The sequence below is a fragment of the Ylistrum balloti genome, unplaced genomic scaffold, assembly GCF_031769215.1.
Source record: "Ylistrum balloti isolate Yb309-2 unplaced genomic scaffold, AGI_CSIRO_Ybal_v1 Utg370452, whole genome shotgun sequence".
Taxonomy (NCBI): domain Eukaryota; kingdom Metazoa; phylum Mollusca; class Bivalvia; order Pectinida; family Pectinidae; genus Ylistrum; species Ylistrum balloti.
Window position 1 is genome coordinate 1,136,709 of NW_026782300.1, and position 288,358 is coordinate 1,425,066.

General features: G+C 34.6%; 7 protein-coding genes and 1 pseudogene across 12 annotated transcripts; 5 read left to right on the forward strand and 3 right to left on the reverse strand.

Annotated features, from left to right (window-relative positions):
* Window positions 1-3,448: 3,448 nt before the first annotated feature.
* On the reverse strand, window positions 3,449-4,405 carry LOC132555129 (uncharacterized). The gene has a single exon (XM_060219477.1). It carries the CDS (start codon window positions 4,325-4,327, stop codon window positions 3,449-3,451), a length of 879 nt encoding a protein of 292 aa, XP_060075460.1. The 5' UTR covers window positions 4,328-4,405.
* Window positions 4,406-11,992: 7,587 nt separating this feature from the next.
* On the reverse strand, window positions 11,993-12,948 carry LOC132555071 (uncharacterized; annotated as a pseudogene).
* Window positions 12,949-23,713: 10,765 nt separating this feature from the next.
* Window positions 23,714-45,395, reverse strand: LOC132555089 (striatin-interacting protein 1-like). The gene is made up of 20 exons (XM_060219429.1): window positions 45,309-45,395; window positions 43,555-43,624; window positions 42,806-42,880; window positions 42,300-42,431; window positions 41,478-41,598; window positions 39,764-39,832; window positions 39,192-39,298; window positions 38,740-38,867; window positions 34,781-34,969; window positions 31,180-31,331; window positions 30,636-30,765; window positions 29,948-30,019; window positions 29,677-29,751; window positions 29,286-29,383; window positions 28,707-28,833; window positions 28,095-28,195; window positions 27,741-27,807; window positions 27,393-27,497; window positions 26,466-26,670; window positions 23,714-25,771 (listed from the first exon to the last, which is right to left on the reverse strand). The coding sequence occupies exons 1-20, from the start codon at window positions 45,393-45,395 to the stop codon at window positions 25,521-25,523; spliced, it is 2,361 nt and encodes a 786-aa protein (XP_060075412.1). The 3' UTR covers window positions 23,714-25,520.
* A 78-nt stretch (window positions 45,396-45,473) lies between these two features.
* Window positions 45,474-63,712, forward strand: LOC132555085 (aminoacylase-1-like). The gene is made up of 16 exons (XM_060219423.1): window positions 45,474-45,648; window positions 46,372-46,436; window positions 47,624-47,728; window positions 48,082-48,153; window positions 48,461-48,483; window positions 48,699-48,775; window positions 49,392-49,481; window positions 50,417-50,473; window positions 50,626-50,699; window positions 50,833-50,882; window positions 51,220-51,283; window positions 53,919-53,961; window positions 56,271-56,377; window positions 58,070-58,149; window positions 58,631-58,691; window positions 60,246-63,712. The coding sequence occupies exons 1-16, from the start codon at window positions 45,543-45,545 to the stop codon at window positions 60,393-60,395; spliced, it is 1,224 nt and encodes a 407-aa protein (XP_060075406.1). The 5' UTR covers window positions 45,474-45,542; the 3' UTR covers window positions 60,396-63,712.
* An 11,168-nt stretch (window positions 63,713-74,880) lies between these two features.
* On the forward strand, window positions 74,881-221,095 carry LOC132555126 (plasma membrane calcium-transporting ATPase 2-like). Of its 6 annotated transcripts, none has more exons than XM_060219474.1 (24): window positions 74,881-74,911; window positions 82,840-82,902; window positions 100,675-100,798; window positions 134,654-134,675; window positions 160,946-161,169; window positions 166,229-166,423; window positions 166,874-167,107; window positions 172,699-172,824; window positions 178,220-178,375; window positions 184,174-184,203; window positions 190,278-190,487; window positions 191,714-191,928; window positions 193,258-193,393; window positions 196,883-197,231; window positions 197,515-197,657; window positions 197,936-198,060; window positions 199,107-199,286; window positions 200,071-200,265; window positions 200,558-200,749; window positions 201,400-201,613; window positions 202,068-202,279; window positions 202,529-202,636; window positions 202,955-203,137; window positions 214,269-221,095. In XM_060219474.1, exons 5-24 carry the CDS (start codon window positions 160,983-160,985, stop codon window positions 214,488-214,490), a joined length of 3,612 nt encoding a protein of 1,203 aa, XP_060075457.1. In that variant the 5' UTR covers window positions 74,881-74,911; window positions 82,840-82,902; window positions 100,675-100,798; window positions 134,654-134,675; window positions 160,946-160,982; the 3' UTR covers window positions 214,491-221,095. The 6 variants fall into 6 exon arrangements, with proteins under 6 accessions (XP_060075457.1, XP_060075458.1, XP_060075452.1 ...); XM_060219475.1 differs by lacking the exon at window positions 214,269-221,095 and adding an exon at window positions 207,431-212,252; XM_060219469.1 differs by lacking the exon at window positions 214,269-221,095 and adding an exon at window positions 204,464-205,638.
* A 14,482-nt stretch (window positions 221,096-235,577) lies between these two features.
* LOC132555072 (cadherin-23-like) lies at window positions 235,578-258,767 on the forward strand. The gene is made up of 19 exons (XM_060219412.1): window positions 235,578-235,604; window positions 236,310-236,538; window positions 236,819-236,926; window positions 237,294-237,484; window positions 240,147-240,267; window positions 240,965-241,186; window positions 241,570-241,710; window positions 242,972-243,129; window positions 243,497-243,617; window positions 244,690-244,932; window positions 245,838-249,864; window positions 250,192-250,299; window positions 251,550-251,876; window positions 252,350-252,381; window positions 253,321-253,343; window positions 254,417-254,501; window positions 255,395-255,535; window positions 256,201-257,100; window positions 258,029-258,767. Exons 1-18 carry the CDS (start codon window positions 235,578-235,580, stop codon window positions 257,070-257,072), a joined length of 7,176 nt encoding a protein of 2,391 aa, XP_060075395.1. The 3' UTR covers window positions 257,073-257,100; window positions 258,029-258,767.
* Window positions 258,768-266,193: 7,426 nt separating this feature from the next.
* Window positions 266,194-272,928, forward strand: LOC132555087 (high mobility group protein B3-like). The gene is made up of 5 exons (XM_060219426.1): window positions 266,194-266,269; window positions 268,927-269,069; window positions 269,355-269,601; window positions 270,047-270,153; window positions 270,851-272,928. The coding sequence occupies exons 1-5, from the start codon at window positions 266,266-266,268 to the stop codon at window positions 270,989-270,991; spliced, it is 642 nt and encodes a 213-aa protein (XP_060075409.1). The 5' UTR covers window positions 266,194-266,265; the 3' UTR covers window positions 270,992-272,928.
* A 4,595-nt stretch (window positions 272,929-277,523) lies between these two features.
* Window positions 277,524-288,124, forward strand: LOC132555120 (pleckstrin-like). Its single transcript, XM_060219463.1, has 10 exons — window positions 277,524-277,602; window positions 278,797-278,955; window positions 279,354-279,479; window positions 279,916-279,968; window positions 281,085-281,176; window positions 282,183-282,355; window positions 283,443-283,592; window positions 284,552-284,641; window positions 285,812-285,887; window positions 287,961-288,124. The coding sequence occupies exons 1-10, from the start codon at window positions 277,555-277,557 to the stop codon at window positions 288,122-288,124; spliced, it is 1,131 nt and encodes a 376-aa protein (XP_060075446.1). The 5' UTR covers window positions 277,524-277,554.
* Window positions 288,125-288,358: the final 234 nt, after the last annotated feature.

Below are 288,358 nucleotides of genomic sequence, written 5' to 3' on the forward strand. Positions count from 1 at the left end.
ATACAACAGCAATTTGACTGCTAGTTGAAGGATCACTAAAATCTAAAACTAAGATCATGATAGTAAACTATTTTGGAAGCCTTTATCAACCCTCATTTCTCAAAAGTCTGTAAGTTTTCTGCAAACTATTGACACAATTTGAAAATGGAACAGATTTGAATAATAGAAATGAAAGAAAAAGTACTGTCTAATGACCCATTTCACAACTGTTGAATGTTTACAATGATTTAGCATAAAGGAACGTACGTACGATATATGAGACTGTCACAGAAATCTTCTTATCTTTTCAATGTATTTACGTACCTTTTCTGCTGATCTCTTCCCAAATACGCTAGTGAGAGAAGAAGGCGTCAGTGTAAGGGGCATCGACAACGTGACTGCTGTTGTTGGGATGTCAAAGAACCTCAGTGCAAGAGACATATAAGCCATGGTGTAGAATCCGACAGATGTCGACTCTCCCCTTCAAACGACTTCAATAGATATAAAATGGCAAATATTCATGGTATATAACCAGAGCATTTTTCGATTATTTGCTTTAAAAGTTTGTTCAAATGAATGACCTTGACACCTTTTAAAGGTCATATGGGTAAAAAGTGTTCAAGTTTTCAATATTCTTTTTAAAAACCAGACGTCGATGGGTCATAATATTTAGCTAGTGTCATGCTGAGATGAATGACTTTTTCAAATAAATGCTCAGAGTAATGCAATGAAGCAACTGTTTGTTGATACATGTCCTTGACCAATTTTCAAAGGCAAATTGCTCACGTTTCTTTAGAATAACCAAAAATGACCATGGTCATGGTGTTAAGTCAGCAGCATGTTTTGGTAAAAGGCTATCTAGTGTAGAAGAAACAGGTAATTTATGCCATCATGCTTCAGTGTAAATCACATTCTGCATTTTGATTTTTTTTCTGTACAACGCCATCTAGTGTCGTGATGTATTATCGGCACGCCAATTTCATCGGGAAACTTGAGGTATTTCTTAATGGCCATTGTCTGACCAAGAGACACTAATTTGTGGGTATTTGATTTCATGGATAAATGTAATTCAATGTGCTTAAACTAATTTCAACACTTGGAGGACATGTGAATTATATTGTTAAGGGAACCCACGAAATTGAGTGATTTTGTTGTATAGAGTAGCACCGATTATTCCATTACATTAATGTCTAATACATGTCTTCCAGATTTCACTGCAACTGATATAAAGAGATAATTATCAGCAGTTCAAACAGGAAGTGGCAGACAATTTACATACTCAACACTATTTAAAAATAAATGATTTAGTTTTCATAGTCGTAAAACGACATTTGATATAAGTATTGGGACTATCATTGTACAAAGTATCGCAGATCATATCATTCAAGAAAGGTCTATAACAAAGCTTCACAATCAAAATTATCATTTTTCATCTTATGCGAAGAGGAACTCGCATTAAAAAAATGTCAAAACGTCACACATAGTAGGTGACATGTACATTGTACATATATGTATGAAGTCATCATCTGCTTTAAGGGAAGGAGACAGAACTTAATACACATATCGGTATAAGGAAATATCAGCTGAAATAATAACAAAAAGTTGGAATATGATAATCTTTTATGATATATTGTGACACCATAGTGATCTGGACCCAATCTCAGATCTATTCAACATGGCATCTTGTAGGCTGTCACAATATATGTAGGGCTAAACCCGTTAAATAAATAAATAACGATTAAAGTCTTCATCAGGATTTTATGTTCATTCCATCTGCATTCAGGACTAAGTGATGTTCGTCTCCGTAGCTTCCAAGTACTCCAGTTCAAATGGTATATTTCTTGATAATCTGTTATCCCTTTAAATTCAAACTGATCGTGACATTACTTTGACCTGGACATGACCTTTTGTTGTCATCTAATTCAGTATAATCAGATAACTCTAACTTATGAAGAATGTTCCAATAGCAACAGAGTATCCTATGGTTATAAGTCATGTTTCTAGATATGTAGCTCAGTTGTACAGAAAACCAGAAGATTGTGATCAAGTTCAATATTTAATTAGGCAATGAATCTCATATGTGAAAAAAAATAAGCTACGTTAATAATTCTATCAGACTCGCACAATCTTTCACACTTAATAGTTAATTTCTACAACTTCATATTCAAGTAAGAAGGACAATATTATTACTATTAGCTTTCCTGGCATAAAATTAACACACTAATCAGAAGGCCTAAAGCTTACATTAACATAGACAAAATATTAACATACGCAAGTTAGGAAAATACACATCCATTCTAGGTCTGGTCCCTACACACTTCCAAAACATTTACATCCTTAGATAAAATAAGGAAACAACCAAGATTCATATATTCCAGACTTCTTATTCCTTCTCACAAAAATATACTTCTTATTCCTACTAACAAAAATACACTTTCAGTACAAACGGGTATTTACTAAGTCAAATTCAAATATTCGATCATCATACTTAACTCTCATCTTTCTCACTACTAAGCCTAGTACAAAATATATCAACATTCTCCTATCAAGCACTTGATAAGGTAACCACAGACCGGGAATTAGAAATTACTCAGTGATAAGAATACCACCCGTCCATCCCTATAAGAACAAATAGTCTGACTACGGTCCTAGTACGTTTACCATAACTATTATTGTTGAATGTTAAATAATTAGAAAAAATTCTCAAAAGATCCTAAATAATAATCCTAATAAATTCTTATCAGTAATACCATCGCCCGACATTTCACAGGACAAACGACAGACCGCATCGGGACTAGGAATTCACCAAGTTACCCGGCGGATAGTACAAACACAGCACACATACAACCCACACCTGTACTAGCTGACAGCTACTGTCAAACTGAATCCCAAGATCTCATAACTGCGATAACTATTGATACATAATAACTACATTACTTCTACTTCTATAATTTATACTTGCTAGACTTTCCCGTAAACACAGTGAAAATACTGCAGCCATATTAATTCTATAAATAACTTCTACAAGTGTGCACACAGTTAGTAGTCACTTCAAAACAAAGCATGGCACAGCAGAAACACTCTCGACAAATTACTGATAACATTTCACCACTTTCCTCAATCACGATGGATAACAACTATCCAGAAGCATTACTCCAGGAAATGTTGAGGTATTCAATATATATGTCATTTATCACAAGATTAATATTTAAACGCGTGATATAAAGTGATACTTAGTCACATCACCATTCTGTCACAATATCTCTTCAATGCCACTTCCTCATTCAGGAGGATGTTGTGTGTGGATCTCCAAATTAGTAAATATTTGTATACTAGTTTATACATTATATAATAATAATAATCTCTCACAAAATGTACAAAAGACACATATGAAAGCATAGGGTTATGTTTGCCTTGAACAAATACAATGAAATAATGACAGATTATCAATGTAGTTCCTGTTTCCTGTTCACGGGGAAAGTATTTGCCCTGGGTAGTAGTTCTCGAGAGTATACCTAGAACAGGGCACGAGCTCATTTGTTGTTAGACAGTACATGCTGGAAACTCTGGTGTTTAGATAAGCAGCCATCATTCCGAATCCACTCATCGTTAGAACTAAAACATCACATTTCGTGAGAACAAAGAAATCTACAACAACTTTCTTATAACCATTAACTAAGTCATCCCCAGTAGCTCCCCAGTCTATGTGTAGGATTCGTCCTTCAGCCTCTAGGAGGTGTTTGAATAATGCATTTGCCTTCTCCCGTACAATTTGTGCATCGGTTGCAATAAAAATGCTATAGTGTCTGGCTTCCATGGCCTTAAGAAAGTTCCAGACATGTTTAAGTTGTTTCCCTTCTGTATGCGTGTCATCTCCTGGTATCGTGTCACTTCCACCCATACGAATATGAGCACAGGCAAGTTTTGGTACATTTTGTACAACCTTGTTTACTGTTTCAGTGATCATGTTTGTAGGTTTGAAGAGGGTGTTGAAAAACTTTGAATAAATATCGGCATAATGTAATTCTAACAACCATGGATTGACGTTCTGTAAACCTAGAAACTTTCTAAAGTGTTCGGTATAATCCCAGTTCATACGTACGAAATTGACATCCTTTGTGAACATGCTTGCAAGGCCTGTTAAATTTCTTTCCCGGATTGCATCCGGAACTTTACAAAATAAATCGCGGTAATCCGCAGACTTTCCTTCGAGAATTGACGAGTTATATTTCCAATCAAATGAATTTGGAACAAGATAATCAGTCAAGTTACTCGATCGTGTGTAACTTATCAGAAATTTTTTCCGCAATATCTGGGAAATGACGTAAGCACTGAACATGCCCGACATGCGATCTGACCATCCACCACATAATCCTGGATGTTCGTCGGTACAATCGTAAACAATATATCCGTTTAACGGGAGAGCCTCGATTATTGGAACGTTGGTGTCTTTTGTATCCTTTATCTGGTCTTGATCATTTCTTCTCGTGTACTGGTTGTCTTTTGTATCCTTTATCTGGTCTTGATCATTTCTTCTCGTGTATTTGTATCCTGTTAATAGCAGCACGACTGCAAGGCATGCAGTGCAGATGTACACATTCGCCCTTTTCTGTGAAAAAGAGAAATAATATATTTTTTATTTTTGTGTAGTTTTCTTTCTTGTTTGATTTTGCGTAATATTTACAGACCCTTTAACTGTGGGAATATTGACATGGCATTTCCATTCCTTGAACAACTGAAGGATGTATATTTCTTTCTAAAAACTAGTTGGTCGTTTGAATCATATGTAATCCTTTTATAGTTCTAGGTTCTATTTTTGAAATCTGAACTTGATGAAAAATCTTTGGAAACTAAAGATATTCATTCATCCTTGATGCTTAGGAGGGGTTTTAAACAATGTTATAATTTGTAAATGTTTAATTATTTTGTAATGGTTAATGTTTGTCAAATGTGTTTTGTTCGTGTTTTACCATTGTAGCATGTAGGAACATTTCGAAGAAATCTATGTACTTGCTATATACGTGTGAGGTATATGTATATTGTGATGTATTATATGGCTACATACCTATGTCATCCAGATGTTTAGGTCTATACATTACCATAAGTTTTATATAATTATAGCGACAATTCGTGTTATTTTGACTTTTGGTCATATCTATGTCGCGAAAATTATCACGACAGGCCAAGTTAAATATCGAGTTAACATCGTGATAATTATTGTAAGTGACTTCAAAATTATATCGGCATTCCCGTTATCTAAACATTAATCTAAAATGAAGTATTGATGTATAATTATACTGTAAATAGATAATGTAAGGGTGGAAATCAAAGATGTTCTCGCATGTCATACGTAAGTGTCTTTCATTTCAAACTCTATAAATACCCAACACTAGAAAGATAAACACACTGACTCATACCTTATGGTAGTGTTCAGACCGTACGGTATATCGCCTCAGAGGTTCATCTAGTCAACAACTGGCTAAGAACATGAGGCATGCTCTCAATATATCCTATATCTATTATTTTACGATAACTAGATAACACAAGTTATTAGATGTCTGAGATGTAACATTATAATGTATTGGTGAAATAAGCTAGTTCTATCAATTAAACACGCGTTTACGATAGACCGAAATTAGTCAGGGCTTTGCAGCAGGTAGAAACTAATCTACTCTGGATCATGCCTGATTCGTAAGGCAGTCATCTTGTTAGCTACGTTAGAGATATCGTACGGGGTATTCAGGTCTGGACAGATGAAGGACTCAACACCACCACTCGGAATTCATTTTCCTTTTGTAATGAATCAACACCATCCATATTTTATCTAAGTATAATAATGTCATGGGGTAAGCACTCTCTTTTTCTCTTTTTCGTCGATAAATAAAAAGATATTAATCCTCGTTTTAGCTTACGTTAATATTGCTGAATTATCTAAACAATAAGCTTTAGGCCTTTATAAGCTACTATTTATGCTTTATGTCATAACGTGGAAATAGAGTACATAGAAATGCGAAATCATGTAATTTAGCTATCACTGGGAACGTTATATGAATTTTAGGAATGAAATCATCGATAAAATGGAAATTAACAAAGGCCCTTACTAATAAAATATTTCTCCACACGGTTGTGGAAAAATTACATTAATAACAAAACAAGTTCTATTCCTCCACTTAAAGAAAATGAAAATTATATTATATATTATTTTCCACATCCTCTTGAAACTATTACTATAACCCTTCAGGACGCTAGAGATATACTATATCTTCTAAATGACAATTAACCAGCTACACCTGATGGCATGGTACCTATAATAATTAAACAACTTGCACCTTCTGTCACTTTATCTTTTACACCACTTTTCAATAAACACTTCATACAGGAGTCATCCCCCTCAGCTGAATAAGCGTTAATATAGAAGCTGTTTATAAAGGTTAAGGATAAACTAATGACTTTCCTATACAAGTATCTTGTTAGTTGTAGTATTATTACTAAGCACCAATCTGGCTTTAAAGCAAATGATTCTACAATCAATCAATGGTTCTCCATATATCACAATATTGTTCAAAGTATTGGTCAGTGTAAATAATTAGGATTTGTCTTCTGTGATATAAGTAAGGTTTTTTTTACAAGATGTGGTATGATGGACTTACTCAAAACATTTGAACGTATAGCATCAAAGGAAAATTGCTTCACTGGTTTGAAACATTTTTCAAAGGCAGGAAACACAGGGCACAAATTGAGTGATACACTTCTACATTTAGGTCTGCAAATGCAAGGGTATCAGAAGGTTCGGTCATCGGTCCATTGTTGTTTTTGCTTTATAGAAATGATATATATGATTGTGTTTCTAACATAATTAGACTATTTGCAGATAAAACATCATTATTTGGAATAACAGACGATAATCCTGTGCTGTTAGCAAGAAATATAGCAGATGATTTTAATAATAGCAGATTCTGGGCAAATTAATGGGATATCTAATTCAATAATGAAATGTAAAACTAATTATCCTAACATATATTTTTTACGATGAACCTGTTACACAATAACTCGCTCTCCTAAACCTCTTGGCTTTAGCTGATGCTGTTTGGGATAGTTGTTCCCAAAATTAAATAAAAATCTGTCCAGGTTGATATGGCAAGCTGATAACAGGACTACGTCGAGGTAGTTCTCATGGTACATTGTACAAAGGCTGGGTACCATTGGAAAGTAGCAGGAAACAATATAAATTTTTAATGATGTATTGAATACTTAACAATGATACTTTAGATTATTTACGAAACATTATTGAGCCACATTTTCGAGATCACATTCTATGAAGATATCCCAGTATATCAGTCTGATCAGTTTCCATCCATGATGAATGATAATTGAATACATATATTGATGCAACTATTTGATACAAAATACATTGAGATAGAGGGCACAGGAGCTCAAGGTTTACTCATTTTAAAGATAAAACTATGAAGAAACACCTCGTATTAAATAAATGATATTATCATAATTCTCTAACTTTATATCTAACTTTCATCTGTAACGATTACACTATTTGGTGAGATTGAATTTCAAGACAACAACGGAGGATAGCCTCATGTGATGGTGACAATTGGCCTGTATCTAGTGATGACAGGGATTTAACCATACTAAATGTTAATACAAATACAATCTAGCTCATATTTAGCTCTTCCTACACTGGTTTTGTGAAGAATACACGCTCATAGAATTAGGTTAAAGTATTGAAGCAACTTCAGATATTATATCCATTGATATGTATTCATTGTATGTATGTGTGTAGGTGTGTGGTTGTGGGTGTTTTATAAGCATATATTGTTTGTACACTGTTCCTTCAGCAGAATACTTATGTAGATTTTGCCTGCAGTCCAATCTTGTTGTCAAAAGGCAATAAAATTTTAAAATGAAATTAAGAAATCACATCATGATCATCTTATATAACACGATCTATTTTATAGATCATTTAACATAACCATGTGCAAGGTTCTGGATGCACAAATTAAATTAAATTGCTTGAATATAACTTTTCCTGTCAAATATTTCCTTATCATTAAACTTTCCCCGAACGTTCAGTCTAGGGTCAAACATTTGAAAATGAAACCAACTACTCGGGAATTACCTCGGTTTATGTTTACATACTGTGTATGAGATTAGCTTCCGATCTTCATGGAGTGTTAAAAGTTTGTTAAGCTGCACAGAAATCCCATTGATGTCAGACAAGATTTCGATCATGTTCTGATATCGGGACAATGAATATTTAATCTTCCCTGATGTTTTATTTCCCGTGGCTCTCATGCAATCTTCAGTAACTTACACTTTGATAGCTCTTCAGTTATGAATAGTTTTACTTCTTTGACAGCCCGACGCAGATATATCCGATTCCCAAATGTTTAAAGAGAGCGAGGTCAGTCAATGATCTCCCAATTTTCTCAACGTCTCTGGTATTTGAGAACATAAGTTGCACCGTTAAATTCTACATATAACAATATCTTAATTCATGTCCCACATCAGACCAGAATATAAAAGGTTTACACGTATCTCACGATCTCGTCTGAGACAGATTTTGATCCGAATTATCTGACAATCGGAAATTTAAGTGTGGTGTTGTGTTTCTTGTGTTTTTATAATAAAATTATATTTAATGGTGGTTAAATGTTATTTTATTATATCTTACTTCACTATCTAATTCCTTACATTATAAAAAGCCAGCATGTAAATCCTTACATTCACTCTTTTAAAATCTGCATGATTTATGAAATCACATCGATGTACAGGATTAACTCTTATAAACAAATATAGCAAATACAAGTTTCGACTTCTTTAGCGATAGTTTGGTCACGTGATCAATATTGTAAGTACAAACAAATAAACCATACTATCACGAGGACTTGTCGGCCTCTGAAAAGCCTAATAAGTTGGTGTAAAACCCGTTTGACATAACGTTGAAAAAAGGTATATGTGTATATGATCAAAGCGGACATTTAATCATTATTTCTATTCTATCTTTACTCATTATGCCTACAATATCATTTGAAGTTTCCAAAAGACACACAAATGAATATCATTCTTGATCATGCACAGATTTTAAAATAGATACCAGGGCTTGAAATTCAGAACATGACGACTGAGTGCAAACCAATTTATATCAAAACTGGAATGTGAGGGTGCAGTAACTCTATCGTTCAATAGATTCAAAAGAACGCAATGTGTTTGAGGGCAATTTAAAAGGTGCTACCGTTCACATGTATGAACTTAACTTATTCTGAGTTAATATTGTATTATTCTGACTCAATATTGTCCATTCTGAGTTATATTTAACAATATTTAACAATTATTGCACTTATTTATTGGTTGGATATGATTTATGAAGTGCAAAAACAAATATCCCGCATCGGTTGATATTTTTCATTTTTTTTTTTTTTTCCATTTCATATTTAAGAAGCATAACAGAGATCCGACAGATACCATTGAACCGTTTACTATTTATTATGTTTAATTTATGACAAACATAAATGATGTATTTCACTGTATCAATGTATCATGAAGTGTCTATTGAGTCCATGACTCATAGTGTGGAATGTTTTTACAAAGAGAACATTGTTAATTGCGTGCTTCGGAATAAATGTCGCCAGCGCTGAATCAACTTTGCTTACAACCCACGATTCAAAGTCTATATTAAGCCCCTTTCCTGTGTGTTACCACGGAATAACTTCACTGCTTGCTGTGTGAATCGTTTCGTGTTTAATTAGTCTTATTCTGTATCTCACTTAAATTGAAAGTGTTTGTAATCACAAATGTTTATAATCACAAATGATGGACGCTAAAAAAGTAATTGTTTTTTGTTTTTTTAATTGGTTAAAAAGCTTGGTGACGTAATAGAAATTGATTAAAAATAGAACAAAGCGGTGAAATATGATCAGGTATCCGGTTTACAGTACAAAATCAATAAAAATCGAAGAATATGTGACTGTCGACGAAGGAAAATGCAGAATAAAAACAAAAATGTAATGATGTCCATTCTGAGATAACATTGCTGTCATTCTGAGTTAATATTTCATCATTATGAGATAATATTGTCCATTCCGAATTATCACTTTTGTCATTCTGATATAATGCTCTGCATTCCGAGTTAATATTTCATCATTCTGATATAGTATTGTCCATTCTGAGTTAATATGTTTGTCATTCTGATATTATATTGTCCATTCCGAGTTAATATGTTTGTCATTCTGATATTATATTGTCCATTCCGAGTTAATATTTTATCATTCTGATAATTTTTTTTTTCATTTTTTTAATATTAATTTTTTTTAACATATACAAACATGTATTGACACATCCTTACACACTCACACAGGAAAAGATATATATTTGCATGAATATATAGATACAAACATGGATGCATGCATGCACCCTCATTTTCATGCATGCTAACACGCATACATATGTATACACGCACATACACATACATCCATCCATCTATACATACATACATACATACATACATACATACATAAATACATACATACATACATACTCACATGTATACTTACACACATACATACCCACACTCACTTATACATACATATACACAAACACACATACATATGTATACACTTAAATATTGAATACACATCTGTTATATATTGAGAGTATAATTATGATACAAAGAAACATACATACAAACATACATACACACTGTATACATACACACGTGCACGCATAAATTCACCTAGGTACACACAAAAGCACGCATGCTTATACATATAAACAGACAGGAACATACCTTCATAACACATAACCCTATTTATTGAGAGTACATGCTGGTAAATTCAAACTCTTCGCACCTTATTTATAGGATACATATAAACATATGTATATGAATATGTTTAAGTTATAATTGATAAAAAAAATAAGTAGAATACATTTTTTTGCATATAAATGTAGTAATACCTTGTTCTACTGCCAATATTTTGTCTAGAATTTTACTTATCTTTTGTCTCGTATGAAAAAAACAAAGAAAAAAAAGAAATATATTGAAGTTTCACATATAATTATTTATTCGATGGACAGTCACTGTTTTCAGCTATGATTTCATTTGACTGAAAACAGTGGCTGTCCATCGGATACAAAAGTTGTCCTTTCTGAGTTAATATATTTGTCATTTGGAGATAGTGTTGTCCATTCGAACTTAATAATTCATGATTCTGGTATAATATTGTCCATTCTGAGCTAATATTTTATCATTATGCGATTAAATTTCCCATTCTGAGTTAATATTTTTTCTCAGTTGAAGATAACATTTTCCATTCTGAGTTTATAATTTATCATTCTGATATAATATTATCCATTTTGAATTAAGAGTTTATCATTATCGGGTAATATTGTCCATTCTGACAAATTCACTTAATATCTAATCATCCAACAAAGAAAATTCGTTTCCCAAGAAAGCTATTTTTCAACAGTCGGCAGTTTATTTGTCAGCTATCCATTCACTCAGCAAAAAATCAATATGACACTTTTACATTCAGAAGACGGATACTCCTTAAGTAGATAAAAATTAACAAAACAAAACTTCATTTGCCATTTCATCATTTTTTAGACGCGGAAGTTATCAATTCAGCAGAACTACAGATATGCATATAAATTATCATTCCACAGACGATAGTTAACAAGGTATCCATCAACGACCGACAGTTCACCTGATAGTACCAGATATCGCATTAAGGTCATCCGTTAAACAGACGGCACATCTCTCGACAGTACAAGAGCTGGGACGTAGGCCATCTAATTAACAGTCTGCAGAACTATAGACATCAATTAGGCGAATGTCCACTCCATCGATATCTATCTAAAACACTGAAAGTTAACTTGACGAAATCACATCGTTTCCTAAATTGATGATCCTGTTACACGGTGCAGTAGATAATACGGGCTTCAAACGTTTACATCCTGAGATATAAGATAGCCTAATTATCTTTGTGCACTAGCATCAGTAAGACTAGTGGGAAAGTAAATCGCCGGGGTAGTAGTTATGTATCGTATACCGAGAACACGGCACCAACTCATTTGGTGTTAGACAGTACAAGTTTGATACATCGGAATTCAGGTACGCGGCCATTATTCCAAACCCACTCTTCGTTAAAACTAACACATCACATTCCGTGAGAACAAAGAAATCTACAACAACTTTCTTATAACCATTTACTAAGTCACCCCCAGTAGCTCCCCAGTCTATGTGTAGGATTCGTCCTTCAGCCTCTAGGAGGTGTTTGAATAATGCATTTGCCTTCTCCCGTACAATTTGTGCATCGGTTGCAATAAAAATGCTATAGTTTCTGGCTTCCATGGCTTTAAGAAAGTTCCAGACATGTTTAAGTTGTTTCCCTTCTGTATGCGTGTCATCTCCTGGTATCGTGTCACTTCCGGCCATACGAATATGAGCACAGGCAAGTTTTGATACATTTTGTACAACCTTGTTTACTGCTTCAGTTATCATATTTGTAGGTTTGAAGAGGGTGTTGAAAAACTTTAAATAAATATCTGCATGATGTAATTCTAACAACCATGGTATGACGTTCTGTAAACCTAGAAACTTTCTAAAGTGTTTGGTATAATCTCAGTTCATACGTACGAAATTGACATCCTTTGTGAATATGCTTGCAAGGCCAGTTAAATTTCTTTTCCGAATTACATCCGGAGTTTCACAAAATAAATCGCGATAACCTGCAGACTTTCCTTTGAGAATTGGCGGGTTATATTTCCAATCAAATGAATTTTGATTAAGATAACCAGTCAAGTTACTCGATTGTGTGTAACTTATAAGAAATTTTTACGCAATATCTGGGAAATGACGTAAGCACTGAACATGCCCGACATGAAATCTGACCATCCATCACAGGATCCCGGATGTTCGTCGGTACAATCATAAACAATATATCCGTTTAACGGGAGCGCCTCGATTATTGCAACGTTGGTGTCTTTTGTATCCTTTATCTGGTCTTGATCATTTCTTCTCGTGTATTTGTATCCTGTTAATAGTAGCGCGACTGCAAGGCATGCAGTGCAGATGTACATATTCGCCTTTTTCTGTGAAAAAGAGAAATAATATATTTTTTATTTTTGTGTAGTTTTCTTTCTTGTTTGATTTTGCGTAATATTTACGGACCCCTAATCTGTGGGAATATTGACATGGCATTTCCATTCCTTGAACAACTGAAGGACGTATATTTTCTTCTAAAAACTAGTTGGTCGCTTGAATCATATGTAATCCTTTTACAGTTCTAGGTTCTATTTTTGAAATCTGAACTTGATGAAAAATCTTTGAAAATTAAAGATATTCATTCATCCTTGATGCTTAGGTGGGGTTTTAAACAATGTTATCATTTTGTAAATGGTTAATTATTTTGTAATGGTTAATGTTTTCAAATGTGTGTAAAAACAAAAATGTAATGATGTCCATTCTGAGATAACATTGTTGTCATTCTGAGTTAATATTTCATCATTATGAGATAATATCATCCATTCTGAATTATCACTTTTGTCATTCTGATATAATAATCTCCATTCCGACTTAATATTTCATCATTCTGATAAAATATCCATTCTGAATTATCATTTTTGTCATTCTGATATAATACTCTCCATTCCGACTTAATATTTCATCATTCTGATAAAATATCATCCATTCTGAATTATCATTTTTGTCATTCTGATATAATACTCTCCATTCCGACTTAATATTTCATCATTCTGATAAAACATCCATTCCGAATTATCATTTTTGTCATTTTGATATAATATTGTCAATTCTGAGTTAATATTTTATCTTTCTGATATTATATTGTCCATTCCGAGTTAATATTTTATCATTCTGATAATATTTTTTTACATTTTTTTATATTAATTTTTTTTTATTTATTACAAACATGTATTGACACATCCTTACACACTCACACAAGAAAAGGTACATATTTGCATGAATATATAGATACAAAAATTGATGCACGCATGCACCCTCATTTCCATGCATGCTTACACACACACATACATACATACATACATACATACATACATACATACATACATACATACATACATACATACTCACATGTATACTTACACACATACATAACCACACTCACTTATACATACTTATACACAAACACGCATACATATGTATACACTTATATATAGAATACATATCTGTTATATATTGAGAGTATAATTATGATACAAAGAAACATACATACAAACATACATACATACATACACACTGTATACATACACACGTGCACGCTTGAATTCATCTAGGTACACACGAAAGCACGCATGGTTACACATATGAACAGACAGGAACATACCTTCATATCACATAACCCTATTTATTGAGAGTACATGCTGGTAAGTTCAAACTCCTCCTTAGTTATAGGATACATATAAACACACATATATATTTAGGTTATAATTGATTAAAAATTATGAGTAGAATATTTTTTTTGCATATAAATGTAGTAATACCTTGTTCCACTGCCAAGGTTATGTCTAGAATTTTATTTATATATTTAGGTTTCACGATATAAATATTTATTCGATGGACAGTCAGCTATGGTTTCATCTTGACTGAAAACAGTGACTGTCCATCTGATATAAAAATTGTCCTTTCTGAGTCAATATATTTGTCATTTGGAGATAGTGTTGTTCATTCGAACTTAATAATTCATCTTTCTGATATAAAATTGTCTATTCTGATCTGAGTTAATATTTTATCATTATGCGATTAAATTGTGTAAAAAAAGGGACATAGATATAGAGACTCCAGGAAAGTGCAAGGAACACTAGACCATGTGCTCCGGATGAGTAAGCGTTCCCTGCTTCATGGACGATACTTGCTATATCAAGGTAAACAACAACGGAACCACCAGGCTAACTTAGACCATAAAATATTTCAATTTGCTAAATGCTTTTGATCAACTTTTCGTGTGAAACGAAGCCAGGAAAATAATATTCGATGTGCACATGGGGGACAGCTATTGCATAATACACGGACTGCGAGAAAATGTCTTATACATAGGGTATGTATGTTACTGTGGTGGGTTTGTTTTAAGGTGTTCGCGATGAAAATCCAGATTGATGCAAATAGATGTTTAAAAAGCGTCAATTTTTGTACATTGACTGTGTGTTCCGAACCGTGCCGTATTGAAATAATTAAAACGTGACATGTATATTATGGTTAGCCTCGAGGGCAAAACTTCAACCAGTGGTGCGATAATCAGATGGTAGGATGCACTATCGATATTAAGGAGAGAACAAAAAATAATTGCATTATAGTTAATATTATATAAATCTGGAATAGACCATCGACTGTTTTTTTCTGTAAAAATCCATGATGGTAAATATTAAGGATGAAATCAGGAGAATGACTTCGTTGCCAGTTGACATACAATAAAACACGTTTTTAACGAACACGCTTACAATGAATAAATGGTTATAACGTAGTGTTTTTCATTCCCCGTCAATCGTCCTTTCATTTAATAGTAAAATCAAAATATATAACGAATTTCACATAACGAATTAATGTCTATGCTAATTAATAACCATATAACGTAGTGGCCTCGGGCAGTCGTCACACCTGAGTGAAGTCAGCCGTTTGTCCTGTATCGACCCCCGTGTCCAGACAAGTTTCAACTATCTACATGTAAGATTGACGAAGAAAGTGAGTTGTTGTTATACGTACCTGCGTTCTATTGGTTTTTTTAAAATCTGTCGTCGCCGTTTTGTAAGCGGAAGGCGTTAACAATTGAAACCAAATACCAAACTATTTGTGAAGTAGACAACAATGAAAAGACTAAAAAGGATATCGCAGATACCTTCGAAATTCCAACAACAACACTGGGTACAATTTTTAAAAATTGAAATATTTTAGGGGTGTGAAATCTCTGTCTGTTGTATGACATCTAACATTTTTACGGATTGGATTAAAACTCTGGATCGCCAAATGATAGCACAAAGGCTCGTAACAAGATCTCAGACAGTAACAAAAAGCAATCTGTCATTTGTCATTTTTTCAAGTAACTATTCGAGTTTTTCGAAAGCAATGTGAATTGCTGTTTATTTGGACATACTATACATGTATATATATAATCATGAAATAAGGCTCCTTTATTTCTATAGCGTGTTCAATTCCTATAACGTGCAATATCCGTAAGAACATTTTAGAGGCAAAGATGTAAATTTGGCAGTCTTACTCATCCCAGATTTTGCCAGGGATAGAGTAATTCACACGGAAGGTGTGCAGTTTAATATTGAAGCCCAAATGGATCCCAGGCTGAACAAACAGTTCAATATTAGTGAGTTCTTCACGGCATTTTGAAAATATAAAAGAATTATGTGTTCACGGTATCCTCGCCGACGTCAGGAAATTAACAGATAAGAAGAAATTATTGTTGAGATCCATAATCTGTACGGAGATAGGTTCTATGATTACCATACGTTGTTCTCTGGTAGAGGTGCTCATGCATTACAGCACTTAAATACAAAAGTCGATTGGATTATTAGAGACAATTATCTGATCACCATACTAATGGCAGGAGCCAAAACTAATGTATGCTCTTGCGGAGCTAGTACCCACACGGCTGCTTTCTGTCCAGCTATTCTACAGTCGCCACATAAGCCACAATCATCTTTTCAGCCAAATGTCATCAGAGAGGAACAACAGCATCAGTGTTCATTAAGGGGAGGGGTTACAAGATAGATATGGAAGGTCCAGGGATGTAGTGGAAGGTATTGAACTTTGTGACAACTTCAACAATGGCAAGTGTTTCCGTGCCAATTGTATGTATGGTCATGCTTGCAAAGTTTGTAAAAATGGTACTCACCCAGCCATATCCTGTACCAAGTACAAGAAATGACTGGATAGTAGTGTTAAATTGGAAGCCAGCTCACCAGTAAATGATAAGAAATTGCAACAAGAATTAAGAAATCATCCTGATCAAGCGTGGGTTGAATATTTGTGCACAGGATTGAAGTTGGGTTTGACACAAAAGTTAGACCCCACATGGATTTGCATAGCAAAGAATGTAAGAACTTGAGATCAGCTGTGCAAGAATCTACTATCGTAACCGAGTTGATTGAGAAACAAGTCAAGTACCATCTTTTGCCAACTTCAGAGTTAGTCCAATTGGCTAATTAACTGGGAAATATTTAATTATAATAATGTAATAAACTGTTAATAAACTTCTCAATGTGCGTAATTTGTTCATACACATGTAATATCAGATACTGTTGATAGATAAGATAATGATCAATATGTGTGTGTGTGTGTGTGCGTGCGTGCGTGCGTGCGTGCGCGCGGGCGCAAGATAAACTTGTCATGAATCCCCCATTGGTAGTTTATTTTTTATGATCTTTGATCATGTGCATTTAAACGTTTTTCTTAAATCAAACGCCTGTTTAAATGGCTATGCTTTTCATGGTTTTCTTTTATCAAAACATTTATAGAGTTTTTGTTTGTCCTAGCAACAGCAAAGGTCATATGGTTTATGTACTTTCAAGGACTGGTTAAACTAGAGAGAATGTTCCACATGTTTTTTATACTTCGTGACGTGAAAATTTTTTTATAATGTAAAACTACTTAAAGTATACACCTTTTGTAATTATTGAATACATTTCTTGACTTGTGGATCTATTCAATCGATAATTAAATTATTGATATTGGAATTCCTACTAAAATATACTGGATTTCTGAACTTTTCTGCAATAGATATATTAACACAATACTCTAACTGATAGGACAGTATTACAACAAAGATTTCCAAGGTCATGAATGTTACTCTTTTCATTACCAATTCATAGCATGTTTGTAAATCTCTTTGGAAACACACAAACACCACAAGTACGTGTAGATGTCCATATTACCGCAGTGTGCTTCTACGCCGTCATTATTACTCGCCGATACATAATCAACCAATCGAGAAACTTGTAGATTATTGAACGCCTACAGTACTGTAATCACTTTCGGCTTTTGTCTCTTTCAAATAGGTTTTATAACGGCGCATAAAACAGTCGCTTTAAAAAAATTTTTTTTTTTTTTATTTGATGACATGTGATACAAAAGGGCTTTGTTTGCTAACATTTTTGAATTCAGAAACGAATTCAGTCGATATTTGCCGTGAAATTAAACTGGCATAGTACAAAGAGAACCGATCGCAACAGACAGAGAATTTACACATACTCTCCTTATACATGTTATCAGTATATACAGCGATATGTAAATCATTTACATAAAATGTTTCTTTGGTTAATCATATATATTTTCGTGGAGCTCAATTTCCGTAGTTTGAAGAAATGATTTTTTGTTGACATTTAATTTCATGGAGAAATATAGCTCAATGAATTAACTTACACTAATTTCAACACTGAACGAATACATGAAATGAAGCAATCCCACAAATTTATCAAAAATAAATTCTCCAAGAAATTAATGATTTTACTGTATAAACGAGATACAATTATTCCATTGTATATGTGTCTAAGAACAGTCTTCCAGTTGTCACTGATATGAAAAGGCATTTATCGTTTGGTCAAACATGCACTGATGGACAATGGAGAACAACTATCCCTATATTTACACACACAAAAATATTTAAGTAATCATACTTTCCAGCCCAGTTGAATTTCTTTCCTGAATACCATCCAGAATTTCACAAATAAATCGCTATAACCCGAAAACGATTGAAGAATATCAATTATTTAACAATAATGTCCGATAGCAATTCACAACAAAATTACAAAAACGGTCATGGTCAACATTTCAACTGCATGGTAGATTAGGGGACAAATGATGAAAACCACATATTGAAGGTTTGTTTTCCTATCTCTTTTTTGTTAAGTTTTATATCAAGACTAGTGGGTTTTACGTTTATTGTGTATTTGTTATATCACGCATCTATTTCACCTTGACTACTATGGCTTTAATATAAATTCGTTTTGGATTATGAAATATTTGGTTTTACTAAATTTAGGATCTATCATATTGATTTATATCATATTTTATCAGATGATTATGAAATATTTGGTTTTACTAAATTTAGGATCTATCATACTGATTTATATCATATTTTATCAGATGATTATGAAATATTTGGTTTTACTAAATTTAGGATCTATCATACTGATTTATATCATATTTTATCAGATGATTATGAAATATTTGGTTTTACTAAATTTAGGTTTTATTAAATCTATCATATTGATTTATATCATATTTTATCAGATGATTATGAAATATTTGGTTTCATTAAATTTTTTATATCATATTTTATCTATCATATTGTTTTACTAAATTTATATCATATTATTATCAGATGATTTTTATGGAAATATTTGGTTTTACTAAATTTAGGATCTATCATATCAATTTATATCATATTTTATCAGATGATTATGAAATATTTGGTTTTATTAAATTTAGGATCTATCGTACTAAGTTATATCATTTTCTTTATCAGATGATTAAAATTATCGAAATAAGATTCGAATAAAATACTCTGGATATCTGAACTTTGCGTTGAATATATTAACATAATAACCTTAATGTTAGGATTCGCCGCTGTACAGTAATACAACAATGTATTTAGGTGCCATATACGTTAGTTTTGTCATATCAATACATACCATATCTGTAGATTTCCTTGGAAGAGCACAAACATCTTCAGTATGTGTAACTGTCCTCACCGGTAAAGCGACTATTTTAGTTGTATCCCCGGCGTCACTACTAACTGTCGATAAATCACTAACAGTTATGAAGTCTTCCCTCCCACCAACCAATCGGCCTGTAGGTAGCTCAACAATACCTATAGCATTTTACGTGGTATTTTGTGCTTTGAATGAAAGTATCAGTGGAAGAATGAAGCGTCAAAAAACATATTCTATTGGTTCTTTGTGTATAAATGTTATGTGATTTTTAAACACGTTGCTTAATATCAAATATTTACACATTTTTTATTCAAGAACAAATTTCAATGCAAACTGCTAAACTTGCTTTGTGTCATTTCCCCCATAATTTCTATCAATATATACGGTGATAGTTGTATCACGTGATACTATAAAATCAATATATACGGTGATAGTTGTATCACGTGATACTATAAAATCATTATATACGGTGAAAGTTGTATCACGTGATATTATAAAATCATTATATACGATGAAAGTTGTATCACGTGATATTATAAAATCATTATATACGATGAAAGTTGTATCACGTGATATTATACAATCAATATATACGGTGAAAGATGTATCACGTGATATTTTAAAATCAATATATACGGTGATAGATGTATCACATGATACTATAAAATCAATATATACGGTGAGAGTATGTGAATTAGTATTGTAATGCCGGGCTATATCACTAACAAACACTAAAAGGTAGCGTTAATATTGATTTAATAATGAATTACTGGATGTACACGATAATAAGTAAAATATTGACAATAGCGCACACTCTTGGCCGACAAAAATCACATAGTTACGTGGCTCTAATAAAATTGGGCAAGAGTACCTGTGAGATGTAACGTCCGTTCTCCACGGGTGTCGTGGAGCGAGAGTGACTACACTCAAGTAAATACCCCTGGTAAGGCCGTGACGCCTGAGTGCACACGTCACCACTGATGGACTGACACTGAGTGGATTACGAACTTGGGAATTTCCTTTTCCAAGAGCATTACAGTATGTCCACCATGCAATAAACTTGTTACAGACGACGCCCATTATATCTAGGACTGCTCTCGCGAGGATATGTTAGTTTTCTGCAACAACGTCTCCTCCAAAATAATCAACGACTACACTGTTCATGTTTATGTTACTCTTTGACAATCGAGTCCGGATATTCAAATAGCGATGTTTCTTTTTCCTCCGGTCGAGCTATCTCTATACAACGAGAAGATGTAGTACAAATAAGGGTACTTGATATCCTTTGTTGTGTGACATAAGGCTAATGACGTTTATAGGCGATAGATTATCAGATCCTGCTGGTTAATTATATTTGATGATTTGATTTTTATCTCTAACATTACTTTCTGAATGGTTAACATCAAGATGACTAAGGGGAGGTAAATCAAGTTCAAAAGTGTTACAATAATTGCCATCTATAGAGATAGATATGGAAGTAAACAAGTAATATTGAGAGATTCAGCTTTTTCAAGAAGATGAATAATTATATTGGTAACAAAAATATGATCAACTTAACGTTGGAAAGGCTGTGGAGATATATATATATATATACACGCACATAGATATCTATTCAAAGAAACATCTTAGACTATTTACTTATTTCGAATTCTTGATTATTCATTAGAAAAAAATCTGTGTTCTATGAGTAAATATGTAGTGTAAATGTACTTACCACCAAAACATGAACTAGTATAACTGATGAAACAGCACTTTTTTCATTAACCAAAGTATTCTTTACCTAAATGTAGGGCCTATATATATTGGGTATTAAATTTCTCATGATGTCAGTCTAACCATTAAATATGGAAGTGTGAAAAATAATGTTGAATTTTTACTACTCATTTCAAGAAATTTTATTATATAAACACTTGGATTACAGGAATAGTCTATCATATAAGTATTTTTCATAGGTGGCAAAAGTATACATCATAAAGGTGCATTTTATTATTTAGTTATGAAATTTCACATATTACATATATCACATTATCATACACTCACTTGTAAACACTTCTTTAGTCTCATAACCTATAGATATACAAAGACACAGTAATTATTAGTAATAACAAATTTGAATTCATTGCAATACTGAATATATCAATTCTAAGAGTATATCAACACTAGAGCAACCACAGATGAGTAAATAAAGAATTCAATTTACAAACATTTAGTGATCAAATGTACAGCAAAAGTATAGTTGAGTAGCTAACAGTCATAATCTATTAGAAGCAGCAATGCACTTATCAACATAAGACAATATAAATTCATTTTTTCAGGTGATAGACGAGGTGAAGTCAAAAGAGTAACATTAATAAAACCAATTCAATATTGTAATGTTTCTATGAATGTTAGCCGATGGGCGCATTAATCTGAAGAGTCAACACAAGCAGACAGCATGGCTTCTTGATCTTGTTTTTATTATATTCTTGCGCATGCTCACACAGTATAGTTAGGTTGTATATTTTACAGAATAGGTACATGTATAAAAGATATGGAATATTACTATTACCAATACATCTTCTCTTTCATAAAAATAAAATTTAACTGTATACATTGTACACTATTAATATATACAATATGCTATTGACGAATGTGAATTTAATAAAATGATGGAACTGAATGTCTTTGTTGTTCTCTGGATCACTGAGTTAAGAATGTGCCGGGTTTGGGTGGAGAGAAGCCCGAGTTCATGGAGAAAAACCACCGACCTGCAGCCAGTACCTGGTGGCTGCTCCGTGTAAGCCTCAAACCATCGACCCAAAGATGGATGGCTAGAGATAAAGGTAGTCTGACATCTTACCCATTTGGCCAACTGCAGCCCCAATTTACTGAATGCATGTACAGTAAAACTCACTTCTGTCGAACACGCATGAGTCGTATACATCGGATGAGTCGAACGTTTTGTTCGGTCCCGATCAATTTTTCCTCTTTATCTTAGTAAATTAAACACGGATGAATCGAACACTGTTGAATCGAATACTGTGGTTGTGTCGAATATATTTTGTGGTCCGTCCCTTCTAAATCGTACAAAAAATTCCATGTTTGTGTCGAACATTCAGACGCCACGTTGTCTCAGGTAAATTTTCCTGGTCGGTAACGAGTGTGATCGGTCAGCTGTAACAATGTCAACAGGCCTACATGCACAATGTAATTTCATGGTATCAATCCACCTAATCCTTTTGTTTATACAGGTGCACAGGTAATTATCTCATTTAACCAAGAACTATGCGATCAAATAGCCATTGAAATAAAACATCTCATGTTTACTTTTTGCCTGTGAGTTGTTGTTTTATTTGAGTGAAAATGTCAACATTTGAGTGGAAGTGTCAAAAGGGGCTATAAATTAAGGTGAAAATTTGGGATTTGTCATTCATTCCACACTCTCAATCACGAGTTCAAATGAGCAATCTAGTGAAGGACCCAGGTCATCTGGGGGAAAAACTGGATCATTTGAGAGGAATGCGGAAGAAAGAAGAGGACAGAAGAGGAAACTTGATGTGTATATTTTTAAGTATTGTTTTCACGAAGTACCCAGTGTAACGTGTGTCTTTCATTCAATCTTGTATGCATTATCCACGTGTTTGTGACAATGATGATTACAGTAACTGTCATTAACCTACGATTTATTTGTATTTTGATAAAAAATAATTGTTATTATAAAATAGAGATGTTGTCTTGTTCTTTTCATTAATCCTCGCTATCAGACATGATCGGCGAAACTAGGGTCAGTTTAAATATACGATGTCTCGATTACAGGCAATAGACAAAAACATGGTGGAGTCGAACCATCGGATAAGTTGAATATTTTACTTCGTCCCATCGATTTCGACTTATCCGAGGTTTACTGTATGATGATGATGATGATGGAAAAAAAATTTTGTTTAGTTTTCCGATAATCTGATGTGTACATTTAGTGTCCCTTATAAGACATACATCCTTACAGCAACAAGATGCTGCTCTACATCATAAATAAGCAATTACTACAGTAATATGTTAAAAATTTAATAAATAAGCCATGTACCTTATACATCATTCCTTTTATGTAGCAAGAATACAAGGCAATCACAAGCACAATGTCACAGTATCATAGGAAAAGACTACACATTCAAAACTATTCATTTTCTATCAACTTATTTGTGTACTAACCTACTCATTAGTACTGGATGATTCACCAAATCAATTGTAATCAATTCAATGAATAATTACAAAATCAGCATTCAACTTGGAAGTACACAACACTGTAGATTCATAATTTTGTTTGATCAAATTCAAATGACAAAGCAAGTTTTAAATATGATTTGATCTCCTTGAAATTTCAATATAGAAGTTCTTCAGGGGAAATAACTCTACAAAAAAAATTAAGTAAGAGTTTCCAGTGAAGACTTTTGTCCAAACCAAGGGCATATCCAGTTATTTCAAATATCCTATTCATCTCATTGTCTTAATAAATCTGACATGTTGAAGAGTGACCATATTACTAAAGAAATCATTCTTTTTAATTAGCAAGACAACAATTGGGAGAACAGACAGGCATACAAGGACATTAATCATGTGTTAGAATTATGTGCCGTCATTATACCTGGTTAAGAAGATTTCACGAATGAGATTCCTCAGAAACATAAACAATATATATCTTCATGGCATATTCTTAAGACCTTTGAACATGATTCCTCCCAAAGATCTTTTAAAAGCATGAATGTAATATTTAAGTTAAGTCAAATCAATCTTCATATCCCTCCCTCTCATACTAAGTTTTCTCTCTCTCCTCACTATCTCTCTCCTCTCACACTCTCTCTTTCTCTTCTCCAACATCCTCAATTTTCTTGGTCACATCACATAGACAGTGCTGATGTAGATCCTGGTCAGTTAATCCTTAAAATACATTTGTACCAAAGACTTCTTTGTTTCATTACATATTCCCTCTAATTCTTGCATTTATACTGGAATAACTTGGCATGAAATAAATTGATCTTTTTTCAATGAAATGATACAATGGATTGCTAGAAATCTTGCATCCAAAATGTTGTTTCCCTTGCTATAAACTATCAAATTATTATCAGAATAGATTACAATGTCAATGTTGACCCTTTTTTTTATATATATATGGATATCTCTTCCTAAAAATCAATAAATGTGCATTATAAGATATCCAAGCAAAACATTTTACATACAAATTACATCGTTCTTGTTTATTTTCATGAAAAAATACTTTCTGTTTTTGATTCAACAGTTTTAATGTTTAAGAGAGCTAAGCATTCAAATTAATATTATGAACAAAGACTTTTGGTGAATCTGTTGTTTGAAACATCAGTTATCTTATCCTGTATTTAGTTTAGATAAAAATGTGTTTAAATACTCACGTTTTGATATCATAAATACAATATCTATATCATACACTCTAACAAACATCATGTAAGCTGTGAGCTATGTTACAAATAAAGGATTTCATGAAAATTACCAATGTAAATCACATTTTTTGAAATAAAAACATAATATGTGTTATATCTATGATGTGATGGTACCATCTGTAAAATCAAAATTTCATTTATCTATCCTTCATGTTTTTAATAAATCAAAATTTCATTTATTCAAAGGAACGAAAATGCTATATAAAGAAAGACACACCAAAACTATATGAACATCCTTAGTTTAAAATTTATCTAGTTTTTCACAGAGACATCAAATATCTGTTGAGTGTTTGGTGCAAGATATTTTTAAAATCTAAATATTTTGGACATGTTTTTGTATAATAACATAGCTTACCCAGTATTCATTCTCAACAATAAGTGAGGCATTCATAGCATTAAAATCTGGTCCCAGTCAATCTGGTTGGAGTACACCTCCATCTCTAACCAGCGTTCATAGTTTTGTTTGAACTCTGGGCTTAGTTCTATTGATTCTCCAAGTACACTTAGGGAACAGGTGTCCAAAGGTTTAAAGTCTGGATCTGTACCGTTTACACCATATCTCCGATTGTTAAAGCGGTCGACACATGCTCGTAATGCACACTCCTCCGCTTGGAAATCCCAGGGACGTGCATCCATATCTGAAAAAAATTATATAAAAATGATCCAGATCAGTAAAATATCATAAAAAGCATATTCTTTTGTTTTATTTTTTTCTCCCTTTACGATGTTTCAAATTTTGAAGGTTTCACAAAGCAAACGAATCAATAGAGATATCTTTAACTAACAAATCAAGAAAGGATTTTAGAATTCTGTACTAATCTTCTTTTGAAGGTATCCATTTTTTACAATTTTATTCTAATCCCCAAAACAGCAATAAAATATAAGCCCTCGAAAATAGAACTTTTGTATATTGTACATTTAAATTGGGTTCGATCCCATTGACATTGGATGTCTGTTCCATATACTGCTATCTTCTTCTAGAAAAACACATATTTCAGAATTTAGATTTGTGACTTACATAATAACAGATAGAGATTTCAATTTCTTTACTGAGTTTGAAGTTTGTATTGCAACAATATAGAAACATATTTTCACAAAATTCCTATCCTAAAAAATTATTAACACATTTATTGGACAAAAAAGAACTTTACAGTAACTATACATTCCAGTCAGTTCAAAAATTATACATACCAGTCAGTTCAATAATCGCATATATCAAGTCCGTGAAAATACTTAATACATTAAAATACCATTTTGACAAATAGGATGATGACTGCCATCAATTTTACAGGGGTATTTTTCAGAGAAAACTAAAGAATACATCAGACATACCATTGCCATAAGCCCAGTCATCATTGAGTCGATGGCGTACTTTCTGGTAGATAGCTGACATTGTTTTCATGTTGCTCTTCCTCCATTGTCGACCTAGATATTTTGTCTGCATCTTGAGAAGTTTTAAGATGTACAGTTGCATCATGGCATGTTTGACCTTGAGGGCACGCTTCAGGATTGGAGCAGATTTAAACACTACTAGCATCTGTAAATCAAAGTCATATACCTTCTATATACAGGAAACAACTGCGATAAAAAAAATTGACCTACTGTAAACATCAATTTTGTTTTAATGATCTTTGCAAGCACAAGTTATTGTACTAAAATTTAATTGCACTTCTTGCAGTTTCTTTATTATCTTTATACAGTAACTGTTTTGCATAAATGCAGTGAATGCATAAATTTATTAATGCGATAATCTGCTAAGATTTGATTGCACTAAAGTGAGTACTTTTACAGTATACAAAATGATCTGAATAATTTTTTCAATTATAGACATATCAACAATATAGACAGGCTAGATTTAGAAAGCACTGTAAAAAGCAGAACTCGTTTAAATGTCTGGATTATAAGTCTGCTTTATACAGGTGTCCAGATTATTATACAGGGTTAAAAAGAAATACATACAGTGGGACTTACTTGAAGATCTGGTTTACACAGGTGTCCAGATTATACAGGGTTAAACAGAAATACATAAAGTAGGACTTAGGTGAAGGTTTGGTTTATACAGGTGTCTAGATTATACAGGGTTACACAGATATATATACAGTGGGACTTAGGTAAAGGTTTGATTTATGCAGGTGTCCAGATTACTCATACATAGGTATGTACTCTCTGGTAACTAATTAACACAGGTTTCAGGTTACACTGGGTTTGGTTGTGACAAGTTAAACCTATTTCTAAAGCATGTAACACAAACAAATTTACCATTGTTCGGGAGTGCTTCCATTTTGTCAGCTTGTTGAGTATTCTTAAGAGATTAATGCAGGAAAAAAGGTTTCTCCAACAAAATGGCTGATCATCACCATTTTCCTAAAACATAAAAAAGATAAGTGTATAAGCCATATCAGTATGTACCTTTACATATGCGGACAAAATAAATGATAATTAAGTAATCTTACTCATGATTTCACCTTCTCAGATATAGAAAAACTACACCTAAGTTTCTTAAAAGATTTTTTTTTCTCTCAAAATTCAATTTTTCAGCTTCAGATTGCTCGGATGCCTCCCAAAAACCAATAATTCCCTAATAGGAGATATACAGTACACACTCACCAGAGCCTCTGCAGTGAGTTCTACTGGGTCGCCAACAACACAACGTGGGAAGTCCAGTACAGGAATACTGAAGCAGAAAGATGTGATAGGATATCACCAATATTCTCATTCTATATCATTTACTTTGGTGATGTCACAATGAATATGACACCAGGAAGTTAAGATGTCACCATGGAAACAATGAGAATCTTTAGTCTATCACATATCATCTAGGTTATATTACACATGTGTAATAACTAATACTTGTATAATGAGTGTTACTGCATTCATAACAGTTATAAATGTACTTTCATATCACTTGTGATGCGACAAAAATAATATCAAATTAAAACCAAAGATGTACACCATTATTACCTGTTCTTAGCTCCAATGTAAGACATGATGTTTTGATTAAAGAATTTAAGCACCAGTGGTATGCAGTTGGCAAAGACCAGGTGCTGACTGAGAAATTCAAACTGAAACACATAATGAGGATCATCAACCGGCCATAATTGAATATTGAATATAAACTGTATTTATTCTACAACATAACAGGTTATTTCATCTGATATTAATCATCTTGGCTCAAATGATAGCACTGTGGGAGTACCATTGTAAAAACCACCAGAGATAACGGAACAGTGGACATCTTGGTGAAAGGCGAGTCACTTTCCATTATACCACCATTATAACCAACAACGATTCCCCATTCACCCTTAACACATTATTTTAATGCAATCATACACTTTTCTTATTACAAATATTATGATATACATGTCTACAATTTAAAGAAATTTGTGATAATTTCAATTTGTAGTTATTTAGGGACATCAAAGACAAGGAGGAAAGATTTTTTTATATTTCCAGAATCACAAATATTTTCCCTGTAGAACTATGTAAATCACATGAGTGAGATATTCTAATGATATTTTCGCAGAGTTCTGTCATTTATACCTGACATACACTTTGTAGTCCATGTTTACTTACCTGATAGATGTGATTCAGTTTGAAATTTTTCAGAAGTAACAACAAAAGACCAGATATGGATTTAACGATCACTTCTTTATGTCTGTTCACATCAATCCCCAGCTTCATTGACTGTAGAACGGTGGTCCTGAAATATCACCAGTCACAAGATGAAATAACCATAACACAACACTTTTTTAAGGAGTTCTTTGACTAGAGTACAAAGAATTTTTTTGTTCTGTTTTGTACGTATACATTAGAACTTTGGTGTTTGGCATTTACATGAGAAATAGGATCACTTTAGGCATACAGCTTTTAGTATAATGTAATGTGTCAAAATTTAAACTTTCACAACTATATAAAAACAAACACCAAGTCAAACACTATTGTAAAACACATCGTACATAAACAGTAGCTGGGCTTTATAATCCCTAAAATCCAATTGTCACTAGTCTTAGTATTTATCAATTAAACTGACAAAAAGAAATTCAGAAATTGTTCTACAGCTGACAATAAAATTTTCAGATAGATACAATGTCAATATGTAAGAATTCACATCTACACAAAAACAACTACCAGAGATGGAAACCAAGTACTCACGGCATTTCCTCTGGGAGAACATCTGATAAAATATTGATGGAGTCGGTTTTTGTTTTGGATGTAGGGGCTGCTGCCAGAAGAATCTTCAGCAAGGCAATCTAAAATTATATATTTATAACCCTAATCAAGACAATCTAAACTGCAGATTTTAAACCTAAACTTGACCTTAAGATATTAAAACTTTACCAAATTTGAAAGGTACAACCCTGTGCTATTTCAAACATTAGTCATAAATATTGAAGATTGAAACATAATAAACATATCTTTAAAATTTTTCAGGTTAAAAGAGAAATTTTATTATGATTTCTACTATCACATTGTTTGGTCAGTTATACAAATTTTGTCACCTTATCAACAAAATTCTGTCCCTGAAGAAAAGGTAATACTGTACCATGTACTGAGGAAGATTTGGCAGCATGGCCTGGAACAAAATCTCCACTGGGGAGTTGGGCACATCCTTCTCTGGCTGTAAACAAGTCATAAAGTCATGCATATCAGGCTTAATAAACAATATCTTCATGAAACAACTTAGCATACTTACATTAATAATACATTTTTCATGTACATGTATTAAAAATGTTAATTGTTTCACAAATTCCAAATAGAAACTGTTTAATCTCTTGATTGATAATTAAATACAGATTTTGGATTATTTCTAATACCTGGGACAGTGGGTTCTTTGCTATCTCTTCTTCTCTTTTGATCTGCAGTTCAGTCAGAGATATATACAAATGCTACAACAGAATTAGAAAAAGAAGAAAATGTCGATAAGGTTGTTTCATTTAATGACTAGCATCAGCAACTTGCAGGGGCGATAATCTAATTATTACAGTAACGTCCGGCAGATGGAGTAGGAGTAAACTTTCTATTTATGAACCAATGAAAACGAAGTACTGATACTCAGCCTCAGGGGCGATAGCAACATGCTGAAGAGCATTCAAAATGCTCTTAGCATAAAAACTGATGAAGTCTTTCTCTTAAATCAACTATCAATAGAATACCATATGATGAACAGATACCATTATTTTCTGCACAGGATTTGGTTGGACCAAATTCAAAACCTGCTTTAGAATTATCCCATAAGTACAAGAAGGCTTTAACAAGAGGCCTGATGGGCCTGCATCACTCACCTGGCTCACTGAGCTATTAATCCATTTAATAAAGAATTTCAATCTTTAAGATTAATTTATGTATTGAAAATATGATGATATGATGTAGTTTTAATGTATTGGGGCTATACACAAAATTGAAGGTGTCATATATGTGAATGAACAGACCATCAGAAAAGGGAAACCCTTAATTCTCTCTTCTCTGTGTTAATATGGAACATGTATATACAATGAAACATACCTGCTTGAGGACTTTGACGCCTTCGTGGATGGGCTGAGGTAAACCAGCTAGTGATGCCTGATCTTTCTGGACCTGGAAACCTACAAACTTGATCCTGGTATGGTCTAAAAATAACTCCAGATCTTTTTGCCTAAAATACAAACAATCAAAGAAAACTTATAGAGTAACAAGATGTTTTTGTGGAGTTCCTATTTTCACTCAGGTAGCTACAGAAAATGTTTGAAAGGACTACTTCAACTTGAAATGCTAATGTAATTCTGTGCTTATACTTTCATGTAAAATGCAAAATGTATTCTCTAAATTTGCATGAGGTCCCTGTACATCTTCATGTACATATGTAATGTTTTTTAAATATGACATATCAATTTTCTATAAACATTTTCTCAAAGAAGATTTTGAGCTTGATTTTCGTACTTAATGATGTAATTTATTACCAGTTAACAAAAAACCTATAATTTGACTATTAATGCCATAATTGAACTTTAAGGCTTAAAATAATTCAATTCACAAAGCCCTGTTAAGTTAAAAGCACATGAGATCTTACCTGACTTTGGGTTTCCATGGTAGTGACTTTTGTTGTGGCTGTATAGGAGTTGCAGGTCGTGGAGGTGTAGGGGGTAGCTCGTCATCACTGCCCCTGTTCATATCCAGCTCATCCTCAGCACCGTTGTCAAAAGGTTCGTCTGGGAGGCTGCTCTGTTTGATCAAACTCTTTATTGTACAAGGCCAAGCAAGCAATGGTCAAGTGAAACACCAAACCCATGGATGACCAATCGATGACCAATCGATGGAAGATGTAGTGTAGATTAGAGGAAAGATGGCGTCAAAAGAAAGGTTAGAAAGCAAGCATGTTAGGCCAGCAGTTTGTGTTAGATAGAGTCCACAGCATGTTTACATGTAATCAAATCAGCCTGGTCTTTTTTCTTGATAAATGAAATTAGTAGTACTACTAGAAAACTTTATAATGCTTCAAAATCATTAATATACCAGTGACCTTTAATTTTCATAACAAACCGTGAAATCGTTTATTATTTTCTATTTATTATATTTTTTCAAATAAATATCAATTGTTTTCAATTTTTAAAATAAAATTTTCAATATTATATTGAAATATGACATCAATTTTTTTCTTTGTTGATTACAAGCAGACATACTGGTAGAGTTTCTCCACGGTAACAAACTTTGAAGCACAACTCCAAGTTATGGAGGTGTTATACACATAAATAATATATATGTATAAATATGTATATAAACACAGCTTCAATGACATGCACCCATCAAAACATTCACCATGCATCTCCTATCTTATTATATATGTGTAAATTAGCTATCTAAACATACACAGGAAGACATAATATAATTTGTTTTGTTTTTTTTTTTAATTTTTGAGAGTAAGTATATGTAGACCAAATATTCAGTTTCTAAATTATCTCATTTTCATTATTCCCATTAATCTAAAACAGTTAATAAGAAAAATGTGAAAGAAAAAATTCAGCTTATAAAATAATGATAAACAGGTATTGAAAATAAAATGTTTTAGATACAAAATATTTGGTCTTCAGTGCAGTTATCTGTATGGGTATGTACCTTGTTATCAAACCAGGTGCTTTTGTTATGATTTTTTTTTCTATAAATGAAATCCTTGATTTTTCTCCTTCAATTCCCCATTAGAAATTTTTTTTCATTTTAACAAAAAATCAATATATTAGAATACCCATTAATAGCCTAGATAGAGCAAGAGGCCTAGTGGGTTTGACGGTCACCTGAGATAAGTAATATTGATTATAAATATTAAACGGTAAGTAGCTTTCATGTGTCGTGAAAAAGAAATTGTGACATTGATGATAGTAAGCTGGTGTCAATAAATGCATACCATCAAAATTGTCATCCTATAATAACAATTCTGATAATGTTATTTCCAGTGGTTATGCTAAAAATGCTATTTTTCTATAAAACTATCAGTAAAGTTAACCTCCTCCCCAGGAATAAATTTGAAACTCAGTTTAGTAATTAAAGCAACTTAAGACACTTCGATCCATGAAGAGCATTTGCAAAATCCTTCCGTACCTGGGTGTTGAGAAAAATTTTTTTAAATTTAAGTCAATTTGACCACTAGGGGTCTGTCAGGATCAATATATGCATACCATCAAGCCGTCAACCTTCACTCATAATTCTAACAAACTTTTAAATGTTTCAAATGAAAATGAAATAAATCATGCTCAAAAACCTAATTTTCCAATATAAACTACAGTAAACTTTACCATCTCCCCATCGGGAAATGTGAGATCCTGAGGCCATGAAATTCACACCATCTCCCCATCGGGAAATGTGAGATCCTGGGGCCATGAAATTCACAATTTGGTAAAGTACCTTAAGATGCTTCCATCTATTAAAGTATTTGATTCTACTATATCTATATCTGGGTGTTGAGTAGAAGACTTTTGAAATCTGAGTCAATTTGACCACTTTTGGCTAGGCCCCTCAGGCCCCTGTGGGGTGGGGACAGTATTATTCATTATTTTGGTTCACCTGAGGCCAAGGAAGTTTTCTGCAAAATTTCAATGAAATTGATTCAGGAGTTTTTGAGAAGAAAGTGAAAATGTTAAATTGTTTACCGACACCAGACAATGAAGGTGATCGCAATAAGTCACCATGAGACTTTTCGAGTACCTAAAAAAACTACTAGTATATATATATATATATATATATATATACACAAAATTTATTTATCTAAAGTATACTACGACCCATCACCATAATTTTTATAAAGACAATAAATAATTATGACAAATCATCAAGGCAGTATGATTTTTAAGATAAGTTTTCTAATCTGCATTCAATTTAACGTTCTAAATAGAACATTTTTGTGCACCTGATTCAAATGATTCTTCTAAACAATCATTTAACACAAAAAATTAAAAAAGAAAAAAATTTCCTTTTATGATATGTTATCATGACGGTTAATATTTACACTTTGAGAAAAATGTTCGACATGTATATAAAATCTTGCTTAAATAACAAACTCTTGTATTAGCAGCTGATTTATACACTAGTTTTTCCTCGTTTTCTTTGATGTGTTTTACAGCAAATACTGTATATTACAAGCATTGTCATCATTATATTAGGTGTTGTTAAAAAGCATGTGAGGAGTTATATGAATGCATTTTTTCTAAGTGTTTCATTAAATACATTATTAGCTCGCACTATTCTATGCTTAATCTGCTTCTATATAAGCCAAAAATATCTATTCGACAAAAAGCATTTTTTTCCCTTCAGAAATCAGCAAAACAGCAAAAATTGAACATAAATGTTACATGAGCAAAAAAAAAAAAATTGATAATATTTAAAATTTGATTGAATGTACATGTGTAGAAGATTTTTTCCTAATGTGCAAGCTAAGACCCCCCACATCCCACAATAGCCCTGACCTTGATCAACAGCAGGACAAGTCCATTGTGGGGGGTAGAAGTTTAACACTGCCATCCTCGATCCTCCACAGCCAAATAACCAAGGTTAAAGCCAAGGTTAATATCAAAGATATTCTGCATGGTTACTATGGTTACAATTAAGGGTCAAACACAGCAGTATCAACGCAGATACACACACATACATTATTTACAGGCGCAAACACACACAGCATTCAAAGACATTTTTATAGATAACACAACTTTACAATCAGCATACTGCTACAAATTATCTTTTCTTGCACCAGTGACACTAACCCTTGCAATTGTTACATAGCTAGAACAAACATAATCATCCATATTTCATAATGGCATTTTTCCAATTACATTCAACCATAATATTACTGTATGGATTCAATTCAACTTTTCAAACATAGCATTACTAATAAAGAAATTACATTCATGGAAAATGGTCATACTTGCAACCATACAATCTTTATCTCAAATACATTCATCAATGTAGAGGTAATTTAATTTTATATTCATCATCTTAAACCTTTAATAGAAATTATAGAATTTTTTTTCTCTGAAAATTTATGAAAAACAAAATATTTGTATAATTAATGTGATAGGCTCATCATAACCATGTATTATCTTATATAACTTTTTGTTCCAATAAGATCCACATCATTCTAGACCTGTTATCAATATTCTATGACTTAGACACTGATTTCAACTTACCCGTTTTCCTCTTGCACTGTATCGCCTTGGCATTTGTTGTTCAATGAGGTCAGTTGCGGAGGCTGGAGGTGAGGAGGCTCGCATGTTTTTGCACACCTCGTACGTGTCCTCTGGGAGTTCTGGTAAGCCATTCTCTACACGTACAGCATTTTTCTTGTCCTGTAGCGCCCGAAGGCCACCCAATGATACCTACACACACAGACCAAAACACAGTTTGTAATAATTACCTTATTCAAAATACTCAAACTGAATATATTATGGATCAACATAAGTTTTTGATTTACCAGTTTTACATATGATACTTTACTAGCTCTGCTTTATGGAAATTTTTCCCATACTTGGGGTTTTTTTTTATAACAACTTCAGGGCAAAAACATCACAGTGTTGTTAGTGGTATTTAGTTCAATTTACTTAAATATCTCTGAAAATTCATGTAGTCTCCACTGTAGGACAAGTCTATAACATTTACTATCTCACTCTCTTACCTGTCAATTTTTATTTATGCACTTAAGTGAAACATGCTTCAATCAAAGATATTAGAAAAGTTGAATGTTTAGTTTGGTCCCAATTTTTAAATTCTTTAATTTAGTAAATCATTAATGGATGATTCAAACATTGTTGAATCTAATATTGTGTTTGTGTCAATACTTTTTGTGATCCATTCCTTCCGAATTCTACAAAAATTTCCTTTTTTCTATTGAACATTCAGTGTGATCTGTCAGCCCTATCTGTATTAACGGGCCCTAATTAAGTTTCTGACATCAATCAAACAATAATCCCTGTCTTTATACAGCTGAAGGTTGGAATTTATAAAGAATTAGACAACCAAAGTTGAAATAAAATTCATTAGTACATTAACCATAAATATACTGTGATCTGTTTACTTTTTTATGCACATGGCTGCCACAAACCAGAAGGAAAAAAAGCAATTAACATAAAGACTAATTTGTCATTGACACATCAGTTTATCATTGAATACAATTACTGCACTTACATGTACATATACAACCTGTTCTGTCTTACACTGTTTTTACGGTATATGCTCTTACAGTGTGGTTTGTATACATTTATGCTGGAGTGGTGTTGCTGAGGCATTCACCTTTTTTCCCTAACCCATCAGTGCTTTTGTCATTATATAAATGTAGAGTTTTCATGAGTGTGTATTTCTTCAATAAAATTTTACCTAATCAAAGTGTGGCGGACACTCATAGACCCTGTGTATATGTACTGGAATAATGGAAGTGTTATATCAGTATGTAATAGTATAAAGTGATTGGTCACACTCATATGTATATATGAAGGTTCAAGACATATAGTCATGATAATACATTCATATCATCAGTACGGTGAATGAGTGTGATTGGAAGGGTAATAACTGATCGTCAAGTGTAACTCTGATATCTGCACATTGTGCTGTGTAGTGCACGGCTACAGGCCACAGAAGGTTTAAAGTAGTGAATGCTCATGTATCAGTTGAATATTTTCTTTTGTACATGGGAATGAGTTGAGATTTCAACATTTGTGATCAGTTATTATAACTGGCTACTGACAGCTGATCAATTATTTGCTTGCTTATCAAAAAACTGCTGTTTTTTTTCATTCTTTTAAATTACTGTACACAATAATGATCAATAGCATTACATCAGTTCATAGCTTGTTTGAACACTGCACATTTTAAGTTCTCAAATACAAAGTGTATGTTTTAAACTAATAAATCCTACTAAAACTAGAAGTTGAAGAAGTTGAGGGTAGTCATTGTCATCATTCTAGCCTTGGCTAGTGTGAATTTCTCTTTAGTCAAGTGGTAGAGTGTCTGGCTAGAGACCAAAGGGTGACCACAGCCTCACCATAATCATCAGTATTGGTGGTGGTTAAAACCAGGAAGAAGAATTCATGCTATAGGCCGAATTCAAACCTCAGTAGCTAATAGCTGTGTTGTTCGTCACTCCTTCCAATTACATTTGTATATATTAATTATGGATCAATATCTAAGAAGATCTAAAGCATTTATTTTTAAGTCAAAATATAAACCAATCACGTTTTCAGTTTCAAGATACAATAAACAACCACTGTACATTAGGTTTCATTACATATAAATTTATGACAAAACATGAACATGTAATCAGCAATGTCACAGATATTAAAATAGTTACAAACCTTTATTAGAAAAAATTTAATGTGTAATCTAAAGACTTCCTTGTCTTTAAATTTAATGTGTAATCTAAAGACTTCCTTGTTTACATCTTTGTAGTTTGCCAACCATATTTTACTTCTTTACGCAATATATTGTTTTCTTGTTCCTGCTTATGAACAGATTTTAAGGTTACTACCAGAATCTATCATAAAAAGCTAACTCTACATTAGTCAGTGTTTTTTTTCGAATTAAAGTTTTCAGAAACATTTTAATTTATGTATTGCTATCAGATATTTTCAGAAAGTAAAAAGTGTTTCAAACAGCTATTTGATAAAAATCTTGTAAGAAACTTGATGTCGGAAACAAAGTGGTAGCATGAGCTTAGATATTGATAGGAATAGTGAAAATCTGCAGGAAATAATTCCAAGTTGTTATTTAAGATACAACATCATATAACAGTTTTGCATTTTATTTTCTTATTTTTTTGTCTTATATCCAAGTATTTATAAAATAACAGCATCAACTACTTCATGAACTAACATTTTTAATGCTTTCTACAGAGGCATATATGCCCTGTTTGGTCTTTTTGTGGTGTAAAATTTGGTACAGGCTATAAATAATCTAGCAAGCTAACATCTGTTCCAGGTGATGGCTTTAGATGCCACATCCTAGAGATGCACAGCATCAACTACTTCATGAACTAACATTTTTAATGCTTTCTACAGAGGCATATATGCCCTGTTTGGTCTTTTTGTGGTGTAAAATTTGGTACAGGCTATAAATAATCTAGCAAGCTAACATCTGTTCCAGGTGATGGCTTTAGATGCCACATCCTAGAGATGCACTGAGTCTAAAAATGTCAAGACTTGTTACTCTTAAGGATAAAAATGTGAGTACAATATTTGTATTACTATCAATTTCACTAAATTATGTGTATGAGAGTGGATGCGCATTCATATGTGTGTGCTGCAATGATGATTGTTTCACATTACATTTTTGTTATTATTCCAACTTATTACTATTCATTTAAACAAAAAATATTATCATCTAAGAATATAAAATGTTTTTATCCATTATTACTTATTTATTACTGTCATACCATGCTATGAGACATGTACCAGGTAAACAACCTATGAAAATAGGGTCGATCTTCATTGCACTATGTCTCCATTCATAAGAACATGGTCAAATCAAATAGGAAGAATATTTCATTTGGTCCCATGGACTTGGACATCCTTTTTTTACTGTATTTCAAATGCTTACATGTGTCTCAATTAATAATATCCTCATTTGTCTTCTCAAGAATAATTAATATTGCAGGTGGTAGATGCTACTGGAGGACTTGAAACCCCTGAGGTTTGTTGTAACCTGCATGCCACATTTTTCAAATAGTGGTATGGTTCAGATAATACACATGTACTTGACCTTGTTCTTAAACTATTTGACATATGAAAATTCAGAAATTAATTGAATTATGAGGTTAGTGCACTTCCCCATCTAGACTTCCACTTTTCTTTTGATCAATCAGATTCTCCTCAGTCGCCCCCTTGACTGTACTGTATATAACTCTAAAATTTGTATTAAAAGGTACCATTCACTTTGTGTTTGTTGAACAATCTTAGAAACTTGACTATTTTACATTTAGAGTACTGAAACTTAAACTAGCTCAAGTTAACCTGAATCAATATCTAGAGTTAATTAAAATCACTGCGTGTCTTAAGGCATTTTACATAAATCATATAATCAGCAAATAGCAAATCAGTTACAGAACAATCTAACAATTGCACATCAAATTTTCTTATTCAATAACATCATTCTGACATACCAAGGCAACTTTCCATAACAGGAGCAAAGCTTTCTTCATGGGAAAGTGAGGTGCATTTCCACTACAGAACTTGGTCACCATTCCAAACAATGTGATCGCTAATATCTCATCTCCAACACATGGTGTCACTAATAGGAACAAATATATAAACAAATTGATGGAGTTATCTTCCCTGACACACAGAAAAGGTATAGTATAGTAAGTGAAGTATTTATTGTCCTTTGAACAGGGCTGACTTTTAAAAGAACCCAACTGCATTAAACTTTTACTGATGTTTTAGACTTTTTGTAATTCAAGCAAAATAAATAACAAAATTATGTAAAAATGCTACGCACTGCATCTTTTTGTAACATTTCAGAAAAATGAAATGACTTTTACTTTATAGGAAATGAAAAATACTCCCACTATTAAATAAAATGTTAATAGCCCATCATAAATACCAGTTTACTGACCAAGGTCTTCCTTGAAGAGTTCTTGATTCCTTCTCTGTTCCTCTGACATGTTTTCTGGTGGGAGTCGCATGGTCTCCACCATTGTGTATAAAGCATTTAACAACATTCTGGAAATACAAACATCTGTAAATGACAAGAGGTTTGAGAACATCTTTTTATTAACCAAATCAGTATTTGTTTGGTATTAACGTGGTCCTGGTGTGACAGAATATTTCCTAAATTTCAATATAATAAACCTATTGCTGTAAGCAAAATAGTTATTTGTCATGCATACATACCAACTCAAACTGAAAACAAGACATAGTGGGCTAAAAACTGTAGCAGAGTTCTGAGGGACTCTTTTACACATACATATAGCTACATATATGTATTTAACTGAAAATTTCCTCAACATTCAATTCATCATAATGTTTAGTACCTAATAGAAGTACACAAAATTATGATATCCATATGAAACCAATTTCAATTTTCATTGGAAAAGCAAGTTTTCCTTGTCAGCAATTTGTCAGCATTTGAATGATAATGTAAATAATTAAGTTATATAATTAGACTTTCTATCAACTTCTTGTTACCTTAAATCTTTACTATCTGCCACCGAGACAGCTGGCTTACGCAGAGCGTTTGATGCAGCAACAGTATTCCTTGAAACAGCAAAACATTATTAGCAACAATTCAACATAATTAACATGTTTATGAACAATTTTCCCCCAAATTCTTTATAAATCTACATCACTGATAATGAAACTCCATGTGTGTTTATTACTTTTGATGAAAGGTAGTTGAATGTGCCTTTAAGATAAATGAAAATATCTATAGAAGAAATTGTTGAAAACTACGATACATGCTACAAATGGAAGTATCAAAATGTACGTCCTTTCAGGAAATTTTGTCTGAGAAGAAATTATGACAATTTTGTGCTAATAAACAGATGATTGACTCATATCCAGGCACATATCATTGTTTCTGTTTAAACCTTTAAACCAGAACCACTAAAATAATATAATTTCAATAGCACAGCAAAAATTCATCTTGCAACCATATAGGAATCCAGACCACAGAATTCATATTGGTTGTAAGATTTCATTTTTTAATAAGGCAGTTCCAGAATTAAATATGTGGGAGCATTGGGTGGCAGATGAATTGCATTTTTTGGGTGGTTGGGACAACACTAAAATGCTGGTTATGTGCGGCTGAGGGCAATGACATATTGAATTATATGGGTAACTGGTTAAACAAGAACCCCATTAATTAAATTGTTGGAATAAACTTTACACAAAATATCAGATTTTGTTGGTAAAGTAATTCAGTTGTTTTGATTTTTAATAATATTGAATAATATTCCAATGTGTGTTTGTTGCTTGTTAAAGATTCAAAAGTTCAAGGGAGATAACTTGTGCCAGTTTTCAAACTATCAGGGTATACAAGAACTAAGGCAAAATGGTGAAGGATAACTAGAGTATCCATTAGGTGGCCAAATGGTTGGCCAATTTGGCCTAAAATCCTCAGCGAGGAATTTTTGTTGGTTTAAGTCAAGCTAACCCATAGCATGTTCATAAGAGAAAATCACCTTAATATATCATAATAGACAGACTGAAAGCAAGTTTATTTTTTGCCTGAATTTGACATGATGATAAAATCACAAGGACAACATGTGAAATAAATGAAGTAAAAATAGAATACAACTAGTAATTCTGTCCACTGCATTCCTTTACAAACTTCCAGCATATGTATGTTAGCTGTTGAAAAAATTTACAACTTTCCCAGCTTAAAATGGGTGGCGACATCATGGTTTTTTTTTCAAATTTGAAACGTCTAAATTATATTTAGTGTGTTTATGCATGCAGAAATTGCAAATATTCAGCAATCTTTTCCATAGAGTTTGGGAAAATATAGATATTTCTTATATCACATTTTGGGAAAACTGACACCATTTTTGCTCAGGAAAGCAACAAGTATTTGGCTGTAAAAAAAAGGGCAATAAAAGAAAATTTTCTTAGATGGTCGTTTACATGGAAATAAAATTTCTACGGGGCTGGATTGAAGTAACAAATTTTATTGAGTGTGTTACTGGATTTGACAAAAATTCTTATTAAGTATATACATGCTTGGGTATTGAATAAATTTTATTGTATGAGTGCTTGGGGAAAAAAGTGCTTCCCAACCCCAAACCCCTTCATGTCTAATTCTGGAACAGCCCTTATACAAATTGCTATTTTTACCTAAACATGAGCAAGCAATCTGCAGTGATTACGTAAGGCTTTAAATCCATTGCGATAGATTACTTACTCAATTTCCATTGACAAGACTTCAGCAAATGAGATGAACAGACCCTGTTCATATAACATGTGGACATTGGTCATCACCCAATCACGATGCTGGTCCTCTGCATCACATTCGCCATGTACTCCTGTAACACAGTACAAACATACAAAGTATTAATTCCAAACAATCAAAATAGGATAGTATTACCTTTTATAATAGCACATCAAAGATGGAGACTTCTTAATTTCTGAAAAAATCATCTTGTGGAAATTTTAAGAAAATGGCAATTCAGGTATTTATTATTTAAAGCAAATGACTCTTTTCACAAAATATCTGTCTTGGGCAAGGAATCACTGATTCTGGATATATTACTCTCCTTATCCTTATCATTTATCTGAAGCAACACCTGATCCTTATCATTTATTTGAGGTAACCCCTGATCCTTACCATTTATTTACGGTAACATCTTATCCTTATCATTTATCTTAGGCAACATCTGATCCTTATCATTTATCTTAGGCAACATCGGATCCTTATCATTTATCTTAGGCAACATCGGATCCTTATCATTTGTCTTAGGCAACATCATCTCCTTATCATTTATCTGAACCAAACATCTTATCCTTATCATTTCAACAAATATCAAGTGCTTATCCTTTTTCCAAGATAATGAATATCATGTCCTTATCAATTTATCTCTGATATAGACAACTCGGGGTCCTTATCATTTTATCTGATATGAAGAACAGTAAGACCTCATTATTTATCTGGACCAACAAACATCATGTCCTTATCATTTATCTGAGACAACAAAATTGCTATCATTATTCTGGGATAAGATTTGACCTTGTAAGAGGTAGAGTAAGGCCATCAGTGCATTAAATCGGCGATCACGATCAGCCATTTCTAACTCATTCTGTAAATATACTATGTGTTTCCTCTGAATCTCTGGAGATGCTGTCGTCCACTTGTCATGTCCTGTAAAAATAAATAAATATAAATTCAGAATTTTTCATTTTTATTTGTTATCTGTTGGTTCTACTCTGGTTTTTATCAAAATTCAGCTAATTGCCAAGTCCAATCAAAACAAATGGATATCACATACTGGAGTAGAATTTTAAATGTATCAGTGTATAAAGTTTAACCGCATTGAGACTTGTCGTTTCGTACATGTATCAGACAAATAGATCTCATTGCAAAGTCTAACAAAACATGCTGTATAAATGGACAGATGTACAAGCCAGTGGGAAAATTTCATAACAGTTACAATGCATGATTTATCAACTTGCACGAATCACCTTTGTTAGCCTCATTGATAGAATACTAAGGGTAACAATACATTAACCACAAACCTTTCAGAGCAAACCCATGTTCAAATGCTTTCTTTGTCTCCTCAAATTCACATTCCTCTGTATAGCTGTATAATTCTGCAAGTTAAAGTAAAACAAAATTCTATGTAAAGTTTTCCACTTTAAACTTTTCATGTATTCACAGTCCAATATGTATCTATAATGCCTTTGAAACTGAGAGATGGTAGACAAAAAGTCCTATCACACAGTACTTAAATGTTTTCCTATTTCAAGGAAATTTTCTCGTCTTGAATTTGCTTAAAGAAGAAAACACATTGCTAATCAATGCTCTGCTCATGTCACACAAATGGATATCATCTATGACATTTTTAGCTGAATGGAATTTAATTGAAATTGCAATTTCCGTTTTTGGGGTTTTTTTCCCCTAAATTTTATAATGACTGATGCTATTGGTTCTGCAAACTCCTTTGGTGTAAAAAAGTTAGTGTTGAAAATAATGAAGTGTGAGGTGATGAGGCTAAGACTAAAACTAAAAACTAAAATGTTATCATAACATTACATTTGATAAAATTCATTTTTTTTTACAATAAAGCTTGATAATAGCATGTTTATGTTCGGCAAGTATATAATTTTACTTCATGTATATACATGTAATGAAGAGACTTGAAAAAGAACTTCAACACATTGTCAATTTCTTGAACAGTCAAATTTTTTTGCTTTTTTCTGTTTTTGTTTCTTAATACTAATAAGGAAAATGTAACGTGGGAACATCCTTATGCAACAATAATTACCTGCCATTTCAGCACGATAGGTATCGGCATCATCATAAGTATATTCTATGTCTGGGGTTTCACACATACTCTATAACAAAAAAAAAAAAACCATATATGTACATATGACATTTTTACTACATTTTGTGTTTAACCTCTTATAATCTACACCACTAGGCCAAAACAAGATGTATCAAATGCATTTGGTTCTTAAATAACCTACATCTTAATACATCACCAACATAAATAGATGATTTATTAACTAAACAACTAACAAAACATTTCAGTTTCATTAGGGTATGAAAAACAAATTCCTTCACTTTGAAAACTATGAATCTGTGAAGTGGCATGATGACATGATATTTTCAATGTGACACATAGCAATGCTTATTTGTGAGATTTCATATTCATGAATGGAATTGAACTTTTCCCACCTTTTCTACTGTTATAGTGCAGGATCCATTATATGACATCATTGCACATTTTCATGCTAAGTAATCAAGGTTTTTGGCCTGGAAACCTACATTCATCAACTAAATTAATTGTCCCTTTAAAATGCAAATACTTGTGTATGATTCTGGACAAGAAAAAAAAAACAACTTATAAACATAGTACTGCTATAGCTTGTTTGCCAGTTTTCTACATATATGATCATGAGCCGAGTGGTTTATCAGTTTCTTTTAAATCCTATTTTCCTACTTTCTTGAATGATTTTCAATAAAAGCATAGCTCAGCTCTCAGATGCCACAGATGACTGGGAAACAGGTACATTAAACACAGTTGCTTCCCTTCCCTTATGTGTGACCAACAATAATTACTTAAGCTGGAAACTCTACTTCAGTGGAGCAATAGTTTAACTCTCTTGAAAATATTATAAAGTGATTAAGTTGCTAGATGTCCAAGATTAGTCTTACTTCCCTTATATGAATGTACAACACAAGTGTATATCACTTTGCTTATATTTATATTGATAAGGACAAATTACAACTTCATTTATTGACACCAGAAGATACATTATATATCAAAAGAATATTGCAAGCTAAAACCAATTATAGTTTGCAGAATATATATCAGTTAAGGACATTTTGTCTCTTCAAATACCAAAAGAGCAATTTTGTATTAAACTTTACGACAGAACTACACGTATGTACAAAATTCAACCAATCTGTACTAAAAATCAGTCACCGGAGGTATAACCTAATATACTATGTATTTATATTGTATACTGTATAATGATATTAATATAGAGGCAATTTAATGCCTGCTTCCATAAAATATCCTACTGTATTCTATTGTAAAAATCAACTTGATCATTTTATCAACTTGGCATAACTCCTACATTTCATTTGATTTATTCACAAAAGAAATTACATGTACCTATGCTTTGGTACATTTTTATCAGCCTTGTCCTCTATTACGATAATTATAAAGCTACACTCTTTTCAGGCTTTGTCTTTCTCATGTTAATTACTGATAAATTTAATCAAAAGGAAATGTGTTAGTAAAAGCAGGGACGTACATTGACCCATTCCGTTTACATGCAAAGTACGCATAAATACTATTTATGATTTAGTCATCATAACAAAATAAAGTAAATCATCTAGTATAAGACGTAATATTTATGTACATAAATTTCAATCCTCATCTGTTGATGAACACTTAGGCTACAGGTATGTTTGCAAATGTTAATGAGATTCGTTTGTCGACAAACAAACAAAATAAACTTAATCACTTATCAAGAACACAAAAACGCCACGTTCAACTAATCGCATTACCTCAGAAAAAGAATCCTCTCTCTGTCTTCTCAGCAAATCCCTCAATTTCGGCAAACCCTCTGCCTTCCTGGGTCCTGAGGCCTCCATTTTGGAGGCTGGCAACCGGAAGTGAATTTCTCATCACGAACAATAACTCTGAGTATATTTTGCACACATCACTAATAGCGTTCAGTTCGGCTATGTACTTTAATATTTACTGATATTTAAGAGACAATTTACGTTTCAAGTGCCAAAATGCCAGAGGGAGCATTGCCCAAGAAACAAAAATGTGAAGATCATGCAGTGACAAAATTCAGAGAATATATACGGATCAAAACTGTGCACCCTACACCTGACTATGGTATAGTAGCAACAGTAGCAATATGTTAACCTTTGCACGTCTCTACTGAGTGTCCTTAAAAACGTTGGTGCCCTTTGACATATTTAGCGCCCAGCAGTTCAGGAATCAAGTTTTTTAAATGTTATATACTTAACACCAATGTCCAGCAACATGCACAACTAACACTATACTGAACTTTCACGTAGGAATGAATATATTATGTTTTAATATTGATTCATATATATGTATAACATGTTGTTTAATTTTTTAGGAACTTTGGGGTTCCAAAAGGGGAAGTAAGACAACATTTTGCTTGAAAATGCTACTCCTTCTTAATGCCTGGGTAGATTTCAACCAAATTTGCTCTGAAACATTATTAAGTGGCAATGATATCAAAAGTGCATAAAGTGAACCTGAGGTTGTACTAATCAGTCTTTTTTTTTTGCTTTGGTCAAAAATCCAGCATATTTCATGCTGAACAAATAGTCTGAACTACTTCTCAGCCTGATCAAAGCTTCAACCACAGTAGCAATTTTTCAACATGATTCCACAGCTTTTTTCCATTTACAGAACTTACCATTTATGAGTTTCTCATATTTTCAAGGAATGTTGAAAATTTGAATTCATCAGATTTGTCAGACCATCATCTGCAAACTCTGTGGTTTGTCCATCCATTCGTTGATTGTCAGATGACTGTTAAGGGCCATGCACCTTTTGTTTTCTTCAATGTCCTTTTTTCTTCAGATGGAGCCATTTCCTTCCTGAGAAATTATGCAGAAGAGATTGGTCTTCCATTTAGGACAGTTGAGGTACATAGTATTGTTCACCCTATAATTGTATTACAGACAATGAGACATTGCTTCAGTGCTACTATTGTGATGAATGAAATGGCAAATATTTTATCAGTAGTCAATCATAATCTGAAAGGGAAAGAACATAGTTTTAGGTTACCTATATTATAAAAAATAAAAAGAACAAGAATATCGATGAAACTGATGAATGCTCCCAGAATACAACTTAATTTGGTAAAAAATATTAATAAAGGGCGTTAATTCTGTACATTGTTCATTTTCTTAGAATGACATAGTATGACAATGTATACAGAAAGTTTCATTAACCTTCCATAGTTTTAAGAAAAGTTAAGTTATGCTCAGAACACAAAATTTTAACAACGGGCAATATCTCAGTACATAAGCATTGCAAGCTCTGAATTTGGAACAATGAACATGCTCTTAATATAATCAATATATATATACTAAGTTTTGTTATCCTGATTATCATAAAAATGGACGAACAGATGAACAAAGCGGTAACTATATGCTCACCCAAAACATTTTCAGGGAGTGTAAAAGTAGATAAATATGATGTATAATTTTATGTTTACAAGTTGGAAATATGATGTTTTAGAGTATTAAATGATCAATAAGTGCATGCCTGGAATAAGCCTTCCCCACCCTTTCACACTAGAAAGTGCTGTTCAAATCAATACTATTATATTGTCCTGCAATAAGCCCACCACTGATGTTGGTAACACTTCGTTAGTAGGTTTCCTGCACTTACTGATACACTTTTGGATAAAATTTATTGGTAAAATCACTTTTCAAGTTTAAGTAATAATTTGAAGGTCTCAGGTTATATTCAAGGTGTAATTTATCATGGGAAATAATTATCCATGAGCAATAAGTAATTGTGTACAATCAAATATACAATCAAATCAAATAAGACTTTTTGTTGGCTAAAATCAAAAGATTGGTCAAGCTGGACATTGGAAATCTGCTATCATAGTAAAGTAAATGGAAATGTATCAAACACTTACAATCAACAACAAATTTAATGTTTTTACCCTTTGTTATTGTTCTTTTTGTTTATTTCTAAAAACACCTTGTTTACTTCTAATAGATTTTAGATTTATTCGTCTGATAATATGTATTTTATAGATTAAGTATATAAAAAGAATATCCTAACAATAATGACTTGCCTTCCCATTATTTCACAGGTGCATCCTGCTCGATTGGTGGCCATCATCACTTGGGAAGGGCTTGACCCATCCCTGCCTTCCATCATGCTCAACTCTCACACTGATGTTGTCCCTGTTTTCAAGGTATTTTTATCTTCTTGAAATCTTCAAAAGTATTTTGCACATGCACAAAATGATGAAGAATAAAATGTGTCTATTGATGTCTGTTTTTATCAAATGAACATTTCAAAATAATTGAACTACTCTTGCTATTGTAATGCTCTTCTGTCATATCAGTTGTTTTGTTTTACAGGGTATTTTGGGAAATAAATATTCAAATTTTAGTCAAAATGTTATTAACAATTTGGGAAAAATGATTGCTTTATCATTTCTGTGTTATGACTTGAGAACGATATTTTCCAGACTACTATAAGGATATAGCATTTATATAAAAATATCAGCGGTAATTTCTTTTTTCATTTATTCTGTGATGTTAGGAACATTGGAAGGTTGACCCATTTGTCGCAGAGAAGATGGAAAATGGTGACATCTATGGACGAGGCACCCAGGTATAGACATACATCTTACTGATTCACACTAGTGAGGTTTTCTAAGTTGTTACCATATAATTACAATTAATTATACATTTTTCTATGGAATTAAGCAAAGGTCTTACATTCATTTAATTTCATTGTTCATGAGACAACATTCAGATTCAAGCAAGATTGAAATGAAATTTGTATGATTAATAAAACATGCATACTTTTCTTCTAAATGTCATTTTCATAGTAAAGTCTGCATATATTGTTTTTCATCCTGAAAATTATTGATTTTTTAAATAGAAATGAAAAAGAATGTTTTGAATTATTTTTACAGGATATGAAATCCAATGGAATTATGTAAGTTGAAATTCTTTTATTATGCATGACCATATTTATGGATTTTTTAGTCAGGTTCTATAGAATTGTTTCTAAGATGCAATTTTGTATTTTCAAAAAGTATGCTCAAAAATCTGGTTGTTCTCAAGAAACACTTTATGCACTGTTAGTACAGGTATATTTCTAAGAGAAGACTGAATTGAGGACTTGAGTCAATATTTGTTATGTTACTGTAGTTATCTGGAGGCTATTCGTAAACTGAAGACAGAAGGACAGCGATTTAATAGGACAATTCATCTCACTTTTGTACCAGGTAAGTAAAATAAATTCAGATATTGTAGAGTCATACCAGTTGACATTGTCAGATATGCAGGTTGTCATACGGTATATGTATACTGTTTGCCTGGGTATGCATAATCTTTAGCAGTGAATTTGAAATTTGCATAAAACAGTGATGTTGATGTATAAATTATGTGGGAGCTATCTGGAACACTGTCATAAGTGTTTAAATAATCAGTACAAATCTTAAGGTTGTAACTGATACAAAGTCTCAAGTGACATATGTTGTCTTTTGTCTATTATCAAGCATTGTGTTTAACATGTGGAAAAAATTGATCTTTCCCATTCCTTCACAAAATTCTAGTCATAAAGGAAAACAGATCCTAATTAAAATTTCCAAAATCTTGGTTATTTTTTGCCAGAACAATTTAATAATCCAAGATCAACATTTTTGGCTAGAGTCATGCCAGGATGAATGGGGCATTGAGTTTGTGCGAATTAATTACCTTCACCTATTTGCAAGGTCATATGGATGAAGTGCATTGAAATAATAAGATTTTCCTCTGGTATGTTTTTTAGATATATCCCAATTGACATGCAGACATCCCCTACAGACTGTGGGTAATGGTACTATACACTTATACTTGTAGATGAAGAAATCGGTGGTAAACTTGGCATGGAGAAGTTTGTGGTGCACGAGGAGTTCAACAAACTTAACATTGGATTTGCATTTGATGAAGGTAATGGTTGAAGGTGTGTGAGAAAGAAAACTACCAACACAGATCATGATTAAGGCAGGTCAACAGTGTTCAGCACATACAGCTCAAGGGATCTAGCCATGCCTGACAAAAACTTTCTCACTATCACAAGTTTCATCACTTGCCAGGCAATGTCTGCCATATGTAAACTTTCCATTCAAAAGACTTCATTTCAATAACCCAAAGGCCCAAGGTGCTGATATTGGGCCTGTAGCATGATGGGATGAAGAGCTACCAAGGTAGTAAATATGAATAACCGTGACCCATTTTCAAGGTCACATGGATCAAATGTGTCAAAATCTTTAAGTGACTTCTTCTCAATAACCAAAAGGCCTAGGGTGTTGAGATTGGACCCATATCATGCTGGGATAAGGGTTACCAATTTTGTTCATGTGAATGACATTTCCTCTGTTTAAAGGTCACAGGGGTCAAATGTGTTAAAACCTTCAAACAACTTATTCTCAATAACAAAAAGGTCCAGACTGTATATATTGGTTCTTTAATATAAGTGGATAACAGACTACCATTTTGTTCAATTAATTGACCTTGACCTATATTCAGAATCTCTTGGGTTAAGTGAGTTGAGATATTAAAATTTCATTTTCAACAAGGAATGTGTTCGGAGTAATGGCATTTGTGTAGTAGCATGTATAAAGAATATGATATCAAGTTTACAGAAATGTTTTCATGAACCAACAATGTCCTATTTGGAAGCTGTTGAGTAGTTGAGCAGTTTATTTTAGGCCTATTTGGCCTCTTTCATATATAGGTCTCTATAATTTAATGACCGTTAAGGCCTGTGGGTCTCTCGTTAGTGTTTTTAACATTAATTTTTTAATATTGGTACCAGTAATAGCTGAAATTTGTAATTTACAAGCTAGTGTGTACACATTTTATAAGTTAGACTTGTTTTGTAGGCTTAGCCAATCCTACTAGTGCCTTTACAGTTTTCTATGGAGAGAGAGCTCCTTGGTGTAAGTATATTTATACATTTTTACATCTCACATTGTTTCTTCTAATTTGTCTGATAGCAGTAATTTCTCATTAGGTCATTAGGTCATGGAATTCAATAGTAATAAATCCTGAAAAGGTCTGTAATTTTGTAAAAGATTACATATTTTTCCAGGGATCAGGGTGAAATGTTCTGGCAACCCAGGTCATGGGTCAAGGTTTATACAAGGCACTGCAGCTGAGAAATTTGTAAGTAAACAGGTTTTTGAAAACAGTATAACAGCTTGTTCCATGTAAGTTCTTGATTTTAAACAATTACAAAAATACTATTTACCTCATCAGCAATCATTGTCTGAGGGTTCTTTTTTTTCTTCTTCTTCAGAGACGAATCATAAACAGCTTCTTGGATTTCCGGGCCCAGGAAGAGAAAAAGTAAGAACATTTTTTGTGGCATTTTTATTTCTGATGATTATAACTATGAGGCATGAAGTCATGATATTAGCCAGTAGCAAGCTTAGATGAAAAGCTATCAAGCTTTCTCTGATAAATGACCTCAACGCACTTTCATATCCTCAGCTGTCCAGTGTACTAAGATCTCTAAATGAACAATTAAGGGGTGCATTATATTAATGTTTTGATCTAACACCATGAGGTTAAGTTTTGATAACCTCACCATTTTATTATGGACCCCTCCCATTTTATCATTTTCTGCAGGCATTTCCTAGTTATATTAATGATCAAGTTTGTGTTGTTGTTTGCTTGTATCCAGATTGAATGGAAATGCCTGTCTCAAGCTGGGAGATGTAACGACAGTAAACCTCACCAATATCCAGGTCAGTCTAGATAACAACAGTAAACCTCACCAATGTCCTGATCAGTCTAGATAACAACAGTAAACCTCACCAATGTCCTGATCATTCTAGATAACAACAGTAAACCTCATCCATTTCCTGATCATTCTAGATAACAACAGTTAACCTTACCAATGTCCTGATCATTCTAGATAACAACAGTAAACCTCATCAGTGTCCTGATCAGTCTAGATAACAACAGTAAACCTCACCAATGTCCTGATCAGTCTAGATAACAACAGTTAACCTCACCAATGTCCTGATCATTCTAGATAACAACAGTAATCCTCATCAGTGTCCTGATCAGTCTAGATAACAACAGTTAACCTAATCAATGTCCTGATCATTCTAGATAACAACAGTAAACCTCACCAATGTCCTGATCATTCTAGATAACAACAGTAAACCTCACCAATGTCCTGATCATTCTAGATAACAACAGTAAACCTCACCAATGTCCTGATCAGTCTAGATAACAACAGTTAACCTCACCAATGTCCTGATCATTCTAGATAACAACAGTAAACCTCACCAGTGTCCTAACCAGTCTAGATAACCACAGTAAACCTCACCAATGTCCTAACCAGTCTAGATAACAACAGTTAACCTCTCCAATGTCCTGATCATTCTAGATAACAACAGTTAACCTCACCAATGTCCTAACCAGTCTAGATAACAACAGTAAACCTCATCAATGCCCTGATCAGTCTAGATAACAACAGTAAACCTCACCAATGTCCTGATCATTCTAGATAACAACAGTAAACCTCATCAATGTCCTGATCAGTCTAGATAACAACAGTAAACCTCACCAATGTCCTAGATAACAACAGTAAACCTCATCAATGTCCTGATCAGTCTAGATAACAACAGTTAACCTCATCAATGTCCTGATCAGTCTAGATAACAACAGTAAACCTCACCAATGTCCTGATCAGTCTAGATAACAACAGTAAACCTCATCAATGTCCTGATCAGTCTAGATAACAACAGTAATCCTCACCAATGTCCTAACCAGTCTAGATAACAACAGTAAACCTCATCAATGTCCTGATCAGTCTAGATAACAACAGTAATCCTCACCAATGTCCTAACCAGTCTAGATAACAACAGTAAACCTCACCAATGTCCTAGATAACAACAGTAAACCTCATCAATGTCCTGATCAGTCTAGATAACAACAGTTAACCTCATCAATGTCCTGATCAGTCTAGATAACAACAGTAAACCTCATCAGTGTCCTGATCAGTCTAGATAACAACAGTAAACCTCACCAGTGTCCTAACCAGTCTAGATAACAACAGTAAACCTCACCAGTGTCCTAACCAGTCTAGATAACAACAGTAAACCTCACCAGTGTCCTAACCAGTCTAGATAACAACAGTGAACCTCACCAATGTCCTGATCAGTCTAGATAACAACAGTAATCCTCACCAATGTCCTAACCAGTCTAGATAACAACAGTAAACCTCATCAATGTCCTGATCAGTCTAGATAACAACAGTAATCCTCACCAATGTCCTAACCAGTCTAGATAACAACAGTAAACCTCACCAATGTCCTAGATAACAACAGTAAACCTCACCAATGTCCTGATCATTCTAGATAACAACAGTAAACCTCATCAATGTCCTGATCATTCTGGATAACAACAGTAAACCTCACCAATGTCCTGATCAGTCTAGATAACAACAGTAAACCTCACCAATGTCCTGATCAGTCTAGATAACAACAGTAAACCTCATCAATGTCCTGATCAGTCTAGATAACAACAGTAATCCTCACCAATGTCCTAACCAGTCTAGATAACAACAGTAAACCTCATCAATGTCCTGATCAGTCTAGATAACAACAGTAATCCTCACCAATGTCCTAACCAGTCTAGATAACAACAGTAAACCTCATCAGTGTCCTGATCAGTCTAGATAACAACAGTAAACCTCACCAATGTCCTAACCAGTCTAGATAACAACAGTAAACCTCACCAGTGTCCTAACCAGTCTAGATAACAACAGTAAACCTCACCAATGTCATAGATAACAACAGTAAACCTCACCAATGTCCTGATCAGTCTAGATAACAACAGTAAACCTCACCAATGTCCTAACCAGTCTAGATAACAACAGTAAACCTCACCAATGTCCTGATCAGTCTAGATAACAACAGTAAACCTCACCAATGTCCTGATCAGTCTAGATAACAACAGTAAACCTCACCAATGTCCTAACCAGTCTAGATAACAACAGTAAACCTCGCCAATGTCCTGATCAGTCTAGATAACAACAGTAAACCTCACCAGTGTCCTAACCAGTCTAGATAACAACAGTAAACCTCACCAATGTCCTGATCAGTCTAGATAACAACAGTAAACCTCACCAATGTCCTGATCAGTCTAGATAACAACAGTAAACCTCACCAGTGTCCTGATCAGTCTAGATAACATTATTTTGGGGTTCTTTTATCATGATTTCTTTTATTTACCAAATTGTTTATAAATGTTTTTAGACATTAATTGAAATAGCTGGTATACATTATAGAGTATTTCTTTATCTAATATGAAGATTTTTCTGTTAGAAACATCTCTTTCTTATTTTAATTATTTTGTTGATAATTTCAGGGTGGAGTACAGTTCAATGTTGTTCCTATGGACATGTATGCAGGTAATACAGGGATTTTCATTTGATACCATTTGCTGTTATTTTGTCCTATGTAGTGAATACTTTATTTTCTATGTCAATACAGTTGTCTGTTTAATATTTATTGTCTTACATGATGCTGTTGGTAGATATACTCCTTACTTCTTGGGGGAAGGGTGTAGGATATATAGTTAACACTTTGTTCATGCATCTATTCATCACCACATGTGTCTGTCCATTGGTGCAGAGTTTGTGTACAAGATATCTCATGAACCCATGGACAGATTTAGTTCTTATTCACACCATAGTAACGTTCAATCAAGTTCTACTCAATTAGATTATGATGGTCATCAGTAAGGATTGAAGGTGAAAGGTCAGTCTTGGTCACTTTGATATAAAAAGCTTGTAGTACAAGATATCTCATGAACCCATGGACAGAATAAGTTCAGAATGAAAATCAGGGAGTGTTACATCTTCATCATCTTCATCATCTTCATGAAACTTCAATTATCTACTGAATAGTCAGTGTCACATATGTCTACTAAATAGTCAGTCACATATGTCTACTGGATAGTCAGTGTCACATATGTCTACTGGATAGTCAGTGTCACATATGTCTACTGGATAGTCAGTGTCACATATCTGAATACAATTATCTACTGAATAGTCAGTGTCACATATGTCTACTGAATAGTCAGTGTCACATGTGTGAATACAATTATCTACTGAATAGTCAGTGTCACATATGTGAATACAATTATCTACTGAATAGTCAGTGTCACATATGTGAATACAATTATCTACTGAATAGTCAGTGTCACATATGTCTACTGAATAGTCAGTCACATATGTGAATACAATTGTCTACTGAATAGTCAATGTCACATATGTGAATACAATTATCTACTGAATAGTCAGTGTCACATATGTGAATACAATTATCTACTGAATAGTCAGTGTCACATATGTGAATACAATTGTCTACTGAATAGTCAATGTCACATATGTGAATACAATTATCTACTGAATACAATTATCTACTGAATAGTCAGTGTCACATATGTGAATACAATTGTCTACTGAATAGTCAATGTCACATATGTGAATACAATTATCTACTGAATAGTCAGTGTCACATATGTGAATACAATTATCTACTGAATAGTCAGTGTCACATATGTGAATACAATTATCTACTGAATAGTCAGTGTCACATATGTGAATACAATTATCTACTGAATAGTCAGTGTCACATATGTGAATACAATTATCTACTGAATAGTCAGTGTCACATATGTGAATACAATTATCTACTGAATAGTCAGTGTCACATATGTGAATACAATTATCTACTGAATAGTCAGTGTCACATATGTGAATACAATTATCTACTGAATAGTCAGTGTCACATATGTGAATACAATTGTCTACTGAATAGTCAGTGTCACATATGTGAATACAATTGTCTACTGAATAGTCAGTGTCACATATGTGAATACAATTATCTACTGAATAGTCAGTGTCACATATGTGAATACAATTATCTACTGAATAGTCAGTGTCACATATGTGAATACAATTATCTACTGAATAGTCAGTGTCACATATGTGAATACAATTATCTACTGGATAGTCAGTGTCACATATGTCTACTGAATAGTCAGTGTCACATATGTGAATACAATTGTCTTCTGAATAGTCAGTGTCACATATGTGAATACAATTATCTACTGAATAGTCAGTGTCACATATGTGAATACAATTATCTACTGAATAGTCAGTGTCACATATGTGAATACAATTATCTACTGAATAGTCAGTGTCACATATGTGAATACAATTATCTACTGAATAGTCAGTGTCACATATGTGAATACAATTATCTACTGAATAGTCAGTGTCACATATGTGAATACAATTATCTACTGAATAGTCAGTGTCACATATGTGAATACAATTATCTACTGAATAGTCAGTGTCACATATGTCTACTGAATAGTCAGTCACATATGTGAATACAATTGTCTACTGAATAGTCAATGTCACATATGTGAATACAATTATCTACTGAATAGTCAGTGTCACATATGTGAATACAATTATCTACTGAATAGTCAGTGTCACATATGTGAATACAATTATCTACTGGATAGTCAGTGTCACATATGTGAAAACAAATTGTCTATTGTACTCTTCAATTGCATAATAAGATGGTATTTATGGATTATAGTGTGTCAGTGGTATGCTTATTAAAATGGTTCTAAATTGGATATAAAGTTTTATCAGCTTGATTAAAAAAAAATTCCGAACTAGATCTTCTGTTTCATTCACAGGTTTTGATATCAGAATTGCCCCGACTGTGGACCTTCAAGAATTTGAAAATAAGGTCAAGAATTGGTGTACACAAGCAGGGGATGATGTTACGTATGAGTTCCACCAGGTAATCATAAACCAAACATGCAGACTAGATAATGAGTCAAATGACACTCAGACTATGTAATCAGTCACCTGACACTCAGACCAAGGTAATCAGTCACCTGACACTAAGACCAAGGTAATCAGTCACCTGACACTCAGACCAAGGTAATCAGTGACCTGACACTCAGACAAGGTAATCAGTCACCTGACACTCAGACTAGGTAATCACCCATCTGACACTCAGACTAGGTAATCAGTCACCTGACAATCAGACTAGGTAATCAGTCACCTAACACTAAGACTAGGTAATCAGTCACCTGACACTCAGTCTAGGTAATCACTCACCTCACATTCAGATTATGTAATCAGTGATCTGTCACTTAGACCAAGGTAATCAGTCACCTGACACTCAGACTAGGTAATCAGTCACCTGACACTCAGACTAGGTAATCAGTCACCTGACACTCACACTAGGTAATCAGTCACCTGACACTCAGACCAGGTAATCACTCACCTCACACTCAGATTATGTAATCAGTGATCTGTCACTTAGACCAAGGTAATCAGTCACCTGACACTCAGACCAAGGTAATCAGTCACGTGACACTCAGACCAAGGTAATCAGTCATCTGACACTCAGACCAAGGTAATCAGTCATCTGACACTTAGATCTGCTCAGCAGTAACTAAACATGTCCAGTCTTTCATACTGCTATCTCAACAGTTCCTGAAAGTCATGCTCCCTGGAAATTATGTCAAGTCATTCTTACACCATCACAAGGCTCCCTGGAAATTATGTCCAGTTTTTCATACAGGTTTCACAAAACTTCTGGAAATTATGTCAAGCTATCATATTGCTATCAAAATACTTTTTGTCTATCCTTTCATACCACCATCGCAGAATTCTGTGAATTATATTGTATTTACAGTATTAATAATTATTAATGCCAGATTTTATATTCATATAGATTGTCATAAAATTTCCATGGGTACCGATTATCACAGATACATATTTGTAGAGTTGGTAGATAACCTATAACTCATATCATTGATATTACAACTGTCATACCTATTACAAATAACTTATGCGTGATTAGAAAAAACTATGCAACCCTGTTACAGAAAATTGCCGAAAACATGCAAAGTTAGAAATCAGTGTTGTTTAAATGAATTTCCACATTTTTCAACACATAATGTACACCTCTAAATACTGAAAAGAAGTTGGCCATAAGTGCTTGTATTTGGTGTTTAACACGGTCAGCTTGAATCTTTAATATTTGATAAACACATACAAGAAGAGGGGACGCAGAAGGCAACATTGTGATGGTTGCGTTACAAACGTTGGATGTATGTACATGTATACCAAATAAAAGATAAGCAGTAATTCGTTCTTTACAATACCAAATATCTTACATAACATGTGTGTTAGCAGTCTACATCACTATTCATCAATACAAATTACTGTCAATGTTTATAGATAGGACTGCCTTGTGTTGAAATTTATCATGGGCAATAGTCGAATTAATTTACATATAAATGGCTTTTCCAAACAACTGGAGTCTAGCTGGACAGTTTGAATGGACTATGAACACTCCAAAGGCATCAAAGCATAAAATATTCATTCAATTTCCATAAATAAGTTTTTATTGTGATGTCACTCTAAATGTTTCAGAAGATAATCTAATTAAAGTGTTTTCTATCCATTTTTTCTCCAGAAATGCACGATACAAGATACCACATCAATAAATGAAACAGACCCTTGGTGGAAAACCTTCAGCACAGTCTGTGAGAACATGTATGTATCACGAATTCTATACTGTATTAGGATACATTCCTACTTAGGACAAGTATTATAATCATAATATTTCTGTGAGGATTTCAGTGAAATTGTTTTAAGGAAAAAAAGAAATGATGTGGTCCAAGATTTCACAGAAAAAGATAGTCGAAGGAGAAAGTAAAAGACAGGAAAATCTTAAGCATTGGTTTAGATGTGAACAAGATGTAATAAAAATAAAAATATTGTTGACATTTGATTGCTTTTCATTTCAATACATTTCCCAGTCTTTTATTTATTATTTTTTGAGCAGTTACAGGTTGCTACAGTTACGACATAAATAATACCATTTGTTCTTTATATAATATGTCAGTTTTAACTAACTTTATTGGCGACTTTAAAATTTCAGTTTTTGTCTATTTTAATGATGGTTTTTAACTATCAGATTTAATAAGCATTTCAGGATGGATTTGAAAGTGATTAAGAAATGTTTTCTGTGCAGGGGTATGACGCTTGAACCAGAGATATTCCCAGCAGCTACAGACAGCCGTTTTATCAGAGAGGTAGATTTGGAATTTAAGATGATTTGTCTGTTGTCTCCTGCAATATTTATTGAATGTGTATATAGATATTGTGATGTTTGTAAGATTACAGAACTGTATGCCTTGACACAGGCAAATCAAACACGCATGCTCATTGGAGATTTACTGTGCTGTATATCTCAACACAGGCAACCAAACACACATGCTCATTGGAGATTTACTGTGCTGTATATCTCAACACAGGCAACCAAACACACATGCTCATTGGAGATTTACTGTGCTGTTTATCTCAACACAGGCAACCAAACACAAATGCTCATTGGAGATTTACTGTGCTGTTTATCTCAACACAGGCAAATAAAACACACATGCTCATTGGAGATTTACTGTGCTGTATATCTTAACACAGGCAAATCAAACACACATGCTCATTGGAGATTTACTGTGTTGTATACCTCAACACAGGCAAATCAAACACACATGCTTATTGGAAATTTACTGTGCTGTATATCTCAGCATAGGTAAATCAAACACACATGCTCATTGGAGATTTACTGTGCTTTATATCTCAACACAGGCAAATCAAACACACATGCTTATTGGAGATTTACTGTGCTTTATATCTCAACACAGGCAAATCAAACACACATGCTTATTGGAGATTTACTGTGCTTTATATCTCAACATAGGTAAATCAAACACACATGCTCATTGGAGATTTACTGTGTTGTATATCTCGACTCAAACATTTCACACGCATATGTTTAAAACAGAGTTACTTCCCATGGAACAGTGAGTCACCATAGCTTTCATAACTCTGGAAGTTTGGAATTTTTGTCTTGCCTGCAATAAAAGTCTCTGAAGAAGTATATGTCCAACTTTAACCAAACTTAGTTCATGTATTTAGTTGTTTGATAGATCACATAGATCATTTGTAAAATATCTTCCAGTTTTTGCAGCCTGGCAAGTTTGAAAATACAGGATTCCAAGAAGCTGAACTTTGAAATTTTGCATTTAGCTTGGTTTTTCATGAAGTACAAGTTCTATTGCAACAAAACTGGATGCAGTTACATTGTACATTTTAGTACTGAGGTTTTAACCAACAAAAAAAAATGCATGAATTCTGTTTTATTTATTTATTATTTTTTTTTTTTTGAGAAAAACTTTTGAATAATGACTACAAAGTCTTTATGTCTACTTTTCATATTTCATATCAGATTTAGTTTATCATCATATTGAAACAGTCAGTCAAGTTTTTCCTCTGTTTCTTGGGAAGGGCGATATATATAATTGGGTAAAAAAATCTTCCATTGAGCGAATTTCAAGAATTGAAAAACTTACAAAATGTTCACTTCTTGTTTTACAGTTCATCAATATTTAAACATGACAACAAGATATTTGTGGTGTTTATATATCATTAATTGCAATTAACTCTGAAATTTGGTAGATTGGGAGATGGAGATAAAATATTAGTGTATTTTGAATTTTGCATATTAACAAAGCTTCCTGGGACAGGAGACATATAATTACTTATAATTCTTGTTATCTATTGTATACATTTTCATATGTTGACAGATTGGAATCCCAGCGTTAGGATTTTCTCCAATGAACAACACGCCCATTCTACTCCATGATCACAATGAGTTCCTGAATGAAGACATTTTCCTGAAGGGCATTGATATTTATGCTGCAATTATCCCTGCAATTGCAAATAGGTCTGCTTGAAGAAAAACGTCAAACACAAACTTTACAGGGCAATAAATGGAAATAAAATGATCATTTGATACCTGGCTACTATAATTGACATTTTTATAGCATTTCTTAGAAATTCACTTTATTACAAGTGCCTTCAACAACCTAATGAACTTTGAGTAAAAGATGAAACTGTGTTATTTGAAAATTGACTTTGATTGGGGTAAGTTAGTAGAAACAAGAAGTAGAAATCATTGTTCCAATCATATCTGTGATCCCTGTCATGTACTGCATACATCTGTAAGTTTCTGTTCTTATACGAGACGGTCAGGTGACCCTGTAACAAGTAAACATAGTACAGTTATTTAAAAAAAAAACATTAGATATACAGGATAACTTATCCTTATCAAAGGAGAGGAAAAACTAAATTGAAAGAAGATTCTGTAGCTATTACGTAGATTAGGCCAATATATTGAAGTGATTTTTGAAATCAATATGTTAATTTATGTGTCTTGTATTTAACACTTCTGTTTTTGTCTGGATTTTTTGAGAATTTTAAAATTTCAATTACATTTATATGGGTAATTGGAAAAGTAAGTTTGTTTTGAGAAAAAGGAGTTGTTGTTTCTTAATTTACACAATGAAGAATTTATATTGCACATATCAAGATAATACATATTTATGGTCCTTTAAGTGATGAATAAGGACTCATTCCATTGGCCATCAAAAGTGCAATAGATACACTTTTTTTTTTTTTTTTTTTTTGCAATTACCATAAAAGAGGGAAAAATAGTCCACACATAAGAGCAGGATACAGATTCCTGACCCCAATTGAATAGACTGAAATCTGACTGAATTCTATTTATAGAATATTGATGTTGATGGCAGCCAGACATTATATATAGGTATTTGAACATACTAATTGGTCCTGCATAACAGCTCCAGGTGTGAATATCAATTCAGTGCTTTATTATTGCTACATGTATATTTTGATAATGTGTATATCAGTGATGGGCTATAAATCAAAAACCGATCATAGAAATGAAACAAAGAAATTAATATCTTAATTGAAAAGATGAATATAATAGTCAGATTAAGTAACGACATAAGTTAACCACTTGTTCTCGCTGAGATGCTTAGATCAGTTATATTTCTACATGTAAAATTGTTTATGTTGAGGCACCCAGTAATTTAGTACAAGCAACCCAGAGAGGCTTTCATTGGTGGTTTTCAATAAGGAAATATAATTACATGGACTTGAAGCTATTTGTCTGCTAACACATCAGCATCACACCAACTACAGTCAATAACAGATCGTGTTCAATGGTATGTTTTAAGATCTGATCTAGAATGCTTTTACCCAGACTTCCATTACAAGCATATTTTTATGCTTCTTCACACATTTTGCATCAAACAGCTATGAGAGTTATTCCCCTTGAAAAAAATGTGATTTTCATGCTTGGAATTAAAATTTTCCTCATCATTGCATGTGAACTCACAACTAGGTGTTACACTTTTTTTTAAATTGATTCCAATTCAATAATCACTTGGAGAGTTAAGAAACCGTTAAAAAACAGTTTTGGATTTTCTGATGTACCTTCTTTTAAGAAGAACTGGTAAATGTACTTTTTATGCTGAACATGTTATATGTCAAAGCTTAAGTTTGAGTATTTCAGTTTATTATCATGAAAGTGCCAACAGAATTTTTGTACACTATAGCTTTATTTGTCTACATTTCATGTCCTTGAGAATTTGTACCTCAGATATAGTTTACAATAGAGTGATGTTATATTTGAGAAACAATATTGATTATCTTTGGTAATCAACCTTATTGGCCTTCATCTAACCAGCAGATTACAATATCTTTGTATGGAATGATACTTTGATATTTTCAAAGCAAGGACTACTATGATTTACCTTCCCTTGATGTTTATAGTCAAGATATACATCTTAAAGCATGCCTTGCATTTACTTTGATGAAATAGACCTACTTCTCTATTATTTTGTGCCACAGACTTCAAAGTTCATTATTTAAATCCCATCAAGCATTCATTATCAATATAGATATTTACTAGTGTTCAATTTACCAGGTGTGTGGTTTTAGAATTTCATATTGATATGTACAACAAAACTAAACATTAAATTTGCTTATTTTTAGGTCACCTGAGACAAACTTTCAGGATGTTCTGTTGCGATCCCCTTTTGTTCGGCAACTTTTAACATTTTCAACTTCTTGAAATCTCTTGAACCGATTTCATTGAAATTTTACAAAAGCCTTTAGTGGCTGTTGATGCACCAAAATTGCAATGTATATGGTCCCTGATCCCCAGGGACCTGACGGCTGGGGCCAAAATTGGTCAGATTGATTGAAATGTCAAAAATCTTCTTCTCAAATCCCAGGTAAGGTAGAATTTTCATGGATGGGAAGGCCTTCAGATGCTTCACCAACACTAAATTTCATGACCCCAAGGTCTTACATTTCACCCAGGGTAGGGGGTAAAGATTACTATAGTTTATATAGGAAAATATCATTTTTGAACATTATTTGTTTATTTTCTATTGGAAATAATTCAAACCAGATTAGAATTATTGATTTAAGTATTATGAGATGCACATATTGACCTCTGCTTATCATCCTCAGGAGCTGTTGGGTGAGGCCAAAAATGGGTCAAATTGACTGAAATTTCAAAAATCTTCTTCTCAATACCCAGATAATGTAGAACCAAATACTCTTCATGGATGGAAGTGTATTATGGCATTCTATAAAAATCACAAATTTCATGACCTGAGGGTCTCACATTTCCCTCAGGTGAGGGGGCAAAATTTACTATAGTTTATATAGGAAAATTACATTTTTGAGCATAAAATGTTTATTTTCTTTCAGGAATAGTTCAATCTTGGTTGGAATGTTTTTATTATTATTATAAACTGACTGTTTACTGGTCCCCACATGCACAAATTGACCTTGACTGAAATTTGGGATGATGGACATGTCTCAGGTGACTGTTGCGGCCCATTGGCCTCTTGTTTTGATGTTTAAAAAAGACACAAAAAATCCTCACTGCTTAAATCTATTCGACTATTTTACATATGACTTTAGTAACATTAATTTTATATATATATCCTAAAACTATAAAGATAATATTAAATTTGAGAAAAGTGAATTGTTGAACAGTTAATGTCATTAACATATCTAATCATTTCTTTGTCTGAAATATCAAGCATGTAAATTAACTTTTCATGTAATTTAATTATTCTAGTTTTAAAATTTCCATATCCAGTTTTTCATCTCAATATTTTATATCGTCGTAAATGAATTTGTCACATTTTGAATAAACAGAATTAATGTATCGATTGTTTTTGTTGAATCATTTTCTTGGTTTGTCTATTTCAGTTTCTAACACAATATAAAAGTTTATGAGTTTAAAGTATTAAAAATCATTCTATGGATTCATAATAGGAAGACATTCTGTCTGCTAATACATATATATGTACCATGTCTAGAATAAAATACTTGAAAAAAGAGGGAATGTAAAGAAAACAAGGAAATATTTATTCACTATTTCTAAGTCTACGGTTTATTGTGGATTTATTAACCCAACACAAGATCATAATTTACCTTAGGAGTTTTTCAAATTCAACATGATCTTTTCTTAGGTTTACAAGTTTAAACATCAGCCAATGGTAAAGGTTGTAAGGTTGTGGTTGTTGATATGATACATGATATATACACACAAACAATTGTTTCACTGTAAGTTTATATTCATTATAAGAACTAAATCTTGAAGGAATTTCCAAATTCAATGTGCCAATGACGATAAAAGCAACTGATTTTAAAGTACATAAACTTCAAAAGTGTCAAATATTCAAAGGACAAAATCCTTTTGGAAAATAGATGGTATTGATAGTAAATTCAAAGTATACTATTTGAGAGAATTTCTGAAAGTTGTTCAAGTGTCTGATATGTAATTCACAATAATGATGTTAATTTCTGGTGGAAGTACTGATATCTATGTAACAATGTATGTTACCTGCCATCAGATATAAGCAGTAATAAAAGACATTTATGTTTGACAGTGTCACATCTGGAGAAAAGGCATGGTTAACCAGACTAGCATACACTTTAAAATGATATTAGTTTATGCTGACTCCAGAAGTCTTTATCACTTAACATAAATCAGCAGGCGATCTGTTTCTCGAAAAAAACATAGATATATCAAAAATATGATACATGTCATATTATTTGATTTTAAAAAGAAATACACAGCTCAGTTATAGGAATGGTATCTAAAACATTGTTAATTCATCCCAAGCACAAGGGAATATGAATACCTGGTTCTGATGGAATATTGAAGGTTTTCTCTCTTCAAAGTTGATTACCACTTGTTAAACTGGTCAATATAATTTCAACTCATGACCAAAGTTAGTCTAAATAATTCTCAACAAGAGTCACAGTTCGCTACTGGGAACTTGGGAGGACTTTAGTTTTGTGTTGTGTCAGTTTTTTCATCCATCCTTCTACTCTCTTGTCAAAACTCCTACACTACTTTTCACTAGAACTTCATACCTGGTGAGACAGTGTGTTAGTTTTGTACAAATTGTCGCATCTTGATGGAGTTGCAAAATAACTGAATCAATTCAGTTTTTTTTATAAACAAGAGACACTAGCCTGATCAGCCTCTTGCTTTTATCATCCCATGAATAGCATATGAATCACTTAAGCATACTAAAATCTTAACTGTCGGATATTAAACCTTATTTTATAAATAAAAACTCCTGATCTATGACCTTCCTATGTAACGTCAGATTGCAATTATCTTATAAGCTATACCAGGTGTGAAGATATTTTCAATTACAGACCACAAGTAATTGTGAACAAGATAATAGGTATTATTTTTGGATAATTTTTTTTCTATTATGCTTGTTCCTCATTTGAAAACTTACACCAGTTATTCCAGAAATGAAATATTTATATTTAATATACATCCACATGTATCTGTCAATAAAGATATCAGGAAAACTCTCTGGAACAGGATTCCTGGATCACGGTTCCCTGTGTTAGAGATATTTACAAAGGTGATGAGCTGAAGATTAAATGACACTAACTTGTAGATACCTGTCTTGTTACCTACTGGGATGATATGACACAACCATCACTTTGATAGGACTATCATCACTGACCCTAAAAGACTAACCCAGTCCTTATCTTAAACAAGTAGTCTATGTCACAATAAAACTAAACATTTTGCATGGTTATGTTGTTTGTCTATGTTATTCATGTAATATATAATCTTTATGCCTGAATACTATTGGCAGTCTTTTTAGTATAACCTTGTTAGTCTGACCATTGGTTTGTGTACATAGCAGAACCTTGTTAGTCAGGACATTGGTTTGTGTGTATAGTAGAACCTTGTTAGTCTGTCCATTGGTTTGTGTGTATAGTAGAACCTGGTTAGTCTGTCCATTGGTTTGTGTGTATAGTAAAACCTTGTTAGTCTGACCATTGGTTTGTGTGTATAGTAAAACCTTGTTAGTCTGACCATTGGTTTGTGTGTATAGTAGAACCTTGTTAGTCGGGACATTGGTTTGTGTGTATAGTAGAACCTTGTTAGTCGGGACATTGGTTTGTGTGTATAGTAGAACCTTGTTAGTCAGGACATTAGTTTGTGTGTATAGTAGAACCTTGTTGGTCTGACCATTGGTTTGTGTGTATAGTAGAACCTTGTTGGTCTGACCATTGGTTTGTGTGTATAGTAGAACCTTGTTGGTCTGACAATTGGTTTGTGTGTATAGTAGAACCTTGTTAGTCAGGACATTGGTTTGTGTGTATAGTAGAACCTTGTTGGTCTGACCATTGGTTTGTGTGTATAGTAGAACCTTGTTAGTGAGGACATTGGTTTGTGTGTATAGAAGAACCTTGTTATTGGGGACATTGGTTTGTGTGTATAGTAGAACCTTGTTAGTCAGGACATTGGTTTGTGTGTATAGTAGAACCTGGTTAGTCTGACCATTGGTTTGTGTGTATAGTAGAACCTTGTTAGTCAGGACATTGGTTTGTGTGTATAGTAGAACCTTGTTAGTCTGTCCATTGGTTTGTGTGTTTAGTATAACCTTGTTAGTCTGACCATTGGTTTGTGGGTATAGTAGAACCTTGTTAGTCAGGACATTGGTTTGTGTGTATAGTAGAACCTTGTTAGTCAGGACATTGGTTTGTGTGTATAGTAGAACCTGGTTAATGTGGACATTGGTTTGTGTGTACAGCAGAATCTTGTTAGTCAGGACATTGGTTTGTGTGTGTGGTAGAACCTTGTTAGTCAGGACATTGGTTTGTGTGTATGGTAGAACCTTGTTAGTCAGGACATCGGTTTGTGTTTATGACAGAACCTTATTAGTTTAGACAGTTTTTGTGTATAGTAGAACCTTATTAGTCTTGGCATTGGTTTCTGTGTATAGTAGAACCTTATTAGTCTTGGCATTGGTTTCTGTGTATAACAGAACCCTGTTTGTCTGGACACCTTGATTTTAGTGGACAGTGGAACCTTGTTAATCTGGACATATCTAGGTTCATACAATATTGCTATCTGGTGGTTTTTAGTGAAAATATAATATGTATCTGTTAGCAGAATTATCTATGAATTTTTTTTTGAATCGTTGTATTTCATCTTGAATTAAACCCGTAAAAGATACTCTTTCAATTAACCTACTTGTGAAAAGAGAACTTTAGATACCCCGTAAACATTCTAACATTATTTTACATGATTCAGTTTTGTCATCATTGACAAGATTTTTGTGTGTTTTATAAGATTGATATCATGTAAATTTTCAAGGTTTATTGAAAATCGGATCAATATTATATTCTACAAGGTTATACAGTGCATCTTATAAATGAGGGCAAATCAAGGCACTTTCTGTTCAGATTGCGTGATTAATTATGTCCCTAATTAAGAAAAGCACACATCGTGTTAAGAAATATCACAACAAGAAAGGAAACCATGATAAATTACCTACTGGGAGGAAAGCTGGCAAGAAACAAAATGACTGTCAGGCAAATTTCACATCAAAGCTTCATTTTCAAATTAATCAAAATGGTCATTTATGTACTTATTGGTGAAATTTTAAAGATGATGTGTCAGAAAGTTTGATCTATTACTGGAATATGTTCAAGGAAAAATTAATTCATTTTTTAAAAAAACCAGTGCAATATCACTGACTTTGTTCATCGGAACTCCTTCCTCTAATTGTCCTTTCGTCAGGCCTTTTTCTGTTTGATTCATTTGTTCATTTATAGTTCAATTTTTCATGCAACAGTTTGGTTTTGCTTTGATATTTAAATGTGTTAATTAAGGTCATCCACTGCAAAAACTTGAACAGAACATTACAAGGAACTAGATAATAGGGTTATGGACCGATGCGATCTGAATCTACTTTTAAGCTTCCCCGGCCTTGCTTAATGCAAAATCTTATTTTAGGATGCAAATCTATCGATGACGCCTTTGAACAGACTCCTAACCATTTGTTCATACTGACATTAAGGCTTCAAAACACTCTGGTAAGCCCTATCTACACATTTTGATTGATAGTAAAATTTCACTGATTTATTAAGACGTGAGAGCGCAGATTCAGATGAGGACTAAACACCTAAAAAATTGATAAGTATGCGAAATGTTCTTATAACGTGACGTAGATTATACGAAAAGTGAAACGATTAATGATTAGGTCATTGTAAAGAAATAGAACACTCATCCGTCGTTTGGTAATATGACACTGCATCCTTTAACATTCAAAAAAGGAATTTGTTGACCAGAATATTTAGACCAATTGTTCAAAGTACACACTTTGTACATATTATGTACGTCACTGTAGGAAACTCCCAGACAGTCGTCTCCGTTGATCGCACAGATGAAACTGGATATATAGATATATTTATTTGAACCCCAAGTTACACTAGATATTCATTATGCAACACCAGATATGAATAACGTTACTTAAATGCAGAAGTCGACCAGGAGCTATATCTGTAAATCGTTTGTACTTTTGCTTCAATCTACAATTTGATTTTTGTTCTAAAATATATATAAAGGTCAGTAAATGTGTACTGTATGGTGTGCTGTTTATCCCTATAGTTGTAAGGACGAGAAAACTGTTATTGTTAGCTTTTAATTAAATAGATATGTTTTCCAACAGTTACCAGTCACTGTGACCTGATGAAGTCTGCTCCAATTATCTATTTAAAACGAACTGTTCCTCAAAAAAAAAATATCCTGTTTATCAGAACCAATGACTTTGTATATGTTACATCACACGGATGTTAATACGTTTTTGTCTACATCTCATTCTCGTTATGTTAAGAACGGATGTGCTGTGGTAGTTTAGCATTCGTTATTTCTTAATGCTTTCTTCATGTTAATGATGTCAATAGAATAGAGGTGACAATGTTGTCATGGAAACGTCACAAATCTTCTACTGCTTCCTTGGTAAAAACTTCTGTTCTATATCATTATTTCATTTTCTGTATATATTCATGTATCTTATTTTTTCATAAGATTTTTCTTTTATTGACAAAGACGAGAAACTTTTCATACTCAATTCCTTATCACAGTGTCGTCATCGTCGTCGTCCTTATGGTCATCATCATTTGGTGCCAAGTTTTGTTAGGGTTTCGTCAGTGCTGAAGTCCGAGAAATGTTGTGCCTAGAAAGTAGCTTTAATGGTGTTAATCGTATTTAGAATTGAATGATGTAAGGGTAATATTTATCTCGTAAACGAATTTTCCGTTCCTGGCAATCACTGCTTTTATTGAATGCACCTCATGAAAATAAAGTAACATTGACGAATCACCGTGTAGAAGTACAAAGTTTATGGAGTGCTGAAGACAATCATGACTTCCCCATTACACTATCTGTCTTGTCGTTTGTCCCTTACTTTTTATGTCGCAGGGACTTGGCACGGATTCCCAACCCACGGATCATACGTATATATTATAATGATAGGGGTTTCAAACTGACAGGGAAATGTCTACCTTGCCATTTCTACATATATTTCCGAATTCGTCAGGCCATACCTTGGTCAATATTTGGTCAATCTCGTTCATCAAACATTCATTTGAAAGATAAGATATTTCTCTTAAAGGTAATGTATGTGTTACTAGGATTGTTTTATCCTGAAATATTAAAAAAAATACAATTTAGAAAACATGTTTCGTTTTCCCTTCACGGGAGTTATGTCCCTTGTCACTATAATACATATAAATGAACCATGGGTCGGGAAATCGTTCCAAGTCCCTGTGCTTTATGTAAATGAACACATCTCTGTTATCACATACTGAAGTTCCGTGGATCAACATTACAAGCGAGAAGGAAACCTGACAAGACGTCCACAGTACCGGCAGATAAAAGAATGAAATGCCATAATTTTGTTTTAAACTTGTCTTTTGTTAAAGCAATTCTTAAACAGTACACTAGGGAAGAAACATATCGTCAACCTATATGTAGCAGTGTTTGACTTATGTCTGATACTATAACGATTTTTAGCATTTCCTGGATTGTGTGAGATACCGCTTTATCAGCCGCCTTCGATTTGGATCTGTTGACCCCGGTTTGTCAACGACGTCCTTAATTCAAGGAAATCTTTGAAATCAAGTGGTTTAAAATGATATACATCTTACTTATGAACGTTTATGGAGTTGAACTGAGCAATCGTGCTTTCCCCCTATCCCCACTTCAACGGACCGTTCATTTCCTTATTCAGAGGCAATTTCCCTACAAAGAAACACACGACTAGACTTGTGTGTTTAACCCAACATGTACTTTGACCTTGCTGTAGCCTTGATATTTGACCTTGATCTCGAAGGCAGTGAGCAACACACATGCACACGTCTTACATGAGTCCGTAGCCATACAGGTACTACTCACAATGAAGGTTCCTATATGAGTTGCTTACTTCTACTTACACATATAAATATGGTAGAATATGTATGTGTGTACTTATGTAAGTGTGTACTTATCATTTCATCCTTTTGAAAATAAATTACGACTGTTGCGTGTTGTTACTGATAAATATCGCATGGGATTTGTCGTTAGTGACGCGTTATGATAAGTACTCTCGAAAATTGATTATTAGCAGTAAATAACGACAACGTCAGAAATGTGTGTCGTGAAAAAAACGAACTTAACGCGTTCTTGTCGCGAGGGGGTAACTAAAAAGTGTCGGAGGGTTAGGGTCATGAGTGCATAACCGCACTTATTCTTATTACCACTCTTACGCTTAATTTCTTTATTTTTTTAAAAATTAAATTTCACACACTTTTAAAGGACCATTTTTTCTTATAAGGGTTCAAATTTCAGGATTCTAAGGTCAAGGTCAATTCACCTTTTCCTGTAAAATTGTAGCTAGTTAGCGATCTAGATCTTAACACATCTAAAGGACTTTTATATCTCGGACAAATTTAAGATTCGGGGTTGTAAGGTCAGGGTCACCATTACCATTTTAGAACATCTTTGTCGGCACTTTGGTGGTTTCATTCTTGAAGATTTTTCGACCAAGCTTCAAATTTATATAGAGGACCATAATAGCTGGGGTCACAGGGATGTTGGGTCAACGTTACCATTACTATTGCAAGAAAATGCTTGTCAGCACCCAAGGTACATCCGTAAAGGGATTTGTATAGATTGCGAAGTCTTGTTTATACCAGGTCCCTTGGTAATGATGGTCGATTACATTGTGAATCATAAAGACGAGTTATTGTTTTTAAAAACGTCACGCGTTTAGTTTAAATTGACCTGCGCATCATATCTTTCATTTTCAAAGGCATTCCATTATGTCGGTACGGGTTATCTGGTATGTCTGTATGTAAATCACCATTGTTGTGACGTCAATCATCTCCTCAGTATACATCTATGTATAAGGTTTCTTAAAATTGGATTCAAATTTCACCTATTTTACGTATATGAATGTAGAAAATTGCTTCTAACGTAGACCGATCCAACCAACCGTATGTATTTATCAGTTTGTCAACATGATACCCTTTCTCAATCCATACATATACAACCTTTGACGCCTGGTGTCGGAAATAAACTTTATTACAAGGCTTACAATAAACGGGATATATTTATAGACATACTTAATGGTTCAATAGTTCGAAAACTATACTCATTTCTATTTGTCCTTTTTAATCGATTCTAAATATATGACGTATTTTATTCTTGATGACGTCATCACTCTACCATCTAGTATCCGATTGCCATAAAGCTTATCTTGCATATCTTTTTGATTTTTTTTCCACAAACAAGCCGTAGTTGTAAGGTCACCGCTCTATTCCTTATCTTATTGTGATTAAAGTTGTAAGTGGAACTTATTCTTGCCAGCAATTGTTGTCAAAATTAAAACACGTAATTTGTGACGTTACATGGCAGTTATAGCGGTAATAAAATCCTCTCCAAAATAAAAGATTCGTTAACATTTTATCTCAAAAGGAACATATTTACGTCAGTCGTGAGAAGTACATCAATGTGTACCAATATTGTGTATGCGGCAGTTATGCTGTTTGCTTGCTTTCTTTACTCTAGAAGTATACCAAAGCATAATTAATTGGTATTCGTGGTAAGTGTAATATGTGTTTACATCGTACGTCATAAGTCATATGCGTTATACAACGTTTAGCTGATTTCAATATTGTTTACCTGACGTCTAAAATGAGGCGGTGTAGACGTTTTCAGCGAGATAAACAAAAGTTGAGTAAAATGCACTCATGAAAAAGTAATTTTATTTTTACACACCACATTCAGAATGGACTATATTAAACACCCAGATATCTTAAAAGTCCGTGATTTTATTTTCAATGAATCAGTGTCAAATACAGCTTTAAATAATCTTTCAGTTTATATCATTGCAAATCCTAATTACTCATATCTAAACATCTCAAATATTGTATTTATTAGCAAATGATAATTAATAATTCGTGATTTAAAGTTAAAGTAGTCGTACTATTGTTCTGTGTATGTTATTGTAAATCCTAATTACTCATGGTTAAACATCTCAAATATTGTTAATTTTTATTTTTAAAGTAGTCGTACATTTGTCCTTCTCTTTGACTATGAAATGCTCTTTATATTTTATATAGATTTTCACCATCTTTGCAAACTTTCAAATATTCTATGCTACAAAATATGATTCACGTGTCAGGTCTGTGTCAGGTCTGAATGGTGGAGGAAAGCTGGAACTGCCGGAGAAAAACCACCGACCTGTGGTCAACATTTGGTGACAGCCCCATGTCGGCCTCAAACCCATGACCCCGAGGTGGGGGCTGTTGGTAAGATAAAGACGGTTACACGCCTTAAACAAAGTCCCTTATGTGCGCCGATGGGGGCGTCATGCTGCATAGGCTGTGCATGCATGGTACATTTCTGGTTGATAACACTTTTAATGTTCCCGATTGTCCACATTAACCGTTGAAATTAATTGAACTATTTTGAGGATAAAAGACCACAGCCAAACCACAGGGGCGTTGCACAGAATCCGTGGTTCGTGTATATATCGCATGATATATGCATACGTCTAGTCATTGTGAAACAAACTATATGCAGGTTATGAACAGATTGCAGAGTGAAGTCGGTGAAACGTGTAGAAAGACATCTGTGTGTCTTTGTTATCTAAACTTTTGGATTTTTAAAAACATTTTTTTTAAATATCCATTAAATATTCTCTCGGGCTGAAATGCATAGGCCCAGTAATGAAATTGTCGTCCTTGGCTGAAAAGATATACAATTATCTGTGTATTAGACGGGTCAGTTCGTTCTGTATGTTTGATAAATAATTGATTTTGAAATTTCATCCAGACAAAATCTTGAAACTCGATCAAAACTTGAGCACGTTTTATTGACAATTTTGTTCAAATGCAGGAAACATTTCGAAGTAAAGATTGTCTAGATCTGCATAATAGATTGATATTTTTTCTTTAAATAATAGAAAGATATTTTTTATTAAAGTGATTCATAAATATTTATTGTGTATGTATTTTTGACTATGTTTAAAGACAAAACAATTACATTTCAAGTGGACACCATATGCTTGCGTCAAGTGCACGTGTGATCGCGTGACGGGACGCCTCCACTTCCTCGGACGCGTCATCTGTGACCCCCACACAGTATACTTACGTCATCACTTTAAGCATTCTTATAAAACGGCTATACATTCACATACCACTTGTATGAGCTATATATAGATAAATGAGATCTATTTATAATTGAATTAATGTTCGTCAATTTTTCACAACAATGACGTCTATTACTTACTAATGAATTATAAAGCGTAAATAAAAATGGCAGTTGTTTCAAGTACAAGCAAAGAGGTGATAATAAGTTGACCGCATGGATTTACATAAGGAATGAAAAATATACAAATCGATTCATTCTGTTATTGTGAAATGCAACAAGGAGTGTTATTTAGGCTGGGAAGCGCGCTAATACCGTTACAGTCAAAAGCCATTATTTTCTTCCATATAAGACGTGCAGTTACCATTTATACAAGGAGTTTGAATAATCAGTTCAATTCCATTTACTTTATCGAGGATTAAATGCTGTATAAGGATTGCAGTCTGAAATGAGATCCTAAAGACATACTATATATATATGTAAATTGCGCAAATCACGTCCTTAGTCGGACTAGATGTTCCATCTGTCTTTAATTTTGACGTCAATATATAGATCAAATGAGGTAACGTTGTTGTGATGTCATTGTTTATGACGTCACAAATTATGAAATATTTGTTCGAATAACTCAATTAAGTTTCACATAGGCCTATGACAAGCGTTTTCGGTAATGCATACCACTGAATTATAAATGTATATAAAGATAATCCTGGTCTCGGTATTATCTTAACACGTTCTAGGCTACGCTTGTTTAGCGAGGTGATTCAGTCACAATGACCATTCTGATCGATTCCAATCGTGTTGAGTTCAAAATGCTATATTGTAGTCTTGTTTTAATTCAAATGATCTGATTGTTAATGATTATGTCGTTTACACACGCATTTTAAAAGAGATAGGCGTACAAGGTAACTCCTTGTTTCAAATACAAACTTTTATTAAAACAGTAATATTAGACCAAGTAATCAACTATTAAGTAGTCATTTATACATAAGAGATTCTTTTTCTTGGCAGGATATTTCGCAACAACTTTTAGAAAAGTATTGGTTTCATTTTCTCAAATGTTAAAGCGAAACCATTTAATGTAGAATTATTGCGAAATATCTCGATTATACAACAAAAAAAGGTGGAATGTTAGTACTTCCCCATCAAAAAGAGTGATTGCCATATTTTGTGATGTAAAATTTTATGTGAAATGTTTTAGGTATCCATCCGCTTTGTAACTTGAGACCGGCAATATATATTCCAGTCACTCCGATAACTTTGAGTAGAATGAGTCAAGCGGGTAGACGAACAATGACGTCAAAATCTCTTAGGCGACGACGATGGAAAATCCTTTAGCCAATCAGGTTCGTTTTTACATCAAGTGGAATACCGAGGAAGGGAAAACACGGCTAGTGATCTCGTGTAAGTACTGTGTTATGTCACTTATTGCACACGCAAGTGTGCAGGTCAAGATATACTGGTGTTCTTCTGTTTAGTGTAACAATCTTCAAGCGCTAAAACATTGCATTCGTGTCTTAAAACACCTCTCCGGTGTAATGCAAGTGAAACATAGAATCCAAAATGGCTGCCATGGCCTGAAAAATATGCATGTTTACTGAAAGATAATTATAATTTGTGTAACATTTAGCGTTTGGCATTCTATTATAACTAATCCGATTAATAGATATAATGACATAGGTCAAAACTGTATGCTGAATTATTTTAATTTGTAAAAGTATCGTGAAAATACGTGTGCCGGGACCTTGTTTTGCGACCGACGGTCCAGAGCCAAATTTAGATACACACGGTGTATGGAACGCCGATATAAGCTATAAGCTAGCCCGGTAAACTGTCAGGGCGGTAGAGAGGATTTGCTTGGTTAGTTTCCCTGTGGGTAAGTTTATTTTTCGGATATAGTAAGACCGTGTTTACTGTTAAACATCCAAGTAATGCTCAAGTTGTATATTGAAAATGTTTCCGGTTTCTTGACATTTTATATGCTGATAACTTTCTAATACACACCTACTACTATGTACATACTTGTGATCTATTTATAGCCCTTATTGGTAACATACATTATGTTACGTGTGGTAGACAGTTGTTGGCTATACAGAAGGCTTGTCGATGTCTTATGTTAACCGTACTTGTACAGGAAACAATATACAGAGTATGTCTATTGTAAGCCTGTATGTTGTTATTACAATTAAATTTATTTTTAGCGAAGTATTTCATATGCAATAACATTACACCTCACATCTGTCCATCTGGTTACTTACATGTTATGACATATATGACCATTGGTAAGTGGAGTATTTGATCTGCAGTCAATACAGTCATAGAAATATTGATAGATCTATAATTTATCCTTTTTCGTATTACTGGTAAAATTCATGAGTAAACATGTATTCCCTCACACAAAAAAATCCATAATTACGGCAGACATTCATTTTTAAAATTTAGACATGTTGTGGAATTAAGTAAAGTTTTGAAATTCTCAAAATTAGTACAAAAATGGTGTTATATCCGAGTATGTCTTGATATCAATTTTCAAAAACAATACATAAATTTACAGTAATATGTGAAGCAGATTAGAATATTTCTCTTACCAAGAAGTGCTATTTACTAAAATGTTCTAATTATCTATGCTTATAAGAAAATCTTGTTCCATTAATTTTGTTGAATTGTATGAATCTGTCAATCTTAGATTGTTCACATCAAACAGTTAGTCCCTCGAGCATATCAGGATACATTATTGTGATTTCTTACTGACAGTTTTGGATGGAATGACATTCTTTACCCCTCCAGGTATAAGGATAAGTCAATGATATAGTAAATCAAGTTTATGATTATGAGCTTAATAGCATGTTTGGAGAAAGTGTTGAAAGCAATAAAAGAACAAGGATTGCTATGTTGTATGAGATGAATTGTGATTGTGGTAATGACAGTTTTTCTGATGAGATCTGTAACCACAACATTGTTTCAGTTTTTATGCTGTAAAATAATAGAATATAGCAATATACTGGTATACTAGCTTCTAAGAAGCAACTTTTCTCCATCCTATTGAATGATATGTTGCATCACATAAATGGTACATCAGCTGGTATTTCACGAAGTGATTGCAATAAAATTCTGAACAAAGTAATTCCTAAATCTGGTTGATAGATCTTCAGGTTCTGATGCTAGTCTGAAGGTTCATTAGCTCATAACAAGCAATATAATTTTGAAGTGGTATCATTCAATGATCTATTGTCGTGTCAATAAATACATATTCTACTTCAGGTATATACCAATACACAGACTTGCCTATTGAAGGGTACAATCAGTGGAATGAGCTATATCCTGTTGAGATTCATGTACAGGCTTTTCTTTGATGATCAAAGCCAAGTTACATAGATCTTGTACATAGTTCACACCTGTCCTTTACAAGTCTTAATACTAGGATTAAAGGTTCAACTTATATTAGCTGTTTACATAACTTCACATAGTAATGGCATGCATGTTAAATCTACTTCCTGATATCATTTTAATTTCCTTTTGTATATTAAAGCCTTGGTAAGCCAGGTAAAACTGTCAATAAACAACTTGTTTGTCTGAATATTTTCAAATTGTTGATAATTTTTTGCTGAATTGTTTACCAGGTACAGTCAAACCTCGATATATCATGCGACTACCAAAAAACTTTGATTCATTAAGACTTTAATTCATTTGTTGTGGGTTATATTGATGTTTTCATGTTCATGGCCATATACAATTGATGACACAATATTTTTACCAGACAAACACAACAAAAAGTTAAACAGAAGTTTAGCTGAAAAGATGCATTTTCATCTTAAAATAGAACATTTTCTTTCAAGAAAAAACAACATAATTTTAAATAGAAATCAACATGAAATTGATAATACATGCTAACGTTCACATTTATACCTTCACGTCACACAGTAAATATATTGTAAGGATTGCTGTTGCTAATCAAGTAGCTTATTTTACAAATTGTCTCAGTGATAGCACCCATACTATATTGTGCTATTCAGTTTTGTATTACCCAGATGTTGAACATCTACAAAAGTCTTCATGTGTCAGGGTATAGGATAGGGATATTCCACCTGAGTGGTCACAAAATGTGATAAAACCAGAGGCTTTGGCAAGGGTATTTTTCCCTCATTCAAAATTACTGAAAAAACATTAGCTTCAGATGTCAAAATAGTACTACCAAGTACACCATATTACACAAAATTTGTATGATTTTATTATGCAATTAATCAACAAGATGACATAGAAAATGAATGCTTGGTACCTAGATTTTGCAAACAAAGATTGCCTAGAATATTAAAACAAAATATATACAGTCACTGAAAAATAACTATTTGTACACAAGTGTGTTACATTGTATCAGGCAGTGATGTCAATTGGGAAAGGACACTTCACATTTCTAAGCGTACAAGCCTGTATTGCATATAGGTGAGTAGTACAAGAACAGCGAACCTGGGTATATTGCCCTGGACAGACCAGTATAACATAGGTAGAGATGAGAGGAAATTCTTACTGTTATGGCTTGACAGATTTAACACAATCATAGTCCAGCATATGTATTGACACCAGCAGCCAGGCATTAGGTGTTGATTCAAAAAATCATCAGTACTCATTTAGTATTTTTAAGTAATTGCTATGTTCAATTAATACTTTTTTCCAGGTACAGTAATTACTGCTGAAAGTGTCAATATTTATTGTACCAATGCTTTCCCAACAAACACAGTGTAGACCAATTGAATTCATGTAGACCTACAGATATCAGTTTTCCATACAATGAGAATTTATTCTACTGTGAAATAGATGAATATATATAAGCACAATATATGTGTACCATTGTGGGTTCTCACAGAGGTCAACCTAAGGTGTGTTGTGGTCCTTATAGACTTGAGTTATGTGTATTGGTATATGCTTGCATGCTAACTGTTGGGGGTGTTAGAAATGGACTGTAAATATTTGATGAAAGCAGGAATTGTAGATTGCTAAAAATGGATTATTAGGAGCTTTAAAGCTGTTGAGCTACTGTATTGATGTAAGGTACAGAAATGTCAATGGATTCAGTTTTACAGTACTAATGAAATCATGTTAAAATGAAAACCTGCTGACTCGGATGATTTTAGATGCTGAAAATCCATGTGACATTGTCTTAAAGTCATCTAAATTATTAAATAATTGTGTACACACCCATTTTTATGAATAAATGATGTGCATATTGATTATGTTGTAATGCATATTTCATATGACAAGCTTGTGATCAGATACCGATCCCTGGGTGGGAGATCAATTTGATTGCAGATTTTCTGTTCACTATATACATCGTAGTGACAATAAAAATTTTAGTTCCCGCAGTGGTGCTTTCCCATTTCTGTTTGACATTTTCATATTAATATTACAGAGAAGTTATTAGATAAATCTTGATTGCTTCATTTTTATCACATCATTCCTCATTTACAAATCAGTGGCCTCAATTACAGTAATAGGATCATAATAACTATTAAAATACTCTCTCTTAAAAATGCAATGAAATGGAATTGGAGATTTGCATTGTGACATACAGATGTACAAAATGACTGTGCCAATCTTTTCTCTGGCTATAGCAAATTTTCATCAAATCGAAGATAAGGTTTGATATTTGTACATGGTTCTGCATCATCTGCTGCAAACAAGAAGTTCCAAAATAATTTGTATCTGTGAAATTTATTTCCGTTTTCAGTTTCCATAGTGAATATACAATCAAAAGTGTCTTCAAGATTCAAAAATAAAAAAGAGACACAACACTAGATTTTACCATCTTATACAGGCACAGGCTGCTGTAAAATTCAGGTTAAGATGGATACTACTAAAGAGATGAGGTAATACAGGTAATAATCAGTGAAATGGAATTACAAGAACTTCGTCATTGCTTCCAACAAACTAGATACAAAATTTAAGCTTCATTACAAGGTTGAGGATTGCAGTTTGCAAGATTTTCCTCTTGAATCAAGCTTAGAGTGAGTGATATGCAAATTTGTAGGTTTATGGTTTAAAGCATTTGCATCTTTTAGTCATGGTACACACATTTTCATCATTTTCTTTCTTTTGACAAGGTTATGATGGCTTAGTAAGACAAGTTCATGATGTCTATGTCACTTATACAGTTGTTAAATATCTATTTACTATATGTCCGACTCCTGGACCGGACTACATGTCAGACGGTTTAATTAGTAAACAGTAGGTCAAGGTCTTATTTTATGTCTAGTGCCTGTATTTTTTATGATGCACAAATAAAAAGTGCTGAGAATAGCCTGATCACTAGAGGATTATGATGGAGATCTTGTGCTGTCATCTGTGACACCTCGGAGCCATTGTTGTAGACATGTATGCATATATATTGTATGCAATGATTTTCGGCATTGTGCCTCAGGTTGTAAACAGTAACAATTTTCACATGTAACTTTATATAATTAGCTTTGACTGAAAATATCTGGCAGTAGGTAATATACAAGGTTAGTATTTATACCTCTCCTGCATACTGATATGTTTGATCACATTACTCAATGGATGTGATGATTGACAGGTGTCTGGTGTACCTGCCTCATCAATCTTGGACAGGTCTTTACATGGACCATCAGTAACTGCCTACAGGTAAAATTACAGTAGTTGGCGAGCCATGTCAATTTTTACTGTCACACTTTTTGGTGTAATATTTCACCTGGTCTTCCACAAGTAACAGTTACAGTCTTGGCAGAGAGAAAATATAAATTCACTTGTTGGTGGATAATGTACAATACAACAGGGACGTACCTGCCTTAAAAGTCCCTGACTACGTGTGATCAGTTGGTGTGAAGGAACTTCTTGATAGGTAATATAATTAAATATTTGAGTTGAAAGAATCAATATCTTGCAAAATGTTACAGTCAGGGAAATCTAATGTGGGTAAAAATTTTAATGATAATGTGTAAAAATTTAAGTTACCAGTCTAACCACCCCCAGGAAGGTCTTTTTGTGGTCACTTTTTAGTATAAATAGGATTAGGATGTGGAGCAAAGGGTGTTAAATTCATAGTAAATTGTAATGTAAGTATTCACCAATAAGCCCATGTCTTTTAATAATCCCATTTTAATGTCCATTACAATTTAGTCAAAATTTTTCTTTTTTCTGTTGTCATGAATTAAATGAACAAAAAGCAAGATCATGTTAAGAATGATGCAAGTTAGTGGAGTGTCATATGACAGGGTTTGTATAGCTATAACAATAGGTTGTGGAAGTTTGTTCATTGTATTTGTCAGATTTCACAGAGTTATATGTATTAAATAGCGGTGCAATCAATATTGAATAAATTTGTTCAAAATGTATAAAGCGAAGTGTATACTTGTCAGTCAGGTGTCCTTGATATATACCTTTAATTTGCTGACATGGATTCATACAACAAATAACAGATAGAATCAATTGTGATCACATGGACGTAAAAACAAAATATGTTGTCACTATAGACTTGCAGGAATTGTTATAGACAAACATCTTTTCATGTACACAAGCATGTGTAGACTTATGCATGAAGGGACCCTGCAGAGAAATGCTAATGAGGACCAATTGAAATATAGTTCACATAATGAGCACATCTTAAAATTTTGTTTCTTTTAATATAGCTTATGTCTGTGGTTTAGGTAACTTGTTGTGTCATCTTTTACTATATTAAAGTGAATCATAAAGATCTGGCATTGTGTGACTTTGATACATTTTAAATTGCTCAGGCAAGATGCATTATGTACACATATATATTATTAAAAGATATTAATTTGCAGGTATTAATATGTGATAAGACATTCAAAAATACCAGTGCATGTGATTGAATGATGTTCAGTATATTTGGTAGTTCATCAAGTAAATATAGTTTTTACATTGATAGGTATGTTCTTGTTTAAACTAAGAATCGGTAAGATTGCAGGCTAGACATGCTGTTTTACATGCAGAATAAATTACTACTGCTGCTATTAAAATGAGTGTGACTATGCATCTTCATACATTTACCTCTATCTCTCTCATTATTATGGTATACATTGGTGTGCTTGCTAGGTACATTCTTCGAACTTTACCAAGGTCAAACTTTTGTAAATGCTCTTGTCATACCATGTAGGTAGATGTTGCATTCATAGCCTTGGTGTCATATAGTGCTTGTGTTAATGTGCAATTTAAGGTTTTGCTTAGATTCTTTCCTTCTGACACTATATGTAATCTCTGATTGGTATTCAGGGATGATATCTTACAAATATATCATTTTCAGAAATTTCTTATTTGCTGGAAGATGGAAACAATTATACCAACCTAACCTATGTTTTCATCGTAAGTGCTCAAATACCTGAAGTACCTTTCTAGGGCATCACGCTAGTGGGAGTTTGTACCAATGATCAAAGATGGATCTTTTTAAGGGACCTCTTGTTTGTTGTAGGTCTTGCTGGGTATATTGGAGATGTCTGATGTGTTAAATATCATTTCATAATGTACTTGGGGATACATTAAATCTCTTGTTCTCCATTTATAAACTTGGCACAGTGTGTTGTATCTTTGTAAATTGAAGTAATTCCTGAAAAAAAGCTGTACTAGTTTTTGAATGGTATACAGTAAATGTACTGACTGTATAATATATTTTTATCACGGTGAAGTCTTACAACAATTCAGGTATTGAGGTGTTGTGTTATTTCAAAGTGATGCTAATACTTTACAATATCTTGAGGAGTTGCCCAAGTGATTCTGTTTCAAATCTCATTGATGGTACCATAAATTCTAGGGCATCTTTCATGTGGAAAAGTATGTACATATGTGTTCATATGAGTTCTCATGATGCCATCTTTTTTGTGACTTTTGATGTGTTCTATGTAAGTTCTTTGTTCAGATCCAGGTCACTCAAGCTCTTGTTACAGCCACTAGATCATACAATGCTTGGGTAGAGGATAAGTTAAATGATACTACACTATACTTTTGTTTATTTTCACATATTTTTCATTGCATCTGTATAAAACAAAGATTGTGATGTTAAACTATCAAAGGTAAATGTTATAGTTTACACGTACAAATGTATATGTATAAATAATGCTTTGAAATTATTGAATCAGAGTATTGATTTGATCATACAAAATCTGCATGATATTGATGTGAATGTATGTTAATAATTCATGTTTTTAAAAATGTTTCCCAAGCACATGTTGAGATTTGCATAAAACCACACTTTGTCATTACTGTTGAGCGATATTTTGAGTATACAGATGATGCTATTATAGTCACTAATGTTCAGTTATATGTTTATAAATATTTCATTATCATTCATTGTGTAATGTTTTTTACAGATATTGCTCGGATTTCTGACGTGTAGACACGGAGGAGCTGACATATTGTCTTCAGACGAACCTGTAAGTTACCATTTACTTAGTCCCTGACATTCCTTTATTCATGGCCAAATGATAATTCCCAATTTGTTAAGACCTGCTCTATGTTACACACGTATGAATCATTTCTTTGTCTCAGGCAGTTTGAAACACACAAACAGGTATTGATACCGATGTGATGATTGTTCATGGCAAGGAAAAAGCTTGACATATGGGGTCAGGAATTTAAATGGCCAGGATTCAGCTAAAAATGTTCTCCAGTAAGGTATTGTTCCTAGGTAGCATGTTGGACCGCCAACAATGGTTCTATTTTAGTATTTGCAGGTAGCTATAAAATTTACATGTAATTCCCTGCTGTTCATTGAGTATACTTTTATCATTTGTGAGACTTCAGTTACAAACTGTGCTATTAATATTGTTATGCATTATAATGATACCTGAACACAACTTTATCTTTCAAATGTCTTTTGAAAAACTGCATTCATAAGGATTCCAAATTAATTTCAGAGTCCACAATATATTTATGGTAATATAGCTCATATCAGGTACTATATAATTATAAGGTCTACTGAGTTAGCAAAACAAAATGTAAAGCATCTGAAGATTTACCAAGTTTTTCATTTGTAACTCCAGCTCTGCTTTCATGTAGCATTGATTTCACATTACCACAAAGAAGTCCTATAAAAATGTCTAGTTTCCTATCATTATTTACGTCTCCCACACAACTACTGGCCAGATTCATTTTAGTCCAATCATTGGAGTTTTGTTTTGGTTGAATCACACTCCAGCCTCAAGTGGGCTCCCTTGCCAAAAAAAGCTTGCTTGGATTACGAGGTTAGCAAGGTACTTTTTATTGTAACTCTGAATAAATAACTTTATTCATTCTTAGAGCTTCTTTACAGAAGTATCTGCAGTTGAAATTGAGACTATGGAGTGTATGTAAAAACATCAAAAACAGTTATCTCATGTTTGATCAAACATCACATTGGAAATCTGCTCTGTTTAAATAGTGGAGTTCTGTTAAGTTAGGCAAAAATAGAATTTATTGTGCTTTGGGTTATAGAGTCAAAAATTCAAAATAGATTCAGGCCTTCATAGAATATAAAAAAATCTTGTCTTGTGTTGTTGTTTCTTTATGTAGAACAAAATAATTTGCTCGAGACTTCAGCTTGAAGTGTTATAGGCATCTGAACAAATATGTCAAAAAAACATATAATACTGACAACAAAACTAATTGGAAAGATGGTCCTGTAGCAAGAACATCTACATTTACATAGCAGTTGATATCTTTATGATCTATTGATCAGGAACAAATGTCTTATTAACTTTTGTATACCCTAAATAACAATTTCACATACCCAGGTATTTAGTTAGGATGAACTTAATTTGATATACTTAATTGTAATAACAAAAAGTCATTCTGCACAAGTCTGACATGACCTTTTCAGCAGACATTTGATGGCACTGTCTGAATATTTCTTTTAGTAACTAATTTCAATGTGTTTGAATCTGGCTGTTTTGTACAACAAATGATGTGGTTGAATTTGGCTCCTTAAACACATGGTATTTATATTGAGAAAATTTGTGATGCTTGATGTAACAACAGTTATCTCCTGGGTAGATGTATGTTTCTGGGATAAGGTAAAATAGATAACATGATTACTATTTTTAGGTCATCTGACCTGTGCTTCATCCGTCGTCGAACGCAGTGCGTAATCTTTTGACATTTAAAACTTCTTCTCAAGTTCCACCAGCTCGTACTTGCATGAAATGATCCTGAGATGGTCTTGACCAAGTGTTGTTATTTTTCAGATCAGTCTGAAATCCAACATGGCCGCCATGGCTGCCATCTTGAAAAACATACTTTTAACTTCTTCTCCAGTTCCACCATTGCCATTGAGCTAAAAATTTGTTAAGGAAAGGTAGCCAATAAAGCGTTGTTATTTTTTTACCTTGTCAAAACTTTGATACGGCAGTCAGGGAGACCATCTTGTAACATGATTGGGCAAATCATGGTTTTCCTGTGCAATACCTATTTCAAACTTCTCAGGTTTCACCAGTGGGAGTGAGCTCAAGCTTTAGTGTCCAAAAATAGGTAACACTTGTTACAGTTATCTACTCCTCACGAACACTACCATCTGCATCATGGAAAACAGCTTCTTAGTAAGATTTCATTCAAAGTAGAAAAAATAACTCTTCTCCTTGTGGAGAGTTTTTGTAGTCAGATGACGGTTAAGGCCCATGGGCCTCTTGTTGAAATGAATCGGGATGTACTTGACAGGATATTGTATGCCAATTTGTAACAACTATTTTTGTAAGAAACGACGACAGACTTGACAGGATATTGTGGATTTTTTTTTCTAATGTATTGGTAACAAATTGACTTTGTTCCAGTAGGGGACATAGTGGTAGCTAAGGTATGGCATTGTGTAGGGACACAGTGGTTAGCTATGAGGATTGTGTAGGAACATAGTTGTGAGTTACAGGGGAAGTGTGTAGGGACACAGAGGTGAGAAATGAGGATTGTGTAGGGAAGTACTGGGAATAGTTAGTTATGAGGATTATGTAGGAACATACTGGTAAGTTAAGGGGTGAGAGTAGGTACAGTACTGGGTTATGGGGAATGTGTAGGGACATAGTGGTGAGTGACGGGGGGGGTGGGGGGGGGAGGGGGGAGTGTGTAGAGACACAGAGGTAAGTAATGAGGATTATGTAGGGACTTACTGGTGACTGATGGGGTGAGAGTAAGGACACATTGGTTAGTTATGAGGATTGTGTAGGAACGTACTGGTAATAGTTAGTTATGAGAATTATGTAGGGACGTACTGGTAAGTTACGGGGTGAGAGTAGGTACAGCACTGGGTTATGGGGAATGTGTAGGGACACAGAGAAGAATTTTGAATTTTGTATAGGGATATACTGTTAAGTTATGAGATGAGGGTAGGGACATCATGGTGAATTATGGAAAGTGTGAAGGGACAGAGTGATAAATTATTGGGAGTATTTATGGACATTATGTTGATTTTTTTTTTTTTTTTTTTGTATTGTAGGGACATAATATTGTCATATTATGGGGAACGTGTTTGAACATAATTGTAAATTATGGGGAATGTATAGAAAGAAACTGGTAGTTCATGAGGTAAGGTAAATGTTTCTGAACATAAATTGCAGATACCATAGAGGTGTATACCTATATAGCTTATAGGTGCTCCTCTGATAGGTGCTCGTAAATCAGCAAGGCTTGTCTTCTAATAATCAATACAGATTTCCACCGAGTCCTCACAAAATTGGATCTTGTTAAAACACTGTCTTCCAGTATGAGGTTTTGGTGTGGTGGATGGAGAGAAGCCATCGATTGAATGGCTAGCTGGCTTAGTGGCTTTCTCATCTCCCTGCTGTTTGTTTCCTCCTGATTGATTTTATTGATTCATTACGTACATTAAAACAGTTGTGACATTTGCTTACAGATTAAAGTGTTAGTCCTGTACAAGTTACCCAAGCATTGACATCAAAATTGGGTATTTTTTACCCTTATAGATTATGTGTATCTTTGTTCAAATTGTTAAGTTCTTATTGAGTAACACATACCACTGTTACTTTATTCATTTATTTTATTCATTTAACTTGCTTAACGTCCATTAATATGGCCTTTCAGCAGATGAGACTATTAATGCAATGTCTTTATATTGATGTTGATTTGTTCAGGATTTGTTTAGGAGAGAGAAGTTTCTGTTATGGTCTGGTTGAATTGATAGGTTCTTCACAATTTCACTGCCGAATCATCTGTCTGCTGCTTTTCATGATACATATAAGTCTAGCTGTTGGTTCTACATTAAAATCATTATCCACAGTAGCTTCAAAATTGATCATTGATCCTGTTGCTACCTTAACTCAGGTAGTTTAAATTAAATTCTGAAATCTATGTCTAACAATTAAATTAAATTAAAGTTTTCTTTTTAAAAAAGATTATATCCCAATCTAATACTCTCCTTACATCAATCCAATTGTCTTTTCAAACTGATTAATTGTGGTATACAGTGATAGCAGTTGTTATACAAAGGTAAACCCTGAATTGTTACTTTGTGTGATGTTTCTTATTCCCCCACCAGGAACTGGAGGGTTGAGGTTGTAGAATCCCACAAGGAACTGGAGGGTTAAGGTTGTAGAATTCCCACAGGGAACTGGAGGGTGGAGGTTGTAGTCCTCCACTAGGAACTAGAAGGTGGAGGTTGTAGTCCCCTACTAGGAACTAAGGGTGGAGGTTGAAGTCCCCTACTAGGAACTAGAAGGTTGAGGTCGTAGTTCTTAACCGCGAACTGGAGGGTGGAGGTTGTAGTCCTCCACTAGGAACTAGAAGGTGGAGGTTGAAGTCCCCTACTAGGAACTAGAAGGTGGAGATCGTAGTTCTTAACCACGAACTGGAAGGTGGAGGTTGTAGTCCTCCACTAGGAACTAGAAGGTGGAGGTTGTAGTCCCCCACTAGGAACTAAGGGTGGAGGTTGTAGTCCCCTACTAGGAACTAGAAGGTGGAGGTCGTAGTCCTTAACCGCGAACTGGAGGGTGGAGGTTGGAGTCCCCTACTAGGAACTAGTTATTACTTTGCAAGATAACCAAGTAACAAATTTCAGTTAATTAAGTCACAGGTGTGTAACATTTATTCCTGAAATATGTCATGCCTTCATTAGTTCATATGTGTCTGTATGAAAGTATAGAATAAAATCACAAGTGTGTTAGATATCTAAATATTAGTTAGTAGTTTAGAAAATAAATAGGTAGATGTGGTCACTGTCACTTGGGTATATTGGTCAAAGTATACTAGACATAGTGGTTTAAACCATACACACCTACACACACACAGGCTCTACTGATCCACTATGTATGGCTCACAAGCTCCAGTGGGTCAATATTTGTATAGAAAATTCAATATTAAATTGGATTTTCCACCTCTGTATTAGACAGGGTATGTTTACCTGTTTGTAGGAGCTGTATTGCTATGACATGTTTGTATCAATCTTGCTTGAGATTTGCTGTAGGTCTTGAACCAGTGAGGCACACATGTGTCTTCTTGTTCAGAGACCAAATCTATTTCTTACAATTTTTGCCATGATTTAGCGAATTTTATGAATGTATTTTAATCATGAACATTTTACATCAAGACCTCCAGCTGCTGAAATCGTATGTTTATGCACACTGGCCATAATGGAGAAATTTGTATGATTTATCACCATGCTTAGCTATAATTTATCATCAAGTTAAAAAACTTGATTGCCAGCTTGAAACAGATTAATGCTTAAAATATTAATACTTTTTTAAATCCTGAATGTACACAATAAATGACATACACTGAGATAATTTGTTAACAATCCCAAGCATTAAAAACAAATAATTATTTGACAAAAAAAATTTGTGTAAGGCTATACAGAGAAACACTTATAAAAACAAGGGACCCACATTAACAGAGGATTAAATATCCAATATATGAACATTTTACCGGAAATGAAAGAATCAAACCTATTGGCAAAATATCATGGCTTGATATTTGTTGTAGAAGTAAATGGACACGGGATTGTTGCATCCCTGCTGGAATGGTGCGAGTGTGTATTATGTAACATCTAGTACAGGCAAAATTTTAATAATCAAATGGACGCCAGAACCGATGTCATATTTTGTGATATGGGCCAGAAATTGATTTATCTTGGCCAGCACAAGCTGATGGCTGCTGGGGTGTTTGTGCTCAGCTTGTTGTTCTGAATCCTGTGTTCATCAACAAGCCAGATAAGTCCATGGTACTGTTTCTGAGGTTATTGTCCTCATTTGAGTGATTTTGGTGATTTGGATTGAAAGAATTCTATAAGAAACATAGTTCCCAATCAATTAATTGTCCAAAATTCTATAATTAACATAGTTTGTAGATCGATTATAATGTTTTTGGCATCCTTATTTCCAAGATTTGGTGATAAACATTGAATGGTGTCTGAAAATGGCATTTCAACATGAAATGTCTATAAGGATTCTGCCATTGCTTTAGAATATAGTTATCATATTTGGCATATTGATAATTAATGTTTTATTTCACTTACATTTTGAACATATCTGAACACATGAGTGCTTATCATATATATTATCTACCATTATCCAGTCACTATAATATTATAATATCAGTTGAGGCCTGATTGTCTATGATATAATATAACACTTACTTTCACTTGGATAAGTTTCATTTATTTAAAAGCGTATTTTTCATTTAACATTCACAATTAATATGAATACCAGATGTAAAAGATACAAATTTTCCATGAAGCATTAAGCTTTGTTGAATCTGGTTTCAATGCATGTTGACTATCTAAACGCCAATTCAATTAAGTTAAATATTTGCTTTTTGAAACAGCAGTATCTCATATTTTGATTGTATTCGAACAACACTGATATAAAGATATTTTGCATTTAGCTACTTTCCATCATGTTTTCATTTGATTAGTCTGTACATAATTTAACTGGTGACATCATGTGATCAGAAAACGAGACATTTTAGACCATGTTGGAAGTTCATCATGTAGTGCAGAGCCAGCGTTTCCACATTGCCCTGTCTCAAAGCTAGAGCTTGGAATCTCCATGTACGGTCGATCAATACAGGAATTTTCTCTATAAAAGGGATTTTTAATGTTTGAATTCAGCAAATTTCTTTTCTCCAGTACAGATTAGCAAGTTCATTTGGCAGCATCCCAAAGAAAATTGTATTATCCTAATACATTTAGGAAACTGCAAGGACATTTTCAGTAGAGAATTTACAGGAGATGTTGTTAATGAACAAGATATTGTATGTAGTTAAAAAGGACTACAAATTAAATTGTGAAAGGACTTAAGGTAGAGAACTATAAAGGGAAATCATCTTGTGATATCCAAAAATATATACAAAGTAGAAAATTAGCAATGTATAGAGATTCAAGATCAAATACTGTAGGAGTGGGACAAGGTAAGAAATGACAAGGAAAATGTATGGTTTTATAAAACATTCAAGGAAATTAGGAAATAAAGAATGAAATTATCAAAAAACAATGCTTGTGTGTTTGTGGTAATAATGTAGAATGATTCCTGATGAAGGAATATACTTAAATCTTTTGTTTATATCTGTTGAAAGGTGGTTTCTAATAAAAAAAATTTCCACATATGTCTTGGTGAAATCTTTTGACATCATGTTTGACAAGAAGGATGGTAAGCTGCACACTATCCATGTGTTAAGAAAATGTGTTAAATTATTTCCAACAAAGTTCTATATATAAGTGCATGATTATCAACGATGTCTTTCTTTTAGAATCCATGCATATTTAACGTGTGCATACAAATACGGTACTACATTTTCCCCATAGCGTCAGTATCTCACTTACAGATACTACGGATCGTTACATGTGACGTCAAGTTAATGTTTTTTTCTGCAGCTCCATCGAGCTACTGATTTGATTTCCTCAGTATGTAGTCCATGCAGAGCTGGTTCAAAATCAGGATTGCTTCACTGGAGATAGATAGTTGAATAATGGTCAGGGGCTGTATGTGGTAAGTGACTAACTCGGCAATGGTGAATAGGTCCAGAATCAATACCATCGTCTCCAGATAGATGGCCAGGTCTCTTGATATTGTTAACTACACATACCTCACAAAGCTTTTATTTTGTACAAATAATTCCTGTCTATTGGTGCCACTTTTGATCACAGTGTATCCAATCAGATTTGGTCTAACATTTCATCCAATCAAATGTGGCAATCTGTTAGCCAATCAGATTTATTGTTGTTGGACTGTCAAATTTGATTTGGTCATGGAGTTGTTTGTTTCAGTCGGATGGAAGATATGTTGCTTATCCAATCAGATTTTGGATCTGATGCCTTTAGCAGTTCTTACAATTACATACAGTGTAGCACAGTTAGCTGTTTATTCATTCAAATACATTGTCAAGTGCAATGTCTGTTGACTCAGTCAAATATCTTGTGAAAATGTTATTAGGATCTTTTTAATTTTCTATAGAATTAATTAAAATGGGTAAAGATCTTAAGATGTGTTTATATTAAATAAGGAAGATATATATATCTAGATCTATTCTTTTCAGGAATTTACATTGATTATGTATTTCCCCCCAAGTCATTATTCAAGTGTATATAGTTCAGTATATATACAGTTAATTTTTAGCTCACCTGCCCAAAGGGCAAGTGTGTGTATGATGTGGCACATCTTGTGCCCTCCATCTGGCATTTTTCCATGAAACAATTTCTTTTTCAGTAATCAAGAAGTCTAGAATCAAGGTATTTTGCATAAGGGTTCCTGGGATCAAGTTCTACAAGTTTTTGCATAAAATGATCTTGACCCATATTCAAGGTCACAATGGACAAATTTGATAAAAGAAACTGAGATAATTTATTTTCAATAACCAAATGGCCTAGAATCAGGATATTCAGCTGATAGGTTCCTGGGATGAAACCTTACAAAGTAGGGGAAAAGAATTGATGTTTGATCAATATTCAAGGTCACAGGGGTCTGATTTGATAAAACACCCAAATGACTTCCCAGTAATCAAAAGGTCTAAAATTAAAATATTGGATGGTAGGTTCCTTGGATGAAGACCTACAATGTTCACAAAAAATGACCTTGACAAATATTCATAGGGGTCAAATTTGATAAAACACTTAAAGGTTTATTTCGCAAGTACCTTAAGGCTTAGAATCCTAGAATAATGTGATTGACTTGTACATTTTTGGGAGGGAGCATGACCAAATTAGGAAACAAATTTGCGTGACCAAGGTCACAAAGGTCAGATTTGATGAAACACTTTCATGACTCCTTCTCATTAATCAAAAGACCTAAGATCAGGATATTTGCCGGGTAGTTTCCTGACAGGAAGCAGCTTAGAATCCACATACATGATGTATTTGGACTAAATTATTGCACTAATAGCAGGTGAGCAATACAGGCTCGTTAAACCTCTTGTGGAAGTATAATTATTGCATTTGCTGTCCTAGCCTGTATTTCTGGAAGCTTCTCTTTGGAAATGTGTACTAGTGCCAAAATATTTGGAATCAAAATAGGGTCCTGCCATTTACAAATTATGCTCTTTGTCAGAGGCTTTATCCTGATTCGTAAAAGTTCATTTTGGGGTTGTAGAGTGTTTCTGATGCAAACAGTTACTCTGTACTGAGCTATACCCCTTTATTGTTATATTGTTGCCAAAGTCAAGAGAGTTCTCCTTTGTTGCATACCACATAGCAGTTACATATATCAAGCAAATGAAATGAAATAATTTACTTGACAATGTCTTTCTGCTTCACAAGCATTACAGTCTTTTCAGCCATCAACAACTGATGTGGCTTTCAGTTGCTTGAATAGATTTTGCAACCCTTGATTCAATTTTAAGTTTTCAGTTGATGAATGTAACAAATAACAAAAATGTTCAATTGATTTTAGAAACTTGCATTTTCACTTAAGTACACAATATGGATCTATGCCGTTCTTCAAAAGAGTATAGGTTGAGTTCATGATGGCACTTGTTTGGATTCAACTTTGTGTTCCTTAAGCTATTCTAGAAATAACATAGCAACATGCTGGTGGGAGCAGTTGCCTTACATGTTCACTTCCAATGTTATTTTTAATCAACACCACGAGTTATTGATGCATGTGCTAAATAAGGAACATACTCTGGCAAATTAAAGGTCATTTAGTTGCAGGAGTTGTTCCCCTTATCATTGACTTGTCATTGACTATTAAAATTTCTTCACAGAAATTGTCATTGATTTGTCAAACCTCTTTTTGTGAATGAATCATCTGATTTTATTGTGATCACTTCTGACATTGATATGGTAATATACTTTCTACACTTGATGAGATGTATATAGCTGCTTTCCGGTATCAGTGATTGGGAAGTGGCAGCAGGTCTCCAGTTCCTGTGAGGACTGTTGGGATGTATATCAATGTGTCCGTTGCTTGGAAACAAGCTAGATTTTTTGATTTGCTAATTTCATGCATACATGTATATTGCACCAATTGCTTTGGTTTATTTGCTGGATAAAAAGAACATCTTCTCTAGGGGATGTCATCACATTCAGACAAAACTTGTAAAATTGTGTGTTGTTCTGTCCATGTTCTCCAAGACTATGATTAAGGGTTCCAGCATCATTGAGTGTAAGATTGTGGATGATTTGTAATATTGTTGACAGTTGATTGCTTCTAAGATAGTGTATGATTGATTGATCTAAAGATTGTTGATGATTAATTGATTTCAAGATTTCATATGGTTGATCAATTATAGGACTTTGTGTGGTTGATTGCTTCTAAGATGTTTGATTTAAGATAGTGTATGATTGATTGATTGAAAGAGTGTGGATGGTTGATTGTTTTCAGAATTTAGTATGGTTGATCAAGTAGATATTCAGACATGTTAAACTTAGGCTGAGTATCTCTGACTAGGACAGGCACCTCTAGAATGTTGTTTTGAAATTATAGCATAAAAACTTGGAAGCTAAAAGATGTACAAGGATTAATACTTAACGGTTGAGAAACTCAGGACTCAGGAAGAGACATTACAAGGGGGTAACTAATTCCCAACAAATATCATCATATCCGAACATAAACTTGAGTCTAAGAGAAAGATCAAGATCTGTACATTCATACACTTATTAAGAGACAGAGAGGAGGTGGGGGCTGCAGGGTGAGAATGATGAAAGTATCCAATAGGAAGATGTTAGGGAGTGTGTCATTTTATCAAGAGTATCAGCAAAGTTTGAAATTATGTGGACAGAAAAAAATTTATATATAATATACCATTCTTCTCATTAACTATATAATCCCTCATCAGATGTGAGTATTCTTTAATCTGCCATTAGTTTGTTTATCACCAATACCATTTTATTTCACAAAGATAATTGGGATATTGCACATTGCATATTACCATTAAATGTTTAAGAATGCCTCTTGGCTTAACTAGTTGTAAGATAAGACAATAAGATGTTAATCTTTTAAAAAGCTTTCGAATGTCAACAGACTTTTGGTTTAGCTCACTAATGTGAAATGTCTATATATCATGTACCATATTGACATAAAAATCATGTTGATTAAAGTGTGTGTTTTTTTACCTATTTTATATCCAATTATTTTGCAGTGTAGATTTTTCATGTGTACAGTTTATCCAAATGATTGAAATATTTCAACAATTTCTCCAAAGACTCCCTCTAAATAAAATAATGTCAATGATTTAAGTGACCTTTCAATGTCTGAGTGTGTTCACTGTTGTATAACCACCCAGCTGTACAATTTCTATGATTTCAATGGAAAAACTATGGACATTCCATGGAAAATTGTCTATGGAAATTTCATGGATGATTTGGACAAATTTTCCATAGACATTGCATGTACATTTCATAGACATTGTTAATAGAAAATTTGTCGAAATTCTCCATGAAATTTCTATTGACAATGTCCTTGAAATTTCAAGGATTTTCTGTGGACATTTCTATGATGAATAAAAACTTAAGCAAGTCTATGTTTCATTAGATTTATCTCCCCAGGAGGAAATAGTTTGGTGAAGAATTCTTCAGTGACCATCTCTCAATATACTTCTTACATTGATTTATTGTAATAGACCACCCTTAGACTTTGTTGTACTGTAACTTGTAAAATGTTCTGTAGTCACACTACAATCAGTGGATCACCCATACCTGCCACCAAAATGTCCTTGAAATACAAGTAGCATCCTCACAGGATCTACTACTGTTTTTGCCAACATTGAAATGTATTTACTTTTCAGAAATGTACATCAATTAAATTTTTTTTACAACATTTTAAAAAATTAGCACCTGTACATAACATTTTGTGTCATGAATGTTATGTCCAAAAATAGAATGACATTGACTTGTGTATTTCCGCCTTGTGGATGTGTATATCCTAGCAGTGGTTGGTGTCCCAATAATAGCGAATGTAGTGAAAAACCTCTGAACATGTTTTTAAGAAATTAAATCATTTGTCATTTGTGTAAATTGTGTTATAATGTTACATCCCTGCCATTGAGACTAAAAGTGATTTACCTCTTATTACAAGTACGTTGGTATATATGTTTTACGACATCATGTTAAATGCACGTATCACAGATCGGTTTCCGGCTGTTTAACGGGCGTCTGCACTACCATGATGCAGAAGATTACCTATATAATAGAGTGGTGATGATGCAAGTCCAATGTTAGACTCCAGCCATTACATGAATATGTAGACCAACCATTGAAATATTTTGTTTGAAATGACAGAATTTATCAGAAACAAATCTAATGATACAAGTCATTGAATAGTTGATATATTTTACCGCAAAATATTGTTTGATGCGGTGTAGTGTACATTCTTACGTCTGGATGAATTACTCTTAAGTGTGAACGTTGTGTTTGATTCTTAGCCTCTTACAACACAAGAAAACCCCAAATTTACAAGAAAGACATTTTGATATTAAATGCATGGCAGATAAGAAGCATGTGATGTTTTTATATCACTAGTTGTTCCTAGGACACATAGGACACAACTTAATGTCTTCTTTCCATTCTGCAATAGATTTACTATTTTGACGATGAAATGTGCACAGGCAATACTCTGTGTAAAACAGCTTTGCATGAAATTACTTTTAGCATTTACAGTTTCTGATGTATGACAGGTGTATCTATTTTTTTTTACAAAATACGTCATGGACTCGGATTCTAAACTGGATGTCATGCAGGACACCATAATAGCAACTGGTGAATAAAATCATTGTCAAGAGATAGAATTCTTTAAACATTATTTTGAAAATCTTTATAGATGTTATTTATTAAGTTGCGACATAGAAAAAAATGTATCTTCATATATTAGTACAAAAAACTTATTTGATGGCCTAAAATTGATGTTACAAATATTCAAGGTAATGCATTATTTAAATGGATCATTATTTTTCATGAATTTGACAAAATATACTTGAGAAGGAGATACGTTCCCAAATGAACAGTCTTTGGTGTCCTGTTACATCCAGAAACTCTACATAACAGCTGTGTTTTCTCAATCATTCGAAGGAGAACCATCTTCTCCTTTATTGGTCAGGATGTAACATCATTTGATGATGAGAAATCTTTCAACATGGTCTTTTGCCTTGCTTTAGATTTTTTTCAAAAATGGTTGTCCCTGACGCAACAAATATTTCATGACAAGGAATTCTGCCTCATAACACCTCTTTTATAATACCAGTAAATCTAAAGTAGTGTTTATGATGACCTTCCCCAATTTTCGTCAAGAATCTAATACTGATTTTCAAAAGTGAGGTATTTGACTTTAAGGATATACATCTGAGATGTAAGAATTTCCAGTTTTTATTTGATTTGTTGAGCTGCATAGAAACCAAGAAATGAAAATGTTTCAAAAGGACTTAGATCTACTGCTATTTTTGTAACACTTTATGTTGGATAGAGAAATTTCCATGGAGATTTTACAGGATTAAAAACGATGAGGTCACTGTGCTTATTCTTTGCAATTTTCACCTCACTGGACAGTTTTTCCAAGATGAAGAAACAGGCTGGTTGATATTGATTTTGGGACAAAAAAATCCAGAAAAATGATCCATCAAGTTACAATTCAATAATTTGAAAATTTGTGGTGATAATACATGCAAAAGATAGTTGAAATCTATTAAAGGCTTTCAGAGTTATTCTCAAGAGAAATACCTAAACAACTAGAAAACATTGAAATTCTTGACACTTTTAACCCAATCACTACATCAACTAAGCAGTCAAGAAAAGTGGTTCACAAGCAAAATTTCTTCAAAATGTCATGAACAGCACCATTTTACAGTTTATAAGTATAACTATTGGTTACAAAGTGTATAAGAACACAAAAGTCTTGAGATATTATGTGGGAACTCTTTTTATATTGAATTTTATATTGAAAACATGAAAGGAATATACCTTTTTTTTTTTAAAATTTTTTAGATTATCCAGTTTTCCCATATTGATCTTTAAGGTATGCAGATTATGTCCAGAAGAGTAAGAAATTTCCATAGTAGTTGCTCTCCAGTTTTCTTTCAATTTATCCATTAACCTTGTTGCCCAAATTACGTTGAGCATATCAATATGTGATTCTATGTCACACATGTTTCAAGTTCCTCGGCCATAATTAACCAATTATAGTTTTACGCTTAATTTTTTTTCTTTTTCCAATTGCACACAAACTGAAATATTGTTTTTCTAATTGCTTCACACATGCAAATTAGTTAAAATGGTTACTAATGCATTATCCAGCAACAATAATTTTTGTTTTCATGTTCCAAATACCTGTGCCCATTTCTTCTGTATTAACTCTACCATTTGAACTATATACCTTGATGATCACCAGTTTTTATATGTGCTGGTCTAGCTGATTTTTCAATATTTAATGAATCCGGTTTTACTAGAAAGAAAACAGTCTATTCTGCCTGCATCACCCTGTTTATTCCTTCACCATGTTTACTGAGTTTTCCTTTTATCATTATTTTTCTATACATCATTTAGTTTGATGCCTTGTTCTCTGAGATTATAGTAGGTTCACACCTTCAAGCTCTATGTTTTCTGCAGTTTACCTGACCAAGATGATTTGCACAGACCAGGGACCTTTCACAATCTGTTGCTAATCAATAAAACAGTAGTGCTGGGAATTCTACTAAAGACTCTCATTAGCTAAGTAACTTGATGAAGACGTCACTCTATAACTTAACTTGGGTTGAAAATGAGAGAAATGACCTTGATTATTCTGAAAACAAGGATGTAGAGTTCTATGTGGATGACTATATTGATATTCTTGGAGTCTGTCCTTACATGAGGACTGTTAACAGTGAAAATAAATTGAATTTATAGAAAAATAGAAGAAAAGCATGTTGCCACCGGTGAAATATTTTTAGCTTATCTATTTGAAGGTCACATTACATTGATGCAATCATTTTAGAATGGAAGTTTAATTTGAATTTACTGTTATTCTGAAAATACCTTTTTCATATCTGCCAAAATATATAACGGAAATACTACGCCACAGAGGTGAAACAATTACATATAGTTTTATTTCATTATGTATATATATGCTGTCGGCAGGTAATTTAAAATTTATAGATGCAGATTATAGTAATTTAAGTTATATAGAGACAGCATCCATCTTTACTTTTATATAGTAATATCATTAATGCCAGTACAGTTTAAAGTCTTTTTCTGTTGATCTTTAATTCAATACTCTGTAGGTTACTGGTATCATATGCATACCTCTGTTTGTAAATTGATCTTTGCTTACATATTGGCAAGACTGTTGATCCACATAACATGTATATCTTGGTAAACATATGTGATCAAGTGGCTTTAATTATGGATCAGTAAAAAGACCTCAATATACTATCTTTGAAACAAATTGCTAATGTCAAAAGTTAGCTGGACACTGAATATGTGGGAGCATTATATCCATCTATTTCTAGAAATCCTTGTAGGTAGAAAAGTACAATGATGGCCCTGGTACAGTACACTGCTGGCAGGTTGTCAGTTTGTCATCCCTTGGATAACCAGAACGTACCTGCACCTTATATAATGTGAGAACGAGGAGGAGGTGGCAGTTTTTTTTTAATGCTATAATAGACTGACGACCTTGGGAAACGTGACATTTCATCTCATCACTTGAGCATATCTTAGTGATAGTTAGCCCTTGGTTATCCAGTCCAATTCTCCTTATAGAAACACACATCATAATCAAGGTATATACTCACAGATAAGGACAATGACTGGATTTCAGTAAGGAATAAACCATTGTTCTCGTAGTAATGCATTTGTAGTGGATTAAAATCTAAGGGGTAAAAATTTCAGTTGTACCATTGCCTACCGTATATAGCTTTGTCATTGTTGTGTGATAAGATTAATGTTTTCGTATGTATAATTTATGTTCCTGCATATAGCAACAGGTGTTGTATTTGAGCTAATATTATATAGGAATAGACTTTGTGAGACTGAAAAGGATTAGACAATATATTTTTTATAGTTACTCAAATACAGGTATTATATGTTTACAGGTATTATATGTTTACCTGTTATAGTTACAGGTATCATATGTTTACCTGTTATAGTTACAGGTATCATATGTTTACCTGTTATAGTTACATATATTTACAGGTATTATATGTTTACCTGTTATAGTTACAGGTATTATATGTTTACCTGTTATAGTTACAGGTATCATATGTTTACCTGTTATAGTTACAGGTGTTATATGTTTACCTGTTATAGTTACATATATTTACAGGTATTATATGTTTACCTGTTATAGTTACAAGTATTATATATTTACCTGTTATAGTTACAGGTATCATATGTTTACCTGTTATAGTTACATATAGTTACAGGTATTATATATTTACCTGTTATAGTTACAGGTGTTATATGTTTACCTGTTATAGTTACAGGTATTATATGTTTACCTGTTATAGTTACAAGTATTATATATTTACCTGTTATAGTTACAGGTATTATATGTTTACCTGTTATAGTTACAGGTATTATTGTTTACCTGTTATAGTTACAGGTATTGTATGTTTACCTGTTATAGTTACAGGTATTTCATGTTTACCTGTTATAGTTACAGGTATTATTGTTTACCTGTTATAGTTACAGGTATTATATGTTTACCTGTTATAGTTACAGGTATTATTGTTTACCTGTTATAGTTACAGGTATTATTGTTTACCTGTTATAGTTACAGGTATTATATGTTTACCTGTTATAGTTACAGGTATTATTGTTTACCTGTTATAGTTACAGGTATTATATATTTACCTGTTATAGTTACAGGTTTTGTATGTTTACCTGTTATAGTTACATGTATTATATGTTTACCTGTTATAGTTACAGGTGTTATATGTTTACCTGTTATAGTTACAGGTATTATTGTGTACCTGTTATAGTTACAGGTGTTATTGTTTACCTGTTATAGTTACAGGTGTTATTGTTTACCTGTTATAGTTACATGTAGTTACAGGTGTTATTGTTTACCTGTTATAGTTACAGGTGTTATTGTTTACCTGTTATAGTTACAGGTATTATTGTTTACCTGTTATAGTTACAGGTGTTATTGTTTACCTGTTATAGTTACAGGTGTTATATGTTTACCTGTTATAGTTATATGTTTACCTGTTATAGTTACAGGTATTATTGTTTACCTGTTATAGATACAGGTGTTATATGTTTACCTGTTATAGTTACAGGTGTTATATGTTTACCTGTTATACGTATGGGTATTATTTGAGTTCCCTCTTGTTGATGATGTATTGTTTTATGATATAAAGTACTTGATTGATATGGAGTCAATAGGGGAAATAATTCGTGTTATATAAGGAAGTGAAAACAGCCCCCATCACTAGAGACCTGGCATTTTACACCAGCACAGTAATCCTTCCTACACATAGCTGAGAGCTATATTTAGAATTGGATATATGTGTGTTTTACATTGCCGTTATGCTTGTAGTAGGGTTGCAACTTATGGAATTGTGAAATAATCAGGTAAAAGTGCAGTTTGATAACAGTATGGGTACAGGTTGATTGCAGCAGAGAGATGAGGCAGCATAGGCATTATGCACTATAATTCTGCTCACTGGTTTACATTATGACCCTTACCTTTGCTTGATCTTATATAGATAACTTCATCTAAACCAAATGAAGAATTCCCAATGGAACACAATGGTCCAGTAATGTCAAAACTCAAAGAGACGTGAACAATGTTGTACTGTATGTTAAAAGATTTGTCTTTGCATTTCAGGTGTATTTTTGATCTTGGGTGAAACTGACTGGTGTGACCTCAAAGAATCCAGAGTTTATCTGTCCTGCTGGGCTGACCAGCAGTCACAGCATCTGACTGACCGAACAAAACAAATCTTGTCAATGTAAGTAAATGTTGATTGTTCCTATACACACTGTCCTTGTCTCTCTTCAGTTTGGATGTTAAGCAGCTGTTGTTTAATTCTGAGCTCTACTAATGGATAAGGTATTAGCTTACACTTTACAGTTGGTCAGTGTCCAACTCAGTTTCGTTTAGAGATGTTTCCCTGTACAACTCCAAATATGACAGTGTTTGAAGTTCAGATACCTGCTCATTGAGAGTGATCCTTTCCACTTTTCCTGCAGCACCCTCATATTCCCATCTATCGGTTCCATCCCACCTCAGATAAATTCCTATCAGCCTTTCTGCTTATCCTATAAACCCTCCTCCCTGTCCTGCCACATATAATATATCTGGTAGATCAGATAAACCTTCACAGCCATATCCATATTAATTTCCCAAACCCATACCAGTATGCCTTCCTTTTTTCACTACCCAATATCAACTCTCACAGGCTGACCCCATAATTTCCCTGTAATGTACTGCTGTAGAACCCCTTTTTTGCCTTCTACCCTAATGGCTTCCCTTTCTGTTAGCTTCACCCCACTCCCTTCTAGATATTGGATTATATAAAATAAGTCCCTTTCTATTCCTACCTGGAAGACTTCCCTTTTTGTCTGCCTCACCCTACACCCTCAGTCTCTAGAAGATTTGATATTTGATAATAAATCTCTATCTATTCCTACTGAGAATAGCTTCCCTCTCTGTGAACCTCACCTTACATACCTACTTCCCTGTAAGTATGAAATTTGGTAATAAATTCCTATCTGTTCCTACCCGAATAGCTTTCCTCTCTGTCGGCCTCCCCCTGTATCCCTACACCCAGCCAGATGTGAGATTTGATAATAAATCCCTGTGTGAAGTTTCTATTGATTTGCCCACAATGTGTCGGAGTAACACATTGTCAGGATGAAGACTTCTTAGTACCCCTTAGGTCCATACTTAAGTCTATATAAACTTCTAGCATCAGGTTATGTTTTCTGGTCGTAAATCTGTGAATTCCATGGACAGTTATATAACCACAGTTTCATAGTTCTCCCTTAGGATTGATTCCAGATTTCAAGAAATAAGTTAATTACATTTTCACCACCACTGTTGTACTGCTCATTTGGGTATAAAGGTATGAGGAAACTACCCTTGGCAATTCCCAAGTCTGTACTCTGTGTTGAAGTAAATGGATAGAATTTGGCTGCAGGCACAGTCACTTAGGGATATGGCACAGGTTGCTCTGTAGTACCAGAGACACATGTATGTAGTAAAGGTAGGTATGTGGAGAATCTTCCTACTCACAAGCTGCAGCCCCAACACATGATTTATGCTGACAGCTGTGATGATCTAGTAATTCATTGTATGGTGATAAACATGTATGGTGTTAGTACTGTAATGTAGGAAGTGATGAATCTAGAGAAAATCACATGACAGTCTATTAATAGACTTTTATTTTTCAGACAGATTTGTTTGCAAGATTGATATCTAAATTTCTTTATGACTGCTCCCAATTGTTTTAACAGATTTATGGTATGCTCATTTTGTCAAAAATAGAAAGATTTTGTGTTTTAGTGTATAATTTTCATTCACTGTCATTGTGGCACAATAGATATGGAAAAAATACACAAATAGTCTTTTAATACATTAGTACAACGTAAAACCTAGAGAATGCATAAAGTAAACACCATAGGAAACCTCTTCATTTCCAGCTATTTAGGATTAAGTCACTTGGGCCAAGATTTTGACTGGACATAATTAGTGTTAAATTTCATGATTTCTGATTCACACTTCTGTAGTTTACAGCATTATAAGATGGACCTCATGGTGTCCTGGGACATCAAAGTGTTGTTATTCAAAGAAAAATCAATATTAAAGTATTAAATACACAAATGTGTAGACCATAATTGTAAAAATATGGTGTGAAATGGGGGTGACTACGCCAATGTTTGCATCGGAAGGGACATAACTCTTAAGATATGTTAAGCACTTTCTTCTGACCTTTGACTTGTGTATGAAACATGTATATTTTGAAGGGGAGCTGACATTTTAAATGTGGCTACATATGTATTATCAAGATGGTAAGAATTATAACAAGATAGATTTTGGAAAGTGGAGAGAATTAGCATGTGTTTGTTTAGCTGTATTGATTGATCTGTTGGCTTGGGTAGTGAGCCCAGCTATATCTAGCCTGGTTAACCAAGGATATATCAACGACTAATATGATGCCTGTTCCCTACACAGTGTAGGTGTGACACTTTTATAATTACTATCAACAATTACTTGGTATGTCAAGCAGTTACCTAAAGCAAAGTTGGATGGATATAGGATTTTACCATTATAAGAAAAGGATTGAATGGATTTGTCTGTTAATCAGACGCCATAATGATATGAAGTTTAGGGTTGGTTGATATGATTACCTCATTCAGGATATGTGTGACATTGCTTTTATATATTGTTTGTGGGGGTGTATGTAAACAGTTTAGGATAAGAGTCCTACATAATAAACACCCATTAAAAACTAGTTTACATCATTATCACAGGCAAACTCTGTTTATGATGAATGCTAGCCTTATCATTACCCTTTATAGACAACTATTTAACTGTTATTGGGGAGAAAATACATTAAGTAATTTTAGGTCGATGGTTTAGAGTAGAACTAGTGAAATCAAACAGGATGTTTATATATTCAGAAATAGATTTTCAAATTGCACAGGATTGTCTTTCAACAGGATGCCTATATTGATTTGATCATTATTATTAAGGTACAACAATTCAGAATGATTTTTACTTGATGGGAAATAGCTGGAGGTTTAGTTTATCTAGATATTCAGCTGATAATGCACAACATACAAATGTTCACCAAGGACTTAACTGATGTAGGATTTTCAAGGCGACCAGAATACACATTCTGGTGTTCAATACATTGGGACCAAGTGGAAAGGTCTGGTTTATGCAGGTGTCCACATCAAAATTACATAGAATTATACATAGCTGGACGTAGATGAAGGTGTTCAGCCTATATATAGATACACAGAGATGTCTGCAGTGTAACTTATGGAAGGGTTGGTTTATACAGATGTCCAGCTTATACAGGGTAACACAGGGAATGTACACCATGGGACCTAGATGAAGGTTACAAAGAAATGTGTTCTGTAGGACCTATTTGAAGAGCTTGTTCATAGTGGTGTTCAAATTATACAGGGTTACACAGAAATGTGTTCTGTAGGACCTAGAAGAAGGGCTTGTTGATAGCAGTGTTCAAATTATACAGGGTTACACAGAAATGTGTTCTGTAGGACCTACTGGAAGGGCTTGTTCATAGAAGTGTTCATATTATACAGGGTTTCACAGAAATGTGTTCTGTAGGACCTAGTGGAAGGGTTTGTTCATAGTGGTGTTCAGATTATACAGGGTTACACAGAAATGTGTGCCCTAGGACCTAGTGGAAGGGCTTGTTCATAGTGGTGTTCAGATTATACAGGGTTACACAGAAATGTGTGCTGTAGGACCTACTGGAAGGGTTTGTTCATAGTGGTGTTCAGATTATACAGGGTTACACAGAAATGTGTGCCGTAGGACCTAGTGGAAGGGCTTGTTCATAGTGGTGTTCAGATTATACAGGGTTTCACAGAAATGTGTTCTGTAGGACCTAGTGGAAGGGTTTGTTCATAGTGGTGTTCAGATTATACAGGGTTACACAGAAATGTGTGCTGTAGGACCTACTGGAAGGGTTTGTTCATAGTGGTGTTCAGATTATACAGGGTTACACAGAAATGTGTTCTGTAGGACCTAGTGGAAGGGCTTGTTCATAGTGGTGTTCAGATTATACAGGGTTACACAGAAATGTGTGCCGTAGGACCTAGTGGAAGGGCTTGTTCATAGTGGTGTTCAGATTATACAGGGTTACACAGAAATGTGTGCTCTAGGACCTAGTGGAAGGGTTTGTTCATAGTGGTATTCATATTATACAGGGTTACACAGAAATGTGTGCTCTAGGACCTAGAGGAAGGGCTTGTTCATAGTGGTGTTCAGATTATACAGGGTTACACAGAAATGTGTGCTGTAGGACCTAGTGGAAGGGCTTGTTCATAGTGGTGTTCAGATTATACAGGGTTACACAGAAATGTGTGCCGTTGGACCTAGTGGAAGGGCTTGTTCATAGTGGTGTTCAGATTATACAGGGTTACACAGAAATGTGTTCTGTAGGACCTACTGGAAGGGCTTGTTTATAGCAGTGTTGAAACTATACAAAGTATGATGATTTTTAAGTGTAGGTGATGTGTCCATGGTGAGGTGTTAAAAAGTAATGTTGTCTGTGTGATGGAGGTAACACAGCTGGTGGATTCTCGAAGGAATTATGTGACAGGTGGTGCAGAATATCATTAAGAAAGGTCAAATGATTCTGAAGCAAAGTGAAATTTAAAATTCCTTTCTTTGACAGTTTGAATAATGAATATTTAAGTAAACAAATATGTTTATAGAAATGAAAGTGTTGCTAAGATTTTACTTGAAGCTTAAATCAATGCTTTCTAGTGTGAAAGTGATTTTGGTTGTATAGATAGTTCAATGAAATATCTTTTCATTAGATGTTGCTCTAACTTTTATATCACCAGTAAATGAAACAGTGATAATGTCTTTGCAGAATTCTGTAAAGTCAGAAAGATAATTGAAATGGCATGTAATCAGTGCTACATGCTTTTCCACATAAAACATTGTTGCCAGATATGATTTTAAATAAAATTGCATCACACGTTAAATATATGAGGAAGAACATGCCAATGAATGGTTTACTGTGATGACCCTAGGAACATTTCAGACCAAATGGAGGCTATAGGAAACAAAACAACTGTCCTATATTTTAGATAATCAATATGCTTATTATTCTCTAGTATTGAGTTTGCCAGGAGATGTAGGGATCTGATCTTAAGTGTACTTGTTGGTAGTCCGTGATCTACATATGTTCTTTCTTACATTGACTAAGTCTATTTATCCAATAATAAACAATAGGTTTTTTTTTTTTTTGGTCTAGGAATTAAATCAACTTCTAAAGTAAACACAAATTACTCTGCTAGATTTAAATAAGTTTGCATTCAAGATATGTAACAGTTGTTTAAGTAAGTAAAAACATTTCATATGGTTCAGATTCATGGTAACCCATCTCAGCTAACATATTTTATTTTATTATTTTATTTTAACTTATTTCATGCATGTTTGATAGGCATATAAAGACTTAACTGCAGGTGTCCTATTGATCAAGCCCTTATGGAAAGAGGCTGAAATATACTAGAATTCAAAAAGATTTAATTTGTAAAACCAAATTTCAGGCATGCTGTATGTACATAGTTGAATTGAATATGTTTGCTAACAAGCTGTGGACGAATGCAGCTTAATTATAAATTATGCACAATATGCATACAGCTCTGTATTTTCTGCCTGATATTTGTAATTGTATCTGCTGTCTGTGTACAATTTAATGTTTACAGATAGGTACTCTAAATGTCAGTGAGAAAGATAATTAAAGGTTCATTATATTATCACCGTTATTGTGTGTAGTGTGGGAGTTGTATTTGCCTATATGGAGGACTGCCAAACATATCATTATGATAGTCCTTTCTCCCGCCTATAATTTCTGTATGTGTAGCAGGTTTGGTAATTGTGTTTAATTGCTTCATGATTCATTATCACTGGATGCTGTTTTTGATGTTTCGTTAACTCTGTCATCACATTTTCCTGTAATGGTGTGTCGTAATTAGGTGTCGAGGAAAGTCGTGGTCATAACTTACTCATACATGTACAATGTTCTTAGCGAAAGAATTTCAAAGTGCTTACAGTATTAATTATGTGTTATGAAATACTTTTTACCTGGGTTTAAAATACAACCAACTTCATTTTAAGGTTTTATGCTACCTTAAACAGTTTACTTCTGTGTCATATATATGCTCTTGAGGAATTGAACATTTTCGCTCTTTTGGCTGACGTCAACATTTTGAATCTCCCATGATACTCATTAGGAGAAAAGGAAAGATTTGTTGAAGATGTATGGATTTCTATCATTTTAATGATTGTTTATAAGTACAATTTATAACCATTGTTTTCTTGATTGTTTTTAACAACAATTTATAAATATTGTTTTATTGGTTGTTTGTAACAACAATTCATAAATGTTTTATTGGTTGTTTGTAACAACAATTCATAAACGTTGTTTTATTGGTTGTTTGTAACAACAATTCATAAACGTTGTTTTATTGGTTGTTTGTAACAACAATTCAAAAACGTTGTTTTATTGGTTGTTTGTAACAACAATTCAATAACGTTGTTTTATTGGTTGTTTGTAACAACAATTCATAAACGTTGTTTTATTGGTTGTTTGTAACAACAATTCATAAACGTTGTTTTATTGGTTGTTTGTAACAACAATTCATAAACGTTGTTTTATTGGTTGTTTGTAACAACAATTCATAAACGTTGTTTTAGTGGTTGTTTGTAACAACAATTTATAAACATTGTTTTATTGGTTGTTTCTGAGTATGATTGTATATATGCATGATCAAGCATGCTACTGCAGTTTTGTCATTTGCTGTAGATTTCCAAAATTTACGGAAGATGATGTATCAGAGCACAAATATCTTGTTTTGAGCTGCTATTAATCTCTTCCATGGCTAACTTGTTCTGGACATCATAATTTCTCCCCTTATCAATATCAAAATAATATGGTAGTGAGCCCCTATATAAACGTTTCTCTAGCTCAAAATTGTATCATTTCTCCATTTTGATAAAATAACTCCTGATATTTATGAAGAAAGTAAGTATTGCCTGATTCTAATTTCATTTAAGCAATATCTGGTTTTTAACTTGTCTTTGTTCAAGACTTTGTCATTGAATATAGAAAGATGTTTTATTGTATAGTGTTGTGTTGGAGGAAATAGTGGATTGAGTGTTTTTCAGAGAAAATGTGTATAGAAGATATCAGATTGTATAAGATTTTACCAGAAAAATATGTCTTTAGAGGGTATCAGATTGTACAAGGTATCACCAGAGAAATTTTCTATATAGATACTGGGTTTTACAATATTTTGTCAGAGAAACTGTTTTTAAAAAGGTGCCTGATTGTCCAAGGTATTATCAGAGAAATGTTCTGTAGAAGATACTGGGTTTTACAATATTTTGTCAGAGAAACTGTCTTTAGAAGGCGCCTGATTGTCCAAGGTATTATCAGAGAAATTTTCTGTAGAAGATACTGGTTTGTACAATATTTTGTCAGAGAAACTGTCTTTAGAAGGCGCCTGATTGTCCAAGGTATTATCAGAGAAATTTTCTGTAGAAGATACTGGTTTGTACAATATTTTGTCAGAGAAACTGTCTTTAGATGGTGCCTGATTGTCCGTAGCAGTTTTATCAGAGAAAAATTCTGTAGAAGATGCTGGATTGTAGTGGATTTTGTCAGAGACATTGTCATTAGAGGGTGTGCTATTGTACAAGGTTATAACACACAAAATGTCTTTCAGAAGGTGCTGGATTGTATTCATGGCAAAAGGTCTTTAGATGATGTTGAATTGGGTTCTATCAGGAACTATGTATTGTAGAGTAGGAGGCTATATTTACTTTAGTGGCCGGGAGAGCCTGACTGCTTGACTATTGATTTGGAACATATTGATAGAATCTGAAAACCAGCATGATCTAGAATACCAAGTTCTACATAGGAATGATCAAACTAAAATCAGGCATGACCTTTTAATACAGTTTCTTTACAAATGGTGAAGCACAAAACTTGGTTATGACTGACATATATTTTTACATTGATGTTCCTTTTTGCTTTAAAACATCTGTTCTGTATATAGGTAAAATAATAATTCTGCTGCATTTTGGTATTTTCTGCTATTATAGAGATTTTATTTGTCATTCTATATTAATGACTGTTACATGATCTATATCTACATTCAATTGAAAAGTTTTGTTGTAATATCTATCATATATATGGAAAGGAATTCAAATATATATATAGTTTGATATCCATAAAAACGTATATGTAAAATCCATTTTTCTGGAAGGATATCTAGGCCATGCTTTGAATTTCATGCAAGTCCATTAAATGTGGAGGAAAGCACAAGTTGGGAAAGGTAACATAAATGTATAAGCACTGCATCATGAGTCTCATTTTGATCTGGGCGGCTGATCATGTTCGGCAAAAGAAAATATCAATACCAGTTAGGTGGAATGATGGTTGGTCGTGTAACGAACAGAGTGTAATACAATTTTCCTGCTGCTATGGTTCAAATCAAATCGGAGAAAATCTATAAATTCTCATATCTGCTTGTTCATCAGAAAATACAAGATGGGGACTATTCCTTCTGTGTTAAATGTCAAAGGTCTTCGATTTAAATGAAGACCTTTTTTTCGGCTTTTTTAAGGACCTTAGTTCAAGATTCATACTATTAGAAACATCCTGATATTGACTGCAAAAAGGAGAGGACATGGAAATGAATAATTTCTACCAAAGACTCTTCAGTTTAGCTTGTTTTATCATAAACTGGTACAAATCTGATCATGTTGCTGATGTTAGACCTGAATGGTTTTGCCCTTGATCATATTGAAATTTTTTTGGTCAGTCAAGGATTGCTTACATTTAAGTTGAAGGAAATGTGTATGTGAAATGATTTGAAATAGCTTACTCAGATTTACAAATATTGAACTGCAGTCTTAATTATGTTCTTGGTTCCAACTGAAATGTCTTTGATGTATTTTGCAGCTCATAGAGCAATTTTGGTCGTTATGATTTGCTGAGATTTCGTTAGTGTGTGTAAGGATTCTTGTATTAACGATCAATAGAAGAAAGCATGAAATTAAGCAAGCTTATGCTGTAAACATCAAGTTGAAACCACCAAACCATAAACAAGGTTTACAATTCTGCCATGTATGGTCTGGTGAGATTTTTATTAGAGGTTAGTTTTCTGCTCAAGGCCTTGCAGTGTAAATTTGTTAAACATTGATTGGAAGAAGCTGAAATTGTATGGAATTTTTGCATAGCATTTAGACCAAAGGAAAGGTTCCAGGGTTTATTTATAAGTCTTCAACCAAATGTATTTTGTTGATTGTATTTTCTTAAGAATATCTGTGAACACTTTAGAAAGTAATCACCACAGAAGAAATTGTTGTATTTTTTCCTTCAATTTTAAAGTAATACAAAGGTCATTGCTTTTTTAGGGCAAAGAAATTAAATTGATGGTTCTATATGCGTGAACGTAATACACGTCTTGTTGGTCTTATCTGTTACTGAGGAAACACAGTGTCTCTGATGGTGGTAATCTTGTTTTAGAGCAGACACTGTAGTTGCCATAATTGTCAAACATGTGTCAGACAACAAAAATAGAAGTAAAATTTCAGAGCTCTAGTTTGTAGATTTGTACTTTAACATTTTGCAGTATTCTAAAGGAAATTGGTATTTGAAAGATTAAAGTTTGTTACAAACCATTGTTATTTGAAAGATTGGAGTTTAGTAAAATCTATTGGTTAATGAAAGGTTGGAGATTGTTGCACAAACCATTATTGATATTTGAAATATTTGGAAGTTCTTGTGTTAGCCTCTTTGTTTATTTCAGGACAAATAAGGTAATTCATGAGTTCGTTTACAAAGGAAAGACTACAATAGTTTATGGGAGTAAGTAAGTTTTGCTCTCAAGGTGGAGATTATTTGTAAACAGGTGTCATGATCGCAAACAACCTGGCACAAATGAAAACTTCATATTTCCCAAAAGTATTTAGTGGATGGCCCCGAAAAGAATTCTCTTACAAAGAGTTGGCAACATTGATTTTCACTGGAGAGGTAAGTTTACCATTTGATTCCTACTGGGTCTAGGACTGAGAATGACGATATCTATTTACATAAGTCTGGAGGTGAAATCAGGAAAGAGGAAAATCTCTTTTTGAGTGATAGGGAATGGTTAAAGTTTAATCATCTTCCTAGATTTCTGGCAGTGTATCTGATACCCTTCTATTGGAACTTTGAATGATGAATGAAGTGGCTGGAACACAGGGAAGCAAACACTTCCTTCACAATGATTTTGATTCATTTCATCGTATGATGTCAGCAGTTTGATGTTTGTCGCTTGGTAATTTAATGTTTTGTCTCCTTTCATCAAATAGATATTTTGTATCTTGCTGTTATTTTTACTATGTAAAATTTCTATCCCCCTCCATCTTATTGGTCATGAAGTGTTTCACATGCCATGTCCTCTCCTTTCTCAATTAAATTTATGCACTCTTGATTAAACTTTATACAAATGTTGGCCTTTGGTTTTTCCCCCCATCAAACAAAACATTGCCAGCATTCTGGTAACTTCATTTCTGAAGAGGTTTTTTTATTTCACTTCACAAAAAGTTTAAACAGTTGAAAAATAACTGCATTGAGTTAATATTTCAAGGTCACCATGAATAGTTGTGTTGAATTGGAGCAGGCCTTTTATGTCCTATAGACCTTTCCTAATTTCTCTGGCCATTTACCATGTCTTCATATGTAACAGTTTGATATTCTGTTTCTCCCAGCCACTTGATCTCAAACACCAGAAGGAGCTCCAGGTTTGCATTCCACTTGATAATCTGTGTATTACGTTTGGGATGATGTTTTCTGTAATCTCTTTCTTATGAATGATTACTGTTTGATCTACATGGTCTGTTGGAGCAGAGGTTAAATGCTTTGCATTCACTGGGGTTTAATTACCCAACAGGACATGAAAAGATGCAGGGTTCTTGCCCAACTGCATAGGTTTTCTCTGGGTACTCTGATTTGCTGCCACAGTAAGACCCCTTGCGTGTTACAATTAATTATCAGTGCTGGCTGATGGTGTTGTTTTTTATTTCCATGGATGGTTATTTTGACATCTCTGTCATCATGTCAAACATTTTAATGTTGATTAAAAGCTGAGGTCCTGTGACAAAGGTTTTTTTCTTCTGTCAGATAAGCACATTAACACATATTCTTATTATTTAGAAATAATTTTATTCTGACTGTGCCAGGAAGAACAGCATACATGCAATTGTCATCTGTCTTCATGCTTGAAACACGATCTTCATTCTCCTTCTGTACAAGATAAAAAAATTGATTGTGCCAGCATTTGCTATATATAGGACTGGGATTATACCTTTGGGAAGAACAATTGTGTGGTGATTACAACGATGAAATGTAAGAGGTAAAATAAATCAATCACTACACATGATCGTTGATGGAGTCTCTGTTCCCATCACTGTGTAACCAACGCCTGGCCAACGGGGCCATTGATCGAAGGTTGGCCACAGCTTCTGGAAATGGAGAGAGTGTCTACAGCATGTTAAGGGTTGTCTTATACAAGAGAGTGAATGGTTTGTATGTGTCTACAGTATGCTGGGGTGTGTCTTATACAGTTGAGTGGAGGGAATATATATGTGTCTACAGCTTGCTAAGGTGTGTTTTTTACATGAGAGCAGATGGTATATAGTTGGCTGTGTTTTGTACAGGAGAGTTTAGGTTATGTGTCTACAGTGTACAAAGATGTGTCTTATACAGGGAAGCAAAGGTTATATATGTATATGGAGCATGCCTATATGTGTCTTATACTAGGGACTAGAGGGTATATATGTGTCTACAGCATCCTTAGGAGTGTCTTATACAGGAGAGCAGAGAATATATATATACATCTAACAGCATGCTGAGGTGTCTTATACCAGGGGGCAGAAGGTATATATGTGTCTACAGCATGCTGAGGTGTGTATTATACAAGGGGGCAGAAGGTATATATGTGTCTACAGCATGCTGAGGTGTGTCTTATACAAGGGGGCAGAAGGTATATATGTGTCTACAGCATGCTGAGGTGTGTCTTATACAAGGGGGCAGAAGGTATATATGTGTCTACAGCATGCTGAGATGTGTCTTATACAAGGGGGCAGAGGTAATATATGTGTCTACAGCATGCCTTATATTCTAGTAGGAGACTTTGAGTGATGGCACTTGATCATGTTGACCAGATTAAGAATGAGTAGGCAAATAATGTAAATATATTTGCAGGAACTGATGATTTTGGAACTGTATTCTGGAACTTTGAGTTGTTTTGACTGATTCAGGAGCAATCCTGAATTACTTGGCAATAACTTTGTAAGTTTAGACAACACAGTCTGTATGTGTGTGGGAATTTCATTGTTTTGCCAACTGGCACATCTCTTTGCTGTCATAATTTGTTTCAAAGTGAGTGTGTTTACATTGGTATGTAGTCTGACCAGTTCCAATATCTGTCTTTTAGGACTACATTTGTATATATGCATAACACATTAAACAAATCTGCTGACACAGTCATTCTAAACCCCACACTTTTATCCTACATGGTCTGTTAATGCCTTTAATTTGGGTTTAAGAACATCTTTCCATCTGTAAGTCCAGGTGGTGTTTCCAGGTTATATCTTTTGAAATAATTAACTTATTATGTGAAGCTATTTTACATCAGTACATACCTATATAGGTCAGAGGTCGAAATTCAAACACATTTGTTATAATATATACAATTTTAAATTCTTGATGCTATTTTGTGTTGGAAAGGGGTCGAAATGATAATAACAACAGAGTTCATGACATACAAATATCCGTTTCATTAAATTACGAAATAACAAACAGGGGGAAAAATTTATTATACCATCATTTCTAGATCAGTGTCCACCAAATCATGTATTTGCAAATATGTGTGTAGAAGTGAGTATTTGCAAATATGTGTGTAGAAGTGAGTATTTGCAAATATGTGTGTAGAAGTGAGTATTTGCAAATATGTGTGTAGAAGTGAGTATTTGCAAATATGTGTGTAGAAGTGAGTATTTGCAAATATGTGTGTAGCAGTGAGTATTTGCAAATATGTGTGTAGAAGTGAGTATTTGCAAATATGTGTGTAGAAGTGAGTATTTGCAAATATGTGTGTAGAAGTATTTGCAAATATGTGTGTAGAAGTGAGTATTTGCAAATATGTGTGTAGAAGTGAGTATTTGCAAAATCTGAGTGATTTATTGTAGTACTAAATACTTTATATTTGCATCCTGACAAATTTTATTTCATTTTTGGGGGTATAGTTGTAATTTTGTTCGTTAATCGTCGAAGTATGGGTATTCCTGTTCTACATGTCCTATATAAATATTATACATGTAGTGATCCACCTCAAAGATATCAATTTTAATACATATGTTTCAATTATAAGACCAATTTTACAGATGATGGTTTTAGGTTAAATCAGTCTTTTCTAATACCATATTTGGTGAAACATTTAACTGTCTAATTAGACACCCTGTGGGATACAAAATATTGGTCATGTTTACCTGTCTAATCTGACTTCCTGTTGGATTTGTATTGGTAAGCTTTACCTATCTAATCTGACTTTCTGCCTGTGTAATCTGACTTCCTGTGGGGTACAACATATTGGTTTTATTTTTTTTTCATTAATGATTTAATTCAAAAATGGGATTATCACATTCAGTGTGACTATACAGGATGTTTGATTATTGTTCAGGTGTTTTGTATCCTTACTTACTGTATGTGTGCACACTGTTGGATATTCAGCTGGTGTGAGAGGCACTGATTGAATGATCCATAATATATTCCTATAGCTTCTATTTCCATACCAACACACACACAGCCTCCTCTACTGGGTTAGCCATTTGCTGTGCTTATGTGTGCTAGCTCTAGCTATACCCAAGCAGGAAGCAGGCTTGTGTTGGCTACCGCAGCTGAAAGTATTGAGGAGTTACTATACTTACCCATTCCAATGACCTTGGACTGAAGCTTGGAGATCACAGGTGTAGGGTTGAAGGCCCATAAATACTTTCTCCTACACACAGGTATGTTATTTCTCCCTGGCACTTAGTCAGCCCAGTCTGTAGCTGGCCTCGCAGCCTACAAGTATACAGTTACGCATATTAGCATGCGCTTTTTGTTGATTTTCCCAGGTTTGTTTTTACAGATGATTGTTAAGAATATACTGTTCTGATGGACAAGTTTAACATTTATTTGCACTTCTTATAATTGGTATATGAGAGAGTATTTGTAACCACAGAATATTGTTAGTGGTTCAGCACTGCTAAACTGGTATATCAATCAGTTTGGATTTAAAAGGAGTAACCACAAGTCATCAGAGTGCTTGTCTGCTAATTAGCTAGGATAGTTTGTAGTGTGTATATGTGTTCAGAGAAGAGAGGTTACCTGATTGTGGAGGAGGCGAAAATATTGTGTTTAAATAACATTGACAGGATTAACAGCTGTGGGAAACTGGTTGGATTTATTTGGATACAAGCAGACAACTGGATGGTGAATTGTGTAATTATGGCACAGTAGGTAGTCCTTTTTCCATCCTTTTTCCATCGTTCCTTCTCTTCTCCAGAATATTAGAGCCTATTGATTGTATAAATATGCTAATTTCATTCTTATTTACATGCTTGATTAAAATAACATTTTCTTGTCTTAGTAAGGTAGTAATATGTATGCTCAAAGTTTCTGTTAAAAAATGTATTATTTGCATTCCGTATTTATCCATCAATAAGCCCATGCCTTGTAGTAAGCCCACCCTTATTTATTTATTACTAAAGAATTATCTGTTGGAATATCATTTTCCTTGACAAGCCCACATCTGACATTGAGACTTAGCTAATGCATGGAATTCCTGGGCTTGTTGCAAGATATATGTGATACTAACAAACTGCAAAACTTAATCTTCAAACAAATTTTTACTCAGAAGTTTACTTTAAACACAATATTATAATTATATTGCATTCAAATACTTGCTTTGAAATAAGAAGGCGATGAGTATTTTCTAATACATAGAACAACACAGTTGCCATCCATTCATTCGTCCATCTTTCTGTTCGTGTTTTAGTGTCCCAAGCATAACTTTGCCTAACGTTAAACAAGGATCATGAAACTTGGTGTATACATTTGTCATACTAAGAGGATGTGCAGTGTACCAAATCCAGGGCCCTTGACCCCACAAATACAGAGTTACTGCCCTTTGTTAAAATTTTGTGTCTTGAGCAATTTGCTTGCAATGAAACTAGGATAATGAAACTTGATGGATACATTGGGCATACTAAGACAATGTGCTGTGTACTAATTTCAGGCCTTCGACCCCTCTATTTCAGAGTAATTACCCTTTGTTAAAAATATCTTGTATCTATAAATGTGCTAGCATTAAACCTAGGGTCAGGGAACTTGGTGTATACATTGGTTGTACTAAAAGAATGTGCAGTATACTAATTCTAGGTTGTTTTCAGGAAGCATTCTACAGTTTCACTGATGTTCTTGTTTTTTTATTGTTGAATTCAAGTAAGATAACAGACAATACAATACTTTTCATATGATACATATTTGACAAATTTGTATATTTTTTCCCATAACATTTTTGTTCACCATTTTTGGGAAGACAATTTCCTTTTTAAAACTAGTCTTATCAAATGTCATAAAAGACAATTTGATCTTCATGTACTATGTTCTTTTTATTGCCATGTTTGTGTAGGTCATTTCATTTATGATACTTAACTGGAATTGTTTGAAATTAATTATATCTTTGAAGAATGGAGATTATGCAATTAAATGTCAGGCAGAAATGAAATTTGTTATAAATGTGTTGAATTTAATAACATATTCTTACATGTTTATTAGGCTGGATGGGAGGTTATGGCTGTTTAACTGGCAGTTTTCATGCTATTATAACACTTAGGTCTAAATTGGTGAATAGCATGATTGTATCCTGGTTGTAACTCGTAATATCAACTTTATAGTAAAACTGCAGAACAGGTCTGTTCAAGTAGTATTTATAGGTGGTTGTCTATTTTGTCTTGTAGATAATTCTCTAGGTAGATTTGAAACTGACAGAAAAAAAAATAGATTTAATGGTACATCAGACATACTATCGGACAGAGTTTCCTCACTGGGTTTATCACAATGGAACATTTTAAGGCTGGGTCTCCTTGTATAAGCTGGTGACTGCCGCACCGAATAACATATGGGAGGCCTGTCACATGGCAATTAGGGCTAAATGTCTTTACCCAAGTACACAGCCAGGTCAGTACAGACTAGCTTGCTTAGCTTCCTGTAAAACACAACTGCCATAGGTTGATATCATTGAACCATTTTCCTTGGATCTTCACCTTAGGTTACATTGGTCACTTGTTTAGCTGACTGAGCTATTGCAGCCCACACAGTGTACTTAATGACTGAAGTATTGTACATATTATATCTGTATATTGTAGTTTACAGTTCTCTTTATAAACAGATGACTGGTCTCTAAAGGCAGGTATGATTGGTCTCTATAGACAGGTATGACTGGTCTAAGACAGTTAATTGTTCTCCATAGAGAGATATGATTGGTTCCTATATTGAAACAGGTCTCTAGTCTCTATAGACAGGTATAAGTGGTCTCCCTAATGAGACAGGTAACTAGTCTCTATAGACAGGCATAACTGATCTCCATAGTAAGACAGGTAGCTAGTCTCTATAGACAGGGATAACTGATCTCCATAATAAGACAGGTAACTTGTCTATATAGACCGGTATAACTGGTCTCCATAGTAAGACAGGTAACTAGTCTCTATAGACAGGTATAACTGATCTCCATAGTAAGACAGGTAACTAATCTCTTTTGACAGGTATCACTGTTTTAAGACAGATAATACTGGTCATTCTGGACAAGTATTTCTGGTCTATAAATACAGATAACACTGTTTACTCTAGACAGGTATTACTGGTCCCTATAAACAGATTAAACTGGTCACACTAAAGCAGGTATTTGTGTAAGTTGTATCACTGGTATCTATAAACAGCTAACACTGGTATTTATAGACAGGTAAAACAGGTCGCTCTAGACAGGTATTACTGGCCAGGCTCCATTATTAGCAGTATTGGTTTATTTTGTGAAATCTTTATTCATAATTACTTCTGCTAATTGTATCACAGACCAGGTCATGTGAAAACATTTCATCTAAGTCATCTCTCAGACCATTTTTGCACTTGTATAACTCCTTAATCAGTCCTAAGTTACCTTAATATGTTACCCATCATTCTTACCAGTTGTGTAATCATGGTCCTGATCTTGTCTATCCACACCCCATCATGTAGTCTTCTTCAAAATGTATGGCTTCCAGATGTAATCGCTCAGTAGTTTATAGTAGAATCAGAGGCCTGGGATAACGTATTATGTAAAAAGGTAAATTGTTTGAGATGAAAAAGTTGTAAGATTCTATCACAGGATATATTACAAAGACATGGTTTCTATCAAAATTCTCATCAGTTCTCCAATTATTTCATAAAAATGATAAATACTTTGTGTGTTTAGTCATTTTCCTTCCTGATCTGCTGTAAACATGATTCACACTTTGTTTATGAAGTACACCATATCAGTCTGTCGTTCTGAAAATAACTTATCAGGCTTTGTTTTAATGCAGAGGTTTTAGTGATTGTCTTCATTGCTCCCCAAATTTGTTGGAGTTCTGGAACATTACAGTGCTTTCACATTCATATGGAGTCATGGCATAAACAGAATTGAATATGGTGTGAGTTGAATTAATTAAAGGCAGAATAACGAGTATTAATGGATAATTTTGAACATCACACTGTAGTTTCATTATAATCCGATAATAAAGTACAGTGCATCGATACTTTGAATAATTGTTTTAGGTAAATTGTTAGCTCTCAGTTTTGTCCTAATGTTCTTTTAACAATCACTAGTTACAAGAGAAGTTTTATTTAACTGTTTTCCAGCTAGAGAGTTGGAATTTAGATCACAAGTTTTCCTGTTGAATAATGGTACTAAAAGTATGTCTGAGCCTCAGGGGAAAAGACTTCAATTGTTTTCTGAAGATAGTTGGGTTTGGTGGGAAAGTTCTTTTGAAAAGGCTTTAGAATATTCATGAGAGTTAGCGGATGATGCGATTAAATGTTGGCATCTAGACATTGCAATCATATACCAATAACTTTGAACCCTGACTTTCAACTCTGTAATATTGGGCTTTTTGTGTACACTGCAATGCAGAAAATCCTTCGACCTACAGCATACAAATTCTATCACAATATTCTAGGAAAGAAGAAATGGAAATGAAGACGAAAAAGTGTCATGTTGTTTACCAAAAACGTAAACGAGATGTTTATGCTCCTTTTTAGCTAACCGGGTCTAAAAGACCAGTGAGCTTATGCCGTGGCATGTTTTCTATCATGGTCAACTTTTTACTAAAAATCACTACTTGTCATGAACGAGGGAACATATTTCAACCAGATTTGGTAAGAAGCATTCTGTGATGAAGGGAAATAATTTTTTTTAAAAGTGGTAGGTCTTGGCCCCATGGGGCAGGAGGGTTGAGGCCCAATTGGGGAACTAGAGCAAATTCTTTGAAATTGTACTCCTCAAGTAGGAAAGGTTGGATTTTGCCCAGATTTTGAAAAAATTTCTTGGGTTGTTGGGTGAAGGAGAATTAATTTTGTATAATCAGTAGGTTTTTGCCCTCTGTGGCAGGAGGGGCATGGCCCAATTTTGGAAAAAGAACAATTTCTTTTAAATCCTACTTTTCCTGTAGGAATAATTGGATTATGCCAAACTTTAGTGTGAAGTATTCTTATGATAAAGGGTGGATCCTGGCCTCCAGGAGTAGGAAGGGAGGGCCCAATTTGAGAAATGTAAATTTTAAAAAAGTCTTTCTGTACAAAGATATTGTCAAGGTTTGGTTTGGTATGTAGCAGTTCTTGTGAATAGTGTCTTACGTTTGACTACAAGGCCAGGACCCATTAGGAAAATTATTTCGGAAGTTTTTGTCATATTTGAAATTCTTTGTTTAATGACTAAATAGCTGAATTACCAAATTAACGATGCAGGCCCGTTTGGCCTCTTGTTTATATCCTATCAGGATTTTCGAGGCTTTGCTGGACTATAGTGTGGGATGGTTATTTTGGAAGGGCTTTTGGTACAATGTTATAGATTTTTTTTCTGTAATGAGGGAGAGATATACCAGTGAATATTTTGGATCAAAAAGATGGGATACCTTCAACAAAAGAAGGCAGAAAACTGTATATAAGTGAGCATCACCAGCTTCACAGAACCTGATACATAGGTTGGAAATGATTATACAGATACAAAACATGTGGTACATAAATGACCTTGAATGTAGAGTAGAGGGAATACCAGAAGGCAGGAAGAATTATAACGGTAAACACCTCATGTGTATCTATATATTATATTGTTAACTCTTGAAACTTCAATATCTTTCTGGATTAGCGGTTTAAGGAATTAAATGCTTCATTTATCATTTTTTGGAATACTTTGTAAGTGTTGTAAGCTTTATTTAAGCCCATGCGTGAATTCTATGGAATCAGTTTCAGAATTTACTTTAAAATTATGTTGAATGATTTTACATGTTGTAATGAACATGAAATCTTTTGTAGTTCAGAACTATATTTCTGCATGGAATAATTATTTTGGTGTAAGTCATCAGGCAAAATTCAGCATAATAACAACGTCAGGTCAACAAAGATTGAACAAAAACCTGTTGAAGTTATGATGGTCGGATTTTCAGTCAATGTTGCAGGATAAAAAGAATGCATGGTCAGTGTATAAGCTGCATTTTGACTCAGAACAGGAAGACAAAAGTGGCTCGTCAGAGGCTTGTCATTGTTGTCATTCTTCATCTTTGCAAAAATACAGCTTACATTTTAAGACACTGACATTGTATTCTCTAAGTGAAGAGCTGAGGGAGGTTGCACAGGAGGGTTTGTTCCTGTGTAGATTGGTAATTTATCAGGTAAGTAGACAGTTTACAGTATAATGGATGAAGATCTAACAGTTTACAGTATAATGGATGAAGATCTAGTGATCCTCACTGATAAAATTCATGTGTCAAATATTAGTAATATTACAACATTGATGCACTCTTGGATTATAGTAATCCGTGTTATGCTCAATTCCCCTTTCATTTATGCAACCAGGTTTGTTCTAAATTAACAGCTCCTCACATCCCTTCAGACCAGGCTTGTTTTACAGTTCCCTTTAATCTATCATATCTGGCTTATTTAACACCCCTCAAAACCCCCCAGACCAGGCTTACTTTACCCTTCCCTGCAGTTTTTCATACCTGGCTTATTAAACATCCCTCACTGCCCCTCAACACAAGGCTTAGTTTAAACTTCAATAAATTTCCGAAGTTTGGTTAATTTTTGACAGTCCTGTCAAAAACAAGACCATTTTCAACAATTGCTTCCCCTTTGTAGTGCCATTTTTGTTTCTGTTCTGTCTGTTACAAAAACGGCTGAACATTAAAAAACATAAAAAAGAAATAAAACTAAACTAAACTAAAAACACAAAGCAGGGTTAAGTGGAGATCAGAGACATAAACTATGGATTAAATGACATCTTAAAATTTGTGTATTTCCTGTGAGAGTTTTATTTTTCAGTCAGTTAATTATAAAATCAGTGGTTTCTACAAAGTTTTCAGCAGGACTAGAATTGCATATTTCATCTTACATCTGTACTATGTGCCTGTTTCCTGACAGGTATTTTGGAGACCATTGCAGCATATTATTTGCACATTTGCTAAAGTAGACAACAAAATTAATAATTAATGAAGGAGAGAAAATCAATGTTCTAGTGTCCAGTAATTGTGTGATTTGCATATTTTGGGATTCAGTACGCATTATAATGTGAATGCCATAGGTCTAATTATAGGACTGTACAAATTGGCAAGGTTCCACCTCACTTGAGTGTGGTGTTATATGAATTTTTCTAGCACTGTTCGATGTCACCTGAAGCTAAATATCAAAGGTAATGTAGCAAAAATGTCACACAATGGCTGGAAATTTTACCACCTCACCAACAATCACATACAGATTGATTGACTGCAAACAGAATGTTCTGGAGCAGGTAGACCATAAAATAGCACTAAGACAGACCATTGCTGAAAGATGTGTACTTTTCTGAGTACCAGGTTTAAAGGATGCCCAACACAAATAGCTAGTGTACAACTCCAAGGTGACACAAAACAGGGCATTTTATATCTCATTATAGATTGTGGAAAATTGCATATTTCATTAGGCCTTAGTAATCTTATAGCCAGGTTTTAAGTTTCTAGGACTTTCATCGGTGAAACTGATGCCAGCTTTTACTGTTTACACAAATGGATGTACAAACAATTAGGCACAAGAAATCGTCTCAATGTGCCTCTTTATTCGCATCACTTACAGCAGAATGCACGTTAATTTTCCAGGCAGCAGTTCCTCCTATAGTGGGGAATAAAGATTTACCTCGATTGAATGTCATCACATGACATTTTCCTTCATCAATTAGTAAAGCTGTTCAAATTGTGGAATCTTTGCTAATGCATTGCAGCAGGCAGTGATTTTGTGTTGGTTCTCCAGAGCGTCTTGGTTTAAATACAGTTGTCCTGGTACATATATAGCATTGTTTGTATGTCTGCCCTGGTCTGATGCCTGGTATAACCTGAGGGTGCTGAGATCGCGTGAATATTTCAACAGGATGAATTTCTGCAAACCCAGACACATTTCAGGTACATTTGTGTGATTACTGTCTTTACAGATTTACCTTCATAGGATTCTCATCTGCTTAGAAAATTATCATGAATTATTGAAGTTAACGTTTTTCTCTCTCTCTGATTATTTTGTTCTCGGAGATGCTGAGTATAGATATTATGTAAGCTATGTCTTAGAGACTGTAGACAATGTATGCTTGAAGTTTGCAGCTGATTGTGTTATGTAGCTCTACTAAATTTTTTACGTAAGTCAGTCCCAGTGTAACAGGCCAAGGTGTGCAAGGAAATATATAGCTTACCAGACAATACAATAATTAATGTAAAATGTCTTGTTCAGCTGGTGGTGTCGAAGTTGAGCTGATGCAAAGGCATTCTCCCAATGTCTGAGGCAAGGATGGGCACTAATTCAGTATAGAATCTTCACATACATTCTTATTGTCTCCAACATAGAGTGTCTTACTTTGGTTTCGTATTCCTTTTGGATGTAGGTCCCTATCCTTTGTTTCTCTTAGAAACCTAGCAACTATATAATACCCAAGGTTAAATTCATTATCAAATCTAATGCGATTTTGTTTCTGTTTTCTAACTTCACATTATCCATAGTGTTGCATATGTTAGAGTTCTTGCAAATTGATTGATTTATTTCTGTTGTTTTCACATTTTATAGCATAAATGTAACCTCAGGGATGATGAAATATGACCCATTGGCTAATCAATTTTGATACTGGATGCTGAAAGTCATTAGTACAACGAAATCATATTTAATCTCAAAATAAATCTGTTTCCGCTGTAATATAAATTGCAAATAAAATGATGGATTTGTGGCTCCATTTGAAATCTGGAAGATCAATACAACAAATTCAGAGTCAAGCTTCAAAGTGAATCAGAAGAGAAAACTTCCTTTTTACACTTAACTGACCTCAGATTGCAAACATTTTATTTGAACGATGGCTTGATGTATTTAATGACAGTTTCCTTAAGCCTTTTATGTTTTTCAGGACAACTTAATTTGATCTTCTTTTGATCATGATGGATATTGGACATGGATATAAATTGGACAATTGTTGAAAAAGATTTTCTGTAAATGGTTTCTGTTTTGCAATGCAACCTTGCTTATTCCTCTTTTGTACATTATTGGTGATGGCAATTGGTACTGCTGTCTTCACTTTCAAAAAATTGTGTCTCCTCTCTACACAATGGGTTATCATACTCTGGTTTCCATCAAGGTCATATACAGTGTTTACACTGGTACCTATCAAGGTCATATACAGTGTTTACACTGGTACCTATCAATGTCATATACAGTGCTTACACTGGTATCCATCAAGGTCATATACTGTCTTTACACGGGTATCTATCACAGCCATATACTGTCTTTACACTGGTACCTATCAAGGACAAATACAGTGTTTATACTGGTATCCATCAAGGTCATATACTGTCTTTACACTGGTGCCTATCAAGGACATATACAGTGTTTACACTGGTACCTATCAAGGACATATACAGTGTTTATACTGGTACCTATCAAGGACATATACAGTGTTTACACTGGTACCTATCAAGGACTTATACAGTGTTTATACTAGTACCTATCAAGGACATATACAGTGTTTACACTGGTACCTATCAAGGACATATACAGTGTTTACACTGGTACCTATCAAGATCATATAAAGAACATTTGCCAACGTGAATGAAATATGTGTATCTGTGACATGCCTTGTTAGCTTGGTATGTGAACAACTAACAAAGATCTCATCAGGACTGACATCTGGGAATAAAAGGCTGGCCAGTGTAAACCATGGTAATGGCAGTTACATCGTGTATGTGAGACCATGATGATCAGTGTGTTAGTCCTATCAACAACACATTCTCTTGCCAGCATGCACAAGAGTGTAAAAGGTCACCATACACTTACCTGGATGCAAATATGATGTAAGCAAAGGTTTTGGAAGTTATTCTGTTATTACTGTTCCAGAAAAATAATAAAGCTACAAGAGATTCTTGTTGGTAGGAACAACTGTGTGAGTCTGAAGTATTGTACCAGTGTGAAGTTGTTACAGGAACATCGACTGAAGTCATGTGGGTTAATATAACAAAGCTCATAATTGCGTGTTTGTCACTTTGGCTCAAATTTACACCGAAAGGAACATTGTTCAGAAATGGTAACACTGTGGAATGTTATAACATCATGGAATGTTATTAGGAAAAATGCCTACTATGATAGAAAAAATTGTATTGGAGAAATAACTATAGGAACTGAACAATTCAATCTGACAGTGTTTGTGGGGAGGAATGTTAGCCAGAGCTTAAATGTTATTATCTATTTGTTCTCCCATGATTAGTCTACCTTCATTAAGACAGGTGCAGATGATGTTGTATGGGTCTCCTACGGGGTGATCTCTATGATGTGTATGTGTTTGTGTGTGTGTTCCTTGTGCCGATCTAGTGGACAAACTTTTATGTATATCTTCATTATATCTTTTCTCTTTCCCTATGATGCCTATGTATTTCTCTTATTGTGTTTTCTAATTTCAACTATGCATTACCAGTTCTAGTACACTCTATGACTTAAATTGAAATATTTAAAAGATTTTGAAAATATTTTGCAAAGTGAAAATAGTTTATGAACCAGTTCTGATTGGCTGAAGACTATTTGGTGTAGCTGTGATAGTTGCCCTTTTAAGCAGTTGATAATATTTACACTGAATTAAGCAAAGTTACTTCTGTAATTTGACATGTTGACATATTGTAGGTTGTAAAGGGGGTGTGAAATCAATTTATTAACACACTGCTATAACTAGTTTTCCAATTTGATGTAGAAAAAATCAACACTCACTGTTTGTCAGACTTGGGTGAGAAATTGTGTAAAGAACAGTAGATAGTCGACCATTAACAGGCAATCAGACAGGGTGCCTGTAATTACAGTCGGTTTTAGTGGATTTAGCGAAATGAAGTAACTGAAAAATTCAATTTGACATTTCACTGCAAAATTGGTTGTGTGAGGAGACATATATGTATACCAAGAAGTGCAGTCATTGATTTAGTTCCTTAGAATTGACAAGGAGAACATTTCCAGATATCCATGTATCATTGTTGAGAAAAACTTTTGAATTTAAATTTGATGAAAGTTGCGGAGAATTTTGGCTGTTATAGAAACGAGCAACCAAATAGCAGTCTTTTTCATCAGTTACTAATTTGTGCGAGAGAACCAAATATTCCTTACTTGAGTTTTATTGATTTTCATTGAGGTCGACAAGATTGCTTCAGAGTAATGCTTCTGTATTGCTAAATGTCTCCGCGAGGCTTCAAGTTCCATAGAAATCTCTGGCAAATGTGATACCATGAATAGGTCTTTTGTATAGTTCTCTATTGTGATCCAAAGGTAGTCGAATCTATTGAACTGGAATTTATATTAGTCTTTGAATAATACATTGAACATTTGTCTGTTGGCACTGTTTCTTGGAAGGTGCTTGATCATAATAACTATAAACATCTAATTATCTGCTCTCTGTCAGGGATAAGGCAAACAAAACCAGATTCCATGTGAGAAAGTTCTAAAAAGGTGGATTGATCTACAATAATTCTAGCAGGATAAGGTGTCTTTGATCCTTGATAAAATAATCTCTGAAATTAAAGTAAACTTATCTCCTGACACCAAATTTCAGAGATAACCTTCGAAGAAAATATGCAGGTATGGAGTGATTGGTTTAAACCTCTCACTTCAGCATCTTCCGATCTTTCAAGATTAAAGAAAATGTACTTTTCAATATAATGGTATTATTTTTTTCACCTCTCCCCCCTTCCAACCTCTTGAGTATGAGGGAGATTTTGCTTTAGCAGGAGAGAGCTAGACCTCTGGGCATATGTACTTCTGGGTGCTAGTGGAATTTAGCCTACCTAGAGACACTTTTGGGCATTACATTAAATCAGACCACCGATAAACAGACATCCTGGTATTATGATGATTTGACCTACCAAGAGAGACTTATACGATTTAATGGATGTCAGCCCATCAGTAAGACTTTTAGACATTAATGGGAATCAGTCCACTGAGAGAGACTTCTTGTCCTCAATGGGAATCAGCCAGGAAAAATAAACTCCTTTGTCTTCATTGGAATCCTCCCAACCAGATAGGCTTTTGAGCTAGTGGGAATCAGACCACCAAGAGAGACCTTTGAGCCAGTTGGAATCAGACCACCAAGAGAGACCTTTGAGCCAGTTGGAATCAGACCATTAATAGAGACCTTTGGGTCAGTGGGAATCAGACCACCAACAGAGACCTTTGGGTCAGTCAGAATCAGACCACCAACAGAGACCTTTGGGTCAGTGGGAATCAGGCACCTTTGGGTCAGTGGGAATCAGACCACCAACAGAGACCTTTGGGTCAGTCAGAATCAGACCACCAACAGAGACCTTTGGGTCAGTGGGAATCAGGCCTCCAATAGAGACATTTGGGTCAGTCAGAATCAGGCACCTTTGGGTCAGTGGGAATCAGGCTACCAACAATGACTTCTGAGCCTTTATAGGAATCAGCCAACAAAGAAAATTTTCGGGGCCTGAATTGGAGTCAGCCCATCAAGAGACTTCCATGCAAGTCAATGGGAATCAGACCAACAAGAGAGACTTTAAGGCCTTGATAGAAATAAGCCAAGTAAGAAAGACTCTTGGGCCTTATTCAGAGTCAGCCTATCAAGAGAAACTTTTGGGTCATGATGGCAGTCAGCCCACCAAGAGAGATTTTAGTGCCTTTATCAGCCTGGTAAGAGAAATTTCTTGGTCTTAATGGTAGTTAGTCCACCAAGAGAAATTTCTTGGTGAGATTCTACCAACCAAGAGACAGACCTTAATCATTAGTGGAGGGTCAGTCCACAAAAACGACAGTCTTCACGACATTATCATTATCATCATACTAGGAGACAGGCTTCTGTGTATTAGTGAGGAGTGATATTGTCTGTCAGGAACCTAGTCATAAAACTGGAAATCCCCTTGTGATATTCAAATTTGCTTACATTTGCTTTTAACTGCTTGCTGTAAATGTTTTATATTGACAGTAAGATGGACACTTTAATGTGTATTGTACTTGGTGTGGTGTATGAAGATGCTTTATTCTGAAGAAACAGAAGAGCGTTTCAGTGTAGATAGGACAGTAGGATGCAACCCTGAAATAAATCCTGGATTAGATATCGTTGATAAAGTTAGCAGTCAAGTTTTATGTGACCTTTTTGTTTGGTTTATGGGGGGATAGGAAATGGTCATATTGAGGTGTTTTATTCATCGTCACAGACCTGTGTGGGTATGGGGTCAAAGCCGGTTATTCCGAGCTCTAGGTAAATATGAGCTTCTGTCAACATTTTACTTTCACACAGTGATCTCTCTGTACCTTTGTAAGTTGATTCAGAAGTTGTTCAACATTAGGGATGACAAGATCTGACTGCACAGCTTTCTTTCTCTTGTCATGAAAATTCTTTTATCAATGATAGGCCACACCTTCTCAAACTCACACCCATTCCTATCTATTGACTGTGGTTAGGTGGGTGGGATGGGATGAGGTTGAGGTTCATTGCTTGGTCTATGGAGGTGCAATATTGCATCTGTGCTTTCAAACTGAACACTTTCTTATAAAATGCCTGTGAACATGACCAATCATAAATTCATGAACAGATTTACTTTACACCACAGTTTTATGTATGAATTAATTTGACGGCCATTGGTCCATTTGACAAGTTGGGGCTAGTTTGGATTTTCCAAAAGAAAAAGGAAAGATGTCTTCATTAGAGAAGGGAACAGCAGAGGAAATTTAACAAAATTTTTGATAGCTCAAAAATGAAGTAGAAGCTTTATGATGTATATTGCATCCTTGATAAAATGTTTTATACTTTTTTGTTTAGCAAGGCCAGCCATTTCAATTCAGTATTCATTTTCCAGTATTTGGATGTTGGCGCTGAAGAAGAAGGGAAAAGTCTTGTCTTTTGATAATTGGTCAATAACTGGCTGGCATGGAGTACCACAAAACTTGAAAACAACCAAGTTCCATTAGGCCTTAAGTAATATTTGAGTAGCAACATTTGATTTGATCTCTTTTCTGCCGAGATAAATGACATAGATCTTGTCTCCCTAACCATGTATAAAAGCTGTTCATATTAGACTATGACTTTATGTAGACTTAATGCTAGACAAATTATTATCTGAACCCTTTATTATCACTTACATAATTCTATTTTTATCTCAGACGAAAGCAAACAAGGAAGGTATACCATTTATAGGAAAGCTATTGACTCTTCTAGTCTATATATGGATTTATGATGGTGTTTAAATTATATTTCACATAATGCGGGATTTCTTTCTTCTCTACTATTTTTATGTACAATCCGAGGATATAGAGAGTGGAGCAGAATATAACTTGGGCAAATAACCTTACAGGTTAAGTAATCTTTACACAAAATTGGATAGAAGATTATTTTAAAATTATGTTTAAATGATATACATTATATCTATGGGTATAAGGTTAAAAGTGACAAAAAAAGAATCACATGATATCTTACAAATGTATTAAAACATTGCAACGATTCAGTCATGCAAGACGGGCAGTTGTTTGGAAATTGAATATTTTGGGAATGTTTTAGAATGTTACAACATTTCAGTGATGCTGTTATGATATTGTGGTAAATTACCTTTGCTGGAAGAAGCTTGCAGTGTTTTGTGTATACTGATGTGTGTTGGAGGATATATATATCAAAACATGGACGAGACCTTGACATCTTGATCTGATAATTCACCTCTATCATTTTTGCTATCCAGGACATGTATGTGGAAGAAATCCCCTCAGGGCTCCGACATCTATCTCAACTGGTTAACTCCAGTAATCTGTATTAGATGCAGTGTGCAGTGCTGTTTGTTGTCTGTCTGTTAGATATTGGATGTTTATGTTAGGGCTCTGCGTTTTCTCTGGTGGTGATGATTTACTATCACATGTTCAAAACGCTAGTCACTGCATTGTTGTCAATAGATAATGTCCTAAAGGAAAAAGAGATATGTAAATATAGATAGTGTAATAAATTTACTGTTGCTGATTTCTTATATTGAGAGATTAAATGTAAAAAAATATGTTTGAAAAATACACTCCAGAACGATGTCAAATATATGAAATCAAGTGAAAATCCTGGTAAATCAGAGAAGGAAACTTGGTGGCAGAGTTGTTGTAAATTTTGATAATTTCAAGTTTGCTTTTCTGCTTTTTGTTGATTGGAAGTGATTATATTATAAAATATTGGCAAACCTATCCATCTTGTAGGAACAAATAAAGGGTGATGTATTATGTTTTGCCACAATTATGATTAAGTTATCAGTATAATACAATATATGTTACCAGCCAGTGTAGGAAATTAGAATCCTGATGGTTTACATTGATAACAGCTAAGAATAAACATCTAGAAACAACAACAGTTAATTGACCTGGGTAGGATGAAAGGATTGTGGAATTCCATCTGAACTACTTTAGCACATGTTTTATAACTTCAGTTAGCAGAAGTAATGCAATTTTAAAGTTTCCAACCAGTCTAGATAAAATCATTTACAATTGTATTATATATTATCAAATAGGTTTAGTACAATGTGTTATTTATGTATTATTGGAATATGTCAGATACTGTTAAACATGCCATTTACTAAAAACTCTGTTTCAAGTGGATTTGCACAATTTCCCTGCCATTAGAGATCAAGCGTTTGCATTGTTGAGAAACTGTTATTACTTCAGAACAAAATATGATTAGAAACATTCTCTGTAAAGATGATTGTCTTCATGGTGATTATTTTTCTTGTCTGTGCATCTGTTGTTTGTATAGCTTATACAGCAGATTATAAATCTGTAGACATTGATCAAAGCTCAACAGGTCAGTTCATATTCACACCATGATATTATTCTACTTTCATAGGGTCAGAGGTCAAGATTAGTTATACTTTGATGGTCAATGGTTGAGGTTATAGGGTCAAAGGTTAAGGTCGGTCTTAGATGGTCAGTGGTTAAGGTTATAGGGTCAAAGGTTATGGTTAGTTAGTCTTTGATGGTCAGTGGTGAAGGTTAAAGGTCAAGGGTAAAGGTCACACTTTACCAGTTTCGATAGAGGTAAAAATCTGAGTTATAAATTGTTTTCACTTTTTTGTGAAAGTGTGGGGCAAAATTATCAGAAACAATGAAAAACAACAATTAGAGTGGAGATGGGGAAACCCAAAAAGGAAAAAATAGAAAATAAATATGAGATAGGTAAAGTTTGATGGAGTCAAATGAAGAGTTACAGTGAATAGGAAGTGATGAATTAAAAGAAGACAAAATGAGAGAGAAAAAAAAAGAAAAAGAATAAATAAGGAAATTAACCCTGGTGTGAATGACTGTGGGAGGATTGAGATAGAACACTTGGCAACCTTTCCAGTTTTATCTTGTTATCCCACTCGATTACTACAACAGAACATGTAGAAGGTGTAAGGGCAGAGTTATCTGCTACAGGCATGGGGGAATCCAGAGAGTCAGCGGACCATGTCTGCTCTTGATGGAAAACTTCCCTGTTACTTATGATGCAGATCATCATCATCCTTCTTGTGTTTGTCGATTCTGTGACCTTTTGACATTCAGTGTACTGTTACTGCACATACCTCAATGAAAGATAGGAGGATATGTCAGTATAGTAAGCATGTTATTGTTATTTGGAGTTATAGAGGTTTCAGATTTCTACAACTGCATATTAAATGAGAAATTTGGACTTCCGCCCTTGAAATTAATACCTGTTTATTTTTAGCATTTTATGTGTCTTTTAGTTACTTAGAAGGCTATTAAAAATGATTTAGTTACATGTATGCATACTCTAGAATGGGGAAAAAACAGTAACTTTCTCTCTAGAAATCCATCTGGAATACTTGTATTGACTGTTGAAAAAAGTAGGCTTTCTTGCTGTTAACCTTGAAGTTTGTGTGTTAGAAGACCAGGAATTGTATAACAAAACTAGGTAAGGCCTACTGTAAAAACCTATCAGTTTGGTATGATTTTGAGATGACGTTTGGTAAGATTCACTACATCGCTGCTTGTCTCTAATATAAGAAATTGTTACTTTTTGAACCTGCTCTGATCCATTTCAGTGCCACCCTCTGTTTTTACTTGTGACATGATGGAATCTATCTCAGCTCCAAAGTATTATTGATGTAGGATTCAATGTTCTGGCAAGGCAGCTTGCAGGGTAGACTGGAGTAATGATGTAATTTTGTAGTAGGGTCCCTAGGAGCTATCCATTTTCATTGTCTCTGGCCTAATGGCATTTTAACGTAACTGTAAAGGAAACAAGTCTAGGAATAGTCTGTCAGCGGCGTCAATATTAGTCGAGCAATGCTTTATTTAAGGCGTATAGCTAGGCTAAGACATAGAGTAACATAGCGCTTGGATTACACATATTCTCTTGAGTTGGAATAGCATTATAAATAAAAAGTTATTGATAATAGTAACCATTGATTTATATGTGTATCGGAAGGGAACAATGACAAGTGATCTATCTGGAAAATCAGACATGTGATGTTTGATGACCCAAAAAAAGAAAAATGAAAATTGAAGTTTGATGACAAAGATTGATGACTTGGAGAAGGATGGCAAATTATGATATCTCCAAGGAGCCAGAAGTGTAGTTTGATGATAAAAACATATATCCAAGGGTTTACTGAAGGAGGAGGAGGACGACAACTTGAACATCACCCTGGAGACAGAAGTGAGGTTGGACAATAGAAATGTTCGATCTCAAAAGGAAGACAGCAGCTTAGTAATATTGCCCAAGAGATGGCAGCACAGTTGATATTACTTCTAGGAGAACAATTCAGTGAGCCTTACAGGAAATACTGTACAATTTCCTTTATTATATAATTGTGTGATATATTACATCACCAAAGGAGATGACTGCTTTATCTACACTCATAAGTATGCATCATTTCTTGTCAAAAGCACACACCTTACTGTATCTTCTTACTCTGTGTGTAATGATTGGTTATTTTCTTCTCATGTTTTAAATTTACTGAATTAAATTATCATTTTTTCAGAAAAATTCTTATGGTCCTGTAAAGTTTAGAGTAAAGTAGCACATACAGTGAACACTCCGACTTTGACAGAACATGTGACAACATGGTTGTGAAGCTATGTCAACAAGAAAATACACTTCATTGTTACTGGGAAACACATTACTTTCTTATTGTGAATGTAATAATGATAAAATCAGCATCATTTGTTTCATATTTCAGTTGTGTTCTGAAACCTTTCACAAGTGGGATGTAGATTATACTTTGTGGAATATCAAGACATTCCTGCAGTAGAATCTATATATCACAAACATAAACAAAACATAACAATCTTTAATGCCTGTTAAAATGGATACTAGCATGCATAAAAGCAATCCTGTTCAAGAACCTGTTCCTTTTTGAAGGACTTGTCACACTGTCTGGCCTATCGACTTGAGTTGAACTTGACTGATACCTGATATGTAATAGTACTCTTCTCTGTCTATCATCAAAGTAATTTATTTACATTGTGAAGAAAATAACCCCAAGTTCAGATTAAAATATATGAAGATGTGTGTGTCTCAGGTTCAGGAATGGAAAGTCCAGAGAACTGAGGAAATATTACTTTTGTGAGAAATGTGTCTGGCCACTGTAATGGAGTAGAGAAATGTTTTCACCAACATGTATACAGTCACATACCAACAAAACATTAAAAAGAATTGTTTCTTGGGACTCTCTGCTTACAATCAGTCATTGATTCAATTGTTTGTATGTTGTAATATAAAATCATACATAAAATACTGAAAGGAGAGAAAAAAACCCAAAATCAGAATCATGAAATCATTGTATGAAATGACATGGGATAGATTTGTGATATCATTTCAATCAGATTTCACCCTCAGTCCAAAAACATTTGTATAAATGTCATTCAAGGTTCATAAAATCTGCAGTGTTACATGCCTTAACATTCAATTTGTTAAAATTTTCCATTAATTACTGAACAAGTATTGGCTTTCATGGGCTTAAACTACACTGTTATCTCTTAAGTCCAAAATGTCCCATATTCCATTTATTTTATATTCCAGATTGACAGTATCATTTATAAGAAAGGTTGGAACTGTTTGGCTTTTGGTAATTGTTGAAGACTGACAGATTACCCTTCTACATGTCAAAAGGGTCTGTCAGATCATATATTATTTGATTTATATGTGTTGTGTGGTTAATGTGAGAGAGAATTCCCCTATGTTTTGGGCTGTCAATACAACTTTGCTCCAAGCTAACAAATGACTGAATATTGAGCTCTTTGATAGTTTTTGATTTATGACAGTGGTAAGTGACAGATATCAATAGAACCTTATTTGTGTTTCCATTTCTTTGAAGATTTATGATATTATTCCTTAACTGGCTTCATAGTAGTAAAATTTTAAGAAAGTTTTGTTTAATATCTTATATTGTCATAAAAAAGCCATATGAACACATTGCCCATTGCTGTTTTTCAATGATACAAACTAAAAACTTACATCAGCCAAAAAGAGCTCCCCCTTTCCTTTGCTATTTTATTGTTCTTAGGATGCCTAATTTGAATGATTATGGTACATTTCACAAGGTGATATAGGAGAATGGTCCTCCTTCTCTCTACATTTTCCCATTCATGTGATACTTATTTTGATATACAGTTGTACCAGATGTGTACATTATACAAGATTATATGAGAATATTCCTTGTTTCTGACATTTTGTCCATACCAAGAGTGCTTATTTTGATATGTGTGGTACAAAATGAGATAAGACAGAATATTTCAGTAAGGTATTGATAACAGGCCCATTATGCCATTTATCTATGTCTGGGGTGTGTGTACTATAACATTTATTGTACAGAATGTAGAATAACAAGTGGCTGACCCTTGACAAGGTTGGTAGATTAGACGTGATGCATTGGAAAATTGTCGAGTCTGATGGAGTGTCCACACAGGATAAAACAAACAAGCATCGATGTATAATCAATGTACAAATCACCTCCAGATTAATACCACAGACAATCTAGTTTTAGTATATTCTAAAGAATGACTGGTATTCTCCAAAATCAATTCCACTCCTCAGTTATTCCTATTGATTATCCTGTTTTATCCTATGTAGGACCTGTTCATCCTCATCTTATGAAATCTGGACCACATTGCTGGTGTCAGAACTTGGACACTAACCAAGGGAAAGTTAATTTAATATGGTGGAGAATTGGTATTGTTATTGAATAATTTTGCTGAAGGTTTGATCCTGTATGATATCTTGTTGAGTCATGTTGTTTGATATATAACTTTTGTATTTTTCAGATAATTCATGGCACAGCTACAGGTATGTACTCAGTTTTACTCTCTTCATATGGCCAAGTTAATACAATTAACTTCTAAAATAAGGTGTACAGAGTGCTGTATTTGATAGTTAAAAAAGGGATGATGGTAATGTTATTTAGTACAAAACACACTTGAGATGGTGGTATGTGTTGTTTAGTACAAAACACACTTGGGATGGTGGTATGTGTTGTTTAGTACAAAACACACTTGGGATGGTGGTATGTGTTGTTTAGTACAAAACACACTTGGGATGGTGGTTTGTGTTGTTTAGTACAAAACACACTTGGGATGGTGGTATGTGTTGTTTAGTACAAAACACATTCGGGATGGTGGTATGTGTTGTTTAGTAAAAAATATACTAGTGACGGTGGTACGTGTTGTTTAATACAAAACACACTTGGGATGGTGGTATGTGTTGTTTATTAAAAAATATACTAGTGACGGTGGTACATGTTGTTTAGTACAAAACACACTAGTGACGGTGGTATGTGTTGTTTAGTACAAAACACACTTGGGATGGTGGTATATGTTGTTTAGTACAAAACACATTCGGGATGGTGGTATGTGTTGTTTAGTAAAAAATATACTAGTGACAGTGGTACATGTTGTTTAGTACAAAACACTCTAGTGACGGTGGTATGTGTTGTTTAGTACAAAACACACTTGGGATGGTGGTATGTGTTGTTTAGTACAAAACACATTCGGGATGGTGGTATGTGTTGTTTAGTAAAAAATATACTAGTGACGGTGGTACGTGTTGTTTAGTACAAAACACACTTGGGATGGTGGTATGTGTTGTTTAGTACAAAACACACTTGGGATGGTGGTATGTGTTGTTTAGTAAAAAATATACTAGTGGCGGTGGTACATGTTGTTTAGTACAAAACACACTAGTGACGGTGGTATGTGTTGTTTAGTACGAAACACATTTGGGATGGTGGTATGTGTTGTTTAGTAAAAAATATACTAGTGACGGTGGTACGTGTTGTTTAGTACGAAACACACTAGTGACGGTGGTATGTGTTGTTTAGTACGAAACACACTTGGGATGGTGGTATGTGTTGTTTAGTACAAAACAGACTTGGGATGGTGGTGTGTGTTGTGTAGTCATCCTTAAGTCATCCTTAATTGACCATAGCTGTTCATTGGACATTAAACAATATAAAATCAAACTTGCTAAAATAGAAAAGGTATGGTGGTAATCAGCAGAATCAGGAGAAAACTAGGGGTGATGGTGCTGTTAGAAAACTTGCAAGGAATAGTGGATACTCCATACTAAATACAGGAGGGATGATGGCACTCAGTGTAGAATACATAAAACGAGGTGATACATATAGAATACAGGAGGGATGGTGGCACACGATGTAGAATACATAAAACGAGGTGATACATATAGAATACAGGAGGGATGGTGGCACCCGATGTAGAATACATAAAATGATGTGATACATATAGAATACAGGAGGGATGGTGGCACCCGATGTAGAATACATAAAACGAGGTGATACATATAGAATACAGGAGGGATGGTGGCACCCGATGTAGAATACATAAAATGATGTGATACATATAGAATACAGGAGGGATGGTGGCACCCGATGTAGAATACATAAAACGAGATGATACATATAGAATACAGGAGGGATGGTGGCACCCGATGTAGAATACATAAAATGATGTGATACATATAGAATACAGGAGGGATGGTGGCACCCGATGTAGAATACGTAAAATGATGTGATACATAGAGAATACAGGAGGGATGGTGGCACTCGATGTAGAATACATAGGGATAGTAGTACTCACTTTTAATGCACCATGGAAGTATAAAATGCACAAAGGAGTGTGATATCATGTATAAAATACACAAGGGATGGTGGCACTTAATTTAAAATGCACCAGGAATGATGGTACTTTATAGATATTATACAAGGGAGGATGGTACTGGGTGTAAAATGTATAAGGGAAGTTGATACTTATAGAATACACCAGGAATGAGGAATGGTGGTATTTTAAACCCATATGGTTGATAGCCAGGAAGATTCTGCATCAAATTCCTTTCTAATGTATCAAAATTGTTAGAGTACAAAGCAACAATTCATGAATAGCAAGTTTGCTGTTGAGATCTAAGGATTTTATTTTATGGATCATTGATTGTCAGATGAAGTATGAAGATTGTATATTAATTGGTACACTGGTAGATAGGAGGTTAATACTGGATACTGTTGGTTTAAATCCTGTATATATTTAATTTCAGACTCCTGGGAAAACATTCATACTAATGTTGTTTACACTGTCATCAAAATCATCAACATGACTAATGTGTTTGATTTCTCAATTTTCATTACTCTCATCTCAAATTGAACTAAGTACTCAGTTTTCCTTCAGACCTGGTTTCTACATTTATCACACACATATACAAAAGCACACACAACTCAAAGGCATACTTTGTTTAGTTGTTATAATGCTGATTTTATGCCTTGTAACTGTAAATGAAGGTTTCTAATGCTGTTTTCCGTGTGAGAACTTATTGGGCTGTGAGATTTGTGTGATTACTATTATGGTGCTGGGTGTTTGAGCAGGGCCAATAATGAAATGGTTTGTATGGATGTCCCCTTGGGAGTTGATTAATGCATTAATGAGGTATTGATGCACTGTCAGCTAATCTCTGACCCAGTGATTGGACTACTGCTGCCTGTATGATGCATGCTGAAATCAGGACAAAATGCTGCATGTTTGCTACACATTCATGCAGACCCCAGTGGGAATTCTATGCTGTAGACTAATTCAGATACCAGTCAGGGCTCAATGCTGCAGGCTACTTCAGACCCTAGTCAGGACTCAATGCTACAGACCAATTCAGACCCCAGTCAGGTTTCAATGCTATAGACTGGTTCAGACCCTAATCAGGACTCAATGCTGCAGGCAGATTCAGACCCTAGACAAGACTCACTGCTACAGACTGATTCAGAACCAATTCAGGACTCGATGCTACAGGCTGATTCTGACCCCAGTCAGTACTCTGTGCTACAGTCTGATTCAGTCCCCAGTCAGAAATCATTGCTGCAGGCTGACTCAGACCCATTTCTAGACTCCATGCTACAGACTAATTCAGACTCTAGCAAGGACTCAATGCTGTAGGCTGATTCAGAACCAATTCAGGACTTGATGCTACAGGCTGATTCTGACCCCAGTCAGTACTCGATGCTACAGGCTGATTCAGACTCTAGTCAGGAGTTGTTGCTGCAGGCTGACTCAGACCCATGTCAAGACTCAATGCTACAGACTGATTCAGACTCTAGTCAGGACTCAGTGCAGCAGGCTGATTCAGAACCAATTCAGGACTCAATGCTACAGACCAATTCAGACCTCAGTCAGGTTTCAATGCTATAGACTGGTTCAGACCCTAATCAGGACTCAATGCTGCAGGCTGACTCAGACCCATGTCAAGACTCATTGCTACAGACTGATTCAGGCTCTAGTCAGGACTCAATGCTGTAGGCTGATTTAGAACCAATTCAGGACTCGATGCTACAGGCTGATTCTGACCCCAGTCAGGAACCATTGCTGCAGGCTGACTCAGACCCCAGTCAGGAGTTGGTGCTACAAACTGATTTTGACAGCAATAAGGACTCGATACTACACTTAGATTTAGACAGCAATCTGAGCTCAATGCTACACACGGATTTAGACTGCAATCTAGACTCAAAGCTACACACAGATTGAGACAGCAATCAAGCCACGATGCTGCTCACAGATTTAGACAGCCATTGTGCTGTGATGCTGCTTTTTTGACTTCATGCTGAATCTGAGTCCTTTAATGGAACACATTAGGTAGCAGTCTGTTCAGCTATATTTTTCATTTATTTTATATTTTCAATAAGTTTGCAAGTATTGAAAATAGATAATTGAAAAAGAATTTCCAAATTTGTAGAAATGAACTTCTTTTGCACCTATACAGACTTTGCACAACCCTGGATGATCAAGATTGTCTTTCTCTCAATAATGCTTCAAAATGCAGTCTTTGATAACGAAGTTAATATCAGTGTAACATAGGAGAAACAGTTGTTAGGTAAAAATATAGTACCAGGAGTTATTACAGTTTCAAGGGGAAGCAATTTGATAAATGATAAACATAGTCTATAAAAAAAATAACAGATCTCCTTTTCTGTTGTCTTGGGTACATAAAAAACAATAACTTGTATATGATTTAGGGATAGGAAGGGAAATAACTCCAAAAGATTTTCAATCATTACAGTAGTAATACATTGGGTTTGGCTATAATTCTGAAATCAGGAGAGGGCCATGTACATGGATAGTTGTATATGTACAATTAACCAAAACCCAAATGCAATGGTACTATTTTCAAAATGCTGGTTTTCCTTCGGTTGCCATGGTAATCAAAATCTACTTTGTATCTGTGGGGGTGGAAATTATCTTCAGAGTGACAGTTCTAGTAACTTTTCAACTTCCTCATATTAATGGAAATTAGGAATCAACAGATAAAAGTTTGAATTGACATCTCAGATTTGATACACAATCATTCATTTTTATGCCGATTGCTTCACATGTCCTGTCATGAGGCATTTTATTTTGATAAAACTTAAATGCTAAGGACAGCTTTAATGTTGACTTGTAAAGATTTGTATGTGACGTGGTGACAGTTAAAGCATGGCTGTTTCTGGTTTTTAGCCTGCTTCTGGTATAAAATCATCAAAACTGCTCACATGACAACTCATCAGTATGTATACTCAAATTAACTAAGGACAGCAGCACATAAAATTTGACTCATAGTCAGGGGATGGGAGGACAATTATATGCCGCTTGTTGTTGAGTCTTTTGAGCAGCAAATATGTATTGTTGGGAATTTATTATTATGGATGGGCTTATTGCAAGGTAAGTAGAATTGACTATATCAAAAAGATTTTTTTCTTTACTGAGAAGAAAACATAGTATTTCTATGTATAGATCAAGATACCTTAATAATGTGAAAAGATTCAATTTTGTATCATCGATTGTCTGTGAATCTGTCCTGTGTTTGTTATCTGAGATGCCGCTGAATAATAAAATTGTTTCCAGTCATAAACTTAAGATGATCTCTGAGAAAATGTCTTTAATTGTCAGTTTGGTCAGCAAAGATCTGTCTTCACACCTCATTCATCAAGGTATTGTATCCTGTTTTGTTATGAAGTGTCCAAAGTCATAACTGATAGATAGAATTGAACATGACAATGTTGGTCAAAATAATTTTACTGTGATTGTGTTTTAACTTTGCTAGATTTGTTGAAATCAGATGTAACATAGTATGAATTTGAAGTTTGTTGAAGTAGACTTCAGTACTACAGTTGCAGGAGTGTAGCTGTTATAATTAGCATTTGAAGATTTAAAGCTACAATTTCAGGAGTCTAGCTGTTATAAATAGCATTTGAAGATTTATTGTTGAAATAGACTTTAAAGCTACAATTTCAGGAGTGTAGCTCTTATAAATAACATTCGACGATTTAAAGCTACAATTTCAGGAGTGTAGCTGTTATAATTAGCATTCGACGATTTAAAGCTACAATTTCAGGAGTGTAGCTGTTATAATTAGCATTCGACGATTTAAAGCTACAATTTCAGGAGTCTAGCTGTTATAAATAGCATTTGAAGATTTATTGTTGAAATAGACTTTTAACGCTACAGTTTCAGGAGTGTAGCTCTTATAAATAACATTTGAAAGTTTATTGTTGAAATAATAACAGTAGCAGGAAGTAGAGTGAATGACTTATTTGGTCTCTACTGAGACATGGCCAGGAATTCACAAGGAAATGTAAATTTCTGAAGAATTTTCTTCCATTTCGTTACAAAGAAGGGGATCCTGAGAGTTGCCATGGTAACAGGACAATGGTTGCAGTACTAATTGATTGGGAGCTGGTGGATGGGTAAATCTATGGAGCATGGGCTGTGATTATACTTTGGGTCTGAAAGTAGACTGGGACATCGTGGAGATATCTTTTAGCTATGGTATATTCAGTGTTTGTGTGTGTGTTTCCGTCAGTTTGTCAGAAGCTGCAACACCACAAGCACCAAACACACTAGCGATTTATTGGAGAATCATGTGACACTCAGTCAAGATTTTCAGGAAAAAGTAAGCAGCCTCCGCCGCTGTTTGATCTGGACATATATAAATGTATGTATACATCGTTTGTGTGTAATGTCTCTATAGATAGTGTGTTGGTCAGCTGTCATCCTGTAGTAGACAACACTGTAGAGTGGCACGAGACTGGATGTGAACACCACTGTGAGAGGAAGAGGAGAGAACCAGATGTGGTATACCCATGTTGTGCTATGTGGGTCTGGCCAGCTGGTGGTGGTGAAGTAGTATAACCAGCATAATGACATCATTATGGTATAGTGGACTACTACTGTAGAGCCATTGACCAGAGGTGTTGTTGGTGTGGACATAGAAAAGTCCAGTGGTCATCACTAACCTCCAACATACATACCATTATAGATTATCAATATGTGAATCCATTGTAAAAATATCTGGTGGAGAGTGTGAATCACCTGATGGTACTACAGTATACTGGAGAACAGGACTGGACATTCCCTCGACCACAGGAGGCGTGATACTCTGGTAATACAGGGCAAGCAGGGATTATTATAACATCAGAAAGAAGGGATATGATTGTCTGTGCTGATTACACATGTGCTGTCTAATGTGAGATATACTCTCACTGCTGTCCTGTCTGCCATATGATTACTGTCCTATTCATTATAGGAAATAGGATCCCATATCTTCAAGAAGATATATATATATATATTAACATATTGGTTAGATTTATTATTTGCAATGTGTGATCAGTGCTCCAGCTAAACACATATGGTCACAGACTCAGTAATGGTTTCCTGGACATGAGGAGTAACAGAGATTTTATGGTATGTGTGTGGTGTGTGTACTAACACAGGACAAGATTCCATCAACAGCAGCAGTTCTGTATAACAGGTAGGATTGATATTCCTATAAACCTCTGTACAAGATTTGATATATACATTGGTGTTGTTATTCATTTTTCATGTTGTGGGAAAAGTTCTATCAAAATGTAGGTGATATTGTTGTCAGACATGTTGTCATCATTATAGTTCTCATGTCATGTGAATGATATGTTTCACTTATCATGTCAGATAGATTTGTTTTGCTTGAAATGTTGTCATTGCCATGGTTCAGTTGTCATGTTTTAAATATGGTTTTCAAATCATGCCCTCACATTCATTGTTCACTTGTCATACCATCATAGACATGGTTCTCTGGTCATGTCGTAATTGTCATGGTTCACTAGTCACATCATGATCAATATGGTTCACTTGCCATGTCATTAAAGTCATGGTTCACTTGCCATGTCATCAAAGATATGGTTCACTTGTCACATCATCATTGACATGGTTTATTTGTCATGCCATCAAAGATATTGTTTACATGTAGTGTCATCATTGACATGGTTCACTTGTCATGCCGTAATTCAAAGTTCACTTGTCACATCATCAATGACATAGTTCACTTGTCATGCTATCTTATACATTGTTCACATGTTATGCCATCATAGGTATGGTTTACTTTTCATGTTATCACAAATATGGTTCACTTGCCATGTCATCAAAGATATGGTTCACTTGTCACATCATCATTGACATGGTTCACTTGTCATGCTATCTTATACATTGTTCACATGTTATGCCATCATAGGTATGGTTTACTTTTCATGTTATCACAAATATGGTTCACTTGCCATGTCATCAAAGATATGGTTCACTTGTCACATCATCATTGACATGGTTCACTTGTCATGCTATACTTATACATTGTTCACATGTTATGCCATCATAGGTATGGTTTACTTTTCATGTTATCACAAATATGGTTCACTTGCCATGTCATCAAAGATATGGTTCACTTGTCACATCATCATTGACATGGTTCACTTGTCATGCTATCTTATACATTGTTCACATGTTATGCCATCATAGGTATGGTTTACTTTTCATGTTATCACAAATATGGTTCACTTGCCATGTCATCAAAGATATGGTTCACTTGTCACATCATCAATGACATAGTTCACTTGTCATGCTATCTTATACATTGTTCACATGTTATGCCATCATAGGTATGGTTTACTTTTCATGTTATCACAAATATGGTTCACTTGCCTTGTCATCATGGACTTTGGTTCCTGTGGTATGTCTTTGTGCTGTCTGTTCATTTGAGTCCATTTGTCCTATAGTAAAACAGAATATCTATTTATATTTATACCTACAGTGAGGTTCTTACATGATGGTTCTGCATTAATCTATCTTATCTTATAAAATACCCTGTCTATTCTAGCCTGCAATACATACATCATCTTATGTATGAAAGACAGTCGGTTTTTCTTTTGTGATTGACATGCACATAAGGTATATATGTTTTACAAAGCTGACCAGATATCCATTCAAATATTTAAGTGCATTAACATGACAAACAATTATATGAATGCATTTAAAGCCACCGTCAAAATATGTAACTGTCTGTAGATTCTGTGATGAAATCCTTGGAAGTTTTACATGTGTCATCACCCTTCAGTAGTGAGACCTATCAGGGCCTAGTGGCGGGTTGGTGTTGTTTATTTTATAAAAATGTATGTATATGTTATGAAGTATAGGCACGTGTGTTAGTTTTTCTGATCTTGCTGGTAAAGTGAAAGCTTGTCTGAAAGTTGTAAAAAGGCAGACTTGGCGAACGCTGGGTCAGCTTCTTGTTTATAGATACTCAATCAAGAAGAACTCTGGAATTTTGATGTGCTCAGACTAGATGCACCATGAGACAAGATCTGGTTTAGGAGGGGGTAGTTTATCTCTCTATCACACTGGTGTACACAGATGTCTACACAAGGATTCAGTGGGGGTGGTAGTATGCATAGACCTCCTCTGTTTTCTGTTAAATCTTTATACACTTCACTGGGAGATGTAAAGGGTAAAACCTGCCTTGGGTTTTGGTGGGATGATTTGTGTTATATATGATATGAGTTGTCTAGTTTCAGATAGCTAGGTACGTAAGCTTGACCATGGTTGGAAACATTTAGGTATGGATAAGAGAGGAAAAGCTAGATGTCTGATATAGCTAGATATTGTAGGTATAACCTTGATTATGACCTTGGATAGGGTATAGTTATGTACTGTTGGTATGACTTTGGTTAAGGTATAGTTATGTACTGTAGGTATGACTTTGGTTAGGGTATAGTTATGTACTGTTGGTATGACTTTGGTTAGGGTATAGTTTTGTACTGTAGGTATGACTTTGGTTAGGGTATAGTTATGTACTGTAGGTATGACTTTGACTGTGACCGTGGGTAGGATATAGTTATGTACTGTAGGTATGACTTTGGTTATGGTATAGTTATGTACTGTAGGTATGACTTTGGTTAGGGTATAGTTATGTACTGTAGGTATTACCTTGCTATGACCTTGGTTAGATACTGTAGGTATGACCCTGGTTAGGGTATAGCTAGATATTATAGGTATAACCTTGACTGTGACCTTGGTTAGGGTATAGTTATGTACCGTAGGTTTGACCTTGCTATGACCTTGGTTAGGTACTATAGGTATGACTTTGCTATGACCATGATTAGGGTATAGTTAGGTACTGTAGGTATTGCTATGACCTTGGTTAGGGTATAGTTATGTACTGTAAGTATGACCTTGCTATGACCTTGGTTAGGGTATAGTTAGGTACTGTAGGTATGGCCTTGCTATGACCTTGGTTAGGGTATAGTTAAGGACTGTAGGTATGACCTTGCTATGACCCTGGTTAGGGTATAGTTAAGTACTGTAAGTATGACCTTGCTATGACCTTGGTTAGGTACTATAGGTATGACTTTGCTATGACCTTGGTTAGGGTATAGTTAGGTACTATAGGTATTACCTTGGCAACAGTATTGTAAGATACTGTAGATATGATCTTGGTTAAGGTATAGTAGTGTACTGAAAACATATGGTGCAATTTTTGTTGAGACTGGTATAATATAACAACACAATAAATATTCATCCCAGCATATTTGAGCTTGGATTTGGATCGAGTGGACCATCTGTCACAGTGTCATATGCTACACTGTTTAAACATGTGTTTATCCAATTGGAGAAACTTTATTGTTGCAGGTACAAATTATATGGCATAGTGGTTTTTTTGCATATGGATTCTGATTATATGATGTGGTTCACCAACCTTTGATCTGGATCCATGTTGTGTAGGCTTTTTTTAATGAGATTATAATAATAAAATTATTGAGCAATATCATTTGATCTTGGAGAAAGATATAGTTTTTATCTTCTTTTTTTTATTTTTTAAGCTGGCAAAAATTTATATCATAACTCTGAAGTCTTGGTAACATTATTTTGAGGTTTGAATGCTTTTGATTTGTTTCTAGCATGAAAGAGAATGTGAGAGACAGAGAGATGTTATAGTCTTTCTGTAACTTTAACACTTCTATATGGCCTTATTTTTTATATAGGGCAGTAAAATGATACAGAGAACAATTCTGATGCATTATGGCTTATTTTGTTATGGGGCCCTGATACTAAATAATGCTCAGCAAGTTATCACTACACTTGCTATATTCCATTATTAACAACATAAAATGTAAACAACAAGAAGGCAAGGAAACCTACTGACCTGTTCGTTTTTTATGAGATGATATCTGAATTGTATATTTTCTGGTTAATGGTTGAAAGTCATTTGATGGCTAGAAATTGTGATACAGTGATACAGTGGCAAGAACAGACAAGATAAGAGGCATTTCAGTAGTGTGATAGTTTCTTGTGATAGACAGAACTATACCTGATGATATATCTTCTTCCCCACAACATCAGTGGAAAATTTTGAAAGAAAAACAAGCAACATTTATAGATGTAAGCTTTCAGCCCTGGAAATGAAACATGTTTTACTGCAATATAAACAAGACGAGGATCACATGTCAAACAGTTTGTTATTCCAGTCAATGCTGGCAGTAGATCTAAAACTGAAAGTGACCATGTAGAGGATAGGGATAGATTATAGAGGGTTGAATTTAGGTTATCAGAGGTTAGGTAGACACTACGACTATGTCTACAGAAATAGATCAGCTGTACCTCAGGTGTAGGATGGACCAAGAGATCATACAATATTGGCACAGGTGAAGTAGACCTTATCACCATGTCTACAATAACCATGTGTCATCCATCATCTGCTAACTTTTTCACATTATCGGCTCCTTCTCAAGAAGTGCTTAGCCAATTCAAACCAAAGATACTGGTTACTAGCATCAATACCTGATGGGACATCGAAATTGCAGTAATCATGGTCCTCATCCACATAGGGCTCATAGGGCTGAAAGAACTTGTTATTTAAAAAAAAAAAACACACAGTCCTTTCCCAAAGGAGACATAAGTGAAATTGATGCTTAATGTGGTTGTAATGTCAAAGGGAAGCTCTAGCAAAAGTGTGAATTAGGTTATCTTGGGATGTAGCATCCTGGGGTTTGGACATTATTTGGGAAGAAGCAAAAATACTGATACAACAATAAAATGCTAATCGCTTTGAAGCATGACATTCTGTGGGGTCATGTTTTAACCGTTGTAGGGAATCCAAAGATTATTTTGAAGAAAAGTTTCATGGTCACAGGGTCAAATGTGAGCGAGACTTAAAATTTCTTGAAAAACATCACCTTTTTGTAAAGGCATTTGTATAATGCATTTGAAACATTAACTATAATATCACTTTACCTCACTATTTCCTTAACCAACACTGTGTCTGAGTACCAGATACCAGTTATTTATAGACAGTTTTGGAGGAAAAATTGACTATCCAGAGAAAATACCTGTAGAAGACCAGGCTCCTTGAATTTGAATGACTGTAAAGGCTAAATGGACCTCTTCTTGTTTTGTTTTATACACATTTCAACATTGCCTTGGGAACTTTGGATGCTTTTTGAAATAAAAAATGGATGAAATCTTATTGTTAAAACTGAAATTAGGTATTTATCAATATATTTTAAGGTAAACAAAGATTTAGCCCTGAATGTCTGTGGCATCATAACTTAATATATTTCTTATGTAGTTATTCCAAACTGTGATGTTGTATTGCTGTTTGCATCATGTTTGCACAATCCATATTGTGGCAATATCCTTACACCAGACATCAATTACCTTGTGGCATCTTTTTAATGCAAGTACCCAAAAGCAATATGCAGATATCATTTTCTAAATCAACTAAATAAATTGTCTCATGCTGTATTTCATCTGTGAATTTCATATGTATCTAATTACTGTATATGTGTGGCAGTATATACAGGGGGTGGCATCATGCTAGTGAGCCTTTGTGGCAGTAGATACAGGTGGTGGCATCATGCTAGTGAGCCTTTGTGACAGTATATACAGGTGGTGGCATCCTGCTGGTGAACCTTTGTGGCAGTAGATACAGTTGGTGGCATCATGCTAGTGAACCTTTGTGGCAGTATATACAGGTGGTGGCATCCTGCTGGTGAACATTTGTGGCAGTATATACAGGTGGTGGCATCATGCTAGTGAACCTTTGTGATAGTATATACAGGTGGTGGCATCATGCTAGTGAACCTTTTTGGCAGTATATACAGGTGGTGGCATCATGCTGGTGAACCTTTGTGGCAGTATATACAGTTGGTGGCATCATGCTAGTGAACCTTTGTGACAGTTAATACAGGTGATGGCATCATACTGGTAAACCTTTGTGGCAGTCTATACAGGTAGTGGCATCATACTGGTAAACCTTTGTGGCAGTATGTACAGGTGGTGGCATCTTGCTGGTGAACCTTTGTGGCAGTATATACAGGTGGTGGCATCATGCTAGTGAACCTTTGTGACAGTTAATACAGGTGATGGCATCATACTGGTAAACCTTTGTGGCAGTCTATACAGGTAGTGGCATCATACTGGTAAACCTTTGTGGCAGTATGTACAGGTGGTGGCATAATGCTGATGAATCTTTGTGGCATTTTCTACAAGAGTGGCATCACGCTGGTATATTTCCTTCTGTGGATAAAGTGCATGTCATTATGTACATCGTTTGGCATTAGTCACAACATGGTAAGGTTGTATCAGTAACAGATGGCTTTCAGTTTTGTATAGAAGACTCTGTCATGAGTAGCATTCACAGCTGAAAATTTCATCTGCATGATTTATTTGTCATCTGATAGAGTAAGTAGTGATAACCTGTCTAGTTCTGTCTGTTGTCTAAATGCTGACCTCTCACGACTTTCAGAAGTAATATATTGATGTTTAGCATGCACATGATCAGTGCCAAACACAGGTTTTGCCATGTTCACATTCGGTGATACGTGTGCTGTGTGTGAGCAAGTATCGATCTACTATATGTATTGATTGGAACTTTCACCAGAGAGAATGGTAAATACTGGCCAAGATCTCAGCTCCACTGTGAGAATTGGGTTTGTTGAGCATTATGTGACATTCTGCTGGAGCTTTGGAGCGAAGCCAATGTACAATGCTTTCTCTCTTGGCATCCTTGTGATAGCCAATCTCTGTCCAATTGTCGGTGGATGTTCCAGAGATTGCATAAGGGGCCAGAGGCCATGTGGAACCTTGTCTGGATGTGGTACACTGGTGTATAGTCTGGCACCAGACTGGTTGTAGCCTGCTTCCCAAGACTTCAAAATATATTTTTCCTCTAGCCCCCATATTCTTGTGGGTCCCTTAAACTGCCTCCAGTCCCAGTGATAAGAGTGCTGGCTGATATTAGTACTGACAACGTATCACCAGAACTAGATTGGTTTTAACAGATCATAACAACTTTAGTTGCTCTACAATGATCTGTTTACAGTTTCAATGTATATAACCTTGTTAATAATAGAATGTAATGAGATGCTTTCCTAGCAGTTTTGATATGGATTTCCAAAGTCTCACAGTTGTCTGGTGAGTAATTAGGACATGTTGACTTGGTGAGTAAATGATTGAGTGGTTTGTTCTATGGCTTGGTTCGCTTGTTTGCTTGGTTGAGTGGCTTGGGGTGGATTGATTGGTTGCTTGGTTCCGAGATATTTTTGTGACAATTGTCACTACAGGTTAAAAGTTGCTATCTATCCTTGTTTTGATTCATATTCTTGGTCAAGGCCACAGCCTTGTAATACTGATGGATAGGTTTGTTTTCCACACAATAACACTGTAAACAGATTAATGATTTCTAGAGAGTAATCCATACACATCACCAGAGATCTCTTAGGAGGTCAAAAGTCAATTCTTTATAGAGATCAATTGATATTAATTAGTCAAAGATCTATACAAATTGATAGGTTGATAGTCAAAGGTCACAAGTGGAATAATGAATCAAGTATCAGAATGATTGACTTGGTCAGAGGTCAAATGAAACAATTTGATCATCTACCAATAGTGCAATAAGTTTGGTATCTTGAGACATAAAGAACTGAATGCTGTGATTGAAATTTGAGATGTATGGATGTAGCTAGTTAGTGATTCTTCTTGCTTCTTATATGATGATGTTTCATGCTCTCCTTGCCCACAACCCCCAAAACACTGTAATGGAATAAAACCACGTTAATAACTGTTGATTAGGTTTTTGTGTGGCAGATTAAGTGCTGTGTAGCCACATCAAGGTAATTACACTTTTGTTAGTATTGATTATGCCTTCAAAACTACTTATTAAACTCACCTGTAGCAAAACCTTAAATTGATATAAAAATATCTGCTAATATATAAAATCACTGGCATTAGTGATTTGAAAGAAGCTGTTCAGCTGACAACTGATTGATGGTTCTAAAGTAATGCAGGAATGCTGTTTCCCAAGTTGGTTGGCTGGCTTCATTAGCTATGATTTTACACATTAGATTGACTCCATGGTCAATAAAGTGCTTTCTCCTTATATGAGTCTGGTCTCTGATGTAAAGATTTCTAATGGGCAATTGTCAGTCTTGTTGAAAAACAGGTAGGACCTCGAGTCAAAAGTGGAAAAAATCCATCTGCTTTAGGTCATCTTTCACAAACTTTTTTTTTCTCCTTTTTGTGGTTAGGTGGACGTTTTGATGTGTATTGTGTTTCAGCCATTTATTAATGAAAGGAGTAAAGTGAAACCTGGGAGACTTTTTCAAGTGCTACTTATTTCAAGGTTAATTAGTACATTCTATCTGCAAGATTGTTATTTTCACCTAAGGGGGCATGACATCATCTTGCCATTTTAACACACCACCAAATGACCTTCTTGTTAGATAGTCTATTTGGTTTTAATTTGGTTGACATGTAAATGCCATTATGATTTGTGGAGAAAAAAATTATCATTGTTTACAATTTTGATTTTCTTCTTCATGTGCTTAGAAAAATTTTCACACAATTTTTTCCCCAATATTTTAAGCAGTTTTATTTCACATTTATTCTTATGCATTGAAATTGCTTCTGATTTCACAGCTTCTTGAAATCATAGTGTCAAATATCATAATTGGGACAGCTGGTGGAAGTGTTGAGGGTAGAATTTTGTGGTGCTAAGAGTCTGAATTTGTGGTGCCTGAATTAGAGAAGAATTTTGTGGTTCAAAGAATCTGGAATGGCATTTGTGGTACCTGTATAAGGGTAGAATTTTGTGGTACAAAATGTTGGTTTTTAACTTGCTTTTGATATTTAGATATTAGATAGTCTTATTTGATTCTGCTAAGTTTGCAGCACCTGATAAATAGGTGAAGCATTTTGTTTATGACATTGCCAGTGATTGACTAGTGTTGAAATGATTACGAAAAGCAACGTGAAAATTGAGAGCTGCGTCTAGACATTGCTAAGGTGTTAAACATTATTTGATTGTTGAGGTCTTGGAATGGCTAGTTATTGGTCAGTATTGATCACACTGGTCAGTTTTGTTATGGTAATGGCAAAGGACTGCTCAACTGTGGTTCTGAATAATCTCAGAAATAGTGTTTCTTCACAAATTCTATTATCAATACTAAGTGTCTTTTCCAGAATTAATTCCTGTGAGATCCAAACTTAGGTTTGGTATTTGCCTTGTTGCTTGTATGGACTTCACCATGTCTACTTCACATGGGCATCACAATATTGATCTATTGTTCCAATAAGTCAGACCAGTGGTAAAAATAGCCAGTGGCTGGTATTTCCTGTGATTGTCTTCCATTTAGGTATTCTGACTTATTACAGCCTCGTTCTAGCATGATGTTGGTTCATACAGATGATGGATGTGGTTAAAAACAAGTTGAAACCTTGAAACCTATTCATATCTAAAATTCTAATTTGTTTTTCTTTTTTGTTTTTTTTTTAACTGGCCTCATGGATTTTGACATTTTGTATTTAGAACAGATTTATGTTCTATAAAATATTGGACTCTTCAGTAGCTTTTGAGTAATCTTGGTTTAATGGTCAAAATCATCTTCAAAGTTTTTTCATCTCATATTAAATTAGAAAAAAATTTCAGTGATCTTCCTTGACTAGTGTGTCCGAATGTCAGTGGAGTTTACCAGTTTTTGTTTTGTTTTTGTTTTTGTTATATAGCTACATACCATCATCTGTTCTCAATACAGGCACTTTACCTCAGTATCTCATGACCATGAGAGTAAAGATGGGTTTAGAGTTCATGGAATGTATGAAAATTTGTTACAGTGCTGTTTAGAAGATATTATTAGCATATGTATGTTATGCAATCTATTTGTTTGACTGAATTGCATTATACAATATAATGACCTCTGTTGTACAATGAAACAAGAAATTACATGGTATATATGCCAATGTTGTTAAGTACAATAAGGAATTTCAGGAGAAGATAAAAGAAGCTGCACCTTGTCTTAGTGTAGATACATATGCTTGTAGCCTGCTACCACATGTATAATAGTGTTTTCATACCTTGCTGGTGCAGTTAGGAGTTTCATGTACAGGATTATAGCTCTAATGATCACGTTGTGAGATCTGGGTGGTTTTGGACGGAGTTCAATCCTCTTGCATCTGAAACCTGATGACCTTGGTGGCTTTAGGAAGAGGTTACCTTACCCAGTTACCTGGAACAGTCCAGTATCTAAAGACCAGCATTCTGTGTAACCTACTCTCTCCCACTCACAAAGAGCAGCAAAATTGAGAATGAATTGCACACATCACCTCAGGTGCAAAAGATAGAGAACTGGAGATAAATAAGCATCAGGTGTTGTCTGTTTGGCTTTAAAGCATTTTCAGTAAAATATGATTTGTCTTTTAATAAATGAAATAGGATTTTCAGTTGTTTGTCACATTGTAAAGCCTTAAAGGAAAGGAAAGTTTTATTTTAAGGGAAGACAACTCTTTATTTTTCTAACTCAAGGAGCCATACTATTAAATATATGAAACAGACACTATTCCAGCATGACATTAACAGAAAATCGTCTAGTTACTGAGATAATACACAATTTGGTCAATAAAGCTGCTTTCAGTCTATCAGATTATCTTACAGTAATTAACTGATTTTTATGGTGAAGAAAACACATGGAAGCTCCAAGACTATTATAATCAAAATAATAGTAGAATAAATAAAGCTTGGCCACATGTTACAACTGAAAGGCAGGGAGGACCCATAAACCGCAGAATCTAGAAACAAAACTCTCTGTATGTTTACTTTGGTATATACTTCACTTGAGCATTGCAGGACATTTGTAGTCTCTATCCCTAATATTTGTTATTTTTGTATCCCTCTCTCCCTTCTGCACATAGCTTCTTTCCTGTTTCAGGATATCTCTTGTGTTTTTCCATATATTTTACTGACATGACCCCTTGTTTTCTGGTCCACTTGCTGCCTATATACCACCTACTGGTAGTAGGTTATAATCTTCATCATTGGAATGGCCTTCTTCAGATTATGGTAAGGCAGTTGGGATAGAATTTTGGGAATAAAGTGCTGGATGGAAATTGGAATTTTGAATTCTTTTGAAGAGGAATTTGGATTATACACATTTCTTCACAAAGCATTTCAAGAATTTAAGATACCTCTTTCCTTATCTTTGGATTTCAAGCAGTGATTTAAAATAAAGTATGATTTTTTAAAAAGTTTTGACATGACTGTTGGAAGGCTATAAACTCTAATGTTGAAAATTTTACCTATCCTATTTTCATTAAGCAGAGTTTTATCCTGGTGCTCTTCAGTCAATGACTTCATTTGCAAATGCTGTTACAGATATGTACTATTTTTATCTATATCAAATATGAAACTAATAACTGACTGTTATGGATAAAGAAAGGTTTACGTGACTGATTGAATCGCATGAATGTATTTTTTGATATTATATAAAAAAAAGTATTTTATAGAATAGATACATAGATTGCAGGGGTTTTGCTGTCCCATGGCTTTACTATTCTTCTTAAGATATATTGACTCAGGGATCGACTGTGCAATTGACATTGATGTAGTTATAGTAAATCAGGGACGTGAATCTCTTCCGAGATATACCACACAATAAAGAACTATCATTATTCTTGACATTTATCAAAGGGCTTTGGAAATTTAAACATATATATGTAACATGTTTTAGTGACAATGCTAGCTTCAGTAATGTCACTAAGTATAAACTTTGATGTAAAGAGGCGACCCAGGATTCATTTCATTATACACCTAGTAGCTTGGAAACCTCAACTGTATGTGACTTTATATAGAAATTTAATTCATAAAATATCATTTAGATCATTTATATTAAGGTTTACAGATAGAGCTGTGTTTTACTTTATATTCTACATTTATATAAGTCTGCCTGAATGGTTAGAGGATGTCTCTATTGTTTCATAATAGGAAACTTTTCTGATGGAATCTGACATTCACAAGACCACATCCTGTTATAGTGTACACCAAGTAACACTACTGTAAGATCTACACACAGAATATATAATTAGAGACTGGTATAGATTGAATTCTGAGAAGTAATCAAGGCTGTATTAATTTTACCTTCCGTAACAGGAGCAAAAGGATTAAAAGTGGCAGAATTGACCTTGCTTTTAGTGATAGAGATGTGAAGGATTGATTGGTCCGGAGGCTGCGAGCTGGTCTAGACTGATTTATCACTGATTTCTAAGACATCCTCACAAATTTACTTCATTATTTAGACTATTTTGATGATATCTGTACAACAAAATTTGTCCTTGTGTCATTAAATCTAATTTCTATTGATCCAGTCTTACAGAATAGGTATAAAGCCTTCTATGATTGGAAAGAAAAAACCACTCCTTTGTCAGAAAGGTTTTTCATTATTCAAGAATGATTCATATATTTAGAAGGAATTGATGCCTATTTCAGAAAGATCTGATGAATTGTAGGTATTTTGTCGCCCAGTTTTCTTCATAAGTTTGATTTATAAAGAGGCATTAATGGCCATATTCCATGATAGAAAACAGTAATGAGGAAATTGTCAGACATTTTGGAATCATATATTTGTCTTATGGACATATTTGGTCATTATAATTTCTCATGTTGATGGGGAAAACAACAGCTATTTGAACATTGTGTTGATGATGTTATGATGCTGAATGAAATATTTTGACAGAATGCTCAAAATGGGATCAGTTCTGAAATGTCACATATTTTATATTAAATATAAAAACATTTTAATTGAAACTCAACTATTCAGCAACCTCCATTCACAAATCGGTTGTGTTATTGATAAGCTTAGGGATACTGCCCCATGCTTTCCTGAGACTGGACATACTGTTTCAATGCTTTATGTACAAACAGGAACGTCTTGTATATGACTTACATTCAATTTTTTTCAGTAAGATTGACAGGGTGTGTGACATGGGGGCTTTATAGAATATGATAGGATAATATGCAGATGTCAAAGTAGAAACAAAAAAAAATATTGGTTTTGTTTTGACCTAATGACACATGTCATATGTGGGGAAGGAAATGATGTGCATCACTCTACATGATTCATACTCCTGAGGAATCTTAATCGTAACACTTGACTGGGGTATGATACATCAGTATATAATTGTTACAGTCCTACTGTTTACAATGAAGCTTACTGGTGGGTGAACAACCATATTGTGTACAATATATCCATAAACTTGTAAGTCTTTAATCAATGTTTTATTACAGTTGGTGTAATGATTGTGAAAAAGTGTACCAGTTGACAAGGTGTCAACTTTACTTCTCATCCTAATTTGTGTTTATTGATATACATGTTTTTTTCAGGGTTTTTTCTCATATAATGAACCTTTAAGTAAAAATGTTTAAATTCTCAGTGTTGTTACTAACCTTTACCAATCCTGATCTTATGTGAGGATAATTAGATAATTTCTGTTTGATTTGTGCAGATTTCATGCCTGCTTATACTATCCATCATTGTATAATACCTTTGTCAACATCGAAAGCCCAGGATTGGTCCTGCCAGATTGTTGAATTATCTCAGGCAATCGCTGACAAATTAGCTCCAGTGAACACCCTTAACACCTTTAGTATTGTTTCTGAAAAGGCTGATCATATCTGTGAAAATTATAAATTACAAAAAAATATCAGAAAAATATATCTCTTGCCTGTACATGTATGTATGGATGAGTATTTCCTGTTATCTAAAAATAGAAGAGTTTGGTAAAAATAACATCTGTGTAAGAGTTAAGCTGATGAAGTAAGAAATGTTGTAACATTATGGACAGAAGTTGTTAGTCCCTGACCCTGTACAAACATTGTAACCTCCCTGTTTGTTTTCTCTGTCCCATGACAATTGTTTACCTGAGCTAAAGTGAAACAAAGCTTCTTTGTAGACATAGTGCTGTGAAGGACATGAGTAAATTGCTGGATATTCCGACAACAGTGGCAAGTTTACATAGGAAAGTGATTGTTTTTGTCAAAGTGAATGTGTAAATAATTTACCAGTGTTTAGTAAATATTGTGTTTGCTAGATCTTCTATTCATTATACTATGCTACAAGTAATAATTGAGCTAAAAACATATATATACATGTCTTATGCAGGGGGCGTATTTTCCTTTGTCCTTTAGTACTTTGTTAATTTTAACTAGTGCTTGTACACTTTCCCTACTCGTCCTCATATGACCCTGGCTGTTGAAGGGACATTTAACCCCGTAAAAAGTAAACTTTCTGTACATCAGAGTAGCTCCTTAAGACTTTCAGAGCTAGTTCTTGAGGACTTGTTGCTAAAGGAAAACATACATGTGTTCACAAATGCATTGGACATACATGTTTTCAAGGATCTGTTTATTGACACACTGGAGAAATATTCAGATATAGTTTTAAGCTGTTGTATAACCCTTGAATAGTTTTTAAATATAATGTATGACATCTATCTTTCTTATTTTGGATAATTTCAAGTTTCAGATGACTAATTCCACAAATTTTCTTAGCATTTATACATTAGTGTGAATCGTCAACTTGATTTGAAATCCTCAGAAATTCTACAGGAATAGTTTGATGCTGTTAGTACTAATCTGTTTTGTATGGTAAAACAGTGTCGATTAATTGTGTGTTATTTTCCTGAATTAGCGTGTCTTTTGGTCTCGCTGTCTGCATACATTGAGGTAACCATTGATTACAGGCGAGTAGGATGGCTTTGGTTTGAGATTGATTGTCCTGTGTTATTTCCAATCCACTTACGACCATTCCTCAGTCACAGTGATGGCCACCATCAAGTCTCCTCTGCTTAAAACATTATAAAACAGAATGTTATTTAGTACACAGTATGTAATTGCCAAATGAAAGTTTGTTTGATGTTTCTTGTCAATATGTTGTACAACGAATTCATAAGACATATGTCTTCAGGGTAACAAAATCCATGCAGTGTAAATTCAATGAGTGCCAGTATAACTGTGTTAAAAAGATTTAGTAGAAGTTCTATTAAGTTTTCCATCAACTAATGGGTGCTGTGATTATGTATATGGCTGGTTTGGATTCACCCTATTGCTGTATATGTAGGTTATGTTGTGATCAGTGTACTTACTTATATCAGAAATTCAGACTTGATAAAAAACAATCAGTAATGAAACTAATGAAATTACTACCAAAGTACGTATAAAGGAACTAGTGGCCAAAACGTAGAAGATGACCCAGACGGGTGCAATATTTTAACATATACAATAATGTGGAAAATCAATGTTTGCTTTATTCATTGGTCACAGACAGGATTGGATTGACTGAGCACAATAACAGTCTGGATTTCTTGATTTCTTTGGGAGAGGGGGAGGTTGAAATCGAGCTTCACCCTTCACCGTTGGCTATTTGTTCCATCACTTCACAAGTTGATGAGAATAAATTACAACACTGAGATTTTGGAGGACAAAATATATTGTTGTTAGCTTTGCTTTTACAACGTGTCACTAGCATTGTTGATTTAGGGCAAATATTGTTGTGTTTTTTCTCAGCCATGTTGACTCTTAATCATTCTATATGTAGCCATAGTGCTGAAAAACACTCGCATATTTTCCTTCCTGAGTCTACAAGATAAATAAAGGAAACATTTTTCCTGGGATGGGTTCATTTTCATATGAATATGTAATAAATTTTTGTGTTTTGTTTTTCATATGTGTATTTATGGAAATTTAATTGAATTGAGTCCTGTTCGACTTTCCTTGATAAAGATGAATGTGCTGATGTCTGTACTGCTAGAGAAAAAGGTCTACTGATGTATTTTTGAAAGGTACTGTTTTTACTGGAGTCAGTGGCGGGTATAGTGCACTTTCTCCTGAGGCACTAGCCCACCATCACTACAATCTGTTTTAAGCATTTTCTCGTTGTGTTGAGTCATAAGATAAAAGCAGAGGCCATTCCCGGACCTACTAGAGCCTTGAAGGCACCAAGCGGAACCAGGCTTATCCACACTATTGGATTGCCATTTGTAAATGACAGACACAGATGGAAAGGTCAAAGGCAGCTAAAAATGTTATAATTGTTCCAAGATTCCTCGACTCATCTGTGAAGTGCTTTGGTTTCTGAAACAGTTTGTGCTTGTAACATGGTGTTCTTTCTCTAGTTGACTATCCATTCAAGGGAGATAATTCTATTTTTTTTATTAATTGCTTCATATTGATTAATGTTCTTTGGTTATTTTAACATATCTCCCAACTCTCTCTAATTTGTACTTAATGTTAGATTTGGTTGATCACCATTTCTGCTTCTGAGATTATTTTCATAATCATCTGTTTCAAAATAATCCTTCAAGGGATAGAATTATATTTTGGGTTAGTTTAAACAATATTTTATTCAATATTCAACAATATTAGACTTATAGATATTATATATAGGATGGGAGAAACAGGCTTAGAGCTTATAATTACATCTTAAATATATATTGTTTCATGTGACTTCCACTGTGGTCACTTTGATTATTGCTTGTATGTGCATTGTGATGCTACTTTCTATTCATAGGAAGTAATTATGTTTACAGAAAAATACTAAGTAACAAAGTTATACATGAACTTAGTAATGTAACTGAGATACAAAAAAGACATCTTTGTATTATTATGATCAGTCTAGAAGGAGAAGTAATTTTCAGGGGAATCTGTAATTACATAACAGTTAATGGTCAAGACGTTGATGTACAATTGAAAGCAAACATAAGTCTACAAACACATTCATCAGGCTGGTTTTGCATTATAAGGAAAATTGAATGAACATCGAAATCCGACAGAGCAGACATACACTATTCTTCTGCCCAGGAATAAAGACTGTATTTGAATGTGCAAATTTCGTGACCTTTTGTGAGCCTACTGGAGAGACTTGATGGTTATTTCATCCCTTCCATCAGTGTTAACTCAATCAGTATTCATCACCAGATTCTCGAAAGCCTGCCAGCAGTAGCCGAGGCCAGACCTCCACATGCAAATTCATCTTTGGAGCTAGCTCACAACATTTTTTTCCTAGTTTACGATAAATGAAGATGGCACTTTGTTATCAAAGCAACTGGATTTAATACAGAGATGTCATAATATCCATATTCCATGGATACTACAAAGATACTACACTTGATATCTGTCACTGTGTGCAGTTTATTATTTTCAGCTGTGTGGCTTTAAACAACTTTTTCCTCTGTACTAAAAGGCCTGGAGGCATGATATTTGGCTGGTATGTTCCTAGGATGAGCCCTGACAAAGTTTGAAAAAGAAGTGACCTTGACTTATATTCAAGGTCACAGTGGTCAGATTTGTTAAAATATTTAAACAACTTCTTCTCTCTGGTATATATACCAGTTGAGCTTTGCAGGCCCATTGGGCCTCTTGTTAGACTAGTCAAGTCAAATATAACAGGATTTGTTGTATGGACAACATACTGCTGATTGTCATCTGTTTGAAAATTCCATTTCAAGATTGCCTCTTAAACATGCATGTGACCTCTGTAAGTGTTTGGATTACATTTCCAGAACATGAACCTAAGTCATATACCTTTTAGTTTTGAACAAATGTGAGGTATCTGGAGTTGACTATAGAGACATTCTTGGGTCCCAAATTTTACAAATGAAGCCAAGGATCCCTGTGCTGTATTTTGGGTCTATTTGTTCTCTGCACAACATTATTGGTTCTTTTGTAGATCAAACTAAAGACCAGTGCTCTACATTAGTTGGTATCTTTGAGAATCAAATAAAAGATCACTGCACTGAATTATTTGGTTTCTTTGAAGATCAGACCAAAGATCACTGCTTTAAGTTCTTGGGTGTTTTTGGGGGAAAAAACCCCAAAAAACTAAAATCTGCTCTACATTCTTGGGTCACTCTGTAAATCAAACTAACGACCAGTACATTACATTCTTGGGTCTCTTTGAAGAACAACCCAAAGACCTCTACAATACATTCTTGAGTCTCTTTGTAGATCAAAGCAAAGATCTCTCCTCTTCATTCTTGAGTCTCTTTGTAGATCAAAGCAAAGATCTCTCCTCTTCATTCTTGGTTTTGTACTCTATATTTTTCCAGGCTTCTTCTTTTCTAATCTCAAATACCTTGGCTACATTCTCAAGTTTCCATGTGGCTAAAACTTGAGATCTCTTGACTTTATCTGAAGTTTCCTTCAAGATCTAAATCAGATCTAAGGTATCTTGATTAATGCTTTCTCCATATGGTTGAACCTGAGATCTCTATATCCCTTTCAAGCCATTTTTAGATTTGCCCTGGATAGAAATATCTAAGGTATGAATCAGGAGAACTTCTCAGTTATGGTAGATTGTCATGTCAGACATGTTATGATACAGTATTCATGTTTCACACAGTCAATATGCACCCAACAAAGTCATTTGTTTATATATAGAAAATTCTACAGATAATAATGTTACGAACAGAGGGCATTGAACTGTAATTTGGTCCACAAGAAGAATCATTTTGTATCGCCTCCTAGTCAATATTGTGAAATAGGTGACCACACAAACATGAGACATGCATTGTGATTGAAAGTTTGCATGTGCCAGGGGATCTCCTATACTGTTTTCATTTTCTCTGTACTCGAATACCAAATTCATCGAAAAAGCAATATGAACTCTGTTCCTGAATCGGTATAGTATGGTTGTTTGATACATTTGGGAGGGACTTAGTAGCATGAAATGTGTCATAACCCTATATTTAGCAGCAGGAATTTCAAACCCTCATCAATTATTCATAGCCATGTTCATGGTTTATACATTCTATAAGTGATACTGCACAGCAAAACCACACTGTCCCATCATAATTGATTTTATTTGTAAGAGAAGACTGCTATTTTAGGAGTTTTACTGCGAGTGTCTCCCCTCCCAGTAGGACTTCATGTATTTTGTACTATAGGATTGGGAAGCGATGGATTTAGGTTCAGTTTTACAATCAGTATCTCCTGGTTCTTTTAAGAGTGGGCTATTATTTTGATGTGTTGTCCTGTAGGTATGGGAGAAATATTTTGGGAGACTTTACTCCAGGATTGGTTCAATATTTTGATGGGCTTTCCTCTAGGAATGAAGTAATATTTGACAGCTTATCCTTTTGTAATGAAATAATATTTGGGTGGGCTTTCCTCCAGGAATGGAGTTATATTTTTGGGGGCTATATGTAGGAATGGAGTATGTATATTATTAAATTTGTGGCAATGTTAAATTTATTGATACTGAGGGGAAAAAATTCTGGAATTGCTTCCAGTGATATATGATCTGATTAAACAATTGTTTGAAGGCATAAGTTGGGATAACAAACAATGAGATGATGGGTATTGATCTGACAGTCTGGTTTAAGAAATTTGTTGGTTGTTTGAATTAATCCATATAAAAATGAATGACTTGTGTAAACAATTATTTATGTTGTTCTTATTTATCATTGCAGAGTCTAGGAAGTGAAAATAGATAAAAACAGACCCAGGATGGCAGAGGAGGACCACCCAGATGGAATAGCTCTGTCCCGACACTCAGAGGGACAGTATGGGGTCCCTCTCATGGAGCTCCGGGAACTTATGGAGCACAGGGGTAGTGAAGGATACAACCTTATACAGTCAAAGTACAATGGGGTCACAGAGCTGTGTCGCCTTTTATATACATCTCCTATAGAAGGTAAACAAATCTACATATACAGTTGTAGAGTTGTGTGTTGTCATTTTCTGTCAGAATATCTGATGTCAGATTCCTTATCACTATGGACAGTTACATAGACCTGAGTGTCATGGTGTTTATGGTTCAGTCATAAGTATGGAGAGTTGCTTACCTTTGAACCTTATGGTGTTTGTTGTCCAGTCGAAGGTATGGAGAGTTGCGGTGTTTGTTGTCCAATCTTAGGGGTATGGAGAGTTACTTACGTTTGAGCCTTGTGTGATGTTTGTTGTCCAGTCAAAGGTATGGAGAGTTGTAGTGTTTATGGTCCAGTCTTAGGTATGGAGAATTACTTGCCTTTGAGCCTTGTGGTGTTTGTGGTCCACTCATAGGTACAGAGAGTTATTTACTCTGGAGTCTGATGGTGTTAATGGTGTAGTTGTAGGTACAGAGAGTTACTTACACTGGAGTCTAATGTTAATGGTTAAGTCGGAGGTATGGAGAGTTGTGGTGTTTGTGGTCCAATCTTAGGTACAGAAAGTTACTTACACTGGAGTCTGATGTTAATGGTTTAGTCGGAGGTACAGATAGTTACTTACACTTGAATCCTGTGGTGTTTGTGGTCTTGTCATAGGTCTATGGAATGATGGAGTAATGAATATTTTTTTTGCCTGAAACATGGTGTCTGAGGTTAGAAACTTGACAATAATATCTTAACAGAACATTCTCTGTGGTTTAAGTTAAGCACACTTGCAAAATTGCAATGCAAGAATAAGTGACATCTGACTCCACAGCTACAGCACGTCTCTGAGAAAGAACCACAATCACACTAGGAGGCCAAAAATAATGCTGCCATACCAGTTTTGTTTTTAAAGATTGAGGTTTATGTGTTATGGGTAGACATATTTCTTCAGCCAGAGGTGTTACAATACTAATGTCTTCGATTATATTGCTATTTATATCTTTGAAGAAGTTAGTATTTATAAGGATTAATAGTACATCTTACTCTGTTGGGCCAGCAGATATTCCTTGTTGTAAACAGAGTATGGTAAAATGGTGTCACATGGAAGGTAGTGATGGGCTCCTAAATTTTTTATTTATATTATTTCCCATAGTTTCTTCCTGACATTACTTGTTGCAATATTTAAGTGATTCTAGAATGAAGATTAATAGCTTTGAAGGAAAGTTATGAAAGTGATAATTTCCGAAGTTATGTAATTAGTCAACTACTTCTGGCAGAGATACATTTTCCAATAGTTTGAAGAATTGCTATGTTCATGCTGATGATACATCTTGCCATTTTCAAGTGCCACAGCAGCATTAACACAAAGTCAATGCCCCCATTTACAAACTAAGTAGATTTCAGTTATAAGCAGTAGAGTTATTGTAGTTGATGTTTTATTCATTAATCTTAGATAGCTATAAAAGTAACACTAATTCTAGGTAATTGTAGTCGGTATTTAATTACTTAAGCAATCACCCTTCAAGTGAAGCCTTATTAATCGCTGTCAAATGTTACGGAATATGCTGCTGTTTCATGTACAGTGACATTGCTGTGACCTTGAAAACGGCAGTAAGCTTTCCCACCTATTGAGTAATGATGGTAGTTTTGACAAAAAACCTGTCTTCTGCATCAAAATTCTCACTTAATTGGAATTGAATTCAATGATTAATGTGGGGCATTTATTCTGTCCCGATTCTGTTCGCTACAAATTAAGTTCAACGTCAACTAGTGAATGCTGATAATTTGGATTGTGAACATTTTACTTTGAAGCACAAAGTGTGTACAGTGATAACATTGATTTAAGTGAGATCAATACAAATCTCAACCAACAGTTACATTGCTATCACTGTATGGTATATGGCCATCCTTAATCTCAATATGACTCTTCTTTGGGATAACATTCAGTTGTAAAACCACAGAGATCAATGCTTTGTGATTCAGAATAGATAAAATTTCCTGTGTAAATATTTTCTTGGTTAAGAATTCAAATTTTTAGAAAATATGCAGTTACTACAAAAAAGAGTGGTAGTATGGGGATTGGTCTGACCTATACAAGTCTAATGGAAAGTCTGGTTTTTTCAGGTTGTTGGTCTAGTTGAAGGATACAGGTTTTTGGACTAGTTGAAGGTCTGGTTTATACATGATGTTGGTCTTGTTGAAGGATACAGGTTGTTGGACTGGTTGAAGGTCTGGTTTATACATGATGTTGGTCTAGTTGAAGGTTTGGTTTATACAGGTTGTTGGTCTAGTTGAAGGATACAGGTTGTTGGACTGGTTGAAGGTCTGGTTTATACATGATGTTGGTCTAGCTGAAGGTTTGGTTTATACATGATGTTGGTCTATTTGAAGGATACAGGTTGTTGGACTAGTTGAAGGTCTGGTTTATGCATGATGTTGGTCTAGCTGAAGGTTTGGCTTATACAGGTTGTTGGTCTTGTTATTGTCAGTTGTAGGCTCTGGTGAATATAGCTGTTTTTTTAGCTGTAGGCACTAAATTTGTATACCCATATATGGTGATACCTCATTTAAGAATGTGACTTGTTTTCCAGGCTGACAGCAGCCTGTTTGTGTGTTTTCATTTACACTTTGCATGCTATTGATATATGGCTCATATTACAATGCAAGTGTGGTATAGCAAAAATTCTGTTTGAAATTTTTAAGCAACAACCATATGAATGGAATTGCTTATTAATTTGGAATGTCAAAAACCTACTTACCATAGGTAGCATATTCCTAGCAAGGACAGTCTGACTGAAATACTTACACAATCATACATTTCGATGGAGGCATATTTGCAATATATCGAGTCATTCTCATAATCGATCAGCTCTAACCACTTTTTACTTTGATCTATGATTTGAAAGTTTTCACCAGATCTGTGGGTTTGTAAATGTGTCTGTTTAATATTTTTTCAAGGGAGTTGGTCTATGTGTCTCTCTTGAGTCTGTTTGACATATGTTAATAGGTAATATTGTATTATATTTGTCAGTGCTTCCCTTGTATTAATTGGATAAGAGATGGTCACATGCAGATTGACATATAACATATTGACTTCATGTTTCATTTGTAATATACAGATGAAGAACCTTTGATTTCAGCCTTGCCCTTGGTCAATGTTTTTCTGCCAGGTTAAAGTAACTCCATATCAACCTCCTGAAAAGTCAATAATTGATCATTATTTGTAGCAGTTGGCATCCTATGTAGATTTTGCTTCTTAGAAATTAAAGAAGATGCATATATATTAGTTTACATTTGTCAATATTTACTCTTTTTTTTCTGATAGACTGGCCCTATTTTAGCCATTGTCCTTTGTAATTATTTATTTCTGGACAACAATTGGTGTAAAATGTGGCATGCTATTGCATATTTATAGGGAAAGATGTTTATTTGTTGGTTCATAGGTTTTCTGTTAAGATATACTTGCTTGGTCTTGACATGGTTATCCTCAAAGGCAGCCTGCTTGTCAAGATACAGCTTGCTGGATATCTACTTAGCTCATGGATTGTAAATCCAATTGTCTTGTTTTTGATACTAGCTGTGTTATCATAAGCTCAATGGTATCTGGAATACAATTTTTTTGTACTGGAAACAAAACCTAATTCTAGAAAGTCTGAAACTTATCTTTTGGGAATAATGGGTAAATCAAATTTACATGGCATTAGATAGTGTTACAGGGAATAGTAAATACTGTTACACGGCAGGGAACATTAAATACTGCTACACTGCAGGGAACAGTGAATACTGCTACACTGCAGGGAATAGTGAATACTGTTACACTGCAGGGAACAGTGAATACTGCTACACTGCAGGGAATAGTGAATACTGTTACACGGCAGGGAACATTAAATACTGCTACACTGCAGGGAATAGTGAATACTGTTACAAGGCAGGGAACATTAAATACTGCTACACTGCAGGGAACAGTGAATACTGCTACACTGCAGGGAATAGTGAATACTGTTACACTGCAGGGAACAGTGAATACTGCTACACTGCAGGGAACATTAAATACTGTTACACTGCAGGGAACATTAAATACTGTTACACTGCAGGGAACATTAAATACTGTTACACTGCAGGAAACATTAAATACTGTTACACTGCAGGGAACATTAAATACTGTTACACTGCAGGGACACTGCAGGGAACATTAAATACTGCTACACTGCAGAGAACATTAAATACTGTTACACTGCAGGAAAGATTAAATACTGTTATACTGCAGGGAACATTAAATACTGTTACACTGCAGGGAACATCAAATACTGTTACACTGCAGGGACACTGCAGGGAACATTAAATACTGTTACACTGCAGGGAACATTAAATACTGTTACACTGCAGGGACACTGCAGGAAACATTAAATACTGTTACACTGCAGGGAACATTAAATACTGCTATACTGCAGGGAACATTAAATACTGTTACACTGCAGGGAACATTAAATACTGTTACACTGCAGGGATCATTAAATACTGTTACACTGCAGGAAAAAGTAAGAATACTTTGTGGTGCAGATGTACTTTCTGTTCATCAATGCAACTGTACACCATTTCACAGAATTGTATAGAAACTGCCTAGCCATGTATTACCACAAAGTCAGGTGGTATTTCATGCAAATACCTCAGTTATTTTACTGCTAATTATATCTCTTTATTTCTATTTTTGAGTATGAAATGTTTTCCATTGTAATTCAACCCAGATTCAATCTTCAGTTTCCAAAGGATGAAATGTTCAGTGTTTTAAGAAATGAGATAAGGTGTTCTTTGGCTGTATGCTAAGTTTGCGTGGGTTCATGTTTATATTGATAATACTTTTAAAGCCAATTTTCAAATGAAAAACCATATAAGATAAAAGAAATTTAGAAAAAAGCTGTTGTTTTGGAAAGAAAAAGAAGGAAAAAATTATTTTAATTCTCTGATCCTTACAAATTGAGATAAAACCAGAAACTGGAGATACTATTTATTTGTATTAAACTGAAAAAGCATTTTTTGATATTCGGGATTATTAAAGAATTATAATTTAAACTGACATATACATAATGTGAATTAATGTTTCATTTGTTTTGATATTGACAGGTCTACCTGGTTCTCCAGCAGACCTTGCAGACCGACGGAAAGTATTCGGCTCCAATGTGATACCTCCAAAGCCTGCTAAAACCTTCCTCCAACTTGTATGGGAAGCTGTTCAAGATGTGACATTAATAATTCTTTTAGTAGCTGCATTAATTTCTCTAGGATTATCTTTTTATAAGCCTCCATCTAAAGAAGACGGTAAGGATTCCCTACAGGTCACAGATGGCACAATCTTTTCTTTATGAAAATCACTTAAGCAAAACCTTTAAAATAAGAATTCATAGAGAGTATAGTGTTGATTCATTTATGTGGATTTTAGAAAATAACAACAAAAATTAAATAAACAATATTTAGAGGTTACTTCAAATTCAATTGTAATTTATGTATGTATGATTGATTATGTCAAGGGCAAAGAAATCTCTTAAATAACTTCACCTGCTAAACAAAAGTTTTGTATAGCTATCTCCATTAGTTTTTTTTTTTTGATAAATTTTGTTATTCTTAAAACACAACATTCTTGTATGCATATTTGGATTGTTTGGTTAAAGTAACCAGCACATATGCATTATTGGCACACACTGTGTAAAAACTTCAATTTGAAAGAAATCAGAATTGATTTTAACTAAGCTTTTTATTTTCCTGTTACAGGTGGGGATGATTCGGAATCGGAAGCTGGGTGGATTGAGGGGGTGGCTATTTTAGTGGCTGTAATTGTTGTAGTTCTTGTGACTGCTTTTAATGACTGGAGAAAGGAAAAACAATTCCGAGGACTCCAGAGTAAAATAGAACATGATCATCAGTTCTCAGTGATTCGGGGCGGACAAGATATCAACATTCCCGTTGGGGAAATCGTGGTTGGGGATATATGCCAAATCAAATATGGTAGGTATTCTTTTCTTTCATTTTGACATAACTTGACAAAATGCTGCAAAAGTTTGTAGATACATGCTTGGATATGATAAAATCAGTTAATGTTGTAGTGTAATGCTTTGTTTTGACAAAGTTTATAGCTCAAGTCACATACAGTTCCAATGATATTGTTCTGATATATGACAATTCTATCAGGAGACCACTTTAAAATCATTCTCAGTCAAAAGCTATAGATTAGAGATTACAAATTGAACCATGCTTGCATTGAAAAGTTGTACTATAGACACAAATTTAGAATAAGGTACAGTAGAGCCAAATAAGGAATTAATTAAACTGCATCGTACAACTGTAACATCCTTCTAGGACTTGTCACTGATGCTAAGGACCTAAATTTTGAAGCCTAGGAGTTGATGTAAAGATGGCCAAAGTGTTCAAAAGAAATGTCAAAATCTAGAGATAGGATGGTGCCTCATAATTCTAAAAATTTTGTGATTTTCTGAAAGATTCCTGTCAGAAAACACATGAAAAAAAAACCTATAAAACATATTTTAAAACATTGTTCCTAGGTAAAGCCAACCAGGAGAACTCCTTCCTATGAGAAAACAATCCCTTTTGAGAAAAAAAAACACAATAAAGAAAGAAACTAATAGAAAGCTGACATTCTAATGATAGCTGACTTGGTAGTGGAAATGGTAACTTAATACTCCTAACACCAAGAGGGATGCAATTTAATTCTCCCTGCGGATGTGAAACAGTTAGACGTTTACCTACACAACTGAATGGGTATTCATTGGTTACTGCTATCATTATTTTCCCCTGCAAAATACCATCCAGACCATCAGGAGAAATTCATTAAATAATGTTTGAACTTAATTCAAAATTGTATTACTTCTACAATGAAATCCCCTTAAACCATAAACATTCTATCTTTAACAAAATCCACACATGATCAATAACTTATACAGAAAGGTACCTCCTTGTGCATCTAGTCGCTTAAGTTAGAACTTTTTTTATGAAACTACAGAGGAAAAAATATAAAAAGAAAAAAAAGTAGGAGACTATCCACCTTACAAAGCCTTTGTTCTTCAGAGTAATGTGTATATGAAGGAATTGCCTTATACATGTAACATGTCTGGATTGTGTGGTAACTGCATTAGCTGTTCGCAGTCTGTGTAAAAAGCCCTGAAATAAGATTAGAGATGAAGTATGCATGTTTACCTCATTCTATCATAGGTCTAAGGACAAAAGATTACCAGGCCACTATGGTCTATTTCCGATAAAACCTAGTATTGATTGTGATCTCAGCCTAACGATGAAGTCACAGAACAAATTATACCATCTCACAGTGATGGCCACACGACACAGCTTTCTGTGGTTTTGTACTGCTAATCAGGTAGAGGATTTTTGTCCTTGCTGAATAATATAGATCAAGAGTGATTTTTCAAGGCCAATGTCTAATAATGAAGTGCTATGTGTGTAAGGGTGTGTGTTTTGATAAACAATTTGAAGATACTGTGAACATGTCTCCATTACTACATAATGTAATTCAAAAGGCAATATAGAAGTACTAATTTTATACACCAGTCTACAATCAATTGTATATTGCTGTTATTATTGATATACACCGGAGTATAACTTTATCTGTCTATTTACTCATTAACTTTTCTCTTTTTTTTTTGAGCACTCCCCACTAGTTGTTATCTGCTTTTATTGAAATTTCATGTTCTAATTCAATACCATAATTGCTGAAATGAATTCTTATATCACCATTTTAGCTTTAAGGTCTAGGACAATATCTAGAAATACTAGAAGTAGCTTTTCCTGATATTAAGAATAGATGTCTGCTTAATTGTTGACCAGAATCCTGAAACAAAAGTCTGTCTGCTTGGGGTTATGTATTACAGGAATATCTGGTAGTCTTCATATTTCTGTGATAACCTACCTGGTACAAGCAGAACCTGGAATGAAAACTGTACATGATAAGCCCTCCAACTATGTTAAACATATTAATTCAAGTACAGAAGAAGTATGAGTAACACAAGTATTATATTGGACAAGTCATGGCTGAGAGATATAACAGACAGTCCTGGATGTACACTACCAATAACTACAAAAACCTCTAGTCCAGTTCGGTCAGGTCCCTAAAGTGCTATTCACAAAAAGATTTATGGCATATTTGGTCTGCCTCCTTATGAATTCATCAATATATGTTTCTCTTACAAATACTCTTGGCCAGAGTGAGACGTCACCCTTCTGAATATCAAGCACTGTTGCTTCCACTTAAGAAAGTTCAACAGGTTGCCATGTGTCTTTGGTAAAAGAAATGGGCCCCTTTTCCCACATGTCTCCTTGGATTGGCACCAATCAATTTATCATTCCTCATCCTCTGTTGGATTACAACTTGGCTGAAAGTACAGGTCTCAAGAGGATTAGGTCCTCGCAGTCTAATAAACAACATATTAACATACTCAATTAAATCACTGGAACTCAAGACCCACCATTGAATCTCTGGAACCCAGACCTACCATTTAGTCTCTGGAACTCAAGACCCACCATTTAGTCTCTGGAACCCAGACCTACCATTGAATCTCTGGAACCCAGACCTACCATTGAATCTCTGGAACCCAGACCTACCATTGAATCTCTGGAACCCAGACCTACCATTGAATCTCTGGAACCCAGACCTACCATTGAATCTCTGGAACCCAGACCTACCATTTAGTCTCTGGAACCCAGACCTACCATTGAATCTCTGGAACCCAGACCTACCATTGAATCTCTGGAACCCAGACCTACCATTGAATCTCTGGAACCCAGACCTACCATTGAATCTCTGGAACCCAGACCTACCATTGGCTGGGTTTTTTAGGTCATCTGACCCGAAGGGTCCGATGACCTATAGTCATCATGCTTCGTCCGTCGTCGTCCGCCGTCCGCCGTGCGCCGTCCGTAAACTTTTCATTCAAACGACTTCTTCTCAAATACTAGAAGGTCTAGGGGGCTAATACTTGGCACAGAGGATACTGGCATGGAGCTCTACCAAGTTTGTTCAAATGAATGACCTTGACCCACTTTCAAGGTCACAGGGGTCAAATATGTTAAAATCTTTAAACAACTTCTTCTCATTAACCAAAAGGCTCAGAGTGTAGATATTGGGCCTGTGACATGCTGGGATGAAGGACTACCAAGTTTGTTCAAATGAATGACCTTGACCCACTTTATAGGTCACAGGGGTCAAATATGTTAAAATCTTTAAACAACTTCTTCTCAATAACCAAAAGGCTCAGATTGCTGATATTGTGCCTGTGGCATGCTGGGATGAAGGGCTATCAAGTTTGTTTAAATGAATGACCTTGAACAACTTTCAAGGTCACAGGGGTCAAATATGTCAAAATCTTTTAAAACTTCTTCTCAAATACTAGAAGGCCTAGGGGGCTAATACTTGGCCAATAGCATGCTGGCATGGAGCCCTACAAAGTTTGTTCAAATGAATGACCTTGGCCCACTTTCAAGGTCACAGGGGTCAAATATGTTAAAATATACAAAGGACTTCATCTCAATAAGCAAAAGTCTATGAGTGCCGATATTGGGTCTGTAGCATGCTGGGAGGAAGGCTACCAAGTTTATTTAAATGAATGACCTTGAACAACTTTCAAGGTCGCAGGGGTCAAATATGTCAAAATCTTTAAATAACTTCTTCTCAAATACTAGAAGGCCTAGGGGGCTAATACTTGGCCCATAGCATGCTGACATGGAGCCCTACAAAGTTTGTTCAAATGAATGACCTTGGCCCACTTTCAAGGTCACAGGGGTCAAATATGTTAAAATATACAAAGGACTTCATCTCAATAAGCAAAAGTCTATGAGTGTTGATATTGGGTCTGTAGCATGCTGGGAGGAGAGGCTACCAAGTTTATTCAAATGAATGACCTCAACCCACTTTCAAGGTCACAGGGGTCAAATATGTTAAAATCTTTAAACAACTTCTTCTCATTAACCAAAAGGCTCAGAGTGTAGATATTGGGCCTGTGACATGCTGGGATGAAGGACTACCAAGTTTGTTCAAATGAATGACCTTGACCCACTTTAAAGGTCACAGGGGTCAAATATGTTAAAATCTTTAAACAACTTCTTCTCAATAACCAAAAGGCTCAGATTGCTGATATTGTGCCTGTGGCATGCTGGGATGAAGGGCTATCAAGTTTGTTTAAATGAATGACCTTGAACAACTTTCAAGGTCACAGGGGTCAAATATGTCAAAATCTTTTAAAACTTCTTCTCAAATACTAGAAGGCCTAGGGGGCTAATACTTGGCCCATAGCATGCTGGCATGGAGCCCTACAAAGTTTGTTCAAATGAATGACCTTGGCCCACTTTCAAGGTCACAGGGGTCAAATATGTTAAAATATACAAAGGACTTCATCTCAATAAGCAAAAGTCTATGAGTGCCGATATTGGGTCTGTAGCATGCTGGGAGGAAAGGCTACCAAGTTTATTTAAATGAATGACCTTGAACAACTTTCAAGGTCGCAGGGGTCAAATATGTCAAAATCTTTAAATAACTTCTTCTCAAATACTAGAAGGCCTAGGGGGCTAATACTTGGCCCATAACATGCTGGCATGGAGCCCTACAAAGTTTGTTCAAATGAATGACCTTGGCCCACTTTCAAGGTCACAGGGGTCAAATATGTTAAAATATACAAAGGACTTCATCTCAACAAGCAAAAGTCCATGAGTGCTGATATTGGGCCTGTAAGATGCTTGGAGGAGAGGCTACCAAGTTTGTTCAAATGAATGACCTCAACCCACTTTCTAGGTTTGGCTTGCTTTTTGTCAGATGACCGTTAAGGCCCATGGGCCTCTTGTTTCTTTGATTGATTGATTCTACACAGTTATTTAATCACTTCAATTAATGAGGGAGAATATTGGAGGTCCTGACTGCTACAGTTGATGGCACTGAAATGGGTGTCGTCGCTGTAGTGAAAGGTATAAGAATGATCATACTGATAGTGCAAGTTGTCATCTGGTTTTTTTTTGTAAACTCAAAGCATATCTTATATATAAATATATGTTCATCCAAAAAAACGAAACAAAACAAAATTTACATCTTCAGAAAGATACATCTATATGCAATAAATTAAGACTCTTTCAGAAGGTTTATAAATTGGTAGAGATAATCAAATAGAGACCTTCTTAAGGCTGCTTGTAAAGGAATGACATTTAAAAGGCATGTACATTGATTGAGATATTCAGAAGGATTTCACATTGAATGAGACGTTCAAAAGGGGCTTTTATATTGAATGAGAAATTGAAGTTGAAATAACTTGTTTCCCAAATGTTGTAAAATAAATAATATTCATTTATTGAATGAGACATTGAGAATTCATTTCTTAAATGAGACATTGAGAATTCATTTCTTGGGTTTGATTCTTGGGTTGTATAGGAAAGGTATTGGTGTTGCATTGCTTAACCACATCTGTTATCACTGGAAACTTTCTCCCACAGTAACACACATCAATCCAGGCCCAGGTTATTGGAAGTTGTGTTAAAATCAATGAAGTTTACAACTACAAGATTTATGTAATATGTTGTACTTGTTTCAGGTGATCTGTTACCTGCTGATGGAGTTATAATCCAAAGTAATGACCTAAAAATAGATGAAAGCTCACTTACTGGAGAATCGGACCATGTGAAAAAGGGGGAGATCCGAGATCCCATGCTTCTCTCAGGTGAGTTGTGTCCAATGTTATTTTCTCCTGATGTCAGCAGGACACAGGTGAACTCTTTATACCTAGGCTTCAGGATATCAGAAAGATGATGGAGGGGGTATAGGCACAATGTAATGAAAAGTGTGATGCAAAGGCAATCCTCTAATTAGGGTCAAAAGGACCAAGGCAAGAGAGGTGGAGGAGGGGCTGCAGATATATGATATAATGGGGCAAGTTGGACACTGGCCACAGTAAAATGGGGATAGGGGATTGGAAGTAGGGGTCAGGAGCAGATTAGAAGTGTTTGGTGGGATGGGGATAGTCTACAGTGTAATGGGGTGAGGAACACCATTTCCACACTAGAATGGGGATAGGGGATCAGAAGTGTGTGGTGGCATGGGGATAGTCTACAGTGTAATGGGGTGAGGAGCACCATTTCCACACTAGATTGGGGATAGGGGATCAGAAGTGTGCAGTGGGATGGGGATAGTCTACAGTGTAATGGGCTGAGAAGCACCATTTCCACCCTAGAACTGGGATAAGGGAGATGGGTTAAGAGGCCATAGATTATCATATGATGCAAAAAGGTCTAGAGCACAGTAAAATGGTGATAAGGTAATTGAAAGGAGTTTGCATAGGCTATTGTATATTTGGGGTGAGAAGGACCATGGCCATAAGGAAAGGAAGTGGATTGTTGGTCATAGGCGACATGATAATGGAGGTAGGGAAAGACCAGGACCTGATTTTAATGGGTGCAGGAGAGGTAATGTCGGGGACTTAAGCTATTGTATAATAACTTTATAAGCAGGACCATATCCTAAGTAAATTTGGGCTATGTAATGTGGTTTACTTCAAAGTATGACTTTCTACAAACCTTATTTGTTTATCTGTTACTTTACAGTTTACATGCTTTGTGCAAGGTATTAAATCATCATTAAGTTATATCTGTTGTAATATTCAACACTCACTTCGCAATGTTCGTGATCTAGCTGGCAAAGAAGTTGTCAGTTTTACCAAGCGTTTGCTTCCATTGTTTGTGAAGCCATATTACATGGACCTTTGTTAGGAAGCTCTGGTAACATAATTTGGAAATGAAATTGATGTTCTGAAATTTTTTTTTCCAAAATTGAGAGTTTCATCATTTTGAGGAGAAATGTTTTTCCCCAAATTTCTTGTCTTGGAAACCTCTGCAAGTTACTTAAGTCTGCTTTATGTTACCTAAAGATTTACATGGTTATTAGTAAAGAATGTTGAAAACCTTCTTTGTTGTATATGTCCAACCCCAGGAACATCAAAATGTGTAGAGAGAGGATTCCAATGAATTTAAGTATTTCCTAGAAAACATGATGTTGTTTTCTGGAGGTAAAGTACAAATATAGGTCAGTTGCCTCTTTAATCAATAATGATTTAATCACATTGTGTGCTTCTAGCTTCATGATGCGTGCTCCTGCTATTTTGCTAGTTGTATGCTTAACCTAATGAGGTTGTATTGGTGCATTTGTCAAGAGATTCATCTTCCGAAAGGATTGTGCTGCTCAAACTCACATCAACATTGTATGGTGGCCTCTGATAATTGTATGTTATAAAATATTTTGATATAATTTTTCCACAATATAAAAATGTTTGGAAACATTGCTGTTTCTTCCATATTGATTAAAAAATGACTACCCACTTGTCAATCTATTGATACAGAAATGAAATTAATTACTTTATCTATGGTGTAAAATAGGAAAAACAATTCCGAGAACCAATGTCTAATAAGGCTCTGTGTCCTGTATGAGTGATATTGGCCTACATTTGGTAAGGCTACTTACTTTTGTTTATTTTGTTTGTTAGAAAGATTTTCCTTGGAATATTGATTATAGATTGATTTTAGTCCTACCATCTTATGGAGGGACTGATGTGTTACCCATGTTAGTCTAGTCCCACCCAACATGAAATTACTTCATTCAATGCTGTGAATAAGTCACATGTATCAGATTCCTAAATCAATTCTTTTTTTTTCAATTTAAAATGTTGGAAACTAATGTGCAATTCTGCTTTTATATTTCAACCTTAGAAAAATATTCCTCAATATGTCAGTACTTCCCAAAATAGATCTCGCATTTTGAAATTGGATGTTGTAATTTGTTCTCAAACAGCATGATTAATATTCAGTCAACAAAAAATCTTTGTCCTTGCCTTGGCTATAAAGACTACAAAACACAAAATCTTTGTCCTTGTCTTGGCTATAAAGACTACAAAACACAAAATCATTGTCCTTGTCTTGGCTATAACATTTACCAAACACAAAAACATTGTCCTTGTCTTGACTGTACAGACTTCAAAACACAAGATAATTGTCCTTGTCTTGCCTATAAAGACTTCAAAACACAAGATAATTGTCCTTGTCTTGGCTATAACGTTTACATAACACAAAATCTTTGTCCTTGCCTTGGCTGTAACGTTTACATAACACAAAATCTTTATCCTTGCCTTGGCTATAAAGACTACAAAACACAAAATCTTTGTCCTTGCCTTGGCTGTAACGTTTACATAACACAAAATCTTTATCCTTGCCTTGGCTATAAAGACTACAAAACACAAAATCATTGTCCTTGTCTTGGCTATAACGTTTACATAACACAAAATCTTTGTCCTTGCCTTGGCTATAACGTTTACTTAACACAAAATCTTTGTCCTTGCCTTGGCTATAACGTTTACACAACACAAAATCTTAATCCTTGCCTTGGCTATAAAGACTACAAAACACTAAATCTTTGTCCTTGCCTTGGCTATAAAGACTACAAAACACTAAATCTTTGTCCTTGCCTTGGCTATAATGTTTACAAAACACAAAATCATTGTCCTTGTCTTGGCTATAAAGACTACAAAACACAAAATCATTGTCCTTGTCTTGACGGTAAAGACTTCAAAGCACAAGATAATTGTCCTTGTCTTGGCTATAAAGACTACAAAACACAAAATCATTGTCCTTGTCTTGGCTATAACATTTACAAAACACAAAATCATTGTCCTTGTCTTGACGGTAAAGACTTCAAAACACAAGATAATTGTCCTTGTCTTGGCTATAACATTTACAAAACACAAAATCATTGTCCTTGTCTTAACTGTAAAGACGTCAAAACACAAGATAATTGTCCTTGTCTTGACTATAAAGACTACAAAACACAAAATCATTGTCCTTGTCTTTGCAATAACGACTACAAAACACAAAATCATTGTCCTTGTCTTGGCTATAAAGACTACAAAACACAAAATCATTGTCCTTGTCTTGACTATAAAGACTACAAAACACAAAATCATTGTCCTTGTCTTTGCAATAACGACTACAAAACACTAAATCATTGTCCTTGTCTTGGCTATAAAGACTACAAAACACAAAATCTTTGTCCTCGTCTTGATTGTAAAGACTTCAGAACACAATATCATTGTCCTTGCCATGGCTATAAAGACTTCAGATGGAGTCATCAAATTTGTCTTAATAAAATAATGAAGTTGTTTTTGTTCAGAATTTCCCTGACTATCAGCTGTTAAGGGCATTGGCATTGTTGCCATCAAATCCATTGCAGATTCAAGGAACGTTTGGTATGGTAATCTCTCCCAAAAGCAATATATTTTGACATAGAGGTTTATATAGTACTCGCGTGGAAAGTAACCATTTGTCAAACCCAACCAATCAGTGGGTCGTCGCTTATGGTCAATTACGCAGAAACTCTATACATTCACTAGATTATGGAATCTAGGTAGCTTGGAATCTTGTCCAATACCATTGTCATGGACTGCATAGAATTCAAACTCTTTCCTGATATCAAGAAATTTGATTTGACATTGACTTTGATTTATGGTTTTTTCAATAAAAGAGTCTTATAAAACGACTCCGAATAGTAACCCAATAAGGAAACAAGACTGTCAGCAGAGGCTATAGAAATGTTTCAGGGTAAAAAGAGGATGATTTTTATTTATAAGAGCAGATCAATAACTTTGTCTGCATTCTGTGTGTTTTTCTTTTTTTAAATGGTGGTGGTAAATTGCCAAATTGACATTTTACTGGCTGGTAGTTGATTAGATATTGTAAGTCTGTGATTGTAACTGAGACCCCATCATTCATTCAAACAAGTTTTGTCCTCCCTCCACCAATTTTTTAGATTTCTACTTCAGGGGCAAGAGAGCATCTTTTTCTAAAAGCAAATAAGCTGTGGGACTGCACTTTGGAGCCAATAGTCTGAGAAACTCTACACTAGAAACATCAGCTAGGTTTCACTTGAAACCTTTTTGTACCCATAAGTGAAATTAAATGTCAAATGTGTAGCATTATTGCTTTGATTTATTTATACGGAAGTCTTGATCATGAGACTGAGTGAATCAAGAGAAAATCTGTCTGTATAAATTATAATTACCTCAAGACTTATAACAGCTCCTTAAATTTTACCCCTCATAGTTTAAGATTAGTTTTTAGAAGGAAACACTAGAATTTTTGTCTACTGGTATCAAGTTTTATGAGAGAGGGGAAAAGGTCAGAGAATTTGTCTATTGGTATCAAGTTTTATCAGAGAGGGAAAAAAAATCAAAGCTTCAAGGAATTTTGGTCCCATATAGCAAAATATTAGAAATGATATGAAACTTTCTTCTATTTTTTCCAATTGGGGATGTTGCAATATGTAAGAAAAAAAAAAAAAGAAAGAGAGGGGGGGGGGATTGAAGATTCATCAGATCAATAAACATGAAAGTAAAGCCACTGTCAGTTCATAGCTAGAGGGCCGATAAATGTGGGATGCAGTGCACTCTGTATAGATACCAAAAGGATGCAGGGCTGTAAAATATATATGAAATATAAGCATTTAGTGGACTAAGTCAGTGATGAACATGTTGTGATAGAAAAATACTCTTTATTAATTATGCTTTGAGAGGCAACCTTTTATTTGACTAGCAAGAAGATAGATTGATTGCAGTGAAGATCCACATCCAAAGTTGTTGTTGATATTGCAATTGAAAAGATTCCTGTTTGCAGATAAAAAGTATTTATTACTCAAAATAAAAAACAAAAGCCAAAATATCTTTCCAAACATTCAGAAAATATTTGCACTGTTTGCCAATTTATGCTGTTACTAGTTGTAAAATTCAGGTAAAAAATGTTGAGAACTTCACCAAAAGGTTATGGAAGTTTTGGGATGTACTAGTCCAAATGATGGCATGTTTACTGTCACTACATATGATTCACGTGCTTGGGATGCTAAAACAGGACGTTAATGATTGCTAATTGCATCTGCAGTCTTAGTTGAGGGATTAAAGAGAATCTACACAGCATGCTTCAAGGCATTTTGTAATAGCAATAAAACAATGGATGCAGCTTGCATACTTACTTTTGATAAATCAGCTTTAAGATTAGTTAATGGTTATGTCGTCATGGTTTTAGGTACCCATGTCATGGAAGGTAGCGGCAAAATGGTGGTCACTGCAGTCGGCGTCAACTCTCAAACAGGCATCATATTTGCTCTGCTGGGTGCATCACAGGATGAGGATGAAAAGAAGGACAAGAAAGACAAATCCAAAGTGAAAGGGGACAGTGCAGGTATTATAGGGCAGGCCCGCTTTGTATTAGATCCTACCAGAAACACTAAACATGAGCATAATAGATGGCAGGCCCACAGTGTGGTGCCAACAGGGGCAAAGCATGTTAGCATGATACAGGAACAAGCAATTTGGAGCTCACTTTGCATCGTGTGTAGAACAGAAACTGTGCGGGAAAGCATGCATTTATACTCACACACCATACGTTTTGTCTGGTAATAATACACAAACATAAAAATATGCCAGATATGACCATATGGGATATTATTAATAGAGAGTATAGGTATTCTTTCATCTCAAGCTGAAACCATTTATTTTAGAAAGTAAGAAATGCAATAGGTCTTTTTAACAAAAAATCCTTTTTGTGGATGGGTAAATGAAAAGCAAACTTTAACCTTCAGGGAATGGTGTATACAGATAGCCTTGGTTAGCATGTAGTTATATTGTATATACTCCGCCCTATATATCTTGTTCTCTACCGTTACAAACCACCATATATATACACCAAACAACCTCCATAGCACCACACCAAAGATGTATGGGAGAATACACATACATATGTTTATATATTTAACTCATTGAGATTGTCATGATGTATTATATATTTAATATGATTATTTTGTTAACTTTGTCTTCTAATGTATTTATTGGTTTTATTTATATTTTTAGTATGTGTGTACTCTAAATTTACCATAGGAATTTTTTACCATGTATGTATACAATCTATTGATGTTGGTACCACAGAGTCTAGGATTTTCAATATTTCTTCCATATCATTGCATGACTTCATTAGTTGCTATTTAAGTAACTAAAGTAGAATTATTCACCCAAGTTAATATTTGATTCATTAATTTGATACATTCTAGTTTGATCTCTTTTTTTTTTTGGGGGGGGGGGGGGGGAATGCTGAAAATGACAAACCTCTGAATTTTATAATTAATGATTTCAATACAATGGAAATGAGTAAATGTATAGCTGTCACTGAATTAAGTCCTTGATGACAGTGTAACACTGTATTTCACAGATTCCAGAACATTCTGTGCTGATCAAATCACGAAACACTGCAGCAAGTGATCGAAATATTTGATAATGAGTTTAATTGAATTGTATGCTCAAAATTTTGTGTTCAACCACAAGATCAAAACACTTATGCAGCTTTCCATTAAAACATCTTAATTCATTTAAAGCAACAAAATAAAAGTAACAAGAAGCTGATTATTGATTTGGCTGTCGTACAACTTAGATATCAAATTAAGAAACATTTTATTTTAAGAAAAATCTTTCCAGCTATGTTACGGCAGATATGGTCAAGATCGCTAATGCTATTTCCTACAGTTAGGTCTGATATATACTTCCCACTGTGAAATATCAATACAGATCAACATTGTCATGCAGTGATATGAAAGAATAGGTATCTAGATAGTTGTTTATGATTATATATGTTCAGCACCATTCGGCAGCAATTCAAAACCTCCTCTCTGTACACACTACTTATCTGATCAATTTGAGTGGTTAGCTATGTTTGCAGTTTTTGCTTGAAATTTGTGCAAAAAAAAATCAATCTTGAAATTTGGTTGTAAGGAACCTGTTTTGAATGAATAATGATAGATGTATGGTAAATCCAAAAATTATGAAATAATCAAGGTTTTGAATGGCTCACTCTCTCATCAAATGCATGCTGCCTTGTTTGAAATTGTTCCTAGGTTTACCTTTTGAAGTTGTCATTTGAACTGCATGCTGAGATGTAGCAGTGTAACAAGTATGATATTTTTGTCTTGTGTTTATATTTTTTTGATTTGTTAACAAATAATTTATTTCAGTATTATCCGTTTTAGTGTGAATTCAGGTATAGTGAAATTACCAGCCTTGGTATTTTGATCGGCTTGAAACAAAAATTAATGGTTCAAAGGTCAAGCCTATTTTCATCAGTCATCATTATAATAACAAGGGACATTCATGTTTTACGAAAGTAGAACTAGTCCTGTTTTGAAATATTTCTGGTTACAATAATGACCTGAATTCATACTGTTTTGATTTATTTATTTGTTGCATGTTTAGGAAAATATTAGGAGATATACATTATATACCATACATGCAGAAATTTGCTTGTTTTACACATAGATTAAATATGAAGAAATATTCAGGACAATCTTTTCGAAAAATATTCAATATTTTGCTCCAAGTGGATCTAAATAATATGCTATTTATAGGGAATTAGCTGTATATGTATTGAATAAGGATAGCACATTTTAAAATGAGAAATAAATTAATTAATTTTACATAGGAAAAAAATCTTCATTCGGAAAACATTCAAAAAGATAATTTTCTTCTAATATGACATGCAGTTGTTTTGGGTCAGGTTTTCTCATTTGAACTAATATTTCCTTGTTTTAAATACATCGGATGTATGGCCAAATGGCATTCATAAATGAATGTTTACACCAAGGACCTTTTCTCAAGACAGAATTATTTGGAAGAAAACTAGCAACTATGTCCTCATTTACAAATTAGCTTTTATTTTGGTTTGTTCTCCAGAACAAGAAGGCCAAGAAAAAGAAAAAAAATCACAAAAAAATTCAGTTTTAACTAGTTTGCAAAAGGGCAGAACACCCACCTTTAGATATTACTGAATGTATTCCCGGCTCTATGATAAAATGTCATGTTTGAAACACATTTCGCACAGATATTGTTCCATGATCCAATCTCTTCAGATCTTTCAATGGTGTGAAAGTGTAATTCTGAAGAGAAATATTTCTATAACAGTTTGGTGTGTAAAAAGTACACAGTCTTAAATCATTGTGCTGAAGCAAGCAAAATCTGTTGTGTAATTTTGTTGTGAGTGTAGCTTAAGTGTCAGATTTTAGTTTCATTTTCCAATCATTTGATTTTTTTTCATAATCACAATAACTAGTCTTTCAATTTATCATGCCTGTAGATTTTACAAAATTTCATCAGTTCAGAAGCTAAGGCAAATGCTATAACGCGCAATTTTTCACCACCTTTTTGAAAATTCCATTTGACCTTTCAACCCCTTCTAATGCAACAGTTTATGGGCAAGTTCCAAAGACTATAGTTGTAGTGAAGGGTTGTCACATAAAGGGCAAATGCTGTGATGTTTTGAGTTTGTGTGCTTAATTTCACTGAGGCTTTCTGCCAAGTAGTGTTGCCAGAAATACAAACCCTGTCAGATTTTTCTAAGTAACTGAAGCTAGAGTCAGGCAGATTTGGATTTTGAAACTAAAAGCATGGCTGCTTACTCTGCTTTACATTCATGCTGGGCTCTTTTGTTTTCTCAATGGTAATTGAAAGAGGTGACTGTTGTGTCCTATAAAGGTAATGTACGAAGCACCCTGGCAGGTAATTCTGTCACTGGTTACCTCCACTTTCTCTTATCTGTAACATTCTTTCTATTCTCTTCCACATGAGTGTCATTAGCACAACGGTAGCATGAAATATCTGGAAGAATGAAAATTATTCTACTGCATAGGAAAAATCTGAAATTCATGTTAATCATCAAATTTCCTGATTTTCCTTTGGAAAAAATAAGATGAAAGCTTTTCCTGAAATTGTTTATTTCAACATATACACTGAATACTCATGTGGTTTGGAATCTGCACATGGTAATGTCTACTGTTATCAACCATCACTGAGAGTGTTGGCATGTTCATTCATCGTTCATCCATCGTTCATCCATTGACAATGTCATATCTGTATGTGACCATTGTATGTGTCTATTTACACTATCTTGTTTTCTTGTTTCTCTGCATCTGCATCTGCCTTTGGTCTGGCTGTGTAAAATGTTTGAACTCAATCTTGTTGTGTTGGAAGAAATATTTTATGAGCAGTAAAATTTGCAAACTTAATAGAAGAGAAACAAGTGCTCACAGAATGTTTCTAGTGGCGTTTCAGTTTTCATTCTTTATAAAAGGCTCACTAAAAACATCACCAAATACCACAACTCTGAGATTGGCTTGAAAATAGTCACACAAGCATTATGTATGAAAACCAGGTTGTCAATGGTGAGGTTTTGTTTAGATATGTTAACTAATCTAGCATTGTTTTCATACTGTCACACTTTTTTCCTATGATTGGTTTCCTGCCTATTATTTTCGCCCTCATTGCATATTGTCCTATTTTCATATGTTAATTCTGTAACATATCATATTCTCCTTTTCCAGATTGTTTATGTTCCTGTTTTTTTTTTTTTTTTTGATTCATGCCTTTTTGGACATGATCTTGACATGATCTTGATTTTGACTGTTTAACTTTGCTTCCCGGTTGTTTTTGGCTTGCAGGCACTCGACCTAACACTGCAGGCCAGAATGTTCCATGTAAGTCCTTCTCTTCATCTTCTGTCTCATTCAAAAAAACACAAAAGTACCTGTCTCTTTGTTTTGTGATGAATCTTGATTTTGCTGTCAATATTAAACACAATTAATGATTAATGTAAACAGAAAAGATAATGCAGTAAATGTACAGTCTTATTGATGATACATTCAACAATGGTTTATATACAATATAAAGTATTTTGTAGGTATTTAAATTAACCAAATTCATTAAGTCAATTTTTTATGATAACAACAAAGTGTTCTTCTAATTTTAACATTGATTTCGCTTTGAATTAATCTATCTAAAATAACGTTGCAGTCATTTTGCTTTGAAATAATTCACTTAAAATGAATATTTCAATCACCAAGTAGACTTATCAAGTTTAACTTAATGTTTTTTTTTATCTTTTGAAATGTAAAAGAATCAAAAAGAGGAAAAAACAGTTAAATATCAGTTTAAGTATTGTGTAAAGATAACTTTGATTAATCAAATATATCTATGAAATAAACTTCACTATCAGTTTCAAATGTACTTGACTCAGTTGAATACTAAAAAGACTAGGTGCCTGCCAGGAACACTTACGTAGTTAGTCGGGAAGAAAAGTTAGGTCACCCTTGACTGGTAAAAGTGTTTATATACTTTTCCTTCAAATCAAATGATTTTTAATTTATTTGTTCCTGGACCAGTTCACTAAATTTTTGCACTTGTAGTATAACATACATAATGCATTTTTGTCATTTCTCCCATCATTTACATGTGACTAACTCGGTCCCTGTGACCAGGGCTTTCAGTATCATTTTAGAGGGTTGTTTTGTTTTTTTTTTCAAATTTTTTGCATGTATCAATTTGTATTTTAATCTAGAAGATATAAAATCTGGAATTTGTTTGGTTTTAATTTTGGGAAAATATGTTGGGTAATACCAAGGTAAGTTTTTACATGCTAAATATTTGCTTTATAAAGAAATATAGAATTTAGATTGATTTTGAAAAAATATTGCCAATGTAATTGCATACACTATTTCTTGTGGCTTATATAATTGTACTGTAATGTCACATTTCTGAAACTCGGTTAATAATCAGAAATAGTATATACTTCAGATTGTCAGTATTTATGTTGATGTAAATGTTGTATAGTTTAAAAAAAAAAAGAAAAAAAAGTCATTTCTTTAGTGAATGACATTTAAGTTTTTGCATATTTCATAGAATTCATTGTTTTTGGAAATGCATGTCCTATTCTTTTTAATGATTTCAAGAAATAATCATGTATTGATTTGAGAATTCTCTGATTCCAAATGTTGATATCAGTTTTGCATATGAAATATTTGATTTGCAATGGAATTTTGTTTATAGATACATTTTGAAAATGTGTATTATAACTGTTATACAAGTTTTCATTTTATTTTGATAATGATTGAAACAATTTATGATTTTGTTTTTAATTTTTACTTTCTTTGTTTCATTTTCCATTAGTGCTTACTAGCGATGGTGACACCAAAGTTGGTACGTGACTCCGTAAGCCTACAGCACATTGCATGTTTTTGTCTTTAACAAATTACCAACCTTCTTGTCACACAAATTTAGGTCTCATTGAAGTCCTACAGTTTCTTTAGTCTCGGTTGATAGGCAAGAGACCAGCGACAGGTCAGCCTCTGAATCCTGATGTATGTTTTCTCTTGAAACTGTCTGGTAGCCTTGCCACCCCTTCTCACCACCATGGACTTTCCTATTGTTTGATTTAGGAGCTACACTGGTGGTTTAAGGGTTAGGGAATTTAGGAATTGGGAGGGACAAAGGACGATTATTGATTGCAATGCTAGGCATTCCAATCAGTGCTCAGATATTACTTTGGTTTGAGGATTTGTTTTGGAATCCAGTGGTCTTCACTCTGTGGTTATAACCACTTATTTTCAAGGCTGTGTAGCTGATCAATCTCCTTGATGTAATAATCCCTGTCAGACAGAATACTGGTAGTCCTTTGCTGTAGTACAAGCAAAAATGTTTAGGAATTTATTAACTTCACTAAAATAAATCAGTCAGTTAGTGTTGCTTATTTTTGGGAAAAAATCACCTAGATTAGCTGTGACAAAGAGGTTGTATTTTGTTAAATATAAATTGTATTGTACCTGCTTAATAAAAAAGTGTTCTGTTCAAGTTCAGTGGTACCAAGGCCAGGTCCACCTATCACATAATAACTCTCTCTGTTTTGCCTCTCTGAACATTATGTTCAAATGGCAGCCTTTTCTATTGTATCCTTTGCACATACAAAATAACCATATCCTAGCGACCTTCGCACCCTGTTGAATAACATTTACAAGCCAAATGTTTATTTTTTTTAACAATATTTGACTGTTACAGACGTACTATAGTTTGATTTTGCATTTCATAGATTGACCTTAACAAACCATTGATTAGCCTTTATAAACCATTAATTGACTTTTACAAAATTAAACACAAACCATTAACTGACCTTTACAAAACAAAACACAAACCATGATTTGATCTTTACAAACCAAAAAAACAAATCATTGGTTGACCTTTACACGCCAGTAATTGACTTTTAGAAACCATTGATTGGCCTTTCAACACAAAACACAAACCATTAATTGACCTTTACAAAACAAAACAAACCATTAATTGACCTTTACAAAACATAGATTCACCTGAAGGCACCTTGACCTTTGCTTAAGATAGTTCATCTTTGTACGCCATAAACTCATCATTGAATTTTACATTCAATTTGTTGATGATAACATTGCACTAAGGAGTAACATTTTCAGCGTTGATTAGAGCCTCAATTTGGCTATCACCTGATGAAGCTTTTCGTGGTTATCTTTTCTGCTGAGTTTATCAGTAGATGTTGCTTCATGAGCTTAAAGCCTGACTGTTCAGCAAAGCCCTAGTGGCTGTCAACCATATCTAAAGCTTCCCCAATTTTATGATGATTTATAAAATTTCAATTTGTTCATCAGAAATTTGTGCAAAATGACTTCCCAAATCCATATGAACTTAGTTGCTAGCAGGATATCTATTAGTTTAAAGAAGGATATCTATAAACCAGATTTCAACTGACTTCTTTTAAATTTTTGTCTGTTTTACAATTCCTCCTCTCACCTTATTAGGAAAATGCCACTTTCATCATCTTGTGTTTAAAATGCAACAATATCTCCAGATACGAGACATGAAGTCTAATAATTACTAGAATGTGTTCATCATTACAGGGCTTTCAGCATTTATCTCATGGACAATGGTCCCAAGTGACTAGTCCTAGTCATCAATCACTCACTACCAGCTTGCACTAGAGGGCATAATGAAAGAAGACGGGTGCCACACTCTTCTTAGAATATAAATTGATGTTCACAAACAAGCTTTATTGGCTCATGCAGTTCATTGTGGCATGTACCTTGGCAATTTTAATCTGATGAAATTTTGATATATTTTTTAGGACATCAATGTGTATCACATTCATGACAAGTTCCAGTTTGGATAAGTTACATCTGTGATATGAATCGTTAAAAATTGGATTTGCAGTCATGGTAATTCTGATATGATTTGTAAGGCAATGAAATCCCTTCTAGTAATCTTTTACATGGATCAGCTAATGGTATTAGTTCATCTTGTCCTCTAGCTAATCATGGCTTTCTGAAAAAGTTATGTTGAACATTTTCCATAAAATATACAAAGAATGCAGGAGAGTTTGCCTGTATCATTTTCAAAGTTCTTAAAAAAAGCTGAAACCTCTATAATAAGTTAGTTGAATTTTAAGAACGAAATACAGATTTATATACAAACATTTCATTGAAATGTAGGAGCTTTGTCAGACAGAGCATTGCCCTAGGTAATCATCTTAGATGAAAATTTGAGGTGACACGCCCTACTCATGGCAGTTTCTGTTAACAGGTAGCTAAGAAACAGAATGGTCTGTGGTGTCGTGGTTGTGTCCTTGAGTCAGACACCCTAATTGCTGTAGATGGTATGAAAAGACCTCCAGTATGATATTCAGTGAGGTTGCCATCAGCTACTAACAGGAAACCCAACCTCAGACCCTGCTAGTTCATGAGGAGATAAACCCAGCACACAATTCATTATTACATAGTCAGAGATAGTTTTCTGCATTCTGTCTTGCAGGTAAAGGACAGAGGTTAAATTTTCAAAAGTTTGTGTCATAGAGTCCTAAATTCAAAAAATATTTTTTCAGCAATCTGTCATAGGGTCAAGGGTCAGGTTTTTAGCGGTCTTTTTTCGAGGTAGAAGTCAAAGGTATGATGCATTGTACACTCACAGTTTCATGTGATAGACTTTTTCAAATCTTTATTTGAAGGTAAAAATCACAATCTTGTTGAAAACTTGAGGTGAAAAAGGTTGCTGTCAGCTGTACAGAGTTTGATCTGGTAATAAATTAGTTTAGAAGTCCTGCATTGTGGGTAAAGTCTTAAGGCACTATCGTGGCTGTCACAATCAATACACAATAAGTTAATTAGTCAGCTGAAGAAATCACATTGGAGAAGGCTAAATGCAATACTACATAACTGGCTGCATGACTTCTAAGTTAATATTCCAGATGAAAGTCATCAGTAATACAGTATATAATAGTAACTTGATGTACTGATACATATGTCAGACGAGGTACTTTTTCCTTTATTTCTCCAGTAAACAGCAGTGTTTTGAAGTCAGGAGAAATGAGATATTATTTCTAGTATATTTTAAAATGTGTTTTTTCCCATTATGAAATCATCTGGTCAGGGTGTGGGGGAAGAAAAAGACACACAGGGAGAGAAACTTGATAGTGTTATTGCATTGTGATTGAGATAAAATGTAAGAGAGTTGTCCCCATTAGAGTAATAACAGGCAGTATTACAGGTACGATGTGGGAGCGGTAAGGTCCGCCCACATACAGGTGTGCTGTGTGTGGGTGTACTTTATTGGTATCTCTCTTCTATCCCTCATCATAGCAAATTAACAAGAATTTATGACAGATTTTATAACTGAGGAAATTTAACCTTCATTTTGCACATTGATGCATTTGATGCCTGATTGGAGCATAAAATGGAGTTAACACAATGACAAATGAATCATGGCTATGAAACTAATTCATAGTGAAGATCCATAGGAAAAAGGCACCACTCTGGAGAGTGGGAACACTCTTCCTGTTACCGGCTCCATGTCAGGTTTTTACCATGGTTACTGAGTTCATCAGAGGTCATTCTGTTGTAGTGAATAGGACTGCCTGGCTATGATTCCAATTCTGTTCCATAGGGACCATCTCATTTAGAATTTGGGGCACAATTCATCATCATCCACCCACCCCAGAGGGAACATCTGAGAATATGAGCTCATCCATCATTAATGAATTTTCCATAGATTTTCTGTGTAATCCATAGTGAAAAACATATATCAGATCTAAATGATACTTTTGAAGGATTTAAGCCAGAATTGATAATCCTGTTCTGTTCAGTCAACAACTGTTAGCTGTGTATTGATGTGCTAAATATGTATTTTATGGATAGGATGGGATATTGTATGTCTGGATAATAAATCATAGTATTACATATATTGGGTTCTGTTACATCATTGTGTTTGTCACGGGCAATGATATTCTGGATTGGTTTGTTGGCAATTAACATACATATAGGGCTTTTATGAACAATCTTGATATTGTGAATATCTTACTGACCATTTTGACTAATGTATTTCTGAAACTAATGGGCAAATCAAAACATTCCGCTTATCTAATTCAGAATCTTAGAGCTGAAAGGGCAATGAAGATTAATTACTTGGTATTTATAGTAAAGAGATTCTTTTTGATCTGCCTGGTAATTCTACTTTTAGGTGAATGTATAAAAAAGAAGTTTTGTAATGAGCAGCTGTTTATTTTACTTTATTTTCAGTAAGTCACTAGGTACATACTGCATAAGACTACTAAGTTTCCTACCTAGTAGTATAATTGTCACACAGGTGTACTCCTTTTATGAGTTCAGAATTCATAGAGAAAGACTTTTCCTTGATTGTTTGACCTCAGAACTCATTTATTATGCAAAGGCTATTCCTTGTTTGAGTTCAGAATTTATAGAATCTGATTGGCTATTCCTTGCGTGAGTTCAGAATATATAGAATCTGATCGGCTATTCCTTGCGTGAGTTCAGAATATATAGAATCTGATCGGCTATTCCTTGCGTGAGTTCAGAATATATAGAATCTGATCGGCTATTCCTTGCGTGAGTTCAGAATATATAGAATCTGATTGGCTATTCCTTGCGTGAGTTCAGAATATATAGAATCTGATCGGCTATTCCTTGTTTGAGTTCAGAATTTATAGAATCTGATTGGCTATTCCTTGTGTGAGTTCAGAATATATAGAATCTGATCGGCTATTCCTTGCGTGAGTTCAGAATATATAGAATCTGATCGGCTATTCCTTGGGTGAGTTCAGAATATATAGAATCTGATCGGCTATTCCTTGCGTGAGTTCAGAATATATAGAATCTGATCGGCTATTCCTTGTGTGAGTTCAGAATTTATAGAATCTGATCGGCTATTCCTTGTGTGAGTTCAGAATATATAGAATCTGATCGGCTATTCCTTGGGTGAGTTCAGAATATATAGAATCTGATCGGCTATTCCTTGGGTGAGCTCAGAATATATAGAATCTGATCGGCTATTCCTTGCGTGAGTTCAGAATATATAGAATCTGATCGGCTATTCCTTGTGTGAGTTCAGAATATATAGAATCTGATCGGCTATTCCTTGTGTGAGCTCAGAATTTATAGAATCAGAAAAGTGATTCCCTGTATGAGATGAGAATTTATAGAATCAAATAGACCAGTCTCTGTATGAGATCTGAATTTATAAATTAATAAAGGTTATTCTGAATTTTGTAAAATTGGTACAGGCTTTGAGAAGAACATGAACAAACCATTGTGAAGTTAAGCTACCACTAAACAGAAGATAATGATGGACTGATAAAGACTGACTGCTTCCCTCCACCCTGAACTACATCTGACTGACCACAAAATCAAACTGACCAAGACTTTATTTTCCTTCTTTTAATTAACCACTCTGCTTTTTTTCCCTGAACCATATATGAACCCCCACCCCATCCCTGTACATGTATTTGTCACTTGTGCGACCATTAATCCACCTGTAGATTAGTAATGACTGTTACAACAGTTTTATCACCTGTCTTATATCTAAAGTTATAAATAAATAAGTACTTTCTCATGCAAAGTAACTTCAATTTTCTTACATCTGTAATATATGTCAAATTATGTTTATGTCATGATTGAAACAGATCTTGTTATACTAAGTGTAAAAGCAGAGGCAATCATTAAGATCCACAAGATAACTACTGAATATGCATGATATTTGCTGCTTTGTTGCAAAGTTTTCAATTTAAAGATATTATTGTCATGCAGCTGCATGATTTTGGTCAGGTTTTTAATTTTTTTTTTTTATTTAATTTTTCCTGTTTACCATGATTTCAAGCTTTTACTAAATCCAAACAGTTGAGAAGATAGCATCTTCTTTTTTTTTAACAAGCAAAGATATTTTAATAATTTATATTTTATTTCCCTTTTTAGATATTGATCAGATAAACCCACAAGTTCCAACAGGAAATTCTCATAATGCTGTGAATGCGAATTCCACAAACAAGGTGTCCAATGGGAAGGATGCCGAGGATCCTGACCAGAAGGAGAAGGCTGCAAAATCCCAAGAGAATTCCAGTCGCAAGGAGAAGTCCGTCCTACAGGCCAAGCTCACTCGCCTTGCCATCCAGATAGGTTACGGAGGTATGAGAATGCAATTTGAGCTTACTACAATATACTTTAGATGTCCTAAAGATGATTATACATGTCTTAATTTGATCTCCTGCATAGAAAAAAAAATAAGATGTATTAATGCCCCCAAATACCCAGAACATTGACCTAGAAATCTGCAGTCAACATTTCCAAAATGCCAAGTGTGCCAGTTTGAATGATTAATATGAAATAGTACGTAAGATACTAAAATGGAGAAGTATGTGGCCATGACTTGGTTACATGAGTGACTTAATTAAATGGAAAAAATAATAAGAGGTGGTGTCTGATATTATTATAGTGAGACAAATCAGCTACACTCTGCATTTCTTCCTAGAGATCATCACTCAACAGGAGATATTGTATTGTAGGTCACAAATAAACAAAACTAATGAAGGAACAGACTAACCATACCACCTCACTATAAACATGTAATCAAAACATTTCTTTATCATAATTGCCATATCAAATTGATAATTATATGACCCAAGTGTAACACTTTGAAAGTGACCCACGGGGCTTTTTTTGTCCATTCATTGTAACCAAAGTGACCTTATCACTGTTGAAGCTATCAAATGTTGCTTCATACACACAAACATGCCTCTGGCTAAAGTCAAACTACCTGCCTTCAGTTCAGAATTTTCATTTTAAATTGTTTTCACTGATTGCATATTTGATTTTGCTGTCTAGAAACATCTTGTAACATTGGTTGACCGTTGAATTCATTTCTGTACAAGGTGAAGACTCACTCATTACATTTTTACAAGATATCAGATTTTATTCTTCAGCTTGCCTGCTATGCTAAGGTAACAGGATCAACATATATTTAGAATTGGATGTCAAACAATATTTTACTAAGAAGTATAGTGGTCCATTGTGATACAGTTTGTGGACTGTGTGGATTGATCTACTGAAACTATGTATTTGGATATTTTGTATTATATGAATCTGTATTTACTAGGGTGTGCCTGTATATTGTATGGATTTTTGTATATTTACAAGGATGTGTCAGAATGTTGTATCCCGAGATGGACTAGTATATATTTTCTTGCACATGTACAGTACGCAACTGAAGCAGTGCTCAAATATTCCTGAATATTATGAATGTCATTTGCAAACACTGACAGAGACAGAAACACTATCCTTTGAGCTGTATTTAACATTTGTATAAATCAAACTTGTGCTGACATAACCCTAATGGCCATAATGCTTTGTTACAGGTACTGCTATTGCTGTTGTGACAGTACTCGTGCTCATCATCAAATTTTGCATCACTGAATTTGTCACATACCAACATGAATGGACGAGTGACAAGACAGCAGAATACATAGAGCAGTTTGTCAGTTACTTCATTATCGGTGTAACAGTTTTGGTGGTGGCCGTACCTGAAGGTTTACCCCTCGCCGTCACACTTGCCCTTGCCTACTCTGTCAGGGTAAGTGTTATCTTACTTGCCTTCACTGGAATACTACACCATAGTTTTTGATAATGACATACTTCAGTATTTGTCCTTCATTTAATTACTATTCCATTGAAGGGCTTCTGTAGAACCTCAAAACTAATAATCATACACAACATTTTGTTTAAAGTCTGCTGTTTTGAGATATTGACTTTGATACAAACATCAACAGAGGAATTTGATAGCCATAATTAATTTGTAGTTAATATAATTATATATCAACATTATATGCCCCCGACAGTTTACTGGGGTAGAAGTGGGGGATGGGGCAGGAGGCATATAACGGTACTCATATTCATCCATCCCATTCTGCTACATGGTCAGAATCAATGTCATATATTGAGAACCGTTTCAAAGATTGCATATGTAGCTGATAGTTTCATAACATCAAGTGATACGTCTAATAAGTTGATCATTGGTCAATGGAAGTCAAAGGCAACAGACAACTACTACCATACATTGATACTTCTCATCATGGAAATCTGGACATTCATATTGTACCGACATTTACTATTACCAAGAAACTTCCAACAGGTTCATCTACAGAGATTGTGAGGTTTACTCCTATATTTTCTCACACAGCTTACTGAAAAGTGCATCAGATTTCTTCTAAAAATTACTTTGTACTTTTAAGGTCACAATGTTAAGATTTTCAAATTTTCTAATGTATTCTTTGGTTTTGGTAGCATCTTCTCCATGTATGTGTAGTCAGTCATGTTTATATTGAACATCATTTTTATTAGATGTCTCAGAAATCCTTCCATGGATTTAGTTCACATTTGTGTAGTAGTATTGCAACTCTTAAGTTTTCATGCTTCCTGAAAATTTTTGGGGGAGCTATAGTTGCCATCTTATCCATCTGTTCTTTCATAATTGCTCAGAGTTAAGCAAGGATCATGAAACTTGGTGTATGTATTATTGATACTAAGGAGATGTGAAGTTTACCAAATTCAAGGCTCTTGAACCCTGAATAAACAGAGTTACTGCCCTTTGTTAAAATTTGCTGACTTGCGCATAAAGTTGCTTGCATTTAAAGAAGGCTAATGAAACTTGATGTACACATTGTTCATACTAAGAGAATGTACAGTGTACCAAAGTCGTAGACAACAACTCCTTTATTATGGAATTATTGCCCTTTGTTAAAAATTTTTATCAAAGTCTTTCTCGGGGAGCATTCATCACTTTCAGTGATACTATTGCTTGCTTAGTTACCTTTTGGTGGTCATTGTTTATTTTGAAGTGATGGTTGTAAAACATTTTAGGTGATTATAACCTAATTTCTCTGTTGTTTGTTTCTTATTTTAGAAAATGATGCACGACAATAACTTGGTGCGACATTTGGATGCCTGTGAAACCATGGGTAATGCCACAGCCATTTGTTCTGATAAAACCGGCACATTAACAACCAACAGAATGACCGTTGTCCAAAGTTACATCGGAGGTAAGTTCACTTCAGGTCTCCCAATCTTCTGGTATAGTTTAGTTCTAGTGTAGACTTGTAAGGTATTTTCTCAGAGTTGGTATTTTAGAGACTGTATAGATACACAGATAATACATAACTTGAGAGATATCATTCAAAATCAAAAAGATAATAATCGAGTCAAAAAGTAACATCCATAAATTGAAGAAAATGTATCCCACAAAACATCATGCCTTTCAATAGGCCCATCATGTAAACAAATGCTTATTCATCATCCTGCAGTAAGCCAACCCTTGACTTTGAGTGAGAACTTGTATGCTGGTCCAAAGAGCTTATTCTTTAATAGATATATTAAGTTATTATATACAGTTATGTCTACTGAATTTGTTCATTTACAACATTGTGAGGTAGGCTACATAAATTCTGTCTTGGGTTACTAATCTTTTTTGGAAGGAAAAAAAATTTGCTTGCAAATTCTTGATAATTTGTCCTCCTACCCTGAGCATAATTTCGAAAATTGGATAAAAAATGTAATTATTGAATTTTTTACTGAGTCTGGAGATATTGAGAACAACAACATGTTTACTTGTCAGCAGTACAATTTGAAGGTCATAGAAAGGGTACACTGCACTATCGTTCACACTGGTGTTAGATTTAGCACTGACAAGCTGATCGCTTATTCAATAAACATTGTGAGGCTGCCGCTGAGGTTTCCCATTAGTATCTGGTGTGTTAGGTTTTACTTGGTGTTAGAAGCAGGCTTGCTCTCTGTAGGTCACACCCTCCGAAGTCTTGGGACAACAATGGTGCAAAGACATCTCTGGCGTCAAAGCTTGTACTACGTGTGCAGCATAATGTGATTGATTTACATAAAGCAAGGCTCTTACCGTGCACACTTAGCAACTAATTATAGCCACGAAACACAAGCCTGTGTTAATGATAGCCTTTGTGACCCTATTGATCCATCGCATTGATTGGCAGCTTTCCTGCTAACATTTGTCACATAATTTGAGCTGACATTTTAAACTGTGAAGAAAAAAATCATATATGATCACTAAGATTGACACCTATCTTGAGACACTTAAGATCTTAACACTCAGTACTGCTGTACATAACACTTAGTTCTACAGTACATAACTCTCAGTACTGCTGTACATAACACTCAGTACTGCTGTACATAACACATCAGATGTACAGTACAATGTCATAACACTCAGTTCTACAGTACTTAACTCTCAGTGCTGCTGTACACAACACTCAGTACTGCTGTACATAACACTCAGTGCTGCTGTACATAACACATCAGATCTAAAGTACAATGTCATAACACTCAGTTCTACAATACATAACTCTCAGTACTGCTGTACACAACACTCAGTGCTGCTGTACATAACTCTCAGTACTGCTGTACATAACACTCAGTGCTGCTGTACATAACACTCAGTTCCATAATACATAACATAGATCTACAGTACAATGTCATAACACTTAGTTCTACAGTACATAACTCTCAGTACTGCTGTACATAACACTCAGTTCTACAATACATAACACTCAGTTCTACAATACATAACACATTAGTTCTACAGTACATAATGCTCAGTTCTACAGTACATAACGCTCAATACTGCTGTACATGACACGTCAGATCTACAGTACAATGTCATTACTCTCAGTACTGCTGTACATAACTCTCAGTTCTGCAATACATAACACTAAGTTCTACAATACATAATACTCATTTCTACAGTACAGTTCTACAGTACATAATGCTCAGTTCTACAATAGATAACACATTAGTTCTACAGTATGTAACACTCAGTTCTACAGTACATAACACTAAGTTTTACAGTACATAACACATCAGTTTCACAGTACATATCAAAGTACATAACATTCAGTTTTACAGTATATAACACATCAGTTTCACAGTACATAACACATCAGTTTCACAGTACATATCAAAGGACATAACACATTAGTTCTACAGTATGTAACACTCTGTTCTACAGTATGTAACACTAAGTTCTACAGTACATAACACTCAGTTCTACAGTATATAACACATCAGTTGTGGATTTACCCGTAGCTTGTTTATTTACACAAATAATCTAAAATAAGTTGCGTTATTTGTACATCATAGCCTACCATTATTCTGTTATTGGACAGTGCTTATTCGACTACTGTATTTAGATAACACAGATTTCCTGGCTGTTGGCTTTCTTACTGATTATCATACTTACATGTTGCAGCAGTTGACACTTGACCAATGACAATCCTGCTTCTCTCACTATCAGATATAATCTACCTTAATGTTATTTAAGAAAAGCAAAATCACAATAAGAATTATCAGCTGTAGACAAAGTTTTTTTTTCTTTTTCTCTTCCATTCATCTTTTCCACTTCTTGTCATTGTAACTTCATACTCGGGGAATGGGTTCACCTTTGTTGAATGGTGTGTTGGTCACTCTGACCTATATTTTGATCTTTGACCTACATCATGGAAAATGACTGCCCTGACGCTATTTTCTATCACTATTGGTCATTGGAACTTCATACTTTGTGTATGGGTTTGCCCTAGTAAGGTGTTGTGTGGGCGGGGGACTGTAATTCACCGCATAGTCTTCTTAGTGCGCATTTAGGTATACAAGTTAAATGGCATACCTCATGCCTTTTTCTTGAATCTGGAAGAATTTGTTGATTTGTTTTACTATTACCAAGTTAGTATTGTAAAATCATGAAGTGAAACTGGTATCTGATAGTAGTTTTCATTGTTATTTTCCTGTTTGACAAGGGAGAAAATAATTTGAGTATTGAAAGTATACTCTTATACAATGCCCATGCATTCTGTATTTGCTTGTTGGTAATAAAACATTTCTGGCACAAGTCAAAGCCTCCAGAGGAGTGTTTCGCAACAAAATGTCACATGTGGTTTCTTTGATGGACTACAAGAATGTGTCGGGTACAATATTGGTTCAAGGCAAAATGTAGCATAATGGTAGTTGACAGTTTCTTCTGTTGCACTCCCACTGTGTCATGGCTGATCTTGTAACAGAGTATCATGGGCAAGTGCTATGACCAGGCATTGGTTAATCAAAATCACTTCCATTCTCGTCAAGTCTAGATACAGATTCACAACTCTTTTAATGCGGAATGGCAGGTGCTTGGTTTCCTCGAGATAGTAGTTGCGCAATAACAGTTCACATTTTGACTGAAACACTAATAAAAAGAGTCTTGATAAATGATGTTGTAAGCTTGGCTTGTCCATTTAACATCGTGAATCCTATTTGTTGGAAGAAGAAGAAATATTTTTTTTAAATCCATGAACATTCATAATGTCATGAATGATGTCTGAATGATGTTATAGCTTAAATAAGCCTGTGATTTCACAAATGAATTTATCCACTGTTTTACATGTGGGGAAGTGAGCTTATTCACTTATTATCAGATAGATTTGGTGACTTATTTGTGAAAGTTGTCATGGAAACAAAAAACAATTTCACTGTTTCAGGTATCCACTACAAACAAATTCCTAACTATGCCACCCTTTCGGACACTTACAAGGATGTCATAGTACCTGGAATTGCCATCAACAGTGGCTACACATCCCGCATTATGCCATCCAAGGACGGAGGTCTACCTGACCAGATCGGCAACAAGACAGAGTGTGCCTTGCTTGGTTTTGTTCTGGATATGAAGCAGAGTTATGAAGATATCAGAAATGAGACACCAGAGGGTAACCTCACTAAAGTCTACACATTTAACTCTGTCCGGAAATCCATGAGTACAGTTGTACCAAAATCTGGAGGATCAGGATACAGGCTATTTACAAAAGGAGCATCAGAAATCGTGCTGAAAAAGTAAGAATTCCAAATGATTCATGTTTGCTTATAAAAAAGAAAGCTTAGAAAATTAATCTTCAATTTAGTCATGTGGATAGATTTTGTCCATGTTAATTGAAACCTGGAACTTCAGTGATTTGTTTTTTTTCTGCAGATTCAAATGATAGCTGAGACATAGTGTTGAATGGTAAAAATAAATACTGAGTACATAATTTATGGCATGTGATTTTGAAATTTTACCTTGATTAGACTGTACCAGAGAGATGGTGTGTGGTGGATTGAACATATTCATTATTTGCAGGTGTGATTACATCCTCGACTGCAATGGCTTCCCACGGGAGTTCTCAATGGAGGAGCAGGAGAGACTGGTCAGCAGTGTGATAGAGCCTATGGCCAGTGATGGACTGCGAACAATCTGTTTGGCTTACAAGGATTTTGTCATGGGTTAGTATCTTCTTTTTTTTCAATAAGGAGCAATTAACAGATGTTTATTTGGTGCATTTTCCAAACGTCTACTTCTCAAGAAACATTTATGTCAGAATTCTTTACATTGCTGGTATTACCTACATATGGTACTGTAACTTCCTCCAATTTTAGTAGAGAAACCACACAATCAAGTCACATCACTAATTTCAGTATTAAACACACTAACTCTTTCCTATCCCCATGTCATTCTAATCTAGGTATAGTGATGTAATTATATATGAAATTTTACATGACAGGACGTGCAAATGCTGAAAATGAGGTAGCAATAGAGAAGGACCCAGACTGGGAGAATGAAGATGAAATTGTGTCTGGACTTACCTGTATACTGATTGTTGGCATTGAAGACCCTGTCCGACCTGAGGTAAATATTTCTTACCGATTTAAGATGACAGAAATGAGATGTGTACTGTAAAACCTCACTAACTCTAAACTCTTGGGAGGTTATCAGTGGATTGTAGAATAAGAAGTATTTGAATAAAATACTTCTAAAAATTTCATGTGACTGACCAGTTCCATGATTGGCTTAAACAATACGTCTGACAACAAGACTCTTTAACTTTACAGTTCTTAGATCTGTGTTTTATTTGCTCTGTCCTTGGTTAGGGAGAACTTACAGAATAACAAATCAATGTGAAGGGTTTTTGTTATGACATAATTATTTACGAAAAAAATAATTAGCAATCTCAAAAAAATGAGGGAAAAAATTTTGGTGCAGATTTCATAATCTGCAGTTACTTTCCGACATAATATCACAATTCTGTAATTTAATTGTTTAAAAGAAACATTCGTTTGAATGGATATTGATATTCCTGTCAATCAAAAGTATCAAAGTTTACATGATAAATATGACCTCAATATTTAGGATTGTGTAAAAAGTATGTTAAAATTCTATCGTATATTCTTAAATCATAAAAAGTCCTGGTCCTGTTTAACATGGGCATGACCAAATATGGTATGATGCAGTCATATGTAATAGGGGTTAAAAAGTTCTGTCTGATATGACATCTGCGATATACTTAGACAGGAATAATACTTCAAAACTGAAGGAAATATTCATTTGTGTCTGGATTAATCCAAGGTTAAATAACAACAGATAAATAAGGATCAGGATCAAGCTATCAATTTTAACAAACAGGGGATGTATAAGTAATGCGAGTTTGAAGAAGTTGTGTTTTACTGCATATTAATTTCTCCTTTCGAGTAATGACTTCAAATATGACATAAACGGTAGTTTCTCTGTTCTGAGTTACTGACACACACTGAAGACACAAGTTTCACATTGCTAATCAAATTAGATTTTTTTCTTTTAAACCAAACATTGATTTGTGCAACAATTTCACAGAAATGATGTACTGTTGAAAAAATTATTAAAGCTCATTTTCACTTCACCCCCTATATTCTTGACAGGTGCCAATGGCCATCAAGAAATGTCAGCGGTCTGGTATTACTGTAAGAATGGTAACAGGTGACAACGTAAACACAGCACGCTCCATTGCCACAAAGTGTGGTATTCTGAAGCCTGGGGAGGATTTCCTTGTCTTAGAGGGCAAGGAGTTTAACAAGCGAATCAGGGATCACACTGGTGAGGTAGGTACTATAACCAGTTTCATTGTCAAGACAAGTACATACTTTTCCTTTTGTAGAGATTCATGAACATAGTTCAAACACTTGTTTATGATACAACTGGTAGTAACATTGAAATCTTTCCAGAATATTTGAATACAAAATCTCTTTAAAAAACTTCAGATGCCATGTTTAGTTAAATTGCACTCCAAAAACAAAATGTTAATTCCCAACTGTCATATCGATCAAACTGATGACTATTTATTAGTTATAAACAAGATGTGTTTATGAAATACAGTGCCCCAGGTTGCAACAAAATTCTGAAGTGGAACATTAAAACTGTACTGTGTAAGGCATGTGCTAATTACATGTACACTTTGTGACACACTTATGTCTTCATTGTGGTGATGATTTTTTTCAACTTCATTACAAGTAAACATCACCTTAAACTTAAGTCAGCAAGCCCTGCCTCTTATGGTGCAATAGTTATGGCAAATGTTGGAATTTTTCAAATGTAGGTCAAACAGTGTAGGTCACATGGTCATAAAAATTTTGGTACCACCAGAAAAATCTTGTCACAAGGAACACGCACCTCTTACAGTGCAATAATTATAGGCAAGGTTAAAGTGAACAACAGACAAACAAACAGACAGTACAAAAACAATATCCCCCTGATGTTTTGATTTGGTGGCATAAATCCAAACACCTTACAATGTGATTCTCACTTCGTAGTGCTAATCACAACAATAGCAAGATCAATGTGTAAAATTACAAAACCTGAAGAGATCTGTATGTATTGTGTTAATAGATAAGTCAGGAACTACTGGACAAGGTGTGGCCAAAATTGAGGGTGCTTGCCCGGTCATCTCCTCAGGACAAGTATGTCCTTGTCAAAGGCATCATTGACAGCAAGATCTCATCCAATAGGGAAGTAGTGGCAGTCACTGGCGATGGCACCAATGACGGTCCTGCCCTTAAAAAGGCTGATGTTGGCTTTGCTATGGTATGTATTTCTCTATTCAATCATTATTCAGATAATGACTGTCATTCTATTAATATTTGGTTAATAGAGAGACCTGAATTTGTTTTTAATTATCCATTGTAAAGAAATACCTATTAAATGACATCTTTAAAAAAGAAAGTTATTTTTTCCATGACATTTCGTTAAAAAAATGTTTATCAGTAATATTTTGATTATAAAATTTTCATCATTCCAGCTTTTTTAGAAAATGTTCTCACTTAAAAGGATTTTTCAACATGCCTGTTGTTATTCCTTATATTTATTATTTACACAGGGCCTTTCGGGTACAGATGTTGCTAAGGAAGCGTCTGACATCATTTTAACTGACGACAACTTCACAAGTATCGTCAAGGCTGTGATGTGGGGTAGAAACGTTTATGACAGCATCGCTAAGTTCCTCCAATTCCAGCTCACTGTCAATGTTGTTGCTGTTCTTGTGGCATTTTTTGGTGCCTGTATCATCAATGTAAGTTCAATTACTTCTATTCTAACTTTAGACTTCACACGTCAATATCAACAATTTTAAACAAATTGCAATATAAAGAGCATTTTAGTACTTGAGAAACATACTAATTTTTGAACAATGCATAATCAAATCTACTATAGTATGTTGTTAGCATCATGGGTATTTTTTTCTATAAACTTTTCACTATCTCAACACACTATCTCTAACCTTGATGTACATGGGATCATAGTCCAGAGGAACAAGTGGGTCAATTCCATCTCATACTCTATATATGTCATTACTGGTATGCTTCATACTGGTTATTTGTCTCATGACATTGACAATTTAGTCATTAAAACTGCACCCAGTTTAAGATGCTTTTTATCACATTATTCAGAAACACAACACTTACACAGGTTTTAATGTCAAGATGTGGAGCAGAATCCAAATGATGGCAGCCACTTTATTAAACTATTTTTAATATATGACATTGTCAATAATTATGTGATAAAATATGTCTTTAGCAAAAAACAGAAAATGTCAAAAAAAAAATTGTGGAGAATTTTATACAATAGATCTGACATTTGCCAGTTTCCGTAACAACTGTAATATATATATGTGGAGAACTGTTGTGGAATGCAGTAATAATTATTTGATGTCTGGTTTCACAGGACAGTCCCCTGAAGGCCATCCAGATGTTGTGGGTCAACTTGATTATGGACACACTGGCCTCCCTTGCTCTCGCCACTGAGCTGCCCAGTGAGGAACTGCTCAACAGACGTCCCTATGGTCGCACAAAAGCTCTCATCTCTAGAACCATGACAAAAAATATAATTGGGCACTCTGTCTACCAACTTATAGTTATTTTTACTATCCTGTTTGCAGGTAGGTAAACTCCAGTTGGTTCAATTGTCCTGTTTATGGAGACTGAACATCATATCGACAACATCTGTTTCAAGTCTTATTTCCAGGAGTGACTGTTTTACTCTGACAGTAGAGTTGTCTTGGAAAAACTATTATTTAAATCCAGAATCAATTTTTTTTATTTGTTTTCAGTCTTATTTCCAGGAGTATCCTGTTTTACTATAGCGGTAGAGTTGTCATTGAAAAACTATCATTTAAGTCAAGAATCAATTCTATATTTGATTTCAGTTCTCAAAACTCTAAAATGGGTAACTGGGTTATGCTTTCATTATCCTTCTAGTAACTTGGTATATCGTTTAGATCTTCATATATGTTTTATATTTTAACTTTTTATTGTATTCTATAGTAGTTTCATGTTTCTGATCTAATATTTCTAATATTCTAATATATTCTCACTTGTTTACTCATGATTCAGGAGCGGATTTATTTGATATCGACGATGGTCGGGGAGGCGCCCTTCACGCACCCCCCACCCAGCATTTTACATTGATTTTCAACACATTTGTTATGATGACTCTTTGTAATGAAATAAATGCTCGCAAAATTCATGGGCAGCGTAACATTATAGAGGGTTTACGACGGAACCCAGTATTCATTGGCATCTGGATTGGAACTTTCATTTCTCAGGTAAGGCGAGATAACTCTAGATTTTCTCTTGATTAACCACCAGGCATACATTTCACTGTTTTAATTGAACAAACACATAATTATGCAAATGTTGATACCAGTCACTTCAGTTTAAGCAAGGATATATTGTTTGCAGTTGACCTGAAAATTTTATAATCAGCGTTATCATATAATATACTGAAAATTTGTTTTTTCTTCAAATTTTTTTTATGCATAAAATTGATGTAGAATTTCATTCTTTTGATACAGATAATAATTACTCAGTTTGGAGGATATGCATTTAAAACCAAAGGTCTTACTATAGACCAGTGGCTTTGGTGTGTGTTCTTGGGAATAGGAGTTCTACTTTGGGGGCAGGTAAGTATTGTTAAAGGACAATTAGATTCCATGCTTTACATGTGTGGATATTTTTAATTTGATGATTTGACAAACTGTTTAGTCATGAAAGCTCAAATACTTTAAAATTTTCAGTAACAAAATATCATTTTGAAATGTTGAATTTTTTTTATAGAATCTGTAGGATATGAAATCTTTTATTCTATATATCAATTTCATCATTTAAACTTCATTTTCCACTGCAGATCATACACATAGATCAGAATGTTAATTAATCAGTGTGTCTGTTGTGTTGTAGTGATGCATAATATTTACTTCCTCTTCGATTTTAACACACAGATCATTACCACTATTCCAACTCATAAGCTGCCCAAAGACCTGTTCAGCTGGGGTTCCCACCCCCCAGTTCCGGACCGCCACGACTTGTCGGATGGTCCTGAAAGCAATGCTCAGGAAATGGACGTTGGTGGACGTCGCGGCCAGATCCTGTGGGTCCGTGGACTCACTCGACTACAACAACAGGTAAGTGTAGCTGCTTTTGATTGTTGTCTTAGTCCAAGCAATACACCAGAGACACACAGTTGCTGCATACCCTTTGTTCGTGTTTTATTTGAACCCAAATTGAAACTATTTCACTCATTTGTGTTTAATGATATCAACACTACCGATAAACTGTGTACAGTTCAAGAAACTACCTTTGAAGTTATAGGACATAGGATGGATTGTCTACTAAAGAAGAAAAGCCAGAAATTTATTTTGCATGGGTATTATTTCATAAGTTAAGATGATGATTGACAGTTCATTTGTAACCAGTTACATTCTTTCCTATTTACTCTATGCAGTGACTCTCGTCTCTTCAACAAAACGAAAATGTTATGGTGTTCCATGAAATATACCATGCATCCGAGTGATTCTAACATGGTTATTTCAACAATACTAATTTTAACGGAATGGTTTGCATTTATTTTTCTAACTAGAATTTTGAACTTGTAAAAATATAGATAGAAAATATTTTTGTTTTTTAATTTAACTTTTTAGTTTCCATAACATTTTTGCATTTAGACTAGTCTACAAAATGATATGCTCTATGCATCCACTATGAAGTTTTTGTTTCTTTTGGGTGAAATGATGAAAACATGTGATGTTTTGATTTTGCTGTAGATATATATATATATGTATACTCAGATTACATGTGTACATGGATTTTGTATACTAACCCATTTGTTTGTAGGTTTTGTGACTTTTATTTGACGGATATATTCAGTAGTATGTCCTGCTACCCTATAGGTGGTAGTTTAGTTCCTTGGTATTCAGATTCCCTGATGGTATACTTCAGTTGTGTGTATTCCTGATCCATTACTCTACCTCATAGCTGACTTTCCTCCCATCCTCTTGTCTTCAGTTTTTGTTTTTTTATTTTCCACGCTATATGTGTTTTGTTGGCGTTGCCATATTCCCTGCCCTAAGCTGCCGACCTCAATGCTACTGTGGTTCTGTGACGCTGTTGTATGTGTGTATACCCAAGCTGACGAACGCTGCAAGCCTACATAAAGACTGCAGTATGATAACACACCCTGCCCACTGTGTCCTGTGTATATTAGTGTAGCCTGATTGTAGCTGCGGTAATCTGGTTGTTAGACACATGTGTCTGCCGACTCGTGTACATGTCTGTCCCAGCACGGCTGATCAGTACATGTGGTCTGCATTACCTTTTAACCTGTTATTTGCTAGACATGCAAATAACGAACAAAACTGGATCATCGTGTTTTCAGTAGTTTCTTTCATTTTTTTTTTTTTTTTTTACCTTTTTCTGAAAGCCAAATTTTAATCTCTTTCTTCCTTTGACAGCTGCGAGTAGTGAGAGCATTTAAAAGCACACTGGAAGACCTCGAAGAAAAACGTAGCATACACAGTTTCCACAGTTTGCACAGCTTGCGTAGTTCGCGAAGTCATCAGGGCCCGCGCCCAATTTGTGAGGAAGCGATCAACAACCATGAGAGATCGTTTCGCATCAAGACCAAATCATCTGACATACCCTCCCCACGATCTCCTCTTTCCCCTTTGGATCCAACTTTTAAAACTAAAAGCCATTCCTTTGAAAATGTACCCCTCGTTTCCAAGCAGCCATCTCCTCTCTTAGCCCCTACAAACCCTGCCCATAAACAATCGCCCCCAAAGACATTCAGTCATTCTGATGTGAAAAGTATTACTGAGACATCTATATAACCATATGATGTTATGGTAGTGTTACTTTACTTTTTCTATTCCCGCCTTACGACAGAGGAATCCACAAAAAGTTCTTTTATTAGGCAGGGACTTTTGATTGATTTTAAAAAAAAAGGTTGATCTACCCTGTTGTGTCTATTGATAAGTGTGAAAGGATTTGTTTGTTGATTTTGAATTTCTGAAATTCATTCTGTGAATTTCAAAATGAAACCATATGAATACATATCTGTATAGAAGCAAAATTGTTTAGTTCATATATAGAGTAATCTCCCCTTCCAGAGACTATTTATCTCCCCTTTTTACCATCTACAATACCAGTATTGAAATACATTTAGCTAGTTATTAGAGGTTTTTCAAACCTGTTGTAAATACAGAAAAAAAAAAATTCATATGACAAAATGGTAATTTAAGCAAAGCCTTTTGATATTTAAGAGTACTTGGATGTTCCTTATTCTCCTCGTCTGCTTTCCTGTCCCAAGCAACTTTAATGTTATGACGTTGTAGTGTGTAACACAATAAGTGTGGAATTGTTTAAGTTCCAATGCTGTGTCAGGACTCTTGTGGTGTAGAGGACTATTCCCTTTATAATACACCAATAGCGATAAGAGACTGTTTCATGAGGTTTTGTGCATAAAAAGAGGAATCATGAAAACTGTGTAGGTTTACATTTTACTGTTGATTTGTAAACAGGTTGGAATTTATTAGTGTTTAACAAGTTCATGTACAGTAATGTGTACTGTTTATAATGAAGAGGATTTTTTTATACAGTGGAAATTTATTGCATTATTTGTTGTCTCTGTTTTTAAAAAAAATTGTCATTATGTTTTTTAGTTTTAGGTAATGAATGAGAATTTTGCTTGATTGTTCAATCATCATGTTTCACAAAAATCAGCTTATGTGACTTTTTTTAATGCATAGGAATGATCTTAAACTGTATTCTGTTACCTGAAATGAAGAGACAGTTTTTTTTTAAAGTTTTAGATGTAGGAGATAACCAAATTTGGATAGCTAGGGTAGCAAGCATATAGCATATTCTGTATCAATATTTCATGACTGGTTTGAAACAAACTTCATTGAGTTGGTATGGATTAAGAATCTGGTGAAGACTTGATGAATTCAAAGTTTTCAGAGGAAACTTTTTTGTTTTCAGTTAAGATTGACATTTTTCAGCATAATGTTATCAATCTTATCGTTTCAACTGAAGTTGTTATCAACTCTGTGCCTCTGCTGGGCTATTTGTTTAAAAACTTGGTCTTGTATTAGTTTTAAAAAAGGTTGGTTTTATGGAATTTTCCAATACTAATCAATTTTCCTCTGACATTTCTGCTCTATAATACTGTCCAAATCTGTTTGGTCGTAGCTCCCTTTCAGCATGATTTCTACAAATTTATCGGCAAGTGATATGGTGTACTGGTCAGACTGAAGACAAGTGACTAGACTCTTGTAATATGTGTTAGTTGTACTCACAAGGTTGTGTGTGACTAGACTGTAGACAGGGTTATGTGTCTGTAGACAGGGTTATATGTCTTGAATGTAACAGGGTTATTTGTGACTTAGATATTTATAGGAGCTTTTGTGACAAAATTAAGACAGGGTCATATGGCTTGAATTTAAGCAGGGTTGTTTGAGACTATGCTGTAGACAGGGTTATGTGCAGGTTGAGTGTAATCATGGTTGTTTGTTACTAGATTAGACAGGGTTTTCTGTGACTAGTGTATAAATAGGGTTGTTGGTGATTAAACTGTAAGCAAGATTATGTGTAATTGAACTAAATTTAGACTGTAAATAGACTGCAGCCAGGTTGTGTGTGGAGTACTCCCCATATAATTTGAAACTTGGCACTCACTTTACCCCAAAAAATGTATTCAGAAAGAAGAGTTTTTGAAAACTGAGAATACAGTGACCGTGAATATCACCAATGTGGGATATTTTTTTACCTCATTCAGGGCTAATGAGGGAACAGTGTGTTATTATTCTATATGTGTGACTAGTCTGTAGACATGGTTTTGTGTGACTAGTCTGTAGACAGGGTTTTGTGTGACTAGTCTGTAGACAGGGTTTTGTGTGACTAGTCTGTAGACATGGTTTTATGTGACTAGTCTGTAGACAGGGTTATTTTTGACTAGTACGTTAACAGGGTTTTGTGTGACTAGTCTGTAGACAATGATGTTTGTGACTAAACTGTAGACACTAGGTTGTGTTTGACTAGACTGTAGACAGGGTTATATGTGACTAGTATGTTAACAGGGTTTTGCGTGACAAGACTAGACAACGATTTTTGTGACTAAACTGTAGACACTAGGTTGTGTTTGACTAGACTGTAGACTGGGTTTTATTTGACCTTAGTCTGTTGACAGGGTTTTGTGTGACTGGACTGTAGACAGGGTTTTATTTGACCTTCGTCTGTTGACACTGTTGTGCTGTCTTGGTGATTGATACTAAACCACTCTAGTTTCCTGGGTGAAAATACTCTCAGGAAACTAACGAAAGCATTCCATCTTTTGTGATTTCTGTGTTGATATTGATCTTGTGAGTGTGTTACCAGTATACATTGTAGTCTCATGTTGTGTTTCTGATTTTTGATTTCAGATTCGTGTTGTCAATGCTTTCCGCATGGGCTTAGATGCACGCTATGACAGTCATAGTATGTCGTCCATTCACAGTTTCCACTCTTTGCAAACAAAGGGGAATCGTAAACCTGTATCCCATCCTTCCTCCCCAGATGTGGACGGCGACCAATCAGAATCGCAGTTGTGATCATGATCCAATTTATGTTTTAACATTCTGTCAATTGTATAGTATTATTTTGTTATATCAAGTGGAACCTACATTTTGATTTATGTTGGCACTTAATAGTTGTTACAGCAATTCAGTGTTTGAAAAAGATGCACACAAAAAAAGTATGTGATCACTATGACCTCTTGCACCATACTTCATGTCCCACCTACGACAATGACGGGTAACAGCACCAAAACCAGTCCATTTGTTGCAATGCATCCATATCCATGTCTGTAACTATAGCAACCATTTTGATTTTCTCATACAATTTCAGATAAAAATTGTGTTTTCATTTTGTTTTTCCCCTCCTTTTATATGTCGTGGTTTAAACTTTTTAGATGATGTGAGATAATACATGGGTACTTCAAAGTTAACATTATTTCACTGTTACCCAACCTTCAGTTTTGATTTATCTTCCAGCATTTCTTATAAAACCTTCAGTCCTGTTGGTATTATTTATTGCTGTTAAATAATTCTGGTATTTATATCATATGTGCTGTTTTACCAAAAAGCAAAATTTCTGTATTAGTTACACAAGTCCATGTTCAAATTTCGAATCACATAAGTGATACCTATATCCTTATATATTATTATTCACTCAATTATGTATGAACAAAACAGTTTGCTGATGTTTTGTTTAACCCCTTTATCATATTGCTGTATTGTTTTTTTTCTCTTTCTCTCTCTTCCCTGTGTACAGAAGAATTAGTCAGCCAATGTTATAGAATGACTAGACCTGAATTGTTATATGTTTGTTGCATTTACTCCCATAAATATTATATTCTTTGTATATAATGTACAGGAAAAAAAATCATAAAAGACAGTTATCTCCCTTTGAATTGAATGCTACGTAACCATGAATATGTAAATAATTGGGTATCGCTGTAGGCCTTCTAAATGAAATAAAAGGGGATCATAAAACAAATATTGTGACATCCTATCATTTCCCTCAGGTTTGCTTTAACTGCTTGAAGGTGTCTGTTGGCGATGTTGTTCTTGTTGTCTTCACTTCAATGTACATATTTGAAAAGTAACTTTAGTTTTCTATACTTGTGTTGATTAATTTTTTTATATCAATATAACATTATTTACTATCTCAGAATATTGGGAGTCATCTGAAGTGCATATCTTCTTGGAGCTAATTTTATATTTTTGAATATTAAAACCAAAGATTATGTAGGCCCAAACCATAGCTGGCCTGTCCATGGGCAGACTGTAAAAAGATGGTGAGTTTTGGGACAGTAGAAGGGATGGTCTGATGTCTGAGGGTATGGGGGAGATGGATTTACAGACAAGTGGAATGAAAGTGGGAGTGACAAGTCTTCTTTAACAAATTCATTTTAAGAGATTTTTTTTCTTTTCATTATTTCATTATCAATCATTTGGTGGTCTTTTATGCTAATATATTTTCATTTCATTTTACCAATTTCAGTTTCCATTCTGTTTTGAAAAATGACAAAAGATGGAGTGTGTAACTTGAAAAATGGCCTTTATTTGTTGACATTTTGAATATAGAAATAGTTTCACATTTGGACAGTGATATAGAAATAGCACATGCCAGGACAATGTCTTTCAGAGTATATCTATCAACATAGCACGTATTGTTTATTGGCTTCATGATTAGAAATATACCAGTGGCATCGAATCATTTTTGGAGCAAAAATATTGAAATTACAGAAGTTTAATGGATATTTACATATAGAGGTTACATGTTGGATTAGTTGACGTAGAATGGACAGATGGAATTTCTTGATTTGACAATATTGGTAATATATTGATAGGAATTAGTTGTTGACAATGTGTCAGGGACATTTGATAAAATCGGCAGTTAGAAAAATTTTGATTTGCTACCAGATAAAAATTTTAAGCAGTTATCTTGTCAAGTTGTCAAGAGTCATACTGTGTTTGCTGTAAATAGTGTCTTTTATTATTGATCTTGTATTTTGTTCTATTTCAAAAGTCACCATAAATTATGTTCAGTTAGCTTTGTACGATATAATACATTTAATGTCAGACATTTCACAATGTGGGTATACTGTTCCTAAATTAGAACATTGATGAAAAGGACAAATAATTTTGGAAGTCTCCAAGGGAATGTGTCATGTCCTTGTTACGCACAACGACTGCCATATAACTTCCGTTCTGTTGTTGTCTAATAAAATTACCCCTTTCCAGCATTGTTTAAACTCCCTGGGTGCCATTATAGCAAATACATACAGATTTTAATATTCTTAATATTACTAAATAATATCAGAATGTCTGCACTTGTAGTATACAGAAACAAAACTTGTTCAGTTATTCATCTAAATTTATGTTAAAAGTTTTTTAAGTATTGCTATTATTTCCCTCGTGTACTTCAGTACTGTAAATTATTTCTTGTAGAAATCAGATTTTAGAAATGATGACATCGACAATAAAGATTGGCTCAAAAAAAGATAAAGTTACAATTATTACTATTTTTACAAATTCTTTAATACTAGGTACTATGTGTGGGTATTTGGAAGTTTTGCAGATTAAAGGAAATAGTAAAACTGATGTGTACTATGAAGATAGCAATAAAGTATTCATTGCTGTGGTGTATCCTCAGTAGTCCAGTATTGTTTGGCTTCAGTGCTCTTTGATTTGTATGCTACCTGTTCCAGAAGTCTGTAATGATCAAAGTGGAAACAAATTTACCTGTATTATTACTAGGTGTAAGAGACTTGTCTTTGATTACCAGAATTACCAAGTTATGATAACTGGGAGTTCCGTGAAGAGATATAACATAGGGACTTATCAGGTACATTTGGCGAGTTAGTTACTAGGTGTAATAGCAGATATGTTCTGATCATTTGTAAGCGATCTAGAGAACAAATTTTGTATGAATGAATTTTTACAGGTTTTTTTATGACAATATTGACTATATGTGTAATCATTGTTGATATGGTAATTGTTCCTTGGCAACGGTGTCCATGTGAACCATTAACCTTGACAAATTGACCTAGTTTTTCATACCTCTATATTTATATAGTAAGGAGTTCCTCCTCCCAGGTTTGGCTGTATGTATGTACAATGTATGTGTCATCTATGAAGCAGGGGTGGTCGGTGTGTGTGCAAGTGTGTGAATACTGATAAACTTGTTATATATTTATTTGTAAAAAAGCATAATTAAGTGTTGATTATCTACATATGTATATATAAGAATTTCTATGGTCACTTGAATATTTTAGTTATGACAATAGGTAAGATTCTTGTAGAAATGAGCATATTTTGTTCATGTCATATTCTTGTATGAGTAAGCATCAAGTACAAAACTTACACTTATATCTAGATGAAAACAGATTTCTATTTTGACAGTAGAATTTTAGAAGATTTTACTCTTGATTTTTATCGTTATTTTCCAATATGATTATAGGGAGACAAGGTGGCTATATTATATTAGAATTACTTCTGCATCATGATTTTTAAATGTCATATAAATTAAGAAATAAAACTCCCCTTTTTATTATTAGTTCATGAATATTTACTAACATTCACCTCAGTTTGAATGTTCACATATTTCCGTGGTGTAAAATGTTTCACTTCATTATAGAAACTTGGGTAAGTTGTCAAGATTATGTCAATCTGTAGTGCATTTATTAAACCATTTGCCTCAATGTACTCTGTAGTTTGGACTTGTCCATTAAGTGTGGGTGCTACATCCGAGGATCATATGTTGAAAATGCTACTGGGGGAACAAACAGGCCCAGCTATATTTCCTATACTTCAGCTTGTGATAAGAGATTTCTAAGAATACAAGTGAAATATGTAGTGTGGAAAAGAGTAAATGTTTTTTTTTTTTTTTTGTCTGACCATTCACTGTGTTGTTTAAGCCAGGTATATACTGTGGTGCATCAATTGATTTACAACTATTAAAAATTTTATCTTCTTTTTCTGACCTTAACATTTATTGGAAGAAATGTGAATGATGCCTGGCCAGTTATGTCATTTGTCTTGTACTTAAGTTAGTTGATTTTAGATTTGTATTCTTTAACATGACATTAAACCTACAGCTTTGTACAATAATTATAGAAACATGTTTGACATAGTTGAAACTAATATTGATACTAGTAACTAGTTAAATACTGAGAGTTATAGCCCTTTACCTCTGTATATTTCAGCATAAAATCAGAGAGAAAATTTCTTCCTTTTTTTTAACAATTTCTATCAAACCACTGGTATAATCTTAAGTGGATTTTGTGAAATTTTTGGAATGAAATATAAGATTAAACTTTTTTTTTTCTTTTTTTTTTCTAAATTCACTAATTTTGTCTTTAGATTATAAAGATATTCAATATTGAAGAGAATTTGCATTAGGAATACATTTTTTCTAACAAATAAATGGAAAGGTATACAATATATTACATTTATGATGAAAAGAACACCAAGGAAAGAATTTGAATATTACACTTGTTTTACAGAATTGGATGTAATAGTTAGCTATCACCTCTCGTATCTAAATTTTGTGTACATATATGTTAGTACTGTGTGGGTCCTATTTTGAGTACAAATTTGATGATATTATATAGCTTGTACTGTATATGACAGAGTGAAGATACAGACACACTTAATGGGCTTTTAATCTGAAATAAAATCTTATGTCAACAAAAAAATATGCCGGAGTTGAATTTTCTGTTTGTATGTACTTCAGAACTGCAAATTGGAAATTTTGAAGAAATCATAAAAGCATAGATCAAATAACATTGTTGAAAAAATGTTGACATAATCAATGTATGTTTTGAAATAACACGTTTCATTTTCAGAATGAATGTTTGTAAAATTATTTGCTTGTTAAGATGTTTTTGATTTTCATTGCTTTTTGGTTTCCAGATTTCCACTATGCAAAGATGAATGTCATGTGGTTTTTTTTTTTTTCAATTTTTTTCAGCGATTGAGGGGAAAACGTTTTTAGTTTTATTCCTTAGTTGGCCAATTAAAATGAAAAGTTTGCTAGGTGATGACACTTCATGCCTGCCCGAAATATTGATATTAAAATTGTTTTCGTTTTATTGTATTAAACAATAAGGCTTAAAATGCATACAGATGTTATGAATAGCTATGTTATGCATGTGATTACATACAGAACTGTAGACTGTTGATATTTTGGGAATGCATGAATGTCAATGATAAGTTTACAACCCTTTCTCATGGTTGTTGGCTCAGGAATTTGTTACAACTTGTCCAATAACATCATCTTTGTTTATGTTAGTTGGACTCTGTTTAAAAAAAGTCCCAACAACTATAGAAATTGGATATCTATGATCATCCATGTTGCCTCATATAACAAAGGAAAAAACCTTGTCACTTGCAACACATGTTGCTCAGGGAAATTTTCTAGCTTCCTGATGTACCATTTGACACAAGACTTTTGTATATCATACCTTAAGATTGAACAGATTATCTCTCACGTTTCCATCCAAGATGATTCACAGCCATCCTACCTAGTGGAGACCAACTTGCTTTCATTATATTTTCACAAACGTTGATGTCTAAATCAGATGATCTTTCCAGCGTAGAAGATTTCGAACAAAGGTAGACAATTCAACATGGTGCATGGAAATCTTGGAGTTATGTAAATGTCAAGTTGGTATTTCACCCTTTTATATATTTTTTTTAAGAAACTGGTCCTGTCCCTTTTTTTTTCTGAATTGACTGTCCTTATTGATGGATTTGAATCTTGCAATCATTGTGAACTTTGACCCCATCTGTCCATGTGTTTTAGGTATCGTATCCACTGCAAGTCTCCTAAACTTTGAGGCACATGATATTTGTGTGTAAAACTGCCCCAATTGTTTTTCCCAACCAGTGCATATCTGTTACATTAAGAGGTGATCTGTGAAAATCCTGTTGATCTGATACACTCACCACCTCCATCGTAATGTTTGCTTTTATTCACAAAATGCAACTTCTTTTTTGTACCTTTGCACGATTCAAACTCCCACAACACTTTTTTTCTTGGCAGGATTTTAAAGAAAGAATTAAGAGATATTGGGAAGAAATTTTTAATGGATTTAAATTGCTGTAATGTGATTTTATCAAGGAAACCAGGGAAGTTTTCTATATGCCCTTATCCTGATGATTGTATATCATTAAGATCAGCTTTTATACACAAGCAAACCTCCAGTATAAGAATTATATTATTGATGCTTATATGACAATATGACATTCCAGATATTTGGAAAACAGATCTGTTACCGCAGCACAGTCTTTCATTTAGCATGACATATGAAGCATGGCCTTATCATTCCCCATATTGCAACCAAGTTTTTTTTTTTTTTTTTTTGCAACATGCTTATTTCTTAGTTTTTCTTTTTGCATGTTTGGTAGTACCTTTTTCATTTGACTGCCACCGAAAAAAAGATGTTTGTGCATGTACAATATTTGAAAAGTAGTTATCTAATTTGTAAGTTGCATCTAGTTAGAATTAAAAAATTGTGTCTTCAACAAGTTGTTTTCATTGTATAAAAATAATAAGTATTTTAGAAATGTTCAATGTTCGGACCTAGAGAGTCACATGAAATTTATACTAGAATTCAATTACCAACATTGCCCCCAAGGCTTGCCTATTGTGTTTTAGTGTCTGTGTCCTCTTGTTGTTGTCTAACTGTTGTGTATTTTTTTCTGTTTTCAGATACGTGTTGTAAATGCTTTCCAAATGGACTTAGATTCTACGCACTTCGACAGCTATGATAAACGTAGCCGACCTTCTGTTATAAGTCTTCAGTCGTTGCAAAATGCCCAGAAAGGGGGCGTGTCCAAAAAGCCTGTTCTTGCGAGCTCTCCCGAGGTAGAGGAAAAGTCGACTCGCCCTTGGCTAGGTCGACAAGAAAGTATTCCTTATGCTGATGACTGATTCTGCTAAGCTATTTTTAGAACATTTGAGTTTTAGTCACTTTGTTTTTTGCTCTACTGTGAATGCAGGCTTTGTCTGGATCAACTTGTTGCTTTTTGTCACTTCTCTTTCACAATGGACTTGTTTAGTTTGGGGATTTCATGCTGCACTGCCTCAAAGCAACTTGCAGTCAGCAGTAAGTACTAATAAGTGATATGTATTGTCATCACAGTCGATGTGTGAATATAACCAAAATCGGTTTTTCAGATCAAATGATGCCACTTATTCATACTTAATTACCAGCTATCTCAAATCCATTGAAGCTGGCAGGATAGAAATATGTGCTGTGCAAATACATCTTAAAAATATCAAATTCAGGATAAGTTGTGAACTTGTTACACACTAAAGGAAGCCTTGAAATCCATCTGCAGGTAAATCAGTTCAAGAATATAGAGTAATCAGGGTGCCACTTGTAAGGAATTTTGTATTACAACTTATGTTTTGAGAGATAGGTACCCCAGTAGATTTATATGCTGTGCAAGTTTATCAATTTTATCTTTAAGATATCAAATTCAAGATACCCAGGTAAGTTGTGAACTTGATGCACACTAAGGGAAACCTTGAAATCCATCAGCAGGTTAAAGAATATACCATAACCAAGGTGCCATGTGTATTACAACTTATGTTTTTATAGGTAGGTTTGGTATTTTAATTAAGGTACCTTGTAAGATAGAGCATAAAACACTTCATATGTATAAGGATTACTGTTGAGGTGGACTGTTTAAAACAAAGAAATTTATAAAAGATTTTTCTTTAGGATCCCTAAACACTTTAATAATATTATACATTTATTCAGTGTAGATATCCTATGCAAGCACAGCTGTCCGACCCCATATCTGATCCAATATGACAATATGTTATCGATAGAAAGATCTTGCATTCACAGTAGACACATGGTATATATATTGAAAACTAATGGTTGCTGTCTATTGCTCCTTCCAGCATTTATTTTTTATCTCTATAAATCGTAGATATGACTCGTGATACTTTTGTATATTACTGTATACAATTTTCATGTTGCTCATTCTTCTATTTTGGTACAAATGACTGCTCTGCATTTAAAACAATATTTCAAACAGGTAAGGTCTCTGTTATTATAGTAGTATACATCAACAGGTAAAACATACAAAATGATATACAATTAATGACATTGTGTTCATTGACCAACTGATCTCAGAATGGCATTGTGTTATGGTATAAAGCAACAGAGGAGATATTCATTACTCATTCTGTACCAGAATAAAATTTGAACTATATAGCAAACTGCCGATTGAGACAAACAATAGTTCAAACAAAGTGAGGTTAAATGCAAGACATATTCAATGAACAAATATGCCTTCCTCTTTTGTTTGTAGAGCTACCTCCCTTGCAAGTTGCCCTGTCCTTGACCCTGTCCATGTGCCTGTTCCTCTCTACCTTCTTTAAGACCCTACAAGTGACTGAATATTGGAGTAAAATAATTGAAGTTGCTATATTAGGCTGACAATTAATATTGGTTTGTGGTTTAGTGTAAAACTAATAATATCTTTTTTCCAATCACAGGTTTATGACTTGGGTTTTAAAAGCCCTTTCATATACAACATTTTAAATACAATCTTAAGTACAATACATACAAGAAGAAAATGTATTTAATACTTCAGTGATCCTGATTAATTGTCAGAATGAAGCATCAGCAGATGACAGTTCATTATTTGTTTCAGTTTCAAAATTTGAAATGTTTATTTTCATACTCGTAAATAGCATTTAATGAAAAAAAAATGGTATAAGGTGCAAATTGACGAGATATTGTTACCTGTAGTGGTGAAGCAACCATCAGTTTTCAAAACACCGTTTTACTTGCTGCTTTTGCTCCCACTATTACTATCTTTGTGTGTACTCAGTTCTCTATTGTATATTTTCTCAATTTTCAATCTTTCATATTTTTGTGATTTTCTTTTTGTTTACACCAATGTCAATGCATTTACTTTTAAACAACATTTGAAGTTTTGATGTTTTATATTTTTGCAATCTTTTACAACTAGAATTTTGATTAGTAAAGTAAAAAAAAAAAAGAAACCTCAGGGCTAGAAATGCAGTTGTAGTGAAATAGAGCCGTCATGATTGAAAAGGTAGAGAAGAAAACACAAAAATAAAATCTTAAGAATCATCTGTTTTTTTAACTATAATCATGAGCTCAAACTGTGCATGAGGTTACCATGATTAAATACTTGGATACATACTCAACCATTGCTGTAATTTCAGTATGTTATTTGTAATCATTGGGGAAACTTTGTAACCTTTACATGGTTCCTTATTTCAGCTCTTGGTGAGTTGACTTTAGATAAAAACAGAGAAGCTATAGGTGCATATAAATCAGACACAAATATACATCAATGTTATGTGGAATATTTCTTTTAAAAGAATCTTTCATTTCCATTGAGCACATGAATTTACAGAGAAAAAAAGAACTGATATTGTATGTGGGAAGAAAGAAGGGATTAGTTTTTCATTTGAATCATATCACTACAAATCACTTGTTACATTAATTGTAACTATTATTGTCTGTAATTTGATAATTTGAAATGAAACAAACAGTCCCATTTAAACTTATTTTTACTTTTTTCTGTAGTTGATATTGGCATGAATATTTTCTTCTGTCTCCATCTCTGTGATGAGCTCTGAGGGAAGTAAACAGTGTTTACAGTAGTCTAAAGCAGGCTCTCACTTTCACTTTCCCATCTTTTTTATTACCAACATACTGATACACAATGAATTCCCTGATGCAAAGGAATAAGAAAGATGATAAAATTACAAGCATTACTAATGTTTGATTTGATGAGCATCAGTCAGTCATTGTATATTAGATGATGTTATAGCTTCTACTTGTAACATATATATGACCAACTTTTTCGTTTGGTTTGTAGTTTATCTCGCACATCTGAACAGTCGTCATACATGTCATCTACATACATATTTGCACATATTCTTTCTTATTTTAATTCTGCATGTTACAGTACATTTTTATTTCTTCAAAGAATACAATAATGGCAATTCTTTACTTGAAATGAATAAATATGTCTCGTGTAAAATTGCAGAATTGAAATAAAAGTTTTCATCATCACTTGATTGAGTCGCCCACATTATATACCACTTAAGATAAAGCTGAAGTTTTCCTGAAAACTATTGCAGAAGGGACATTTTGATCAAGTATCCTCCTAGATATATATTCTGTTGATGTCATCTTATTAGTGATCATAGCTGGTTATAGTATATATGTGGGCAACTCAAATTCATATTCATGTGAAGATGTTCATTGAATTAATCAGTTTATCAAGATAAAGACATGTGAAAATCACACATTTAATGCTGTTAGGAGATAACTTTGGAATGATTTACAAAAAATTATTTGCAAACATTTAATTTTAAAACTGATAAAAACTATTTTAAGCATTTTTTTTTCTCTAAAGTTAATTACTTTATTGTAAAGTTGGACTGAAATTAAGTATATCATATTTTTGTAAAATAAATTAGTTGTGCAACAACAGTAAAATTCTAAATGTTTTCTATCTCCAATTTATCTTGTAGATATGAATGAGCCAAAGGAATTGAACAACATGGCGGGTTAAGAGCTTAAAATCCATGCGACAGTTTCATCTCATTTTGTGGTAGACATTAGATTTTCTCTTCTCTGCTATAGAATGAAAAATATCTAATTGTAGAGATATATTTGTGTATCATTATAGAGTATAGAAGGTTCTCTACACATTTATGTGTAGTCCTGAAGGGCCAATTTTCTACATTTGGAGGTTATACTGTTTCATAGACTAGAGGATTGATAATTTTCTACATATCATGTTGACTATCGGCTGTGTGTCTGCCAACTCTCCATTGTGTTAAATCTAGAAATTCTCAACTTACAAGTCGTTTCATATTTTTGTGAAGACATTCATGTAAAACTGCTAATTAGATTTTGGTAGTGAACTCCATTCAAGTCATTCTATATAAATCTGCATGGAACATGTTCATCTTTCATCTTTGGAACATTTTAAAAAAAGTATCACAACTTTGTTAGATTTTCATTAATTAACTTCATTACTTTAAAAATTGAGCTCACAAAACATCGAGGAAAGGGTTTACTTACTTTAACATTCTTTTTCAATTAACAATTCATGATATAATTACTTGTATTTATATTTGGAAAGCTGATGATGAAGTTATACCTTCCGGTGGGTGTTCCAGATTATTTCATGAAAATAAAGTATATATTTGCTGTTCCTTATCTAGGTATAGTGAAAACAGAATGACCTTGATTCAAACTTAATAATGGGAAATTTCATTGAGAAGAGAAAATGAAAATGAAGATTTGAATATAGTTGAGGACTGACATACATGTAGTATCCAGATAAAGAATGATTTTTATGTACCCTGTACATACACTGTACTAGGAAAAATATGAATAAGGCAGAGAAACATTAATGATCCCAGGGGTCAATAAGGCAGAGAAACATTAATGATACCAGGGGTCAATAAGGCAGAGAAACATTAATGATACCAGGGGTCAATATGGAAGCATCTGGAAAAATGTTGAAAATAGGAGTTCTTCACAGAAATGGAGAATAAAAAAGGATTAATGAATGTAAGTTCTTCGTTGAGTTATGATATGTACATAAATAAATACAAAATCATACTGCGGAACGGTCAGTGTTTTCATGTTTCAAGTGCAAAAACTATTTTCTTGATATTATGTTGGAGTTGTTATGTGGTAAATGTTGAATGAGTCGACCTTTAGTGAAATAGCTATTTGATCAATTTGAATATAATTTATTATTATTTAAACAATTTTTGTCAGCTGTTTTAAGCTTCAACAGTTATGAACTCTTCACAATGTTAGAAATTGATTGCTTGTTTTAACTGATTAAAAATGTAAATATGTACATGTATGTAAACAGACTTGAACAATAAACACGTTACAGTACATGAATAATATTTCAATGTGCTTTTATATAATAAATATATAAATAATGTGTTCATATACATAACGTTGTTACATTGATAACGTGTTGTCTCTTTTCATTTGTTGGTTATTTAGACATCGTTTACGTGTTTGTTAGGTTTTTATAACTATGGTTTTGTATATAATTCATATATAGAGAAAAAGGGAGGTTATGTTTGTTCATTTATGATAATAAATTGACGTGTACTTACAACTCTTGTCAATTGGTGTTAATATTATTCTTGGTAGCAAATGGTTTACCAAGGGATGTTATGTACAGATAAAATTTATTAAATTAAGTTCAAATAATAAATGTTCAATTTTCAGTTTTCCTGGTAGAACTGTTGGCCTTTGTTGAACAATCCATCTTTATTTTATTTGAATATGTGTTTCCTGTTTGAGTATCCCTTACTTAAATGTGTATATATCAGAAATAGTTTTATCACAGATATTCAATTAAAAAAAAAGATAACGCGACACATAGAACAAAATTGTTAATATGAAAAATTTCATCAAAACATACCTCAAGATTTTGTATGCTAAAATGAATTGCTTACTGTTCGATGTAAGTCATTGGATGCAGTTTGCAATATTAACGTCTTAATTGCATCATTATTCGCCGTAATGTATGCAAATCCTAGAACACTTATGAATACATGCATACATACTATTAAAGACTACCCCTTCGTAGGCCTCTTAGGCTCAAATGCCCTCCAAACTCGTTGCAGACAACTGTTGAATAGATGTCTTGCTGTGTAATTGAGTCACATACGCTTTACAATAGTTTTGGAGGGGTAGAATGAAGTATATTTAGTATATGTATAAGTATACCATATACCAAAATATTGTATATCCACCCGTTTTCCAAGCCTTATGGCCACCATATCCATTCCCTATCACCAATCTGGTGTGTTTATATCCGTTTTGTTTTTTATTTGATGTGAGAGTAATTTTGAGTGTAGCCGCAACTATTTCTGTTACAGATGATAATAGGAACAAAACTATTCTCTGTTAAATGGAGAGATTTTTTGTTTGTGCTTAGTGGTGAGAATGGGAGTTAGTTCCCTTATCACTTAAGTTGTCTACACTTCGTACATCCCTCTGTTGCTGAGTTTACTTGTAAAAGGGGCCCTGTTTGTTTGTGATCATCAATATCATTTGGTTTTTGCAACTTTAGTAGATTCGAAACAATGTATACAACATTTTAGGTTGAAAAAGTATTAAAAAGATATTTTTATGAACGGAATAAGTTAAGAGCATAAAAATGCTATGAAAAGTTAGAAAACTTGATAAGTTATTTAAATGAACGTGACAAAAAATGTCTTTGGAATTGTTAACACAACACCAATCATCACAGACATCAGAACCAAACACCATGTGAGAGTTGTCTACCTTCCTTTCTGGGGAATATTAACAGAAAATAAATCTATAAATAGTTATTTGTATTTCTGTTTAGGGATTGTTGCAGCGATTTGTAAGATGAGATGTTTTATAGATATAGCTGTAGATATATATTGATGTTATGTGTGCATGCTAACCCTATCATGATTTTGTAAACTCAGTGAATTTATTATTAAAGCAAAGAATTTTTTAATTGTTCTTTCTTGCTCTTAATATTTCATAATAATTCAACATTGTGTACCTATACAGTATTGCATATTCATTGACATCATCAGCCGGGTCCATCTGTCTAGGCATTTCAACTCTTGTCCCAGAACATCCTTGTGATGGTGGATTGACAGTGGAACAGATAGACAGATGAACTCGCTGCTCGCAAATGGATGACTTCATGTCTCTCCTGTCTGTTCCACAGCCAGCATGATGCACATTCCGCAAATTCAGTTAATCTGCACACTGCCATCTTACATGTCTTACTGAATACAATCAAAGCCTGTAGTGTCCTAAGACTGGGCGTGCTGGTTCAGCATCCTACTTCTGTAGGAAACAGCGAAGTATGTCATCCTCACTCCTTACACTGTTCCATTAGTTCTGCATATTGTTTTTCTCTCATGAGCTTGGTCATCCCGCTCCTCCCAGGGCACAGTCAGCTCAATGACTACAACCTGGATTCAGTAGACCATATCACCACATCCAGACGTTATATTGTCTGCATGATGTCTGCAAAACGCTAGATTCTTCCTCAGGTCTCTCACATCCCATGACTGTGCCTCTTCTAGAATGCCACTGTTTCCCCCTGCAGCTTACTTTTCCTGCTCCCCAGCTTTTACAAACTGTATGAATGTCAGTTTGTGCCTTTTCTATGGCCTCTTCTTCCTTTTCACCTTGAGGATATCTGCTAATTCCTGAAGCACCTGGACGCGCGGCCTGGCATGCCAATAGAATATGTCCCATGGTCCAACGTTCTTGGCAGGGCTGGCACTTCGGCTTCTCAACTACTCTCCAATGGTTATGATTTGCAGGTGACTGCTACAGGAACTGGAACCTCATTTGCTCATAGCGTTACAGGCAAACCACGTTAGTTTCCTCTCTGGTGAATTCCAATTTGTCTACGCTCCTTGCGAGCCCATTCCCACTGCCCTCGATTTCCTGTTCCAGTCTTCTGCATCTCTAGTAGTCCCCGGACCTTGCCACCATGCGCAGGTTCCTCGGAGGATGTCCCATTTTTGAGAGCACCTTCGGTATACTCCACATGTTTGTTCGCAGACTATCTTCTTATCATCGTAGCATCATCACTAATATGGCCTTTGCTACTCTGAACTTAGATAACAGTGATGTCAGGAGAAGCTGATGTTCTGCTGTAGAGCTCAACCCTCGAGAAAGTTGGTGGACTCCAAGCCACCTCCGCAGGTAGTTGCTGATGGAGCTTTCTAGGCCACTGGTGTTAATGGAACCTCATATAGCAGCAGGGACCAACGTGTATCTTGGTAACAGTCAATGTTGGAAAATCCATGGCTTAAAATTTCCTTATAGTCCTCACTTATCAATCTTCCTCAACCATTCAATGGCATGCTTCTGCGTTAAGGTGATGCTGCTAATTTCTTTCAGTGAAGCATCTCTTTGCAATTGATGGAATTTTTATTCGTCATGGACTTAAAGCTTGAATTGGTGGGTTTGTTGAACCTCTGTTATAATAATACACATAGATTTCGTTGTCTTGAACTTCATCCTAGCCCATGCAGATATGGTACGTCTAGTCACCATTCCTTTACAATACACAATAACTACAGATAACACAACTTACTAGACCCTCTCCCAACATTACAATACACAATTACAACAGATAACACAACTTACTAGGCCCTCTCCCAACATTACACTACACAATAACTACAGATAACACAACTTACATAGACCCTGTCCCAACATTAAAATACACAATTACAACAGATAACACAACTTACATAGACCCTTTCCCAACATTACAATACACAATAACTTCAGATAACACAACTTACTAGGCCCTCTCCCAACATTACACTACACAATAACTACAGATAACACAACTTACATAGACCCTGTCCCAACATTAAAATACACAATTACAACAGATAACACAACTTACATAGACCCTCTCCCAACATTAAAATACACAATTACAACAAATAACACAACTTACATAGACCCTCTCCCAACATTACAATACACAATTACAACAGATAACACAACTTACTAGGCCCTCTCCCAACATTACACTACACAATAACTACAGATAACACAACTTACATAGACCCTGTCCCAACATTAAAATACACAATTACAACAGATAACACAACTTACATAGACCCTTTCCCAACATTACAATACACAATAACTTCAGATAACACAACTTACTAGGCCCTCTCCCAACATTACACTACACAATTACAACAGATAACACAACTTACATAGACCCTCTCCCAACATTACAATACACAATTACAACAGATAACACAACTTACATAGACCCTCTCCCAACATTACAATAACTACAGATAACACAACTTGCATAGACCCTCTCTCAGCATTACAATACACAATTACAAGATACCACAACTTACCTAGGCCCTCTCCCAACATTACAATATACAGTTGCAACAGATAGCACAACTTACATAGACCCTCTCCCAACATTACGATACACAATTACAACAGATAACACAACTTACATAGACCCTACCCCAACATTTCAGCACAGGAATTACTTGATAACATGTGATGCCATAATTTTCAATTATTTATTAGTACTCATTATCAAATATTGATATAATAAGTATCGTTTTTTTTTTCATATTTCTACGTAGAACGCACAATGCTATTTAATTGTATTCAGACATTCTAAAGTTATGATACGGAAACCAAATTTTTCACAATTTCGGAGTCTTGGTTGGCCTAGATTCTTTTAAACTTCAACATACATGCAAAACATCTTTTAATTCTATTGAGGCATTCGAATAAAACAATCGCGAATAAATGAAAAACAATGTTATAGGTGATCGACATATATCTAATAGATACATCTACATGACATAAATCACTTTCATGACCACTACACTTATGTATGGTTCGTGCTAAAAGAATCTGCTCTTTGTGAGAGGCTATTTAAGAATATCGTAATCTCTATTTGTTTTCTTTTTTTATTTTTGTTTTTGCTTTTGTTTTTGTTTTTGTTTTGTTTTTTTTTTGGCTGGGTTTGTTGTCCCGTGAACAGTCAGAGTTTTTAAGGTAAGGTTTCCTTGCTGTGGCTGTTGGCTACATCGTTACACAACATGAAAGTGCAGCTCGTATCTTACGTTGGTAAACACTTTAAGCGACTGCGCCGAGCTAATCTGATCATAAGCTTCGTTAAATGACACGTATCAGGTTTTGAAGAATACGAGTGACATTTTGTATTTTCTTGGACAAAATCTTTAAAATATCGGTAAAGGATATATGAAGGGTTTTGTGTTGTGTTCATTGTGATCCATCTGATTATAAGTGAAGCTTATAAATCTGTATACTATGTGAAAGTATCTTGTGTTACTATGAGGCAGTAACATTGTATAGTTCCAAACTTTACACACTATAACTTGTATTAACTTTTTACTTTTTTCGCTATGTTACACTTGATACTGTAAAAATATAATCAATGCTATCCGAATTATCTAAAACTAAAGTATGCCATACAATCTATTCAGAAGACACCCTTCCTATTGTAAGTTTCAAATGTTTCATTGATATTAGTGCTGAATATTGGCGGAATACAAGTCTTATGAATTTGTATATTATAGATACTTGTCTGTTATGAGTAAGCATTGGTCAGTTTTACTGTCATGCCCCAGGATCGAAAGAATGGGGGCATATTGGTTTTGTACTGTCTGTCTGTCTGTCTGTTTGTTTGTCTGTTTAAGCATTGCCCATAACTTTTGCACCGTAAGAGGTATGGCTTTCATATTTGGCATGTGGATTCCATGTGACAAGACTGATTTGGTGGTGCCAAAAGTTTTGACCATGTGACCTTGACCATGATTTTGACCTTTATTTGTAATGAAGTAAAAAGAAATCATCACCACAATGAAGGCATGAGTGTGTCACAAAGTGTGCATGCAATCAGCAGATGTCTTACACAGTACAGTTTTGATATCCCATTTCAGAATTTCGTTCTAACCAAGGGCATATAGGTTCATAAACACATCTTGTTTATTTATTTATTTATTTATTTATTTATTTATTTTTTGTTGTTGTCATAAATTTGAAAGACAAAAAGTGCAAATTAAGGAAATTTTGTAGCAATAATTATATTTATATTGTCTTTTCGTTGAAAGTTTACCTTAATTCTTTCTTCCAATTTCCTATGACAACCTTTATATTGTTTCAAATCTTCGAGTACACGTTATTGAAACTTTCCAATATAACTGTCAGAAACGTCTGTTAATACCTAACCTATACGCATGCACGACAGACCCGCAATCGGATTCACGCAAAGAGATTAGCTGTAACGCTTCACGTCACTTTTATTGACATTAAATGGCAATTCAAGGGCGTGGTCAAGGTTGTCATAGACAGCACACTTTTCATTTCACACAGATCGCAACTTAGTTTACCTAAAATGATAAAACGTTTCTCTAAAAATGAACTGAATGAAACATCAAACACTTTTTTTTTTTTTTTTTTTTTAATTTTTTTTTGTAATTTTTTATTTTTCCAAGACCTCAAACACCATTTTTCCTTGAACCAAGAGAGTTAAAATATACGTGTCTACTTATTCACGAGACTTATTACGCTGAATTTATTTTCTTATCAAAATCAGACAAATGGACAGAGGCAGGTTCTTTAAACTTTTAGACTCTTATGTATCAAATATGCATTTACATTGTATACATATATATTCATACAAAGTTAATGATTTGCAGAATATTTTTTGTTAAAGTCATATGAAAGATAGGATGAGATGATAGAAAGATAGAAGAAGAGTAGATTGTATACAGAATCAGTGCAGTGTAAACGGTTGCCTTATAAAGGCTGACATGGATTTGACTATATTGTTGTTAGTTTCATGTGAATAACCGTTTAAGATACGACTGATTTCATAGCATTGTCTAGATTTCCATATATATAATATATAGACGGCATCGGAGTAATTGTGTTCCTTAATTCCCTGTCTAAATCTCTATGGAGGGGAGGCCAGAGGCCTCGACCCATACAAAAGGCACACATTCTGATCGACAACAAACTTAAACCATAAAAATTAAAGATGGACACATGTTTGCCATTTCATTTTTGCTCTGATTTTCTCCGAACTGAACAGGCAAATCTACAGACGAAGGAGAATTTGCATTAATATCTGAGATATATGCGGTACTATCAGGAAATAGGGGGAAAGCATTGAATGTCAAAATATGGGATTGTCGTTTCTCTTTATTGAGAAGACACTGTTCAGAACCAAGACGGCATTAAGAAAACGTGGACGAATATTGTGTAAGAACGGACGAGCTACCGACAAAGGGCAATTGATACTGTTCAGTTTGGTTTGGTCATCATGAAATGAAGGCATTAGCTTAATACTCAGACAGAAAATCAACTAATGAAATAATGCTTTATTATGTCAAAAGTAAAATTCCGAACTATGCCGCATCTTGGCAACACTACTTCTCCAGAACGGGAATTCGTATCGAGACATAATGTCCAATAACGGTTTGTGTGTAATCAAAAGGTGATCCTAGGCGAAATTCGGACACGTGCCATATTCAAAATGGCTGCCACGTCCATGTTAACCATGCAGATTGAAAATTTTGCCATCACTATTACATATGTGAGAGGCCTATTGTTTTAAGACATTCACTAATAATATAAGTGTAATCCAAAGATGATCGGACATATGTCAAATTATAGATGACCATCACGACAACCATGTAATTATTCACCAAGAAACTTATCTAACTCTTAATACGTAGATCTCTGCACCAAAAGAGCACTGGTTCTGTCGAGAACTCTGTTTTGTTTATTTATTTATTTATTTATTTATTTATTTTAAGATAAGCTGAGGTTAAATGCAAACATTCAACTTGCCTGGTACTATAGTATACTATTTACTCTATGACAGAGCAAGGGGAACACACCAGAACTAATCCCCGTCGATTCATTCCACGGGGCTTCATTATATTCCGCGTGTGAGCGAGTGCTACCAACCGCGGTCTTGCTCTGCAGGTAAAAGAACACAATCAGCGGCGTTTGACTGTCTGCTTGCCTTCTAAAACGACACACCTCATTATATATCCGTCGAGTTAGCCACATTACATACGGTATTAGCGCTGTATAAAAGTCAAAGATTTTCCCAAAGATTGAAATATAATTACGCTGCCTTCCAAACCAGTGCCATTTGAAATGATGTATTATCGTTTATGCAAATGAAGTGAGGATTAAATTGTTGTTAAGGGGCGGTTTTAGTATAGAAATAGTTCATTTACCTTCAGATATATACAAAGAAAAGAAAGACGTATGTTCTTGTGTTCGATGAGGCAGACTCCGTTACAAATTGGTTCAAATAAGTGAAATAACAGTTATTTGGTTGCTTGCTCTTATTTGGTTGTAACGGAATTTCATCTAGCACACTCGACAATATATGTGTACCAAGAAACACTAAACAAATGTAAACAAAATAGATCCTACCACATAAGAGAATGCCAACCGGTATCAAATACGCAACTCCCTGACGAAACTATTTGGTCAAGTTTGAAAGTGGTGAATATTTATTAGGTTCGAAACACGTCATATGTAGGTATTATACATCAATAAATTAAATGAACCCCAAACTATAATACACGTAAACACACTTCGCCTCGCCGTAATAACAGAGCTCCAAAGCTCGTGCAAAATGTGGAAATATGGAGTTTATTTCGTCGTGTTTCTATTAGTATATAATTTCCATAAATCAGGTAAGGCGTTTATATCATATTTACCGAAAAACAAAAAATGACTTTTTTTAATATACACGGCGTTTTATTTTTGCTTTTTGCAGTGTTATTTACTCAGAGGAAACTAATGTTTCAACTGATAATTATCACTAGAATTGATGGATAATATTTCTTTGTTGTAGTTATTTTTTTAATTATAATTATTTCTTGGAAATCTGGCACACTGCACCGTTAAAAAGTTGTAGGATAGTTTTAAAATTATATGGTTTGCACAAGCTTCAAAAAGTCAATGTCATATATATTTCAATATTGAGCTGTATGAAATTTTATTTGATATATAAGGCCTGTAAAGCAGTACTACTACAGCAGGAAAATTCTCCGGACTAAAATCAGAAGTCAAAAATAAAACGAGCGGTAACCGGAAAGGTCAAAATTATCGACGGACATAAATTAATTGAAATATATTAAACGGACCTTCAATAAACAGATATACAATACAAGGCACCTTGTATCAGGAACAAAGATTTTTTAAAGTACACAATAGTCACAAATATTCCTGCTCAAATTTTCTTACTGTATTTATCAACTTCGTATTGACTATATTGAAAACTGATAAACAATGACAATTAAAGTTTCGACAGTAAACAATGTGCTGTCAATCAGAAAAGTTAACGTCAAAAATCCGAGAGTATAAAAAATAGGAGGAAACAAAGTTACAACAGACAAAATTACAGCCGTCAACAAATAGATAATGGACAACAAAGTTCCGACAGCGACAAAGACATGACATAAAAAGTCCCGATATTCAACAAAGTGATGACATTTACAAAGTTACGACAGACAAAATTACAGCCGTCAACAAAAATAAGATGGACAACAAAGTGAAGACATTAACAAGGTTGCATCAACAATGCTATGATGGACAACAAAGTTCCGACAGCGACAAAGACATGACATAAAAAGACGCGATGTTCAACAAAGTGATGACATTTACAAAGTTACGACAGACAAAATTACAGCCGTCAACAAAAATAAGATGGACAACAAAGTGAAGACATTTACAAAGTAACGACAGATGGTTACAGACGTCAACAAATTTACGACGCACATCAAAGCCTATGCCTATTACATGTATAAGGGATTTCGAATAGTGTCGCAAACTTCAGTAACTGACATGGCAGGGATCCTAGGGGGTCAGGAGCAAATACAACACTCTGTTGCAAATCTTATCAAATAAATATACTCTGATCTGTAGTCAAATCCAGTGGTTTTTATCTAAAAAAAAGAACAATTCAACCATTTTCTAATTGTTTAGCCGTCGGAGTACAAATAAGATTTTACCTACTTTAACTAGGGTTTCGTATATTCGTAGCCACTCATCGACCGTTGCCGAAGAAAATTGAATCCAATCCTTTTTACACCGAACTTTATAAAAACAAGTAAACTTTATTTCGAGTGAAGTAATACAGTTGTGGACATATTTCTAAAATCTGGCTGTAGTAGATATATATGTATTGAAGCTAGGTTACCCTGTTACTATGGTACTTCGCCTTAATTACATGTTTGATCGCATTATTACAAAAACAGGAAACTCTCTAAAATCCCTTTACGTTTACCAATTTTATCAACACCTTTTTGTTGGTTCTATTTATAGTGAGTAGGATTCATCCCATGTATATTAAATTATTTTAATGTGTACTTCGCAAATGTTTTTTTTTCAACGGAAAGCTAATGGTTTTATCAATTCATAAAAAATGACGTTTGAGTGAATGACACCGGCGTTTCTGGTACCTATATCTTTTAACTAATTGAACTTAATTAACAATCCATAAACATGTTTTGCGTGTTTCAAAAGTGAAAATATCAATTATAAATTATAAGTAGTGAATATATCGTTGTTACTTGTTGCTTGTACAACCGGTATGTTTGTGATTTTGTAGTGCATACAATGGCATGTCTAACGCCGTACAAGTCTGTAATTTTAGATAGAATTTACAAATATCGTAGCATTTCAGCACGCCGTGGTTGAGCGACTACACAGAGAGCCATTTAGGTCTGGTACCAGAAATCATTTCAATACGCAAGTCGTTTTGTTCGTTCTTGATTGCTCACACCTGATGTTTATTATCTTTTAATGTATCATGGTATGTCACAAACAGCTAACCTTGGCACTGTAAGCAACGACGGAATCTCTTACCTGTACAGGTGTGTATTAAAGGTCAGATACGACAATAAGCTCGATGCTCACTCTGCCCGGAGTGGAAAGAAATAGCACAGACGATCTCGCTACCTAGGGGAATTCAAACTTAGCAGGGACAAAGATATTGTCACCATTTTCTAATATGAGTGTAATGAAAGTAGTAAGGTGATAGCATTTGTTTTGTACATGGCTGGTATTGTGACATAATTGTCACTTCAAGCGTCAGACCGTTTCTTTGCTTTCTCGAAAAGAGTGGAAAGAGACAGACTATTCCGGGTCACAATACCACAAACTTATCTATAACAGAATCATTACCATGTTATATGACCAGCTATGTGTTTGGTTATGGACTTTTGATTTGAGTTAGATATACATCATCGATCCACTTTCACGAACACGGGGATCAGAAAAAAACTTTTCACTGATCAATTAGGCCTGAGAATATCACTTTTGGCATGTCAAATAATTGGCTGAAGGGATTTCACGTTTGTTCATGTGAATGACCTTGACACCGTTAGACCATAGGAGTCAAAATGTATTAAAATATTCTATTTTCTGAATAAGCAGTTGGCACAAGGTCATAATGTTTGAACTAAGTTCCTATCAAGGTCACAGGTCAAAGGTACTTACATCTATATCCAACTTCCTCTGAATCCTAAAGGCCAAGTGCTGTGATACTTGACCAACAAAATGTTTAGATCAAAGGCTTCAACGAAAAAACCAAAAAGTCGTGGTATTTTGCTTTTAAGATGTTTTATTAAAAAGCTGCCAAGTCTGATTCGCTTTAAAAGTCATGTGTCAAATTTATTCCAATGCTTAAACTTAATTACCTTTTTCTCAGTAACTGAAAGACCGATATTTTGTTAACTTCAATTTAGAGTGACCGTCGAGTTTAAATACATTCTCTTATAGAACAGGTGAGCGATACTAGACCCATTGTTTATTATTCCGAAAATGAAATAGTTAATGTGATATTGAAGATGGCTTACCCTATGTCCACAATCACATTTTCATTGTTTTCTGAATTCTGCTTTGATATTGAACGTAACTCTGGTTACAGTTGCTAACGTCGCCCCGACTTGCTCTCCGACAACACTAAGCATAAATTTGAGTGAATCCACCACTACCGGTACGACGGTCGCCACTCTAACGTCAAGTTGTTCCGATACCGACACTGGAGCTGATGGCACTCTCTCATTTTCAATAACCAGTGGAAATGACTTTGGGGATTTCGGTTTGACCACTGCCGGAGTTCTCACCTTGGATGTCCCGTTGGATTACGATGGTATCACCAGATCCTTCGGAGTAAGTATTCGATGTGCATTGGGGAAAACTATTTCAAATATTTACCAAAATTAATCAGTATCTTGAGATAGTAATTTATCACAAACCATCTGCACCCTGTTAAACCCCCCAGGTGGTGTTTGCGTTGAATAGGGCCAGGGATTTTGATCACAAAGCGTTGAAAACGATATCACAGCGAGTCAAACTCGTAATTTTGTCTGGCATAACATCCAGTGTGTCTTAATTTTTTAACGTATTTTGTCACATGACTGATAAAACTGCACAACAAATTAGGAGATGATTCTGGACGCGTTAGGCTTCCATATTTTTTGTCGACCACGCGAATGTATAAAAGGAAGGAATGATAATCACCCTGCCCCGATGGGGTTCGAACTAGCGACTCTTCAGTCTCTAGCCAGACACTACCGCTCAACTAAAGGATAAAAATCCACTAGCTAAGGCTACTTAGGCGTCAAGTAATTTCAACTTGTACAAATGTACACCGTGTCTTCTCTCAGTTGTGACTAGTCTACAACTCACACAGTGAAAGTGTATGTACAAATAGATTAATTGTTCCCCGTAATTTTTTTTTAAACAATGCTAAGTGAAGCAAGGAGTTTCACTCCTTTTTAGGAGTAAAAACCCCGTGCTCAACATTGATTACGACAATAAGATGAGATCAATTTATAATGAACAATTGTCCTTCTGTTTAACACAAAACACATTATTTCGGAGATGTTTAAACATTTTGTTGAATGTTTATGCAATGTGTGGGATTGTCACAACTTAGAGAAAACACGAACAAAATATTTTAAAAAAATGATAACAAGCTTGCTGCTTATATGAATTAATTTTTCTTTTGTAAAATGACACAATTCATGTAACAGTGTTTATATAGCAGTAATGATAAAATATAGTTATTACCAGCAAAAGTTATCACTATTTTTTTTTCAAAACTTCCAAATACATGGTTTAGACTTATTTTTTCACACTAGTACTGTTGCGTTCATACTCAACTCCCTCTGGTAAAACAACAGTAGACTGATTCCCGACTGTCCGTTGTAACTTGAATGGTGTGGGGTTAAACTGAGCACTCAGCTTGTCTTTTCGCGCCTGTTTGACTAGTACTGATCTCCTTCAACCAGATCAGACTCTTTTGTGCCACGTTTGTCATCTTTTGCACACCAGTCTCTGTCTCGAACTACTTCATCCAAGGTATTGTCTCGCTCAATATCGAGTTGAGGCACCTTATTCCTCGAATTCCAACCAAACATAATCTCTGTCAGGGAAACACCAGTCACACTGTAAGGCGTATTCCTGTCAGCTAAGAGATAGGATTCCAATACCCTTTTCCCAGTCGCGAGTTTCAGTATGGGCGATACATATACTTTTCGTGATGAACCTGGTCTACCGTTCCACTTCTCCATTAGTAGGATGAAGCAGGGTGACACGTCCGTGCTGTATCCCATAACCACACAGAGATTCCTCAAACGCGACTGACATAAACTGTGGCCATTTTAATTGATACAGTGAGACCGAAGCGTACAATCATGCTCTCAAGTGCGTCAACCATTTTCTCACCAGACACATCTTTTGTAATGTCTATCTTATAATACTGACTGTAACAATCTATCACAACAAATACATAGTGACCTGAAGGTAAAGGACCCATAATGTACCTAAGTCCTGCCACAGTCCTGATGGCATTGGCTTGGGCGTCACCGGTTCAGGCCATGGAAACACACTTACATCCTGAAAACCATGACATCTTTGTCCAAAGCTGCTGCTTTGTAGCGACAATTCCCATGTGCCATTGGTGAGCTAATTTTTTACAGTCTGTTCGCAACGCCAATGTAATCACCTATCGCGTCCCACGTAACACCAAGTACCTCATTTGGGACAACTCTTCCCTCACTGCATAATTCTACACATCCTTTATCCCACTGACCTTCAACTAGTGACTTTCTAACCTGAATAAGCTCAGGATCAGAGTTTGATTTTCCCTCAACATACCGGGTTGACATCACCGTCGGCATGCTCCTCTTTGCGAGAGACCTAACCTATTGCTCTTTTTTAACTTGTACATCTGAAGTAATGACAGGTTTCGTTTTCACAACTTGTCGTGACAGCGCGCCAGTGATATCATTTTTTTCAGGCTAATATTTAATAATTAACGTGTAGATCGGCAGCCTAATGACCCTTCGTTCAATCCGTTCATCAGGTTGAGATTTTGGACAATACAATATCTCCAATGACTTGTGACTTTTTATCAGCTCAACATCAAATCCGTACAAAGAAATTTCCCACATGCCAAACCCATCGCCATTGCATCCTTTTCCGTCGTCTAATATCTTCCTTCAACATCAGAAATTGTCCGACTTGCATAACTGATAACTCTGGTATCATCTTCAAATTCCTGAATTAGCACAGCACCTAAACCTACATCACTTGCGTCAGTCACAAGCTGCGTCTTAGTTGCATCTATCCGCAAATGTCCCAATGTATCCGTGTTGGGCAGGCTTTCCGTCAAGGCCTGAAAACTGTCATCTTGCTCCTGACCCTGTACAAATTTGACATTTGTCTTAGTAAGTCGTCGCATTGGTTCATACACCGTAGCCAAATCTGCGATATATCTGGCACTGAAATTAACAACGCCGAGAAAACTCCCTACCGCTGATGCATTCTGTGGTTGCTAAGCATTCACAACGGCTTTAGCGCGATCAGATATTGGTGCGATTCAATTTTTCGACAGAAGAAGACCCATAAGCGTGATCCATTCCCCACTCATATTTCTCCTTATTTAGAGTCAAGTTCTTTTTTCTGGAATCTACACAATACTTTCTCAAGTCTCTGATCATGTTCACGTGGAACCCTACCATGAACCACAATATCGTCAGAAATATGTTGAACTCCTTCACAGCCATGAAGTGTTTGTGATAGTTCAGTTTATCTGGTGCCGAGCTGATGCCGAACATGCAGATCTCTCTGGATAAATCCTCCTATTCAATCTGTTGATAGTCATATCTCAAATCTGGCTTGCTAAACACGTACTCCATTCATATTATACAAAATCTCGTCCACAGTTGGTTTAGAATGTCTTTTACGGAATATAGTTTGATTCGCCTGTTTCACATCCACCCAAAGTCTTATATCGCTCGCCGTTATGCTTTTGAATAACTCAAACTGGAGTGACCAATGGCGTTGGGTCATCCACTCTCTCGATGATGGCCTGAGCCTTAAGTTCATCAAGTCTAGAACCAATCCTTTACCGTAATCTATAAGGAATCCTGTACATAGCTTGTGCTATCGGCTTTACAGATTGGTCAATATGAAGCTTTAGCTTGTAGTCGACAAGTTTCCCAATGCATTTAAAACATGGCCTGTACTTGTCAAACTTACACTATCAAGTTGACTCCCAATTTCAAAACTCCAAGCTCTACTGCTGTAGACTTCCCCAGTAAAACTGAACCTTTGTTATCCAGTACTTAGTAGTCTGCCTCAATTTCATCATCCGCACATGTTAAATTTCTTGTTTTTGACTGGACATCCTTTCGCAACATGATCCTCATGACCACATCGAAAGTACCAAGTTCTCATACTGCTGGTAGACCGTTTCACGTCCTTGTGTAATTGATTGACTGAATTGAGAGATGACTCCATTTTCTTTGCGTAAACACCATCCATTCCCATCGTAGCTTCTATAATACTGATCTAATGTCGATTCCTTACCTTTCTCCAGACACGTAGTTCTGATCTTTTGAAATTTGCATTTCTCTATTACTTGATAACGTATTTGTTCATCTATGTTATCAAACTCACAGAGAACCGCCTGCTTTCTGAATCTAGTTATGAACTGTTTGATTGACTCATCGCCCTGACCCATGGATAGGAACACATAACGTACCAAGGGAACATTCATCTTCGTTTGGAAATGCTTTTAAGCGTGTTTACCACCGTTGTGTATTCATCGTCTCCCTCTGCGTTTAACGCGAAGAAAATATCTTGTGCCTGTATACATGCGGTTCAGCAATAAAGCCCTCAATCGCGTCCTCTGCACCCTGATCGACGGCCAAATAAGCAAAAGTGCGAATCCCTCGCTTCCATTCTAATTTTTTTTTTTTCTACACAGAACAGATCTTTACACTTTAACAAACCATTGCGCATCATCCTTGTCGCCAAAATGTAGTGTCGAATCTAATCAGAGCCCCGAATTCAATTACAGTTCAAACAGTTACAATAACCACCGTATATTACATACCCGGATGACAACAATGAAAAATGATAGGGAAGTAGGTATAGTGTAGTAAAACTACTGAATACTACAGATAATGTAGTGGAAAAGAGTTCTACCGAAAGGAATCTGTAAAAGTAAGGACGGTTTCATTGGATATATGTGCACTATTTAAAAAATCGAGCATTTGTTATATAAAATCAATTGCAAAAGCATAAGCAATTTTTACACTGTCACAACTCACAGGTAAGGTAGCATACACCCTTAATATAAATCATATGATAAATGACATGTACGATTACATTTATCCTTCACATAAATCACTAGTTTACTTGGTAATGTTATGTTATTTGAACAGAAATTACATGATTAGAATGTAGGGAAATAATATGTATAGCATGTTGGGAAGCATCTGTCCTTCAACCAAGATAAGGTACCATATAGTCTTAACACAACGTAAGATACCATAAACCTATGACACAAATAAGGAACTGTATACCCTTAACACAAAGCAAGCTACCATATACCCTTAACACAAAAGTAAAGTAACATATACCCTTAACACAAATCCTATGGACAGCGATCATTATACAACCAACACAAATACACATACATAATAATGCATAGTAAATGAAAAGTAAGCATATACTTTTAACACAAATGTCCAGTAGAGTATATACCCTTAGATATGGATGGGTTATCACGAGACAGCGTCTAATTAACTTGTCATATTGTTATGAAAGATTGTTTTTGTTTGGTATAGTTGGTCATACTAGTAAGTGATGGAGGTACACCAGCAGAAAGTCTCAGCATCACCGTCAATATATTTGTTTTGAATGAAAACGACAACGACCCCGGATATTTTGGCGGTCCTTACACTGTGACAGTGGATGAAGACATTGCCAGGGGAGCTCTGGTGGCCCAGGCTAATCCGTTTGACTTCGACTTGTTGGAATCCTTTGATTTTCAGTCAACTTATTGTTCAATACTTGGTGAGTCTTTCTTTTCGATGTGAAGTATATGATTTTTTTATTATAGACTTCCTGAACATTTGGTAATGGTATGTAGCAGGATTAAGTTAACATCACGCCATATGTTTGGTTCTGTCAGTGAACTCCTTGCTTCCCGACTAAAGAGAGATAACACATTTTTAATGAAGTCTTGGTACTTGGCAATATGAATACTGGAAAGACAACAAATAACCCTCTAATGCTACAAATGTTGTCCTCAATTTTATATTTATCTGCTTTTATGACAATAAGCCCATGTCAGGTAAGAAGCCCATGTCAGGTAACAAGCTCATGTCAGGTGACAAGCTCATGTCAGGTGACAAGCCCATGTCAGGTGATAAGCCCATGTCAGGTAACGATCCCATGTCAGGTAATAATACCGTGCCAGGTAATAAGCCATCCAAGTTTATTGCTGTTCAGTAAAACAACTAACAAATGGATTTACATTGTGCTATAAATAAGCCCACACCTTGACTGACTTTGAGATGGAGTTTGTATGCTGGTACCATTGGCTTATAGCAAAATTATTGTTGTACATGAATGTTTGGATACTTTTTTTTCTACGGCGTGTTTATGAGTGTGTCAATTCATCACTGTGATACAATAAAATTCCTGTTTAATGTAGCTTTAGATATCTTATATGTCATATCATGAAGAATTTATTCACTGCATCATAAATCTGAAGCCAAATCTTACACAATGAGACTATTAATTATGTTTTGTGATACAATTAACAGCTGGAACAGATTCGAGCAAGTTCTCTATTGACATCACAGCAGGAACTATAACTCTATTTGAACCCTTGGACTTTGAGACAGTCACACAGCATGTCATTGGAATTGAAATTTACGACTTGGGTATTGCACCAGCAAGGACAGCCACTACTTCAGTCACTATCGATGTCAACAACGTCAACGACAATACTCCCGTAACTATTGGGTAGTTCTGTATTAAACAACAATGTATGTAAAGATACAGTGTTTATACTCCCGTAACTATTGGGTAGTTCTGTAACAAACAACAATGTATGTAAAGATACAGTGTTTATACTCCCGTAACTATTGGGTAGTTCTGTATTAAACAACAATGTATGTAAAGATACAGTGTTTATACTCCCGTAACTATTGGGTAGTTCTGTAACTATACTCCCGTAACTATTGGGTAGTTCTGTAACAAACAACAATGTATGTAAAGATACAGTGTTTATACTCCCGTAACTATTGGGTAGTTCTGTAACAAACAACAATGTATGTAAAGATACAGTGTTTATACTCCCGTAACTATTGGGTAGTTCTGTAACAAACAACAATGTATGTAAAGATACAGTGTTTATACTCCCGTAATTATTGGGTAGTTCTGTAACAAACAACAATGTATGTAAAGATACAGTGTTTATACTCCCGTAACTATTGGGTAGTTCTGTAACAAACAACAATGTATGTAAAGATACAGTGTTTATACTCCCGTAACTATTGGGTAGTTCTGTAACAAACAACAATGTATGTAAAGATACAGTGTTTATACTCCCGTAACTATTGGGTAGTTCTGTAACAAACAACAATGTATGTAAAGATACAGTGTTTATACTCCCGTAACTATTAGGTAGTTCTGTAACAAACAACAATGTATGTAAAGGTACAGTGTTTATACTCCCGTAACTATTGGGTAGTTCTGTAACAAACAACAATGTATGTAAAGATACAGTGTTTATACTCCCGTAACTATTGGGTAGTTCTGTAACAAACAACAATGTATGTAAAGATACAGTGGTTATACTCCCGTAACTATTGGGTAGTTCTGTAACAAACAACAATGTATGTAAAGATACAGTGTTTATACTCCCGTAACTATTGGGTAGTTCTGTAACAAACAACAATGTATGTAAAGATACAGTGTTTATACTCCCGTAACTATTGGGTAGTTCTGTAACAAACAACAATGTATGTAAAGATACAGTGTTTATACTCCCGTGACTATTGGGTAGTTCTGTAACAAACAACAATGTATGTAAAGATACAGTGTTTATACTCCCGTAACTATTGGGTAGTTCTGTAACAAACAACAATGTATGTAAAGATACAGTGTTTATACTCCCGTAACTATTGGGTAGTTCTGTAACAAACAACAATGTATGTAAAGATACAGTGTTTATACTCCCGTAACTATTGGGTAGTTCTGTAACAAACAACAATGTATGTATGTATGTAAAGATACAGTGTTTAAGTTCTGTAACAAACAACAATGTATGTATACAAACTGTAACAAACAACAGTGTTTATACTCCCGTAACTATTGGGTAGTTCTGTAACAAACAAATGTATGTAAAGATACAGTGTTTATACTCCCGTAACTATTGGGTAGTTCTGTAACAAACAACAATGTATGTAAAGATACAGTGTTTATACTCCCGTAACTATTGGGTAGTTCTGTAACAAACAACAATGTATGTAAAGATACAGTGTTTATACTCCAGTAACTATTGGGTAGTTCTGTAACAAACAACAATGTATGTAAAGATACAGTGTTTATACTCCCGTAACTATTGGGTAGTTCTGTATTAAACAACAATGTATGTAAAGATACAGTGTTTATACTCCCGTAACTATTGGGTAGTTCTGTAACAAACAACAATGTATGTAAAGATACAGTGTTTATACTCCCGTAACTATTGGGTAGTTCTGTATTAAACAACAATGTATGTAAAGATACAGTGGTTATACTCCCGTAACTATTGGGTAGTTCTGTATTAAACAACAATGTATGTAAAGATACAGTGGTTATACTCCCGTAACTATTGGGTAGTTCTGTAACAAACAACAATGTATGTAAAGATACAGTGTTTATACTCCCGTAACTATTGGGTAGTTCTGTAACAAACAACAATGTATGTAAAGATACAGTGTTTATACTCCCGTAACTATTGGGTAGTTCTGTATTAAACAACAATGTATGTAAAGATACAGTGGTTATACTCCCGTAACTATTGGGTAGTTCTGTAACAAACAACAATGTATGTAAAGATACCGTGGTTATGTTCTAAACTGTTTGAATTCCATGTACGTTTGTTTATTGTCTAAATGGCATAACCGTGATCCATAGAGAAACATTACTCCCAGTCAATACAGTATGATAACAAGGCCCATGACGTTGAAGTCAAATTGAGTGATTTGTATGGCTTTAATTAAGTTTTTTTTTTAAGATGCTGTTTGATGTTTTAAATGGTTATTACTTGTTCTGATTGTCAATATTCATTGCTGTTTTAAATAAGAGATATTCTGCCTTATAACCCTTACACTGTTCATGGAATGATTTCACCAAAATAAGCAAATAAACAAACAAAAATTCAAAATTGAACCTTTCTTAAATTGAGTAATCTTGTATTTGTGACAATGACCATCAACAAATATATAAAAACAAAAATATCTCATACACTTCTCAACATATTTATTCTGTGTTACACTATAGGATATCAAATTCTATACCTAATCAGTAATTGATGGTCAAGGTTTACTCGACCACTTTTGAAATAAAAAGCTTGTGTTGATGGGTTTCAACAGATTGATTTTGTATTTATATATATATATCTACAGGTGTGCACTAAGGTGCTGTTTACCGTAACAATAATAGAGACAACAACAGCAGGGACAACGCTTCAAAACCTCGGCTGTACAGACCTGGAGGACACAAACCTAGTATACGGGATCGCCACAGGTAAGCCTTAAAAGTGTGCTCTCACTTTTGTTTGAATGATGAAAATTGTATCAAAAACATTCTGCTATGTGTTTTAATGTCTTGAAAATACACGATCATTACTTGACATCAATTTCTAAAATAAAATTCATTTTCCAAGAAAACGTATTGCACTAATAGATTTTTAAGTCAAAACTTCTTGTTCATGAAAACTTGGTGAATTTACACCCACTCAGAGAATTCTGCATTACAGAAAGTATGACCTCATAAAATCAGTAAAATGGTTGGCAGTGCAGACATCCGTTCCTGGAAAGGAATTTTCCACAACTGTATTTGTGATATATAAATGAGAATTTTCAAGTTCAGTTGAAAAGCGATATGCTAATTCCAGTCATTTTTCTGTCCACTTGCCCAGAAATATGTATCTGTTCTGATTAATCAAGTGCACTCATCATGTTTACCTGTCCATACAAATTGCCAATTCATTTGTTGATTCATGGTTCTGTGGATGTAACGTTCTAATTATTGATACAGTTTACAAGAGATAATGTCCTAATTATTGAAATGGTTCACAGAACATACTCTCCTAATTATGACCCAGTTCACAAGAGACACTGTCCTAATTATTGAAAAAGTTCACGGGAAACAATGTCTTGATTATTGACACGGTTCACAAGAGGTACAGAGGTACTCTCCTAATCTTTGACATGGTTTTTAGGTGATACCACAAAGTTTGAGGTATTGAACAATGGCGATGTGAATTTGAAGACCACCATTGATGTTGATACTGAGGCAACAAGTTGGACGTTGGTTCTCACCTGTAGGGATCGAGATGCGGTCTTAAAGAGGACTGCTACCGCCACTGTCCAGGTGTTCGTCACAGGGACTGATGACAACATACCTGTATGGGCCACACCTGAATCAGGAACATACACAGCATGTAAGTAAAATATATATCTATATTCTAATCTCGAGTAAGAGTAATTGGGATGTTAACATATATAGTCATGTAAACCAATTTTACTTAAATACAATACTTTATATTGTTAAGCCCCTTTTTGTCTAGAAAAGAATATCCACTATGCAATATACTGTCAACAATCTCTATGGTTTATAACGATCATGGCAAGAGAAAATATACTTTCCAGATTCTCAAGAGCATCAAAATATATATTTCTATACATTTTGCCTTTTTCAAGCAAATCAAATTCAAAACCGTTGATGTAGTAGGCATATCGTTGAAAGTCATTGATGGATTTGGCAAATTCAGTAGTAAGAGTAATAATATGCTTATTTTTCACACAAATCTTTCTTTAATTTCAGCTGCAGATGAAAACGTCGCTACGGGAACTGCAGTGACAACCATTTCTGCTACGGATGCTGACCAGACTGGTACCGCAGATTCTACAATAACTTACAGTATAGAGACTGTGACTACTGACTTTGGTATAGATCCGAGCTCAGGTAAAGATAATGTTGACATATTGGATGTTCCTCAAATATTTATTATTTCTGAAACCATACAGACTGATATTTTTTTAAAGATAACGTCCTGAGCAATTGTAATTCATTATATTATAAAAAGAAACAATGAAAAATGCCACGGGTTTCACGTTTTCATGTCCCTACTATGAAGATAGAATAGAGGGTGGGGGACTGGGATGGGGGATTTAGTGTTGCACGCAGTCCTATCCCATATTGATGTTTTGGACCCAGCAACAGTAAATTTGATCAATCGGTTCAAAGTCATAGTTACTATTTATAGAAAATCAAACACCAAGGTAATTGTCATTGTTACCATTTTTTGAAAATCAAGCACCAATTTACAAGTCATTCTCAAGATCATAGTTACTATTTATAGAAAATCAGGCACCAATTAAAATGTCATTGTCAAGGTCATCGTTACTATTTATAGAAAATCAAACACCAAGGTAATTGCCATTTTCTAGGTCATAGTTACTATTTATAGAAAATCAAGCACCAAGTTAATTGTCATTGTTACCATTTTTTGAAAATCAAGCACCAATTTACAAGTCATTCTCAAGATCATAGTTACTATTTATAGAAAATCAGGCACCAATTAAAATGTCATTGTCAAGGTCATCGTTACTATTTATAGAAAATCAAGCACCAATTAAATTGCCATTTTCTAGGTCATAGTTACTATTTATAGAAAATCAAGCACCAAGTTAATTGTCTTTCTCAAGGTCATAATTACTATTTATAGAAAATCAAGCACCAAGGCAATTATTATTTTGAAGGTCTTAGTTACTATTTACAGAAAATCAGGCACCCAGGTAATTGTCATTGTCAAGATCAAAGTTACTATTCATAGAAAATCAAGCACCAAGGTAATTGTCATTGTCAATGTCATAGTTACTATTTATAGAAAAGCAAGCACCAAGTTAATTGACATTCTCAAGGTCATAGTTACTATTCATAGAAAATCAAGCACCAAGGCAATTGTCATTGTTAAGGTCATAGCTAATATTTATAGAAAATCAAGCACCAAGGTAATTGTTATTTTGAAGGTCTTAGTTACTATTTATAGAAAATCAAGCACCTAGGTAATTTTCGTTGTCAAGGTCATAGTTACTATTTATGGAAAATCAATTATCAAGGTTATTGTCATTTTCAAGGTCATAGTTACTATTTATAAAAAAAATCCAGTACCAATTTAAGTAGCATTCTTGTTCTTCATTATTCTTCTGAACGTTTGGTACAGGGGCAGTATCCGTCATTCGGGCCCTTGACCGTGAGACTACAGAGACTTACACGTTGACTATATCAGCTTACTCCTCCACACAGACCGGTAGTAAGATCACAGGCACACTAACCATCACAGTCAATGACCTAAACGACAACAGCCCTGTATTTACACAGGTATATCTGGTGGTGACAACTTCAGTAGTTAGACATTTTCATTCATACTCTTTTTGAAATATTTTGATAATGCAATGGCGTCTTTATTAAATTCCAATTAAAATAAGAAAGGTAATTCTATACAAAAAAAGCCATGGATGCCAGAAAATATACTTTATGTATTTGATGAGAAAAAAAAATCATATTTTGTGTCAGACTGTTGTTTTTCCAAAAGCATTCTTCTGGTATCTTAACATTGAAGTATTGGTGTGAAAACTATGATGAGAACGCTTTCCTGATATAAATTATTTCGAAATTTATTTTGTGTTAGTTTTGTAACGCAATAACCTACATTCACATGACTAGGTTGTTATGATTGATTGGACAGGCTATCTTCACCCCTGCCACGTCTATAGCAGAAAACACAGCACTTAATTCTGCCATCTTGACGGTAGCTGCTACAGATGCTGACAAACTGACCAACGGTCAAGTCAGTTACTCTATCAACAGTAAGTCGGACGTAGTGTGCCTTATAGTCTTAGAACAAGTATGAATTACCATAAATATCCATTCCTGGATTTTTAGCACACCATCATCAGATGGTGAACTATTCAAATCGCCCTACGTCTGTAGTCCGTCCGTCCGTAACCAATTTTTGTTATCGTTATTTTTTGAGAAGTACTAGATGGATCTTTCTCAGATTTATATGTAGGTTTCCCTTGGTCTCAAGTTGTTCCCGTCTAATCATGGGACATGAAAATGAAAATGGCCGACAGGCGGCGAACTTTTATTTTGATTTTGAAGGTTTGTTATCACTATTTCTTTAGAAATGTTGCAATGATCTTTCTCAAATTTCATGTATAGGCTCCTCTTGGTCCCTAGTTGTGCCTATTTGAGTTTGGGAAAAACAAAATGACCGACAGGCAGAGATCTTCTCCCAGTAAGATTATTATTTCTTTTGTTTCTTAAGAGGGTTCTGAACGGATCTCTCATAAATTCCAAACGTATGTTCCCGTTCGATTTTGAGACTGAACAGAAGAAATAAAATGACTTCCAGACGACCATTTTCGGATTTGGTATGTGCAGATTAGCATCGCTATTTTTGCAAAGGAATGTTGAAATTTCTCATCATTAAGAGCAAAAACAGAGAAGACAAAAGAAGGGAGAAATCCAACTTTCAAAGAACAAATAAAGATCAGACAATGGTGCGCGCCAAGATCCTTATGGAATATATAGTTAATAGTTATAAGTTATTAAATTTTGAATTTGGAAACATGTTCTTATGTAATATTTTATGAAGCATTGAATACTACCCCAATACCTGTGATTGAGTATAAGATTACATTTATTTTATTATTTTGATTTTTGTTTTTAAATATGACATTTTTTTTCATTTTGCTGCCATTTACTTTCCTTTTAATTGATATATAGTTTGAAGTGATATTTATCGAACACATTTTGTCCTGAAAGTACTGTGCTAAATTATATTTGTGTTAATTTCAGTTTCCAGATTTTTTATGATACATTATCGTGGGGATAATCTGTACATCCTTGATCCCATTGTATTCTAATCTCATACAGGTGGAAACACGGCGACTGGATGTGTAATGGCTATTGACTCTAACTCTGGCGTTATCACCAACACCGCTAATCTCGACTACGAGAGTGCCACTTCATGTACCCTGATCATCCATGCCACAGACAGCGGTGCTACACCACTGGTATCCACAGCAACTGCAATCATCACTATTTCACCTGTTAATGAGGCAACACCTGATTTCGGAGGAGATTTTACAACATCAATTTCTGAAACTCTCACTATTGGTACGATTATATATGTGCATGGCTACTTCCGATACGTGTCCTACTCTGGGATGAGACACATGTCATATCTGAATTAAGTTCTGTATAGGAGGTGGGCCTAATATTGGACATCACAATAATATTTTGTTGGTTATTCTAATGAACATAAGTTTTGTTGGGTTATTTACCAGACATGAACATTGGCAAATAACGATAATACATAGTCCTAAATAACACTTTATATAACTGATCCAAGGTGGTCATCATCCATTTCTTCTGATTGGAGGAGATGTTGCTGTTGTACCATAATCCAAGATGACCAGCCAATCGTGTTAACACTCCAGTTCTTATTATCTATAAGGTACAGTCGACGCCATCACTATCCCATCTCCCACTCTCTACATTTACTCATTGCTTTACACATTGCTGTTAATGAAAGACACACAGAGACCTTAACAGGGTATAAATCCCATTTACAACATGAATTATCAGTGATAATATGGTGTATCCCTACTTAATGGTAATTGTTACCTGTTGGATTATATATTAAGGTTTATATACAACGTGTTATTACCCTTGTTCTTAAATCCAAGGTGATGGATTTGATAATATTGTTGGTATGTTGAAGCCTTGATGACCATTTTTAATTATGAAACAATACCTATGTCTATGAAATAATAATCCCATTCCTGGTAATAAGCATGTTCAATACAAAACCAAACACTGTTTAATTGTCCAGTCATAAGCCAATCTTCTTACTTTGATTCAAAATGTCTGTTTCAAGTTCTACCTATATCTGACTAGTGATAGGTGTTTTAAATTTTTTTGTTGTAATTTGCGAAGACAGACAACATCATATTTTGTTATTATAAATATGGAACCCATGTTGAATTTCTTCTTTAACATATTCTCCTTTTTTATACCAGGTACATTTGTCACTGCAGCGGTTGCTACAGATGCTGACACTGGTAATGATGGCATTATTCAATATTCCCTCAACACGTTTGGAACAGTTTTTAACATAGATGCCAATAATGGGAACATCTACCTTGCAGCTGATGTTGACAGGGAGACAACTCCATCCTATATTGTGGTAGTCCATGGAATAGACCAATCAACCGCTACCAAAAATACAGGAAGTGTTTCCATCACCATCAACATTGATGATGTTAATGATAATACACCATCTTGTACTACTACAGTGTTTAAAGAACTGACATCTGTTGCTGTCAATGACATTGTGCACACGCTGGCCTGTACTGATGCAGACACTGGAGTTAACGCAGCCTTGGTCTATTCTATTGCCAGTGGTAACACTAATGCCGATTTTGCCATCAGTACAGCAGGTGTAGTGACTGTGGCAAACCTACCAAGTCGGACAGATTATCAATTGCAGATACTTGTTTCGGATAGTGGCGCTACAGCCTTATCAACTACTGTGTACATTATTATCAAAGTCTATGTTGTCCCGACCTTCACAGTCTTACCGACGACAGAAAATGTTATTGAATCTACTGCTATTGGAACGCAAATACACACAATGTTGGTTACCGTGGCATCTGGTTTAAAATCCTTCCAAATCACAAGTGGAAATGCAGATGGTAAATTCAGTTTAAATGCGGTTTCTGGTAAGCTCTTCTTGAACGGTAACTTGGACAGGGAGACAACTGCAAGTTACAGTTTGGTGATCCGAGTGACGGATACAGTTAGTACACTAACCGCTGATGCTACTTTGACCATTACAGTAACAGATTTCAACGACATCACGCCTAGCTTTGCCAATTCTTTCTACACTACGGCAGTCGTTGAGAGCGTGGGTGTAGGAACGCCTGTACAAAACCTTGCTGCGACAGATACAGACTTAGGAGTTAATGCAGACTTGACGTATGCGATTGTAAGTGGCAACGCAGACGGGAACTTTGGCATCAGTACTGCGGGACTATTGTCTACAGCAGGTACCTTGAATGCCGAGACCACACAGTCGTATACTCTAGTAGTCACGGCCACTGACAACGGTGCTGTTAAAATAACTGGTACAACAACAGTGTATGTATCCATTAGCAATGTTGATGAATTCCCAATAGATTTTGGTGTGGTAGGGAATATCTATACTTCAACTCTCTCCGAAGACACAGCCACAGGCACCACATTCTTTACCGTGACTGCACAAGACCAAGATGTGGACACCGTTATGTCATACTCTATTACAGGTGGCAATGCTGAGGGAAATTTTGAGATAGACTCTACAACAGGTGAAGTGATCTTGTCAAAGTTTTTGGACAGAGAGACAACTGCCAGTTATTCTCTAACAGTCACAGCTGACAACGGAGCAGGGACGACCTTAGACGCCACCCTTGACATTACAGTTTCCGATGTCAATGACAATGACCCAGATTTTAGTCCTACATCTGTATACGCATTTAATGTAGATGAGAATCAAGCAGCGGGTATCACAGTCGGAACAGTGACATCAGCTGATATCGACAGTGGACTTAATGCTAATAGAATTCTGTCAATTACAGGTGGAAACACAGCCACTGCTTTTCAGCTAATTGGTTCCGACATAAAGCTTATAGGGGCCCTGGACTTCGAAACAACACCAAGTTATATCCTTCTTATTGAAGCTCTTGATCAGGGAATACCTGCCAGGTCATCAACCGCAATTGTGAACATTGCTGTCAACCCTATTTATGCACAACCGCAGAGTGCATTGACAATTGATAGTGTGAGCATAGCAGAGAATATTGCGCTTAACACACTTATCTATGATATGGATGCAACAGTACAGGGAGCAGTAGAGGGCACCACTGGAGATCTCAAGTATGTCATACAATCAGGAAATGCTGAGGGCAAGTTTTTCGTTTCACTAGACACAGGGGAGTTAACTGTGGTTGGTGCACTTGACAGGGAGACAACTGCAAGCTACATTATTGTTATTCGAGGAGAGAACAGAAACGATGCAACAAAGAGAGATACTATATCTCTGACAATTACAGTGACTGATATTAACGACAATGATCCCATATTTGGCTCTGCACCATACACATGGTCTATAGATGAAGGTCTTGCTGTGAATTCTTCACCGGGCACAGTCACTGCTGCGGACACTGATTCAGGTGCTAATTCAGCAATCAGTTTTGCTATCATTTCAGGGGAAGGTAATTCTGATTTTACAATTGATAGCACAACTGGGGTTGTTTCCACCACTGTGATACTGAATGCGGCAACACAGTCAAGTTACCTACTGACTGTCACTGCAGTTGACGGTGGAACACTCCCACGCACAGGATCTAGCACTGTCGTTATCACAGTTAATGATATCAATGACCAGACACCTACCTTTAGTCAAACTACATACAACTTTGATATCAGCGAAAGTGTCAGTGTTTCTGAAACTGTCTACACTTTTTATGCTGCAGATAGTGACACAGGTGCTAATGGTAGGGTGAACTATAATATTATATCTGGAAATGCTGCGTTAAAGTTTTCTCTCGGATCAACAGATGGTCAGCTGGTGATGGCTAATACGTTGGATAGAGAATCGCTGACTTCGTACGTCCTGGTTGTGGTGGCAACAGACAGTGGTACAACTCCAAATACAGGGACAACAACCCTCTCTGTGACAGTGCTAGATGACAATGATAACACACCAGTTTTTGCCACTAATCCTTATACCGCTACTGTATTGCGAACAGCTTCCACATCCAGTACAGTGGAAACTGTTGTCGCTACTGATGCTGATGCAGGGACCAATAGCGATCTTAGGTACTCCATAGTGAGTGGAAATCCCGATAACCTATTCCATGTGGATTCCACATCCGGCGTGGTAGTCACATTAGGACTGCTTACTGCTGCCGCTGATAGCCATGCCCTAGTGATCCAGGCCGAGGATCAAGGTGTGATATACCGCTCGGCCACCACCACCCTCAGTATCACGGTTGACCCAGTCAATACCCCTCCTTTGAGTGACCTGACCTTCACTGTGTCTGAAAGTGTTGCCACAAATTCTCTTATTGGCACAGTTACAACTAACCCTGTTCATGCTGCAGGTGCTACCGTAGATTTCTTAATTGTCAGTGGAAACCAGGCTGGTAAGTTTCAAATAGGTGGCACAGATGGACAAATTACGAACGCTAATAGTCTGGATTATGAAACGACAACAGATTTCTATCTTCTGGTTAATTTGAAAGACAGAGGAAATCCAACACTTGACTATGACAAAAACATTCATATAATCGTGACAGACTATAATGATTTGACTCCAGTACTTAACCCCACCTCTTACACCCAATCGTTGGTGGAAAATTCTCCTGTAGGAGTTACCGTCCTCCAAGTCACAGCGACAGATGGAGATTCTGGAACAAATGCACAAATGTCATTTGAGCTCTTTTCAGCAGTTCCCTTAGCAACCACTTATTTACAGATCGATAACAATGGTGTCATCACGGTCAAACAGGAAGTAGATTATGAAACTGTGACTGTGATAGTTTTCCAAGTATTGGTTAAAGATGGCGGAACCCCTACTAACACTGCTACTGCAGCAGTAACAGTAAATATTGTTGACGTTTTGGACACTGCAACAGTAACTGGGTCAGCCTCACATTTTTTCTCTCTGGAGTGTGCGACCGAGGCTTTAAACTCTGAGGTGCTTAAAACTTTTACTGGAACAGATTTTGGTCTGACAGTTGGAGCTACAGATACTTTAAGTTTCCTCACCCTAAGCAGTGGTGGTGTGTTTAGTGTTGGGTCCAGTTCTGGTGACTTTGCAATACAGGATCAGACCTACTTGTTTCAAGATTCTCGATACTTCATGGATGTCGTCGCCAAAGTGACCACCACGGCCAATGTGGTCACAGCATCTTCTGGTCTGATACGTGTTGATTCCTATGTTGCCAGTAATTGTGTAGTGGTTTTGACTCACAGTGTTGATGTGACCACTGTCGCTGGTCAAACGTAAGTAATAGCAATTACATAAGTAATAAATATTCTTAACGCTTTGCACAACAAAATGAAATTAATAACCACTTCTTGGCAAATTAGTGCAAAGATAAATTTGTGCAACGATAGATTAGCGCAAAGATAGATTAGCTACAGAAACCGCAATTAGTACAATACATTTGGCATAAACACTAAAATATGTACATTAATAGTATTCTCTTTGATTTTTATTTCAATAGATAGTTTGCAAATAATTGCTTACACACAACAGTATTTTTCACTTTCGAAAATGAAAATATTTTGTTTATAAATATGAAATGTTTGTACCTTTTCTTTTAAAAGCAATGCCTTGCGTGCATCCCTTCAGACACTATTTCCTGGTAAACGTGTGGAGATCTGGAAACATCAAGGCACATCCACCAGTGCAAGGCGTCGCCTTTTGGCCACAGGGTATGTTTGTGACTTGTTTTTTTTAAAGAAGTGCTGTCAATGAAATGCTTCATGACAGAAGCAATTTTAACCTGCAATACGCATATGCTTGATGCTATGCCCATCTGTATGAATTGCTATTTCATGCTATTTCATTGACTGTCAATAAGCCCAACCCTTGACTTTTAATTAAAATGTGTATGTTGGGCAATTGGGCTTATTGCAAGAATGATATGATAAAAGTGTAACTCTCAGGCCTTGGGAATAAATGTATGTAAAATGTATGAAGACCAACCTGAATTTCTTCCTTTTCATTAAAAAATCATGGTACCTTCAAACATTTTGTCAATGGAAACACTATTCAATTCAAGAAAGAATCTGTTTGTTGTATGAAATATTGATATTTCATTTCCTATTAAATTGGGATTCTGTTTTAACCTGAATTGGTTAAGCAAAGCTCTTTTGTCTTTACAGTGAAATGATTCCCAAGTTACTTATTAGGCTGTTGAAGTGTTTAAATTTTGAACAGTAATGGGGCAGCGTTGAATGTATAACGATATACATAGCTCAGCTATATCTCCATACTGATGTGGTTCCACTAGTCAGTGAAACCACATTATCATGACTTAACAAGGTTTGCTGTGCATACAAACAAAACTGTTCAGGTAAACAAGGTTCTATTGTAAACCAAACGGAAATATCCAGGCTAACAAGATTCTACTGTACACACAAACAAAAGTGCCCTGACTAACAAGGGTAGACACACACAAAAATGGTCAGACTTTCAAAGTTCTACTGTACACACAAAAGAAGACCAGACTATAATTGTTCTACTGTACAGCATATGATAGTGACCAGGCTAACTAGGCTCTATCGTACACAGGAAAAAATGCCAGACTAACAAGGTTCTACTGTTCACCAAACAAAAGTGTCCATACTAGTAAGGTTTTATTGTTCATTATACCAAAGATGCCCAGACTAACAAGATTCCACTGCACACACATGCAAGAGCCTAGACTAACAAAGTTCTACTTTACACACAAAAAGTCCAGAATTCTATGGTTCTACTGTACACCATACAAAAGTGTCGAGACTACCAAAGTTCTACTATACACAAAAACCAAAACATCCAGACTTACAAAATTCTATTGTATACACAAACCAAAGTTTCCAGACTATTAAGGTTCCACTATTCACGCAAACCAAACCATATCAAGGTCCTATTTTAGATATATGAGGAATTAATGCCACATTTTTTTAAATCAACACAGATCGGAGAGTTTGATTTACGTGGTATCGGATACTTCAGCTGACACATTGGACGGCCTTCAGTCGACAAAATCTTTCCAGACACAGGAAGAAATATTAGCAGTCTTACAGCAGGCAGATGGTTCCCCCGTTACTGCTCTATCAAGCGCGACTTTTGCCACCTTCCCTGTGACAGGCGTGAGCAGTTACACCTCCAGTAGTTCAACCACAACTAATTGGGCCCAGACGACAGTTGGCATTGCCGTCCTGTCAACCATCGGCTGCAGTATTGTTCTCTTGGCTGCCATTTTAGCTGCATATTTCTTCTGTACTCGATCACGCAGATACAGGTAAAATTAAATAGTCGCAATTTGAAAAGTACTGTTGGAGCTTAGAAGCAGAAGGTTTGTATCAAAAAGCAATTCAAGATATCATGGAATCCATTCTTTTTGATGGCCATGATTTTCATGAATATATTTCCTGACATAAAAGCCATTGTTTTCATGATGACACAATACAAAATATTACCATCATTGACAATTTGCTCAATGATTTTCTTTTAGAATTAATGAAAACCAAAAGCCAAATAGTATAGTGCCCAATAAAAATTGCTGTAAAAGATATGATTGCTTTTGATAATTTGATAGCTGTGAAAGGTTATGTTATTTTCACAATTCTGTAATGGTATAAGACAGCAATTGTGCATGTTGACAATATTGTGACCTCGACTATAAGGTTCACTTTGAGCGCCGATATATTAATCAAGCAATACTTCAAATAGAGCATGCTGTGATAAATCGGTCTGTATACAATTTATTTTTAGATTCAATGAAGAAGACAAAGAACAAGATAAGAGTAAGTAAAAGGAAGAGTGAGATGTTTTAATTGATTATCAGGTGTAATAAGTTCTCAGTAGCACAAGTAGGAGTGGGAGGTTTTAACTGATTATCAAGTGAAATATGTTCTCAGTAACACCAGGAGGGGGATGTTTTAATTGATTATTAGTTGTAATAAGTTCAGATTAACACAAGTAGGAGTGGGATGTTTTAATTGGTTATCAAGTGTAATAAGTTCTCAGTAACACAAGGAGTGGGATGTTTTAATTATCAGGTGTAGTAAGTTCTCAGTAACACAAGTAGGAGTGGGATGTTTTAATTGATTATCAAGTGTAATAAGTTCTCAGTAACACAAGTAGGAGTGGGATGTTTTAACCGATTATCAGTTGTATTACGATTATCAGTTGTAATACGTTCCGAGTAACACAAGGAGGAGTGAAACACATTGGTCAGCTTAGAAAGAATTTAGACAGAACGGATAATGGTTTTCATGTCTATTGCAGCATTACATTGGATATAGCAATACAAAAGGATAAAATCATACTGGAAGTTAGAATACTTAAGGGTCACATGTGAACATAAGTGTAAGAATTGTTTAAGATCAGGTTAGGCAGGATGTTAGAATACCAAGGTACATATTATGCAGAATACGGATACTAAGGATCAGATAAGACAGGTGTCCGAATATTAAAGGTCCAATTAGATAGGTGTCAGAATACCCAGGGGTCAGATTAGACACGTTACAGATTGTGGACACTGGTTAAATACTCCAAAAACTGATTTTCTAATGTTCTAAATTTATTTTCTGTTTCTTTGTAACAATATCCTTACAGTCTATCATTATTTTGTTTTATTACAGTTAATGATCTTGATTTGATCCTTTTACACGAAATCATAAAAATCGGATAGAAAATCCTCATATAACCAGTAATGATATATCTACATTTGTGTTTTTCAGGTTTCACCAACACACAACCAGTGGTAATGTATATACATTTGTTTTGTTAATGGTGAATGTTACAATACTATGACACATTTACAAAAGAATTTCGTAAAAGCTTTAAATATGTCAATAAAATTATGACACTTTGAGAAAGTTGAGCTCAGAAAGCATGTACAAAGTCTGTATTTCACAGATATGTAGTGTAAGGAAGACCATTTTCTGAAATAGGTAACTCTGATAAATCAGTATACAGAAAAAGGGTATCTTACATGAGAAGCTATTCATTAAACATGTTCCATGATTTAAATAGGATTGCAATAGGTCAGTCACTGGAATGTTGTCCTACTTAACTTAAAATGAAGAGTCGAGGTGTGTGGTTCCCTGCCCTCTCAGGGCCCTGAGAAAGGGATCTGTCTGTGCTGATTTTGTTGTGTTCTTTTGCAAGAAACTTTACCCTTGTTCAGTAAGGTAGCCTCCATCTACTACAAAGATATCTGGTTTGAAATGACCTTGGCCATTCACCAGGAGAAAAAGACAGAAAACAAACAAACATATTATAATTTTATGTAACCTTGAACTTTAATTGTCATACCAAAATTTCAGATGAGTTTAATCACAAAACATGAACACAAGATCCTGTTTATGACACAACATAGATGCATATGAAAATAACCAGAATTCCAATCTATTTTCTTAACAAACATGAATATTTGACCCTCAAGACTTTTCATGTAACTTCAGTTATTCATGTTGTTACAACAGCTTTACTACACATTTGACCAAACAGACTAGGAAATACATGCTTGTCATTTGGAAATAGTGCTGTTTTTTCATCTCAGTGTTATTTAAACCTGATTTAATGGCAGACCTATGTAGTATGATCAGATATTGAAAAATTAGCTGTGACAATTGGTTTTAGGAAGAAATCTTTTTAAGCTATGAAAATTACAAAATTACATGTATTTAGCCTACTTCAGTTGCATAACCATTTGTATTTGGATTCATTAGTTACTGAAAGTGTTTTCTCTTAAAAATATTATATCAAAAGTTAAAAGATACAAATTTAAAATTCTAAAAACTAATTTTACATACATTTTTATGGTGTTAATAGAATAAAAGTGACCGTCACCCTTTGGTACCCCAGTACAATGAGACAGACAATGTGTTTGGGAAACGACCAATAACAGGCAAGACAGGTGAGTACCAAGTCTGTACCCTACTTAACTGGTAATAAGCTTGCCTTTTCTATTTCTGTTCCTTGAAATAATCTACAGATAAGTCCTGTAATATGGAACAAGTCAGTCTGTCACCCAAATAGTGGAGCATGCTTCTTCGACTCAGATGATAGAGTCATGGGTTATTATGCCAGGGACCTATGTACGTTCAATTTCTGTCAGGGTAATCAGCAGGAATATTTTTTCCCATTCTTTTACAGAGGAGAATGCAACCATTCCATTTTCTTTTCAATTTCATTTTTAATTTCCACTGAGCACTCCTAACCTGCTGTACATGGTTCAAGTTTCTAAACTATCATTACATGATGGAATACAGAAAGTGAGAGATCAAGGTTTGTGGTTGTTCAGATGAGCTTTTTATCATGGTCAACGACCTCTTCGATATCACTCGTCTATCTTTTAATCATTACTTTCTGTTACTATTCTGCCTTAGTGGATGATCGCTTAGGAACAGGACCAGCATTTATGAATTGACCATTGTCAATAGATGGAATCCAAGGCTGTCGATATGGCATTTAAGGCAGCCATATTGAATATTTGTAATGAGAACTGTAAGAAATATCTATCATCGCTACCCTTGACTCATGTAACATTAAAATGTCAGCAAAGGGAGTCAAAACATAATATCGATACTTCTCTATACAGAGAAAATTGTCTTCAGACACAACTCCACTTGTGGAGTTAGGGTCAGAGATGGTGCTTAAGAACATATGAAAGCATAGTCATACTTCAAGGTGACCAATATAGATGCCATCTGGAAAAAACGTATTTCTACCTTAAATAATTATCACAGCAACGACAAATATTTCGATGATAGATTTTTTTTCTATATATGTATATTTTCTGTTATGTAGTGGAAGTGGAATCGCCCCCACCACAGTCCCATAAGCTGAATGGTGTGTCAAATAGTTACCATCCGTCCAATCAGAAGCCAGTGAAAAAGTCCAAACAGGACGTCAGCGTATCTATGATGAATGGGAAGTCATATGATGATGGTATGAAATGAATGCATAGCTGTCACTCATATTAAATTCACAGTTAAAGTCTAGTTCCTCACATTTCACTCTAAGTTCGATAGATATACATTTAAAACATGATAATCAGTATCACATGAATGTTTTAGTAATATCTATAGATGAATTGAGATGAATAGCTACTTCTGAACCATGATTATAAAGTCATATACAGTGTATATTGCTTGTTTTGACATACCACTTGAATTTAAAGGTCATATATGTGTTTAAAAAATCAGCAATTTCTGCAATAATTTTTAAAAGATATGAAGATATTTTATAATGGTTATATTTATCAAAGTTGATATTTTTCACTATTTTTGGGGATTAAATAATATTGTGAATAAATACCTTAAAATATATACCATGTGTGGGAAAATGAAAGTTAAATTCTAGACTTTTTTGAAAAAGAAATCCTTTAAGAAATGTTCATAGACTGTAAAGCTTTTAACAACAATATAAGAAAAAGGAAACTTTATAATAAGGTTAAGTACTGAAAATCAAATTAGCTGTTTATAAATCGGTTTTCTTACCCAATTGATAATAAAAGCATATTCTATAACTGTCACCTTTAAAAAAGTTGTCAAATGCAATTGAGATATGTTATATATTTTTTCTGCTTTTTAATTTTTATGATATTTTTTCAGTCACACCTGAACATTGTGCACCTACCACCTCCCCTGCACTCAGTGACCTTGTCCTCACCTCATTAGATGAACTAGATAAAGACATTGTTCTCACAAAACCTCGAATGCACACCCCTGCCACCATGGATACTGACATTGCATTGTGTGACCCTTCCTCCCCCGAACAACCCTGGACTGTTAGCTCGACAGTCAGTCTTAATACTAATTACCATGACAACATTGACAGTAGTTCTCTTAGTGGCAGTAGCAACCATGATTTTAGTCACCATGGTCACAAAAATGAAAGAAACCATTTTTACTATGGAAATGAAAATAGACTAAGTAGATATTTTTGTACAAAGGATCAAGGATCTGGGAGTAAGAATGATGGGAAGTCAACAGATATAAAGAGAACTACAATTCATAAAACTGAACATGAATTTGTGAATGAATCAAAACCAAGGGCAAGAACAGCATCAGACCATTGGGATGTTTTACTGAGGAAGGCAGGATTTGGTCTTCAGAGTCTCAGAAAATCAGCACAGATACGACGACCTCTGCCAAAGCCCATTTTCAAAGACAGCAAAATTGGGTCAACAAGAGAGTATGATATGAAAGATACTGATAAAAACCTTGATATTATAGTGCCGAGACCTGGGTGTAATGGTATGGATAATCAAAACCCCATGTTTAAAGGTAGGACTATAGGTTTAGTCAAACCTACATATAGAGCACCCAATGGTTTGAAACCCTCCCTGGATGCTGTCAGCAAGGCCAACAATGCTGCCTGGGCAAGAGTTGTTGGAAGGAAGCCAACAAAGCAGTCGACACAGCAAGTGAAACAACCTGGACTAGAAAAGATGGCTGATTTAGACAGTGTCAGTGACAAATAGGGATAAATGTCACTTTTTCAAGAATTTGGTATGAAAAATATGTCTTGAATATAATTGCAAGCATATCAAAACTTGATTATTTTCAATATGTCCAATTTTTTTTCATCATTTTTATAGCAATTAATATTCATGTTATTAACACAGGTATGTGGTTGAGCAATTTTCTGCATTTCCTTAATCATTTTTTTAATTGCAACTGTTGATCATTATAATGTTCATTGTTGGTGACTTTGAACACGACATTTCTGCTGTCCTAGGTCAAAGTTCGTAAGTTTTACAATTAGATAGATTTATACTATCAAAATTTTAGAAGACAGCTGAAACATTTGTTCTCCATTAATACACATTTGTTTTTCAGAATTCTTCAAAATGAAACAATAATTTTCTAAAATTGCTTGTTATCTTGCTATCCAGAAAATAAACACCTTTTTATCATGTAATTTATACATGCAACAAACTTTAAGAAATACTGTAGATTCCTTTTTGATCGCCCACTTGATCAATGCTGTAACACGAATCTCATATATATTAATATGTAATGAAACTTCATTAATTTTTCCTCTAATCTTCTTTTCTGATCACAAATATAATTACACACAATTAAGTTGATATGTTACACATTACAATCTATTTGTGTCAAGCTTCAACACACTGACCTACTAAAACAACTGATAAGAGATGGACCCATCCATTATGTACTTCTTCATGAAAAGCAGTGTCCATTTTATCATTTTTGTGGAAAAACTTAATGCAAGAAGAAACCACATGGTAACATCTGTCCTTGAGTGATTATAAATATGTTTGTTTTGAAAACAATATCTGAAGTTATGAGGTTATAAGAGAAAAAAAGAATATTTGGTAAATAATTACTTATGGAGAGTAAATACAGAAACAACAGCATTGGCAAGGGTTTTTTTTTCTCCATTAATGTATTATTTTTATTCTATTTTAAACAGTTCCTGGTCCACTGTTCACCAATGGAGGCAAGAAAGCACCCTACAAGGAGCAGTCTGACCTGAGATCCGAGGCAGGATCACGCAGTGATGGAACAGTGACACCTAGAAATATTCTCATCCAGTCCCCAGCTTCTAGCCAGAATAGCCATCTCTAATACTCTAAAGCAAATATGTACTGAATAAGCCCAGTGTACCAACACATTATCAGTAACTCAAAGACAAAGGATGGGCTTATCACAGGACAATGATTTCTTAATTCTTCTAAGTAGTAGTATATAAGAGTGGGCTTATTGCAAGACATGGACTCATTAAGGATTAAAACAATAATGTTGAAGTAACTGGTTTATTAAAGCACACCAGATTTACTTTTGAGAATTTTTTCAGATTTTTCTATTGCTAACATTTGTTTTCATCTCTTAAACAAGTTAACTTCTATCTCTGTGTATGTTGTAGGGAAAATCTTCACCAGCTTTTACAGTAGTCCGAAACGTTATTTCTGTACATCATCAAATTCCATGAAATTTAGCCAACACTGGATAGCAAAATAACAATATGAAATCAATAAAAAAGAATGGGGAAAAATAGAGAAAATGAAAATCTGAGGATGATACAGCCTGCATCATAGAAATCTATCTACTGTGTTTATTGTATATATATGTATTTTTATTGATTTTCAGACACACAGTCATATATATTTCTGAGGTTAAATTTTTCTTGGTTTTCAATAAAGAAAATTATATTCCATGGATAAATAAATATGTATAAATCTATTTATATATTTTTTACAGTTTATGGACATATGAATTCATGGATTAAGTGTTCCCACGAAATCAATGAAAATAGATCCTCCACAAAAATTAGTAATTGTACAGTAAACATTAAGATAATGACAATATTTATCATGTGAAGAGCTTAATTGATTAAACTCAATTAAAGTCACTAAAAGACTGAAGTATGGAATTCTAAAATTCCCCCTCCCTGACTTTTCATACCTCATAGATATTGGTATTATTTATAACTGGATATGACACTATTACAATACACTGTCCTCAGTTGGAAAACTAAAGCGACCCAAAGATGACTGATGGACACAGATCCTTGACCCAAGGTCAACAACAAAGGAGTCAAAGTTCAAATTATCAAACCTACTTTTATTACACAACATGGATACAATTTATAAATGTTTGTTCAATGATATACAACATACATATCAGAGGGCCAGCACTTGGTTTCTTCATATTTTATTTTCTCAAAATAAAGGACTTTGTAATTACTTTCCATTCAAGAATCTGTTGTGTTTTAACTGAAGTTGATCACAGGACTAAATGTCATAAAAATGTTTGTTGCTCAACAGAAATTACACTGTAAGTAATCTAGACAAGAATTTAAACAACTGGAATTTCTTTACTGTAAATTGACCGAGAAGACATCTACTGTAACGCCCATTACAGAGTAGTCTCCCCTATCTCAACAGTACTATAATATGTAGGTTCTTTTCACACAACTTGTATTTAATTGTCCCATAATCCTGGAAATGATGCAACAATATCACACTTATTTTTCAATAATGATTCCTGGATTGATATCCTTAGAATGTATTTTGGTATTCTTTCCATTGTCTTTGGTGTGATGTACATTCTCTATGATATGGTGTCACTTCTCTATGGTTTAGTGTCCATTCTCCATAGTGAGGTGTCCATTTTCCATGATATGGTGTCACTTCTCTATGGTTTAGTGTCCATTCTCCATAGTGAGGTGTCCATTTTCCATGATATGGTGCCACTTCTCTATGGTTTAGTGTCCATTCTCCATAGTGAGGTGTCCATTTTCCATGATATGGTGTCACTTCTCTATGGTTTAGTGTCCATTCTCCATAGTGAGGTGTCCATTTTCCATGATATGGTGCCACTTCTCTATGGTTTAGTGTCCATCCTCCATAGCGAGGTGTCCATTCTCTATGATATGGTGTCATTTCTCTATGGTTTAGTCTCCATCCTCCATAGCAAGGTGTCCATTCTCTATGATATGGTGTCACTTCTCTATGGTTTAGTGTCCATTCTCCATAGTGAGGTGTCCATTTTCCATGATATGGTGCCACTTCTCTATGGTTTAGTGTCCATTCTCCATAGTGAGGTGTCCATTTTCCATGATATGGTGCCACTTCTCTATGGTTTAGTGTCCATCCTCCATAGCGAGGTGTCCATTCTCTATGATATGGTGTCATTTCTCTATGGTTTAGTGTCTATTCTCCATAGTGAGGTGTCCATTTTCCATGATATGGTGCCACTTCTCTATGGTTTAGTGTCCATTCTCCATAGTGAGGTGTCCATTTTCCATGATATGGTGTCACTTCTCTATGGTTTAGTGTCCATCCTCCATTGTGAGGTGTCCATTCTCTATGATATGGTGTTATTTCTCTATGGTTTAGTCTCCATCCTCCATAGCGAGGTGTCCATCCCCCATAGCGAGGTGTCCATCCTCCATAGCAAGGTGTCCATCCTCCATTGTGTGGTGTCCATTCTCTATGATATGGTGTCATTTCTCTATGGTTTAGTGTCCATCCTCCATAGCAAGGTGTCCATTCTCCATAGCAAGGTGTCCATCCCCCATAGCGAGGTGTCCATTCTCTATGATATGGTGTCATTTCTCTATGGTTTAGTCTCCATCCTCCATAGCGAGGTGTCCATTCTCTATGATATGGTGTCATTTCTCTATGGTTTAGTCTCCATCCTCCATAGCGAGGTGTCCATCCCCCATAGCGAGGTGTCCATCCTCCACTGTCCATCCTCCATAGTGAGGTGTCCATCCTCCATTGTGTGGTGTCCATCCTCCATTGTGTGGTGTCCATCCTCCATTGTGTGGTGTCCATCCTCCATAGCGAGGTGTCCATCCCCATAGCTAGGTGTCCATCCCCCATAGCGAGGTGTCCATCCTCCACTGTGTGGTGTCCATCCTCCATTGTGTGGTGTCCATCCTCCATAGTGAGGTGTCCATCCTCCATTGTGTGGTGTCCATCCTCCATTGTGTGGTGTTCATTCTCCATTGTGTGGTGTCCATCCTCCATTGTGTGGTGTCCATCCTCCATAGCGAGGTGTCCATTCATATGATATGGTGTCATTCCCCATAGCGAAGTGTCCATCCTCCACTGTGTGGTGTCCATCCTCCATTGTGTGGTGTCCATCCTCCATTGTGTGGTGTCCATCATCCATAGCGAGGTGTCCATCCCCCATAGCAAGGTGTCCATCCCCCATAGCGAGGTGTCCATCCCCCATAGCAAGGTGTCCATCCCCCACTGTGTGGTGTCCATCCTCCATTGTGTGGTGTCCATTCTCTATGATATGGTGTTATTTCTCTATGGTTTAGTCTCCATCCTCCATAGCGAGGTGTCCATCCTCCATTGTGTGGTGTCCATTCTCTATGATATGGTGTTATTTCTCTATGGTTTAGTCTCCATCCTCCATAGCAAGGTGTCCATCCCCCATAGCGAGGTGTCCATCCTCCATTGTGTGGTGTTCATTCTCCATTGTGTGGTGTCCATCCCCCATAGCAAGGTGTCCATCCCCAATAGCGAGGTGTCCATCCTCCATTGTGTGGTGTCCATTCTCTATGATGTGGTGTTTATCCTCTAGGGTTTTTTTTCTCTTTTTTTGCTGATTTTTATACGTTTTAATGTTATGTCATAAAATGAAAATGTAAACACTGAGGACAATATAATGTTACAGAAACTGAATATTTTATTTATGATATGGTTCCTATTAGGGTGAAAAGCTGGAAAGTTTGTTCTGTTTCTCATTGGATACTCAGTTAATGCTCATTTCCTATAATGATCAGAAATCCACTGAATATGCAGGGAAGTCCTCCATAATTTGCCTTTTGTGAGCATTCTTTATGACACTGCAGAACTATTGTTTACTCAAAGACCTCATTTCGGGTCAAATTTCTCTTACCATGGACAGGTATCACTCTTATCCTTGACAGGTATTTCTCTTACCCTGGACAGATGTCACTCTTACCCTGGACAGGTATTTCTCTTACCCTGGACAGATGTCACTCTTACCCTGGACAGGTATTTCTCTTACCCTGGACAGGTGTCACTCTTACCCTGGCCAGGTATTTCTCTTACCTTGGACAGGTGTCACTCTTACCCTGGACAGGTATTTCTCTTACCCTGGACAGTTATATCTCTTACCATAGACAGGTATTTCTGTTATCTGGACAACTGTTTCCCTTACCCTGGACAGGTATTTCTCTTACCCTGGACAGGTATCACTCTTACCCTGGACAGGTATTTCTCTTACCATAGACAGGTATTTCTCTTACCCTGGACAGGTGTCACTCTTACCCTGGACAGGTATTTCTCTTACCCTGGACAGGTGTCACTCTTACCCTGGACAGGTATTTTTCTTACCATAGACAGGTATTTCTGTTATCTGGAAAACTGTTTCCCTTACCCTGGACAGGTATTTCTCTTACCCTGGACAGGTGTCACTCTTACCCTGGACAGGTATTTCTCTTACCCTGGACAGGTGTCACTCTTACCCTGGACATGTATTTCTCTTACCCTGGACAGATATATTTCTTACTCTGAGCAGGTGTTTCTCTCATCCTGAACAGGTATTTCTCTTACCCTGAAGAAATATTTCTGTCGTCCTTGACAACTGTTTCCCTTACCCTGGACAGATATATCTCTTACCCTGGTAAGGTGTTTCTCTGATCTTGGACAAGTATACCCATGTTTTTTTCCGGTATGAAATTTCCTTGTCTCGCGCGAAGAATGCGACGAGGGGATTCCCTGTCGGGCAATGGTATGACGTCACTCTACTCTAGCCATTTCCTGATGTCCATAATTCCATAATTTTTTTTATATCTGTGATGTAACCTCAACGATGTAAAGCAGTGGGACAACAAAAACATTACCTAATAAGGCCGGCAGGGTAACAATATAATTTTTCACTTACTTTTTGGCGAGATATGTGGATCTCAACTCTCTTTTGTTTGCTAACTTCATCTTTCCCTTCGGGTTGGGATCACCCTATCCCATTTCCGTAGGATTGAAAGATTCCGTCAGTCCACGCTTTTACTTTGGTGACGTGTTATTGTCACACCTCATGAGGAGACTGGGAGTCCTCCTGTCACTGGAAAATGGCATGACGTAACAGCAACAATTCAATGACGTCACGTCATTAATGCCAGTCCTAACTCTCCCTTAAAAAGTGAAAGGTTCTTTATCTAAAAGGACCGAAATGTGACACTATAGTTATAAGTAAGTACATCTGGACAACATTCCTGTTTACTATGTATATCGATGTTTACATATGTGATTAATGATAAACAGGAAGTCGGTAATTACCAATAGAACTCGTGAAATGGTGGAAATATAATAAAGTTTGCTTTCAGTTTACAATACCGATGAAAAAAGGAGAAGGGTATCTGCTGCTTCTAAGTCGATTTCAATATTTTGTTTTAATTAATAAATTTATTTTTCAACCAACCATTACTTGCAATATCAAATTGCCAAAAACATTAAGCTTTTAACTTCTATAAGCAAACATTATGATGAATATCAACAGTTTAATTCTCTTCAATCTCAACATTCAGCCATGTGAATCTTGTACTGTACTGATATATACCATGTTCTTTATACCAGCTAATCTCCATACTCCAGTCAATTATCAATAGAATTTCTACTGGGGAGATTGTATATTCAATATTCCAACCCCTAGTGGCAATTAACATCTTAGCGACAAATCGAGACATAAAAATATCATACATAAATAGTATTTTGATTTATTCATTGTTTATATCTTAAATAAGACATCAGTGGTTCCCCTCAACAGCCTCACTGTACATCCTCGCCATTCATGTGATCCTGGAGGGAGCTCTTCTTAAGAAATTTATCAAAATTTTATTGAACTTTTAAAAATCCTATGAAAAGATATAGTTATTCTGGTCAACCTTTCAGATATGAAAGCAAACCTATCGCTAAATGGAACTTGAAATTGTTTTCCAATAACGGTTATCTTTTCTGCCATCTCGCCTATTATAGTCCAAACGTAATAACACATCGTGTTTAAACATTGCTTCTAAAGCAAGCAGGAAGATATAGCACAACTTATAGAAAGCTTCTCCTCCATAATTTTATTCAACAATGTAACAGCAACAATAGACATACATGTACATTTTACACAATATAGCATCTTGTTCATGTCATGCTCGCACACCATGCTGATTACTATCAATATTCATAAGGGAATCACAAGAAGATTAGACTAACTGCTTTGACTTCAAATTAAATTTTGAGTTCATAAAATAATTATATGGCTTTAAATGGCTTAACAACAAAAACGTATTTCATTTTAAAAATCACACCGGTGGTTTTGAAATTTAAGTTGAATGCATGTAAAATTGCAATAACGGATTGTTTTTTGTTTTGTTTTGAATGGAATGTGTAATTGACGGCGCTGTGCTAAATTTCGCGATGTGGCTTTGTTTACTGCAAAGTTATGTCACTTATATCGGTTATAAATACCATGATAAGATAGTTTAATGCATATGATGTTATCACCTAAAACGTTGGACATGTCCCACTAATGAAAACAATACACAGTGCACACATACTAAAAGAAATAAAAGATAAATCTGTTATATACGATTACTTATATATCACACAAGAAATAGAATATTTACCAATGAGGTAATGATAACAACCACAAATATTGATTTTTGAATTCTGGCCATTTTTTCTTTCATTTTTACTGTGAATTCTGTCTTTATATATTCTTCAAAAGATAGACTCTGATCATTCTGTGCATCTATATATGTTAAAAACAAACATGCTGCATACTTGTATAACTCTACCATTTCACCTATTCCATTTGCCACTCTGAAACTAAATAGACAAACATTCACTTGACGAATTTGAAGTTCCGATACTCGTAAAATAGTGTCAGTTTGATGTGATTTTTTAAAAAATGATTGAGATCGCGTAATTAACGGTTAGCCTACTCGCCTGCAGTCACATCATATATAATTAGTATACAGTCTTGTGACATATTCGGTCTTTGTAATCATCATCATATTCTGGTCAATCTTTCTCCCCTCTTTTAATTTACACCCACACCTTCACAGAAAACGTTTTCATGAAGTCTATAGATTTTTTAGTTATTTCATCGTGTACGTTATATTTTTTAAATAAATGACATTCCGTGTATTCAGTAAGTAAAGGTCAGTCAGAGCCTATTTCGAAGGAACAATGTTTCATTTGAAGCGAACGTTATATTTATTTCTAAATCCGTGTCCAACCTATTTACAATCAGACTATAGTGAATCTGATGTTAACTGGGTCTAGATTGATGGTTGTCTTGGTGATGGGACCCTGGAAAGCATGCATGTATACACTGCACTTACCAGTAAAAAGTGTTTGCCTTGGTTAATACAGGCCGAAGTTTGAATGCAACAGAATGTCGTTATTTTTCAAGAGTAAATTCAATTCTTCATTTCCAAATGCAACACATACACAAAGGGTTTTAGTTAAAACGACGAGAGTTGATATATCAAGAGTAATGAAATATTCTACATAATCGTTTACCCCATGTAAATAATTGTACGCGAACATCGTGTGTTGTTTTTGTTCACTGTACATAGTGCTGATTTGGTGCAAATAATAACGATATGCACTATATATGTAATGACAAGAAATTGTCTTATATCAGTTGATTAATAAGGACTGACAATCATATAAGCAGAGACGTCTCTGAAATAAGGTCGTCCATGTGTATTTATGTATTCATTCATTTCTTTAATTAATTAATAGCTTGCCCAACCAGTTTGAAATAAATATATTATGTACCTATATGTAGGCATCTCCTTCCAGTCTATCCGTTAGGCAACAGTAATAGTTTTTACGATCACACTAGATTATACCTAGAACTGGCTAAGTGAAGCATGGGAACCTCCGATTGGTTAATTGTTCTGAAGTAGCGCGGTATTTTGATATCTTAACAATACAGGTGATAATTCGAGCTGTCCCTGACAGTAGTTGAGTGATAACACAAAGCCCCGGGCACCGACACAAAGAGTTACGTCCCATGTGTATAACTCTTGTGCGGCGGGAAAATACTTCACATCTATTGGCTGATATGTACCACGTGAATAGTCCTTTGTAGCGTCCTACGGCTTGCTAATCATACTACAAGGTTTCTACAAAGAACATCGTGCTTCATTTTATATATAACAGTATGGGTAAGTTCACTACTTCTATATACACATAGTAGGATTTGGTAGTTGATGATAGTTGATTTTCTAGACGAATATGCTGTTGATGACACAATTTCATGATCGAATTGCACGATCGGTGAGGGTCATTTTTGACCATGTTTATAATAATTTTGGATTTCATTGTGGTTTTCAGGATAAATTTCCCTCGGCTTGCTCGCCGGGTTGTTCACAAAGCTATATAGGCGTTTGGTAGCGTTTCAGTAGCCATGTTCTTGTGTATATATAGTAATAGTAGTGATGATCAATTTAGTAATATTTTGAAACAAAGATCATTTATATGGAATCCAGATTTTGTAGAATGATAAAAAGTAATTAATTTTGTACTTTGGTTCACCTGGACCCACTGGTATTTCGGAGGCCCATCGAAAGGGGACAAAAAAGATTCGGGGCTTCTTTGACTTATATATATTTTTTTCGAAACTTGTAATGTGAAAATTTTGTGAATTCGAGAGAACATTTCAATGTTATAAATATTACATATAAATTCTAGCGTGAATAGAGGTCGATTGCTATCGAAAACATTTTTTTTAAATTTTAATCCGATTTTAAAAACGAATACAAAGCATCTGGAGGGAACGCACACGTTACTTTAGTAGTAAGCTAGTATTCATATCGATGAAATTGTGTGCCGAACTAAATTATTGAATTTTCATCATTATTGTATAATTTCTTGACGTTTGAGTTTAAAAGAATGATTATTGACCAAATTTTGTTCAAATTAACCATAAATAAGATAATTTTATTGGCATAGCCATATATCTAGGGATGCCTTGGCTTTTGCGCCTGTTCTGACCTACATAATGCTTGATTTAACTCAAGTAAATTTTGGTAAAACCAGAGTTATTTGAATCATTACCATATTACTATTTATTCATAAAATATAAATCTTAACACTGATTTGCCATTTTCATTAATTATTTCAATACTTTCACTTACATTTTATAAAATTTATAAATCATAAGTGATTTATGTAATATTTTGACAATTATTATTTTGGTATATTAAAAAGAGACTGACATGAGAACTGCTGTGGTGAAATGTTTTGTTTTTTGAGACTGTAGGAAGCATCAGTGATTATATAACATTCTCATTTTAGTCTCTTGATTAAATTACTACAAGCTTGGTTAAACAAGTTAAAAAGCACAATGCTCACCAATTTTAATGACTAGTATCCAAGTTTTATCTACTTAACAGAAACATTGAAATGATGCTTTTACACAACTAAAACATCAAAATGAATTTCATAATCCCCTTAATGAGGTTTTCTTTATTGAGTTTCTTTTCTAATCTGCACAATTACAACAAATTCTGTTAGTATATAAGATTGGGGGGAAAAAACCCAAAGTGATCAACTTGCAGTCCTTTATTTTATTTTAAAAAATAACTAACATGTTTGCTTTGATTTACATCCCTGATGATAAACTGAAAATGAAGCCAAGTTGAAAGTATGTGTTATTATTTTGCAATGTATTATGTATATCTTAATGAAACCATGCATTTCATTTCCAACTTGTGGGACTTGGGTCTTATCAACAACTTTGGTCACCAGACCGTCAGTCTTAAAAACAAACCAAGCTGCACATCATATTGTAATTAATATCATTGTTATAAAAAAATATTTTTTAAAATCCCAAGAAATGTAAAGTGTTAACTTAATTTCTAGACCCATACCAGGTGTGTTGGAATATTATTCTTATACCAAGCTAGGCCAGTAAGATTAAGCATTCAATGAAGAACAAAGCGCACACTTTCTGGAGCGAAAATATAATATTATTGGTACTAGTGGTGATACAATATAATTAATGCTAATGATTGTATAAGCAAAGATTATATCAAAGTTGATCAGAAATAAAACCAGAAATATGTATATAATGACACATTTCTGTATAATATTCACTACAGGAGGCATGTAGTTTTTTTGTTTACACATATACTAATTGATAACAAAACTAGGGCTGTCGTGGATATACAATTTTTGTGTGAGGTACTTGATCATAGAATCCCTACCCATACCCGATTACTTGCAAGTTTTAGTAATGTGATCACCACAAATTCAAGAAAGAACACAATGTGATCAACACCAATTTTTCAAGTATGATTGGCTAACCAATTATCAACTAAAAATTATAGCCAGGAAAAAGACTTTTACAATGTTTTCCAACTTACGTTTATGTGCATATTAATAAAGTTTCTTATCAACAGCCAGCCTACAAGAGTACAGAATTACTTGAAAACATTTTACAGGGAATTTTACTGTAGTACTGACTCTTGTAATCAGGTGCACATTTTATAACCTGGCTTGGTATTGAAACCGATCCGAAAAGAGTAATCCAAGTACTCGGTACATCCCTATACATAACTAATCACTAATTCTTTAATAAATTTTGTAATAGTTTGTTCAACCATTTCAAAATTTTAAAAAACTTCAGTCCTCTAGGCAACACTGGTAGTAATGCACATTTTTGTATATACAGTTAAAGGTTTTGTTAGTATTTTATTTGAGCTGTTAAATTTCTAATGTGTGCTTGTCCAAAGCAATTTTTTAAAAAAAAAATCAATTATTTTAAATCATGTTTTGGTGGCAATGGAATTAATTTGAATCAAATTTTGGTTCTTTGTAGGTCGTCCAACAGCAGATTCTCCCACCAAGAGGAAGAGGAAGCCAAAGGATGCCAACAGGCCTAAAAGAGCAACATCAGCATATTTCTTTTTCTTAGCTCACTGCAGAGCGGAGGCTAAGACAACAGGCAGAAATGTTTCAAAGGTAACCAATGTTTTATTTTAATGATACTGCTACATGGCAATCTATTATTAACCATTGTCAACCCTTAGTATCCTCAATTTGATATTCTCTAATTGATCTTTTAAAGTCCAAAGTTAACATACTGTATCACCAAGCAAAAATAAATGTTTCAGTACACAAATGAGGGGGAGGGGGGGGGGAAAGAAATGTAGTAATTTTAATATTTTAGAAAGTGTCTTTCACCATTTTTGATTTTTTCCTTTTCATAATTTATATGACTAACAATGTAATGTATTCAATTACTAGATTGCTGAATTCACCAAAGAAGCTTCTGCACAATGGAGGGGCATGAGCGATGATGCAAAGAAGCCATTTGAAGTCCGTGCTGCCAAGGATAAGGCACGATATGATGCCGAAATGGCCATGTTCAAAGGGAAAACTGTAGACCCCAACAAACCAAAGAGACCACAGACCGCTTACTTCCTCTTTCTTGGACAATTTAGGAAAGATATGAAGAACAGTGGAATCGACCATAAAGATATTATCAGAAGAGGTGTGTAGCTTGATCATTTTCCCCTTCTGTTATGCATCATGTAATACACTTGGTAGTATGTAATATGTTATATTTACCCAAAGTTTTATCTTGTTTCAACATCAGTCACCTTGTACATTTTAACTGAAAGTTGTCTGATGCGAAGCTGGAACACAACCCTACAAATGAATACAAAATTCACTGACAGTTTTAATGTTACTGACATTCAGGATGTCAATATGATATACAAGCAATGATATAGTACCATCTTACATGAATCAAACCATGAGCTGTTTCTGTATAAAAAGAATGGGTCAGGAAACTTCAAATTTTATGTTCAGCAAGATAGGAACTGATATAACATGTTGAGTAAAAAAGATGATGAAATTTGGTTAATATGTAAAAATTCAAACTTCATTATTCAACAGTTATTAAAAATGGATAAAAAAATTCCCCTTATTTTCAGCTGGGGCTAAATGGAGGGAGATGACAGATAGCCAGAAGAAACCATTTGAGGAACAAAGCCAAGTTTTACAGAAAGACTATGACAAGGAATTAAAGAAATGGAGAGAGGTATGTATTAAAGGACATGTGTGTGATATTGTTGATTTTGCTTCTTTACGTCATTTTTTTGCTATTTTTGAAGTTTTGATAAAATAGCAAAATTATATTGTTTCTTTCCACTTCAATCAGCTTCAGGTTTTAAAAGTGGAAATGATTATTAAATGTTCGATGTACAGATTTAAGAAAGCAGATTGTTTTATCAGATAGGTTTCCTAAGGTACCTTCTTGATCCAGTTAAGTGTTGAAATGGATGGGGGGATGGGGGAGGCTTCAAAAAAAGTTGGTATACAGCCAATTTTCATTGTTTGACTGTTATCAGAAAATCACTATCAGAAACTGAGGTATGGTTTATTCTAAAATTTCATATATAAGCTTCTGTAGTTGATTGTAGTATTCTTTATTCAGTTGATGTTAAAAACTAGCACAGTACGGGAGACAAAGAGGAAAGGTTGCACTCAAATAAAAAAAAAACCAATGAAAACATGATGGGCTACAAGGACCCTCTAGAATATCATTTCTTCCTGCATAGCAACTGGCCTGTGTCTGAACAGCTTGTAGAAAAATTCATATGTTTCAGTAAAGAAACATTACACAGACAGGAAGCATTATGATGGATCTCTGATAACATATTCTCGTTGGTTTTACCTTTCTGGGTATGAATTCAGCATTTTCTTTGCAGATTTTATAAAGATTGTTCTGTTTTCAGGGTGGAACATCAAGTGGTGCTACTGGTGGAGTCAGGCAACAGGTACCAGTAAACAATGGTATGGAGGAAGAGGAAGATGATGATGATGAAGAAGAAGATGACGATGAGGAAGATGATGATGAGGAGGATGATGATGAGTGAAATGATTGTGCTTGTGTTGAATTGACATGTTATGAACATAGATTGGAGATATTGCAGAATGTGTCAAAAATTCTTCAGAAAAGAAACAAGTATTTCATACTTATTTATGTTGTGTAAATGTTTCTCCAAATCTAGCCAAGAGAACAATCAAATGTTTCCTTTATGGAACAATAAGCAGCATTTGAAACATTGCTTAGTGAATATTTTAGTTGTGACAAATTATTTGGACAAAAAAAAAATGGCAATGTTTTGTACATTAAATGTTTAAAATAAAGGACAGGTACTTAACAGAAGGTTTTATTTCATATGAATAGATATATAACAGAAATTCTACAAATGAAGGCATTAATTCTGTTGCATTTTTAGGAATATCAGCATTTCCTCTAGAGTATGGATTATTTCCTGGTAATCATGAAGAAAGTCCCTATATGGAGTGTTTAGAACAAACTATGATTTTATCACTGATGTGATTGATATTCAGCTTGGAAAATTGTGCTGATATGATATGAATTTGTTTTCCGATGATTGTCTCCAATCAGTTGTTTTGTTTAGTTTTTTTTTCTTTTTTTTTTCTCCATTTTGTAAAGTAGCATTCATCTTTATGTCTTCACATGATTAGACATTCCATTCTGCTGCCAATTCATTTTGTTTCCATTTTTACTTCTGTGAATTTTGATTTTTAATCAAATTTTAATGAAATTATAAATTTCCTGGAAGGTTGTATGTGTAATCAGGTCAGCAATTTTGCTTTGATCTTCTATTGTATGTACTAGAAAATTCCTACAATCCTGTACTCGGTTTAATTAAGTGTCGGAGGCAGAATTGATTTGTACAGAATGAGAAATAATTTTTACAAATTTTGCATGTTTTCCCCTTCCTTTTTTCAATGTTATGAAAAAAGATATTTTGAAAAAATGAAAGCATTTAAGTTTTGCCTCCATTTTTATTTAATCCGCTCAGGGAAAAGATCATCATGCTTAAAATATAAACATTGATTTACAATGTAAGCAGTTGCTTATAAATTCTCCTTTGAAATATGAACATAGAATTGTGGCACAGTGAATGGAATGTCACCAAATCTCATATTCCATTTTTCATCGTCATAGTGTTTGATCTTGTTGGCATATATGACTAATCTGGTACTTAGGATGAGGTACCGAAAATGCCAGATTTACATAAAAAGTATATATGTCAATTGTCCATATATATATTATATATAAATTATATCCCATCATGTCATTGTAGAGAGTCCGTATCATTTTAGTTGAAACTTTTTACAGAAAGAAACTTTTGTCCATATTTTTATTGATGTTTAGAATATTTGAGTCTTGCTACCTTCAAGACTACATGTATCTTAAAGTCATGTCAATAAAAAAGTGAAATTGTTGATATATTACTTGTCATAAGTTATCAGGTACTGGAGATATATATATATAAGCATCAGGTCGAGTCTACTGTTAGATAGGGGAAGTAACCTGAAAATAGACAAGCAAGATGGCATCTAAATATTTCAACAATTTATGATATGTAAGCAATTTGGTTAATTGTCAAGTGATTCTGGCTTTTCTGATTGTTATGATTGACTGTCCATGTTTTCGGCTCCTACACACCTATAGGGAAATTAAATCACTACAGACGTGGCCAGCATGGCAGACAATCGGCAGATGTGAACAAAAACCAAACAGTAGCAAAAGGTGCATAATGTCCTCACTACAGTGTAGTCTTCTGATTGTTATCAGTAAAATTTCTTTGGTTATGTCTACTGGTTACAATTGATAATTGATCGTGATTTTCAATCAATATACCAATACTAGTGATTATGGTTTCTGGACCCCTACCTCTTAAGATGGCAGCAATAGCTGCCATATTGAAAAAAAAAATTTGATTGCTACATGTACTTCTGATGAACAGAAAGTAAAATTGAGACAGGACTTTAATCAACGAGTCGTGTTTTGTTTGCAGATAGTTAATCTACAATTAGATTTTGACCATTAATCTATATTTAAATTTTGACCCCAGCTACTTTAAAGATAGCTACAAGTAAAATTGGGATGATGAATGGAAGGTATGGGGGAGACACAAATTTCCACTCTTAGTGTTTGATGAAAAGATGACAAAAGTGTTGTCACTACTTCACAACAGAAAGATGAATCGAATCACTAAACAGGATTGGCTTTTGTCTTTGAAGATGGCAATTCACTAAACCTCATCTTTCCAAAAAAACTTGGTACATGTATAGCAGCTTCTGAAATGAAAAGCCATTAATCATACTGATTTTATTATGTGGTTAATTATGAGTAATACACATAATTGCAGGCATTATTTCTTGTTTGAGTCGCCTGGCCACGTGTGGTCAAAATTGAGGTCACTTACTGTAATTCCCATTTCATTAATTATCTGATTGCCTGAAATGTTAATCACAAGTATCATCTCTTGTACAAACTTGTGGTATAAAGATTAAAGTAACTTTTGCTATAAACAGAGTTTTGATATCCTCACTTTACTCGCTGACTAAACAACCTGATTGTTGTTCTGAAGCTTGGATGTTTGGTCTTAACCTCTTGGGGTCAAAAATAAACAGACATCAGTTTGTGCTCTACCAACTTAATTAACATTGGATTGTTGTAAAACTTTCTAACATGCATCCGTTCGAGTACCAGTCTCGACCGCTGTGGTCACAATAAGGTCACTTACTATAAGTAGATTTTCAACGTTCCGCATTACTGGTTTAATTAATCTACTAATTGTCCTGGAACTTCTTGCACTGAAAGCCTTATTTTCCGGGGTCGAAATTGTTACTTTCAACAAGTATTCAACCATTCTCTACCGGCTTCATATCCATTACGAGTTTGCTGTTTCTAGTAGTCTTCAACACCTGATTCATTTAGCAATAACACTATACAAGTTTAATACCAGTAAAGCACCAGTTGTTAGGATACTCTCATTGTCGATATCGGGTGCACCTGGCCTTGAGTTCTCCACTACCGACTCCTGGTAACCGCTGACAGTAATACATGCATTAATCAATCGAGTCATGTATACCTAGACCGCCAAATTCCACGATGGTTGTGTGGGAGTTCATAAAGATGGCTGCCCTATGGCAATTTTGATTTTTGAATAGTCATACATTGGGATCAAATGAAACCTACATTATGCAAATCCAGACGCTACAAAGATATCAACTCAGTACGTTTCAAGAACTTGGTATAACAAACTTTAAATGAAACATTTCATGTTTAAGAGAGTCAAAATAACTCTACTAAAATAGGGAGGCGATAATGATAATTATCGTCCCTTAGGTTAAATGTGCTAATGGTTTTAACGACTTTTCAATAAACAAGAGCCAAAGGGTCATAATATTGGGGTTTAAAATTAAAAGGTTGTAAAAAATGTAACTACTTCAACGTCAGGTCGTGGCAAAATATTTACACGGCTTCTCAATAACAAAGACATAGAGGGCCATTATATTTTGACCAATGTCGTGCTTTGATAAATGTTTACAAAGTTTGTTCAAATAAATAACCTTGATGTACTTTGAAGATCTAAAGGGTAAAATATATTGAACCTTTTAATTGGAAATGAACATTTTAGCACAGACATGCTTGGAAAAAACGTTTCCGTGTTTATTTCAAAGAAATTACCTTACTTGCTATCGAAGTCACATGATTCAAGCGCTTTAAAATCTTAAACACAACTTCTTCTCAATAAGTAAAAGGTGCACGGTCGTGATATAATACATGAGCCCTGCTCAGATGAGGATTTGTTTAAATTCACGAGATTTATCTAATCGTAAGCAAGAAGAAAAAGGTATATACATGTAGTGAGTTTATGATAAAAGTTCATGTTGCCAGAAAAAAAGTCTTCCAATATTGCCTTTATGATATAAGCTTTCTAACCAGTTTTATTAATTTTGCATGTACAACCAATGATAGAGGACCATTATAAAAAAAGATAAGTAAGATCCAGCGAGTACTTCTCGACAAACAGTAAAACGCAGGATTGTCATTTTCCATCAAGTCAAATTTGGTTCGGCACAACTGGAGTCGGAAAGCATCTAACATACGAAATTTGTGAAATATCCATCGAGTATATCTCAGAGAAGTGATAGTTTAACTTTCACGCTTCGAGAGCGTCGTCTTCCTTCATCTAGGGACAAAAGGGACTTGCACAAGAATTGTGAAAATTTTCTATTCGCTACTACAATAGCGATAGCTTTTACAACTTTAACTGTTAAAAAAACTTATCCGCTTGTCTGCTGGCCTGTTTTCTCAGCCAAGAATTGAAAGTAAAATAGACCCATCAAGTAGCAATAGCATGTTGACTAACAAAGCAGTTTCAAAACTGGTTGGTGCAACTAGGGGCCAGGGTGTTATTGTTTGCCAGGAGGGGGATATTCTGTCGAGATATCTGCCTATCTTTTCGGCAGTTTGTTTCCTACAAATGGAACTTGAGAAAGATCTTCCTAAACAAATCATTAAATACTAGTAGCTATAAAAACGTCAACTGTCGAAGTCTAAGATGGCCACCTTTTCGGAATTCAGTCATTTAGGAAAATGTATATGTTAAATGAAGCCGCGATAGGTAAAGCGTTTGTCCAAGTACATGACTTCAGGTGAAAATTTAAAGTAGGCTATTCGATACCATCTTACAAAGTTAAAAAGAGTGATCTATGCTGTCGTGGTTGTCTTGTTGAGTAAGAAGCTTAATCTCTGGATTACCTGCGACGGGACTTCCGTAAGTTGTTCAGAGTGGTAGCATTGACTGTTGACAGGGCGATAAACCAATACAATTGGTCGTTCGTCAATTTTTCCTTATGCGACTTTTGAAGAACCGACGGAGAGTAGACCCCACAACATTTACGAATCTAAAGATACGGCATTAGTGATAAAAACCCGACAAAGTTTATGAAAAGAAGTAACTTTTACCAACATTCAAGCTCATTGTGCCGGTTAAAGCACTAAATCGACCCCTTATGAGCTACTAAATAAAATGCAAGAAAATCGTGATATTGACCAGAACATTTGAGGCCCGAACGAATTAAGTTTATTAAACGCTTCTGAAAGAAATGGCCTTGACTCAGTGTCATGGAGGTCATAATTGCTGAACCACTGCAATGATTTCGTTTGACTGAACAAAATGGCCAGTATGGTCCTGAAATCTAGTTTGAAAAGGTTTACCTGAACAAATATTCAAGGTCACGTGTGCCAAATTTGTTGAAGTACTATGACGATTTCTTCCATACAGAACAGAGACAGGGAGCATTGATATCTAGTCTATATACTCTAAAGATATCCTGACGATTATGTGAAAATAAATGACCATGAATATGACGAACAAATGAGGGTACTCGACTTTGTATCCTTCTTAACAAACATAGGACGGTACTCAGCTTTTTAAACCTTTGTATTCGTTTTTGTTTGTTTCTGGAACACGTGATGATGTATAGTCAACATCGGAAAAAAACTTCTGAAGTAGTATTATAGGATGCATGCGATATATAGAGGATGCACTTTCTGACACACAAGTACATTTACTCGTAATTTCTAACAGAGTTATCTCCCTCATTTATTTACAGGTATACCCAATCAATTTGATCAGATCAGATTGCTAAGACATGTGTTTATTTGCCATAAGATATTATCCGTGACTAAAACTGTTCCATGTCACACTACAGCAAGTGAAAAATAGTAACTTCCTCAATACCATGGCTTTAGGCCTACATCAGTCAGTACAATGGAAGTTACTAGAACACCGTCTTCTTTATACAGCAGATCTATGTGGCCAAGACATAAGTAACACACGCCTTTGATGTTTAGGTTGAAATTTTGGTATTAAATAGATACAATCAGATCAACACATTTTAAAATGTATAGAAAAATAACTCGGGCTCTATGTAAAAATCGAATTTGTATGAACATATCCAGATTATTTTGTTTCAGTTTGATCGATGTTCATAACCCAAAATAAACAGAGATTTTCCAAAGATTACAGACATAAATAACACATATATACGTATCTGCCAAGGACCATATTAAGTCATGCCTTTTTAATTTGAAGTGATATCTGTGTATATATACGCACACATAGGTATGTAAATCACCGTTAGCACCAGTATTAATTATTAGTCCTAATTATTCCCATGTGATATCGCAATATTTATATCAGGGTTGCGTTGATGACTAACTCGGACTAAACCTCATGTAACCTCTGTTTGATGGAAGGTTCAAGTACTGTAAATCAGTCCACGTGACTTGTACAACAGAAGCACTTAGCTACAGCTAGCGCTCCTTCCTAAAACAAATCCTACACACCATCTGCTACTACGGTGTATCAGTTACAACGTCTTTTTTTATACGCTGCTGGTGCTGCTGCAGGCTAATTATAAAAAGGCCATCTGGTAGATGTTCATTACCGTCATAATATACCCCTTGTCGGGCCCCTTGTTATTGGAACCGGAAGTTTCCATCTGAGCGCCATCTAGTTACTAAATGCTGAAAACAAAAACAACGAGGAAAACAGATGATGCAGAATGAAGTTCGACTTGAGTGACAAACTTCAATCAAATGGATAATGAGAATACAACGCTGAAAACAGGATATCTATTGAAATTTGTAAATATGATAGAATGCGTTATTTACACACCTTTTTAAAATACATGTAATATTGATTGTAATGTGCAACACCCCCTCAGTCCGGACCGAAGGAAATCCGTTTCGGCCAACTAAAAAGTTTCCACGGGATATTATTTTAGTCCAACTGTTTTTCTCTTATTTTGAATTGCTGTTGTCAACTTCATTTATCTTAGAACAGTTCGTTTGATTTGCATGGACATTTGTTTGCTTGCGTTTGATAGATTAAATCATTTTAATTACCTGTGATCGGCTATATTTTGGACTGCTAGTCTTTCGATTCGGTGAGTCATAGGCTCAGTCGGTATTAATATTTCGATCTATCTGTCTTTGAATTTTGTCGGATTTTTTTTCTCTGAACTTGTCTGGACAAGGGCATTGTTGGTATGATTTTCATTAAATTTATACAAAAATTATTCCATCGTTATCACTAATTATGGACATGCGTACCTGCTGGTCACCGATACTAACTGTTTTCTTCAGTAGCCTCTGTTCCACTTCCTCATGGAGTGGAAGTACTTTTTCATTACGAAAATTATTAAAACGCTGAATAACCCTCTTTGTTTTGTAGCAGAAAGTGCATCCAATAGCATTGAAAATAACTTCAGCAATTTAGCAATACTTTATATTCGGTATACTAAGCCAAATATCACCTGATGATACTTACACACAGGCATGTATCCAGAGAACTATCACTAGACTAAATTGTGTGAACTGTGAATTTAGTTTGATTGTTGACAATAATTTATATAACCAGGTTTCTTATTTCCAGTAAATTAAAAAAACATAATTAAGGGAGAAACAAAGCAAACTACTAAATATATGTCCCCCAAAAGTTTCTTTAAGTAGCAAGTCAGTGGTTGTGCATCAGAAAATGAATTTAAAAAAAACAACAACATGTCAACTATTGATGTAACATCCTGGTTATTTTCTGTTTTCTTCTTACAAATGACAAATGATATTTAGTGGTTTTCTCTGTACCCTAATTGCTCTGGATGGCATGCAGCTGGCCTGATGCCTTATGTTCAATAAAATGCTCAGCATCACCTACGGCTACTATGTACTACCTGTGGGAGACAAGTGCCTCAACATTATATTGACTGTTGACAAACAATTATTATTGTAGAGCATCAAAATAGCCTTTGCTTTGATAAAATATATTCTATTTAATTGTAGGAGCCAAACAAAAGATGGAAGATCAGATGGTTAGTGCTTCATGAAGATCAACTGACTTGCCATCACAGACGTGACAAGACAGTAATAGTCACCTTCATTTCATTGCATGGAGCATCAGTTATCTGCCCTTGCTTAGATGACCCTGTTGCTGATGCTCAGGTAAATTCTTTCTTTATATTTGTGTTATTATAAGAAAGTTTAACAATGTTATTGAGAACAATATTATTGTGTTTTGTAATATGTGTTTTAGGCTTTTAGAAGAAGGCTATAATCTCTTCTTAATTAGTTTCTTTATAAATAACCCATCTGATCTTTTCCAAAACTGTCAGCTGATATCTAACATTGGTAATTTTCAAGTAAATTGTAAGCTTATTTCATTTTGTATTGATCAAAGAGGAAATAATTGAGATTTTCAGTATCTTAAAACTGTGTGGTTTACATACACTTATAAGACCCATTGTAATTGTAAATTGGAAGGCATTCTGATTCAGAAATATTATTTAATAAATGCTTAATTCTGAATGAGACAAGTGTTAAACTTTTGTTTTGTAATTAAGGGAGTATTCAAGATAGTTTTGCCAGAGGGTGAGGAGATATACCTACAGGCAGCTGGGAGGAAAGATCGTGAAGGATGGGCTCATGCCATTGGTGCTGTGATACGCTCCATTTCAGGCTCAAAACAGGTCAGAATATGCTTTTTATTGACATTTGCAGTTCTTAATGAGAGTTGGTAAGCTAAGGAATTTTAGTGTACCTAAATTAAGGAGACTGAACTCCTGCTTAGACATGTTTAACATTTTGTATATTGTAATTTTGTGAATTTCAAGAAAAGATAAGTCCCTTGTCCTTCTACAACTAAAGATAGAACCAACATATTTTACTTATTTCCTGACCTGTCTGATTTTGGCATTTTAGAATTTAGCAAATTGCAGTATTACAGGAGTAGTATTAAAATTTGATCTTAATTCCATTCCTAATTCTTTTCTTTAATAGAAAAGAATTCAACATACCTGTAACAAATTGTTGAGATATCAATTAATATTTACGTCAATTGCTTTACAGTAAACATTTTGTTAATCTAGAATTCCGTATTTGTACTGAAACCAATTTTTTTTTCAGGTTTCAAATGGTAGTGTGCCATTTCCAGCTTTCAGAGCTAAAGTCAATGTCAGGTATGTTGACAATGATTGAAGTCAATTGAAAGTCAATGTCAACAATTTTAGCTCACCTTTTCAAAAAATAGGGCAGCTTATGCATAAATGGCATGCCACATTAAAATGTCCATTAAGAGATTGTTGATTATGTAATAGTTAAAGCCTTAATAAACACTACATTTAGTCCACTATAATTAGATGGTGGGCTGTTCAAATAGCTTTGGTGTCCTTAGTCGGTTGTCTGTCCTTCATTATAATGTTATCACTGAGAAGTACTGGATAAACTTTTCTCAAATTTCATATGTACATTCCTCTCAATATCTTATAGTGTTCTTCTAACTTTGAGACAGGCGAATCATTTTGAATTTTGACATTGAAAGTTGGTTATCATCTTTTCTAAAAACTTCTGAATGGATTCTTCTCAAATTTCATATTCATATTCCTCATTGGTCCCTAGAAGTGACCTTTAAGTTTTGATAGTGATCAGAAAAACCAACTGTTGAACTGTTGGCCATCTTTGATTTTGACAATAAATGCTTGTTATTGCTCTTTTTGAAGAAGTGCTGGATTTATGTAATTCCTTGGCCCGATTGGTGCCTTTTAAATTATAAGACTGCTGGGAAAGACCAAATTACAGACAGATGGCCATCTTAGATTTGGACATATAAGTTTTTATCACTATTTCTTGAGAAGCAAAAGATGAACCATTTCCAAATTTCGTATGTAGGTCCTCTTTCTTAGAGTGAATTTTCAATTTGGATTAGTAAGATGACATTGGATGTTTTTTTATCACTACCTAGGAGAAATACTAGATGGATTTTACTAAGATTTTTTGTAAGTAAGAGCAGATAAGAGAAAAGAGAAATTATCCAAATTGGTTATCTGGGCTTTGTTAATTTCTTGTTTTTTTTCCTCATTTTTCTGACTTCTTTGATTCAGTGTGTCTCAAATAGGTATGTGCGTTTGAATATCGGTCAGTATAATTGACATCAATTTTGTCATCAAGAGGTAAATTATGCTGTTCTGAGATAGCTCTTGTTCATAGTTGACAACTTCAGAAATCCTTGCATGCAAATCATGGAATGGAATTTCATCTAAATGCGACATTCTTTTGACATTTTGATGTGTTGACAGTGAAATTCTTGGAGCAATACAAGATCCTGATGCTGGAGTCATGCTAGCCAACCATGTCCGTAATGGAGCTGTACATAAAAACTGCTTCAAGGGTAATTAAATTTTCAGTCAGCATTCCACTCAACACCAGTTTTAAGGAAAGACCCACTGAAATAATTTCATATTTTAATTGTCCAAAATGTAGAAAAAAAACATTGAAATGTTTCTCTGATCAGTTACAGGTATTGAGATTTTACAACTGAAATCAATTTTATTTCACTTTATTATACCTGTTATAGAGGAGATGAAAGATTTGTCATCAACAAATTTGTTAAATCCACTTCCTAGAGCTACTAACCAGAAGATTCATGATACAGAAATGATTTAAGATTTCCGGTTGGTTGTTCTTAATTTGCCTATAGTTTCAACTTCCTTAAAAATTCACTTGATGATGTATTCACTACTTCAGATTTTAAGTTGCAATCTTGAATGATCATTCAAGGTTATGGTCAGAGGTTATTAGTCTGCTTTTCCTTGTCTGTTGGTACATTATGTTCCTTGTTGCTGTAATAACACTTTCAAAGATGATCCTACATGTACACTTCCTTTGTACAATGTATAATGTATGTTATAAATAATATTATTACTTCTGTTATGTGGTAATAGCTTTTCCCTTAAGCATCCTTTTCTCAAGAACTGTGAGGGAAAGAGTCGTGATATTTGGCTGGAATGTTCCTTTGATGAAGCCTGACAAAGTTTAAGTGGGATGGAGTGGGTGGGGTGGGGTGGGGGGGAATGACTTGATCAATCATCAAGGTCACAAAAGTAAAATCTGTCAAAACCTTCAAACGACTTCTCCTGATTGAAGCTCCTAAAATGAAGCTTGACAAAGACCTTGACCCATATTCTTATGTCATGATTGGATTTATTCTAAACCTTTGAAAGAGGAAGGAAGTAAAAGGATAAATGTGCAGTAAAAAAATTTTTTAAATAGACTCTAGTTGTCTTCTGGTATAGTTTAATGTTTCTAATCACTGTAACAGAATGGATATGCAATTACATTATTTTGTATGGCTACAACAGTTGTACTACAGTGTAGTTTCCTTTTACTTTCTATAGGCAGCGATGTGGTTGATTGGCTGATTAGGTGGTCAATTGTGAGGAAACGAGATGCAGGATCAGCAATGGTTCAAACAGTGCTCAAATTAGGCCATGTCCAGGAAGTCGATATCAATGATGGTGCTGCTGGAGCCTCTGCAAAGTTTAGTGATGATGATAAACTTTACAGATTTGTAAGTTTATTTCTACATTCTTTGATAAAAACTAGGAACAAATGTAAATAGACAATACTTGTGTTCTCAGTCTGAAGTCTTTAAGCTAACTGACCTTAGAGTTACCACTAGTTCTCTGACAGTTTCTGACTTCCTATCAACATACAAATATTCCTTTGTACTGTTTGCTTAGTGGACTTGAATGTCTTGTGTTTCAGGGGAAAAATCATGTCTTAATCATAATTGTATTTGTTAACTTCTTGCTAATTTCTGTAATTTCTAGGTACTCACATGGTGATAAACATGAAGTTTTTGAAAATAGCATTTTTACCTCACCTGGGCTAAAGGGCAAGTGAGCTATAGAGATACTGCAGCATCCATCGTCTGTGAACGTTTCCTATAGATAGCAACTAGTCATGATGGACTGGGCGGATTTAAATCAAATTTGGTCTTAAGTGTCATTGGAGGAAGGGGAACTAATTTTGCATAACAGCGGGTCGGGTCCTCCAAGGTCTGAGAGGGGGATGAGGGGTTAATATGGAAAATCTATCGAAGTGTATCTTGTTCTTTAGGAATTGTAGGATATTGTCCAAATTTGGTCCGAAGCATGCTTAGGTGAAGAAAATTAAGTTTTGTATAAGCTGTGGGTCTCGGCCCCCTAGGGACAGATGGTTGGGCCCTAATATGGAAAACTATCGATTTCTTAAACATCTATCTTGTTCTTATGCAGAAATTCCTGGATTCTACCCCAATTTGATGTCAGACATGCCTATGAAAAAGGGATCAATTTTGTATGAACAATGGGTTTCAGTCCATTGGGACCAGAGGGCAGGGGCCAGATAAAGGATACAGAGCCAATTCTTTAAAATCTTTATATTAGAACTGTTTGACATTCTTGATGAAGAGAACTTATTTATTTACAAACAGCTGCATCTAACCCTGTTTTTGAGGAGTGTAGTCTGTGACGGAGAAACAGATACAAGTGTTTTAAATTCTTTTCCCTTTGTTAAAGTCAATCAATTTCAGCAAACTAAACCAGGTGAGGGATGCAGGCCCTATAGGCCTCTTGTTGTATTTCATGACTAATCATCAGACATTGATTTTACAGACTTCATTGAATCTTGGGGGCAAGAGAAACAGTTATTATGACAGCACAGATAGCGACTCGGAATCATCAGATGAGGAGGAAGAGAATGCAAATGTTGACGTTAAGCACAGGAAGGGAAAAATTCTCAGGGAAAGATTCTTACTAAAAAGGGTATGATTATTTTAGAAAATGTTAGAAAATATCAAGAATTTCAATAAGTTTAAAAATGCATTGTGTCTCACCTATAGAATTTATGAACAATTCCATTTTATATTTTGCAGTCAGATATTTTCTTGGGGTTGCTGCTTTGGCTTGGGGTTGATGTTTTTGCTGCTAGAAGCCAATTTTTTTTGCAGTGATTTACTTTTGTCATATCTGAAATATCATTGTGGTGATTTATACCCTGAATATGTAAAGCACAGTAGACTAAATTTCAATGATTCAATAATATGCTCTAATACACCAACTTCTCAGAATCAAACACTCAGGGGAATCAGACTAACTTCAAACTACAATCAATAAGGGATTACAATTGCTCTGTAGATATATGTACTGTTCGTAAAGACTAAGGATAAAGAAGGAAACAAATATTGGCTGAAAACCATTGTGCATTATCTCTATTGTAATCCATGGCAGTTGATTATTAAGATTTTAATTCTTTTGTTATAAAAGTGAAATAAAATCCCACAAAAAAGAAATAAGTTTACAGAAACATGGTGGTCATTCAGGAAATTACAAAAAATGTGTCCATGGAAATAATAAAGAGGGCAAAAGTTATTTGTGTTCTAAAACTCCTTTCAGGAGGTATATGTTATCTTATTATCAAGATATCTTATGATCTGTCTCTTTAAAGAGGCTGAATTTTTAAGGTACAACTATATATTGAACACAGGCTGATTGACTAGTTGAAATTCAGAAAATATATTCACAACACCGAAAACTAATGTGATACAGTTAGACAGCAGATGAAGGTTTTGTTGATCTGCAGTGGAAATTCTGTCCATTGCACTTACTGTAAAAAAGATGTGCTCTAAGTAAGAAAGCAGTGTCTGCTCTGTAGATCATATATACATTTCCAAGTGAGACGCTAGTTTGCAAATTACTGATGAGTCGCATTTTGTTTCTTACAGAGACACATAGCCAAGGATTGGAGAGTGGTACGGGTTATTTTGAGGGAAAAACCTAGCACCGTTGAGTATGGTAGAGCTATCGCTCAGTCTGTGAGTTATCATTTGTCTCTGTCATTAACGTTTCACTTTATTAAAGTTTTCTATTTAGATCTGTTGTTCAAAAAGTATTATGTCCTAATTTCATCAACTTGCTATGTAATTACTTAGTGGATGCCTCAACACATCCTGCTATGAAATATTTCCCAGATGGTCGCAGGTCAGGGGAAAACTTTAAATTCCTAGAGGCTTAAGAAGTTTTGCATTTATCTTAGTTTCTCATAAAGTATAAATACTAATTTATCAAATTCAGAATGTGATTACAATGTAGTTTGTATTGCCATTTGATCATAACAAATAGATTATATGAATTTTAAATTCATTTTTTTGTGCATTTTTGGGACAAAAGCTCAGATTTTGAGATATGACTACATATCATTATGACTTGTTCTAGGACTATATATCTTTATGACTTGTTCTATTCACTTTAGATTTAGTCATATTGAATAATGTACTGGAAGATATTAGACAAAGTTTCCTCTCCCTCCTTGGAAAGAGAAATATGTTTTGGGTGAAAATGTTATAATGTAAAGAGGATTAAAAAAATTACAGTATTTTGATGTTTGTGTTTTGCTAAGCACCAATATTTAAATAACAACATATCTCTGGTGTTTATACACTATTGATATAAAATAAACATAAAACTGGAGTATTTTTTAATTTTTTAGATTTAATTGTATTTTGCAGTTATCTTGAAAATTGTTATCCAAGCAAATAGAGACATTTGAGAAACTAAATTCTGCAATTTATTTGTTGTTATTGTACCTACTGAAATATCATTTAAATGAAAGACGCTTTACCCTAATTGGTCTGGATGGCATGTGATGGGCCTCCTGTATGTTGTTAGTGACATAACCACCAGCGATTACAAGGAGACACTGACTCAGGATGATCCTGGCTGTTCATGGGCTAATAAACCCAGGAAGAAATATCATTATGATGATACCAATTGCATTGTTGTTTTTTTTTCTGTGGTTTTTTTTTTTGGGGGGGGGGGGGGGGGGGTTGGGGGATGGGGAGTGTAAAATACTGAAATTGATGTATTTTTTTCTAAGTCCATTAATTATATATACCGGTATGCCTTTATAGAAATACTTGTCTTGCATGTTAAAATTTTCTGAGATTATTATTGTGTTGTTATGGGGTTTGTTTTATCTTTTACAGATAGCTTCAATCTCATCAGCCAAGTTCATTGACCTTGAAAAATATGATGTCCAGATGTCCAGAAAAGACAGCTTTTGTAAGTTGGATAATATGTCAGTCTGTGATTATAGACATTTTGGTTAGATTGTGAATCTGCAGTATTTCATGCCATTTGTATGATAAAAGGTTAAAGTATCTGATGTGTCCATCACTACTTTTAGACATGACTAAATGAATACATTGGTTTAAAGCAGAACCCAACAGTGAAATTCTATTCATCAGGGAAAAATATTTTCTTGTACCTCTTTATATTTATAAGTTACACATAGCAAGTGTGAAACCTATCAATTCTACATAAGTGATCCTTAGTTCAGTATTTCTTTTTTGTCAGTCTTGCATCAAATATTGCACAAAAGAAAAACACATAAATAGCTCTTTTGATACAAATTTAGTTAGATACAGTCGAGCCAAACAATGATTTAAACTGCATCAAAGGAAGTGCATTACAAAGTAACATAATGTTTAGACCAATATCATCATTCTTTGTCCTCAAATGGGCCTTTTGGTGTATATGAAATAATATTTACTATTAAGATACAGCTAACTTTATCAGCATTTTCAGACTGCTCAAATTAAAAAAATAGATTTTGGTATACCATACCTTTCTATGGCCTACCATTTTAGTAGGGGTTGGGGGAGGCATAAAGTTATCTGTCTGTCACATGTTATTTCTAAGATTTTGAAAAAATCTCAACTGACTTGGTTCTTAACTAACGTTTGGTATCATATTATCAAGTTCTACACTTGATCTGATTCTGGTTTGCATATAGGAGCAGACATTTCTAGCTCACCATCAGTAGATGGTGTGTTGTTCAAATGTGGTCCTTCAACTCTCTATCAGTCCTTCAAAAACCCTTGTTATCATTATTGAATCATTCTCATATTTCACTAGCAGGTTCATTCCCCTTTGTCTCTAGTTGTGCACTCTCAATTTTGGGACTAATCAGGGGAACAATATGACGACAGATGGCCATCTTTTACAGTTTTGTTTATTATCATTTTCTTCAAAAGTACAAAAGTAGAAAAATCATTCTCAAATTTCATATATAGGTTCCCCTTGGTCATAAGTCATGCATTTCCTTCAGGCAAATAAAATGTCCAGTGGTCATATTTGATTTCGACAGATGTAGTGGTGAAGAGTACTGGGTGAATTCTCGGATTTCATATGTAGGATCTGCTTTGATCCCAGTTGTGAATAGACTGTTTGGGAAAAGAAAAGAAAAATGGCTGACTGGTGGCCATCTTTGATTTTGATCATTACAGTTGGTTATTATTATTTCTTGAGCAGTACAGGACTGATTGCTCTCAAATTTTCATATGTTTATTCCTCGTAGTACTGATTTTCCTTGTTTATTGACATTGCCATATGATGTAGTCACCTGTCAATACAACATTGAAGTTTGAGTAAATAGGAGGGAAAAGGAGAAAAGAACAAAGATCCAGCTTTGATATAAAGACGTAATGAAAAGATCATACAATGGTGGGCTTCCAAGATTCACGGGAATCTTTAATCTAGTTTTACTCTGGTAATTTGTTTGTTACCAAGTACACTTTATCGATTGTTGTATTTATGATTCATTTTATACTCCCCAAAAAATATTTTCGGAAGAGCATATAGGTGCCACTTTACCCATAAGTCCATCTTTCTGTTTGTCTGTCTTTCCGTCCTTCCTTACAAGTCAGGAGCATAACTTTGCCCATAGTTAAGCAAGGATCATGAAACTTGGTGTATGCATTGGTCATACTGACTGAGGGGATATGTAGTGTACCTTATTCAGGGTCTTCAACTCCTCAGTGAAAGAGTTACTGCCCTTTGTTAAAATTTTGTGTCATGACATAACTTTGCTTGCAATAAAACAAGGATCATGAAGCTTGGTGTCTACATTGATAATACTAAGAGAATGTGAAGTATACAAAATTTAGGACCCGTAACCTCTTATTACAGATTTATTGCCCTTTGTTAAAATTTTGTATCCAATAATGTGGTTTTTTCGGGGACCATTCATCAGTTTCACTGATACTCTTGTTTAGTTTAAAGATTAAAAAAAATCAAAATCATTACAATAATTACCTGTTCTATGGCATAACAAGATGTGGATTTTTGTTTCAGCTTCAGGTAGTGGCAGTAAGGGTAAAGTGAAGAAGAAAATTTGCCTGAAAGACAAAACTGGTAAAGGTCGATGTCACATCTTCAAAGTCAAAGATGAGGAAGAATGGTATGAGTGGAATTCCATCCTCCAGCAGCTTACTGGTCAGAAACAAGTTACACTTTAGTTCATAGGTTAAAAGTCAAAATAGATTTGTTACAAAATATTTGATTGATCTGGTTTTTCAACATGAAGCTTAGTAATTTTAGTACATTGGTACTGTGGCTGAAAGGTCTGTTTTTGGTATGCACTTTTCAGTGATTTAGTGCAATTTAACACAGTTTGATTCATAGAAACCATGTGTACATATTTAATTGATGACAATTGATTACAAATATAAATTAATGCTTTTATTGCCAAA

Excerpts from the sequence above, each read along its gene's own strand:
- LOC132555129 (XM_060219477.1), bottom strand. The coding sequence starts at position 4,327 with ATGTCGGGCATGTTCAGTGCTTACGTCATTTCCCAGATATTGCGGAAA.
- LOC132555089 (XM_060219429.1), bottom strand. The coding sequence starts at position 45,395 with ATGGAGGCCTCAGGACCCAGGAAGGCAGAGGGTTTGCCGAAATTGAGG. Across the intron at positions 39,299-39,763 it reads GCAGATAGTAAAGATTTAAG|AATGTTGTTAAATGCTTTAT; the intron begins GTAACAAGAAGT and ends TTGTATTTCCAG. Across the intron at positions 38,868-39,191 it reads ACTCTTCAAGGAAGACCTTG|TGACACCATGTGTTGGAGAT; the intron begins GTCAGTAAACTG and ends TGTTCCTATTAG.
- LOC132555085 (XM_060219423.1), top strand. The coding sequence starts at position 45,543 with ATGCCAGAGGGAGCATTGCCCAAGAAACAAAAATGTGAAGATCATGCA. Across the intron at positions 48,154-48,460 it reads TCTATGGACGAGGCACCCAG|GATATGAAATCCAATGGAAT; the intron begins GTATAGACATAC and ends TTATTTTTACAG. Across the intron at positions 51,284-53,918 it reads TAAACCTCACCAATATCCAG|GGTGGAGTACAGTTCAATGT; the intron begins GTCAGTCTAGAT and ends TGATAATTTCAG.
- LOC132555126 (XM_060219469.1), top strand. The coding sequence starts at position 160,983 with ATGGCAGAGGAGGACCACCCAGATGGAATAGCTCTGTCCCGACACTCA. Across the intron at positions 161,170-166,228 it reads ATATACATCTCCTATAGAAG|GTCTACCTGGTTCTCCAGCA; the intron begins GTAAACAAATCT and ends TGATATTGACAG. Across the intron at positions 193,394-196,882 it reads TGTCCAAAGTTACATCGGAG|GTATCCACTACAAACAAATT; the intron begins GTAAGTTCACTT and ends TCACTGTTTCAG.
- LOC132555072 (XM_060219412.1), top strand. The coding sequence starts at position 235,578 with ATGACAACAATGAAAAATGATAGGGAA. Across the intron at positions 236,927-237,293 it reads AGGTAACGATCCCATGTCAG|CTGGAACAGATTCGAGCAAG; the intron begins GTAATAATACCG and ends TACAATTAACAG. Across the intron at positions 243,618-244,689 it reads AGTCAGTTACTCTATCAACA|GTGGAAACACGGCGACTGGA; the intron begins GTAAGTCGGACG and ends AATCTCATACAG.
- LOC132555087 (XM_060219426.1), top strand. Across the intron at positions 269,070-269,354 it reads CAGGCAGAAATGTTTCAAAG|ATTGCTGAATTCACCAAAGA; the intron begins GTAACCAATGTT and ends TTCAATTACTAG. Across the intron at positions 270,154-270,850 it reads AATTAAAGAAATGGAGAGAG|GGTGGAACATCAAGTGGTGC; the intron begins GTATGTATTAAA and ends TTCTGTTTTCAG.
- LOC132555120 (XM_060219463.1), top strand. The coding sequence starts at position 277,555 with ATGGATAATGAGAATACAACGCTGAAAACAGGATATCTATTGAAATTT. Across the intron at positions 277,603-278,796 it reads CAGGATATCTATTGAAATTT|GAGCCAAACAAAAGATGGAA; the intron begins GTAAATATGATA and ends ATTTAATTGTAG. Across the intron at positions 283,593-284,551 it reads AAAGATTCTTACTAAAAAGG|AGACACATAGCCAAGGATTG; the intron begins GTATGATTATTT and ends TGTTTCTTACAG.